At 41.2% G+C, this 288,358-nt stretch overlaps 2 protein-coding genes across 7 annotated transcripts; both read right to left on the bottom strand.

Annotated features, from left to right (window-relative positions):
• Positions 1-76,200: 76,200 nt before the first annotated feature.
• NPR3 (natriuretic peptide receptor 3) lies at positions 76,201-237,591 on the bottom strand. 6 transcript variants are annotated; one of them, XM_030926962.1, is made up of 10 exons: positions 237,266-237,591; positions 233,029-233,301; positions 202,767-202,884; positions 143,651-143,773; positions 130,131-130,297; positions 87,841-87,976; positions 82,142-82,236; positions 79,925-80,060; positions 78,032-78,119; positions 76,201-76,673 (listed from the first exon to the last, which is right to left on the bottom strand). In XM_030926962.1, the coding sequence occupies exons 2-10, from the start codon at positions 233,047-233,049 to the stop codon at positions 76,562-76,564; spliced, it is 996 nt and encodes a 331-aa protein (XP_030782822.1). In that variant the 5' UTR covers positions 233,050-233,301; positions 237,266-237,591; the 3' UTR covers positions 76,201-76,561. The 6 variants fall into 6 exon arrangements, with proteins under 6 accessions (XP_030782822.1, XP_030782821.1, XP_030782823.1 ...); XM_030926961.1 differs by lacking the exon at positions 237,266-237,591 and having other exon boundaries at positions 233,029-233,469; XM_030926963.1 differs by lacking the exons at positions 202,767-202,884; positions 233,029-233,301; positions 237,266-237,591 and adding an exon at positions 157,131-157,549.
• A 9,239-nt stretch (positions 237,592-246,830) lies between these two features.
• SUB1 (SUB1 regulator of transcription) lies at positions 246,831-266,249 on the bottom strand. The gene is made up of 5 exons (XM_010378010.2): positions 266,112-266,249; positions 262,974-263,046; positions 259,525-259,647; positions 251,879-251,987; positions 246,831-249,935 (listed from the first exon to the last, which is right to left on the bottom strand). The coding sequence occupies exons 2-5, from the start codon at positions 263,043-263,045 to the stop codon at positions 249,856-249,858; spliced, it is 384 nt and encodes a 127-aa protein (XP_010376312.1). The 5' UTR covers position 263,046; positions 266,112-266,249; the 3' UTR covers positions 246,831-249,855.
• Between the last annotated feature and the right edge of the window lie 22,109 nt (positions 266,250-288,358).

Genomic DNA, 288,358 nt, shown 5'->3' with positions numbered 1-288,358 from the left:
CCGGTTTTCCCCCAGGATTCACCAAAGGAGGTTTATTAAGGTAAAAGTCAGAATCACTTTGTTGATGATTTGCCTTCTGTCATGACTGAGCAGTTAGTTATTGGAAAAGGGAGAAGCAGCCACTTGTCCAGAAGTTGTATTAATTGCTTTGCCATTGAGCAATTCATACATTTCCTTCCTGTCTTGTCTTAGGTAGTTTGAATTCAGAACACATATGTATTTTTTGAAAGACAGCCTTCACGTTCTCTACTTTTCAATGTTTTATTTTTCCTTTGCGGTTGGACGTCTCACCCCAGGAAGACAACACGGTGGCCGAGCTGTGTAGTTAATGAGCTAGGTAGTTGATGACCAACCGTCAGCCCCCGGGAAGAGGATGAGTCCTTCTTGTAGGTGGCCATGCTCAGCTCCAAGCTGCTTATCTCCACACCTGGTTCTCGTTTGCAACACCAAAAGCATTTCATGCTTATTAAACATCATCTGTTCTCAATTTTTAAACCACAAGTTTGGCTTGGTTTGTTTTTAATAAGTGGTTACAACAGAGTCCACCTTTTCAGTGTGATGATGTCTCTTAAACCCAGCTATTGGCATCTTTTAAATTTGGATTAATATGACTATTACAGGAGGATAAAAACATGAAGAACATAAATCCTGCAATTTCTTACTTTCTTCTGCCTAGATACAACACAGATTTATTTCCAACACATGTATAAAAAAGGATAATCATGTTTAAAGGAAGGGGCATAACAATCTTTATCTTTGCATGGTTTTCCACGTCTTGATGTTTTCTTCCACTATTTTGAATCTGAAGAAGTTCTAAATTTTATGCAAAATTAGTTTGGAGGATTACGTCAATGACCCCTTTATCATTACCCAATTTCTATTTCTCAGTATTTTGCGATTGGTATCACTTGTTTTTTTGACAGCCAATAGTTCTTTATGTGGTATTTTGTCACTGCACTTGGCCACAAAAGAGTTAAGACATTCATCTTGTTTTAAGATGAGAGAGTAAGGAGTCTATTTGTTCCAAGTTAAATATAATTGTAAAGTCACAAGTTTTTTAAAAAAGGATATATAACTAATAGTTAAATTTTAACAGGATTTTCCAGGTTCCTTTATAATGCATTTTTAAATGCCAATTGCCTGGTGTTAAACACACGTAATGATTCATGTATTGGGCAGGGATATTTTAGTCTTGGTGTTGGGCAGGGATATTTTAATTTTAGCATGTGAAATTCTTTGATGTTGGGTTAGTGTCACAAGTTTGGGCCAGCATGGCATAAGTCTGCAGCCATCTCAACTCTCTTCCTTTAAAATAAAAGCCAACCTGAATTAGGGGAAATGATTAATTTTTCTTCTAATATAAATATTATGGATGTTTCCAAGTTCTAGCTTCAGGAGAAATGGCCCTCGTATAAATGACCAGCTACAGTATAAACCCTCTTCTTGTGTGATTTCAAAAGTTAAGTCTTCTTCACAAATATTTCTAATAAACCCTATGACATGCTTGTGTGTTTCACAGATTGGTCTCATCACAACCTTTGCTCATTATGATTTAATTGTTCAGTGTCATCAACTCTGAGCTAGGTGAGGTCAGAGCCCTCTTCTACCTTTTTGCTACTGTATCCTCAACATCTAGAACAGTGCCTGTCACATTATCTGTGCTGGATTAGTCTCTTGGGTGTGGATTAAATGAATGAGTGAATACCAGAAACATATGTATTATGATTATTCATCCTTAAAATTCAAAATTTAGATTTCATATGAATGAGAGAAAAGTAGGGAAATCACAGGAACATTAACATAAATTTCTATGTTATTCCTAGGGAATGTCTCTAAATTAATATTACTATTCAGTAATCATATATTAATCAAATGTATTAACCGGATTATACCCTCCATTATCATTTCTGTAATTCCTAAGATTAGAAGTTTTTCTTCATATTTATGAATCACTATGTAATATTTTGCTTATAGTTGGTCTAATATATTTTCTCATGGGCAAAACAGAAATTGTAGTTTTCTTTTCTGAAAAGTTTATGCAAATCAGGTAAAGAGATGTAAGAACTTTGCAAATGTTTAATAGTGTGTTTACTTTTTTGTTACCTTTGGAAGTCTAAGTTAATGGTTAACAGAAATCACAAAGAAATTAGTTTTTTACATCTGTCCATTCTTTTACATTTCAAAATTCCAGATCAATAAATTTTAAAAATACAAACAAAAATTATTAATATCTCATTTTGCAATCGATTCTCTATCAGTGTTGTCAATAAATTATCCTATAGTATGAGTCAAACTCTTTAATCATTGAATAAAATATGTTTATACCACTCTCTTCTACCTTCAGCTATTGGCATCTAAGGCATTTCTTTTCTCTGGGGTACATACAATATTTTCAAAATTGCTTTTTATTTCAATATTCTCCACACCTCTTAGGGAGATTTTAATACCAATAAGAAACAGAATTGCCCTCCTTTGGGAAGGATTCAGATTCCAAATGCTGGTCCTCAAGCTCTGTTCTCTTCTACATCTTCAGTAAGTCCACATTTAACCTCATTCATAGGCTCTTGGAAACCCCAACTTCAAGTGAAGTGACCTAAAAGGATCCTCAAGTAACTTTGTTTTATTCCATGTTGATGAGAAAAACGAAATTGGTTTTGTTCTAAGTTGTTCACTAAAAGTCATAGTTTGGCAAGAACCTATGGATAATATTAAGTGAAGACTTACTGTACTTGCATCTTTCAGGAAAATTCTAACCTTTGTGTATCTCACATATCAATGCCAAAATAAAACCATGCTAAGCTGGCTCCCAATGCCCAAATATTATTTAACCTAGAAAGAATCAGATTTTTAACAAGGCACTGGAAGCATACATTAAAATACCTTCTCAAATGGTATAATGACATCCTTTATTCTCACTCACAGATTCAACTTTTTTTTTTTTTTTTTTTTGAGATGGATTCTTGCCTTGTTGCCCAGGCCGGAGCACAGTGACATGATCTCAGCTCACTGCAACCTCTGCCTCCTAGGTTCAAGCAATTCTCCCTTCTCAGCCTCCCAGGTAGCTGGGATTACAGGCAACCACTATCATGCCCCGCTAATTTTGTATTTTTGTAGAGACAGGGTTTCACCACATTGGCCAGGCTGGTCTTGAGCTCCTGACCTCAGGTGATCTTCCCACCTCGGCCACCCAAAGTGCTGGGATTACAGGAATGAGCCACCGTACCTGGCCAACTTCTTTTTTATGGTCCCTTCTTAGTGTCCTACATTTTTACAGTCTTACAGTGTTTTCCAATACATTGTCTCATTTGACCACAACACAGCTCTGTAAATTGTAAAGACAACATGGCATAATGGTTAGGGGTACAGGCTTTGTAGTGAAACTGAAGTTTTTATCTCTGACTAGTTGTGTAAACTTAAGCTACTCAACCTCTCTCAGCTCAGTTTCTCATTGTAAATAAGTAAGAATAATATTTTTTTACCCCAGACAACTATTAAGAGGGTGAGATGGGGAAAAATGCATAGATAATATGGGCTACCTTGGTTGAAGCTGAGGCTCAGCTATACCTACATGTGAATTTTGTCACTGTGTGTGTGTACATTGGTTTTGAGAGTGTTACTTTTTCACTCAGACATATGTCTTAGAACTCTATGTATGTTAGAACAAAGAGATTGGCCTCCTGCCTTTTAAAGAGTCTTATAATATTTCATAGTAGGTATTATGCAAGCAGAACACAAAAAAGAGCAGGCATCACTGTTCTTATATCAGACAAAACAGACGTTAAAGCAACAACAGTAAAAAAAGGACAATGAAAGACATTACATAATGATACAGGGTTCAATTTAACAAGAAGACTTAACTATCCTAATATATATGTGCCCAATATTGGAGCATCAAGATTCATAAAACAAATGCTTCTAGACCTATGAAAAGACTTAGACAGCCACACAATAATAGTGGGGAACTTCAACATCCCACTGACAGCGTTAGACAGATCATCAAGGCAGAAAACTATCAAAAACATTATAAACTTAAATTCAACACTTGACCAACTGGACCTAACAGACATTTACAGAACACTCCACCCACCACCCATAGAATATTCATTCTTCTCATACGCACACAGAACGTACTCCAAGATTGACCATGTGCTCAACCATAAAGCAAGTCTCAATAAATTCAAAAAAGTTGAAATCATGCCAATCATACTGTCAGAACACAGTGGAATAAAAACAGAAACCAACATGAAGTTCTCTCAAAACTACACAATTACATGGGAATTAGGCAACTTGCACCTGAATGACTTTTGGGTAAACAATGAAATTAAGGTAGAAATCAAAAAATTATTTGAAATAAATGAAAATGGAAACACAACATATCAAAATCTCAGACAGAAAACAGAAGCAGACCTAAGAGGAAAGTTTATGGCACTAAACACCTGCTTCAAAAAGAAAGATCTCATATTAACAATCTAACATTACCCCTAGATGAACTAGAAAACAGGAACAAACTAACACCAAAGCTAGCAGACAAAAAGGAATAACTAAAATCAGAGAGGAACTGAGTGAAATTGACACCCAAAAATCCCTACAAAGAAAGATCTATAAACCACTAGCTAGATTAACAAAGAAAAAGAGAGAAGATCAAAATAAGTGCAATCAGAATGACAAAGGTGAATTTACAACTGATCCCACAGAAGTAACAAAAGATCCTCAGAGACTATTATGAACACCTCTGTGCACACAAACTCTAAAATCTAGAAAAAAATGGACAACTTCCTGGAAACATGCAAACTCTCAAGATCAAATCAAGAATAAATTAAAACTCTAAACAAACCAATACCGAGTTCCAAAATTGAATCAGTTATAAAAAAAGAAAAAAAACCTACCAACAACAACAGCAACAAAAAAAACCCAGCCAAGACCACATGGATTCACAGCTGAATTCTGCCAGATGTACAAAAAACAGCTGGTTCCAGTCCTACTAAAACTATTCCAAATAATCAAGGAGAAAAGACTCCTTCCTAACTCATTCTACAAAGACAGCAACACCCTGATGCCAAAACCTGGCAAAGCACAATGAAAAAAGAAAACTACAGGCTAACATCCCTGATGAAGAGAGATGTGAAAACCCTTAACAAAATAAAAGTGAGCTGAATCCAGCATCATATCAAAAAGTTAATTCACCATGATGAAGCAGGTTTCATTCCTGGGATGCAAGGTTGTTTTAACATATGCAAATCAACAAATGTGATTTGCCACATAAACAGAATTAAAAACAAAAAACATATGATCATCTCACTAAACATGGAAAAAACTTTTGATAAAACCCAACATCTCTGCATAATAAAAGCCCTCAAAAAACTAGACATTGAAGGAATATACCTCAAAATAATAAGAACCAACTATGACAAACCCACAGCAAACATCATACTGAAAAAGCTGGAAGCATTCCCCTTGAGAACTGGCACAAGATGAGAATACCAACTCTCACTATTCCTATTAATATAGTACTTGAAGTCCTTGCCACAGCAATCAAGCAAGGGAGAGAAATGAAAGCCATCCAAATAAGAAAAGAAGAAGTCAAACTATCTCTCTTTGCTGCCAATAAGATTCTACACCTGGAAAACCCTAAAGACTCCATGGAGTCTGGAATTATTCAATAACATCAGTAAAGTTTTAGGGTACAAAATCAATGTACAAAAAATTAGTATTATTTCTATTCACCAATAATATTCAAGCTGAGAGCCAAATTAAGAACACAATCCCATTTACAATAGCAACACACACACACACAAATGAAACACCTAGGAGTACCTCTAACCAAGGAGATGAAAGATATCTACAAGGAGAACTACAAACAACTGCTGAAAGAAATCAGAGGTGACACAAACAAACGGAAAAATATTCTACACTGACGGATTGGAAGAATTAATATTGTTAAAATGGCCATACTGCCCAAAGCAATCTACAGATTCAACAGTATTCCTATAAACTTACAAACATCATTTTCCACAGAACTAGAAAAAACTATTTCAAAATTTATACAGAACCACAAAAGAGCCCAAATAGCCAAAGAAATCCTAAGCAAAAAGAACAAAGCTGGGTGCCTCACGTTATGCAGCTTCAAACTATATGGTAAGGCTACAGTAACCAAAACAACATCGTATTGGTACAAAAACAGATATATAGATGAATGGAATGGGATAGAGAACCCAGAAATAAAGCCACACATCTACAGCCATCTGATCTTTGATAAAGTCAATGAAAGTACACAATGGGGAAAGGACTCCCTACGCAATAAATGGTGCTGGGATAGCTAGCTATTCATATGCAGAAGAACAAAAGTGGGCACCTACAAAAATTAACTCAAGGTGGCTTAAAGATTTAAATGTAAGACCTCAAACTATAAGAATCATAGAAGAAAACCTAGGAAACATCATTATGAACATCAGCCTTGGGAAATAATTTATGACTAAGCACTCAAAAAAAAATGCAAGAAAAACAAGAATTGACAAGTGGGACCTATTTAAACTAATGAGTTCCTGCACAGCAAAAGAAACTATTCACAGAGTAAACAGACAACCTACAGAATGTGAGAAAATATTCATAAACTATGCCCCACAAAAGTCTAATATGCAGAATCTATAGGAACTTAAATAATTGAACAAGCAAAAACAAACAAAAAAAGACATTAAAAATTGGCAAAAGACATGAACAGACACTTCTCAAAAAAAAAAAAAACAAGTGACCAACAAACATATGAAAAAATACTCAACATCATTAATCATCAAAGGAATGTAAATCAAATAGCCACAATAAGATACCATCTCACACCAGTCAGAATGGCTGTTATTAAAAATTTGAAAAACAGCAGATGCTGGTGAGGCTGCAGAAAATAAAGGAACACTTTACACTGTTGATGGAAATGTAAATTAGTTTGGCCCCTGTGGACAGCAGTTTCAAGATTTCCCAAAGAACTTAAAACACAACTACCATTTGACCCAACAAATCCATTACCGGGTATGTACCCCAAGAAAAATAAATATTTCTACTAAAAAGGCACATGAACTTGTATGTTCATTGTAGCACTATTCACAGTAGCAAAGACATGGAATCAGCCTAGGTGCCCATTAATGGTGGTTTGGATTTTTTTAATGTGGTACATCTATACCATGGAATACTATGCAGCTGTAAAAAAGAATGAAATCATATCCTTTGCAGCAACATGGATGCAGCTGGAAGCCATTATCCTAAGCAAATTAATGCAGAAAACCAAATTACTCACTTATAAGTGGGAGCCAAACAATGGGTACTCATGGACATAAAGATGGCAACAACAGACACTGGGGACTACTAGAAGGAGGAAGGAGGGGGGCAAATGTTAAAAAACTACTATGCTCAGGACCTGGGTGACAAGATCAGTCATACTCCAAACCTCAGCGTCACCCAACATACCCAAGTAACAAATCTTCACATGTACCTCCAAATCTAAAATAAAAGTTGAAATTATTTTAAAAATTAAAAAATAAAATAAAACTGATGGCCACTGCAGTGGCTGCCAATATTTTTGCTATTACAACAATAATTCAATGAACTTTTCATACCTATTCCCTTACACATTAGTGCTAGTGTGTACTAGAGTAGATGCCAACAAGTTAAACTTCTGGGGCACAAAGTATACAAATTTTCAGTTTCAGTAGATGCTACAAAACTGCTCTCCAGAAAGGCTTTTCAAAAATGAATTTCACCTCATCTTTGACATCATATGACATTATTAAACGTCTTTAACAAACACGGAATAAAAGGACACTAACCCAACACAGTAAAGGTCATTTATGAAAAGCCCACAGCTAACGTTTTTCTCAATGGTAAAAGACTGACAGCTTTTTCTTTAAAATGAGGACAAGACAAGGGTGTCCTCTGCCACCACTCCTATTCAACATAGTATTGGAAGTCTTAGCCAGAGCAATTAGGCAAGAACAAGAAATTAAAGACACCCAGTTGGAACAGAAGAAGTAAAATTATCTCTGTTTGCAGGTGACATGATCCTATGTGGAAAAAAAAATAATAATAAAAATAAAAAAATAAAAAATAAATAAAAAAACCTCAAGGATTCTACACACAAGTTTGATATAATAAATAATTCAGTAAAGTTTCAGCATACAAAATCAACATGCAAAAATCAGTAACATTCATACACAAATAATGACCAAACTAAAAAAGAAGTTTTGAAATATCCTATTTACAAAGGTGTCAAAATAACAAAACGCCCAGGAATAAACTTAACCAAATAGGTGGAAAATCTGTACACTGAAAACCATAAAACATTGGTGAAAGAAATTGAAGAAGATGCAAATAAATGGAAAGACATCCCATGTTAATGGATTGAAAGACTTAATATTATTAAAATGGCCATACTATCTAAAGCAATCTACAGATCCAACACAATTCCTATCAAAATCCGGTGGCCTTTTTTTTCAGAAATAGAAAAATTTGTCCTAAAACTCAGATGGAAGCTTAAGGGCCCCCAAATAGTCACAATAATTTTGAAAAGATAAGACCCAAAGTTATATGACCCACACTTCTTGATTTCAAAATATATTCCAGTGCTACCGTAATCAGAGCAGTGTGGTACTGGTATAAAGGCAGAAAAATAGACCAATGAAATACAATAGAGAGCCCAGAAATAAATCCTCATGTATATGGTCCAAGGATCTTCAACAAGAATGCCAAAACTACTCGAAGATGGGGAAAGGACATTCTCTTTAATAAATGGTACTGCAAAAACTTATATCAACATTAAAAATAATAAAGTTGAACTTTATTTTATACCACATAGAAACATTAACTCATAATGGATTAAAGACCTAAGCATAAGACCTAAAACTATAAAACTACTAAAAGAAAACATAGAGAAAAACTACACGGCATTGGGTTTGGTTAGCAGTGATTTGTTGGCTAATAGACTAATGAAATAATATCAAGTTTAGCAAATTTTGTTTATCAAAAGACATAATCAGTAGATTAAAAAGCAACCTGTGAAATGGAAGAAAATATTTACAAACCATATACTTGATAAGGGTTAATATCCAGAATATATAAAGAACTTCTACAACTCAACAACCACAAAATCAAGTAACCTGATTAAAAAATAAGCACAAGACTTAGGCATTTCTCCAAAGAAGATATACAAATGACCATAAAAGACTAAAATGATTCTTAACATCACAAAACACCAGAGAAATGTAAATCAAAACCACAATGAGATATTATCTCACACTCTTTAAGATGCTTAGTATTAAAAAAATCCATAAATAACAATTGTTGACAAGAACATGGAGTAAATTAGAACCCTTGTGCACTGTTAATGATGGGGTTGCAAAATGGTGCAACCATTATGGAGAACAATATGGAAAGTCCTCAAAAAATTAAAAGTAGAACTACCACATGATCCAGCAATTCTGTTTCTGGGTAAATGGCCAGAAAAAAAGAAAGCAGGATCTCAAAGAGATATATGTATACCCTTGTTTATAGCAGCACTATTCACAATGGCCAAGAGGTGAAAACAACCCAAATGTACATCAATGGTCAAATGAATAAACAAAATGTGGTGTGAATATATACATATGTGTGTGTATATATATGTATGTGTATACATATACACATATGTGTATGTATGTATAGATATTAGGATTATATATATCATATATTATATGTTAAATAATGTATATATTAGGATATTATACAGTCTTACAAAGAAAGGCTATCCTGTTACATGCTACAACATGGATGAAACTTGAAGGCATTATGATAAGTGAAATAAGTCAGCACAAAGGACAAATATTGCATGATTCCATTTATATCAGGAATCTAAAGTAGTCAAATTCATAGAATCAGAAAACAGAACGGTGGTTGCCAGACACAGGTTGCAGGGGCAGGGGTTGTGTAAAGCGAAGGTTTTGTTTAATGAGTATAGAGTTACAGATCTGCAAGATGAAGAAGTTCTGGAGATCTGCTCACAATAATGAAAATATACTTAAAGTACTAAGCTGTACACTTAAAAACGTTTAAGATAGTAAATTGTGTGTTATGTGTTTTTTACCACAATTGTACAAAATTGACAATGAAAAAACATTTTCAGATTGTTACGAATCTGACAAGTGTAAAATTCTATTCTGTTTCTTTAGTTCTCTGATAATTAATGAAGCTAAACATCTTTTTACATATGTGTTGACCATATGTCACTCTTCTCTGTATTTCCTGTCCAGAGCCTTTGCTTATTTTTCTTTGAGTTGTATTTTTTTCTTATTTACATGTAGGATTTTTATGCATTTTTTAAATTCACATAAATTGACATTTTAATTGCTAGTACATTTCTTTAAGATTATACTGTGATTTCCAGTCAACACAGCAACACACCTAAATGCACAAAGGAATGAAATAAAGGGGTTAGTCTTGCTTTGGCTATATGGACTCTTTTTTGTTTCTATACAAATTTTAGAACTGTTTTTTCTAGTTCTGTGAAGAATGATGATGGTATTTTGATGAGAACTGCATTGAACTTGTAGATTGCTTTTGGCAATATGGTTGTTTTCACAATATTGATTCTCCCATCCATGAGCTACATGTGAATTTTTTTAAATATCTAGAAACTAATTATTTATCTGCTAAATGTGTTGTACATATTATCTCCCAATCTTGCCGTTTGACTTTACCTACAATAAATTTTTGATACATAAAAATTTTCATTTTGATTTAGTCAAATGTATGCTCATAATGCTATCCCTTGATTTTTCATTTTTAGTTTTAGATGTGAAAATACTTAACTGTTCACACACACACACACACACACACCCCTCAACTCCACCACTTGAATACATCCTTACTTCCTCTTCTCCTAATATGGTTAAATCATCATACTGGTTAAATCAATATTTAATGTTTACATTATTCTAACTATGTAAATGCTACTGAAATCTGAGATCTGTATTATGCTACAATGATGTTACCTTATTTGTCCTGCTTTGAGTTTTCCTATAGTTAATCATTATTGTGTCTTTTCATTTGCTTATTTTTGCACCTACTTGTTATTTACCACCAAACTCTTTCCAGTTTGGTAAATTTCCTTTGAATACATCTGCAACCTTTTATTTAATTTGTCTTCTTGAAAAAAATTCTCCTCCCGGGCCTCTGACATACTTCAGTCTGAATCTGTTGAAACTTAGACCAATTGCAAGGCTGTCCCCATAAAATGACTTTTTAGTGATACACCAATGACATCCTTGAGATTCCCTGCACTTTTCTCTTGGGCAGGATGCCTACTGCCTGCGTCACATTCGTCCTCTTTCTTAGTTACTCCCACATTTTAGTGAAACATGTCTTCTTGTAGCTTTGTACAAAAGATGCAGAGGTAGTAAATTTTTTTAATTCTCCAGTGTCCCAAAAAGTTGAAGGAGCACTGTACAGGGCAGGGCTGCAGTCAAGTGAGAAGCCTTGTTCTCTGGTACTGTATGCACCATCTCTGTGATCTTGGGAAAGTCACAAAACTCTCTGAGCCTCAGTTTCTCTTTCTGGAATAGACAATAATCCAAGCTGTGCCTGCTCAGAGCTATGGCCAGGAGAGTGCTTGTAAAGGGGCTTTCTATAAAAAAGGTATGTACAAACAGTGTGTGCTGGAGCCACAAGAGTCAATTGTTAAGTCATTGGTAGCTTGAAACTGGTCATGGTAGAAGTATTTACACTACAGAAATTGACAAATGCTACAGAGAGTTGTTTTGTTTTGTTTCTTTTTGGAGGACAGCTGGTTTAGGAGCACACCACTTACAAATACAAGTGATTATAACAACTGTTTTCATTGCCGTGCCCTCCTTAGTGACCCATGGCCTAATGTATAGCTCAATTATAGTTCTGATCACATATAATATTATTATACAATAGGTCATGAACTCCTTGAGACATGAGACTGTGTCTTACTCATGGAGATGTATCTCCCCTGCACTATTTCCCCCCATACCTATCACATTGACTGGCACTTAGTTGATATTTTATTCCAAAATTTTGAATGAGTGACTAAAATTTTTGATTGATTGTTTTTAGAAGTTGGGAACAACCAGAGAGAAGTTGAGAGTTGAGGGAAGGGGTTAGGAAAGGTCTATGACACATGGTACAGTTTTTGAGAGGAGTGCCCTATTAGGTGTATTAGAAAGAGCTGTCCTTAACGGGAAGTTTTCTGTGAGCCAGACACCATTCTTAGGTGCTGTGCAGACATTATCTAATTCCCATAACAACTTATGAGGTAGGTATTATTATCCCCATTTCACAGATGAGAAAAATATGATGTCTGGTGTTAAGTAATGTTCTCTCCATCACTAAGGCTGAGGTTCAAATCTGATGAATGTCTGTGTACTTAATCATATCTCTACACTGGAGACAGAAAATGATCTATGGGCACATGGGTAAAAATAGTCATAATAATCTAGTAAAACAGATCCATTTAAAATAAAAGGGAGGAGTAAGGATTGTAGCAAATGCAAACTCAGGAGCCCAGACCCAACTAAAAGGGATAGCTTTGTGACCTGAGGAAGTGTGGTCTGTTGAGGCTAGAACTTGGAGTTGTTTTTCAAGAGAACCGGGAAATGTGGAATTTTATCTCCTGAATTACAAGTGTTAGTAACTACCTATAATTAAAAATAAAAAAAGACTCAAGATGAAACATCTGTAAGTGGTCTATCAGTTTGCAAACTTTGATATACTGCCTTTCCCCAAAATACGCTTCGAGCAACTAGGGGGCAGCATAAGGGTGTAGAGTGTCCCTGGAGGTGGAAATGGATAAAATGAAAGGCAAGTTTAGTCCAGCTCACAGTTTCTCCCAGAGAGCAGATACAGAGAGCACAAAGGTCCTGCTATCATGTTGCAGAGCAGAGGCCAACGGAGACGGGAGGAGGATGAGGTAAGGCTCTGCCGCTGGTGCACATTCCGTTTTCTCCAGGCATCCCTGGGGAGGGCACATTCCTCATGGTCAAGAGGCTGAGCTGTTGATTTAAAAGATTCTTAGAATATTCTCTTGAATACCCCCAGAGGGTTCTTCTTGCTTTGGAAACAATGTATCTAGGCCATGCCTTGGACTGTGGGCCCTCCCTAAAAGGGAGTGGGAAAATGGTCATGACTCTATCCCCCTAGGTAGAATGTCCTGGGGTCTGACAAGTCCCTTCAGGTCCCTTGTCCATTGATTTCTTCTTCCCTTCCCAGGGAGTAATGCTGGTCACACTGCTGAGTCACGAGCGAATTCCCTGTTCTTTCCCATAATTTTAGCCTCTGCAGAAAGTTGGAAGATTGAATCCTGTCATCTAATGAATCTGCAGTTCTTTTTCAATGAAGTTTTAAAATAGTTACAAAGTTATTTACAATTACGTCTTGAAAATATAAGGGCTAAACTATAAGCCCATTCTTCAAGGAATGCAGCTGAATCCCTGAGATTAATTAAAGAATTTAGATGAAGGATCGATGAGAGATGATCTGACGATAAGGACTCAGAGGAGGTTTCCACTGAGTCCTTCCACTTATTTTAAGCTCAGGTATAAATAAGAGGTGCCCGATTCAGAGATGTGACTGCAAGGTGTAAAAGGAAAGTTTAGGCCTGCATGTGAGCAACTGTTTGTCTCAGTGAGGAACCCATATCTGCAGCCTGTCCAGACAGGCTGCTGGCATGTGTATTTTGAAAAATCTCTGCTATTCCTGACAGCCTTTCCCCAAAAGCCTAATTGAGAACCTCTGTAGTAAAAGAGAAGAGAGATGAAAAACCTACACTGGGAGAGCAGGGCTGTGAATTAGTCAAACTGGGCACAAAGATTTTAGGGAAGATGTGAAAAGGTCTTCACTGTGACTTGGCTACAACAGCCCCTGGGGAGATGATAAATAGATGCAGAGCTTTATAGAGCAATGCTCGTATTGTTCCTAGACAGCACAAGGGTCTTCAGAGATTGCCCTGGGGCTGTAACCCTAATTTCTTTTTAACATTCACAACTCAATAGTGCTTACAGATAAAGACCCAGAGATATAATGGTACTTTATCAATTAAAAAAAAAAAAGAATTGACCACTATGCAATCTATACATGTAACAAAAATGCACATGGACCCCAGAAATCATACATGTACCCCAGAAATTGCATATGTACTCCATAAATTTGTACAAATTAGATAAAACAGACTGAAGTATGGTGATTAAATACCTTAAAGTAGGCAAAACAAACAAACAAAACCATCTCATCAACTTTCACTGAATCATCCACACACCCAATCTCCTCCCCTTTTTCAAGCTTCTCTAGTCCGCCATCAAGCGCCCTCCCTTTTCAACACAAGGTCACTCTTTCTCTAACTTTTTTGGCTTCCTTTTGCTGTAACCCAATAAATATTCCTCTTCTCCTTTTTGCTATTTATTCTCTTAGACTAAGATTTATGAGAATAGAGTCCAAGTTCTGTTTCAACACCATTTGTGTGACCTTGGGCAACAATATAATTCTATAACACTCTGAGAAGAAAATACAGTTGCTTTCTCCAAGAGGAACCTAGCACCATCGACTTGTATTTGTCTCAACCTCTGTCCCCATACAGCAGCTTATATTTTATTGGGGTGACTATGTACATGCACACAAAATAGAGGACAAGCCAATGCTTCTAAAAATTGTGGGGAATCTAAAAGTTTGGTAGAAAGTCAGATAATGAGTGTCCCTGCGGACTAGCATAGTTGGCAATGACCTAATAGAGGAAGAAAGATTCAAGGTAAGTCTAAGAGCATGGGTTCAAGTTTTAGCTCAGGCTGCTGTAACAAAACACCACAGACTACATGGCTTAAACAACAGGAATTTAATTTCTCATGGTTTGGGAAGCTGGAAGTCCCAGATCAAGGTGCTACTGGTCAATTTGGTTCCTGGTGAGGGCTCTCTTCCTGACTCACAGAAGGCTACCTTCTTGCTCTGTGTTCTCTTGGCTTTTCCTTGGTGCCTGCACACAGAAAGAAAAACAGAGCAATCTCTCTGGTGTCTCTTCTTATAAGGACACTAATCTTATCAGATCACGGCCCCACTGTTATGACAATATTTAACCTTAATTACTTCCTTGAAAGCCCCATCTCCAAATAAAGCCACACAGGGGCTTAGGGCTTCAACATACGTATTTGTGGGGGATACAAACATTCAGCCCTTAACAGGAGGATATGACTAAAGAGTGTGAAGGAAAGCATTGCGGACCTAACACAGCATGAGAGAAAATGAAGAGGTAAGTGTATATGTATAGGGGTGTATGTGTGTGTATGTAGAGTGTACACATACACATGAGAGGACATTATTTCTGAGCAAATATTAATTGAGCACCTACTGTGGGCCAGGCACTGTTTTAGGCACAGGGACTCATCAGTGAACAAAAGAGACAAGGCTCCTACCCTCATGAAGTTCACCTTCCAGCAGGCAGAGACAAACATGAACAGAGTGAGTAAATTAGGTAGTAAATTTTACCAGATGTGTACATGGGATAAGCACTATGGAAATAAGAAGAAAGTAGAGCAGACTATGGAAGCCAGGGGTAGGGATGGTGCAGGGAGGAGGTTGAGAAGCTCAATTAGGGTAAACAACATGGGCTTCATAAGAAGGAGAGAATTGAGCCAAGACTTGAGGGAGGTAGTGAGGTGGATGAGCCAGAGAAAGCATTGCAGGCAGAGGGAACATAAAACAAAGGCACGAGAGGCAGGAAAATGCAATGACACTCGAGAAAGAATGAAGAAGTGGGAGAAGAGGGAGGGAGAGCAGGAGCTGTAGACAAAGTCAGAGTGACCTTCAAAGCCACTCCAAGGAGGACTTGGTGGGTTCCCTGCATCACTGGGAGCCACTGCAGGATTTGAACAAAGGAGTGACACAATCTGACTTCCTGAAGCCTGGCTCTAGCTGATGTGTGTAGGGCAAGGAGCTGAGAAGTCAGTAAGCATTTATTGCAAAGATCTAGAGGAGACGTCATGGTGGCTCAGACCAAAATAGTGACGGGGGAGGCAGGAGCAGGGGTCTGATTCTGAATGTGTTGATGGTAGAGCCAAGAGAATTTACTGACAGGCTGGGAAAGAACAGGGGGAGGCAAGAATGATCTCTAGTATTATGCATACATGTTACACCAGATCATTTCACTAGTTAGAGCTCTCCACCTCCTCCACCCCGACCTCACCACTCTTACTTTAGGGATGAGAAATGCAGGATGCAAAGAACCTCACTGAATTACCCAAAATGTCTATGTGGTTAAGGGATTCAACCCCAAACTTTCCTGTTTGTAATGCTTAGCATAACTTCATTTTACATTGGCTGAGATCCATATTGTTAAATACAGGCATTCCTTGATCATCCTTTGAAAAACTGCCATCCTACTCTCCCTATTTCTCTTTCTTAACTTAGTTTTCTCCCTAGGAACTGCCAATATCTAACATAATATATATTTTATTCATGTATCTTGTTTAGTGTATATTTCTTCCCATGAGAATATAAGAGCAATTTTTCTCAGTTTGTTCACTACTGTGTATCTACTGCCTAGAAGAATGTCCGGTGTGTGGAAGGTGTTCAGTAAATATGTATTAATGGAATGCATGCACCAATGCGTGAAAGGACGAGGGGAAGGAAGGAAGGAAGAAAGGAAGGAAGGAAGGAAGGATAGGAAGGAAGGGAAGGAAGGAAGGAAGGAGGGAGGGAGGGAGGGAGGGCAGGGAGGGAGGAGGGAGGGAGGGAGGGAGAAGGAAGGAGGGTCAGGGAGCGGAATGGAAGGAAGGAAGAAGGAAGAAGGAAGGAAGGAAGGAAGACGGAAGGAAGGAAGGACGGAAGGAAGGAAGGAAGGAAGGAACGGTAAGAGGGAAGAAGGAGGGAAGGAAGGAAGAGAGAGAAAGAAAGACAGGAACTTAAACCTTTCCAGATTTTTTGGTCTCATATATCTACACACATAACATACAAATAACAGAACAAAAATTAGAAGTAATGAAATTAGTTGAAAAAAATGTCAGTTTTAGAAAACCATAAATTTTACTTTTAAATGTTCATTTTCCCCAAATGATATTGAATCTGGACACATTTTCTTTATTCCAGAATATTTGAAATCCTGCCAATGTCCACTGGATGGGTAAGAAGCTACGGTGGGAGTTAAAGAAGCTATGAGATAGATTATATTTTAAATGGGTGTTGAGCAATTAAATCCAGTGACTCCATTCTTTCAAGTAATGCTGAGCTGTTTGTATCAGCAGCATTTAGTGGCCCATAATTCTGAAACCCCTCAGGGAAGAAAATGTGTCACTGGCTTATGTATGAACTGAACAACTAAAATTTGAGGGCACAAGTTCAGGACCAAGAAAGCTGGCCTTTTCACCCCTGGTCCCTGCGAATCCAAATGCAGTGTAGCCGGCAGGCATGGAGGTGATGTCCTGTTCCTGACTCAATAACATTGTTTGCTGCAACTCTTCCTATATTTGGAAAGGAGTTGAGTTGTGTGAAAACTCATCTCCAGAAATAAGACGTGAATATTTTCAATGAAACCATATGCAATATATATATATTTCAGTTTGCAGTTTACAACACGTTTCACATATTTAGCATATCCAGTAGGAAAGGTGGAACTCCCTTCCCCAGGTAGAAGGCAAATCACTTAAACTCAAGCTTTTCATGGTCCCTGAGCTGTGCATCTTCCATTTGCCACCCAGGCACCATTCTCCTCCCTTCTCCCTCTCCCTGTTTTCTGTGCTCCTTTGTGCCTAGAAAGTTGATCCCATTGCAGCAAGGATTCCCTGGGCTTCTGATTTCTCACTAGGCTCATCAGTGAGACACTGGTGGGAGAAGGAGGGCAGTGGAGAGTCAACCTTGGACATTTTTTTCCCTTCCTCTCTTCCTACAAGGTCTTAAGTCCTCTAGGCACACCACAGTTCCTTTCTGGAAGCTCTTCGGGGTCCCAGACATGGCCTCCTTCCCTTTGCTCCTTCAGGCCTGGAGATCGCAACCAAAGTGTGAAAGAAAAAGGGGAAGAAATGTCAAAAATAGCCCCAAATATTGACCCTGGTTTGAGTGTACTATCTATTTCCTGCTAGGATCCAGCAACACACACACTTAATAAGGGAATAGTGGGGCTCAAACCACATCTGTTAACTCCATGCCCAGGCCTCTTCCTCTGTGTTATAGCTGAGACTATCAGATGATAAAGCTATACACCTTCTAGAAGAAACCAGATTGCCCCCTTCATTTTTTTAAACAATAACAAACACATCTCTCACTCTGACTATTATTTATTCAACCTGACCACCAACATTTATTGAAAGCATGCTCTGAGCTAGGCAGTCTGCTGGGTGCTGAAAATACAAAGATGAATGGGGCACAATCTCTATTCTCAAGTTGTTCTGGTTAGACAAAGGTGGGTGATCCATATCAGGACCCTGGGAAACTGACTTTGAGATGAACGTCAGTGTGCAGGAGTTTTCTTAGGGAGCTCTTGGAATCAACACCCATGGAATGGCAGAAAGGAAACAGGACTAGCCAGAGGGAGAAGCTGAGATGTGATATAATCTAAATGGACACCTCAACCAACACTGCAGAGAGTTCTGAAGCTTAGATGAGGTTTCAGATCTGAATTTACCTGGATTTAAGGGCTAAAATTTTTCATCTCTGTGTTGACGAATCATTGGATTCTGACCACCCCAGAAAGGGTATGTGACTTGGCTCACATGGCCCTTTCCAACAAAGGCAATCCCTTGAAGGGACTGACAGCTGATAGCTCTATAGTGGCACTTCCAGCATCTGAGGGAATATGTTCTTCATCTCTGAGGGGAATCAGTATCCCTCAATGTAGGGGAAGGAGGAGAAACAGATAATTGTATAAGAATACCATCAGGTCAGCCATGGGGATGAACACAATGTATTATGGATGCCCAGAAAAAAACTTAATCCAGTCTTGAAGTCTTGAAGAAACTTCCTGAACAAGGTGATGCTTGACTTGAATCTTAATGGCCAAAGAAGAAATTCGCCAGACAAAGGAGGTGTGGCATACAAGGGAATCATGGACATTATGAACAAAAGCAGAGGCTGACCATGGCATGACACATCTCAAAGAAGAAGGATTTCTAGTGCATAAAGTTTGAGACTGAAAGACAAGAAATAAGCTGGAAAAGTACGCAAGATTATTGCAAGGAGACTTTGAATGCTGTGTCAAAGAACTGGAACTTCAGGCAAAGGGAAGCTACTGGGAAAGGAAAGAAAGCCCTCCTCCAGGACACAACCTTCCTTCAGAGGGTGTGCAGTGACAGAGAATGCCCTGATTAGGGGAGGGGGCTTCAAGCTCTCACCATCTGGATTGTATTCATACTGTGAGTACATGCAGCTTTCTGCCTTTTTCTTAGTTCTGTCTTCTCTACTTTGAAGGATATCCATTGAGAAGGTATCTGTTCACTAACTGTCCCACTTCCAGAGATACATCCAATTTCAGTCCTAGAGGCATAGATGTGGGTTGAGGCCACATACAGACTAGCGGAAGCTCAGAGGAATTGACCATTCTGGAGGAGCCATAATTTCATTCTGTTCAATTTCGTGGGTATAAATCAGCCCTGCCTAAGATGCTCAGAAGGAAAGGACTCCTGATTCTCATCCTTTTCGTTACATTAGTCAAGCCCAAGAAGTGATACTCTTCTCTATATAATGCATGAACTGGAGTAAGACAGTTTAATCAGCCTCTGAGGAATCAGAAGGCTGTTAGAATCCTTCAGTAGCAACTGTCAAACTGAGTAAACCAGGTGTCAAAACACAGTCCTGTGCCATGACAAAATTAATCACAGCATAGAAGGTGACAGCTGAACATGTTCACACCTGACATGAATTTTGTTCTTTGATAAATGTTCCTGTTGTGTCAGGAACGTCCCTCAGGTTGGCGTCAGACAAGCATCACTCCAGAGAACCATGTCTTCTCATAAGTTTTAGACAGCCGTTCAGAATTTTCATTCTAGTTAACAGGCTTAATTATAGTTGAACCACACAGAATTTATTTTTTAAAATATGATTTTTCCCAAGTTAGACAAAGCCTCCAAGTTCAGTTTCCTCAATTTAGATGACTGAAGTGTTAAATGCACAACCCTGTGAAAAAGAAGACGTTGCCACACCTGGATCCTTCCATTTTCCTGGACGGGGGACCTTTGGGCTCTCTTCATTGGCCACAGAAAGTTAAAGATAAAATTCCATGCAGAACATTTTGCTCTCTTCCAGGGAGTAAAATGAGAACACCAAAGGCGAGAAAAGCAGCTTTGACCAGGAAGGAGCCCTGTGAAGGTCAGAGTTGAGAAAAGGCTCAATTTGTCTGAGCTGTTGCTATAGATTTAAAATCTATAACCACGCAATATTTTTGGCTGATTTTCCAAGGGAACATATGCTCCAAATTCATAGTCATCTATCAGGAGCTGTAAGTTGTTTAATGTTGCTTAAGATATTTTGGGTGTTGCCAATATAGCTTTCCCTTCAGGGAACATTTTTCTCCTATAATGTTTTCATCTTGGCTTGTTTAAGGCAGAGGCTTTAACAACACATCAAGGGCTTTGCTCGGGGTATCACCACACCCTGACCACCCCTCCTCATTCTATACCTCACGACATACAGAAACGAGTCTTTTCATTCATTCTTTCATTCACTAAGCCTTAAAGGATTATATCTCTTCCGGATACTAAGCTTAGAGGCCTTAAGCAAATGGGACAGATCAACAAGTCAACACAAAACCATAATCCAAGATGGTTATTGCCAAGAGATTTGGAACAAAGTGTTTTTAAAACATTTTCAACAAACTTGTCCTCAACTAAATTATGGCTTCATCTCAGTGAGTTTGCCTTCTTAGAGTCTTTACTATGCTCAAATAGAAATATCTCTCATTTAACTTAGTTCTTTCCCGAAGAAAGCATTATTTTCTATTCTTTCTAATGGATCGGTCTAGAAAGTCTAAGTATGTTTTACATAATGCTATCAATTATTTATTCTATTATATCCATATTATAGTTCCCATATCATAAAGATCATCAGGAAATTTCTTCAAAATTCCAAGCCATTCCATCCAAAGGGCTTTTGTGCCATGAGATTCATTCAAGAGGAAGATGGCTTCCTCCTGAAGAATTGTATGCAGAATACTGAAGATATGAACCCAGTCATTGGTCTCTTAAACAGAGGGTTCTTGAGAAACAGGAAGAAGTGTCAGCTTAATGTTCTTTCAGTTAAATCGTCTAAAATCATAAACACAGGAATTCCACTTCCTGATCAGTTTATTTATCTCCAACGCCTCTGATGGATAAAAGAGGCAATCTCACATTGTTGATTTGGATGGGTAGCGAAGCATTATTTGGAATATGCCAGAGGAAAGAAAAGTAACGCCAATTCTTTAGAACAATTACAGAGAAGCTGCCAATGGAGCTGGCACTTCTTTATAAACAGTTGGCTTCGAATGGTCTGGAGATTAATTGACTGGAAGGAGGAATGGCCTCATCAGCTTTCACCTTGACGTCATGAAACTACTATTACTTGCTCTTCCCACCACAAACAAAGGCACTCAAAGCCCTTGGTGACTCAGTTTCCCATTCCTGTCACCAAAAGCCTTCATGCCTTTCAATGACAATGCCTCTCTAAAGGGACCCCAGCCCTACTGAACCAGGAAGAGAGAGAGCAAACAGATGCTTATCTGCATGACCAGAGGAACAAACTGCTCTCTGGTCTGAACCTGAGCCTGCAGCTGAGTCAGGCACCACCAGAATACTGTCTGGCAGGAGGCCACCGTGCAGCCCTCTGTGGAGGCCCAGGGCCCTAAAAGCATTCATTCACTCCACATGGGTGCGCAGTTCCCTCCCAAGTGCTACTCACCAATGGCAGACCCAATTACAGACAAGATTGATGGGTCTGCCTGGATTGCTGAACCTACCTTCATTTTTTTTTCTTTGAAAAAACTAATCTTCACACACAGAAACTCTAGTACAAATAACAGGAGGATTTCTTTAAACAGAGTTTAAAAGGAAACAAAGAAGAGAGCCACAAGAAATATCGCAGAAAGTGACTCAGGAAACACTGACTGCCACACCTCCCTTCTATACCCACACCCACCCTGCACCTCCCCAACACACACACACCCTAGAAGGGCAATAATTCTTGAGGCCAAGAGTTGAAGATCCTGTCTTGCTGTGTGGGAAAAGCCATAAGCTCTGCCTACGGGAAGTGCATGGGCTTTGAGTGTGTTCTCTCCCTTCCTGGCTAGATTCCTGCAAGCTTAGGGGATGAGTTTGTCTTTGTGCCATAACTTCTTAGTAAAGCTGTATTAGAATTCCAAGACCTCTAATTTCACCTACTAGCATTTTTATTCCAGAGGAAACTACAGAATTTATGGAGTCCCTGTATAAAATAAAAATCTGGGCCCCCTGTTTACAATAGCAGGAGGAAAATAGCTTTTTTCTTCTTCTTTCTTCTGTGGTTCCTTTTTTGGCCTGACAAAGTGTATTTTTTTTTTTTTTTTTTTTTTTTTTTTTTTTGTAGAAGGATGTCCCTCTCTACCCAGGCTGGAGTGCGGTGGTGCAATCTCCTCTCACTGCAACCTCCACCTCCTAGGCCCAAGCCATCCTCTGACCTCAGCCTCCAGAGTAAGTGTACAAGCCACCACGCCCAGCTAATTTTTGTATTATTTGTAGAGACAGGGACTTGCTATGTTACACCCAGCTGCATTGTTTTCTTAATTTGCCACTTAATGTTGCATTTCCTTCCATGCAAGAGAAATATCAGAGCAAATGGAGACCCTCATAGGTGTCCAGGGTCTAACACTGCAATATATAGGCATATGCACTTGATCTCAAGCCTCCCTCCACCCATGCCTGTGCCCTCACTGCAGGCAGAAAACAGCAGTAATACCTGGACAGTCTCATGGGAGAGAGGCAGAGAAGCCATCCAGTGGCAGTAGCAAGAGACAGGGTCACAAGTGAATCAAGGCTCCACATGCCTTGTGCATGTTCCATTGTCCCATCGGATTTCACTTACAAAGTGAAAATCCAAACAGAAAACTACAAAGAATTTCAAGACAGTGACCACAGAGCATTAAACCCCAAGTAGGGAACTCTTTTCTGAGTGTGGGAACCTAGGCAACTACACTGGTGGCCCACCCATAAAGCCAGCTCTGCTTTCTTCTAATACAGGAAATATATTGCGTGAGCATAAAAACTACAAGAGTTTTCCCCACCAAACATGTAGCTGTAGATTAACAGGTAGACACGTGCACACACACATTTACATTTGTGTGTAACTGGCTCTTCCTTTATTGTTTTCTTAGACTAGTTGCTCGGATGCAGGATTATTGAGACAAAGACATGAACGTCGTTGGGGCTCTTGATGCATACTGACAGATTACTTTGCTAAAGAGTGTGGTGACTTTCAGTGATACCAACAAATCCCAACAGGACAGGGTTACTACATCTGCTTAGGCACTGGATAGTATTGTGTGCTGCTAAATAGTTCTGTTCACTTATGGGAAAAAAAGAGTAAACATAAAAATATTCCATTTTAGGCTGGGCGTGGTGGCTCACACCTGTAATCCCAGCACTTTGGGAGGCTGAGGCAGGCAGATCATGAGCTCAGGAGATCAAGACCATCCTGACTGACATGGTGAAACCCCATCTCTACTAGAAATACAAAAATTAGCCGGGAGTGGTGGCAGGCACCTGTAGTCCCAGCTACTCGGGAGGCTGAGGCAGGAGAATGGCGTGAACCTGGGAGGCGGAGCTTTCAGTGAGCCGAGATCGCGCCAGCACTCCAGCCTGGGTGAAAGTGAGACTGTCTCAAAAAAAAAAATCCATTTTAATTTGGTTTAAAATATTATTTCATATACTTTTTGTATGTCTGAAATATTTTGCAATTTTTTTTTTTTTTTTTTTTTTGAGACGAGGTCTCACTCTTGTCACCCAGGTTGGAGTGCAATGTCACAATCTTGGCTCACTGCAACCTCCACCTCCTGGGTTCAAGCCATTCTCCTGCCCCAGCCTCCCGAGTAGATGGGATTACAGGCACCTGTCATCATTATCGGCTAATTTTTTGTATTTTTGGTAGAGACGAGGTTTCACCATGTTGGTCAGACTGGTCTCGAACTCCGATATCAGGTGATCCACCACCTCGGCCTCCCAAAGTGCTGGGATTACAGGTGTGAGCCACCGCACCCAGCCTATTTTGCAATTTTTTAAAGAGAAAATGTCTCACTGTGTTGCAGACGCTGGTCTCAAACTCCCGGCCTCAAGCCATCCTCTTGCCTCAGCCTCCCAAGCAGCTGGGACTACAGGGGCACGCCACCATGCCCAGCTATTTTTGCAGTTTTTAAAACATTAAAGTATGCTTTTTAGTGACATCATGTGATACTATTTCAAAATGTCACCTTTTGTGTTGATCTTAAGGTAACTATCTGTATTTATCAGAAAAAGAGAGAAGAAGGAAGGAGAGGAGAAAAGAAAAGAAAAGAAAATGAAAAATTAAACTTCAATGGGGAAGTATTTTACCTTAAAAGTTGTCATTGTTCAATGTGGCAGTTGTCATTGTAGAACTTGTCATTGTAACTGGACAAACACCGCTAGTCATGTGGCATGTGTTATCAGCGTTCATTGTAAGGCCTTTATCATTTGCTGTTTTGTACCACGGTTGCTTATATGCATGTTTTATTCCCCATCCTTCCACCCTGGAATAAATTGTAAACTCCCTAGTTCTTATTCAGCTTTTCATGTTCCCACATGGCCAAACACAATAATAGGAACATAGTCACCACCAGACTTCTGAAAGCATCAAGAAAATTCAAATATCTCATACATGCTGAGGTCCTTTATTCTATCCTTTCACCCTCATATGTAACTATTACTAGATTGATGAGTTTCAAGTAGAATTATATGGTAACCTTGGGTGAAAAGATAAAGAAATTAGTACAGGGTTTGTGTTATATAGATGTAAATATAAATATAAATGATAGATAATGATATTCATGAAACTGCAATATCTTCACTATTGAGATATATTTTTACTTGCTAAATCTGGCAACCCTAGAAGTCGGCTTCCCAGGCAAGAAGCAGTTGGTGGCCTGGCCCAAGCTTTAAGGATAGTGAATCCACTAATAACACCACGGGAGGCATTCTATTCACTATTCACTATTCAATATTCAATATTCACTATACAATAGTTGCACTTTTACTTATTTCCTAATTAATACTGAAATCCAGGAAATTTGGGGTGTCTTGGAACAATAGTTTCTAACTCAGCAAATCCACATATTAAAAGGGTACAATACATTATACATTAAAAGTCTGAAAATATTATGAAATAACCAATGTTGAAGTTAAACATACTATATTTTTAAAATTTTTAACTGAATACAATATACTTTCCTTTTTCATGAACCAGAGTTGAAACTAATAACAATAGCATAGACAACTCAATACAAAGCTGTCTAAAAACAGAGAAACATATTTTTAAGAGATTCACCAGACAGTGCAGTTACGAGGTACACATGTCCTGTCCGGTTAAATAACCCCTGATATAAATCATACATATGGATGTAGACAGATCATATATGTCTATAGATATAGATACAGGTAGATATATAAATAGATTGTGGATAATTTAAAGGATTACCATTACTGTGTTCTCTGGCAGTATATAAAAATACTAACATTAAAAACAGTTTATTGAGCATTTGCTATGTGATAGATATTCTGGATTATTGCATTAATTCTCACAACAATCCTAAGGAAACGGACTGCTGTGGTCCACCGTTTTCCAGAGGGGAACTGAAGCTCCGGAAGATGCAGTAATCTAGTGACGATGCAGGAACCAGGATATGAACTCCAAGCAACTGAGTCCAGCTTTAAGCCTCTCCAGTTTTCTACCTTCCATGGTGTTATTAATGGATTCACTATCCTTAAAGCTTGGGCCAGGCCACCAACTGCTTCTTGCCTGGGAAGCCGACTTGTAGGGTTGCAGATTTAGCAAATAAAAATACAGGATACCTGGTTAAAATTGAATTTCAGATAAACAGCAAGTAATTTTTAAAAATATAAGTATGTCCCAATATGGAATGGAACATACTTGTATTAAAAATGATTCATTTTTCCAAATTTAACTGTGTGTCCTATATTTTATCTGGCAACCCTTGCAGCTTGTCATCTCACAGTAACTCTGAGTGACGGTCGCAGTTCCTGAAATGACAGCAATGTGGCTTTTTGGGAAAGATAGAAGAGTAATTCTAGGTTAAAGCTGGCATCAGAAACAAGAACAGACCCTGTTTCCATGGACAAAATCTCCACTTAATAGCAGCCAAAATGAACATCCCTCTTAAGCCTGAAGGTTGGACCAAACGTCCCCGTTGCACACCTCCTCCCATAGGCCCTGTAAACCTTAATCAATATTTGCAGAATGAGAGCCTTCTGACCTTCAGTTTCTCACCCTGTAAATAATGATAATATTTCAATGGGTTGTTTTGAAGGTCAAGCAAGATTATGTATGTAAACATTTACTACAAATGCCATTTCCTGTCTCATGTTTTTGGTTTGGACATACAAAATTAAGAAATTATGTCATTTTTTCCCAAAACCCAAGAATAAATGTTGTTAATCCCAGCCACTTTCCATGAATATATAAATCAGGAAGTCAAATATTTAAACAGATTAAGATTAAAAACCTAATATATTTGAAGGGGTATTTTTAAAGAAAGATTTAAATTTTGAAATCAGATGCAAAAAAAATCACTTTGCATTTGTTCTGACAATCACATACAAGTGAAAATAGCTCTTTATTCATGTTGCATTTATTCTTTATTTCCATTATTAAGTGATATCAACTTTTAAAAAACGGTATGGATACACCAAAAGCCAGTATTATCATTAAAGATCATTGTTTTTTTAACTGAAAAGCTACCAAAACAATTAGATAGAACAAATATTAAAATAGGTAGTAGCTAAGAATAATATGGGCAGAGAAAAAAACAAATACATTATAGACATACAGAGTGATAATGAAACAATGATTTTCAGGAGTACTTTACCAACATTTTTTTGACATTTTCTCAAGTGCTATGGAAAAAGAAAGTCTTCTTGTTTTTAGAAAGCTCCCCAGTCCCACAAATGGGAATTTCAGACTCTACTTCTATGGAAGAGTTAATTGAACAGAAGTCTCAAATATTCAAGTTGAATTGATCAGCTAAAGAAATTTGTTCCTCAAAATTCCTTTGTAGACTGGCAGTGCTCCGTCTGACCAGGGTCAGAGTGTCAAAGTACTTGAAATATAACTCTACTGCTAGAAACATCTGAAAGTGTTTGAAGAAACTCCAAGGAGTCTGAAGAGAAACAGTGGAGTATAGAAGAGAGGAATCGTTAAAGCTAATGGAACTGAATGTAATTCTGTGGCTACCGAGAGCAAGGAGCTGAGGAGGTGAGGTTGTAAGGAAAAGATTGTAGACTTTGCAAATCAGAAAAATCTGAATTCTTATCCTGGCTCCACTTCCAACTTGCTGAGCAGATCATTCTACTCCTCTGAGCCTCCATTTCCTCATCTTCAAAATAGAGACAATAATATCTCACAGGGATGTCATGAGTAGTAAATGCGATACTGTGGTAAAAATATACCCACTTAAAGTTAATAAATGGTTGTTATAAGTAACGTTCTTACAATATTTGTAAGAGAGTAGAACCTAGGGGCTAAATCAATGCTCGGGAAAGAGGAGATTCTATGTGGGAAGGTTACATAGGCAGAACTCAAGAATTTTACATAGTGGAGTTCATTTGGGTGCAAAGAGGAAAAACTGCGGATGAAACAATAGTCATAGTGTCTAGAAAAAGAGCTGTAGTTCCAGAAAGCTCTGATGTTAACTGGAACATAGACCTGGAAATTGCTGTGAAATTGCTTCCATTGTCTGTGGACTTGTCACTGAAGTCATTGGACATGTAGCTCACCTTACAGATTCACTTCACACAATAATCACATCCTCGTCTGTGCTGTGCCCAAGTTTGTTGTATGGAGGCGGCACAGGAGGGGAATGATGACTCGGGACAGTGTAAGAGAAAGGTCATGGGTTTAGAGGAGAAATGCATGATGGGATGTGATAGAGGAAGGTTTCCCATTTGTCAACCAAACCAGATAAATGCACTCTGGGCAGGTGATTTCATAGTTTGCAATGGCTCCAAATTGGAAACAGTTGGCAGATAGTCAAAAGGGAAATCACGTCAAATCAAATCACATTATGAGTTCAGTCTCATCTCTTGCCTCTGCTGCTCTGCGGGTGACAGCAGCTGACTTTAGGAATCAATGAGATACCAAGCACTGCACTTCCCAAATTCCAGTAGTTGCATATGAGGGCCTCTGAGTGATTTTTTGTGAAGCCTTCTGCCCCACTTGGCTTAAGGTAAGAGATAAGTACTCCCTGTCCCCATACCCCCAGGATGGGGATTATTCCCACCATACTGAAAATGTTCTCCAGAGATGTGCTCCTACTGACCTTGTTAACGTCTGTGTGAATTCACAGGTTTTTCTAATAGAACCTCTTGTGTGAGCTAATAAGGCCAATCCCACTCCTGGATCAGTAATTTTGCAAATTCTGCGTAAATGGTCTGTTAACCCCACTCTAAAAGGTAGATATTGGCATCTCTTATTTTGTTCTTGGCTTTATGGGCCTCTGAAAAACTGAGACATCAAGAAAAATCTGAATTAATGTCCCATTTCTTAGCATATTGGTAGAAAAAAGCTGAAGAAATATATATATAAGTATATGCGGTCATATTCAAGGAAGTGAGAGTGATCACAAGGGACTTTGATCTTCTACATGACGTAATTCTACTAAGTTCAAATTTATATGTGTATTTCTTGATTTTGCAATCAGGAAAAATAAGGTAATTAATGTAGATGTCCCCAAAGATCCGAGGTTAAGGTATTCATAGGGAATGTTGAATTGAATATGAAGTCCAAGGACAGAGCTGACTCTGGCTTCAAGGCATGGTGACTCCGTGAGTTTGAAAGATGACATCAGCTCCCTGCCCCTCTCTCACTCCTACACTTGACTTTGCTTTTCTCTATTTTGGCTTCGTTCCCAGGCAGACTGTCTCCACGTGGAAGTCAGTGTGCCTCCTGAAGCTCCAAATTCACCTGGTTTCTTGATGCTCACAAAGTCGGGAATAGGGAGGGTCTCTTCTTCATCTCACTCTTCTCCAACCCCAAATATTTTCAGCAGCCCTGCTAGAATTTTTGGACCAATCACTGTGTCCAGGGAGTGGGACAATTTGATTGGTCAGCCTGCGTTAAGTGGCTGCCAAGTGGCAGGTGAGATAAGATCCACTTGATTATCAGCTCCATCTAAAACATATGGAAAGGAGAAGAGGATATTCCCTAAAGTGACATAGGCAGGTAAAAGAAGGGAGAAAAGAAGAGAGAAATAGAGGAATGGAGGGAGGGAGGTGGGGAGGGAGGGACACAGGGAAGGAGATGTCTACTATATCAGAGAGACAGCTTTTATAAGAAATATTTACCAATTGCCTACTGCATGTATGGTACTGAAGACCCTTGGAAATCTGGAATTTACCATTGAAAGCTTTAGCTGTAAGAGACTTGAAAGATCCATGACATGATGGAAAGATCAATGACATGATGGCATGTAATAAATTATATGGTGATAATACTGCCTACACCTGTGGTTTCCAAACTTTAGTGAGCACTGGAATGATTTGGAGGGTTTACTAAAAGACAGATTGCTGGCCCAGTAAGTCAGGGTAAGACCCAAGGGCATACATTTCCAGTAAGTTCTTAGGTGATGCTGATGCTGTGAGGACCACACTTTGAGAACCACTGCCCTGTATCAAATGATTTCATGAAGACAAACTAGATTACATAAGTAAAGTGGCTGCTACTAATTTGAAACTCTGGTTCAGTGAGAGTGGTTACCTTATTTGATGAACAAATCTATTGAACCTCTGCATCTCGATTAGTGGTGTTCTTGAGGAATACCCTAAAATCTATTATTCTTCATCCCCTAAAATCTAATTATTCTTCACAATTGTCGAGAGTTTGATCTCCAAAGATGTTTAACCAATGGTCAACTCTGGAGAACAGTGAGATTCAACATCAGATGTAAGTTCTCCGGCTAAAGCTAAAGTTTGAAGCAAATGGCCCATCCCAACCTTTCCTCAGTACTGCCCTATCTTGTGCAAAACAACGTAAGGCATGACCAAGTCAAGGATATCATTTGAAAGAAGCCAGAAAAGCAGACAGAAAAGACAGCAAAAGCTCTCAACTCAATATGCTTTCATCTCCAAAACAACATGTTCTTTCTCTTTGCTTCACTAAGTGTTTCTGACGGAAGTGAAATTCTTCTCTGGCGTCCAAGAAAGATTTATGACTGAAAAAGAACAGATTTTACCTGGCAGTGGGTGCGTGCAAGGTTTATTCTCTTTCATACCAGGCCCAATTACTCTTTATTTTTCAGATACTAATATTAGACCCAGTTAATCATTACACATTCCTTTTATTAGGTGAGGAGCTACATTCTTGAAACTACTCTCAAGAAAACAATCCTTCACTTCCAGACCACCCTGAGTTGTAGACTTGGGGTTTCAGCAGCGGTAGAACTATTGGGCCATGTGGCAGACTTTTGGGCAGCCCATAGACATCTGCTCTTCAGCCTCAACCCTTTGGAAGTGGTTCGAGAACTTCCTCTTTTCTTGTTCACTTGGCGCAATGTTGCTCCCTCTACAAACATCATGAAGATGTTAGTACCACCAGAATATTAAACTTTATTGCCTCTTTCCCTATGGGCAAAGCTGTCTGTGATGAGGCAAAGCCTGCTGGAATAGGATGTATTCAATAGAATTTATTTGCAAGTCCTAATTCAGACAAGTTAGAGCCGTCTGAGTTTTTTGCAGAATCTGAAATATGAAATTTTAGACCATATTCAATTTCGTTAGTTCTAAGTGAATATGTCTTGACTCTGACAGTCTTTTCTAAGTTGATTATTGGCAAATTAGCAGTCAATTTGCCATAGAAACATTGTGGTTAGATTCCAAGCCAACCCCCAGATGCCTCCTTAACTCATCTGTGCCTGAAGTAGAGTACTACCCAACAGTACCATGAAATCTCATCACCAATTGCAACTGTGTTTTTGAAATAAAAACAGTCCAAGCTCCAACTCAGAACTAGAGGATGTGGTTGCTGGGTCTCCCCTTCATTTCCTTCTGTTCTTTCTGTGGTCAGCAGACCTCCTGACAGTGGGATGGGAACTCCAGAAAGGGACTTCAACAAGGACATTTTGGGTGATGGCCATGACAGAAGTCTAGGTCTTCAGTGAACATAAGCAAGCAGTGGCAGTTATCGACGTTTTCCATGGTAGTCCCAGTCCTTCCTGAGTGAAAAGGGTGGTGGCAGTGGGGAGTAAGGAAACCGGAGGGGGAAAGGGTGGTCCCTTACAGAAATGACCAGTTGCCAGCAGGGAGTTACGTCTCTGGCTTGGCCTCCAAGTCACAAGTCACAAGAAGAAAACACTTAAGAGTCTAGAATTAGTAAGTGGTCCATATGGTGACCACAGAAGAACAAAAAACATGTTATGAACAAGATCCTTAGGAATCCACTTCACCAAACAAATAAAGTGATTTATAATTGGCAAATCAACTTGAAACCTAAATGGTTCCAATATGCTTGAAAATCGTTTATTCCCTTAAGTCTTTTAGCACCTACTTCTCTGTCACCCTTAGCTCCATTATCAGAACTGAATTCATCCAGCAACTATGTGCTGAGGGCCTACTCTGGACCAAGACCAACCTCATACATCTACTATTAGTTTGCACAACCTGCAAAGCACAATGCCGTGTGTATAGGAAATCCACTTACCTGATTCTTTCCCACAGAATGTCTTCTGGGCTCCCTCTTTCACTCTTCATTTGTTCCTTCTCTTAGCTCTCTAAGATCACTACACCCGGCCAGTCACCTCTGTGCACTGCTCATTCTAGAATCTCACGTCTGGTCATAACCCCAGGGGCCAGACAAACAAGGTCTACTCTGCTTCCAGAACAAGAAAGCAGACATGAGTCCTGGCTGCAGCCAGGCCGTGAAGCAGAATAAATGAAGCCTGTCTCTGTTTCCGTATGCATTCTATTTTCTAGGCCATTTCTTTGGAATTGTTTCTTTTTCTTTCTTTCTTTTACTTTCTTCCATTTTCCCCCTTGTATCCTTTCCTTTTCTTTCTCTTTAGATTTTCCTTTCTTCCTTCAGACATTTGTCTGAGAAATTCATGCATTCCACTAAGCAACATGGAACATCAAGAGAGATGTTAGAATATGCTCACCCAGCACCTGCACAGGAGAGATGCACACACTGGGCTGTAAATGGTGAAGTATGAAATCCAAAATTACCTTTCCAAAAGAATTCTACTTGGGAAAGACTCCTTACAGGCGTTCATGGAGGGCTCCAGCCTCTTAAGCTTCGTTTACATTTTATAGCTTTTACTGAATTTTCTTCAACTGTCTCCCCAAACATACTTCTCTTATCCATAAACCATTTCCAGTGAAACTTGGATCCTATTTGGTGTAATTCCTGTAACTCTGTGAGAATCTGAGACAGGCCATTCATTTCTAAGCAAAGGTCTCTGTTTAAAAGATTATGCTTGCCATTTCTCTGTCAATGTCGTCAACGCCAACGGCGTCACCCTTCCTCCTCCCGATAATCAGGGTGGTCGGAATCTTCCTAAAATAGCAGCTACTGGGACCCTGCTTGCCACTTTTAATTTCACTGCTTCTTTATAGAGCCTTATTTATATGTTAAACTATGAACAAGTCAGCTTGAATCGCCTGGGGCCAAGTGCGAGAGAAATGTTGATAATATTTGGTATTCCTGGCCTTCCCCCATGACTCCTCCATAAGTAAGAATCTTTCATACTAAAATTTAGAGAATGGATAAGGCTTAGAAGTGGCTCTTCCAATGTGTTGTATTCTAGTTGGGGCTAAGTAATGTGGAATTCGGTGGGGGCTGTAGTATCAAGCATATGTTCTGAAGCTCTGGGAATATTATATCATGAAGGTAGCTGCTGACTGGCAGAGTCTGAGGACTCTGAGAAACAGGGAGGAATTGCTCACTGGTCCACTGCGTCCTGGAGTTTCACTTTTAAAATAATCAGAATGTAATTAGGAGGCAGTCTGATCCATAACAACCACCTAAGTCAGGGAACTTCACCAGTAGGAGAGGCGTTAGCTCTGTCTTCATCTCCCCAGGACATGAGAACACACAGGCTTCTTTAAGTCACCTAGGAGATAGAGTCTTTCTTCTAGGCATCTCACCAAGGAAAAGAACATTTTGTTAATCATTACTCACTATCAGTTTGGCCAAAGAATTGTTTTGAGTTTTGGGGTGTTTTTGTTTCATTTTGTTTTGTTTTGGCATCTGGGTGGCACAGGCTCAAGGCCAATTTCATCATGTAAACATCCAGTGTACAATTCTGAGTGGTTTCCCTGGGGTAGAAACTCTCAAAACTGTCCTTCTGAACTTCCAGTGGGATCTATTTCACCTTGAGCCTATCTCGGCATTTTCAGTCATCCTCTGGACTCAGTGAAATTGTGTTCTCCATGCCTCTCTTCAGAACTCAGGTTTTTTTGGCATATAACTGTTTCTCTGGTACTCCATTTTCATGTACATTTGCCCCAAAATGGAATAATCATTGAGAACAGTTTTGAGCATTCTTCAGCTCCTTCACCCCATGCCCTAGTCTCCAGGGCTCGGCATGTCTTTGGGAACAGGGTTATGCTTTGCAATACTACTACAGGCTCTTCTCTTCCTCAAGATTTATTCTTCAAATAGTAACCTTATTTAATTCAACTTGTCCTCCTGCCTTTAGCAAATGGAAAAGTCCAGTCTAGTTTGCTTTTGTGGATGACATATATGCACTACTGATTACTGTAATCCTCAAAGGTACTTAGAAATAACAGTCCTGGGGAAATCACAAGCAAAAAGCATTTGCTTAAGTAAGTAGGAAGCAATTGTTATTACTTCATGTTGTTTTGCTTCCTGAGAGGACTTGAAAAACTGAGAGACTCCCACTCATCTGATACGGGACAAAGAAAAAATAAAAATATTCTTAGAACCCACCACAAAGCAAAAGCTAGTGTAACCAACACCATCTTGATTCTTTAATAAGACCAACTCATTCTGATCAAAGTCAAATTGTACTTTTCCAGAGGGTAAACACTTTTGTTTGGGCTACAACTGACAGTAAAAATATATTTTACAACTTGACATGTATGATGTTGCACACACATATTTACCTGAAATACATTTTATGAAACATAACTTACCCTTGTTATGTTATAAACTCAATATTTTTGTCTGTTCTATTTCATTCCATTCAATTCTATTTTGTTCTTTAAAAAATGCTAGTTGTGAAACACAAAATTGATTTCTCAAGCCACAACTCACCATGTAAAAACACTCTTGAGGGTGGGGGGTACAGAAGTGAATCCTTCTCACAAATTCTCCAAGTCCTCCCTTTTTTATTGAAGATGGCTAAAATTTACCATTGAGGATGTCTTTGCTGTGGTTAAAAAAAGTTAAGTTTTCACTTACACTCACATGTAAGTGAACCCTGAATGGGTAACAGATTACACCTGGTCCATCATTTACACCTTTATGACGTTGAGTTGAGGAGATCACATTGCACCTCACATCACAAATATCACCTTACATACAGTAGAGAAAGAAAGTCAGGTTGGATAAGGGAAGGACTGGAAATGAGAACAGGAAAGCTCTGAGGCAGAAGCAAGTAAAGGGTTCCTGAGGAAGAGGATAGGTTGCCTCAATGATTCTAGGGCTTTGCCCCTCCCCATACATAGGTGGGGAGAAGCTAGGCTGACGGCCTCCTCAGTCCACCCAGGGGTCCCTTGCTGCCCATTCCATTTCTGCACATATCTGGGGCAGGAATGGGAATCGAACCATGGAAATGGAAGGCACACCACCAGAGCACAGTGAGGTCTACAGGGCTGCAACCAGGAGCAGGAGGCTGCACCTGGGCCACCTCTTCCCCTTTACTGCACTCCCTCCCTCTGGGAAGGCTCTTCCCATTCTTCTCCACCTTGACCACCTTTTCCTAAGAAGGTCCCAGCTCTGCCAGCCCTTTCAACAGCACTTTCTGCCATACCATCCTGATATGGTTCGACTGTGTCCCTACCCAACTCTCATCTTGAATTGTAGCTTCCATAATTCCCACGTGTTGGGGGAGGGTCCCCGTGAGAGATAATTGAATCGTGGGGGCGGTTTCCCCCATACTGTTCTTGTGGTAGTGAATAAGTTTCATGAGATCTGATGGTTTTATTAGGGGTTTCCCCTTTTGCTTGGCTGTCATTCTCTCTTGCCACCGCCATGTAAGACATGTCTTTAGCCTTCCACCATGATTGTGAGGCCTCCCAGCCACATGGAACTGTGAGTCCATTACACCTCTTTTTCTTTGTAAATTACCCAGTGTTGAGCATGTCTTTATCAGCAGCATGAAAATGGCCTAATAATCATCCTTTCAAAGCAACCTGCATGCATGTCCCTCAGAGCCCTGCACACAAGTCATCATCATTGGGTGATCAGCTGCCTGGGGTATTAGATTATCAGTTCCTTGAAAGTCCTATGGTCATTTCCAGTACCCAGCACAGTGACCACACCCCATCATTCATTCGTATATGCTCCATTCACATAGCAAATACTAATACAGGACTAGTCCATACCAGACATGGTGCTAAGTGTAGACAGTACCGTGATGAGCTGCTCTTGCAGAACTTGTCTGCTTGCTAATGTTGTCTATTTGTTAATGAATAACTATTTGCTGAATGAACGAAGGGATGAAGGAGTGCATAAATGAATCCTATGCTGCTATGTATTGTTATCTCACTGTTCCCTCATACAGGCCCATCTACCCCACATGATTTCAATGGCGAGAAAGTCTTTATATTGCATGAAAGTTTGTGGCTCTGAAGTTTCTATACACTAATTCATAAGGAATACAAGCAGCTGACAACAGCTACTATGTCCCTAGACCTTCTCCTCTCCAGTCTAAATGTCCCTGGTTCTTTCAGGGTTTCCTCAAAATAGCAGCATTAGCAATAATATGGAATGATTTGAATAATCCCACCAGTCTAGTTGCTTTCCTCACAACAACCTCCATTTGGTCTATCATCTCCTCTAAACATGCCCCTCAAAACAAAAGCCCAACCCCAGGTGCACTACCTGATTCACCCTAATCTTTATGTCCATGGATGCACCCTCCACTGTACGAGTGTCTCTGTAAAACACAGCCTACATCTGGCTTCATATTAACAATGACCACCTGCTTATACTTGGACCTTATGGAGTTATTTATCCAGAAACTCCTTTTACTTCTTGAAAATTTCAAACAACTCTCTCTCTTCCTCCCTCCCCGTAAGTATGTTTAAATGGCTATCTTGAGAACTGCCACTTTTTGACATGATTCTGTCTCCCTGGCTGCAAGGAGAGCCCTTACCAGATTTCTTATCAGAATTCTTCCTCAGGTCTTGTCTGGCTGTATCTGAAGAGCCAGCCTCTTCCAAGTCCACTAGCAAAAGTTAGAAGAGATGATCTTCAGAAGCATTTAAGGGCCATAATCCTGCCCTGTGCAGAAAGATGGTCTGTAGCAAGAGAGAATAAAACACAGAAGAGAGAATGCCACCCAAAGAGAGGCCAGCTCAGACAAGAAGCGGAGAGAGCCCAGGGCTTTTGTGTCCCTTGCCTATTTATCCCTGAAACCTAGCAGCCTTCCCTGCTCTTCCCTCAGTCTGGTTGTTCTTGGCTTCTGAGAGTCAATAAATTCCCTCTTTGCCCTTTTGCCTAATCCCAGCTTGGTTTCTGTAAGTGGCAACCAAAAAATTCCTGACTAATACAACCGCTAATTTTTTCTTCCTGAGTACTGCCGTGTTGTTCCTAAACCAAATATTCGCATCCTGTACTTACATGTTTTTGAACCCAAAGGCAGGATCCTACATTTATTGCTGTGAAATATCATCTTGTTTTCTTTGATTCATAATTCTAGTATAGCTGGTGGCAAATTTGCACACACTACTATCAACTGCACTAAGAAAATGTGGCTTTTGTCCATGTTTTTTTAACAGAGTTAGTCACCCTTATAAGTCTCATAAGTCCTTGCTGGTAACAGACACACACACACTTTTCAGTAACAATATCACATTCAAAAAAGACTTTTAAGCTGGAAGAAACAGTTTATTTCTTCTGAGTTGTCAGTCCCCAGGAACACTGCAGCCCCAGTTCTCCAAAATGTCAATTGGCTTAAGGAGGGAATCATGAGACCCCATGACTGTGGCAAAGGAGCTCCAAGTCTAATCGACATCCTCTGATCCCCACTGACCTATATACCATGGAGCATTTGTCTAGTCTTGTCCCTGGGGTGCAGAGGGCCCCATCTGAGCCTTGGGGCATCCTACTGGCACCCACAGCTGGAGTCAGTGGCCTTGGCCGTTTGCCTCTGGCCACAAACTCACCATATGCTGTTGTCATATAAAAGCAAATCCAGACTTAGAAAAAAGAGACTTCATTCAAAATAATTATTGCAAAGGGAGTAAAGGCACTATTGCAATAGGGAAGGTGTCCTATGGTAATACGGAGAGCACTGTGATCACACATTCTACAAGAATCTTGAGAGTCAGGCAGAAAGGGGGTTTTCTTTTCTACAGAGGAGTAAACAAGGCTAAAATGAACTGTAGGCAAGTGGGATGAAAGGGTGGTGTGATCAATCAGAAGATAAGATTTTACCTCAGGGCAGCCTACTCTTAGGAGGGGCTGCACGCTGCTTCAAGCTGAGCCTGGGACAAAGTTCAGAGGCCTGGGGGAAGGAGAGAATCCTAGTCAAAGTGTGATTAACAAGTATCTTGTTCCAGTTGATCAGTGGACACAGGCAGTTTGGCTAATCATTTATGAGGCAAAGAATGGGAATTTGGAGGGTCTGTGGGTGGTCATGTCACAGGTAAGTAGAGGGCATCGATGAGTCTTATCTGTGTGCTAAATGGAAAGGTGGTTCTTTGCAGTAAGCCCTTTGCCAGAACGCCATAGTATGAGGGAACCTCCAATCGTTTTCCATGATCACAGGGCTTAGGTAAGGTTCAACGTTGCTTCTATGAACCTTTGTTTTGACTCCAAGCTCTCTCAGCACCTCATGCCCTCCCTGGGTCATGTGAGAATTCTGGATTCCAAGAATGACACAGACAGATCATAGGAGGCTGGGAATGGTACCTCAGGTCCATCTCTCCACCAGCCTGATACACCATGTTGGAAATTATGGCTGCCCAGCCAACTGCAAGGCCAATTCCAGAAGTTTGCAAGTTAGTTTCTTGAGGCTACACCTAAGAACAAAGGCCAATCTTCCCTAGTATGACAGTTTCCATATGCCTATCTGGATATTTCTGCAGCCCTTGGACTTCTGACCTTGAATAAGGTTTCTAAGGACCCTGGCATCTGACCTCCATACCCTCTCTATCTCATTTATTTCTTCCCACAGTCCACTGGGATCCCAAGGGGTAAACTTGCCTTCATTCCTCTATAGCAGAGGCTTCTGTGACATCATACCTCCATTCCCTCTTCCCTGTTACTTAAACTGAAACTCAGTGATCAAAAATGTCGATGAGAGCTAAAGTTGAGAAAATCTTTTCTTTCTCACCATAGCTTGTTTTTCAAAATACTGTCTGCGAGCTCAAAACTTCTATTTTGAAATATAAAAGCTGGGCTTTGCCTTTTCTTTGCATTTCTACACAATGATTCCAGTTTCCCCCAAGGAAAATGGATGCCTCCAGCGGAAAAGAAGGTTACATACAGGGAAGTTCAAATGCAAAAATCATTTTAATGAACATCAAAAATAGCATCCCCATTACATTAGCAAGGAAATAAAATTGGAACCTAATTGTGGCATCCAAATTATTTGCTAACATTCTGATTCATCCATAAATTTGAAAAACTTGTCTTTGGTATCTTCATGGAGTCACTGATAAAATGGATAAAATTATTGAATGACATAGGGGATAGAGCACTGAGAAACATGACCAGAAACTTATTTGCAAATTAACAGTAATTCACAGTGAAAATTCTGTTTGCCTGAAATGTATTCCTGTTAGCCCAAGTAAATCACTTGCTTGGGGTCATGGTGCAGAGATCCTAAGGTCCTCATCTTCTAGTATTTATGTCCCCATATGATCTCTTCTCCTTGACTTTGGGTGCTACTTGTAACTTGCTTCTAACTGATAAAATATGGCAAAGGTGATGCAATGTTTTACCCATTATTATGCTAAGTTATGTAAGACTCCGTATTGCTAGATAGAGACTTTCACCCTTGCAGGCTTTGAAGAAGTGGGAACATTAGGAGGTGCAGATGGCAAACAGGTGAGGATGACCTCTAGATGCTGAAAACTGGCCTCTGGTCTGTGGCCAGAAGGAAGCTGGGACCTGCAGTTTTACAGCCTCAAGGAAATAAATGCTGCCACAACCTGAAGGAACTTGGATATGTAAACTTCTCCAGTCAGGCCTTCAGATAAGAACACAGCCTGGCTGATACTTTGATTATTGCAGCCTGAATTCAGAGACCCCACCTAGGCCTTGATCAGACTGCTGACCCACAGAAATTGTGGGATAGTAAACATACGTTGTTTTTAGAGGCTATGTTTGTGATTATTTGTTACGTAGCATAGAAAACTCATCCAGTGATGGGACAAACTGATCAGACATGTGCCTTTTTTCTGATCCCTGCTTCAGATTGTGTCACCTCTTTTTGCAGGTGATGGAGTCAATACTCCAAAGACCTAGGAACTATGACCGTTCCCTTCCCTTCTCTGTGGCTACATTTTCTCATCTGTAAAATGAGAACATTGTACTTGGGGAAGTTTAAGAGACCTTTCAGCTAAGAGAGTTTAAGTCCCATGGTCCAAAAAGGAGATATCCTTGAAATTCATTTAAACTGAGGTGAAACAGAAAAGAATGAAGCTTGGAAACAGTGGAACAGAAATTAGCAAGTATTGAAGACAAAAAAAAAAAAATCAGCTTTGAGTATACAGTAAAAAGAGCCCATAAACTTATAGAACCATAGAAGTCAATGAAATGAAATGACCAGACCAGCCAGAGGCATGATGCTGGCATATTCAGCCAAGTGGGCAATGGGACCTTTAGCACATCCCAGTTTGTTCTTATGGACATTATTCTGAAGTCATCTATTAGTTTTTTTAAAAAGAAAAAAAAACTAAAAAAAAGTCTAATCTGAGAAACTTAGCATGAAAATTCTCTTATCTTCACCACCCCTAATAACAGACATTGCTCAGTTATTCAACTGCTAGTCTTGACCTCTGGATAGTTGGAAGAGCAGAACCAATGATCTTAGAAGTAAAGCATAGCAACAAACTCACTGCAAAATCATTTTGTAGGTCTTCGTTTTCTAATGCAATATAAAGAAAAGCTTTGAATGGTGCTGGATTCTGGAAAGAACCATGGTGAGTATTTTCTAAGATTTCAAAGTCAATGGGGGATATAACTGAGAACATAAATTCTAAAACCATCATAAGCTGAATGCTGGAAAGAGAGACACAAGTGTTCTTTCCAGTGCGAAAAAAAAAAAAAAAAAGCTCTGCTCATTAGAGCCTTAGAATGAATCTACTCTTACAGGCCTAATCCATGAATAAACTAAGAAATAGAACTTTGCTGAAAAATTCCTCATGGATTTACAAGTTGCTATAAGACCCCAAGGAATGGGGTTTGAGCTATAAAGTTGCCTGGGGTACACAGGTCTGTACAGTGTAGTGAGAATGTGGGAACTGACATCTTTCCACAACAAAGACACTACTGATACTAAAAACCAGACCTATCTGGCTGGCTGTCCCCTGTGTTAAATAGTACTTAGTGTGGGTTTAAGAGTAACTTAATGGTTGCTGGCTTAAGAAAGGGGGAATTTTGAGGGACTGTTGGGTATGTAAAAATAGAAGAGCCAATCTAGATTTCTTAAAAACCTAGGATTTGAAATCATTTAATTTATTTTTTTCTAATCTTAAATTAATGACTATAAATAGTCAAATAATATTCAAATTCTAATTACTTAGAGCTATGTAGGTAATACCAAAAAACCTGTGTACATATATCTTTATTTCTTATTAAAAAAAAATAGCCATGTTAAAAAGTCCAGCAAATAGAAGGCTTCAATAAATTTAAGCTTTATCTTCCATTTGGTACTTTATTCAATTGGCACAAAGGAAGAGTGGACCAATAATTTGCCAACTCTTGGATTTTGTAATTAATTTAGCTGAATGTTAAATGTGTTGTTTTGGGTGGATATCAGTTAAAAACAGTCACAAAACAGAACTTTGGTAAGACCAAGCTGATAATATTTGCTATCTTAAAGATTATAGGAATTTCTGATGTCAAATTCATTTGTGGAGCCTGCTTTGGCCAACTGCAACATTGCTTTATTCCTCAGCCAAAGAAGGATGCAATCTGGGAGTACAGATACTCCTCAATTCCCAATAAGCCCATCATAAATTGAAAGTATCAGAAGATGAATATACATTTAATATACTTATCCTAATCATAGTTTAGCTTAGCCTACTTTAAACATGCTCAGAACACTTACATTAACCTACAATTGGACAAAATCATCTAATGTAAAGGCTATTTTACAATAAAATATTGAATATCTCATGTAATTAATTGAACACTGTATTGAAAGTGAAAAGCCGAATGACTGTATGGGTACTCAAAATACAGTTTTTACTGAATGTGTCTCATTCTTAAAAAAATCATTAAGTCAAACCATTGTCAGTCAGGGACATCTGTACTACAGGAGATGGGAAAATGATCAACTCCAGAGGACATAAGAAGGCCTGATTTAAATAAGGACTATTTTGTCTTCTGTGTGCTTTAATCATCAGATTTAATTAGAAATCTGGAAGTTAGTGGTTAGTAGTAACCTTACAACCTGTAACAGACAGCCGGATGTTCACCAGGTGGAGGACTTCAGGGGCATGTTCTGTGACCTTTAGATCTCTCCAGGGTAGGCTTTTTATTTACCTTGAAGTTCAATCAGATGTTCTAGTTCACATTCAAGAATTCAACAAAAGGCCAGGTGCAGTGGCTCACACCTATAATCCCAGCACTTAGGGAGGCCGAGGCGGGTGGATCACCTGAGGTCAGGATTTCGAGACCAGCTTGGCCAACACGGCGAAACCCCATCTCTACTAAAAATACAAAAATTAGCCAGGTGTGGTGGCGGGCACCTGTAATCCCAGCTACTCAGGAGGCTGAGCCAGGGAGAATCCCTTGAACCCAGCAGGCAGAGGTTGCAGTGGGGCGAGGTTGCACCATTGCACTCCAGCCTGGGCGACAGAGCAAGACTCGGTCTCAAAAAAAAAAAAAAAAGAAAGAATTCAACAAAAGAAAGTTTATAGCCATTTCATTAAGTATTTTTACTTACTTACCAAACACTCATTCACCAAAGAATGTATTGATTTCCAACAGTATACAAAAACACTTTGCCAATTAAGGAGAGTAGTCTGGGAAGAGAGGTAGAGAAATAAATAAGACAATTTCTGGCCTCTAAGAACACCTAATCCAGTAGGATAAATGAGACATATTTGCCCATAAGCACATTACAAGGTAGAATATGCCATAAGAAGAACATAGATAATACTGCAATATGAGTTCAAAGGCAGAAGGGATTATTTGTGATTGGCCAGAGTCAAAAAATCAATTCAATGGTTTTAACATTGATATCGCAATATGGAGCAATCAGCATTATCTTAGAAGCAACGATCTCAGAAATAGGAGAATTCTGAGAAATCATCAAGTCCAGTCCTCTCTCCCATGTGTTCTAAAGTGGAAATCCATGGACTTGTTTTAGGTCTATGTGTGTTCAGATTCTCTACATTATCTTTCATTCTGTTTCCTTTGGGGACCCACTTTATTCTACCCTGCCATTAAGCATGAAAGTTCCTCAAGGATCAACCACAGGCCCATCTACCCACATCCATGACTTCAATAGTTCTCTCTCTCTCTCTCTCTTTCTCTCTCATGACACATAATCTCTCTCCAGTCTACATTTCACTTCTAAGTTCTAGATGCATATATTTCACTGACTTCCTGGCCTCTCCACTAATGAGACTTAAAGACAGCTTACACGTAACATATTCATGATCTACCTCATAATCTGCCTCTTCACACTTGGTCCTTTTTAATGAATTTCTCCCTACCCCTCCATCCAGTCCTTAAATCCCTACAACCCAATCTCCACATCCCGGAGCATGATTTTTTAACCCACATCTGACCATATTATACTTTTTCTAAAACACTTTAGCAGCTCTCCATTGTTTGTTAAAGGCTAAACTCCACACATGGGCTGCATGGCTTTGAATTTTTTTTTTTTTTTTTTTTTTTTTGGCTGCAAATAACAGAATCACCCACTCAACTGGTTTCAATAACAATGATGTCACTGAACAAGATGTCCTTAAAAATGGTGGCTCCAGATGGATCATCCACATCTCCAAAAGCCCAGTTTCCTTCCTTCTTTCTTATTGTCATTGAATTTTGTTTAAAGATTTCTGGTTTGTGCTCACCATGGTTGTAGGTCATGAAGGAAACGTTTTCTTTCCATATCAATCCCTCACTAAACTGTTACCAAAGTGCCCTTACTTTGTCCCGTCATTATAGTGAAGGTATTTTTGCAAGGCACTGTCAGGTGTGAGCCTGTGGCTTTGCAGGGTACAGCCTCCCTTCTGGCTGCTTTCATGGGCTGGCATTGCCTGCAGCTTTCCCAGGCACATGGTGCAAGCTCTCGGTTTATCTACCATTCTGGGGTCTGGAGGACTGTGGCCCTCTTCTCACAGCTCCACTAGGCAGTGCCCCAGTAGAGACTTTCTGTAGGGGCTCCAGCACCACATTTCCCTACCGCACCGCCCTAGCAGAGTTTCTCCATGAGGGCCCTCCCCCTGCAGCAAACTTTCAGTCTGGGCATCCAGGCGTTTCCACACATCTTCTGAAATCTAGACAGAGGTTCCAAACCTCAATTCTTGACTTCTGTGCATTTGCAGACCCAGCACCACATGGAAGCTGCCAAGGCTTGGGGCTTGCACCCTCTGAAGTTACAGCCTGCACTGTACATTGGCCCCTTTCAGCCACAGCTGGAGCAGCTGGGACACAGGGCACCAAGTCCCCAGGCTGCACACAGCACGAGGACACTGGGCCTGGCCCACAAAACCACTTTTTCCTCCTAGGCCTCTGGGTCTGTGATGGGGGCACTGCCATGAAGGTCTCTGATATGGCCTGGAGATATTTTCCCCATGGTCTTGGGGATTAACATTAGGCTTCTTGCTACTTAAGCAAATTTCTGCAGCAGGCTTGAATTTCTCCCCAGAAAATGATTTTTTCTTTTCTATCGCATAGTTAGGCTGCAAATTTTCCAAACTTTTATGCTCTGTTTCCCTTATAAAACTGCATGCCTTTAACACACCCAAGTCACCTCTTGAATGCTTTGCTGCTTAGAAATTTTTTTTTACCAGATACCCTAAATCATCTCTCTCAAGTTCAAAGTTCCACAAATCTCTATGGCAGGGGCAAAATGCCACCAGTCTCTTTGCTAAAACATAACAAGAGTCGCCTTTGCTCCAGTTCCCAACAAGTTCTTCATCTCCATCTGAGACCACCTCAGCCTGGATTTTATTGTCCATATTGCTATCAGCATTTTGGGCAAAGCCATTCAACAAGTCTCTAGGAAGTTCCAAACTTTCCCACATTTTCATGTCTTCTTCTAAGTCATTCAAACTGTTCCAATTTCTACCTGTTACCCAGTTCCAAAGTTGCTTTGACATTTTTGGTTATCTTTTCAGCAATGCCCCACTCCATTGGCACCAATTTACTCTATTAGTCTGTTTTCATGCAGCTGATAAAGATATACCCAAGGCTGGGAAGAAAAAGAGGTTTAATTGGACTTAGAGTTTCACATGGCTGTGGAGGCCTCAGAATCATGGAGGGAGGTGAAAGGCACTTCTTACATGGCAGTGGCAAGAGAAAATGAGAAAGAAGCAAAAGGAGAGATCCCTGATAAACCAATCAGCTCGTGTGAGACTTATTCAGGATCATGAGAATAGCACAGGGAAGACCGGCCCCCATGATTCAATTACGTCCCCCTGGGTTTCTCCCACAACATGTGGGAATTCTGGGAGATAAAATTCAAGTTGAGAGTTGAATGGGGACACAGCCAAACCATATCATGATCTCATACCAACTTATTCACAAAGTACCAGCAGCCAATGAACTGCAAGGTCAGAAACATTCAGTTGTGTTGGACTAAAATGTTTAATTGTGTTTGGTCCAGCATATATTGGCACACCATGTTGCCTTTGGGCTATCTCCCAACAAAATAAAATATTCATCAATTATGAGTCATACATTCTCCTTGCTATGTACTTTGCTGTGTTGAATGGGTGCAGGGCTATAACTTCAGATAATGAAGTGAAAGGAAATATGAGAAGTACGATTTTTAAAATTTTAGTGCCATGTATTTGAGGAGAGTCACACTAGATAGAAAGGCAACATGAGATATCCAAAAGTGTGTCTCCCTTTCCCTCCTTGGGAATGGCTTGATGCCGACAGAAGCACAAGGTTGCTAAGCTAAATACTGCAGGTTCTGATTCAATACCAACTGCGAACAAAATCTGATTAACAAGAAAGTAATTTGAGGTGAAAACAATATGTTGCTTATGGTCATTCCTTAAAGGTGGCCAAAGTAACCTTTGTGACCTCGAGAAGAAGCCAGCTGTTTCAGCTTAAGGAAAGACCGAAATTAGGATCAGGAGGGAGTAGACTCATGTAGCTCTAGTCTAATCCAAGAGTATAAAAGTTGCAACACAATGACCCTATGATGAGCTCACAGAAGAAAAGCAGAAGCCAAGATGAAGTGGTCTTTCCATCATTAGCAAAATACACAGAAGACTTGTAAGGAGAGCTCTATAAAGTTTATGTAATGAAATCAGGTGGAATTTGGTGGTGAATGTTAACCAAGTGACAGTTTTAGATGAAAACCAAACATGAATGTTCTGGATATTTTCCAATCTTGATCAGGAAACGCTTAATTTGTCAAAACTCAAAACCGCTTTGCATTTTAAAGATCATTTGAACCTCCATCTGCCTTTGAAAGTTGAACTAAGTGATCTAAAGTTAACTGATCAAATGTTTTCAAAACATCCATAATTCCAGGAATCTTATAAAGAAATATAAGAAAGATGTTGCCATTTCACACCCATTAGGATGGCTACTATTAAAATAATAATGATAACAGAAAATAATAAGTGTTGACAAGGATGTGAAGAAATTGGAACCCTTGTGTACGGTCAGTAAGATCATAAAATGGTGCAACTGCTATGGAAAAGAGTACAAAGCTTCCTGAAAACATTAAAAATGGAACTATCATATGACCCAGGACTCCCATTTCGGGATAGATATCAAAAAGAATTAAAAGCAAGGTATCCAAGAGCTGTTTGCACACCCATGTTTGTAGCAGCACTATTCACAATAACCAAAAGGTGAAAGCAACCCAAATATCTATCGACAGATAAATCAATAAACAAAATGTGGTATATACGTACAGTGGAAATTCAGCCTTAAGAAGGAAGGATACACTGTTGCATGCTGCAACATGGACAAATCTTAAGGACATTATACTAAATGAAATAAGCCAGACACAAAAGGACAAACATGTGATGATTCCACTTATAGGAAGTATCTAAAGCAATCACATTCATAGAAACAGAAAGTAGAATAATGGTTACCAGGGGCTAGAGGGACAAGAAAAAGGAGACTTGTTGAATAGGTATAGAATTCTGGATTTGCAAAACAAAAACAGTTCTGGAGATTTGTTTCACAACAATATAAATATACTTGACACTACTAAACTGCACAGTGAAAAATGGTTAAGATGGTCAATTTTATGTTATGTGTCTATTACCATAATATAACACAGAGACAGAGAAAGAAGAGCGTTGCCAATTACTCTTGCTGACAATTCACTTCAAGAGAGATAGGGTGGGGGACTTCCTCACAAACAACAGAAAAATGGGTGGGAGAAGGAATACAGTTTTAAGGGGTCAAGATTCTCTCTCCCAGTAACTTAAGAGCTACTGGGGCTTCAGTGTATTAATGAAGATAGAGTTAAAGTGATAATCTCAGGGTATCAGAGGGACTGAATAGAGTTGTACAAGTCCTCCTTTCTGCTAATTTCAAGTCTCCTCAATTCTGAATATCTTGGTAGATCCACATCTTTTGACAACACAGACTTACTCTCTCCTCCTTAGAATATATACTACCTGAACTTTCATGGCAGGATCTTCATATGATTTGTCCCTATCCATTTTGGGGAGATGAATAAGAGAAAGTGTTACACCCTAGGAACTAAAACACGAGAGTGGATTGGGCCTGGGGCAGGGGGAAACCTGAGTCTAAAGATGGATATGCACGGTTCTTCAGGTTGGAGCAAGGAGAGAGTTCAAAACAATCAGGCAGTGAGAAACTGCATGACAGCAATGAACTGAACACAAGGTGAGTCAGTGGGTCCTGAGCCTTAGAAATGAGATCAATAGTGTGGACTGTTAGCATGAATCAGAGCCCAGGTGTTAAGTGTGACCAACAGAGGTTTCAGGACTCAGTTGATCTGGGCAGCAGACCCAGGAGCCCTGCAGCAAAATGTCACCTGCTGCCCCCGTCAGACAGCTCCTCCCAAGAGTAACGCAGACCACCCCTGCAAAAACTCACCGCACTCACACACCCTGATGCAGGACTGTGGCAACCCTGACAATTCCTGCTAATGAAGAAAGGGCATCCACTGTGGATCTTGTTCAGATTACATCAGATCACAAAAACTTCATCTCTGGCAGCATGGAGGACATGATTACCTGGAAACTGCCCACTACAGAACAGCTAGAAATACTGGATGAATATAACGAATATTCTTTTAAATGCATAGCTGAGCTCACAAAAAAATTAAGGGAAAGCTCCAGGGGTCTGAAATGCAGAAAGAACTAAATGAGCACCAGCATAGTAAGAGTAGGAGCCAAAGGGCCATTTTTCCAGATACTAAGTGAGTGAGGAGGTGACCAGTTTGCATAAATCAATACTCGGGCTTTAACGGCCTTGCTGGAACAGAGAATAAATACTTCATGGAAAATTTGCCACAACTAAGTATCTCTCTTGGGTGACCCTGGGTGACTCTCAGCCTCCCAGTCAGAACCAGCCCCAGATCTTTCTTTCCCATTGGCTGGTCCTGAGGAATAACAAGATAAACTTACTTCAGTGCTTCTCTGGATACATTTCTCCTTATCAGAAAACAGAGGATGCTAAAGTCACTTGACTCCAATGGCAGATCCCGGAGAATCTTGGGGTCCTCAAGCCTTAGCAGCATTTAGTCACCTACAGGTCTTCGACTACTCCTCTACCTACCTAGGTTCACAAAGGCTACAAACACATCTTCTAATCTCCCCATATGCCCCATTCCAAGGCTAATGGATTCTAGAATCTATACTCTAGAAGACCTCTGGCCCAGAACCTACCTTGCCTTAAAAAGAACAGTCAAGCTCTGAGTGTTCTTTCAAAAATGAAACAGTTCCTCCTTTTAGAAGGAAGGAGTTTGCCTTTTTCAAAAGCCAAATATGATGTCTCTCCTTTAACAAAGCTCTTTGGTGACAGCTTTGGTCATGGCTACTTCAAGTCTGGGAACAGTACCTGGGAGGAGAATTGGAGGTCTTAGGAAATGGCACCAAGCTGTAAAGTCAGGGAACTAGTAGGTACCTGGATGGGGGGTGCAGGGGGAAAGGAGCACATGGTTACAATAAAAACAGAGCTCCTTGTTGGTGGTGTTCATTCTCCTCAATAAGGAATTCCATGTTTTCCTCAGAAGGTGAATATGAGAAGGTCAGTTAGCCCTGCGATGATTCACTGAAATGCACCCAGAGTAGCTGTATGTTCACTGGGAGACCCCCATTGGCATTGCAGGCTGTAAATTATGGTCATTCCTAAGAGGTAACAAGAGAGGTTCTGTCAGCTGTGCAATTACTTCGTTTTGGCAGGACACTTTGGAGTCAAGAAAACATTGGCTAGAGTTCAAGGCCAAGATTTTGGATCAGCTGCCACCATAATTTTTCAGAAATGTGATGACTGTTCCTCAAGAAATAGTTTCCTAAGTGGGCTGCAAGAATGTCTCCTGTACATACTCGAAAGGGATTTAAAGAATGAAGCCCTTGAGGACCTACCAGTGCAGCTGAGTTACCATGGGCTTTTCAAGCAAAGGGTGAGAAGTCCAAGTTGCATCACGAATCCTCACCAAAGGTAGTGAAGGAATTAGAGAGTGGCTTTCAATGGAGCTAAGACATGTCTGGACTCTGTATCTTCTACCTGATATATAAGCACAATAATATATAATAAAATCTGTCTAGACAACCTACATAGAGCTTCTCTTTTCTTCACTGCAAGATCTGTGCTAAACTAAACAGTGTAAGCTCCCTACAATGCCCAGCATCCTGTTTGGATGTAATGCTAATCTAGCGGACAGTCATGTGAACCTCTAAACCACCCTCCAGCTCTTGAGAGGACCACTGAAGTCCTGGTTGCTCTCATTTTCTCTTTATTGTCTATTCCCAATCCTTTATTTGTGTATGAGAAAGCATCACGCATACTTTAAAAATTCAGAGGATCAGTGCAAGTTGAATACCCAAGTCTATGGCTTGGTATGAAGAACATTCTCTACCCCCCACGTTTTTTTTTTTTTTTTAGACAGAGTTTCACTCTGTCACCAGGCTGGAGGGCAGTGGTGCAATCTCAGCTCACTACAACCTCCACCTCCTTGGTTCAAACGATTCTCCTGCCTCAGCCTCCCGAGTAGCTGGAGCTACAGGCGTATGCCACCACGCCCAGCTAATTTCTGTATTTTTAGTACAGACGGGGTTTCACCATATTGGCCAGGATGGTCTTAAGCTCTTGACCTCATGATCCACCTGCCTCAGCCTTCCAAAGTGCTGGGATTACAGGCAGGAGCCACCATGACTGGCCTCTCTACCCTTTTTTCTGTAATGTAACATTGCATCTAGACACTCTGTAATTAACACCATATGCTGTGGTTGTCTAGGGAAACATTTACAATGGCCTGACTGAGGTCCTAAGATAGAAAAGAAGATACTTTAGGTGACAGAAGGTTGGGTGTGAAATAGAATCTGTGTTGAGTCAGAAATACCATTCTGGAAGCACAGCTATAACGCCTAAGGAGACACTGAGCATGTTCAGCCAATAGGGAGGAAGAGAGAAAACATTAGTGTTTTGAGGGCAGTAGCTGGGCCTTGCAGATAATATCCTGAAAAGATGAGATAAGACATTAATTTATTGAGCTGGGCACGGTGGCTCGCGCCTGTAATGCCAACAGTTTGGGAGGCCGAGGCAGGTGGATCATTTGAAGCTAAGAGTTCAAGACCAGCCTGACCAATATAGTGAAACCCCATCTCTACTAAAAATACAAAACAATTAGCCGGGCATGGTGGTGAGTGCCTGTAGTCCCAGCTACTCGTGAGGCTGAGCAGGAGAATCGCTTGAACCTGGGAGGCAGAGGTTGCAGTGAGCTGGGATCGCGCCACTGCACTCCAGCCTGGGAGATACAGCGAGACTCTGTCTCAAAAAAAAAAAAAAAAAAAGACATTAATTTATTATCAATTATTGCATTCCTTTTAGAAATTTTGTAGGAATAAAATAAAGCATATTAAAATACTGCTCTATAGGAGATTTTAAAAGATAGCAGCTGATCTCTGAAAGTTTATATAGTTAACACAAATGATTTCTAAAGTGGAAGCTGATGCTGAATTCTTCATTCTATTTAGGAAATTATAATCATTATTCTTGGGGGAGCCTGTAAACATTCCTCTGCTTTAATATAAATGTGCTTAGATTGGTTCTACCTTATAAATATAATATTTCAAATGTCACAAGAGATAATATCTTGCAAATAGATATGGACTGAAGTCTTACTTGGAAGGCCTACAGTTTCAATTGTTTACAACTGAATTTTTATGTTCCATATATTTTATGTTTCCACCTTCACCATGTGTGCCTTGCATTTTTAAGTGGGGTGTGGCAGTAGGGGCAGTAAATTTAGGAGGAGATAAGAGGCCTGGAAGGTTCAATACCAGAACTTCCTGTTGTCAGATTCCTAGTGATTCTCTTCCTTTTGTGTCCCCCACTCCCTTTCCTATCCATCCCCCAAATTACAATGCACACACAAACCTCACTGAAATACTTAAGGTTTCTGGTGAGACAACAATTTGGGGCTTTCAGCTTGAGACCATAGAAGAATTTTTCTATGTTAAGGATTTCTGTTTCAGGAATGGAGATCTCTGATCTCCTAGCAGACCTCAGAACAGAACTTTCTCCAGGGCCATTATGAAGCTGGAAAATTCACCCTAAAATTCAAGATACTTTTCAGGATCAGAGGTGTCCTCATTCACAAGCAAAAAAAGAGCACTAGTTAGGTTTTTGAAGCCCTGGGTTGGCCATTTTTCCGCTTTGAGATTTAACTTCATAGAACATCGATTTCCTTACCTCTGAAAGAGAAGTGTCATTGATGGGCTGGGTTCTGGGTCTACTGGTAGGAAGAAGAGAATGGGAGGCAGTAGTGTCCTGGTAAGCATATAAGAACCAGGTCTGAGGAAAATGTGCCATGATTTGCAGCATTTGTTGATTTCCATGCTGTAAATACTTGCACCGTGGCCAATCTCAGGCTACCAACGTGACATCATGGAACACAGAGTTGGGAAGAAATGCACAGAGCCCATCATCATATAGGATTTCCATCCTACAAAAAGGTAAATATACATAACCTCAACAACATAGATAATAGTAATATGTAGTAAAAATCTTAGGAAGTGGTGTCTTGCATATACAAAAATCAACTCAAGATTGAATTAAAGACTCAAAAGTAAAACCTAAAACTTAAAAAAAAAAAAACAAAAAAAAACCTGGAAGATAACCTAGGCAATAACATTCTGGAAACAGGCAAAGATTTCATGATGAAGATGTCAAAAGCAATTCCAACAAAAGTAAAAATTGACAAATAGTATCTAATTAAACTAAAGAGCTTCTGCCCAGCAAAAGAAACTATCAACAGAGTAAAGAGACAACCTACAGAATGGAAGAAAATATTTGTAAACTACACATCTGACAATGGTCTAGTACCCAACATCTATAAGAAATGTTAACAAATTTAAAAGAAAAAAAAAAAAAACATTAAAAAGGGGGCAAAGGACATGAACAGACATTTTTCAAAAGAAGGCATGTGTGTGGCCAATAAGCATATGAAAAAAAGCTTAACATCATTGATCATTAGAGAAATGCAAATCAAACCCACAGTGACATACCATCTCACACCTGTCAGAATGGCTATTATTAAAAAATTAAAAGATAACAGATGTTGGTGAGGTTGCAGGGAAAAAAGGAATACCTATACACTGTTAGTAGGAGTGTAAATTAGTTCAACCACTGTGGAAGAAAGTATGGTGATTCCTCAAAGATCTAAAAACAGAAATACCATTTGACCCAGCAATCTCATTACGGGGTATATACCCAAAAGAATATAAATCATTCTATCATAAAGACATATGCACGCATATGTTCATTGCAGCAGTATTCACAATAGCAAAGACATGGAATCAACCCAAATGCTCATCAATGGTAAACTGGATAAAGAAAATGTGGTACATGTACACCATGGAATACTCCATAAAAAAGAATGAGATCATGTCCTTTGCAGGGACATGGATGGAGCTGGAGGCCATTATCCTTAACAAACTAACACAGGAACAGAAAACCAAATACCACATATTCTTACTTCTAAGTGGGAGCTAAGTAATGAGAACACATGGACACATAGAGGGGAACAACACACATTGAGACTCATTGGAGGGCAGAGGGTGGGAGGAGGGAGAAGATCAGGAAAAATAACTAATGGGTACTAGACTTAATATCTCAGTGACAAAATAGTCTGTACAACAAATCCCCATGATATGAGTTTGCCTGTATAACAAATCTTCACATGTACTCCTGGACTTAAAAGTTAAAAAAAAAAAAAAAAAAAAGTTGTGCTTTGAGTATTCATTACCTTTTTTTTCATAAAGCTTATTTAATTATAAGTTTTTATAATTTTGTTTTTCAAAATGGCTTAGTTCTCAACCAGTTGACAAAATTTCTAACAATTTAATCATTTGTTCTCACAAGCCAATCTCAGCCAGCTCCAGCACACTGCCAGCGGGTTGGTTTCTTTTATATGACAGAGATGAACCAGAGAATGCCAAGTCATTCTTAAATAAAATATAATAAATAATAGCTTTGAGCCGAGGTTTACTTGAATGAGAAGATACAGGATCTTGGGTGGGTAGAAATGAGAATAAAATGCAAAAAGCATCCCTGATATGCAGGGATTTTGGAGTCAGGGGCTTTTCCTTTTTTATCTCTCAAGTCAAAGCAGCTAAGTTTAGAAAAGTTTTAAAGTTAGAAAAATAGGTTTTAGTGTCACAGTTTGGAAGGAGCCACTAAGTAAAACGTCTCTAATGTGTTGTCACATTATTATCACTCCCATTATTGCTGTTGTTATAAGCCGGCGAGTAATGATCTGTTTCACTATAGAGGCTGCTTGTAAATGCAGCTGGAGGTTCAACCTTGGGGCCTGGTTTTGAGAAGCAGCTCTGAAAACCTTTCAAGGAAAGAGCAGTGGTCTGAAATGTTTGTTTTGCCAACGGTTTTGGTTTGAGGATGACTTGTTCATCACTCAGCTATAGTCAGAATGTGAGAGATCTTTCACAGAAGGACAGAGATACACTATTAGGAACCTGGGCTGGGACACAGGTTTTGTGTGGCCCTTAGAAGAATCAGCCAGTAGGGATTTACTGAACAGATAGCTCTAAGTCACTGGGTACAAAATGAGGGAAAAACTGAATCCTGATGCCCGGAAGACAAGACACATTCTCATGTTACAATGAGTAAGTAAGCATGCAGACATGATGTCATTCCGTGTAGCAACAGCCTAAAGCAATGTTTCTAGATTCATCAATTTTATGAATTTCATTCAAGTAAAAAAAAAAAAGTGAGTTTGCCAACTTTTTATTTTGTCAAGTAAGAATATAAAAAAAATCCACAATTATCACTCATTTTTAACAGAAAAGGTATTTTCACAATTTATACACAGAATCATGAAGTTATAATGTGAGAAAAAAAGCTTTACATATTGTTTTAGTATTGATATTTAATATTTGATATTTAAGGCTGGGTCTGGTGGCTCACTGCCTGTAATCCCAGCACCTCAAGAGGCTGAGGTGGGAGGACCGCTTGAACCCAGGAGTTTGAGACCAGCCCAGGCAACACGGCAAATCGCCGTCTCCACCCAAAAAAACAAAAAAGCAAAAATGTCTTGGGTGTGGTGGCATGCACCTGTAGTTTCAGCTACTCAGCAGGCTGAGGTTGGAGGATCACTTGAGCCTGAGGAAGGCAAAGGTTACAGTGAGCTGAGATCAGGCCACTGCACTCCAGCCTGGGCAACAGAGCAAGACTGCTAAAAAAAATTGATATTTAAATATTGAATCAGTTTATGTTTATGAACACTTCCCTACATCATCTTAATTCATCTTAATTTTTCTGTATTTCAGCACAGACTGGTAAAACTTTCTAAATTGATACCAGTCTACAGATGGGTATTTGGGAAGCCCTGAGCTGTGATCCTCAATTCTGCTGTAAAGGCACTCTTTTCCTCTCATCATGATTGATAGGGCAGCAGGCAACAGGGGTGAAAGGTGGTAGGGCCTCTAGAGGGTTCTCCAGGTATTCGTAAGGCATGCACCTTGGAGACTACCAGCAGTGCCACTGCAGCCATTGGAGTGGAGGAGCACCTGGGCTCTGCTGCCAGACTCCCTGCTATCATGTTCTGGCCCTGTCATTTCATGGCTGGGTGACTGGGACAAGTTGTTTAACCACTCTGTGTCTCAGAGATGACCACAGTGCCTGCCTCATTGGGGTGCAGTGAGGATTGTGTGAGACTGGGGGCTTAGCCCAGAGCGTGGAAGAGAGTCCGTGTCACACACATCAGCTCTCATCCTTGCTCCAGCCAGGACCCTCACACCCACAACTTTGGGTATGCCTCAGTGTCCTTATCTGTTGAATTGAGAGGTAAAGCCAGCTGGACTTCCTGGGTCTAGTGGGGACTTGGAGAAATTTTCTGTCTTACAAGAGGATTGTAAAACGCACCAATCAGCACTCTGTAGCTAGGATTGTAAAATGCACCAATCAGTGCTCTGTAGCTAGCAAGAGGATTGTAAAAGACACCAATCAGTGCTCTGTAAAAACGTACCAATCAGCACACTGTAGCTAGCAAGAGGATTGTAAAAGACACCAATCAGTGCTCTGTAAAAATGTACCAATCAGCACACTGTAGCTAGCAAGAGGTTTGTAAAAGGCACCAATCAGTGCTCTGTAAAAATGCACCAATCCATGCTCTGTAGCTAGCAAGAGGATTGTAGAACTCACCCGATCAGCGCTCTGTAAAATGCACCCATCAGCAGGAGTCTAAAAGTGGCCAATCATGGGGAGGATTGAGAAAAGGGCACTCTGATAGGACAGAAACGGAACATGGGAGGGGACAAATAAGGAAATAAAAGCTGGCCACCCCAGCCAACTGTGGCAACCTATTCAGGTCCCCTTCCACACTGTGGAAGCTTTGTTCTTTCGTTCTTTACAATAAATCTTGCTGCTGCTCACTCTTTGGATCCGTGCCACTTTTAAAAGCTGTAACACTCACAGCGAAGGTCTGCAGCTTCATTCTTAAAGTCAGCGAGACCAAGAACCCACCAGAAGGAACCAACTCCAGACACAGAATGAGGATGAGAATGAGAATGTACCTGCTCTGAGCCACACACTAAAAAGGCCCCCAGGGCTTCCATTATGGGCCAGTCTTAACACCAGGAACCCAGCAACTTGAGGCACTAAGTAAATAAGGTTTACCTCATGAAAAGATTATGAATGGCTCCAGTCTATTGAGTTTCTGGTGCGTATCAGTTACCACTTGAAAACCCTACAAAGGAGTTATTATCCTCCCGATTGTACAAAGGCAGAAAGGTCCTATGGTTTGCAGAAGCCACAGAGCTAGAAAATAGAAAAACAGGGATTTATGATCTCTTAGAGTCTTTCTTGTGGGAAGCCACTTAAGAATAAGCCAGTTTTCAGAAAATCTGATTTCACAATGCAGACTTATGGAGTATTAGCATTACAAAAATACTACAGAATTTCTTCAAGTAATAATTCCCCTGGTACAGCAAACATTTTGTTTTGGAATCACTTATTACTTGATAAAGAAGCTAAAGAGAGAAAGACAAATCTACAGTGTCAGGCAATTCTCTGAAGGCCAGCAGTCTGGAAATTATAACATTAAAAGGATAAATAAGGTAGCAATAGAAGAGAGAAGAGCTCACCAGTTAGCTGTACACACAGGGTTTGCAAACCCTAAAATAAGTTTGTGAAGAGAGCTGGGTTTAAGAACATCAGGAGTGTAGAGAGGCTGGCAAATCAAAAACATTTGCCCCACCCAAAGACATTCATATTCCATTTCTTTCTAAAAACTGGTTGCCCAAACAAAACGCATCTGTTGACCACCCATTCATAGCCCCTGAGACACAAAATAAGGTAGAGTTCATTTCAGGTTGGGGAGAACAGGGAAGCTTATAGAGGAAATAGGATTTCAAACTGCAGATGGGTGGACTCAATTAGAAAGCAAAGGATTTTTCAGGCAGGAGGAACAGTGGGAATTGAGACTTTCTGGCAGGAAAGGGCAGGGAAATAAATCAATTTCAGTTAAGTCAAATGCAGCACAATTTAACTGCATCGAAGCAATAGTGAATGATAATAAATCAATACAGCAAGACTGAGGTTGTAGGGCTTTGGACATCAGCCGTAGAATATGGAACCCGATCTGTGGGGAACAGGAGTACTTAAAGATTCTTGAGCAAGGGAGTGAAACTGCTACACTGTCTGGGGTTCATACCCTGGGGTTCATTGTTGGGCACTGAGAAAGAATTCAGGACATAGACACATGTGGGTGGCCTAAAGAGTGGAAAGTTTAATAGACAGGAGAAAGGAGAGAAGAGAGCAGCCCCTTGCCAAACAGAAAGAGATGTCCAAAATGAGGGGAAGTCGCAGTCCACAGCAGATTTTATAGGCAGGCTGGAGAAGGCAGTGTCTGATTTACATAGGCCCTACAGATTGGTTCAATCTGGTATGACGTCTGTAAGTAGTGTGTGAGGAAGGCTGGGCTAATTTTCTTATGCAAATGGATTTTCCAGTTGATAGGTGCCATCTTCTCTGCTCCTTTACAGCACACGTGGCTGGCAGAGAAGGGAGGATGGAGCCTCCATCTTGAGCAGCTCTAGTCCTTAGTTCCTGCCAGCATTCAGGCCTGCAAGATCCTAGCTTGGAGGCTGCTCTTTGTTAGAAAATGATTTGGGGTTGCTTTTCATTAAAAAAGAAAGCCTTACCAAGGACTCCCATACCCTTACTATCTACCTAAGTAATTTCTTCTTAACTCATATCTCAGGAGTAACATTATCAGTGCAGTATTTTAGGAAGGATGAGATGACAGTTGCATGAAAGAGGAGAGCTTAGAAGGAGCACAGTTAGGAGGCTACTTCCTCTCATTTGGAGATAAGGTGATGAAGGCCTTGTTTAGGGGCAGTGAAAATGGAGAGGGAGAGTTGGGTGTGAGGTGGTGAAAAGTAAGGGAGGTCACGTATAGAAGACTGAAAATGATGAATAATGAATTGAGCCATTTGGCGTAGCCACTGCCTAGAGCCAGCAGCCTGACTCCAAACCCCAGCTCTGCCACTAGGTAACCGTGAGACTTTGGTCAAGTTACTTAATCTCTCTGTGCCTTAGTTTACACAATTTTTTATTTTATTTATTATTTTTTTCTTGTGTTGGTAGAGCTTTATTGTGGAGGAAAAAAAAAACCCAATGATGCCACTTACTTTGTAACTACAATATTTCTGTGAGAGGTGCAAAAACATACAAACATGCATATATTTTATAGGTGGGGTTAAATGATTCATCTAACACACCCAAACAAGACACTGGAGCCCAAAAACAAGTCCTGATCTTGTCTCTGATTGACTCCCAACCTCTTTCATCATCTCATAAAGCCTTTTAAAACTTGTCTGGCTGATATGGTTTGGCTGTGTCCCTACCCAAATCTCATCTTGAGTTGTAGCTCCCATAATCCACATGTGTTGTGGGAGGGACCCAGTGGGCGGTAATTAAATCATGGGAGCAGGTTTTCCTGTGCTGTTCTCATGATAGTGAATAAGTCTCTTGCAATCTGATGGCTTTATAAAGTGCAGTTCCCCTGCACATGCTCTCTTACCTGCCACTATGTAAGATGTGCCTTTGCTCCTCCTTCACCTTCCACCATGATTGTGAGGCCTCCCCAGCCATGTGGAACTGTGAGTCCATTAAACCTCTTTTTCTTTATAAATTACCCAGTCTCAGATATGTCATCAGTATGTATCAGTATCATACACTGGCTATGGAGATAACCATCCTCCCTGACACTAGGTACTAGACAGCAATACCTTGACTTTGCTAGAATTAATACCCCCAGCCCAACTTATTTTAATTCATCAAACATTTCTTTTTATTTCTTTTTTTAGTCCAAATAGAATTTAATCAGAAGAAAGATAGGTGGATTACATTTTTAAAATACTGATCAAAATAAAGATGTTCTAAACATATAAATGACAGATGAAACAGACTTTAAAGTAAAAAAAGGTTATCACACAATATATTGGAAAATATAACAAACCTGAACCAACAAACATCAGCAACATAGCTCCAAAATACTAGATCGAACTATGTGAAATTGCCAATAGTTGACCACTTTTTGACCTACAAAAGCAACAATTCATATAAAGTAAAGATCAATGAAATTATGGTAAATCAAAATTTTTTATTATACTTTAAGTTCTGAGATACATGTGCAGAACGTACAGGTTTGTTACATAGGTATTCTTGTGCCCTGGTGGTTTGCTGTACCCATCAATCCATCATCTACATTAGGTATTTCTCCTAACACTATCACTCCCCTAGCTCTCCACCCCTCAACAGGCCCCAGTGTGTGATGTTCCCCTCTCTGTGTCCATGTGCTTTCATTGTTCAACTCCTACTTATGAGTGAGAACATATGGTGTTTGGTTTTCTGTTCCTGTGTTAGTTTGCTGAGAATGATGGTTTCCAGCTTCATCGATGTCCCTGGAAAGGACATGAACTCATCCTTTTTTATGGCTGCATAGTATTCCATGGTGTATATGTGCCACATTTTCTTTATTGAGTCTATCAGTGATGGGCATTTGGGTTGGTTCCAAGTCTTTGTTATTGTGAACAGTGCTGCAGTAAACATACATATCCATGTGTCTTTATAGTAGAATGATTTATAATCCTTTCGGTATATACCCAGTAGTGGGATTTCTGGGTAAAATGGTATTTCTGGTTCTAGATCCTTGAGGAATCACCACACTATCTTCCACAATGGTTGAACTAATTTACACTCCCACCAACAGTGTAAAAGCATTGGGATGGTATCTCATTGTGGTTTTGATTTGCATTTCTCTGATGACCAGTGATGATGAGCATTTTTTCATGTGTCTGTTGGCTGCATAGATGTCTTCTTTTGAGAAGTGTCTGTTCATGTCCTTTGCCAATATTTTGGTAGGGTTGTTTTTTCTCTTAAATTTGTTTAAGTTCTTCGTTGATTCTGGATATTAGCCCTTTGTCAGATGAATTGATCACAGAAATTTTATCCCATTCTGTAGATTCCCTATTGACTCTTATGTTGGTTGCTTTTGCTGTGTAGAAGCTCTTTAGTTTAATTAGTTCCCATTTGTCAATTTTGGCTTTTGTTGCCATTGCTTTTGGTGTTTTAGTCATGAAGTTTTTGCCCATACCTATGTCCTGCATGGTATTGCTTAGGTTTTCTTCTATGATTTTTATGGTTTTAGGTCTTATGTTTAAGTCTTTAATCCATCTTGAGTTAATTTTTGTATAAAGTGTAAGGAAGGGCTCCAGTTTCAGTTTTCTGCATGTGGCTAGCCAGTTTTCCCAACACCATTTTTTTTTTTTATTATTATACTTTAAGTTCTAGGGTACATGTGCATAACGTGCAGGTTTGTTACATATGTATACTTGTGCCATGTTGGTGTGCTGCACCCATCAACTCGTCAGCACCCATCAATTCATCATTTATATCATGTATAACTCCCCAATGCAATCCCTCCCCCATCCCCCCTCCCCATGATAGGCCCCAGTGTGTGATGTTCCCCTTCCCGAGTCCAAGTGATCTCATTGTTCAGTTCCCACCTATGAGTGAGAACATGCGGTGTTTGGTTTTCTCTTCTTGTGATAGTTTGCTAAGAATGATGGTTTCCAGCTGCATCCATGTCCCTACAAAGGACGCAAACTCATCCTTTTTTATGGCTGCATAATATTCCATGGTGTATGTGTGCCACATTTTCTTAATCCAGTCTGTCACAGATGGACATTTGGGTTGATTCCAAGTCTTTGCTATTGTGAATAGTGCTGCAATAAACATACGTGTGCGTGTGTCTTTGTAGTAGAATAATTTATAATCTTTTGGGTATATACCCAGTAGTGGGATGGCTGGGTCATATGGTACATCTAGTGCTAGATCCTTGAGGAATTGCCATACTGTTTTCCATAATGGTTGAACTAGTTTACAATCCCACCAACAGTGTAAAAGTGTTCCTATTTCTCCACATCCTCTCCAACACCTGTTGTTTCCTGACTTTTTAATGAATGCCATTCTAACTGGTGTGAGATGGTATCTCATTGTGGTTTTGATTTGCATTTCTCTGATGGTGAGTGATGATGAGCATTTTTTCATGTGTCTGTTGGCTGTATGAATGTCTTCTTTTGAGAAATGTCTGTTCATATCCTTTGCCCACTTTTTGATGGGGTTGTTTGTTTTTTTCTTGTATATTTGTTTGAGTTCTTTGTAGATTCTGGATATTAGCCCTTTGTCAGATGAGTAGATTGCAAAAATTTTCTCCCATTCTGTAGGTTGCCTGTTCACTCTGATGGTAGTTTCTTTTGCTGTGCAGAAGCTCTTTAGTCTAATCAGACACCATTTGTCAATTTTGGCTTTTGCTGCCGTTGCTTTTGGTGTTTTAGACATGAAGTCCTTGCCCATGCCTATGTCCTGAATGGTACTACCTAGATTTTCTTCTAGGGTTTTTATGGTATTAGGTCTAACATTTAAGTCTCTAATCCATCTTGAATTAATCTTCATATAAGGAGTAAGGAAAGGATCCAGTTTCAGCTTTCTACTTATGGCTAGCCAATTTTCCCAGCACCATTTATTAAATAGGGAATCCTTTCCCCATTTCTTGTTTCTCTCAGGTTTGTCAAAGATCAGATGGTTGTAGATGTGCGGTATTATTTCTGAGGACTCTGTTCTGTTCTGTTGGTCTATATCTCTGTTTTGGTACCAGTACCATGCTGTTTTGGTTACTGTAGCCTTGTAGTATTGTTTGAAGTCAGGTAGCGTGACGCCTCCAGCTTTGTCCTTTCGACTTAGGATTGTCTTGGCAATGCGGGCTCTTTTTTGGTTCCATATGAACTTTAAAGCCGTTTTTTCTAATTCTGTGAAGAAACTCATTGGTAGCTTGATGGGGATGGCATTGAATCTATAAATAACCTTGGGCAGTATGGCCATTTTCATGATATTGATTCTTCCCATCCATGAGCATGGTATGTTCTTCCATTTGTTTGTGTCCTCTTTGATTTCACTGAGCAGTGGTTTGTAGTTCTCCTTGAAGAGGTCCTTTACATCCCTTGTAAGTTGGATTCCTAGGTATTTTATTCTCTTTGAAGCAATTGTGAATGGAAGTTCATTCATGATTTGGCTCTCTGTTTTTCTGTTACTGGTGTATAAGAATGCTTGTGATTTTTGCACATTAATTTTGTATCCTGAGACTTTGCTGAAGTTGCTTATCAGCTTAAGGAGATTTTGGGCTGAGACAATGGGGTTTTCTAAATATACAATCATGTCATCTGCAAACAGGGACAATTTGACTTCTTCTTTTCCTAACTGAATACCCTTGATTTCTTTCTCTTGCCTGATTGCCCTAGCCAGAACTTCCAAGACTATGTTGAATAGGAGTGGTGAGAGAGGGCATCCCTGTCTTGTGCCAGTTTTCAAAGGGAATTTTTCCAGTTTTTGCCCATTCAGTATGATATTAGCTGTGGGTTTGTCATAAATAGCTCTTATTATTTTGAGGTACGTTCCATCAATACCAAATTTATTGAGAGTTTTTAGCATGAAGGGCTGTTGAATTTTGTCAAAAGCCTTTTCTGCATCTATTGAGATAATCATGTGGTTCTTGTCTTTGGTAACACCATTTATTAAATAGGGAATCCTTTCCTCATTTCTTGTTTTTGTCAGGTTTGTCGAAGATCAGGTGATTGTAGATTTGTGGCATTATTTCTGAGGCCTCTGTTCTGTTCCATTGGTCTATATCTCTGTTTTGGTACCAGTACCATGCTGTTTTGGTTACTGTAGCCTTGTAGTATAGTTTGAAGTCAGGTAATGTGGTGCCTCCAGCTTTGTTCTTTTTGCTTAGGATTGTCTTGGCTATATGAGCTCTTTTTTTGGTTCCCTATGAAATTTAAAGTAGCTTTTTTCTAATTCTGTGAAGAAAGTCAACGGTAGCTTGATGGGGATAGCACTGAATCTATAAATTAATTTGGGCAGTATGGCCATTTTCACGATATCGATTCTTCCTATCCATGAATGTTTTTATCCTATCCAAATGGAATGTTTTACCATTTGTTTGTGTCCTCTCTTATTTCCTTGAACAGTGGTTTGTAGTTCTCCATGATGGGGTCATTCACATCCCTTATAAGTTGTATTCCTAGGTATTGTATTCTCTTTGTAGCAACTGCGAATGGGAGTTCACTCATGATTTGGCTCTCTGTCTATTATTGGTGTGTAGGAATGCTTTGTGATTTTTGCATTGATTTTGTATTGTGACACAGTTACTTATCAGCTTAAGGAGATTTTGGGCTGAGACGGTGGGATTTTCTAAATATACAATCATGTCATCTGCAAACAGAGACAATTTGACTTCTTCTTTTCCTATTTGAATACCCTCTATGTCTTTCTCTTGCCTGATTGCCCTGGCCAGAACTTCTAATACTATTTTGAATAGGAGCAGTGATAGAGGGCATCCTTGTCTTGTGCCGGTTTTCAAAGGGAATGCTTCTAGTTTTTGCCCATTCAGTATGATATTGGCTGTGGATTTGTCATAAATAGCTCTTATTATTTTGAGATATGTTCCATCAATACCTAGTTTATTGAGAGTTTTTAGCATGAAAGGCTGCTGAATTTTGTCAAAGGACTTTTCTGCATCTATTGAGATAATCATGTGGTTTTTGTCATTGGTTCTGTTTATGTGATGAATTACATTTTTTGATTTGTGTATGTTGAACCAGCCTTGCATCCCAGGGATGAAGCCGACTTGATTGTGGTGGATAAGCTTTTTGATGTGCTGCTGGATTCAATTTGCCAGCATTTTACTGAGGATTTCCACACTGATGTTCATCAGGGATATTGGCCTGAAATATTTTTTTGTTGTGTCTCTGCCAGGTTTTGGTATCAGGGTGACACTGGCCTCATAAAATGAGTTAGGGGGGAGTCTCTCATTTTCTATTGTTTGGAATAGTTTCAGAAGGAATGGTACCAACTCCTCTTTGTACCTCTGGTAGAATTCGGCTGTGAATCCGTCTGGTCCTGGGCTTTTTTTTGGTTGGTAGGCTATTAATTCCTGCCTCGATTTCAGAAATTGTTATTGGTCTATTCAGAGATTTGACTTCTTCCTGTTTTAGTCTTGGGAGGGTGTATGTGTCCAGGAATTTACACATTTCTTCTAGATTTTCTAGTTTATTTGTGTACAGGTGTTTCTAATATTCTCTGATGGTAGTTTGTATTTCTGTGGGATCGGTGGTGATATCCCCTTTATCATTTTTATAGTGTCTATTTGATTCTTATCTCTTTTCTTCTTTATTAATCTGGCTAGTGGTCTATCTATATTGTTAATTTTTTCAAAAAACCAGCTCCTGGATTCATTGATTTTTGAAAGAGTTTTTCGGGTCTCTATCTCCTTCAGTTCTGCTCTGATCTTAGTTATTTCTTGTCTTCTGCTAGCTTTTGAATTTGTTTGCTTTTGAATTTTGTTCTCTTAAAAGGACTTGCTTCTCTAGTTCTTTTAATTGTGATGTTAGGGTGTCGATTTTAGATCTTTCCTGCTTTCTTCTGTGGGCATTTAGTGCTATCAATTTATCTCTAAACACTGTTTTAGCTGTGTCCTAGAGATTCTGACACATTCTCTCTTTGTTCTCATTAGTTTCAAAGAACTTATTTATTTCATCCTTAATTTTGTTATTTACCCAGTAGGCATTCAGGAGCAGGTTGTTCAGTTTCCATGTAGTTGTGTGTTTTGAGTGAGTTTCTTAATCCTGAGTTCTAATTTGATTGCACTGTGGTCTGAGAGATTTTTTTTTTTATGATTTCTGTTCTTTTGCATTAGCTGAGGAGTGTTTTACTTCCAATCACGTGGTCAATTTTAGAATAAGTGTGATGTGGTGCTGAGAAGAATGTATATTCTATTGATTTGGGTTAGAGAGTTCTGTAGATGTCTGTTAGGTCTGTTTGGTCCAGAGCTGAGTTCAATTCCTGAATATTCTTGTTAATTTTCTGTCTCATTGATCTGTCTAATATTGACAGTGGGGTGTTAAAGTCTCCCACTACTATTGTATGGGAGTCTAAGTGATTTTGTAGGTCTCTAAGGACTTATTTTATGAGCTAGGGTGCTCTCGTATTGGGTGCATATGTATTTAGGATAGTTAGTTCTTCTTGTTGCATTGATCCCTTTACCATTATGTAATGCCCTTCTTTGTCTCTTTTGATCTTTGTTGGTTTAAAGTCTGTTTTATCAGAGACTAGGATTGCAACCCTTGTTTTTTGTTTTGTTTTGTTTTGGTTTTGCTTTCCATTTGCTTGGTAAATATTCCTCCATCCCTTTAATTTGAGTCTATGTGTGTCTTTGCACATGAGATGGGTCTTCTGAATACAGCACACTGATGGGTCTCGACTCTTTGTCCAATTTGCCAGTCTGTGTCTTTTAACTGGGGCATTTAGCCCATTTACATTTAAGGTTAATATTGTTTTGTGTGAATTTGATCCTGTCATTATGATACTAGCTGGTTATTTTACCTGTTACTTTCAGTTTCTTCGTAGCATCGATGGTATTTACAATTTGGCATTTTTTGCAGTGGCTGGCACAAGGTTTTCCTTTCCATATTTAATACTTCCTTCAGGAATTCTTGGAAAGCAGGCCTGGTGGTGACAAAATTTCTCAGCATTTACTTGTCTGTGAAGGATTTTATTTCTCCTTTGCTTATGAAGCTTAGTTTGGCTGGATATGAAATTCTAGGTTGAAAATTCTTTTCTTTAAGAATGTTGAATATTGGCCCCCCACTCTCTTTCTGGCTTATAGGGTTTCTGCAGAGAGATTCACTGTTAGTCTGATGGGCTTCCCTTTGTGGGTAACCCAGCCTTTCTCTCTGGCTGCTCTTAACATTTTTTTTCTTCATTTCAACCTTGGTGAATCTGATGATTATATGTCTTGGAGTTGCTCTTCTCGAGGAGTATCTTTGTGGGATTCTATGTATTTCCTGAATTTGAATGTTGGCCTCTCTTGCTAGGTTGAGAAAGTTCTCCTGGATAATATCCTGAAGACTGTTTTCCAACTTGGTTCCATTCTCCTTATCACTTTCAGGTACAATAATCAAACGTAGATTTGGTCTTTTCACATAGTCCCATATTTCTTGGAGGCCTTTGTTCCCTTTTGTTCTTTTTTCTCTAAACTTGTCTTTGTGCTTTATTTGATTAAGTTAATCTTCAATCTCTGATATCCTTTCTTTTACTTGATCGATTAAGCTACTGATACTTGTGTATGCTTCACGAAGGTCTTGTGCTGTGTTTTTCAGCTCCATCAGTTCATTTATGTTTTTCTCTAAACTGGTTATTCCAGTTAGCAATTCCTCTAACCTTTTTTCAAGGTTCTTAGCTTCCTTGAACTGAGTTGAATCATGCTTTTTTTTAGCTCGGAGGAGTTTGTTATTACCCACCTTCTGAAGCCTACTTCTGTCAATTCATCGAACTTATTCTCTGTCCAGTTTTGTTCCCTTGCTGGTGAGGAGTTGTAATCCTTTGGAAGAGAAGAGGTGGTTTGTTTTTTTTTTTTTTTAATTTTCAGCCTTTTTGCACTGGTTTTTCCTCATCTTCATGGATTTATCTACCTTTGATCTTTGGTGTTGGTGACCTTTGGCTGGGGTTTCTGTGTAGATGTCCTTTTTGTTGATGATGATGCTATTCCTTTCTGTTTGTTAGTTTTCCTTCTAGCAGTCAGGCCCCTCTGCTACAGGTCTGCTGGAATTTGCTGGAGGTCCACTCCAGACCCTGTTTGCCTGTGTATCACCAGCAGAGGCTGCAGAACAGCAAAGATTGCTGCGTGTTCCTTGCTCTGGAGGCTTCATCCCAGAGGGGCACCCACCAGATGCCCGCCAAAGCTTTCCTGTATGAGGTGTCTGTCGACCTCTGCTGGGAGGTGTCTCCCAGTCAGGAGGCATGGGGTCAAGGACCCACTTCAGGAAGCAATCTGTCCCTTAGCAGAGCTCGAGCACTGTGCTAGGAGATCCGCTGCTCTCTTCAGAGCTGGGAGGCAGAATGTTTAAGTCTGCTGAAGCTGTGCCAACAGCGGCCCTTGTGGCCCTTTCCTCCAGGTGCTCTGTCCCAGGGAGATGGGAGTTTTATCTATAAGCCCCTGACTGGGGATGCTGCTTTTCTTTCAGAGATGCCCTGCCCAGAGAGGAGGAATCTAGAGAGGCAATCAGGCTACAGTAGCTTTGCCAGCTGCCATGGGCTCTGCCCAGTTTGAACTTCCAGGTGGCTTTGTTTACACTGTGAGGGGAAAACCACCCTCAAGCCTCAGTAATGTTGGACACCCCTCCCCCCACCAAGCTTGAATATCCCAGGTTGACTTTAGACTGCTGTGCTGGCAGAGAGAATTTTAAGCCAGTGGATCTTACCTTGCTGGGCTCTGTGGAGGTGGGATCCTCTGAGCTAGATCACTTGGCCCCTGGCTTCAGCCCCCTTTTGAGGGGAGTGAACGGTTTTGTCTTGCTGGCATTCCAGGTGCCTCTGGGGTATGAAAAAAAAAAAAAAAAAAAACAACTCCTGCAGCTAGCTTGGTGTCTGCCCAAATGACCATCCAGTTTTGTGCTTGAAACCCAGGGGCCTAATGGCATAAGCACCTGAGGGACTCTCCTGGTCTGCGGGTTGCAAAGACTGTGGGAAAAGCATAGTATCTGGAGTGGAATGCACCATTCCTCACAGCACAGTCCCTTACGGCTTCCCTTGGCTAGGGGAGGGAGTTCCCACGCCCCTTGCTCTTCCCAGGTGAGGTGACACCCCACCCTGCTTCTGCTCACCTTCCATTAGCTGCACCCACTGTCCAACGAGTCCCAGTGAGATGAACCAGGCACCTCAGCTGGAAATACAGAAGTCACCCCTCTTCTGCATTGATCTAGCTGGGAGCTGCAGACTGGACCTGTTCCTATTTGGCCATCTTGTCTGCAACCTAGTTTACACATTTCTAAGATGAAGAGGATAACCACAGTCCTAGCTCATAGGGGTGCTGTGAGAGTGCAATACATGCACACATCTAAGGTGCTTAAGCACCCCTTTGGCCATGTGGAAGGCTCTCAATAAATAGCTAGTGTCATCAAATTGAGAATGGCATACTTTCTGCTGTCTTCATTTTCCTTCTGAATAAAATGCTGAGAATAGTCATAAAGTAGTATATGGTTAAAATGCCAGGTGTCAAGTTCTATTGAGAGTCAGCCTCTTGCCGGATGTTTGCCTGAAAGCGTATCTTTGATATCACCCAAAAGGTTCCCACTGGGGGAACACCAATCTCTTCATGTACTGCTGGTCCTTCTCAAGCATTCCACAGAACCAGTCTATGCACCACCAGAGGGAACCTAGCAGGGGTCACTGTGCAAGTGATGCAGGGGGTGACACAGCCTGGAGTAAGCCTCCCAGATCTGCTTTATTCCATCCTCATTCTGAACTGAACTATCAGAGGCCCTTCCAGAAGAGCGGATGTCATCTCTATTCTGGTCTCTATAGCTGCTAGCACTGGGAGGAAGAGGACCTTGTGGGTACCAGGAACCTCATGTCCTCTAGTCCAGAAAGGTCACTTTAATGCAGCATTCTCTGCCAGCCTATGTGACACCTGGTCTCTCTCGGGCCATTGGAGTAGCAGTGGAATAAAAACCTCCTTTGTCTACACTGGGAAATCCCCTACCCACCAACGCCCTTAATGAGGTGCTACTCTTGCATTTAGGACAAAATGCCAGCATTCTCTGGAAAGCCCTGGGGCTAAGGGTACCAAGGTGGGAGGCTCTTCTTTAGGACACATGAGTCCTCTATGTCATGGCAGGAACTGCTCTGACCAATCACAGTAGTGAGGGGATGAATTCCAAAGGGCAGTCCCCAGGCCTGTCTCAGTAGGGGGAGAAAGCAGGGGTGGAAGTCTGGTACAGCGTGTATGGCCCGCTGCTCCAGGGTTGGTGTCTACACTCTTAGGAAGGAATCCAGGTTTGAGTAAAGCTGCACAGGCCCTCTGAAAGCTTCAGAGGTAATGTGGCCATCACCGTCCCTTTCTCGGCCCTTGTCGGGACCCTTTGGAGAGGGGTGGTGTACAGGAAAGGGACCTCTTGCCTTTCATTTCATCCTCCAAGAGGTCGAGGCGACTTGTCATCAAGCCAAATTGAAAAGAAAGAAAAGTGGGCTGCCTGGCTTTCAACAGTAGAAACTCCTTTTGCCTTAAAGGCCTCAAAAATTACCAACTGAGAGGTTTGTCTCCTTATCCAAGGAGACAGGAGAGTATAACAGTAATTCCACTGAATGTTTCACTACCTGCCCAGGCAGAATCCTAAGTGTAAAGCTCTCACAGTAGCCCCATGAGGTTGGAATTAGTATTATCCTCATTTTCACACAAGGATCAGAGCCAGACTATGAACCCCAGGAGTCTGGCTCCAGTGTCGCCATCTATGAAGTGGAAATGACAGAAGGGGCATGTGAGAAAATGGCATGATGGATTAATACAAAGCACATAGCACATCTTGCCCTGCTTATCTTCCTCCTCCTCTCCACTCTTCAAGAACTTCAGCAGCTAATGATCATCAGCGTTGTACAGGCCTGCAAAGGGAATTTTTTTCTTGATGCTAGTTTGATGCTAATGGATGGTTTATGAAAGTGCTATTTTTTGGTCAGGTGTGGTGGCTTATGCCTATAATCTCAGCACTTTGGGAGGCCAAGGTGGGTGGATCACGAGGTCAGGAGTTTAAGACCAGCCTGACCAACATAGTGAAACCCTACCTCTACTAAAACTACAAAAATTAGCTGGGCATGGTGGCACACGCCTGTAATCCCAGCTACTCAGGAGACTGAGGCAGAGGAATCGCTTGAACCCAGGAGGCGGAGTTGCAGTGAGCCGAGATCGCGCCATTGCACTCCAGTCTGGGCAACAGAGCTAGACTCCATCTCAAAAAAAAAAAAAAAAAAAAAAAAAAGCTATTTTTTTTAAAGACACATGGCCATTGGTACCTCCCACTATAGTAGTTGCTATTTAAGTCGATGCCAGATGGCCCTGATTTAGGGTTAGGGCAGAGCTCTAAATCAATGGTGTTTGGAGCTCCCTAGGGCTTCTTCAGTGGGCACAGCCCAAAAAGCCAGTCATGAGGCACCTTTAGCCCATCATGGTTTGTTGGGTATGCATGAAATGAAATTCAGAGGGGACTGGGGAGGTAGGAATAAGGTGGCAAGACTCGAGAAGGCCATGCCTCCCAAAACAGAGATGGAAAAGTCACAATGGGAAAACCTGTTTTCCAGAGGTTTCCTGTCTCTACCCTTCATTCCCCCACCCCCACGCCCTACCCCACTCCACCCCAAGTCAGCAGAATCTCCTCAAACATTGGGAGTTTGAGTGGCATTCGTGGTGTCATCTGGGGACCTCATTGGTGGTGGCAGCAGCAGCAGGATCAGGGGAACATTGCTCCAACCATGAGAATTGCTATGTGTTTCTTGGGCTTAAAATAAATCATGAGTAACTTCCCAGATGGTGAAGCAGCTTTTTACAACCCAGAGGCAACTGGAGATGGTGGAGGCTGGTTAATCTGCTTAGTATGCTGGAACCTGGGGAGTCTTTAAAGTGACAAAATTGACTTAGGATCTCTTTAAAGTGGCAAAGGACTTAATAACATGAGTCGATGAGGTTGACCATGAAGTGCTCTCGAGCTGCAGTGACTCAAGATGATGGCTGTCATTCATGAAGATTTCTTCCCTTACCTGCTGATTCAAAGTTTGCCCCTCATTTTAAAATTCTGTCAATTTGCCTTTGCTAGGCAGAAATTCTTGAGTCTTTTCATGGGGATCATTCAAATATTACAATTCATCAGACCCACCTATTGCCCTTTGACTTAAGTCCCAGAAGAACAAAAGCCCTCAAAGAATATGGATATGTGCAGTGTGTGCTGGTTGAATTATAAACAGGAAAAGGTTTCTGTGGGATGTATTTTTTAATGAGAACACATTGTTATACTCTGAGTATGTGGCATTCTTGCTTAATAGAAACATTTACAAGGACACATACACATTTATATCCAAACATCAAATGAAGTAGATATTTCAAATGACCAGTTTGCACAAGAAATAAAATATATTATACAAAACAGGGGTTATATCCACAGTCATTAGTTCTCCTTTTCTACACAAAACAACAATAAATTAAATCACATTATATGCAAATAGTTGTACATTAGAATAATAAACTGTATGTAACTTGTGCAGCTTTTACTTTTACTTTTCTACCAGACTCATGGTAGGTCTGTACTGTTTGGTAGTCCTGTATTTAGATTAACAATGAATAATGTGACCCAGAAAACAGAGGTCGCAGAATTGATCTGTCACAAGGTCTATCCCATGTCCTTTTGGTTTCAATTACCCACCATGCACAGGGAACAAAGCTCAGATTCCCAGGACCCAACACAAAGGTCTGCAATGAACATGCTCACAGCAACTCCGTGCTGTTCAGGGGCTACTTCATTGTCATCTTATAAGACACTGAAGATTTTCAGATCTTGGCAATCAATAATAAAGAGGACACCTGTTTCCAAATCTGAATTTGCCTCTTTTTTAGCCATCTCGGTCCAACTATTATGCACTGCGACAGCTTTGTTCTCCTAGCAAATAAGAAACATTTTGGTAGCCTATGTTGTGATTTACACTTGGTAAGTGGCCCTTTATTCCTTGTGCATAGAAATTTAGGTCTTTAAACATGAATCGAAGCAATGAAGCATTTTTGCTAACACTTAATTCTGCTTGTTCAAATCTCTCCCCTACATATCATCTCGCACCTGATACATGAGAGAGCTATTATAAAATGGACTTTTACGTGTGAGACTTGACTCCCATTGAAACACTTTCGTTGTGTGTGAAGTAGCTTAAAACATGAACATTAACAGCATCAGCTGGTTTAGAATACTTTGCATTTGGTATGAATTAACATTAGTGGTTAATGAGAAATTTGAACAAACTCCAATCCAGCACCTTTTGGAAGTTATTTTAATCCTGCAGTCTAGCTGTGGGGTATGCCTGCAAGAGACATTTATGGAATCTGCGTGCTGAACACCAAAGCCAGGCTTGTTAGAGTTTATGCACATCACAGGCTCGAACTTCCCCGAGAGCAAGTGTGGTCAGGTTAGCATAAGGGTTCTGATGAAAAACCAGCTACATTCTTACAACCAGCACTAGTTTGTCTTTCTTCCCCCGAGGAAGTATGCAGGCCTACTCACAAATTTCCACCTGCATGTGCAAGATGCTGCCGCATCCTTGGAGTGACGCTGGATGTGGATGTGGGTGGGGGGCAGAAGGGACAGTAAAGACAGTGGCAACAGGCAAAGCTACCCTCTTCTATTTCTTTTAGAGGATCAAGCTTCTGATTCTTCTTGTCCCATGCTTCTTGCTGAGTATGGCTGTTGAAGGGGGACTAAATTATTGATTATTCTTCAGTTCTAAATACAACTGAAGAAGAAGCCAGTCCCTCTGAACATCATCATCTCATTCTCTCTGCTTCCACAATTACCCCTAAAATATATCCGTGTTTTCAGACAGTTTCCGTTTTTTCCACTGAATAAGAAATTCAGCTCGTTACCAGCTTCCTCATGTAGCCCAAAACCATGGGGTGTGATTAAATATAACCCAAGAAATGTCCATAGGTCGAGTGGCCTAATTTGGGCTGACATTTACTCTCATGTCTGCATCCACTCAGGATCTGAGTGCTTTGTGTCCCAAGAAACACAGGTGCTTGTTCCTTCCAGTTTATAAACACTCCCAGTGGCATAACGCTCTATTTGATCTCCCAAAGAGACTTCCACAAATAGCCAGTGTATACTGGCTTATAAGAAGGTAGCAACACCACTGGAACCTACTTTCTGAATCCATCACTATCTGCATGAGATCTATGCAATGGCCTTCATCTCATTGTTGACTGCATATCTTACACACACACACCCAAAATCAGCCATAACTAAAACGAAACTGATGCATTTGGGGCAAAGAAAGCACACGTGCCTTGAGTAAATTAATGATTCTAGAAGCCTGTGAATAGAGAGAAGTGAGGGCATTCCAAAGCAAACGTCTTTGAATTTAAGAGAAAGGAGAAAAGGAGGTGTTCTTTTCCCATGCATTTCTCTCTTCCCTCCATTAATCATGGGTTCTGAAATGTGAAGAATTACAGTAGGGTCTGTAGAACCATGCCTGTGGTTCCAGAAAAGACAAGTTGATGGCTCGTCAGAGAAATGTGATGTTTTCAGGGGCCTTCTCATGAAACCTGTGGTCAGTCTTGAGGGAGAGATGGACTCTGTACAGAAAATTCTTTCCAGATAGAAGTTATCTGGAGAACACTTTTATTTCTGAGTCTCCCCCTACCTGCCCCCCTACCCAAAAATCTAAGAAGACAGTGATGACCATAGGACACACACTTATTTCCAACACCAAAAAGCATCTACGCATTTTGACCTGTATCAATGTCAGCTGAAGTTTGACTGGATGAGAAAATACTGATAAAGTATCGCTTTTGAAATCTGAACACCCTGGATTTCAGGGTAAAAACTTACAGAATGACTTAAGAACTAAAGCCCTATTTATTTTACTATATGACATGTGACCACTAGTAGAGTATGAATTACTAGTTGTCAAAGATGTTGCTTAGCAGTTAGGAACATAAATCCCCAAATATAATAATGAGAGATCTGAATTCGGGGTAACCTTGGGCCAAGCACCTACATTTTTAACCAAGGTTTCCAACTTAATGGAATTTTCAAAACTTAACAGAGTTTTTGTAACCCATATGCAGATTTCAAGGAAAAAATCGTAGATGGCTGACATGTAAATAAGCAATCAATCTTTTTTATTTTTTATTTATTATTTTTTATTTTTTTTATTTTTATTTTTTTGAGAAAGAGTTTCGCTCTGTTGCCCAGGCTGGAGAGCAGTGGCGCGATCTCAGCTCACTGCAAGCTCCGCCTTCCAGGTTACACCATTCTCCTGCCTCAGTCTCTGGAGGAGCTGGAACTACAGGCGCCCGTCACCACACCCAGCTAATTTTTTGTATTTTTTTTAGTAGAGATGGGGTTTCACCATGTTAGTCAGAATGGTCTGGATCTCCAGACCTCGTGATCTGCCCACCTTGGCCTCCCAAAGTGCTGAGATTACAGGCGTGAGCCACCGGGCCCAGGCAGCAATCAGTCTTAACATGAGAATTGATTTTAAATTGGTATGGCATCCAGAAACCTCATGATTTGTTCCACCATTTTTAGAATACTAAATGCTCACTTGTCTTTAAGATCTTATCTAGAGCTATCATATTAAGTTTAGGACTATTCCTCTACCTGAAGTTAAAATAGAATATATTTGTTCTAAAAATGTTAGTGTTAATGGGTTGCTATAAAAATTTTAAAAAAGTTAGAAATGTTTATACTCAAAAACTGCAACCAGGTAGATTATTTTTCTCCCGTAATAAGCACATAGACTTGAAATGTGAATTTTTTTTTTACAAGCACAAGATAAGAGAAAATGAGTATCTCTAAAATAAAAAAATAAAATAAAATAAAATCATTGAAAAATAAAAATGAGAGAAACAACCTCTCCAATTCAAGTAACTGAAATGGACACAATTCTTCCTTGCTGTTTCACCTTGGGGAGTCCCAAGCAGTACAATGCTTTGCTTTCCTTCATTTTACTTCTCAAACTCTCTTCCTGCACTAGACCTTCTGGAGTCTGCCTTCTTGCCTTCTTCTTCCATCCTTTTTGGAATTCGACACTTTTTCCTTTGCATCCAGCATGGAGAACTACAACATAGTTGTTTCAGTTGATTGTACTTAATTCTTTTATCATGCCCTCTTAGCTGCCTCCCAGCTCCCATTTTTTAAACAACAGAAGAGAAATGTGCCTCACACAGAAATAATCTGTTAACTGTGACTCAAGTGGGAGCAACAGAAGCAGACTTCTCCAGGGAAGCACGCACACATGGGTCAGCATCTGGGACAGGCAGCTTGCGCTTACCTTTGCCTCCACTGTTACTTGTGTGAACTACCAGCTTCATCACCACCAAGGGACTGCTCAAATTCTCCTGTTTCCTCCCTAGACATGCCCTTCAATAGATATTAAGATAATTTTTATACTATTTTTCAGATGCTCAAAATGTTATTGAGGAAAGACCCCAGTTATGTAATTCCAAGATGGTGAACTGACATGACAGCTTCCCATTCTTCCCTCACTGTCTATCTTCTCCATAAAATATAAGTGAAAGTGGTAACCTGAGTTTAAACGCATGTGCAGACTACTGGGTGCAAAGCAGATACCCAGTAAAAACTTACTCAACTTTGTCCAAATTCCTTATCTCCACACCTAACCCACTATTACAGTTATTCATGGATGCCTACAGAGTTCTGTGGAGTTAACGGAAAGGGAATAGAGTAGCTATTTTAAGTTCCCTCTTTTAACCAAAATCATCACTGGGAATTTTGGTAAATGCCACATGTAAAAGTTTTAAATTTGTCATTTCTGTACTTGCTGTCAAGTTGTAACTCTCAACAAAGTTGTTCTTGAGGGAAAAGGGCTATCTCCCTTTAAAAATTCTAATAACTTTTTACTCTTGATCTTGAAACTCATCATTTGGCCAGAACTGGAAGGAGTGTCAGCCTAAAATAACTTGCATTTAAAACAGTTAAACAGTAAAAATGCAAAAGAGTTAAAATTTTGATGTATTCCTGTAGAGTTTGTAATCTGAATACACTTCCACATCTCTACAATTAAAGCAGAAATTAGCATTTGGCTGTGCCCAAGGGAAAGAGGGAAACAGGGAGAAAAAGAGAAGCATTTTTTATCATTATTGGTTTGTTGTACACTTCACCCATGCTTTTAAAATGTAAGCAACATTTAATCTTCAAAATGAAAAAAAAAAAAGACAAATTTTTCTAATGCCAAAATATAAGATTAAAATACTTGTAAAATAAAATGTTAGTGTGAAATGGGACTTTTTTTTTTACATCTAAAAGGGAAACATTTTAGACTTGCTTTTCTTCTGTAAATCCTCCCATCTCACTAATATTTACAACAATCCAGAGTAGCATTTATGAGACACTGAAAAAGGGAGGAAATCCTTTTTCAAGATATGAAGTCAGAACCTGAATGTAGACGTTGGACACAGAAGTCCTCAACCACAAACCTGTCCTCCAGCTCTAGAGGGAGTAAGGCTGTATTACCAACCTTGAGATTTTTCATTACATTTTCCCCTTATTGGGTGTTAAATTCTTTCCAAGAATGTTCTACTTGTAAAAATGATTTTATTCTAGCTACAAAACATTTCATTTAAGAAAACCACATTTTATATCCTTGTGTGAAATGCTGCCAAAAGCCATCAAGATATAGAGACATCAGATTTTAAAAACATAAATCTAATCATATGCCCTTGAAACAGTATGCACATTTAACAGAGTGACATGATATCATTATTACATTTGTTTGTCATGAGGATGAAAGGCCTGGAGGCAGATGGTGATTAACAATAGTTCCTGAGCTTCTAAAGAAATTTTAAAATGAAATGACTAACTGCTTAAAATAATAAATTCTTCAAGAAGGCCCTTTCTGTTTCATTGATGTCTTTCATCCCATCTATCTCCTTAAAGAATCTCAGGCAGAAAAAAAAAAAAGCGGGGGGCTTCCTTTAAGCCACTGAAAAATGGGATCTGATGGAATCTTCCCGTAATTCCCGATGTTTTCCAAGGTTACTTTCTTCTTGCTGGTTTCGCCTCTCAATGGTTATTCTGTATTTCTTCCTGGGTAAAGGGAAAGTGAATGTCGTAATAAAACTTGCTACAAAATACCACGGTTTCTCTTACAAAGAGTGCCCTCAAGGGACATCTGGGTTTGAGTTGATAAATGAGAAGTGACAGAATATGAAACCCTGGTCAGAGATTAAAGTAGTGTGCCCCCAGGCGTGATGCCCTTATTCAAGAGAGAAAATTGCCATGCTTTTCCAAATACCACAGAACAAGCCTTCCCCTTCTTCCCTGGGTGCCTTGGGGGTTAGGTCTTGTCTATTCGACTACAGAAGTTCTCCCTGGCTCCCAGGATATGCCCTAGATAAAAATTAAATTACGTGTACTGTGGCCAAAGGAACAGGAATACAACGTTCCCACAAAGAGTCACATACGCCTAGTTACAATCCCATGCAGAAATAAAGAAACCTTGCTCTAATGACTTATGAATAAACCACAAACTCAACCACCAAAGATTACAAAGGAATGGACCACCCTCACGGGGCAGAACGATCGGTACCTTGAACACACACACATTACTACAATTTTGCAGCCTTGGAGCTTAACCACAGTGGCAAATGAGCATGTGGGCTCTCCAGATACTGAGCACAGATCAGCCTGAGAGCATGGGCTACGCAAAGCTCCCTCCTCCTCTTTAAGGTGAGCCCTGGCACCTAATTCTGAATTGGAGAAAGCCTGAGAAGGGAGAAGTTTATTTCCCCCTTTAACCAGATTCCCTCCCCGACTGCTTCACTTGGTGGGTGGTAGGAATTCTTGTCAGAATATCTGTGATCAAAGGGCTGGACACAGTGGCTCACACCTGTAATCCCAGCACTTTGGGAGGCCAAGGTGGACAGATCACTTGAGGTCAGGAGTTCAAGACCAGCCTAGCCAACATGGTGAAACCCCGTCTCCACTAAAACTACAAAAAATTAGCCGGCCAAGGTGGTCTGCACCTGTAGTCCCAGCTACTCATGAGGCTGAGGCAGGAGAATTGCTTGAACCCAGGAGGTGGAGGTTGCAGTGAACAGAGATCGTGCCACTGCACTTCAGCCTAGGTAACAGAACAAGTGAGACTCCATCTCTAAAAAATAAAAAAATAAAAGATAAAAAATAAAAATCTGTGATCAAAGGGCAGCAGCAGCAGCTCTCTGTCCCACAGTGAGATGTAACTGAAACCCATGACCCCAGCACCCAGTATGCTAAACCACTGACCACCAAACCTAGAGTCACACCAAAAGAATGGCTGAGATTTTTTAACCACTGTGCTTCCTGGGTGAAAGAAGGATGTGGACAAATCACAAATAGAATCAAGCAAAAACAAATGACAAAGACAGTAGAAGAGAGTGAATTGTACCTTTACAAACAGTCCTCACCTGAAAAAGTAGAAGGCCATTAGCAAGCCAGCTCCTAGTAAGGCCCCCACAACAATTCCTGTCACTGCCGATTCTTCTAGGCCACCTGCTTGAAAAAGAAGCATAGATAACCAGGGTTCATTTTGAGATACAGTTAGAAATGCCTCGAGTTTCATTCATTGCAAGATGTCCCTCGATTTCCCACTGGAGGCAACTTTTCCTTTTTCAGAAATATTTTCTAAGGGACAGTACACTTGTTTTTTGTTTTATGTCTTTGTTTGTTTTTGCCTAGTGCAAAGCTTAAGAACCATTTGAGAAAGTGCTAGATAAACAAGCACACTATTAAGAGTGTGGACACAATGAGAACAGAAGAAAATTCAAGAATCAGAGGAAAACTGGAAGTGAAGAATTCAGATATAGCCACTCTCTTTTGAGTTTAAAGTCAAAGAATTGGGAGGCCAAGGTGGGTGGATCACCTGAGGTCAGGAGTTAGAGACCAGCCTGGTCAACATGATGAAACCCCATTTCTACTAAAAATACAAAAATTAGCTGAATGTGGTGGCAGGCACCTGTAATCCCAGCTACTCAGGAGGCTGAGGCAGGAGAATCACTTGGACCCGGAAGGTGGAGATTGCAACGTGCCGAGATTGCACCACTGCACACCAGCCTGGGTGACAGAGCAAGACTCCATCTCAAAACTAAATAAATAAATAAAGTAAGTAAGTAAGTAAGTAAGTAAGTAAGTCAAAGAAGACAACCAGATGGACCAGGGCACTGACCCAGGGCTTCTTATTTTCACAGATGGATGGTGACACTTCAAAGTGCTAGAAGATTTGATGAAAAATTCATTGGGTCAATGTTCTGTTTTTAGATGTTCTCTCACCAAAGCCAGAGTTTCATGTCAAAATGTCCTACATAGCTTTGTGAAAATGTGGATGACACTTTGAAACAATCAAGTTCAGTGGTGTCCCAGCTATAGAAAAATGATAAATAGCTAGCTTGTATCTAGAGTTTAGTATGCAGCCTTTGATGCGTCATCTTGTGTAATCCTCAAAATAGTCCTAAGCTTTGGGCACTTTTCTTTCTCTTTACACATTGGAAAATTGCTTAAAAAGCTGAAGGAACACTCCTAGGGTCACAAAACCAGCAAGTAACAACAGTGAGATTTCAAATACAGGCCCAATCTCCCCAGTGTGTTCTTAACACGCTTCCTCCTTAATTCCTTCCTGTAATTATTGCATAGACATAAATACATAACAGTTTAAAAGATGCTTTCAAAAGCACACATATATTAGCCTAAAATGATCAGCTGGCCTCCTGAAAGACCTGTATTCACTTTGTTCTCCCTCATTACCTTATTCTTTAAAACAATGATTTCTAACAACTTTCCTATTTGTAAGCTACTTATGAGGATATCCACTTGCTTCTCTACTTGTATACAAAGCTGCTCATAAGTAATACATCTTACACTTATTTGCCAATGTGTAAATGTTCAGATGTTTAAGGGATGTTATCTCTTTGGTTCTGAGGAGCTAGAAAGTAACCACAAACTTGGAAAATCAGAACGAGACTTGCTATGAGAGATGAATAAGCAAGTGATATTTACTAATTGTATTTTGATTTTCTCTAAAAGTGGAAGCATGACCTAGCCAAGAGATTATAGTAAGAGATGTAAAAATAGGGAGAAACATTCTACCATTGTGGAAGAGAAGGCTGGAAGGGAAAGAAGACCTGAAAGCCTCTGCTAAAGGCAAGATGCCAGTTTGTGAACTGTTCCCTCTGATGTTTTACCACATCAGAGAAAGAAATGTAAACTTCCAAAATGTAAGCCCTAGAAACACTTGGGTTTTAAACTTACATTATGCTAAGGTTAGAGGTGATGACATATATAGCAAATTAAGTCTCTAGACTTACATGATTTGCAGGGAGAGCTGTTTGTGTGCTCTACAATTCGGTTTTCATCTATTCTCAGTTTTAAAGGGCCCCAAGGATATTTGACATTCGGCCGCATTTCAAAACGACCTTCTTTTCCAAAGTAATCACCAATAACCTATATAGAGGCAAAAAAAAACCAAATAGACAAACCGAAAGGTCAAAGGAGGCACAAAGCTCGCAGCCTTCCACAGCTATTCCCCAAAATACACAGCCTGATCTAAACTGGCTGCCTCTGGGCATTTCATCAAATCACCGTCTCCAGGGCAAGGACAGCAAGTGCTTCAGAAAGTGCGGTACCTAGGGCAGGTTCCTCGGTTGTCCACACTGATGGTCATTGTGTGTTCTGGGGACTTTGTAAGTCAAGATTTGAAGTCACTAATGGTGCTCTCAAGAGGGCATTAAGAGCAGTTGTGCCAGAGCAGAAGGAGGTGGGAAGTGGTGAGAGTGGTGCCCCCGGGCCCTGCCCTCACTGAAGGCCCAGCCCTGTCAGTGCTGCCCCTAGGATTCTTCAGTCACTACCACCTAGTGGAAAGGAATAATCTTGGAATTCCTGGCTTTTGCTTTGTTCATCGGACAGGGCACTGTCCCACCCACCTGTCCCATAGCAGCCCACCCCGTCAGCCAATTGTAAGGCCCAAGTTACTTTCAGGGACATGTGAAGGACAGCCAGGGTCCACTGTATACCCGATTTAAGCATATGACAGGTACCCAGCCTCACAGCCCTCAATTGTTTAACATATAATGAAAGAGCGTCTTTCAGGAACCTCCTGTTTGACCGCTTCCGGTTGCCAGACTATTCCTTCAAGAGTTGCACTCTCCTCTCTGATGAATCCACCCTATGTGCACCCCCATTTCCAGGCTGAATTCTCTTTCTCTTAGTTGGCTCCTCTGGCCGCTGGAAAATCGTTATTCTGTTATGGTTTGATTCCATGGTTATCCCTCAGTTTCTGGTTAAAATGATTGTTTGATCTGCTCCCCAAGCCCCAGTCTAGAAGTGCCTTCCCACCCGGGTTCTCGGGAGTCATTGCTCTTCTGTCTGAAAACAAGCATATGGCTCCGAGTGGCTGGGATGTCTCCTCCCCTTCTCCTGACCGAGGTGCAGCAGGTTCTCACAGACCACGTCAGGTCTAGAGGAAGCCTAGATTGCCACCAAAATATAACAATCGCTGGCGTGTACCGGGCACTTGCCAACGGCTTTATACACCTTCACCCCTGCAACCTCACAATAGACTCTGATGAACTGTCGCCACCCACCTTTCCCAGGGGGGGAACCAGGAATACAGATGAGACACAGGCCACTCAGTGGGCAAAAAAATCATTCATTAAACATAGCGAGGGTGACTCCTGCTGCTTCAGAACTTCCCACAAGAGCCAGGCATCTATTAGATTGGTGCAAAAGTAATTGAGGTTTTGGCCATTAAAAATAAATAATTAAAAATAATGGCAAAAGCCGCATTACTTTTGCACCAACCTGATACATGCAAAGAGGAAAACAGCAAGTCCCATATGCCAGGTCCCATGAAGGGCACCGGAGCAATGACCCTGGGAGCCAACGATCAAGGAAACCGAGGAAGTGGCATTCTTTGCTGAAGCACTGCATATGTGTATAATTGTACGTGTATATTTGCAATTTAAAATGTACATAGTACTTTTCTAGGTTTCATTTGATCTGTCCCCATAACAATAATCATGTGACATCAGCCAGGAAGACATGATGATTTCCATGTCACAGATGAGGAAACTGAGGCCGAGAGTTCACACTCCCAAGCACAGAAGACTCATCTTTGTGTCCGGGGCACTCTTTTCTCTTCACGATGTTATCCTGAAACTACATCATCTTTGGAAACGTGAACACACGTTGAGTTTGCAACCACCCACCCTCCCACTCCCCCAGAAAACTCAAATCTTAAGGGAGAAAACTTAGTTTCACTTTACTGATTTCACCCCAACACCCTCATCCATAAGACTAAGGTGTGATTCTTCGCCACTTGAAGGCTAGGATTTCCTCACTTAGAATAAACATGAAACTATTTCCTGAAGTCTTCCTTGATACCCTCAATCAAAAGTTGAGGTTTTTCAACTCATTTTTATTTGGAAGCTGCATTGGAGACAGCTCTTTGGCCACCAGAACAAATGCATTCCTCAGAGTCCCCACGAGCAGAAGGAGCAACTGGTGCAGAGGTCTCGCGTGCTCACCTCCTGGGTGCCCGCCTCCACATCAGTCATGGCAATCACAGAGAAATCCCCATATCGGTCTCCATTGGCATCTATGGACACCTGACCGGCGATACCTACAGGACCAGAAGCGAAGAACTCAACGTTGGTTACTTAAAATACCTCTATCTGCCAACAAAAACAAGAGAATGAATTGGCAGGATTTTTTAAACAAACTCATGCCACAGGGAATCTCATCAGACTCTGAGCATTTTTGTTGGCATTTTGGAAAGACATTGTAATTTCATCTACGTCTGCATTCCTAAATTCTTAACATTTCTCCATTTAAAAATGAAAAGAAAAAGAAATAAATGATCTTCTTTGGGGAATATGTTTGAAAAAAAGATTAAGGCTAATCCTGAAAGCAGCGTGCTTATCCCAGAGTTTTGTATTAATTTTTTTTTAATTGCAGAGTTAGAAGTGGAAGGTAGTGTACATTTATAGATTTGCCATGGGTTTGCGTTATCATTGGATGAACATTATAAAAGAAAAATCATTCCAGGGCCAGGACTCAGTGAATGTGCTTTTTTCCAGGCTGCTTTAATACACAGGAGAGCAGCGGGCCTGCTTTCTGGGTCACCGGAGCCAATAGCTAAGAAAAGCTATTCTTCTTTATCCCGGTTGAGTTCTTCGCTGATTGTTTATCCAAACATTCTCTGGACGCTTAGTACTGAATTAGTGCTGCAGCTGAGGCAAAGATGAATTGAACACATTCTCTGCTCTAGAGAGGGGCAGCCTGGACTGGGGATTTAGCTTGTTCACACCAGAATCTAACTGCTTGCATTCAAATACCAGTTTTTACATTTACATAGCTCCATGACTTTGGACAAGGAAATTAGCCCTCTAAACCTCAGTCTCCACAACTGTAAAATGGGCATAATAGTACCTCCCTACCAAGAGGTCGTGGAGAAGATTAAATGACATAAAACAAATAAAGCACTTTCAGCACATTTAACGGAAGTTAATTGTTTTCATCTACTGTCATTGTTACTATCACTATTATTACTACTATTTATTTTATAATTGTTCTTGGTAGAGAAGACCTGACTGTGCCCACATCACTCAGAGGAGGAGCCAGCACATCAAGCTGGAGAATCAGGGAGGACTCAGTGAAACAGCAGGAATTTTATAGGGATGTTGGAGGAAGTCTGAGATTGGGCAAGCAGTAATCAAGAAGTGGGAGAGAGGCTGAAAGGCTGGCCTAGGTGTATCTACCAAGGCACAGAGGCCCAAAGAGACCAGAGGAATTGTGAGATTTCTGGGAAGATGGCCCATGTGGACAAAGGGAGTCAGTGACATATAAGGCTGGAACCGGGTAGCCAGAGAATGGAGGACCTTGTGTATCCACTTGCTTTGGCCTATAATGATGGCTCAGAGCAGCTAATCAATAAAACAAATATATGTTATTGGCTGATATTAAATATGTCTGTGTCATAATTCTCATTCACTGAATAAGAGATTGCATACATCCGCCCCATTTTAATTAACTAAAGTTATTTCCTTTTCAGCTGGGGAGAGTTTGGTGTAACTCTTAATTGGCCTTTCTGTTGATTTGGTTCTCTGATTTGGTTCTCTCTGGAAGTACTGACTCCTGTAGTAAAATGAATGTCTGGGAAAAGGGATCCCAAGGGAAAGTTCCATCCTCTAGTGTGGCTTGGAGAGGGCAGGTATTTGGGTTTACTGTCCTTTGGGTTGTGGTTTGAAGGCCCACTGATTTTTCCAGACTTTGGTCTACTTTACCAGAAACAGAATGGAAGCTACCATTCACTTTGATTTTTTTGTCTTCTTAATATAGACTGGTTACAAAGGGTACACGTACCATAAACTTGTGTATCCTTGACAGCCTATAAAACTCTTAAGTGATAAATAGGCTTAAAATATATAGCTATTGGCCATCCAAAACCATTTGTCATTCTGTTGAGAGGTGTTTGTGATGTTGTATCCTGCTAAGTATTTTGCAGAGCATTTTATAAGATGAGGTGGCCCTAGTAATTTAAGACCTATTGTACCTTTAAGCTATTGCAATTCTTCCAAGAAATGGGGTGAGAATCCTCAGGGTGGCCAATTAGCAAAGTGAGACTTCACCTGAGAGTATCATACATAAGGTGAGATTGTCAGGCTTACAGCAGAATTTTCCCGTACGTAAGTAATGAGAGTTTCCACCCCATTTCTATTCAGCTATAGTGGAGCTCAAAGTTTAAGCCACAGTCCTATTTACCTTGTCACTCTGACCTCTCACACAGAGGAAATCCAGCTTCTTCCCAGGCCATTTATTGAAATGAGAGTTGATCACAGGTTTCATGGCAATAAAAGCCAAATTTGTCAAATCACAGCCAGAGTATTTTTCCCTTGACAACTTAATGGTCACCAAATGGTGACCAATAAAGTTAAAATTGTTTTTAATTTTAGGAAGGTTTGGGTTTTTCTTCATACAGATACCTTAGAGTTCTTTTTAGGCCTACCCTCAGATGGACCATTGTTAAGCAAATAAAATCAGCTCTCCAAGCAATTCAAGCCGAAAACTTACCTTGGCCTCAATTATCTTTACATTTGACCAAATGAGATTCTAATTGTAGACTGAACTACACAGTTGATTGTTTTAGGACTCAATGCATATTGCCTATGTAGACCTGGCCCTAGAATACAGACATCAAGATAGCCTATGAGAAAACTGAGCCCATGCCCTGGCTCTAACCAAAATACATTCCAGCCATCATGGGCATCTACCCTCCCTTAACACCCTCCCTCAGTGGCACCCTCCAGCATCCCCCAACTCTGGCTCTCTGGCTCCTGTCCCTCTGTCAGAAGACCAAGAACAAATGACCACAGCACGTGGTGAGTAATAGCTAAGAATGGGATGTGGCCAACCAAGGTCGTGTCCACAGATGCCAGGTTCTCAGTGTATTGTGCAAAACTTCTGGGAAATTTGGCTCTGTCCTAATATGCCCCCTGAATTATCCTGTTGGATTCCAGCTCCTCAACTGAAGCAGTCAGAGGTAAAATAAGATAATCCCAGAGGGGTACTCACCCATGAACTACAATCTATCTAATGCTAAGGGAGATGCCACTCCGGTTTTGAGTAAGACATGGCATCCACTAGAGAGAAATGAAATCTGCCAATTGCCATCATAGATACTGCCCAGGCAACTCTAGATGGAGCTCAACCTCTCTCTACTGTCCTGTCCTGCCCTTTCTAAGAACTGAGGACAAACCAAGGGACAGGAGTCCCAACTGAAAAAAAAAATATGTGCCCCAAATCTAAACTTGGCAGTATTTGCTCCTGCCATTGAAAAATGTCCCTAGTATGATTACAAATAGATATAGGCATACCCCAGTGCATTACAGGGCTCAAAAGAAGAGCAAGCACTATGTAAAACTGAAAGAGCTCTTGTCAGTCATTAACTAGACCAACCTCCTTATCATACAGGTGAAGAAAGAGAAGCTCAGAGGACAAGGTTACTAGTTAGTGGCTAGGATGCACTGAATCCCGGTTCAGCGATCTGTACTTTATGTTACCGGTTGTCAAGTGATACCCATAAGCAGATACAGTTTATTTCCCACACAGCAGCCATAAGGACCCCTTTTAACACACAAGGCAGATTGTGTCACTCAAAAGCCTCAGGTGACTTCCTGTCTCACCCAGGTGGAGCCCAAAGACCTCAGCAAGCCTTGCAGGTCCGCATGATCTGGCCCCATTACCTCTCGGCCTTTGGCACCTATCACACTGCCTGTCACACTTGGTGTCAGCCACATTAGCCATCTTGCTCTCTCTGGGGACACTCCACAGTCTCCCAGATGCACTCAGGATCTCCACGTTTACCACTCCCTCTGGAATGCTCTCTCCTAAACAGCTACAGAGCCTCCCTCACTTCCCTTGGGTCTCTACTCAACTTCACTCTCACAGAGACCTTCCCTGACCACTCTAAACTAGCAGTCCTACTCCTCCTTGCGTGGCATTTTCTAGCTCCCTATCCTACCTTATTTTATAGCTCTGAAAGGTACACCGTATTCATTGTTTGTTGCCTGTTCCCCCCACTGGCATGTAAGCTCAAATGATTGCATGAAATGTCTTTAGTTCACTGCTAAATCCTCAGCACCTTGAACAGCACCTGGCACATAGTAGGTGCTCAATGAACATTTGTTGAATGAATAAATGAATATAGAGTTGATATCTGCAAGGCTCCAGCAGTGAGATCACTTTCATATTGAGTTTCATGTTCATTTTCTTTGAGTGTTGGCAAGGTGAGAGGAAACCAGCACTCTTAAGTACACTGTTAGCAAGAATATAGATTAGCAGAACTTTCTGGAAGCTTTTTGGCAATTTCTAATGCACTTTAAAAAGCACCAACATACTTTTGGACCCAGAAATCCCACAAGTAGGAATGTTCCCTGTTGGAAGGACTCACAAAAATTCTTCAAGATGTGCAAGAGGCTTGTGACAGCATATTGCATAATAGCAAAAATTGTAAATAACTTTACAAGTGTCCATCAATAAGAGATTGGTTAAAGAAATTCCTGTACAGCCATACAGTAGAAAAATATGTAACTGTCATTTAAAAATGCATTGGATCAGTGAGTTCTCATATGGAAAATTCTTTAACTTGACATACAAGTAAAACACCTAAGATGAAAAATAGCATTCATACTATGACCCCTTTCATGCAAATTTTAAGATAAGATATACAAATGCATATGTGCTGGCAGAAGACTTAAAATATTTGTAGACAGAATCATAGGAATCGTTAATAGTGATTCACAGTGGGGAGAGGTGACTAGGTTGGGAAGGAAAGCTTTCACCTCTCAATTTGCACATTTTTGTACTGTTTAAATTTCCTAGCCAAGCATAGTCTTATCTTGTACTATTTTTCAGTGCCAACAGAGGTTGCTTGAGATGAGATTATGGGCCATTTTTTGTTGTTTTCCTATACTTCCCTGATATTAAGAAAGCTGGGGAGGCCAAGGCAAGTGGATCACCTGAGGTCAAGAGTTTGAGATCAACCTGGCCAACATGGTAAAACCCTGTCTCTACTGAAAAATACAAAAATTATCCAGGTGTGGTGGTGGGCACCTGTAAACCCAGCTACTCAGGACGCTGAGGCAGGAGAACCATTTAAACCTGGTAGGCGGAGGTTGCAGTGAGCCGAGATCGTGCCACTGAACTCCAGCCTGGGCAACAAGAGCAAAAACTCCATCTCAAAAAAAAAAAACAAAAAACAAAAACCAAAAAAACACAGGGCTCGACTGGACCTGCTAATCTTCTCAAACCACCAGGTTTAACTGTGACAGCTAATGTTTTCTGCGTTTCACAAAAACCAACATAGTCTGAACACATGAATGTATTTCTGGGATTAATACTGGTTTTAAAATCATCACAAAACTCTTCACAAACTGAGTGTCCTGTCACGCATGAGGCTTGTGTTCAATGCAATATTAAGAAGCATAGAGCTGTTACCTAAATAATCAGGAGACTAGGCCTTTCCTCTTTCAGTGGGGCTTTTTCAAAGCACTTTCACATGTATTATCTCATTTAATTGGCACAACAAGCCTATGAGATGGGCCGCTTTACAGCTGAGAAAAGCAAGAAGCTGGAAAGGCCCCACAGCTGCAACTGTGAAAAACAGAACTAGAAAATCAGCAGCTCAATTGGCCCCATGTCATTGCCTTATAGATGGAATCCCCACCTTCAAATGTTCTGTTCCAAGTCTGCTGTATAATTTTCCCTCCATCCTTTTTGCTGTAACCAGCTCTGAGTACTTCATGTAGAGCCAAGACGTAGAGGAGGATGGCATCGTGGAATCCTTCAACAAACATGTTAACCTGAAAAGAAAACCCCAGATGCGTGAGCCAAAACACCACATGACTCATGTCAGGAATAACATGAGCACTCCAAAGGGTTAACAAGTTAGACCTGAGGTCTGTTAGCCATGGCAGAGGTGGGCAGAAGGGACACTAACAAGAATCATGCCATGACTTTCCTGGCATGGCTCAGAGGGGAAAGCCCTTCCCCAGTTGGGGAATTTGGAAAGCCTGTTACGGAAGTCAAGAAAACTATACCTGTTGACCAGGTCAAGAATTTCAAGTGTGCCCACCTTTGCCAATGGTCCCTTTTGGACAAGTCCCCTCCTCCTTCCCCACATCTGCCTCTATCTCAAGCTTATGTGAGTTCAGCCTCCCCCTTGAGGTCTTCTCCATCTTCAACAATCCCATGATCTCTTCATGCTCTGAATGTGGAGCATAACGAAAGAACAGTAGAGATCCATTCATTTATATTTAACAACTGTTGATACCTACTAGAGTGCTGGTGCTATGAGTGCAAAGAAGAGTAGATGCTGTAACTTTTGCCTGTCTACCTGGCATTTGTGTCCTCTCTCCCATTAGTAAAAATGTCTTAGTCTCTCTTTCCAATTTGTGTTTTGAGTACATCTAACCCTATCCCTACTCCCTGCCAAGCTCCAAGGACAAGAATGGAAAATAGGCTTGGACTGTTGGTATATCCCAGTTGAGCCCTGATTCAAGTAAGCTAGCCCTTGCCCTCTGGAAACTTAAAGGTTTCCTAAACATAGACACTGGTCATGTGGACTTGGGGAAGTCACTTCATCTATTTGAGCTTTGTTCTTTTCATCTATATATTGACCATGAGACTGATGTCTGCTTCAAGAGGTAGTTGCAAGAAGTCTGTTAAATAAAATGCTTCATATTATCATGCCTGGCACATATCAAATTCCCAACGAACAGAAGCCAATGCTATCATGATATTTTATGGGCTTTAAAGTGTTGGAGTCTGTGCGTGTTCAAGGTCTGTTCAGAATACAGTACAAATACCAAAATGGGAGTGGTTAGTCTGATGGGTTGGGAAGGGTGGGAAAGAGAGGCTTAACAGCAGTGAAAAAAGTTGAACTGAGTTTTGAAGATGAAGAGATGTTTCTCAGGTGGGGGCAAAGACACAGAGTCAGGGCACATTCTGACAGCCTGGTGTATTTTGGGAAGTGCAAATGTTTTGCTAGGCTGGGAGCAAGAGAAACAGGGTCACACCAAGATGGAGAGGTAAGGAGGCTGGAGAGGTAAGGAGAGTCAGATCATCGAGAATCTGGAGACCACACTGAGGAACTTGGACTGTCTTCAGCAGGCATCTAATCACTTTAGTTCACCCCTTACCTACATTAAAAGCAACCTTTGATAAATTCTAATACCACATTTAAACTCATTATAACATTCACTGGATATGAAATGAGCAGATTCTATCTTGAAACACCAAGAGGCTTACAAACAAACTCTGTACAAAAAGTACAAAAAATCCAAGCCTTCTCATTTCAGAAGAAAGTGTCAAAGACGAAATGCCAATGATGCAAAATGAACTGGGCATTCTGTAGATAGCCATCTGGCATGGCTTAGTGGGGGAAAACCCACTACCCGCCCCATCTCTAGAAGAAAACCTCATGGGAAGACAGCTGCAACTGACCTTCTGCATCACCTGGTTCAGATGCACAAATATTCACAAGACACAGCTCGGCGACTGGATCTACTTAAACTTATCCCACCCCTAGGATGGGAACCCCTGTGTGCATCCCAGAAGCAGATATTTCATGTTTGCAAAAAACTAGTGCTGAGAAGCAGTTTAGCCTAATGGTTAAATATCCTGGACCCCCTTTCCAGCTCTGCCACTTGCTACTTGTGTTCTGATTTCCTCATCTGGAAAATGAGAAAAATAACAGTACCTATCTCATGGGGATGCTGTTAGGTTTAAACAAATGAAAAAATGTAGAAGACTTCAAATAGTGTCTGACAGAGTCAGCACTCACTGTTAGCTTTTGGTGTTGTGATGCTCTAGAGATGGAGAATTATTAACCTGGAGATCCTGCTTAGTTTCAAATTCTTAGCAGTATTCAAAATATAAGTGATTTTCTTACAGGTATCATGTGTGTTATTGGCCCATTTTACACTCAGTGGGAGAGAAGGCTACTGTTCATGTTGTTTGTGCCCTAGACAGTAGACAGTTCTCTTTGTTCCACAACACCAAGCTCTTAATTTCACCTTAGTATGACAGGTGCAGTTCAAGTGGTCATCTGCTGACCTTCTGCAAGAGGTGGAGAGTGGGAAAGACTGCTGATTTGCAGGAGTTTGGAATTCGCTGGCTGGACACACAGTCCAGTCTTGGCCCTGATGGGTTATTTAATCTCTCTAATCTTCAATTTCCTCATCTGTTAAGTGGGGGTTTAGTACCATCTCACCTCAGAGAGCTCTTCTAAGGATTGAATGAACCAGTGCACGTAAAACACCGCAAGCAGTTCCTAGGACCATGGAAGCAACTGACAGATTCTGACTCTTACTCCTTAAGAGTAAGCTGTCAAGCTTAAGTGTCAGAGTGAGTGATTATTTTCTCATGCAAAGAAAAATAATGTAGAAATAACATCTACAAGTCAAAGACAATTTTCTGCTCATTTGGCTATGCCAATTTGATTTTCCAAAGGAATATGAAATTTCCACTTAGGCCATGAAGTCATTATGGCTTGAGAAAGTCTTCATGCTGATGAATTTTAATAAGTGAACTTTAGCGGTATAATTTCATTCTCAGACCACATTTTTTTAAAGTTTAAGGTCTATCTTCTCTTTGATAATTTTACAGAAGCCAGCCGGCTCCAGAGGAAAGTCAGAGAATCACAGAGTCATGGCCTGTGGGAGATGCCAGGTGCCCTCTGAAAGTTCTGATCAAATCCCCTTGTTACTTTGAAGACCCGAAGAGAATTGGTTGCTCTCCTCAGTCTTCCTATATTCTGTCCTTATTGTACAAGGGTTGTGCCCTGCAAGTTCCTTGTTCCTGCAGTTCCCAAGACAGGCCTTGCTTAAATTGTGAAGCACTAGCCACCAGGCATCACCATCCCCCTCTCATCCTCCTCCTTCCCTCCCCTCCTCGAAATCCTAACCCAGGACCACCATGTTGATGTTGATCACCCAAAGCACTGACTGTGCGCCCCATTACCATATCCTGTCTTGCCCTTCCCCTTCCTTCCTTCTTGACATGCCCTCTGAGCTGCCCCCGCTACAATTCAGGCCAGGAAGAAAGATTATGTGGTGGAGAACAATGAACTTGAGTTATATTGAACTTGAGTTACTTTTGTCCTCGCAGGTTTGATGGTAGAAAGAAATAGACAGGCCCTGAATACACACCCAGTTCTGAAAATGCATTCTAGCTTGATTTGCAAACGGATCGCAAAATATACATTCTTTCTTCTCAGGGTGGCTGAGTGTCTCCCTCTCCTGCCAAAATTAGCAGAAGAGCTGCTGACCCCGCTGAGGTTTGCTGGCACCCCGCCCACTGCGGGGGAGGTTTCATAACACCTACCTCACAGGACCTCAAGCCAGAAGCAAAGCCCCAGAGACCAGCTTTTCTCGAGAACATTCTCACATCTACACGTGATTTTTAGCGGGAGGAAAGTCCATTAGCACATTGTAGACACTGAAAATTAGACGTGCAAATTAAGAAAAAAATAAGGGAGAAAAAAAAAAAACCCAAGTAGGAAGTTGGCTTAGGAACACTTCCTATTGGCCCTCCAGGCTGAAAGGAACAAGGTCAGCTGGTACGCCCCCTGCCGCTGGACAGAACAACCCTTGAACCTCAAAGTCCAAGTCCTGACCAACACAGGTCATGATGTTGTTAGCTATCACAGGTAAACAACTGGGATTCCCCCACGGAGCAATCTGTTCTAGTAATTAGCATCGTTATTGCCAGGAAATTTTCCTTACCATCATCAGCCATAAGCCTTAACCAAGTTCCTACATGCAGCCATTTCTTCTGCTAGATGCTCAGAAAACTGGGAGAAGAGAACAATGCAGTTTCCAATCTCCACCAAACAGCACCACTGCTACCTACAAACAGGTAGACGGGCTCTGTGCATGCAAGTTGCAAAGTTGTACATGGGCCTCGCTGAAAGCCATGCTCCAGGGTAATCATTATTGGTGCTGTTTATCAAATAAAGTGGCCTTCCAACGAGATGAAAAGCTTTCACCATCTTCCACTTATTCTTGCAAAAAGAAGATAGCATGACAAGAGGGCATAAACTCTCAATCCTTTCATTTCTATTTTCTCTCTTTCTTTCTCTTTTTTAAACAGAGTCTCACTTTGTCACCCGGGCTGGAGTGCAGTGGTGCAATCTCAGCTCACTACAGCCTTGACCTATCCAGTTCAAGTGCTCCTCCTGCCTCAGCCCCACAAGTAGCTGGGATTACAGGTGTGCAACACCATGCCCGGTTAATTTTTGTATTTTTTGTAGACACGTGGTTTTACCATGTTGCCCAGGCTGGTCACAAACTGGAGCTCAAGTGACTCGCCCACCTCGGCCTCCCAAAGTGCTGGGATTACAGGCATGAGCCACCGTGCCAGGCCCGTCATCTCCATTCTCTTGATTCTGTCCTCTGCAGCTGGCCAGAATGGAAGAATACTGTTTTTGCCCCGGCCTTCCTCTCTGATAGCACCTGCCAGCCACATTGATTTATTAGTGTTTTTTTAGATCCTCTATCATGGGGAGAGCTGAATAGAAATCATGTTGTTGCTGCTGTTTATTTTCTAACTGATCATAAAGTGTTGCTGCTCACAGGCTGGCTCCCAACCATGGCAGCGAGCCACGTCGCTCTCACTTCTCTCTGGAGACGTAAATTCATAGTTAGATGAATTCCTCAATGCCTGCATTCCAAACAAGTCAGCATAGAACGCTGTGGGCCTCAGCTGTTCTGTAAAGTGAGAGTGGTCTAGCTCTTGGGGTTGCTGGAATCTGAGAAAGGCTGTCAAGCTCTCAGACAGAGGCTGCTGGAAGAAAGTGACCGAGTTCAATGCTTAGCTAGGCTGTCCTGGAGCTTTGCCTTTGGTGTTCATGGGAACTCAAGCATAGCACACAGTAGTTCTACCTTCCCTACCACAGACTGGTGGTTCCCAGTGCAAAGAAGGGAAACTGAGGGTGCTAGGCAGCATTTCTCAAGAATCACTTGCAAAAGACATGCCATCTAATCACCCATTTTGGTTGAAGGGGAGATGGGGGAAAGAAAAATTTGGTTGGAAAGTAGGTAAGAGAGGAGATGGGCCCATCACAGGCTTGTACCTCATCATAGTGAACAATGGCCAGACCACCTTCTCTGACCTGAAATGAAACTGGTCCAGCCCACCTGGACCACTGGAGGTGGTAGATAGCAGAAGGAAGTGGTCTGGGAAGGCTGTGTGCATAGCACGAAGGTTAAAGAACATTCTGCATTTGATGAACACTTTACAAATATAATATAGTACCCAGACTTTAAAAACAGAGTATCTATTTTTGTTCAATTTCCTTTTAAATCATTAAATTAAGTGTACAATTTAGGGTCACAGCAGCAACTGCCATAAACCAAGTAGCCTCACAACCTCCTCAGCACCAAACAGAGGGAGGTCTCTTTCTTACTGACAGAGATCCCAATGTCTGTTCTGTAGAGGGACTGCCTTCATGGAATTCTCACATGGTCACTTGATGATGTATTTTAGCCTTGAGGAAAGTTAAGCTGAAAATCTGCACCCTTATCCCAGTGGAACTCTGGGAAAATGCAAAGGGCAGGTGGCTGACAGTCAGGAAACACCACAGGGAGAGAGCCGGGGTCTTCATCTGCAACTCTGTGCATGGCAGAAGCGTCGCTGAACCCTCTGGTATACTTCTTGCTCCACAGACTGAAGTTAGAACTTACTTAGGGTGGGATCTGACTTAAGTTTCCCAAATAACTATCCCTGTCATGGGCTCAGTTCTGCACTGGTAGCAATGCCCTGGGCTGGCAAATTAACTTGGACCTTCCTGAGGTGTGGCTGCCTGCAGACTGTTTTCCCTCTCATCACCTAGAACAGACTGGATCATTGAACAAAAGCAATCTTAGGAAGATCATTAGGTGGAGTTAGAGCCCTCATTCACCTCCTACAATGACGGGGACAGCAGAGGGTCACAGAACTGAATCCAGAGGCATGAGCACACCTCAGCAAGGAACGCTGGTCCTGTTCATGGGAAGCAACGAGGACATCTCCGTGGGCATCGATTTTTGGAATTGGTGAGTATGGAGCACAAGTAAGTGAGAATGACTTTTTAAAATTCTCCCAAGGCTCACACAGGGAAGATGGTCATCTGATATATCTGCCCTTTGGATGTGTCACACATGCGTCATACACAGATGCTTCTCATCCCATCACCCTCTTGAAGGCTTAGTTGAGAAATGCACACACATAATGACATAATCGTTCCTGGCCTTCAAAGGAGCAAGTGAGTGATGTCTGTCCTAGGCCCTGATGATTCACCAGTGCCAACCAGACATGCTTCTGAAAGGCTGGTGACCCAACCTCCACAAGACTGCTCGGGACACATGCAGGCCTCTCTTCCCAGAGGTCTGTGTCCTATCAAGGCACGAAGTTGAGGTGGGCAAAGGCATAAACCAAAACCCAACAGGAGAAGGGCAGGAACAGGAGCAGGAGCAGGCATCCCACTCACCCTGCAACTGTGCCAGGCAGCAATACAGACAGGAAGAGGGTTGACCAGGTCAAACGGAGGTGGAGACAGGGAAAGAGGAGGGTACAATTTCTGGCTTTATTACTTCTGATAGGCCAAAATCAGAAAGAGCATGTAACTCTAATTTCTCTGACTTCATGATACCCTCTTAAACTGGTCCTGAGGACTTCAGACAGCTTGCCTTGAACTTTTCGAGTCACCTACAGATGTGTTTACAAAGAATAAATGGACAAAAATACAGGCTTTTATACAGGTGGCTTTTTTTTTTTTATTTCTGTTTTATACCCTTAAATGAAACTTCCCTGTTTTTATTTAAGCAATTTCAAGGTGTGGTGAGGACTAAGCTAAGATCCAGAACCCCAACTCCAACAGTTTAATTTTGTCCAATTCTTAATTCAGAGATTCCCAAGCTGTATTCCACAGAACAGTAGCATTCCTTGACATGTTAATGAATGGTTCTAGAAATAGCAGTATTTTGGTTAAGCAGATTTACAAAATACTAAATTAAACAAAGTCAAGCAGTTCTCTTCACTGCTGGGCAATAATTATAATAGCCAGCTTTTATTGAACACCTACTATATGCTAGGAGTTATGTAAACATAGCTTGAGTTCTGTTGCACCTTACAAAACATTCATAGACAGGCGTACTGTTATTATCCTATGACAGGGAGTCTGACTAACATCCTAACAGGAAAAAGAGATCTTGGTCAGTGGATGGGGTCAAAACTCAAGAAAACGTTGAGTGGGCAAGTTTTTAAGAGTCTAAAGCTGGCTTGCCCAGTTATAACATTTATCCTATTGACACATTTGTTCAGCCAGCAAATATGAGAAAACAGTTTTGTGCTCCAGTTTGTGTTTTTAATTGGCCAATACTTGGGTGGCTCTACAAGTGAGCATGTACACTGAGAGAGACAAATGACACAAGACTAAAACTGACAATGTCCTTCAGTTGCTGTGACTGAGTTGACCTCCAACCCATCATCAGGGTGAGGGAGGGACAGAACCTGCACCTGGAGAGGGAATGACATGGCAGAAGATGGAAGAGAAAGGGCAAAACAGGACATGAGACAACAACCTAATTGTCCCTCATCTCAACCTAGTCTTTAAACAAGCAGCTAACAACAGCTTGACTCAAGAATCGGGTCAAGTGAATCAGGATTTCTGCTAAGTCATGAACTCACCAAAGATGCCTCTAAATAAGCCAGATATGAAGGATGAATGTCCTACCTCACACAGCGGCTAAACACATGAGTAACTCCACCAGGTAATAAAAGATCTACTGATCAAATGTTTCCCAACTAGCACTCACTATGAAATACGATGACTTTGGTTTTGAAAGTTTTTCTTTTTTTAATTGTACTTTAAGTTCTAGGGTACATGTGCACAACGTGCAGGTTTGTTACATATGTATACATGTGCCATGTTGGTGTGCTGCACCCATCAACTTGTCAGCACCCATCAACTCGTCATTTATATCAGGTATAACTCCCAGTGCCATCCCTCCCACATCCCCCCTTCCCACAATAGGTCCCAGTGTGTGATGTTCCCCTTCCCATGTCCAAGTGATCTCATTGTTCAATTCCCACCTACAAGTGAGAACATGCAGTGTTTGGTTTTCTGTTCTTGCGATAGTTTGCTGAGAATGATGGTGTCCAGCTGCATCCATGTCCCTACAAAGGACACGAACTCATCCTTTTTCATGGCTGCATAGTATTCCGTGGTGTATATGTGCCACATTTTCTTAATCCAGTCTGTCACTGAGGGACATTTGGGTTGATTCCAAGTCTTTGCTATCATGAATAGTGCCGCAATAAACATACGTGTGCATGTGTCTTTATAGCAGCATGATTTATAATCCTTTGGGTATATACCCAGTAATGGGATGACTGGGTCATATGGTATTTCTAGCTCTAGATCCTTGAGGAATCGCCATACTGTTTTCCACAATGGTTGAACTAGTTTACAGTCCCACCAACAGTGTAAAAGTGTTCCTGTTTCTCCACATCCTCTCCAGCGCCTGTTGTTTCCTGACTTTTTAATGATCATCATTCTAACTGGTGTGAGATGGTAACTCGTTGCAGTTTTGATTTGCATTTCTCTGATGGCCAGTGATGACGAGCATTTTTTCATGTGTCTGTTGGCTGTATGAATGTCTTCTTTTGAGAAGTGTCTGTTCATATCCTTTGCCCACTTTTTGATGGGGTTGTTTGTTTTTTTCTTATAAATTAAGTTCTTTATTCTGGAGTGATAATTATAATAATAACCTTGATAAATTACAATAATAATAATAAATGTAGCAAAACTTCATTTACCCAGTCTCATTAGGGAAAAAAAGATGTTTCAAATAAGCAAATTTTCCAGGTTCCTTAATATTATTTCTCTAAGTATCAAAACTTTTTATATAATCTAAAGACCTTTGGTTGGAAATGCTCCTAAAATGAACCGCAGACATTGCTGCCTTGGTAACAGAAATATGCTGACTGTGATATGTAAGGCTACGATCATGAACGGTCCAGTCGCCTCCATCACTACTGAGGTGGGGATTGTGCTGTCTACACAATGCTGACACCAGACTTGTGTTTTTCAGATATTATTTCTTCGTCTGCGCTGGTGGAACATGAGCTGACGACCCTCACTCCTTCCTGCCATGCTTTCTCCCCTTGGCTGCTGGTCCCTTTCCTGCTGGGGACCTCTAGGGATCTCAACAGCTCACAAATCCAGTCTAAATGCTTCAGGAGGGTAAGGAACACTGTCCATTGCTAGCCACCCCCCAGATGAACTCTGTGCCCTACTTCTTACAAAACCACTTGGATTATCTGAGCATGCCTTGAGGTACTTCACACCTTAGCCCTGGGGCTGGGACTGTCCTCCCCAAGGGACATGTGTCACCTAAGACAAAATTCTACTCAACTTTGCTGGCTATTCTCAGGTTACCCCTCCAGTCCACTTCCCACCCTTCTCCAGCCATCTCTGTGCCCTGGGAAGCCGACATATACCCACAGCACCAATGGGCGCCCCCCACCCTTCCTCTGGCTTCTGGTTGGATTAGCAAGAGGTGAGAGGGCGGAGGAGATAAAGGTGGGATGCCAGGGGCTGCTCTCCCAGACCAGATGCCACAGGCAGGTCCCCGCAACCACCACAGGCCCTGCAGTTCTGGTAACTTTTCCTCCTCTTGCTCCTTCTGGTCTAGGGGTGGTCACAGCTTCCCACCATGCTCACAGGCCCTGGGGTTCTTAACCGTCCTTTGTAGGTTTTCCTAAACATAGCTTTGAAAATAGTGCCTTTACTTGTAAGTTCCTGATTTCCTTTCAGTGTGTCAAATGTATCCTCCAAAGACTCCTACAGACAGAGATCAACCTTATGTGAGCCAGCAAAGTTCTTCTCGCTGAAGTCTTCTCTGAACCATCCAATTCCTCCTTCCTTCCATGACTGCACTCAGTGAAAGTTTATTATTTCACTCACCAGCCCATTTTGCACATTTGCACATCTGTGTACCCTGATACTGCACAAGCTCCTTGATGCACAAGCGAAACCTCCAGTGTCTTTGTTACCCTGGGACCTAGCCCTGCATCAAATACAGAAACTGCACTCACTGGAGTTAATGCTGCTGTCACCAGTCACTTCCTGCCACTGACATTGTGCCTGCCCATAGCATGCCATCGTCCCCTCTCTCACTCACTCCCACTAATGTTCTATAAGCTAGGGGGAGAAATCACAAGGCTTGTTATAGCTGTACTTAAAATCAGGGTAAATAGGTTCTGAGTGAGGATTTGAAAGATTCCCCTGTGATAAAATTAATTGATTATAAATCTATTTTAGCTGCTCAGGGGCCTTTGTCACATACTTCTTTTCTCTTGACTGTGTCCTGAATACCTGAGATTACTATAAATCTGGCTCAGCAGCTGCTGCCAAGGGGAAGATTTCCAGGCTTTAACACCAAGATAGGGATGGTCATGCTATAACTATTAGTAATTGCAGTATTTGCCATCACTTTTAATGCACCAACCTAATAATATGCTTATCAGTCAGTGAATGAGAAAATTCATTTTTTAAGAAAGCTTTTCTATCAAGTTTGCTATTTAAAAAAAAAAAAAAAAGCTAAACTAAATATTATCTCCATCATCAGAAACTCGATTCCCTACATTTGGGTAAAATTAAGAAATCATTGGCAACTTTTTGGTGTGATTAGTAGAAATATTGTTATGTTTTTAAAAAGAGTGTTCCAGTACTGGTGGCATAGTTTGTATCAGATTAACTCTCTCCAAAAATAATTCTATATCCTGGACAAATTCTTTTTTTTTTTTTTTTTTTTTTTTTTTTTTGAGATGGAGCCTCACTCTTGTCACCCAGGCTGGAGTGCAGTGGCATGATCTTGGCTCACTTCAACCTCCACCTCCTGGGTTCAAGCAATTCTCCTGCCTCAGCCTCCCGGGTAGCTGGGACTATAGGCACCCACCACCACACCCGGCTAATTTTTGTATTTTTGGTAGAGATGGGGTTTCACGATGTTGGCCAGGCTGATCTCAAACTTCTGACCTCAGGTGATTCACCCACCTTGGCCTCCCAAAGTGCTAGGATTATAGACAGGAGCCACCGCACCCGGCCAAATTCTTTTTTGAAGAACTACTTGAAAGCACTAGAAATTGATCAAATGCAGACAGTAGCTAGCAGAGATTTGACCCTCAAAGGAAGAGATAACACTATTTGGAAACTAAATTGACAGGGTTTTTCCCTTGAGGGTACCCCCTGGTCCCAGAAGCAGGGGGCAGGTGGCACTCAAGCAGAAGGTCACAAGCTTCTTGGCTTTAAAGATCAGAAGAGAGAGGTGAGAGCTGGTATCAAGGGGGTAATTCCTGGGAAGAACAGAGCCACAGAGAAAGGAGCACCCAAGTCTTTTCATAAACTTCTGTGGTCCATGGTTAATTCCTAAATTGCACATGCACAAGGGGAGACATCAGGAGTTCAGTAGAAAGAGGGTAGGCTGAGAAGTTGAGGAACATCTGAACTGCTGCCCTCTGCACAGAAGAGAGTTTGGAGTTTGAACCCCACCAAGCTAGAGGAAATTGGGGAATGCCTCAGACTTTCCACTAAAACTCCACAAAAGGACCACACGTTAGGAGTCAAGACTATGTCCAAAGACTAACAATTCATCCTAAGACTAAAAGCAAAACCAAAACAGAGTAACCCTGAGAAAGAACAAAACCAAGTTTCCAAAAGTTCAAGGATGTCAGTCAGTAATTTAACCACCTGCTAGAACAAAAATTAAGGCTTCAAATGAATACTCTGAATACAGTCTCTATAACATATTATCCACAACATCCAGTATAAAATCAAAATATACTGGACATGCAGGGGCTGGAGAGGTGACCTATACTCAAGAAAAATATCGTGAATAGAAAGTGACCTGGAGATGACATAAATGTTGGAATTTGCAGATATGAGCTGTTAGGCAGCTATTATAAATACATTTAGGGACTTTTCAAAAAGATAGTCAAAGAGGCCAGGCACGATGGCTCACATCTGTAATCCCAGCACTTTGGGAAGCCAAAGTGGGCAGGCCACTTGAGGTCAGAAATTCAAGACCAGCCTGACCAACATGGTGAAACTCTGTCTCTAAAAAAAAAAAAAATTAGCTGAGAGAAGTGGCCTTTGCTACTAGAGAGGATGAAACAGGAAAATTGTTTGAACCCAGGAAGCAGAGGTTGCAGTGAGCTGAAAGTGAGCCACTGCACTCCAGCCTGGGCAACACACCAAGACTCTGTCTCAATAAATAAATAAATGAATATAAATAAAAAATAAAAGATGGCCAAAGAACAAAGCTGGCAGCATCACACTACCTGACTTTGAACTATACTACAAGGCTACAGTAACTAAAACAGCACAGTACTGGTACCAAAACAGAGATACAGACCAATGGAACAGAACAGAGGCCTCGGAAATAATACCACACATTTACAACCAGTTGATCTTTGACAAACCTGACAAAAACAAGCAATGAGGTAAGTTTCCCAGTTAATAAATGGTGTTGGGAAAACTGGCTAGCCATATGCAGAAAACTGAAACTGGATCCCTTCCTTACACCTTATACAAAAATTAATTCAAATGGATTAAAGACATAAATGTAAGACCCAAAACCATAAAAACCCTAGAAGAAAACCTAGGTAATACCATTCAGGACATAGGCATGGGCAAAGACTTCATGACAAAAACACCAAAAGCAATGGCAACAAAAGCCAAAATTGACAAATGGGATCTAAACAAACTAAAGACCTTCTTCATAGTAAAAGAAACTATCATCAGAGTGAACAGGCAATCTACAGAATGGGAGAAAATGTTTGCAATCTATCCATCTGGCAAAGGGCTAATATTCAGAATCTACAAAGAACGCAAACAAATTTACAAGAAAAAAACAAACAACCCCATCAAAAAGTTGGTGAAGGATATGAACAGACACTTAAAAACAGAAGGATATGAGCAGACACTTCAAAAGAAGACATTTATGCGGCTGACAAAAGTATGAAAAAAAGCTCATCATCACTGGTCATTAGGGAAACGCAAATCAAAACCACAATGAGATATCATCTCACGGCAGTTAGAATGGTGATCATTAAAAAGTCAGGAAACAACAGATGCTCGAGAGGATGTGGAGAAATAGAAATGTTTTTACACTGTTGGTGGGAGTGTAAATTAGTTCAACCATTGTGGAAGATAGTGTGATGATTCCTCAAGGATCTAGAACCAGAAATACCATTTGACCTAGCAATCCCATTACTGGGTATATACCCAAAGGATTATAAATTATTCTGCTGTAAAGATACATGCACACGTATGTTTATTGCAGCACTGTTCACAATAACAAAGACTTGAAACCAACCCAAATGCCCATCACTGATAGAATGGATAAAGAAAATGTGGCACATATACACTACAGAATACCATGCAGCCATAAAAAAAAGGATGAGTTCATATCCTTTGCCGGGACATGGATGAAGCTGGGAAGCATCATTCTCAGCAAACTAACACAGGAACAGAAAACCAAATACCACAGGTTCTCACTCATAAGTGGGAGCTGAAGAATGAGAACACTTGGAGACAGGGAAGGGAACATCACACACTGAGGCCTACTGGGGAGGGGGGGCTACATGAGGGATAGCATTAGGAAAAATAACTAATGTAGATGATGGGTTGATGGGTGCAGCAGACCACCCATGGCACGTGTATACCTATGTAACAAACTTGCACATTCTGCATATGTATCCCAGAACTTAAAGTATAATGAAAAAAAATTTTATGTTTTTGAGTTAAAAATATAAAAAATGAAAATAAATTGAAATGAAAATGAATTTAAAAATAAAATAAAAATAAAAATAAAAAGTTGGCCAAAGAGTTACCAGATGGGTAATCTCAGCAGAGAAATGAAAGTTATAAAAAAAAAAAATTGTAGAACTGAAAAGTACAATATTGAAAAAGGAAATAGTCACTAGACAGGCTTAAAAGCAGATTAGAGACAGCAGAAGAGACCATGATCTTGAAGGTATCGCAGTAGAAAATGTCCCAATCTAACGAACAGAAACAAACACCAGTATACAAAAATCAAGTGTATTTATATATACTAGCAATGAACAATTGGAAATGATTATTTTATTCTATGTCCAATAGCAGCAAAAGACATTAAATCTTTTTTGTTTTAAAAAATCAGAAATATGCAGGATATTTACACAGAAAACTACAAACATTGCTGAGATAAAGAAGACCCAGATAAATGGAGAAATCTCTCATGTTCATGGATTGAAAGACTCAATATATCTGAGATGTCAGTTTTCCCCCAAATTGGTGTACAGATCAATACAATCCAAATCAAAACTCCAGGTTTTTTTTTAGAAACTAACAAGTTGATTCTTTGTGTGTGTGTGTGTGTGTGTGTGTGTGTGTGTGTGTGTGTGTGTGTGTCTTATACATTTGTTTTTTATTTTATTTTTTTCTTTTTTTATTATTATTATACTTTAAGTTCTAGGGTACATGTGCATAACGTGCAGGTTTGTTACATATGTATACTTGTGCCATGTTGGTGTGCTGCACCCATCAACTCGTTATTTACATCAGGTATAACTCCCAATGCAATCCTTCCCCCTCCCACCCCCGCCCCCCCGCCCCGTGATAGGCCCCGGTGTGTGATGTTCCTCTTCTCAAGTCCAAGTGATCTCATTGTTCAGTTCCCACCTATGAGTGAGAACATGCGGTGTTTGGTTTTCTGTTCTTGCGATAGTTTGCTAAGAATGATGGTTTCCAGCTGCATCCATGTCCCTACAAAGGACACAAACTCATCCTTTTTTATGGCTGCATAGTATTCCATGGTGTATATGTGCCACATTTTCTTAATCCAGTCTGTCACTGATGGACATTTGGGTTGATTCCAAGTCTTTGCTATCGTGAATAGTGCCGCAATAAACATACGTGTGCATGTGTCTTTATAGCAGCATGATTTATAATCCTTTGGGTATATACCCAGTAATGGGATGGCTGGGTCATATGGTACATCTAGCTCTAGATCTTGAGGAATCGCCATAACAAGTTGATTCTTAAATCAAATTGACAAGTTGATTTATATAGAAAAAGGAAAAAAAATGAGTAGGCAAAACTTTTTCAAAGAGAAGGACAAATTAGGGGGCTCACATTGCCAGATTTGAATATTTGCTACAAAGCTACAGTTTTTAACACAGTATAGAACTGGTGTAAGAATAGACAAATAGATAAATGGAACAGAATAAAGAGTCTAAAAACCACACTTGAGTTTTGACGAAGACACGTAAGCAAGTCAATGGGAGAAACAAAGTCTTTTCTATGCAGAGTGGCAGAACAAAAGAAGATCGGACAAAACTAAAACTTGATTCCTAACTCACAGCAAATACAAAAATTCACTTGAGACAGATCACAGACGTAAAATAAAAGCCAAAACTTTTATGAAGCTCTGAAGGAAAACCAGAAAATATCTTTGTGACTTTAGGGTTGGCAAATTTTTTATTAAAGATGATACCAAAAAAGTTGAACATTAAAAAAACTGACTACATCTGAATTTAAAAAAAAAAAAAAAAAAAAAAAAAAAAACCTCTCCTCATCAAAAAGCACATTTAAAAACATTAAAATGCAGGTAAAAGAAAGAGAAAATATTTGTTATACACACATCTGACTTATATCCAGAACATTTCAAAAAGAACTCTTTCAAACAACAACAAAGAGACAGCCTATTTTAAAATGGGCAAAGTATTTCAGCACAACAGTCAGAAAAGTGAAGTAGCCAATAAGCACATGAAAAGTAGCTCAAAACCACTAGTCATCAGAGTACAATTTAAACCACAGCGAGGCAGCATTTTACATCCATCAGAATAGCTAAAATTAAAAAGCTGACACCACCAAATGTAGATGAGGTTGTAGAACAACTATAACTCCATACATTGCTGGTGGGAATGTAAAATGATACTACTTTGACAGCTTCTTATACAGTCAAATATGCATCTATGCTATGAGGCAGCAATCGCATTCCTGGATATTTACTCAACAGAAATGAAAGCATGGGTCGGCAAAAAACAAATACAGGAATGCTCATTGCAGCTTTGGTCACAATAGTTCCAAACTGGAAAAAAAACAAACATCCATCAACAGAAGAATACACAAACAAATCATGGTGTATTTGAACAACATAGTTATTACTCGGAAAGGGGTCTTGAGTAGGTAAACAAAGCGGCCAGGAAGCTCCAACTGGGTGGAGCCCACTGCAGCTCTAGGAGGCCTGTCTGCCTCTGTAGACTCCACCTCTAGGGGCAGGGCATAGCCAAACAAAAGGCAGCAGAAACCCCTGCAGATTTAAATGTCCCTGTCTGACAGCTTTGAAGAGAGTAGTGGTTCTCCCAGCACAGAGTTTGAGATCTGAGAACGGACAGACTGCCTCCTCAAGTAGAGGACCCTCGAGTAGCCTAACTGGAAGGCACCCCCAAATAGGGACAGACTGACACCTCACATGGCTGGGTACCCCTCTGAGATGAAGCTTCCAGAGAAATGATCAGGCAGCAACATTTGCTGTTCAACAATATTTGCTGTTCTGCACCCTCCACTGCTGATACCCAGGCAAACAGAGTCTGGAGTGGACCTCCAGCAAGCTCCAACAGACCTGTAGCTGAGGATCCTGACTGTTAGAAGGAAAACTAACAAACAGAAAGGACATCCACACTGAAACCACATCTATACGTCACCATCATCAAAGACCAAAGGTAGATAAAACCACAAAGATGGGGAAAAAACAGAGCAGAAAAGCTGAAAATTCTAAAAATCAGAGCGCCTTTCCCCCTCCAAAGGAACGCAGCTCCTCACCAGCAATGGAACAAAGCTGGACGGAGAATGACTTTGATGAGTTGACAGGAGAAGGCTTCAGATGATCAAACTTCTCCGAGGTAAATGAGGAAGTTTGAACCCATCACAAAGAAGCTAAAAACTTTGAAAAAAGATTAGATGAATGGTTAACTAGAATAACCAATGTAGAGAAGTCGTTAAATGATCTAATGGAGCTGAAAACCATGGCACGAGAACTACGTGATGAATGCATAAGCTTCAGTAACTGATTCGATCAACTGGAAGAAAGAGTATCAGTGATTGAGGATCAAATGAATGAAATGAAGCAAGAAGAGAAGTTCAGAGAAAAAAGGGTAAAAAGAAACAAAGAAAGCCTCCAAGAAACATGGGACTGTATGAAAAGACCAAATCTACGTCTAACTGGTGTACCTGAAAGTTGTCAGGAGACTGGAACCAAGTTGGAAAACACTCTGCAGGATACTATCCAGGAGAACTTCCACAACCTAGCAAGGCAGGCCAACATTCAAATTCAGGAAATACAGAGACCACCACAAAGATACTCCTTGAGAAGAGCAACTCCAAGACACAAAATTGTCAGATTCACCAAAGTTGAAATGAAGGAAAATATGTTAAGGGCAGCCAGAAAGAAAGGTCGCATTACTCACAAAGGGAAGCCCATCAGACTAACAGTGGATCTCTCAGTAGAAACTCTACAAGCCAGAAGAGAGTGGGGGCCAATATTCAACATTCTTGAAGAAAAGAATTTTCAAACCAGAATTTCATATCCAGCCAAACTAAGCTTCATAAGTGAAGGAGAAATAAAATCCTTTACAGACAAGCAAATGCTGAGAGATTTTGTCACCACCAGGCCTCCCCTACAAGAGCTCCTGAAGGAAGCACTAAACATGGAAAGGAACAACTGGAACCAGCCACTGCAAAAGCATGCCAAAATGTAAAGACCATCGATGCTATGAAGAAACTGCATCAACTAACGAGCAAAATAACCAGCTAATGTCATAATAACAGAATCAAATTCACACATAACAATATTAACCTTAAATGTAAATGGGCTAAATGCTCCCATTAAAAGACACAGACTGGCAAATTGGATAAAGAGTCAAGACCTATCAGTGTGCTGTATTCAGGAGACCCATCTTACATGCAGAGACACACATAGGCTCAAAATAAAGGGATGGAGGAAGATCTACTAAGCAAATGGAAAACAAAAAAAAGCAGGGGTTGCAATCCTAGTCTCTGATAAAGCAGACTTTAGACCAACAAAGAACAAAAGAGACAAAGAAGGTCATTACATAATGGTAAAGGGATCAATTCATCAGGAAGAGCTAACTATCCTAAATATATATGCACCCAATACAGGAGCACCCAGATTCATAAAGTAAGTCCTTGGAGACTTACAAAGAGACTTAGACTCCCATACAATAATAATGGGAGACTTCAACACTCCACTGTCAACATTAGAAAGATCAACAATACAGAAAGTTAAAAAGGATACCCAGGAATTGAACTCATCTCTGCACCAAGCGGACCTAATAGACATCTATAGAACTCTCCACCCCAAATCAACAGAATATACATTCTTCTCAGCACCACATCGCACTTATTCCAAAATTGACCATAGTTAGAAGTAAAGCAGTCCTCAGCAAATGTAAAAGAACAGAAATTATAACAAACTGTCTCTCAGACCACAGTGCAATCAAATTAGAACTCAGGATTAAGAAACTCACTGAAACTGTTCAACTACATGGAAACTGAACAACCTGCTCCTGAATGACTACAGGGTACACAACAAAATGAAGGCAGAAATAAAGATGTTCTTTGAAACCAATTAGAACAAAGACACAACATACCAGAATCTCTGGGACACATTTAAAGCACTGTGCAGAGGGAAATTTATAGCACTAAATGCCCACAAGAGAAAATGGGAAAGATCTAAAATTGACATCCTAACATCACAATTAAAAGAACTAGAGAAACAAGAGCAAACACATTCAAAAGCCAACAGAAGGCAAGAAATAACTAAGAACAAAGCAGAACTGAAGGAGACAGAGACACAAAAAAACCCTTCAAAAAATCAAAGAATCCAGGAGCTGGTATTTTGAAAAGATCAACAAAATTGATAGACCACTAGCAAGACTAATAAAGAAGAAAAGAGACAAGAATCAAATAGATACAATAAAATATGATAAAGGGATATCACCACCGATCCCACAGAAATGCAAACGACCATCAGAGAATACTATAAACACCTCTATGCAAGTAAACTAGAAAATCTAGAAGAAATGGATAAATTCCTGGACACATACACCCTCCCAAGACTAAACCAGGAAGAAGTTGAATCCCTGAATAGACCAATAGCAGGCTCTGAAATTGATGCAATAATTAATAGCCTACCAACCAATAAAAGTCCAAGACCAGACAGATTCACACCCGAATTCTACCAGAGGTACAAGGAGGAGTTGGTACCATTCGTTCTGAAACTATTCCAATCAATAGAAAAAGAGGGAATCCTCCCTAACTCATTGTATGAGGCCAACATCATCCTGATACCAAAGCCTGGCAGAGACACAACAAAAAAAGAGAATTTTAGACCAATATCCCTGATGAACATCGATGCAAAAATGCTCAATAAAATACCAGTAAACCTAATCCAGCCGCACATCAAAAAGCTTATCCACCAAGATCAAGTGGGCTTCATCCCTGGGATGCAAGGCTAGTTCAACATATGCAAATCAATAAATGTAATCCAGCATATAAACAGAACCAAAGACAAAAACCACATGCTTATCTCAATAGATGCAGAAAAGGCCTTTGACAAAATTCAACAGCCTTCATGCTAAAAACTCTCAATAAATTCAGTATTGATGGGACATAGCTCAAGATAATAAGAGCTATCTATGACAAACCCACAGCCAATATCATACTCAATGGGCAAAAACTGGAAGCATTCTCCTTAAAAACTGACACAAGGCAGGGATGCCCTCTCTCACCACTCCTATTCAACATAGTGTTGGAAGTTCTGGCCAGGGCAATCAGGCGGGAGAAAGAAATAAAGGGTATTCAATTGGGAAAAGAGGAAGTCAAATTGTCCCTGTTTGCAGATGACATGATTGCATATTTAGAAAACCCCATCGTCTCAGCCCAAAACCTCCTTCAGCTGATAAGCAACTTCAGCAAAGTCTCAGGATACAAAATTAATGTGCAAAAATCACAAGCATTCTTATACACCAATAACAAACAGAGAGCCAAATCATGAGTGAACTCCCATTCACAACTGCTTCAAAGAGAATAAAATACCTAGGAATCCAACTTACAAGAGATGTGAAGGACCTCTTCAAGGAGAACTACAAACCACTGCTCAACGAAATAAAAGAGGACAGAAACAAACGGAAGAACTTTCCATGCTCCTGGATAGGAAGGATCAATATCGTGAAAATGGCCATACTGCCCAAGGTAATTTATAGATTCAATGCCATCTCCATCAAGCTACTAATGACTTTCTTCAGAGAATTGGAAAAAACTACTTTAAAGTTCATATGGAACCAAAAAAGACCCTGCATTGCCAAGACAATCCTAAGTCAAAAGAACAAAGTTGGAGGCATCATGCTATCTGACTTCAAACTATACTACAAGCCTACAGTAATCAAAACAGCATGGTACTGGTACCAAAACAGAGATATAGACCGACGGAACAGAACAGAGGCCTCAGAAATAATACCACACATCTACAACCAGCTGATCTTTGACAAACCTGACAAAAACAAGAAATGGGGAAAGGATTCCCTATTTAATAAATGGTGCTGGGAAAACTGGCTAGCCATGTGTAAAAAGCTGAAACTGGATCCCTTCCTTACACCTTATACAAAAATTAATTCAAAGTGGATTAAAGACTTAAATTTTAGACCTAAAACCATAAAAACCCTAGAAGAAAACCCAGGCAATACCATTTAGGACATAGTCTTGGGCAAGGACTTCATGCCTAAAACACCAAAAGCAATGGCAACAACAGCTAAAATTGACAAATGGGACCTAATTAAACTGAAGAGCTTCTTCACAGCAAAAGAAACTACCATCAGAGTGAAAGGCAACCTCCCAAATGGGAGAAAATTTTTACAATCTACTCATCTGACAAAGGGCTAATATCCAGAATCTACAAAGAACTCAAACAAATTTACAAGAAAAAAAACAATCTCATCAAAAAGTTGGCGAAGGATATGAACAGACACTTCTCCAAAGAAGACATTTATGCAGCCAACAGACACATGAAAAAATGCTCATCATCACTGGACATCAGAGAAATGCAAATCAAAACCACAATGAGATCCCATCTCACACCAGTTAGAATGGCGATCATTAAAAAGTCAGGAAACAATGCTGGAGTGGATGTGGACAAATAGGAACACTGTTGGTGGGACTGTAAACTAGTCCAACCACGGTGGAAGACAGTGTGGTGATTCCTCAAGGATCTAGAACTAGAAATACCATTTGACCCAGCCATCTCATTACTGGGTATATACCCAAAGGATTATAAATCATGCTGCTATAAAGACACATGTACATGTATGTTTATTGCAGTACTATTCACAATAGCAAAGACTTGGAACCAACCCAAATGCCCATGAATGATAGACTGGATTAAGAAAATGTGGCACATATACACTATGGAATACTATGCAGCCATAAAAAAGGATGAGTTCATGTCCTTTGCCAGGACATGGATGAAGCTGGAAACCATTATTCTCAGCAAACTATCGCAAGGACAGTAAACCAAACACCGCATGTTCTCACTCATAGGTGGGAATTGAACAATGAGAATACTTGGACACAGGGTGGGGAACATCACACACTGGGGCCTGTCATGGGGTGGGGCAAGGGGAGAGGGACAGCATTAGGAGATATACCTAATGTAAATGACGAGTTAATGGGTGCAGCACACCATAATGGCACATGTATACATTTGTAAGAAACCTGCACGTTGTGCACATGTACCCTAGAACTTAAAGTACAGTAAAAAAAGTATCACTCAGCAACTTTTTTAAAAAGAATGAACTATAAGATATGCATCACCATGCAAAATCTCCAAAGCAGCATATAAAGTGAAAGAAGCTAGACACAAGAGTATAAACCACGTGATTTCACTCATACAATACGTGCTGTATGAATTCAAAACTGGACAAAACTAATGTGTGGTAATAGAAATAAAAATGCCTGCTTATGGAGGTGGTAATTGATTGGAAAGGGACATGAACGAACAGTATATGATCCCGTAAATGTCCTGTATCTTGATTGGAGTGGTGCTTACAAGGACATACACTTTCAGCAAAGTTGACCAAATTGTACAATTAAGATCTACATATTTCATTGCATACAAATTTTAACATAATAATAAAGAATCTTATCTTTTAAACACATACTAAAATATTTACAGATGAAATCATGATGCCTTAGATCTGCCTCAACATTTTCAGGATGTGAGAGTAGGGAAAAGGTTATAAATCAAATTAGATCAAGCTGATAATTGTAGGATCTGAGTGATGGGGTCATGGAGTTTCCCTTTACTGGGCTTTCTATTCATGTATATTTGAAATTTGCCATTTTTTAAAGTTTTGCATATTAATCAATTTCCTAAATGAACAACCTAAGCCTAGAAAATTGTAGAAGCTTTTCCACAGTCCGTACCTTTAGAACACATGAAATACCATTAATAATAAGGTCAACATTTATATTTTTGTCCAGTCCAGTACTGGTTTCTCATCATTTAACCAAAATAATTCTTTTTTTAAAAAAAAAAAAAAGACATTTGTAGATCTCAAATGTCAACCTAAAAGGATAGGGTAACACACCAATGATCAACACTCTCTTATTCCCATTTGCAATCCATCATACTGAACTGATCTAAATCATTCTGGAACCCACTTAAAAGTCTTTAGAAACTATGGAAATAATGAATTTTATATGTTTATTAGCTATCAGGAAAAATAATAATTCATTATAATTATCCTGAAAGTATCCCTTCAGTTTGAGAATTCCATTGTCTTCAAATTTCAAGAAATGCCCCATAGTCTTCACAAGGTTGGGTCATGCTATATCTTATATATTTTAAAGAGACTGATCTTTTTAGTCTATTTTATAAGAAAATTGTTTCACTCCTTTGGGCAATTAAAAGATACTCTATTTCTTTTTTGAAACCTTTAAGGCTAATATACTAATGTGGTGAGACTTATTTCTCTTAAGAAATTTACCAAAACTATACAGAGTATTCCAGATGCAGATGTATCATGATTTGGAATCATAAAGATATTCTCAATATTTTGGAAGGTAGAATGACCTGAGCCCAATAAATAGACTGGCCACCATACAAGAGAGACTCCTGGGTACCTGTCTTAGGGGGATGCATTACCTCAACATTATAGGAATTCTTAACAGGCTTACAGATCACAAAATTTTACAACTGGAAGGGAATTTAGACCTCATACAGTACAACCAGTATACTGTGTACATGAGAAACTGAAGCCCACAACAGTAGCCTGATTCACCCAACATCATGCAGAGGGAAGGATGGAGCTGCAACTAGAACTGAAGTCTCCTAACACCAAACAAGCACCTTCAACATCAGTGTCCATGTGTTTATCAAGCAACACACTTCCCTAAACACCTAACTTACACCCAAGGGTGGAACTGCAAGTATATCAGTCTCTTCTTTAGAAGACTTGATATGACTTCTCTAGCAAGTATAAAGAGTTCCAAGATGTTATCCGCATATCAGGAGGGATTAAAAGAAAGAAAGTTTGCCCTAGCAAACACAACTTTTAATTAACTGTCAGGAAAATATGAACCATGAGAAAAAAAAAAGTAACATTGGATATTAGATTGTTAAAGTCAGCCTTAGGGTTGTTGAAAATAATTTTGTAAATTGACATAAGGCCAGAAAAGAAGGCTTAATCTCTTTAGATCCATGGCTGACGAAGCCAATTCATCATTATTTAAGGATCTGCTATAATTTTTTAAGAGCTGAGATGCAGAATTTAAAGGGAAAAAAACATCTTAACCAGTGTTCTCAAAGAACTGAGGCATCAAAAATCTTATATGTCAAATATCACTATCATCTAATACAAGTGCCCTCCTTCACTCTCAGGGCATAATGAATACATTACGGAGGTCAGAAGTCAGCTCACATTCTTCCTCTCCACCCACATTCTATTGCATTCCTGGTGGACATTGCATTCAATGTCCCTGTGCATTATCCATTCATTCAACACCTAGCCTCTTGGTTCCTCGCCCGCCATTTTTTCATCTCCATTCAATTTCGTCAATTCACTTTTATGCACATACTCTCTACCAATGTCTCCCAGACTTTAATATGCAGACAGTGCCCCCTGAGGATTTTTTTCAAATGCAGATCATGATTCAGTAGGTCTGAGGAATGGGGGCCTATGGTTCTTCATTTCTATAATCTCCCATGTGACACTAATGCCACTGTCCATAGACTACACTTTGGGTAGCAAGCCCATAGACCTTATTATCACCTGAAACAGCTCGATTTTCAAAATCCTTGGAAATCATACTTTTTACTACTATCCCCTTGCCTTCCTACATTCTTCTGTGGGCAAAATAAGCTCTTTGAACTCAGACTTTCATCTTCCTTGATTCCGCTTCTAGAACTCTGAATGGAGGTCACAGAACTCTGAATGGAGCAGTCTCCAACAAGAAGGTGATGTAGATAGACACAGTGCTATTCAGGCAGAGGTGCCAGTGGGAAACTGGAAGTGGGGCTGTCACTCAGGAGAGAGGTTGGAGTCTGAGATAGAAGGTTAGGTGTTATCCACATAGAGGCGAACATCCTGCTCAGGCAAGCAGATGTGTTGCCTAGAAATAGTGTTTAGAGAGAAAAGGGCCAGGGGAAAAAGCTTGGGAAACATCAGTATTCGTGGAGTAAGTAAAAAACAGGTGTCATCAAAGAAGACTAAGAAGGATGCAGCAATGTAGGTAGAGAACTTAGAGATGACGGTGTTTTGGCAGTCAAGGAAGGAACAAATTTCAAAAAGACACAGATCTTTCCAAACCGCTCCTCTAAGAAATCCCTCCATTCAGGCGGGGTTATTTCACTATTCCTTAAATGTGTCTAATGCATCTCTAATTCTAAGCCTGGATTTCCTGTATTTGCCTCACTTAAGAGGTTCGGTTCTACTCATCTATTTTGACCCACCAGGGGCCCCTAACACAGGTGCTAAATTGTCCTCACAGCACGTAGTACAATACCTTACCCAGAGGAGGAGCTCAGTGAGCGCTGGAGGGTGCGTATATGGGTTCAATCACCAACCATCTTCAGGCTTAACTATATGCGTGCTGATAGGGAGAGTCAAGTGTTTAGCAAAAATATATGTGCACTGAGAGGTCAAATAAACTGCATCTGAAATCTGTTTAATCCAAGGAATTCTTGAACATACAGTTACCATAAATATATGTCACCACTGAGCGCAGAAAAGGAAAAATAACCTAAGATCGAAATGAATGTAGTATGTGTGGCAACAGTGGGAAAACTGGTATGTCAATCTCACACAGAATTGTTGACTAACAGAGAAATTAAATCTCTTTAAGATCTTTAAGACAGGGTAGAAACACAGCTGTCCAACACCAGTGATTTAGTAATTATCCCACATAGAGATATCTGGGTAGAAGAAATAATTAATAAAGGTCTTCAAATTCAGGCCAATAGTCATATTGTTTATTATACAAAACATAATCCTCTGTGCACCCCCCCTCCCCACCTCCAAATCACGGTCTGTGGGGCAAGATTTTTAAAGATCTTTATAGAAGAAACAAGTTTTTTTTTCCAGAGGAGAAAAAAAAATCAGAAGATAAATACTAATCCAAACTAATTTCCTGCAGCTTGAGCTCCTTTGAAATGTTATAATCAGTAACTGAATCCCCAGCAATATATTATTCTAGTTCCTCTCTGTTAACAATTGGCTGGACCCCAGAAAGGATGTCACTTAAAACTGTTACTACATACACACTGCTTGCAGGGCCACAGGGAGGTTCTGCACTCGGCTGCTGGGCTGTTTTCTTTGGATACTATCACTCAAAGTGCTTGAGCTTAAAAAAGGAAAAAAAAAAAAAAAAACCCTTTACAATCATTTTTCATAACTTCCAAGAGCAACTCAGTGTGGTTTACTTCCTTTAACAAATTAAAGTCTCTGGCACACGAGCTGGCGTGCCCTTGGGTCATCGATTATTTTAAAGCCCATCAATTAATATTTATCGAACCACTACCTTGGGCTCCTCCACCACATCTACCCACATGGATAGCAGCATCAATGGCCAGACCTTATGAACCAGAACACTGCCCTAAGACTTTAAAAATCTTTGGCTGCTGTCAGCATCAAACACCAGAGTCCTTGGTTAGTACCGTGGCCAAGGAAGCTGGCAGTGGCCTGTCAGTCTCTCTTCTTCCAAGCTGGAAGGCTGACTACATGGGCATGCTTTCCTGGGTGCTGTCAAATGATCTAAAATGCAGAGTAATTTTGCTTCTGCTTTACTAGTGCAATGCAAAACTTTATGCAAGGGAGTTTCAGCTCTGAATGTGGCCATCAGGTGGTCTGACTGAAGACATGTCTCATGAGCAGGGCTCTCTTATCAAAGGAGTAAATCCTGGCATTTGAGGGACACTCTCATCTCCTGTGACTGACAGCAAAATATCACCTTTAAATTTGTTCACTTTAAGCCTTCCTTTTCCAGGTTCCTCCTTTAAATGCAATGTCCTGGTAAAGCTAATCTACTGAGCCTCTAATGTAAGAGTTCCTCACCAAGTTAAAGAAAAAAAAAAAAAAAAAGGATGCTGAGACCCTGAGGTGCTCAGAGGCATTGGAAGGGGTAAGAAAGACAGGAAATAAAAAGGAAATCTGAGCTTTTATCCTCTACGGATTTGCCTCAGACTCCTTCAGTTACACTGACGGGTGTAACTGCTGGAGCTGATACACGTTCTTTCTACAGGCTGAACTGGTCGTGTGTCTATAGTCCATATTTTAAGTGATTGGACTATTCTAACAAGAATTTAAATTGTGTTTCAATTGTGAAGAAGTTGGCCAAATTAACTAAAGTGCCCTTCTCCTTCATACAGGAAAAAAAAAAAGAAAATAGCATAGCATTTCAATTATGAAACATATTCCCACACTGAATTGCTATTTTAGTCACGCATATTTAAGTGTATTGTCACCATTAGCGCCAAACATCTTTCTAACTGAAATTAACTACATCACCACATATAATGGGAAAAAAAACAGTGACTATCTTTCAGAAGGGCAAAATGAAGCTCATTGCTTGGAAAAGACCTTTTTCACAGGTATTGTGGCTCTTCATATTTTCAGATTGTACCACTTCAATGGTATTTTTGAAATTAATAAATCCACACCTGCCAATATGTGCCAATTGCAAGCAAATACTTATTTGCAATCAAACAAAAAGCACTCTAATCAGGAGATTCCCAAGTTTTTCAAATATTCTAATTTAGCACAACTAAAGTTAATTAAATGTTAGCGGAATAAACAAGTTTCTCTTTTAGTCCAAGAAAATGGGAGGAACATATATTTTTTAGATTTTAATACCTGTTTATTTAAATGTGTTCTGAACACCAACTGATAGTTCTTTAGCTAAAGAAAATGAATGGCTTTTTATCAGCCATTCCTCCTGCAAGACCTCAGTCCACTTGATTACATTTTCCTAATAAAACTAATCTTATTAAACATGTTGCCATGCGAACTCATTATTTTTCTGTTGTTAAAAGCCCAACTTGTGGTTTACCTTTATTCTCTCAAATACAATTAGCAAAGCCCTCCAGTGCCTGAAAGGACCTTTATATATGGACAAATTACTCCCTGGCTGACTTGAAAGAAAGGGGGTGAGGGTGAAGGAGGGGAGGGGAAAGCCTCCTTCTATCCAGATGCAGCTCAGCCTTGCAGTCTCGCTGGAAGCGGGGCGAATACGGCTTCATTTTATTTTCTCCCATTAGCTTCTCCCATTAGCTTAAAATTTTTTGTGTAGGAGTACACAATTCCAATTAAATGATATTGTACAAGACAAGAGGGCAGGAAGTGTCTGGCCAAGATTTTACTGATGATCTGATAACTTTTCAAATAATGTCACCTCCCATGCTGCTTCTGTGCAAAACTTGTATCAAAATCCAAGTCGGTTTTTTGTTTTTGTTTTTTGGAGACTGAGTCTCACTCTCGTTGCACGGGTTGGATTGCAGTGGCATGATCTTGGCTCACTGCAACCTCCACCTCCTGGGTTCAAGTGATTCTTCTGCCTCAGCCTCCCAAGTAGCTGGAATTACAGGCGCCCACCACCACACCCAGCTAACTTTTGTGTATTTTTAGTAGAGACAGGGTTTCACTATGTTGGCCAGGCTGGTCTTGAACTCCCAACCTCAGGTGATCCACCCGGCTCAGTCTCCCAAAGTGCTGGGATTACAGGTGTGAGCCACCGTGCTCGGCCCCAAGTTGGTTTAAACAGCTTTAATGCTGACACTTCTTCCTCATTTAAGGAAATTAGAGCATTGTTTTCCAACATTTAGACTTTTCAACATGTGACGTCTGGGCTATTCTAAACAATTACTTATCAAAACCAGTCCCTTTCGAACACCTTGGCTAGATAAACCACCTGCTCCTCAACCTCTTGTTTCATATTTGAGTGTCAGAGGAAGACCTGGGAGAGAGGGAATGCCCAAACACACATCCCACCTTCCTATCAATACTGCTGTGCATTAGTTACTACTGGGGTATTTGTTTAATTAGTTAAATTTTCACTTCTAAATGAGGAGAAAAAACAAGCTACGGGTGGCCTGCTAACCTCAAATGGGCAAATATCCAAGGTTATAAAATCACGCCCTGCTCAGAACACCTGGTTAGAAATAAAAACAGCATTTACCAAATTCTACCCCAAAAACAAGAACAGAGGTCACATTAAGAAGTATAAAACTGAATGTGAAAGCCAAAGTATTAAGGATGCAACATTATTTTATTTAAAATGTAGTTTACATGTTCTTTATAACTAACACAACTTTAATGAAACAAAACAAAACAAAACAAAATCCAATCTCTGAAATTCATTGGAGAAATTCTGACCCACTTTTAAAAACTAGGCTCTAATTTTATGTTTGCATAACTACACAACTGTATCTTTGCAAACACATATTGGACACAGAACATTGCGATTACTTAATTTGTGTATACAACAGTAGGTTTTGCATTGAGAAACAGTTACACACCATAGAACGGTGACAGTTTAGAGCTGAAGAAAAGCTGGCCCTTTGTATTTTAAAGCTGGAGTAATGAAAATTTCCAAGAGATGTTTCTGATGTAGTGTTACAAGCAGCAGAATGCTTAATTGTAAAAACATTCTCCTCAGATGGGAGGTGAGAAGTGGTGACTGTGATTATTGGGACTCTGATTTGTCAGTAAGGGCTAAGTAAATTCCATACCCAGATAACAACAATGAAACTCAGTCTCTAAATTAAGACTATTAGAAAAACACTGTTTGCCTGTATGTAATAACAAAATCCTGGGAATGGGAAGGCCCCTTGTGGTGGGGGTCCGAATCTCTTGCTGCACAACAGAGGAAGCACCAGGAAGACGAGGGACCTAGCCAAGGGCTTTCTCGGCCCAAGTCCACTGCGGTTGGCCACAGTCAGGACCCTGCCCTCCCTCCTTTGGCACTAGAAGGATGCTCTCTGCAACAATGATTACTACAGGGTGGATTCATTTCAGAATCTCTAAGGTACAATGGAAGGTAACTGGGGCAAATATTTTTCACCTTTTTTCTGTCTTATTTTACAACAAAAGAGTTCTAACAGATTCTAGAAAGGGTATAAAATTGCTACATTACACTGTGATAAACTACAAATAACCTGCCAGGACACAAATATCTCCAATTATTTTTATGTAAATATCCCTTTTCTTCACCTTAAAATTGAATCAGCTCAATTTTTTAAAATCTACGTAAAAACCTAAAAAGTCTCCTTACACTGGGAACAGGATCCTTAGATGATGTTCCTGTCCATGTACAAAAGACTCGTTTTTAAAAGCCAACAAAGAGCTATGTTAAAGGAAACAGCTCCAGACATAAAGTAAAATCAGCAGTCTTCATACACCAAGATGACAAACCCGCAGAAGACCACCCTTTTTGTTGTTACCTGGCAAAGCAATTGGTATGCATTATTGTTCATGTGTTTTGCTTGTCTGTAATTGCTTTTAAAGAATCACAGAAGTCAGGTATGTCCACAAGGGTAAAAGAATGTACTGAGCTAGTAAATGAAGACAAGTGGTCTTTAGAAGGAAACTATAAACCAAATGGGAATTTCTAAAGGAGCTAGGGCATTTCGGACCAAAACATGTGTTCACTCATTCCCTCAAACACATCCTGTCTCTCTTACCCCTGCTTTGGTAAGATTATTCCCCACCCCACCTCCACCCCACAAAAAATGGCACCACCATCTTTGAACACTTGCGTGGTACTGAAAGTCAACAATACAGAAGAGACTTCAGGTAAATCACAGCCATATAAACACAGATTCCTTCTAAAATCCCCACCAAAATGAAATAAATAAATGTTTTAAGGCATAAACCTACAAGTCTAAAGAGTACAGAAAGGAAATAGCAGATAAGAAATATCAACAAGCTGGGCACAGCGGCTCACGCCTGTAATCCCAGCACTGTGGGAGGCTGAGGTGGGTGGATCACCTGAGGTTGGGAGTTTGAGACAAGCCTGACCAACATGGTAAAACCCTGTCTCTACTAAAAATACAAAAATTAGTCATGCGTGCTAGATGGCACCCATAGTCCCAGCTACACGGGAGGCTGAAGCAGGAGAATTGCTGAATCTGGGAGGCAGAGGTTGCAGTGAGCTGAGATCGTGCCACTGCACTCCAGCCTGGGTGACAGAGCAAGACTCCATCTCAAAAAAAAAGAAAAGAAAAGAAAAGAAATATCAACAAAATGCTGGAAGTTGGGAAAAGTAACTGACTCAACAGAACTGAAAAACTACAACGAAAGTGTACACAGGAGGGTGGCAGGGAACTCTAACAAGAAGCAAAGCCATTCCAGTTCAGAGGCTCTAGAACTGGAGTCACTGCTACCTCTGGAGGTGGAGGATGCAGTGGCACTGAAAATAGCAAGACTAGTTGAAAGTCTGTATAGGAGCTCTCATAATTATTTTTATGTAAATATTCCATTTTTCAACCTTAAATTGAGTCAGATCTCCTCCCTAACCTTATACAGAGAAGAAAGTGCCCCATCCCATTTAGGCAAAAGGCATTAGTTTTATTGTCTGAAGATGTTGAAGCAAAGAAGATCTGAACAGGAAGGTACCAGGCACAACTGAAGACTGGGTGAAGCATAAAATTGAAAATTGGGTTTAAGTAATAAGTCTGCTGTCCTAAAGGTAAGACTCTCACTCCCTGGGCCCCCAGAATATAGGGCAGTCTTATGACCCTCAAGAAGGAATTTGGAGGAGAATTTTGTAGTAAAACTGACCAACCTAAGATAAGTAACTAACTTCCAGATATTCATATTTGGGATAATCATTTGAATAACAAGCTTGATATATTATTACCCTATAGTAAAGTTCACCACTATAACAAGTTCCACTCATACACATAGAGCTTTCCAGGAAAGCTCCATAGTAGTTCACCCTTAAATATAAACAGAGAGCTAAGGATTACCAAAAGTTTAAGAAAGGTTTATAAGAGAAAGAGATCAAAATTAATAGAAAAAAAAATGAACTTGAAAGGCATACACTATGTAGAAAGTAAAAGAAAATTTTTTCAAAACACTTATCTCTTTTTTTCTTCTGATTTAGTTCTCAGAGGAAAAAACCTCATCTCAACAAATGTAATATACCTGCAATTGTAAGAAGCACCTTTTTTTCTAAGTTGCCCTTAGAAAGAAAAAATTCTACTTATTAAATTATGACGGTCCACCAATTGTAAAATGAATCTCAACTTTGGATAAGTTAAAATATTTTTTAAATTGTATTCTACAACTGATGAAAGCATGCACTCAGAAAGATAAACTATTGTATACAAGAAACAAGTCAAGGTGCTATCTTTTAAAAGGAGGGGGCACAGAAAACAAGAGAGAGCTCTTGAAAATTAAAAATATGATAGCAAAAATTAAAAATTCAATAAATAAGCTGGAAGGTAAAGTTGAGTCAATTTCTCAGAAAGTAAAAGAAAAAAGAAGAGTTGGAAAATAGGAGAGAAAATTAGAGAATCAACTGAGAAGAGCCAACATCCCATTTTAAAGTTCCAGAAAAGGCAAGCAAAAAGTGCTCATAACAAGGATGTAAAAACGCTCATATTATTGTGAAATTTCAGAAAACCAGTGAATCCAGTTGTCTGCCTATTTCATTCCCCTCCAATTCATTCCCCTCCCTTCATCTGCTTTGCTGTGCCCTGTATCATATGAAAATAACTCCTCCAGGTCCCTTTCCCTGTCAGCTGACATCTAGTTGGTTCAGCCAAGAAGAAGCACTTCTTTCTGGTCCTACCAGAAAGAAGAAAAAAGCCAGGATATTTCTCCCACTTTCCCTTTGCCTTGGGCAGCATCTTTAGAAGAAGCTGCATTTACTCTATCCTTTTATCTCCCAATGGCAACCCTAACTTTGGAGTCTTGGGAAAACTATCTCTTCCTTGGTCCTTCCAGCTCTACAGGTGGTAATGGCTTTCTGCTGTTGCTAATCTCTGGCTTGCCTTATTCCTCCATTTGGTATCTCAGCTCTTTCTACACCTTAAAGGTAATTCCTCGTATTAAATGCTTGTTGAATCACCTGGCATAGGCTCTATTTTCCTGACTAGATCCTTACTGATACCATCAACAATAAAGAGAAAATACTAAAAGCTTCTAGAGCTGGAGAAAAAGAAAGCATGAAAAAGATAAATAATCAGAATGGTAACACTAACAGCCACAGAACAGTAGAGTAACAGCATCAAAATTTTGAGGGAAATTAATATTCAAAGAAAATTTTATACCCAGCTAAACTGTCAATTAAATGTAAGACTAAAACAAAATGTTTTCTGATACTTAAAGTCTCAAAAGATTTTCCTTCCAGGCATGATGGCTCATACCTGTAATCCCAGAACTTTGGGAGGCCAAGGTGGGAGGATGGCTTGAGCCCAGGAATTCGAGACCAGCTCAGGCAACATGATGAAACCCTGTCTCTACTAAAAATACAAAAATTAACCAGGCATGGAAGCACGCCTATAGTCCTAGCTACACAGAAGGTTGAGGTGTGAGGATCTATTAAGTGCCGGAGGTGGAGGTTGCAGTGAGCTGAGATGGCACCACTGCTCCAGTCTGGGTGACCGAGTGAGACCCCATCTCAAAAAATATATACATATATATATATATTTTTTTTTTTGATGCATGCCTCCTTTCTTCTTCAAAAATAAGGGGAAATTTAAGAAAGAAGGATATATGATACCCAAGAAAAGAGCTATAATATAAGAGAACTGTAGGACATTTCCAGGTGGTATTGGAGAAATAAATTATTCTAGATTAGAGTAGGACGATAAAGGATTTAAAAAATTAACATTATCTAAAATGTTTGGCTGAGAGAGTGAAAATGAAACAGTAAGAACTACACAGACACAGAAGCAAATAAAAAAACTAAGGCAATTAGTAAGGTCAGAGAAAACAAAAAGCTGTACAGGAAAGGGTATGTAATTATAGAATACTATATGGTTCTACTATAAGTATTTATATGGTAATAATAATAAAAGTTCTGATTTTTTTAGCTTTTCTTCACATTTTATTTTATGAATGTATTTTTCACCAGAAACTATGTTATAAAATATTGGGAAGGTAGAAGGAAAAGAAAGAACTGGCAGAGAAAGCGTACATAAAAGAGCTAGCTAAATCTTTTTCCACTTTAGGAAGTCAAGAGATAATATCAAAATTTTTACTATCAAAAACAGCAATATAAATAATCAATTTTAGAAATATGGAGAGAAACAGCAGAAAAACAGATAAAACATTAATGATGATTGTCTCTAGGGAAATGGGAGTTAGAAGTAGAGAAGGGCAGAAAAGAAGATTCATGTTTATCTATAACTCTTTAGTACTATGAATGTATTTTTAATTCATTGTGGGCTTTTCTTGAATTCATTATATTGGGCCCTTTCAATCTAGAAAGTTGTGTATTATTTTGACTTAAACAACAACAATATGAGGGAAGGAGTGTGAACTTCACCCAAAGACAGAACCAACTTTTAAAGGGCCAGGCAGCAAATGGGTCTCAAAAGTGCCAAACACAATCAGGAGAGTGGGTCAAGCCAAAAGTGGAATTTACAGGCCAGAAAAGCCAAATAAGCTGACTGAGAGGAAAATGTGTCTGCAACACTGACTCAGTCTAACATGGGAAATAGTAGCAGGGACAAATTTAAGTCTACTCTTAAAAGCATAATGCAAAAACACTGGGAATCGAAAAGACTGAACTGTCTCCCTGGTACAGAATGAATCAATGAGTATGTCTTTCATCTCAGAAATAAAACTAATGGCTTTTATCGTGTAAGATAAGGTAGCAGTTGAGCATTCAGGTCCTTCTTTAGTTTCTTCCAAGGGAGTGATTTTTCAGTGCAACCTGACATACACAATGTTGTAGTACCCTATCCATGTGAATAAACACAGCTCAAGACAGTAACTGGGTGAATGGAATATTGACAAGCCATGGTCTAGTTCAGTGATTTTCTACTTTTTGCTACACTGACCCCCATTAAGAATCAGATGATGGGTGCTGACCCTTCTCTCCAAAAGTATACACATGTGCACTTACACACAACATTTTGTACATAATTATAAAGAATTAACACACTCTAGGTCAAGAAACCCTCATCCACCTAACGAGCTCATGAAAACATGAATGAATTTGAAAGGTATCTCTTACTAAAGAGCAAAATGAACTCATTGTTTAATTTTGATTCTCTAGAAACATGGATATTTTCACATATGTGCCACATTCGAACTGCTACAAAATAAACTGTCCAGACTCCTATGATTATCACCAGCGTGTCAGAGTGCTTTACACTAAGGTATATGTTGCTTTCTGTGCATGCTGGCATAGGAATGCAGCTCTGGTGGGCCCCCAGAGCTCACAGCCATGGATATTTATACACCTGCTCAAGCATTTTTAGGGGGTGAGGATCCCACCCCAGACGGGACTACTCATTTTCCAGGATCAGGCTCACATCCATACTTCTAGAGCACTCAGTAAACAGCATCTGATGATCAAAGGAACGATGGTTTACACTTCAGAAAAAAATAGGAAAACTAGGTCACTGAGGAATGAAGAGGAGATGAAGTCCTAGCCAGACTTTGCCAAGTGTCTGAAAGAGGAGAGAGAAACCAGTATCTTACATGTGTGTATTTGGGCAGGTGGAGTGCAGGGAAAGGAAGGAAATACTTCAGTCTGTGTTGCTGCCAGGCTCACTTGCAGAGCCTGAGACACATAATCTTCAGGTCATGGGTTTGCCCCCTTATGGGGTACATTGTTGTTAAAAGGGTCAGACTGATGTAGTGGAAAAAGAAAGTCACTGACCCAGGCAGGAGTCAAGGGATGCAACTAATCTTGGCTTGGCCACCACACAGTGCATTCTAAAACCAAATACCAGTGCTCTGGAATTGGAACTGTTCGTGGGCAGAGGCCAACCACCACCATTAAGACGCCCTTGAGTGAGGGCCACTGCACGTATGGGCAACCCAACAGAAACCACCAGAGAAGGCCAGGCAGGTACTTGGCAAAAATTTGTCAGAGTCATACTTAGAGCCCCACTGACACTTGAGAACCTCTGCAGTAGGGCTTTACTTCTCACTTTAGATTTCAGGTGACCTCCAGATGGTCCTCAGAACCCCCACTGTGAAACCCCATTACTATCCCCACACTATCTCCCATGGTATAAGAGAAACTGAATACTTGGCTTTGTGTACCCAATAAGGTCTAAGCATAGGACTCCACCACCAGCCAACATCACTGTACTGACTGCAATATGCTAGTTACATTTGGAAAGGCCACCCCACCTTTCTCAGCCTCCGTTTCCGCCACTGTAGAGGAAATGGGTTTGATTTTATGTCCTTTCTATTCAATAACAACAAAAGTAATAACCATAATAACAATAATAATAGGTACTTTGGCCACTTCCTATGTGCCACATACACAGTAAGAGAATGCAAGAGTGGGCAGAAACAAGAGTAGTTCTTGCTTTCGAAGAGTTTACAGTAGAAGAGACAAAGGGTAATCAGAAAATCCCATACATCAGTGTGTAATTACAACCCAAGGGGTGTGCTGTGATGGAAAGGAACCGAGCACCATGACATAGTCTGGGGTGTCAGGAAAGACTGTCCTGAGGAAGTGGTGTTTGAGTTACAATCTGAAGGATGAGTAAGAGTACTGCATGCAGTAGGCACACAAGAGTGTCATATAGATCAGCCTGGAATACGAGAAACAAAAGTAAGAGAAATGATAGCTACCATCCGATGAATGCTTACCACGTATTCGTCATGGTTAGTATTCATCATTGGCAAGCACCCATGAATGCTTATCATCCAATGAATGCCTGGCATTGTGGTGAATATTATATTATTTTTATATAATTCTTGAGTTATTTGAACAACTTTGTCAGTTAAAAATTGTGTTTCCCATTTGATAGCCAGTAAACTAATGAACTACGTCTCAGAAAGGTGCCCAAGATAAGAATTGTAAGAGGCAGCCAGGTCTATGAAATCCCAAGCCTGCATATTTAACCACTGGGCTGCACTGCCTCCAGTGGTGGCCACTGGGCCTCATTAAAACATGATGCAGGCCAGGCGAGAGGGCTCATGCCTGTAATCCTAGCACTTTGGGAGGCTGAGGCGGACAGATCACAAGGTCAAGAGATCGAGACCATATAGACCACCATAGTGAAGCCCCATCTCTACTAAAAATACAAAAGTAGCCGGGTGTGGTGGCATGTGCCCGCAATCTCAACTACTTGGGAGGCTGAGGCAGGAGAATCGCTTGAACCCAGGAGGCAAAGGTTACAGTGAGCCAGGATTGTGCCCCTGCATTCCAGCCTGGCGACAGAGTGAGATTCTGTCTCAAAAAAAAAAAAAAAAAAAAAAAGAAATGCATCAGAATGGAATAGATTTCCCCTTGGTTCACTAGTAAAAGGACAAATGCTTTTTTTAAAATATTATATTACCCATAGGAATAGTGGGGACACTATCATAAGATACATGTACTAATGACTAGACAATTGTAATATATGCAACACTTACAGCCCCAGTGATAGACTAGCCCTAAACAACCTTATTTTCTGTCACACCACTTACATGTACCACCCAAGCTGAGGGAAACTAGAGTGAACACTGGACTCAGGGAAGCTAATTTACAGGCTGCTAATAGCATTTGAGACAACCCGGCCTGAAAATCTCCAGCTAGGCAGGCATGTGTAGGTTCAACCATAAGTATATTCTCCAAAATGTGAACTGGGAAATAGAACAACTCAGTCTTGAAGTTGAGATGGTCCTAGGTTATTCTAGGAGTGCATAAATGGTTACAATCAGAAACATCTACTAATGCAACTGACATCGCAACTTTTTAACAGAATGAAGAAACACTGAGTATCACAATATGTGTAAGAATACACATTTGATAAAATTCATACACTCAGATCTACACAGAATAAAATTGCATAGAACTTAAGACGTACACATACACACACACACACAAAGAGTATAGGTAAAACTGGGAAATCTGAGCATAATAATTGCATTCGTGTCAATATCCTAGTTGTGATCTTATAATTTTCCAAAGCGTTACCATTGCAGGAAACTGAGAAATGTATACAAGGAATCTCTCTGTATTGCATCTTAAAACTGCATGTAAATGTGCAATTATCTCTACTAAAAAGTCAATTAAAAAGAGAGAGGGCAAGAGATGGATAGAGGAGAGAAGAGATCAATTTTACCAAAACAAAATGGCATTAATCCATTAAAATTTGATAAGTTAAAAATATGGAACATTAATTTTACTAAAACCATCATTGCTACTCTATTCTCCCAATGCTTTAGTATAGTCTGTAAATATTTTAAAGTTTCACATTTTTCATTTTCAGAAGATCATAACCTTTTTAAGGATGCTGACAACATGGTAATATGATGAATGCAATACTAACATATATGAAATAGAGTCAGTGGTATCATATGACATGTAACACCTAAAGTAAAAAACCTATGTCCAAATATTTTCCTTAACCTACATTATACAAACCTTGATGCTTGATGTGCTATTTTTGTTTCAGTTATCGTATTACAAGGAATCATTTTGCCAAAGAAAAAAACTTCACTAACAAGAGAGTAAAGGAAATTGCCAGTCTAATAGAGTGTCCCCCAAACTCCACAGCAAACATCATGCTTAAGTGGTGATGTGAACAGATATGAATTCTGTCATATGCTCTTTACATTAAAGTTAAGATACCCACTATCACTGCTTATATTTAACATGTATTGGGATCCCACCCAAGGCCATTTGAAGTTTTAATTTCATTAATTATACTTAATTTTAATTCAATATACTTACTACTTGAATTAAGTATACACACTCTTAATTATACTTTTAAAAAATTACTTTATTTACTTATCTTTTTAGAGGTGAGGTTTTGATATGTTACCCAGTCTGGGCTCAAACTCCTGGACTCAAGTGATCCTCCCACCTCAGCTTCCCAAGTACCTAGGAATACAGGTATGTACCACTGTGCCCAGCTTCTTAAGTACACTTTCAATTAAACATACTTAAAAGTAGAAGAATTTAAAAGAAACAAAACTGCCACTATTCCTAGATTATGTGATTCTTTGGAAATGCATGGTAAGTTTTAGAACAAATGAGAGTCCACCAAAATCACTGAATTCGAGATGGATAGCAGAGAACGAAGAGCTCACGATGGGTATCATCAACTGGAGTTCTAAGAAAGCAGATGAGACAACTCATTAGCACAAGTAAGAGAAGCAAAAAGACTGAGTCTAGAGAGAAGATCCCAGACTCCTACAGGCTCTCCCACCACATTAGATCAAGGACTAGTCTCTGGGAACCCAGCCACACCAGGTGCTGGCTCTTTGGCTCCCATAGTTCCTTCCCATGATACTCACCAGGACCACCTGTCTAACCTAACTTGATAAACATCTGCAGCTGGTGTTTACAAGAGCCCAACTCAGTCAGGCGTGGTGGTGTGCACCTGTAATCCCACCTACTCCACAGTCTAAGGCAGGAGGATCACTTGAGCCCAGGAACAGCCAGAGCAACACAGGGAGGCCTCATCTCAAAAAAAAAAAAAAAAAAAAAAGCCCCACTAAAATCTACATACATACAAAAGATGGACACATCTTCAGAACTAAAATAAGTTATTATAGTTAGCTCTAACTTCTACTTAAAATTCTAATTTTTATTTATTTATAAAGTCAGTTTTAACAGTCCTACTATCAGAGGGAAGCAGTATGGTAATCTAGGGCTGCAAATAATCTCTACAGTGCTCTTACTAGGTTTGGAATGTTCTATAAATCTTTGTAGTAGGTATACCTTTCCAGTGAGATTTTGCTTAGACTACCATTAAAATAAGATGTAATATTATGAACACAGAATAACAGATAACCAAGAAGAATTACCCAGTAGTGGGATGCCAACTTTTTCTCTGAGACAAGTTCTTACTCTGCCACGCAGGCTGGAGCACAGTGGTGCAATCACGGTTCACTGCAGCAGCCTCCACCTCCCTGGGTTCAGGTGATCCTCCTACCTCAGCTTCCCAAGTAGCTGGGACTACAAGTGCATGCCACCATGCCTGGCTGATTTTTGTATTTTTTGTAGAGATGAGGTTTCACCATATTGCCCAAGCTGGTGTTCAACACCTGAGCTCAAACAATCGCCTGCCTCAGGCTCCCAAAGTGCTGAGATGACAGACGTCAGCCACTGCTCCTGGCTGGGATGCCAACTTTTGCCCAATGAGAGGAAACCAGACAACATGGCACCATTGTTGAGTTTTTAAACCATAAAATTAATGTGAACCTAATAAAGTAAAATAATATACAGTGGCATATGTAAAAGAGTTTGATGTTTTCAATAACGACCCAGCCTACATTTGGCAGCACTACTGAAGGAAGTTCAGTACCTTTTGTGTTCTTTCTTATTTCTGAGACAAAGGATTTGGATAATGACAGGACTACCATATGTTTCCTTAAACGTAGGCTCTGTTGCAGAAACCCTACTTCTTTCATAATTCAGAATACGCTGTCCAATATGGTAGCCACTAGTCATGTGTGGCTATGTCATGTGGAGCACTTGAACAAGGGCTTCACACACTGTAAGTGTAAAATCACACTGGATTTCCAAGATGTAGTATAAGAAATACATTAAAATCTCATTAATAATTTTTAATTGATTAAATGTTGAACTATTATGTTTATATTGTGTTAATTGGAATATATTATTAAAATTAATTTTGCCTGGTTTTTTTCACTTTTTCAAATGTGTCAACTAGAAAATTTTAAATTATATATGTGGCTCACTTTTTTGGCTCACATTGTATAACTACGAGACAGCACTGATTTAAAAAGTTAAAAGATATTTTAAACGATGTGAGTATAGTATATGCAACATTTAAAACATTAATAAATATGTGTATAAGACCCTTTGCATGCCATTTCATAACAAATTCCTATAAAGACAGGTATAATCTTGAAACAGTGGTACAAAAGAGGTACCATTTATTTCGTTCTAACTTTCTGACAGGGACAGTGCTAAATGCTTCAGGTAAATAATCCGAAATCCTCCAGCAGGAAAAAGTAATTTGAATCGGGGAAACAGAGCAATTTTTCCAAGATCACACAGCTCAGAAGGGCTAGATCTAGACTCAGAAGGCAGCTCTGAGGCCAGTGCCAGCACTCTGCGGTACTTCAAGTAGAGAAAGTAGGAGAAACCCTGTTTGGAAGTGGCCATCTCTTATGAAGTTGATCATTATCCAGTTTGAGCAGGGACTATCCAGGCCGTATGCCTATCATTAAGAAAGTGCTCCTAATTAGCTGGCATGATGGTGTGCACCTGTGGTCCCAGCTACTCAGGAGGCTGAACAGGGAGGATCGTGTTAGCCCAGGAGTTTGAGGCTGCAGTGAGCCATGATCGCGCCACTGCACTCCAGCCTGGGAGACAGAGCGAAATGTTGACTCAAAACAAAAGAAGAGAAGGAAGAAGGTGCTCCTTTTCAGTTTTGGATGCTGTAGAGTGATTCGTTTTGAAGACCAGCACACCTACTCAACTAGTCCAAGGTGCCCACCGCTCATCCTGCTCTAAGAAAGGATTTACAGGAGTGGTGTGTTGGCCATGCAGCAAAGCATGTCAGAGGCAGTCAAAATAATGATGCCAAATGAGGTGTGGTCAGCTGCCTGCGGTGCCAGCTTTTAGATGAGTCCCTCTGCTTATTCCTCAGTCTGAACTAAGGTTCTGACTCTTGTCCACTCCTGAAATGCACTAGTAACAACAGCACTAATGGAATGTGAAGCCCTGCAATATGTGAGTAGGAAGCAACTTCCAGCAGAAAGAGGCAACCACACCATCCACAAGCAGACTAGCCAGAACGCTAAGCCAGGCTGCCAAAAGAAAGTGTCTCCTAAAACCCCAAATACCCAATGCCACCAAGCTTTGGAAAAATGAGGCACGCAAACCTTTGGCACTCCTTCATCCTTCTTCTCCCCCAAAACCCTCTTAGTCAAATACGTGATGGAAGTCTACAGACATTCTACCCAGCACCACCACAAGTGCCCATGAAAAAGCAATTGTCCTTCGTGCAGCAGCTGAAAAAGTGTTAAGTGAAGGGTAGAGATGATAGTGAGTATATTTGGGAGGGAAGGAGGAAAACCACCCAGAAAGAAAACACACACACACACACACACACACACACAGAAGTCAACAGTGAAATTCAGACCTGAACCTAGGAATTTCTGAATGGCTCAGAATGGGACACTCTGTCATCTCTGATTTAACTAGAAGACTGTTTTCAGGATGCTGAAGGCCTAGGTTCATAATCAGGCACTTACGTAATCCTCCATATTGAGCCCTTGTTTCTCAACCGAACTTTTCACCTCCATGGAAAACTTCTCAAACTCAGGTTTCACTGTCCTCAGTAGAGTGACTGTCTGGAGGGACGAGTATGCTTGCTTAGCTTCAAAGTCGTGTTTGTCTCCTCTCTTCCACGAGCCATCTCCTATGAAAGAAATAAAAATATTTGCAATTCCAAGCCAGCCACCAAAAAGAGGCCATTCTGCCTTTACAACTGCGATGTGCCCCCCCACACATGTTACTTTTGGCAACCAGGAAGAGAAGTATTGTCATAGTTCTGCCCTTAGGTATGATGCGATGTCAAGACCATTAAAGGAGAAGAAGGCCCTTTGCACATGTGTTCCTTTGAAATGTGAGCAAGAAAGAAGAGTACTGTTGAGGTAATTGCCTTGTAATAACCATGTAACTGCAATTTTCAGCCCTACCCCACCCCCAAAATTGCAGCACTATAAAAGAAAGAATTCAGTTTTTATTCCTTGCCATTCACACTTCTTTTTTAATACCTACGATCAAATGTGCAGGTGAATCAAGTGGCTAGTGTGGCATAATAAACCTGATGTTATGTGTGGGTGGGACGGCAGGTCACAGCAACGCATGACAATGGATATGCACAACTATTAGACAGTTAGTGATGTTACTCATAAGTGGGAGTTGAACAATGGGAACACATGGACACAGGGAGGGGAACATCACACTCCAGGGCCTGTCAGGGGGTGGGGGGCTGGGGGAGAGAGAGCATTAGGAGAAATACCTAATGTAGATGATGGGTTGATGTGTGCAGCAAACAACCATGGCACGTGTATACCAATGTAACAAACCTGCATGTTCTGTACATATATCCCAGAACTTAAAGTATAATTTTAAAAAAAGAAAGTTAGTGCTGTTAAAAAAGTTTGAGATTATTGATATTTCTTGAATCTTTTCAGGGTGAACAGTAGCTTAGGTGAACTCAAAGATTCCTGTCTCTCTAGTGCTAGCAACATCATATAAATTATTTATTAGACAATGTCCATTAGTGCATTAGTGGTAATGAGATAAAAATTGCTAACATTTATTAAGTACATATATAATAATTGCTAACATTTATTAAGTATATATATAATAATAATTAACATTGCTAACATTTATTAAGCACATATGTAATAATAATAAAATAAATAATAAAATAATAAAAATAAAATAAAATAATAAAAGCTCTATTTGTTGAGCACTTTATATGCATAAAAATAATTACTCCTCACAAAACCCCGCAATATGGGTACTATGATCCTCTCTATTTTACAGATAAGGAAACTGATGCGGTGAGAAGCTGGGTATCCCAGTCTTTCATAGGTCTCTCTTTTACAAAAGCAAAAAATTACGTGAGTAAGAATAATTACTTTTCTCTTCGTTATTTTATTTTCAAGAAAACATGTGGCTTACAGGGCCCCAAAAGGCAAGGTGGACCTCTAACTTTTGACAACAAGCTATTTTTCTATGAACTATTATTATGATTCCTGGAGATCTGTGAAAATACAAGGAACTCCACCTGCTGGAGTCCAGCGCCAGCCCCCTCATCCTTGGCAGAGGCCTCGAACCCAACAGCTAAGCCGTGAGAATGTCTCTGGGATATACGGCCAGGACTTTGTGGCACTCACTCTACTCTTCCTGAAGAAGTTTAACAAAGACTTGGTGGCTTTGGAATTTCTGTGACAGTGTGGATCAGACAAACATGTATGAACTATACAAGGTCCTGAGACTGGCAGGGTGAGCATTGTAAATACAGTCTCCACCACATTCAATGAGAGGCTGAGGGTGTGACACGTAAACAACTGAAGTTATTACAGGTAGGACCACAGCTTACTATGGGAGGGGGGAGGGTACAAGAAACAACACAGAGCAGAGAAGAAGAGCCAATGAGCTCTAACCTGGGGGAAGGCTGCATGTGAGGAAGAGGCATTAGAAGGGTCCTAACTGTGTGAACAGGATTTTAATAGGAGGGGAGGAGGGTGGAAGGCATGCTTGGCTGAGCCTACATCACAGCACAGGCAAAGGTGCAAATGTGCCTGACAGCCAGGAGGCAGCTGGGCACTCAGTCTAGAGCCCAAGAAAAGGCAGAGACAAAGAAAATGTTTGCAGAGGCATCTGTATAATGATAATCCTGATAATAGCAACCATTTATTAATTGCTTACATGTGCCAGGGAGCTGTTAAAAGATAAATAAGACACAGCTGAGGACAGAATTCATTAGGAACTAAATCTGTGCTCATTGAGCACAAGATTAAATTTCAGGCCACTGAGCAAAACTTGACAAAGTCTTCCTCCTCTCCCATGAAACCTCCCAGACACTGAGGAGGCAACTGTGAGCAGAGTCATACCCATGCTCGGGCCAGTGAGCCATCAAGCAGTCAAAACCAGCTGGATGCTCAATCATTAAGATACAGCATGACCTTTGTTAAGAGGCCAAGTCCATCGCCAGGAAGACCCGAAATTCTAAGAATGCTCAGGACATCTTTGTCCAATGGAGGAGCCCATTGCTTGCAGGCATGCAATAAATAGTTATTGATTCATTTTTAATTGACTCAAAGTATCAAGACTGAGTAGAGGTGATGTCTCAAGCAAAGAGGGTGCGAGTTTCAGTTCTGGAAAAAAAGTTTTCTCCAGGGGTCTAAGAAGGGAAATGCCTAACTCTACAGACTTGTATGCTATGTAATTAGAAAATACACATAGAACTAGAAACTGCAACTATCTCAGGGAACCAAATGGACAAAAACTTTTCTTAATTTGCAAAGAAGCAAAATCCAGTATAATAAATCTGTCTACCACAGTCTAAAAGGTAATGGCTTTGGAGTTTTTTTTCCTTTTTTTTTTTCTTTTCTTTTTTTCCTTTTTTTTTCTTTTCTTTTTTTCCTTTTTTTTTTTTCTGTCTTTTTTTATTTATTTATTTATTTATTTATTTATTGAGATACAGTCTCTCTCTGTCACCCAGGCTGGAGTGTAGTGGCATGATCTCAGCCCACTGCAAACTTTGCCTCCAGGGTTCAAGCAATTCTCCTGCCTCAGCCTCCCAAGTAGCTGGGATTACAGACATGCGCCACCACATCCAGTTAATTTTTGTATTTTTATTAGGGACACGGTTTCACTGTGTTGGCCAGGCTGGTTTCGAACTCCTGACCTCAAGTGATCCACCTGCCTCAGTCTCCCAAAGTGTTGGGATTACAGGCATGAGCCACCGAGCCTGGCCTGGAGTTTTGCTTCCTAGAAAAAAAGGATGGAAATAGTAGTGCTTAATAAATTTAAGCCAAGCTAAATAGGTATCTATTCTAACCATAACTGATACTATGACTTCCTGCTTTTGTGGGCATTTCTAATTGTGGTGTGTCAGTAACATCTCCCATATCAGGGCTGTTGAGCATTAGGAAAGCAGAGGTCAGCTTGGCATGAAGCCCCATCAGTGGGGACAAACTTAATGCAGTAGACAACTGGGTGCCTCTGGAGATTTATGAGCAGAACAGAAGAGTGATATGATGAGAATCAGCCTTGGGAAATAGCAGTGGATTAGGGTGGGGGAGACACCAAGCGTTCACAGCCACAGTAATCCAGGCAAGAGGTTAGGGAAGGTTATATGTGGGAAGTCACACCAAAAAAGGTAAAAAATGGTTCTCGGGATGGTTACAATTATGCACAAGTTTTCTTTTCTTTTCTTTTTGGTATTTTTCTGAATATAGTAAATTTTCAACAATAAGCCTTGACTTTTATTATCAAAAAAAAAGAGCCCTTGAGAACAAAGGCAGAGTGCTGTGCATGAGGAATCTTAAGACTGTACAACAGTTAGGGAGTGAAGGACAACAGAGAGGGAGGCACGTCACAGATGACGCCAAGGAGAAAAGGTAAACAGGTTATCAGTAAAGCAGCAGCAGAGCCAGGTGGAGGAGGAGGGGGTTAGGAGGACATGGAAATGATGATTTCAGTTAGGGGTATGGTAAATCCAACGTGACTGCAGAATGTCCAAGTGACCACCAGGCTAAAGGTGGAAACACTAGTCCGAAGTCAAAAAGAGGAGTGAGGATTAGAGACCGTGCTGGGTGTCATTTCCACACAGCTCCAAGTTAGAAACCAGGGGCTGCCTCACCAGACATGAAAGACAGTGCAGAAAGCAGAGGGAGAAGAGCAGAGCACAGACACTTTGGGGGGATGCTATTTTTAGTGGGCAAGAGGAGTAAGAGGAGACAGAGCAGCTAACAGAGAACCAGAAGAATGCTGTGTCGCCAAAGCTAAGAGCATAGGGTTACCAGAAAGGGATGGATGACAACAAGATTGAATGCTCTAGAGCAGTGCTGTCTCACAGAGGAGCTACTAGCCACATGTGTGACTATTTAAATGCAATTAAAATTTAAAATTCAGCTCTTCAGTCACACTTGCCATATTTAAAGCGCTCAACACCACATGTGGCTAGTGGCTACCATATTGGGCAGCACAGACTAGAACACAGACATCATTGCAGAAAGTTCCATTGGGTGGCACAGCTTTGGAGGGAAGCATGGTCTCAGGTAAGGCTAATGGATTTGGTCATGAGAAGCTCACTGGTGACCTTGAGGACAGCACTTGCAGAGGAGTGGTGGATACTAATGCCATATTAAACACCCAAGCTCGCACTGGGTCCAGAATACTTATGAAAGAGGAAAGTAGTCTGCTCAGCGCCAAGCCCTATGCCCAGTAATCCTGTGGCTGAAGAGCTGCAGCCAATAAAGGGTACCCATATTGGGGTAACTGTGCCATCCTGTAGTTCCCGGTACTTACCGAGGACCTAGCACATAGTAAAGTTTCAATATATATCACCTGAATGAGTAGCTGAGCCATCAGAATCTGTCCAAGAAATGAATGATTAGCGTTCACCTGGCCTGGCCCCACAGTGCTGTGGCTCTTCAGCTCTGGTGGTCATTTAAGGAGAGAAAATAACTGCCTTCCTTGGCTTACCCCCACCCTCTCCAAACAACCCCCTGTCACATGCTTGCCATGGCTAGCCTGGTCCAATTGTTATTAACCCATTGTTAATAACAGCATCCCTTAATGGGGGCTACCATTGTGCACGCTCCACATAGCTGTTCTAACCTGCAGTATTTCTTTCTTTAATTCTCATAACAACTCTTTGAAAAAGATTTAAGTATAATCCCTATTTTACAGATGAGGAAATTGAGGCTCAAGGAGATTAACATGCCCAAAGTCATTTAGCTAATAAATGATAGAAGCAAGATCCAAATGCAAGCCAGACTCCAAATACCAACGCCCCACCCAACGTACACTCATTTCATCAGAGTTTGGGTGTTCTAAGATTTAAAGTTGTATATGCAGTGGTTGACAAAAACGTTAAAAACAAATGTAGCAGAGGAAAAAATATCAGAAGGAGAAGTGCCAAAATGCTGTTTAGCAGCTGTTGTGATTGATGAATTATGTGAGAATTCTTTTTCTTTTTTTCTATGTTCCAAATTGACTTTAATGTACATGTATCACTTTTATGCCAAAACATAATTCTAATCTCTCCCTGGTTTTTCTGTTATTTTTCCATTTTTAGCCAGTCGAATAATTTAATTTGTGTGCATCACCAATCTCTACTATACTTCTGTTCCCATCTTAATTAGTGCTCTCTGAGTTCTCAGGAAGATAGGGAAGCTCTACAATAATAACAGTTCTGGACAGGATCGCCCAGATAAATTACCAACTAACCTACCTTCTAAGTAGGTAATGCCAATGGACAAAAATGTCAATCGGTGCCTTTAAAAGCTCTATGGGGCAATATATATTACCTTCTTTCTAGACTTTTTTAAACCTATGTTTAAAACCTATGTCTTATTTTCAATCACTGGAATTATCCCGTAATATATTACCCACTGAACTCCTGTAATCACATAATTTGGGCAAATCTGAGAATCTTTTTTTGAGTGCTCACCAAGACCAAACAATCTAGTAATTAGTAAAAATAGATACACTATCAATATGTTTTTTTCAATCCAATATCAAATAAGTAGTGACTAAAATTAGATGCCTTGGCCGGGCACGGTGGCTCACATTTGTAATCCCAGCACTTTGGGATGCTGAGGCAGGCGGATCATCTGAGGTCAGGAGTTTGAGACCAGCCTAGCCAACATGGTGAAACCCTGTCTCTACTAAAAATACAAAAATTAGCCAGGCTTAGTGGCACGTGCCTATAATCCCAGCTACTCGGGAGGCTGAGGCAGGAGAATTGCTTGAACACAGGAGGCAGAGGTTGCAGTGAGCTGAGATCATGCCATTGCAATCCAGCCTGGGTGACAACAGTGAAACTGTCTCAGAAAACAAATAAAATAAAATAGTAATAAATAATAAAATAAAATAAAATAAAATAAAATAAAATAAAATAAAATAAAATAAAATAGAGGCCTTTTCCTAGAAAAAGTATAGGGTTTGGTATGAAGAGGCCCAGGGAGAGGTAGATGTTGAAGAACTTTTCATGAACATATATATCTGATTATTGGGGTACAAAGTTTCAAATAAGGCCCTTTACTACTGATGTATAGCAGAAGCTCGGTCTAGGTCACTCTGCTCACCATGTGATTCTGTTGACTGCTTCTACCCCAAGGAAAAAGGTGCTTCAGAGTCTGTGGAAGATGGACAGTTGCCTTCCTACATCCACGCTGTCTTCTTCCTTAGTAACAGATTCCTAAATTGATGTAGGATAGCAGTGAGTCCAATTAAAAGCACACATTCCCTGATATCCCTTATTACTAGAGCTAGTCAGTGTAATGTAAGCAGAAGTTAACAAGTGAGGCTTCCAGGAAAGCCTTTCACAGAGAACCACGTCATCCAGGAGGGTCTCTTTTTACCTGTTGTCTTTTCTCTTTGTCTTGCCTAGAATTAACACATGATCCCTGGAGCTCTAGCCACTATATTTGATCTTGAGAATGGATTTTATGCACTAAGATTGAGAGTAGCAGGAAAACAGAGCCACCTTGGACTCCTGATGACATTAGGAAGTCATCATCCCTGCCTTCAACTTCCCACCTCTGGATGTGTTTCAGGTAAGAGAATAAATCTCTACATTTGTTTAAAATCACTACAACTGGACTTCTTGGTTAGGTGCATGAAGATGCAATTCCTAATGCACCCAGGTTCTTGGGATGTATTACATTAACATTGGCTAACATGATAACAGAATGTATGACCTTAAATCTATCTATAAAACTATCACCAAAGAAAAAAATGTATAAACTTAACATAATTTTTTAACTATTAGGTGTAATGGTCAAAGTAAACTAGGACTGATAAAATATAGCTAACATTTATTAAATAGTTATTCCAAGAAATTTGCAAGGCATTTTATATACATCACCTCATTTATTACTCAATCTGATGCCATAAGATAAGTATTATTCTCATTAGAAGAAACTAAGGCTTGCACGGGAGGGCAGAGTTATGTTACTTTGCCAGGGTTAAAGATTAAGCTCTTAACCATCTCTTAACCCTTAGCTCTTAGAGTTAACAGCTAGTACATGGCAGAGCCTCTCAGGCAGAACAACACCAAAGCACAAAGTCAGAGCAAATATGGTGTAAATGTAAAATATAAAGGATCTAATCAGAAACCCCAAGTATACTTTGTAAGTTGTGTAAGAGTATTCTGTATAACTCTGTGTAGTAGAATTTTCAAGAAGCAGAAAAATTAAACTCATACGAAAGGAAGTGTTAAGAAGTTGTCCAAACATCACCAGCCATAAGTCATATAGTATGGCTTCTTATGCACTGGTATTATGCAATGAGAGGGGCACAACATCACGCCTGCAGTATTCTCACCAAAATGCACAAACTCAATCTCATTGTGGAAAAATACCAAATAAATCCAAATTGAAAGACATTCTACAAAATAATGGGTTCATGAAAAGTGTCAAAGTTAGAATAATCTTCCTTACATCTAAAAAAAACTTGTTGAAATTTTTATAAGAAATTTACTTAACCTCAATGTAAGAAAAAATTGTACTCTTCACCATTGAGTCTTCCAATGCATGAACAAGGTATGTCTCTCATTAATACAGATCGTTTTTTTATTTCTTTCATTAGTGGTTTCATCAGTGTTTTGTAGTTTTCAGCAAAAAAAAACTAGATATTTTTTAATTTACATTTTTTAAATGTTTCTTTTTTGACTAAATGATACTATATTGTTGATTTTGACTTCTACATGTTGATTGCTTGAATACAGAAACACAAATGATTTTTGTATGTTGAACCTGTATCTTGGGACCTTGTTAAACTCATTAAATAGCTTTAAGGAATTTTTGTAGATTATTTGGGATTCTCTACATAGACAGCCATGACATCTGCACAAAACAGCAGACTTTTTTCTTCTTTTCCAACCTGTATGCTTTTTATTTTCCTTTCTTGCCCTGTTTATCTGGCTAGAACCCCTAGTGGCAAATTGAATGAGTAATGAAGGTGAACATCCTTGCTTAGTTTCTCATATTATGGGAAAAGCATTCAGTCTTTCACCATTAATTGTGATATCAGCTGTGAGGTTTCTGTAGTATTCTTTGTCAACCTAAGCAGGTTCCCCTATATTTCTTGTTTTATTATTTTTTATTTTTTATTTTTAAGATCATGAATGGGTGTTGAATTTTGTTAAAAGCTTGTTCTGTATCTATTGATATGATCATGTGATTTTTTTTTTCTTTAACTTCCTTAATTTGATGGATTAAATTAATTGCTTTTCAACTATACAACCAACTTTGCATCCCTGGGATAAACCCCACTTGGTCATAGTGAAAGCTTTTTTTTTTAAGTGTCAAAGTCATGAAAGAAGGAAAGACTGAGGAACTATCACATACTGGAGGAGATAAAGGAGACACAACAACTAAATGGCAGTGTAAGATCCTGGATTGGATCCTGGAACAGAAAAAGAACATTAGTAGAAGTGGTGGTAAACTTCATATAGGCCTGTAGTTTAGTTAATAATATTGTGCCAACATTAATTTCCCTGTTTTGATAATTGTACTATGGTTATTTGGTAACATTAGAGGAAGCTTGGTAAAACATGTACAGTCAAGCCCCAAATAACATTTCAGTCAATGACAAACCACATATATGACAGCAGTCCCATAATATTTTAAAACTGTATTTTTACTATACCTTTTCTATACTTAGATAGAATCTATGTTTAGATATCCAAATCCTATTGTGCTATAATTGTCTACAGTATTCAGTATGGTAACTTGCTGTACATGTTTATTGCCTAGGAGCAACAAGCTATACCATATAGCATAGGTGTGTAGTAAGCTATATGCCATTTAGGTTTGTATGAAAACCTTCTATGGTGTTAATACAATGATGAACCCATCTAACCACTCATTTCTCAGAATGTATCTTCATCATTAAGCAACACATAACTGTACATGAAGTCTCTATACAGATTAAGCATCCTACTCCAAAAATGGGAAATCCAAAATGTTTCAAAATTCAAAACTTTTTGAGCACCAACATAACAACATAACACCACAAGTGGAAAATTCCACACTTGACTTCATGTGATGGGTCAAAACACAGGCACATGATATACAGATTATTCAGCATCCTTAGGGGAAAAAATAAAATTATCTTTAGGCTATGTGTATAAGGTATATGGAACATAAATGAATTTCATGTTTATACTTGGGCCCCATCTCCAAGATGTCTCATTTTACATACACACACACACACACACACACACACACACATATATGTATATATATATCACACAAATATTCCAAAATCCAAATAAAAACTTGGAATCTGAAACACTTTAATACCAAGAATTTCAAATAAGTGATTCTCAACTTACATTTTTTGTAAGTTTTTTATTTCTGAAATTATTTCACTATAGAAGAGTTTTTTTAAGTTGTCCAAAAATTACTTCCAGAAAGAAGTTAGGTGCAAATACAGAGTTGAACTTTTTTCTTATTTCAAGGAATATTCCTATGGTATCAAAATTGTTATAGAGCATGGAAAACAATGGAAAGTATCTCAATTAATTCTATAAAGCTAATAAGAACCTGATATTAAAATCTGGCAATGTCATCCCAAACAAAAGACTTTTTTTTTTTCTGAGATCGAGTTTCGCTCTTGTTGCCCAGGCTGGAGTGCAGTGGCAAGATCTCAGCTCACTACAGCCTCCACTTCCCAGGTTCAAGCGATTCTCGTGCCTCAGCCTCCCAAGTAGCTGGGATTATAGGCACACGCCACCACGCCCAGCTAATTTTTTTATTTTTAGTAGAGATGGGGTTTCACCATGTTGGCCAGGCGGTCTTGAACTCCTGACCTCAGGTAATCCATCTGCCTCGGCCTCCCAAAATCCATTAAAGGCATGAGCCACTGCGGTCCAGCCAAAAACTGCTCTTGAATCTCACTCATGAATATAGATCCAAAACCCTAAATAAAACACTAAAAATTTAAACTCAACAATATATCTTTTAAAAAATCATCATGACAAAATACACTTGATTCCAAGAATGCCATGGTGGCCCAATATTTTTAAATTTATTAGGAGAACAGGTCAAATACATTTGATATTATTCAATATTCATTTCTGATTTTAAAAAATCAGACTTGATAAACTAGGAATAAAAGGGTACTTTACCATCTACTTCATGACAGAAGACAAAATTTAAAGTATAACCCCCATTATATGATATTATTCTGGAAGTTCTTGCCAATGCAATAAGAAAAGAATAAGAAATAGGATATTCAACTATCAAAATGGAGAAAAAAACTGTCATTGTTATTTGAAATGATACAAAAATTATTAGAGCAGAGGATTTCAATAAGTAGAATTCTTGCAAAATAAATAAACAAGAACACATTGCTTCTCTACATAAATATCATTCCAAAATACAATGGGAATAGATCATGATCATAATAACAACCAAAAAACATAAAATACCTAATAACAAACACAACAAGAAAAAATGCACAATATAAATGAGAAAACTGCAAAACTTTGCTTATAAACATAAAAAGAAATTCAATTAAATAAAATAAGGTAAAAGTTAAATTATACAGGGTTGACAAGGTTACAGGAAAACAGATAATCACACACTTTGCTGCAAAAGTAAAAATGGACAATATCAATCAAAACCTAAATGGCAGGCAGCATGGTGGCTCATGCTTGTAGTCCCTTTAGACTTTGGGAGGCTGAGGCAGGCAGATCACTTGAGCCCAGGAGTTCAAGCCTAGCCTGGGCCACATGATGAAACCCTGTCTCTAAAGAAAATAAAAGAAATTAACCAGGCTTGGTGGCACATGCCTGTAGTCCCAGCTACTCAGGAGACTGAGGTAGAAGGATCACTTGAGCCCAAGATGTTGAGGCTACAGTGAACCAAGATCACGCCACTATACTCCAGCCTGGGCAACAGGGTGAGACCCTGTCTCAAAAAAAAAAAAAAAAAAAAAAAAAAAAAAAACATTAAAAGCACATAACTTTTGAGCCAGCAATTCTACTTCTAGAAATTTATTTTACAGATAATATATATGTGTACAAATATGTGAGAGAGAGAGAGTATATATGTGTGTGTGTATACTCAACCCAGCATTGTTCTTAATAGCAAAAAGCTGGGAACAACATCAATATTGAAAAATAAGACTTATAAAAGATGATTATCAACATTATGAAAGAACATAGAGCCATACCTTAAATAGTATGATCAATATATTGAAGAATATTTTTGTAAGACATATATTTATAAAATAGGCAGGATGTACATACTTCTAAAAATTATCAATGTACTTTTGTCTGCGTGGCAGAATTATGATAACTTGTTTTCTTTCCCGTGCTTTTCTGTGTTTTCTAAATTGTCTACAATACTCGTGTATTGTAATTAACAGGGAAAAGTAATAAAGGCTTTATCTGTGGATGAGAGGAATTCTAGTATCTAACATTTGTATTAGGTACTTGCCAGGCCTAATGTCTCTAAATTCACATGCACTTCCTCTAAATTCTGTATTTGTAGTTGCCAACTTGCAAAACTCAACATACATGTTTTTCATTTTCACCAGTTCATTATTTCAATGAACTCAACCCTGCAGCCTATGGTAAAACTACATTCTGATCTTGAGTCAAGAAGTGAAACCGGCCGGGCGCGGTGGCTCAAGCCTGTAATCCCAGCACTTTGGGAGGCCGAGACGGGCGGATCACGAGGTCAGGAGATCGAGACCATCCTGGCTAACATGATGAAACCCCGTCTCTACTAAAAAATACAAAAAATTAGCCGGGTGAGGTGGCGGGCTCCTGTGGTCCCAGCTACTTGGGAGGCTGAGGCAGGAGAATGGCGTGAACCCGGGGGGCGGAGCTTGCAGTGAGCTGAGATCTGGCCACTGCACTCCAGCCTGGGCGACAGAGCGAGACTCCGACTCAAAAAAAAAACAAAAACAAAAACAACAACAAAAAAAGAAGTGAAACCACCACTCTGTTTGTGTGAAACAGAGGGGAAAAGACCATCATGGCAGCAAGGAGGGCAAAATAGGGTGTTTATCTCGCAAGCCTCAAATCTCCAATTGTATCTGCTACAGGAAGCAGTGGCTACTTTTGTTTCATCAACTTTTCTTTATCTTCATGATAAATGTGTTTTATTATCTGTATATGTACAATGATGTACTGCTCCAGTAAGCCAGGATATCAGAGCAGGAAACCGGGGCTTATGTTTTAAGGTTTAGATCCTGTCCAACTATATCTCATCAGCAAGAACTGGGAAGTGAAGCTCAGTATAAACATGCCATTTGTGATATACACACTTACACTTCCCTTACAACTGCTCCACTCTGAGCAGCCAGCATGCAGCGTTTGAGAAAATGTTCTGTAGCCCTGTGCTGTCTGCTTCAGAGAGAGCCCTAACCACATTTGGGGGAGAAATGTCTTGTACCTATTATCTTTATGATCTCCTTAATCACCCTCCATAACAGGAACCCGCAAACTTCCCCAGATTCATTATAGGGAATTAAATGCTTTCAACTCTATACATTAGTGACTCATAACTTCTGTATAGGAGAGGTTTAAGGTGCAGTAATCTGAAAGAAAGGGGACTGGGAACAGTGGCTTTCAAATGATTTTTACCTCAATTTGCAATAACAGTTATTTTATTTCACACTGTGACCCATTGTAAACATACGTGTAACATGCACATATACACACAAATGTGCAATAATATTACTAAAGTAAAAGCTTTCTAAAACAATACACATGCTAAGTGTGACACACCTTTACCTGTTCAGTAGTGTTATGTTCTAGTCTATTCCATTCTATTAAAAATTCTGCCCAAATCTCATTGAAATTATTCTGATCATGTTTGGATCATGGCCTCTAGCTCCATTAATGTTGCTGCAAAGGACATGATTCCATTCTTTTATATAGCTGCATAGTATTCCATGGTGTTTATGTCCCATATATTATTTATCCAACCCACCATTCATCGGCATCTGATAACCTCTCTTGGAATCTTAGCAGAGGAGGGGAAAGTGGAAGCAGAGTTACCATAGGAAGAGCTGTTGAAGAGTTCAATGTTGAAGAAGGCGTAGTCTCCACTGGTCATGCCATGCCTGTGCGCCGCCAGCATGATGCTCCGGATGGTGTCACTGCTCGCACACATGATCACCACTAGGGGAGGAACAAACAACACACATGAGGCACCCCTTTGTAGAGCACTTGGAGCATGCTGACACCAGTGAGGGACATCTGACAAGGAATGGGATACTTGTATGGTCCTGAAGTATCTCCTCACAATCACTTATTAACTACAAATGGACCATGGAGGAACCTAGCAGACACCTCCATAACCAAGAGGTGGAAGCCAACATCACCAACCATGGGAACACAAACTCATGGGACACCTGGAATAACACTCTGAGGACCAAAATGTCTAGATGGGCAGTCTACATCTAATGAGAAGGAGGCAGTCACAAACCCAACTTGGGGGATGGTCTGTAGAAAATCAGCCTATGCTCTTTAAAATGGTCAATTTCATGAACAACAAAGACAGGCTGAAGAAACATTCTAGACTGAAAGAGGCTTAAGGGAATAGGCAACTGACTGCAATGTGTGATGCTGGATTGGATTCTGGACCTTTTCTTTTTAAAAAAAAAGTTCTTTAAAAAAAAAAAAAAACTGCATCAAATAAATCACCAGATTTGCCCAATATAAGATAGTGAAAATTGTCAACTGCTTTTTATACTTAATAGCATAGTAAATGCACTGTCCTGAAAAAGCAAACTTAATGATTTTAGAGAGAACATTCACTTGGCAAATCAGAGGATTCAGGGAGTGCTACAAGCTTTCTGCTGTTTGAATTTTAAAACATTATTTTCAGGTTGTCTCAACATACATAAGAAATCATTTGTAAGATTCCAGGTGTCTCTCCCCTGTTCTCTCAGTTTATATCCACACTGTTGGATTCAAGAGGCTTCACACAACTCGAAAGCCTCTTGAATTGGATATTGTTGCCTACCATATAAGGGCTACACAGGCTAGAGTGAAGTAGGGCTTGACCATTACCCAGCCAATTTGATCCCTGTTGATAGATCCAGGTCTCCATGCCCAGATCCACTGTGTTTTGCTGCACACATACTGTGCAGAGGGACCTGGAGAGACCTGGGTGCTATAAACCGCATTATCACGATGCATGCCAGCCCTCCAAGATGTATATGTTCTTTGTAAAAGCATGGGTGCTGAAAGACGTAAAACAAACTTCAGGCTATGCCTTGGCAACCTGCATGGAGGTTGGGCTCTTGTTGATATTTAGTTTACTACACACGTTAATTCAGTGTTAGATCATGACTCTGACATTTCATGCCCCAGAAGGGCTCAGTGTACAGCATAAAAGCTCTAGAGAAAAAGTTTCTAAAACAATACAAAATTCTTAAAGATCTATAACAATGGGAGTAGGTATTGTTTCTGCCTGAAAGTATAGGTATATATTTGGGATAATCAATTCCAAGATGCCTCAGTAAGAAAGTTTTCAAAAAAACTCCTAATTATTTGTTATGACTTAGACCCTTGTTTTACCTCTGATTTGATTCTAGCCTCTTAAATGAACAAAGAGTCAAGGTGTCCCATAACACATTCAACAAGGGACTGAGGCTGGACAAGTTTGAAGAATGTGGATTCCAAGAGTAGATGTCTCCAGGAGGTTCCGGGAAATTCTGGCTGACTGGCCACCAAGCAGCCCTCATCATTTTTCGAGCAAGTGATCATAGTCCAGGATCTGGCTCTCAATTCCAAGATGCAGAACCTGATTCTGTCAACATATAGAGAGTAGAATCATTCCTTAGGGGCAAGTTTCCAATAACCTAACTCAGATATGTGTAGGTAATCTGAAACGCACGCTATTTAAATTCAATGAGGTCCAGGATGGTTATGAATATATTTGTGTCAACATGCCCTGTAGCTGGGCATGCTAACTGAAGAGACAAATTATAAGCAGTAAGATGCAAGTAAGGATGAAATCAGAATCAGGGAGGCCAGTAGAGGATTTAGGTGTCAAAGTCACCAGGACTTGATGACCCTAGGCATCCATCTAAGAGATATATCTGGTCCAGGACCAAACAGGCAGAGTCCAAGGACCAGAGGACCAGCTTTCCTAAACTTTGCCTGAAGTTTCCCTAAACATTGGCCTCTGTGGCACTTTTTTTCTACTTTTACATTCCTGGCCCATCTCCTTCTCTCTCTTCCTGCTATGGTTTGGTTGTGTCCCCCAGATTTCATGTGTTGGAAACTTAATGCTCAAAATCATTTGTTGGTGGTATTTGGAGATGGGGCCTTTGGTAGATACTTATGATTAGATAAGGTCATCAGGGTGGGTCCCCTAAGATGGGACTGGTAGTTTAGAAGAAGAGGAAGAGAGACCTGAGCTGGCACACATTTGCTCTTTTACCATGTGATGCCCTCCATAGTGTTATGACACAGCAAGAAGGTCCTCACAAGATGCTCGCACCATGCTCTTGGACTTCCTAGCCTCTAGAACCATACGCTAAATAAACTTCTTTCTTTATAAATCACTCAGTCTGTGGTATTTTGTCATAGCAACAGAAAACAAACTAACAGACACCCCACCACCACCAAGTCCTTCTGATGGACACATTCTTTGTTTTGTTTTTTGTTGTTATTATTTTGTTTGTTTGGAGACAGACTCTCATTCTGTCACCTAGACTGGAGTGCAGTGACTCAATCTTAGCTCACTGCAACCTCCATCTCCTGGACTCACGTGATCATCCCACCTCAGCACCTCCCAAGTAGCTGGGACTACAGGTGCATGTTACCACACCTGGCTAATTTTTGTACTTTTTGTGTAGATAGAGTTCCATCATGTTGGCCAGGCTGGTCTCAAACTCCTGGCCTCAAGTGATCTGCCCACGTTGGGCCTCCCAAAGTGCTGAGATTACAGGCACAAGCCACCAAGCCCAGCCTACATTCTTTCTGTAAATCTTAGTACCCACTTAGACTGAGCAAGAGAGACATAGAGTGGCACTGTGTCTATCTAAGCAGATTTTGACTATTTTAGATCTTATCCATTTTGTGTTGGCCATGTGATTTAACACTCAAAAGGAAGCCCTAATTTCCAAGTTCATGGGCAGAGCATTGTCTTTCTTGAATAAACCAAACCCATAATGCACATTATCATCCAGTTTCAGTTCAAACTGGAACAAGCACCTAATGACACTGGCAAAGTAGTCAGAGTACATGATCCTAGATTTTTATGATGCTCCCCAATCTCTTAGGGTTGTCTCACTCATGCCTAATTGAACAGCAAGTATTTTTAGTAACTTGCCTTTATACAATCAAAAGGTTTAGAATAGTTTTAATTAAAATAACTTTCTTTTCCTGCTTGTGTTTCATCAATTATATAATAACTAATTAAATTACATATTTATCATAGTAAGCACAACCAGCATCAACAGACTTGGGGACAACTCTTAGAAAATATATGAAGAAGTATGAGAAGTGTGTGGCACACTCAGGAGAACTATACTAGCTGCCAGCATCTACCAACAAGTGATAAGATTTATAGAGAACAGAGAACATCAGCTAATCCTGCGACCTGCATAAGTGGAGGTTATTTAAGGCAGTTTTTGTTGTATCTCAGTTAGTTAAATACATAAATATTAATTTTGGGTCAAATTGTTAAAATTCTAAAAGAGGGGACGATGGTGTAACTCTAACTTTATGTATAGACTTTTCCTCATTCTACTCTATTTTATCCTCCTTGCCAAAGAACTTTCAATGTTCCATGCCACCCTCCATCATCTGGTTCCCACAATGACTTCTGTAAATGACTGCTCACCATTGCATCATGTTCTTGCAATCACTCTAAGAGCAGCAGAGAGAAATGCAAAGAGGTATCAATTCAGAGAATCAAAAACATTCCAGGTAGTATCCCTGAATCGGGGGGATACTTATTTCCAAAACCTCAAGTTTTCATTGGGAGAAATCTCTAATGGGCTAACATTTCTCATCTCTCAATGTGCTTTCATTTTCCCTCCCCTCACCCCCAACAAGAGGAAAAGAAGTGAAATGTCTGACTGTTGAGCCTAAAACTGAGTATGCTGGCTCAGTCTTTTCTTCCTTCTTCTTTGGGCTGTGGCTGTTTGCGGAGAGCACACATCATGGGCTTCTTTTGTCACATGGTCAAGAGTTAGCAGGGGAGATTTGCAGCTAAATGGCACTGTCTGTGATTTAGTAGATATTCCTGCCTAATTCTGGGAGGAAGTAATAGCAAGCAGGCCCTTTTGGAAATAGATCTAAATCCATGTTCAACTGGTTTTATCAATAATAGGGATATATTCATATTCTCCATCTGGTTACCCAACTTCCAGTTAATTCTAAGTTTAGAAGGAAAAGAGGGATATTACTGCATGGAAGCAAAGCAGAGTATGCCGTGTCCTACACATTGAAAATGTGATACCAAAAATGAAAAACTCAACAGCAACTTTAAAAGTGGCCAAGGAAATATCCAAACAAGATGAATTAAAAAAAAAAAAAAAAAAAAAAAGATAGGTGGTAAATAGAAGGTAAGAAAAGTAGAGGATTATTCCAAGAGGTCTAGCATGCAACTTAGAAAAAACCTAGAAAGAAGAAATAGAGAAAATGAAAAGGATACAAGTATCACAGAAATAATTTAAGAAGTATTCCCAGAATTAAAAGACATGAGTTTCTGGATAAAAGAGGCCTATTGAGTACACAAGGAAGAGGAGAAGATTCTAAAAATTTCCAGGAAAGCAAAGCAATGAACAGTAAGTTCAGAATCCAAACTGATTCCAGATTTCTAATAACAATGTTAGAATTTAGAAGACAGTAAAGCAATACTGTCACATTTTAAGGGAAATTATTTCTAACCTAGAATACTATAATTATGTATAAAGGTATGATGAAAATTTTCAGTCACAAAACATCTCAAATTTTTGGCCTTATTCATCCTTTCTCAGAAAGCTCTTGGTGGATGTGCTCCACCAAAACGAAAACATAATCAAAAAAGAGAAACACACAGGGATCTAGCTCAACAGAGAGGTGATGGAAGCCCCAGGAGGATGTTGAAGAACCCACAGTGGCCAACTGTGCAAAATATCTACAAAATAACTGGGATGCAAGGCTGGTTCAACATATGCAAATCAATAATGTAATTCATCACATGAACAGAACCAACAACAAAAACCACATGATTATCTCAATAGATACAGAAAAGGTCTTCAACAAAATTCAGCAACGCTTCATGCTAAAAACTCTCAATAAACTAGGTATTGATGGAATGTATCTCAAAATAATAAGAGCTATTTATGACAAGCCCATAACCAATATCATACCAAACTGGCAAAAGCTGGAAGCATTCCCTTTGAAAACTGGCACAAGACAGGGATGCCCTCTCTCACCACTCCTATTCAACATAGTATTGGAAGTTCTGGCGAGGGCAATCAGGCAGAAGAAAGAAATAAAGGGTATTAAAATAGGAAATGAGGAGGTCAAATTGTCCCTGTTTGCAGATGACATGATTGTATATTTAGAAAACCCCATCATCTCAGCCAAAAATCTCCTTAAGCTGATAAGAAACTTCAGCAAAGTCTCAGGATACAAAATCAATGTGCAAAAATCACAAGCATCCCTATACACCAATAACAGACAAACAGAGAGCCAAATCATGAGTGAACTCCCATTCACAATTACTACAAAGAGAATAATATGCCTAGGAATCCAACTTACAAGAGATGTGAAGGGCCTCTTCAAGGAGAACTACAAACCACTCCTCAACAAAAATAAAATAAAATAAAAGAGGACACAAACAAATGGAATAATATTCTATGCTCATGGATAGGAAGAATCAGTATCATGAAAATGGCCATATTGCCCAAAGTAATTTATAGATTCAATGCCATCCCCATCAAGCTACCAATGACTTTCTTCACAGAATTGGAAAAAACTACTTTGAAGTTCATATGGAACCAAAAAAGAGCCCACATTGCCAAGACAATCCTAAGCAAGAAGAACAAAGCTGGAGGCATCACGCTAGCTGACTTCAAACTATACTACAAGGCAACAGCAACCAAAACAGCATGGCCCTGGTACCAAAACAGAGATATAGACCAATGGAACATAACAGAGCCCTCAGAAATAATGTCACACATCTACAGCCATCTGATCTTTGACAAACTTGACAAAAACAAGAAATGGGGGAAGGATTCCCTATTTAATAAATGGTGCTGGGAAAACTGGCTGGCCATCTGTAGGAAGTTGAAACTGGATCCCTTCCTTACACCTTACACAAAAATTAATTCAAGATGGATTAAAGACTTAAATGCTAGACATAAAACCATAAAAAAAAAACCCAGAAGAAAATCTAGGCAATACCTTTCAGGACACAGGTGTGGGCAAGGACTTCATGACTAAAACACCAAAGCAATGGCAACAGAAGCCAAAATAGACAAATGGGATCTAATTAAACTAAAGAGCTTCTGCACAGCAAAAGAAACTACCATCAGAGTGAACAGACAACCTACAGAATGGGAGAAAATGTTTGCAATCTCCCCATCTAACAAAGGGCTAATATCCAGAATCTACAAAGAACTCAAACAAATTTACAAGAAAAAAACAAACAATCCCATCAGAAAGTAGGCAAAGGATATGAACAGACACTTCTCAAAGGAAGACATTTATGCAGCCAACAGACACATGAAAAAATGTTCATCATCACTGGTCATCAGAGAAATGCAAATCAAAACCACAGTGAGATACCATCTCACACCAGTTAGAATGGCAATCATTAAAAAGTCAGGAAACAACAGATGCTGGAGAGGATGTGGAGCAATAGGAACACTTTTACACTGTTGGTGGGAGTGTAAATTAATTCAACGATTGTGGAAGACAGTGTGGTGATTCCTCAAGGATCTAGAACTAGAATTACCATTTGACCCAGCAATCCCATTACTGGGTATATACCCAAAGGATTATAAATCATGCTGGATAAAGACACATGCACACGTATGTTTATTTCAACACTATTCACAATAGCAAAGACTTGGAACCAACCCAAATGTCCATCAATGATAGACTGGATTAAGAAAATGTGGCACATATACACCACGGAATACTATGCAGCCACAAAAAAGGCTGAGTTCATGTCCTTTCCAGAGAAATGGATGAAGCTGGAAACCATCATTCTCAGCAAACTATCACAAGGACAGAAAACCAAACACAACATATTCTCACTCATAGGTGGGAATTGAACAATGAGATCACTTGGACACAGGGTGGGGAACATCACACACCAGGGCCTTATCTTGTTGGGGGGTGGGGGGCTGGGGGAGGGATAGCATTAGGAGAAATTCCTGATGCAAATGATGACTTGATGGGTGAAGCAAACCAACACGGCACATGTATACCTATGTATCAAACCTGCGCATTGTGCACATGTACCCTAGAACTTAAAGTAGCATAATTTAAAAAAAAAAAAACTCAAGAGATTTAAAATAAAGAATTAGAAGATTACTTAATTATAAATCCATAGGAAATTAAGCAAATAAACAAAAATGGACTTTTTTAACTCCAAGGAAAATAACTAGGGGAGAAAAGGAAATGTCAACACAGGAGCCTATGTGACTTAACCTTAACTATCATTTAGAAAGTAATGATAATGTTTATACTGAATACTGGGCTAACTAAAAAGATTGTGTAAGAGATGGGGTCTAGCTACATTGCCCAGGCTGGAATGCAGTGGCTATTCAAATAGTGCAATCCATAGCCTCATACTCTTGGACTCAAGCAATCCTCCTGCCTCAGCCTACTGAGAAAAATTTTGACACAACCATATTGGAAAGATGACTGGAAAGAAAGCTTGCATGTGTGGTTAACAGGCAATAGAATGATCAAGAAGAGAATTTTCTTCCACTAGGATTCCAAGAGATAAGACCTAAAACTGAAAAAAAAGTAGCATGTTATTAAGAGATATGAAGGCCAATACCTACAGGAACAGCTAACAAGAATTGAGAGTGCAAAATGGAGAGTAGGAGACAGGAACCTTTTTTTCCTCATAAACCTTGTGTAGTTTTCTCACTTTCTATAGCTGTAGAACTAAACTTTGGTAAAAAGTAAATCTAATTTTTTTCAAAAAAGGTTTCCCTCTGGTTGTTTCTACTCTGCATAGCAATGGATATTGTTTGCAAAATGGAGATTGAATCTTTATTTCTGTTGTTCATAAAGCTCCATCTACTCCAAAGGCCTTTAGAATTTCCACACTGCAGCCTACAAAGCTCCTTATTTCCCCTGCTGTGTTAGTTATTTTACACTTATCATGGGTTCTTTCCTTAAAAATGCTGCTGACTGACCACTCGGTCATTTACCCCAGACTAATTCTAAAAATAAATGCTCTCGTGTGGATTAAATACTGTTATCTCTATCTCTACCGACTGTATAATGTTATACAGTCATTATGCAGGCCCAGATTAATGACATACTAATAACTAAAAGGATACAACTACAGTTCTTCACATAACAACATTTGCGTTAGGATACTTCTAGTTCTGCACCATATAAAGTGCATCGACAAAACAACTACTGGCTTTTATTGCTTGAAAAAATTATTTCTAAGCCTGTCTTTTTAAAACTAAATTTATTGTTAAGTGTGTGGAATACTCAGGGCAGTAGCCGGCAGTATAAGGAAATCCATTTTAAATAAGGATAATTGTTTTTTAAAATAATATATGTTCAGGTCTGTTTATTTTAGTGGTATTAGCAAAAGACATGACAGGAAAAAAAAGATTTTAAATTATTGACTTAGATGGTAAATCCTTAAAATGAAGGAATAATTGATGTCCCTTCGTTTTTCTTTCTATAGTACGCCATGGGAAATTTTAGTCGCATTATTATTTGAGATGCTGGCATGGTCAGTGTTTTACTTGTTCAAACATTTGTGATTTGGTTTTAAAGAGAAACTTAAGTCCAAAAAAAAAGTAACGTCAGTGTTCTCACCAAAAGAGGGAGGAACTCTCTCTACTTTAATTCATAATGCTTAATAGGGAATTTTCAAAAGCAAAAATACTGTCAGCTGCATTTTCACACTTGGGTGAGAATATCAGTTTGAAGAGGCCTGATTCTCACCCCACACATTGCTTCACAGAGAAGAAAATTCACATAAGGAAACCAGCCAAATCCAGAGCATCTGCATCTCAGTCCAGGGTTCTTTCCCATGGCATGGCCTCACCCTTGGGGTAAAGGTGATCATCATCATATATAAAATAATAACTACAATGAAACCGCACATTAATTGAGCACTTTGTATTCGTCTGGCACTGCTCCCACGCATTCCTGGGTTAGCTCCTCTAAACCCTCCCAGTTTCCCAAAGACGTGGGTGCTCTGACTACCCCCACTTCACCTAAGGAGCTTGAGGTACAGAGGTTTCATAGCAGTCCAAGATCCCCCAGTCGGTGACTGAGCCACAAACTTCACTGCAACCATATACCGAAGCCCTATTTAATACATTAACTTCTTATGGTAAAGTAACTGTGTTACTTCAATGTGTTCGTAAAAGGTCCCCTAAGAGAGCTTTGTTATTAGGCAACTTTCTCTCTTGAGTGTAAGGAATTTCAGGGTGGAAGGGCGAGGACGATTAGAGGAGAAACTGTTGTGTTTCCTATTTCTAAATATCTACCAGGTCACTGTTGGAAATATTTTTTAGAGTAAGAATTGTAAAATACTAACCTTATCACTTGTAAAATACACAGGTCAGTTAAGAAAACTTTCACCACTCAATGCAAACTTGGAGAAAAAAAAAAAAGCAAAGAGACTTCGGAACGTCTATAAGGCTTTTGGAATTAAAAAATAATTGCCAGCAGCCAACTGCAGCCCTAGTCCTCTGAAGCCCGGGGCGCACCAGTCCCCAGGCCCACCAGGGCACTGCTGTCCGCCCAGTCCCAGGCCTCAGCCACTACTGTGAGGCTGAGGGGCCCGGGCAGCGATGTGTCCTCCTCTGGGCTCACGCACGCCCTTGGTTTTGTATCCCAGGCCACGTGCGCCGGGGCAGCCGCCGACATTGGGACCTACAGGGTAGTGGCATTACGGACAAGTCAGCAAACCGCGGATCTCGCCCGTAGGGGGACACACCCCAAGCCCCAGCCCACCTTGAGAAGTCTCTGACTTTTAGCTCCTAGCTCTCGAAAGCCAAGAACTAAAGAAGAGGTTCCGGGAACCATAGCAGCCCGGGTCGCAGACTCCCCCATGGAGGCTGCAGTAGCCCGGCGACTGCGAGTTGGGAGCTTAGATGTGGGTTCTTTGCCGAGGCGTGGCAAGCCCGCAGCCGTTGGACACACGTGCCCTTTTTCATAATCGGCAAAGCCCGCGCCCCGCCTGCTTGGCTGGCAGAGACTCGGCACAGACAGCCTGGAGTTCGAGAGCTCAAAACTTGGCCAGGCATTCCTACTGTCAAACACCTCTCGCCTCTTTGCTCTAAAGGGTGAGTCCCAGGTGGCCAAGATGGCAAGGCGGTGACTGCAGCGCCAATATTGATGGCTTCTCTGTTCACTCTCACCTGTTCCTGGGGCCCTGGGCCTCAGGTTACGCTGCCCCCTACGACCAACGCCCAGGTGTCCGGCCATGCCAAGTTGTGGAGGCGCCCTGCGCCTGGCTCAGGCTCCGCTCCCCTTCGGTCTCATCCGCGTGGCACTGGGGTCTCGGGGAGCTTTGCCGGGATTGCACCACTCACATTCCAGGCGCGTGAGCGCCGAGGGGGAGCAGAGACCGTATTCCCTCATCGCTGTGCTCCTAATCCCTGACTGGAGGGAGGAGGGATCGCCGCTATGCTGGGATCTCAGCCCGCCTTCCCTCAGATTCTACCCTACAGTAAAATGGGCCACACTGGCGATTACACGTCCGCATCCACCCGCTCCCCGCAGCCATAGCCACCATCCTTAGCCTCGAGCTCTTTGTTCAGTTTGGGTTTTATTCCAACACCCAAAGACTCATGGAGAAAACTTGGAGGACAGGTGGAAAGAAGATTCAGCGCCCGTTTCTTCTAAAGGTACTCCCGCAAAGCTTAGCTCTGGGCGCATTCGAGACTGCGTTGCAGAACACGCCGGGGGAAGTGAGTGCAGCCAGAATTCAGACACACAGGGGCATTTTTGGTGGAAACCACAGAAGCTCGTTTATAAGGGGCTGGAAAGGAAATGAAAGGAATGAGAAGAGTGGTTCAACAAGCCTTTAAAAGAAACCTGGGGTCTGTGGAAACAACAGTCAGGGAAACCCCGAGAGCAGGCCAGCCAAGCGGTGACGCCTGGCTGCGAGAAGTCCGCGGACGCTTTCGCACTAAGTCGGGGCGCAAGCCGACAAAGGACTGAGGAACAAGTTCTTTCCGTCTCGGATGCTTCAGACCGTAGATGGAACCAGTCGCTGGGAGTACGCCCCCTAATCGCCAGCCCACTGCTGGCAAAGTGGAAACCGGGAAGAAAAAGCACCCAAGTGGTTTGACAGCACCTGTTGGACCTGGGCACGCAGGAACTGCGGGCTCAGACGCCCTCCCCTCCAACCCCTTCACCTCCCTGGGACCCTCTATGTACACCCCTCGACCACGATGGGCGGTCGTCAAAGGTCGTCGCAGCCACACAGCGCATACCTGAACGAGTGCCCGCGCGTACCCGCCCTCAGCGCCGCAAGGGGGAGTGGGGTCTGCAGAGTGGAGGGGTGTGCAGGGAGAGCCGCGGAGAGCGGTTGGGTTAGGGCCCGGGGTCCGGGACGCACCCTGCTCACCTCTCTCACTGGCCTGGATATTGCGCACGATATCTTCCAGATCCAAGTCTTTGGTCTCGTCGAAACTGTAGATGGACGTGTGCAAACCCTCCTCCTGGAAGACCTCGTGGACCCCCTCGAGGGTGAAGAAGCAGTTCCGCTCCAGCTTGTCGTCGCTGTAGACCAGCGCAGCGCGGCTCCAGTGGTGGTGGCGGAACAGGGCGAGCATCATTTCGCCCATCTTGGCGTAGGCGGGCGCCACGCGCGTGAGGTGAGAGTACTCAGAGTCCTTGTGCTGGAAACCGGCCGCCAGCGCCCCGGCCGACAGCATGGGCAGGTCCCAGTGCGATGCAAGCCGGGCCACTGGCGCTGCTGCATACTCGCACACTGGCCCCAGGATAAGGTCAGGTTTGGTGCCCCGCGCCGCCGCCACGCGGTCTACCAAGCTGAAGAGCGCACGGTTCCCACAGTCCGAGTCCTCGTAAGCCACCTGGAAGCGAGTGCCCGGCGGCAGAAGCCGCTTCCCGGTCCCGTTGCCCTCCACGCTGCGCAGAGCGTACTCGATGGCCGGCCGCACTCGGGTCAGTGAAAATAAGTACGAGTCATCCTGGGGCAGTAACACCAGCACCTCGATCTTCTGCGGCGGCAGCGCCTCTCTCTCCCGGCGTCCGCCGCCTATGCCCGCGCCCCCGCCGCCGCCGCCAACGCCACTGCCACCAGTGCCGCCTGCCAGCAACGCCCAGCCGAGAAGGACGCACGGGGAGAAAGTGAGCACCAGCAGAGACGGCATCGTGCCTCAAGAAAGCGCTGGCCCTCGCCGCCGACTCGCCCTCTGCCCCCCACCCACCCTTCCTCTTTCCTCCCTACTCTTCTCTCCAAGGTCCCTGCGCCCCCTTGGGCGCTTTAACGAAATAGAATACCCCCTTCACTAATGCGCCAAAAGATAGAGAGGAAGCGTCCTTCTTTGCAATGTCACTAGTTTTTCTTAAAAAAAGAAAAAAAAGAAAAAAGAAAAAGTTTACCGGGTGTAAACCTGTGCGTCTGTAATATACATATATATATTTGTTTATATTCGCCCTCCCTTTATACATATACTATTTTGCTTAGAGGTGGCTTCTTATTTGGGCGTTGCTAAGGTTGCTTTTGAAAGCGTTTTTGTAAAAGAAAAAAAAAGTTAGACTTGTCCAAGTGTTTGTAATTGACGACGCATCTCCCTCGCGTTTGATCTCATTGATTCGCGCCGGTTCCTGGATCCATAGCCCGCGTTTAAATAGCGTGGCTTCGGCTGAGCGTGTTACCACACATGGCGCGCCGAGGCCGGGCTTGTATTTCCAGCGGGTGGGGTGGGTAGGGGTGGGAAGAAGTGGGGCTGGGCTGGGGGAGTCTCTCATTAACATTCTTACATCAGGGCTCCTCCCCGCACCCCTTCCCTACACATCGCGCCCCTGTCCCTAACCACCACTCCCCGCCGGCCCTCGGCCTTTTCCTTAAAGCTGAAATCGCCCACGTCTGCACGGGCAGGAGCCCCCACCACGCCGCGTGCCTCTGCGATCCCCGCCTCTCCCTTGCCAGCTCCAGCCCCTGGCTTTAAAAAAGGAAATGTGCTTTAAAGTAGAGAAATGCGCGCGCGCACGCACACGTACACACACAAACCGTGCAAAAAAAAGAAAACAACAACAACAACAGGACTGGGGGAAACGGGTGGTTCTAGAAATTGTGGTTTCCGTGCGATAATCCTTAGGTGCCGCTTGCTCTCACCTTTCTGGTTCCGGCCACATTCCCTCCCGACGCACCGACGCTGGGCGAGCACCTGACCTTCCTGGTCCCTCGGCGCAAGGTCAGGGAACAAGCACCAAGGTCCCAGTGCAGATGGCTCCATCGCGGACCTGGTGTGCCCGGCTGGCCCGGGCGTCACCCACACCCCGCCTTCCTCAGCCCCGCGCCAGCCCCCTCCCGCTGGGCCACGCAGGTTCGCGCTGGAATCGCAGCGGTGCCGGGGTCACAGTGTCCCAGCTCATGGACCCTCCGTCAGCTCACTGAGAGCAGGAAAGTGAAACTTGTTGCTCCCAAAGGCGAGCGAACAGTTCAACTTCTGGAGGTGTCACAAAGCTTGGAAAGCATCCCCAAAGCGTCCTCGGGCTTTGTTTGCTAAACCAGGTACCTAAATAAAGGGACTGCTTTTCCCAAAACGTTCCCGGTAGGTCCCCCGTGTACGACACACGCTCCCCTCCAACCTGAGCGCTCAAAGATCCGACCGCTCCTCATCTGGAGCGCTCCAGGCACTGTGCCGGGGTTCCGCGACGCCAAGAAAGGTCCTGCCTCGGAGACCCAGTCCTATCACTGGCCACAGCCACAACAGCAGTGGAGACCGGAGGGAAGCGGCTCTGAAGAGGTCCGTGACCAGAGGAGCATCGCGGGAGTCCGCCGTGCGGCTGGGCAGGTCAAAACCGAACTGGACCTTCTTCTGCAAGTCTTTTGCAATGTGAACGTGCTACACTAGGAGGAAGAATTCTGACAATTAAGTCCCGCACATTTAAATACATTGAAAATGTGTTAAAATGGTCTTTCATTTAACTAGGCGTCAGTGTCCACAAATTTCTTTTAGTCTCAGACCAACGCCCTCTGTCGGCAGAAACTTGCACCCGACTCAACCCCGGTGCGGCAGTCCCAAACGCTGCGTTTTTCACTCGGAGGCCTTAACGCGCTCTGGTTCTCACTTGCGAAGGGTAAAAAGGCAAACTGGGGTTTCTGGAGATATGGCAACTTCTGGCGTCAGCGCTCGCCGCCCTTAACAGCACTCTCATCACTCTTTCTGGAAACGTCAATGTGATTATGGGTAATGTTTCAGCTTCTGGGTCATTTAGGTTTGAGATTATGCACTGTGATCCTGAAATCTTCACTGTTAAGTAGGAGCTTCTAATTCCTGCGAGAATTTCCATTTATTTAATTAGCGCCACTAACCAGGAGCAAAAGAGACATCTATATAAAATTTAATTCCACAAACAGGTAATCCACACACACTGGAAAATGAGATTTAGTGCTTCACAGCAATTAAATCTTTCCTGAATTTGCAGAACGGCAGGCGTTTATGGCAGCATAGATTTAAAAAAAAAAAAAAAAGAACAACAACAACAAAACAGGAGCTAAATCATGAATTCCAAGGCTCTTAATGGATTTCAAAACTGGTTGCCAGGAGACATCAAGGAACCAGGGTTTCCTGTTACTCCGAGGTATGCCCTGTGTCTGGGGAACACCAGCCAATGGCGATATGATTCTGCTGTGTGTGGTGTGGGTTTATGCGGAGAGTCTGGGGTTTCAGTGGCACCAGTGTGAACGCCTGTCCCATCCCAGATGCAACCCAACCTCGCCCGCAGTTCAACAGCAGGGCAGTGCGCCTAAGTTAGGGTGAGTGCCCGTAGCCTCTCCGCAGCTTTTGGACAAGAGCTCTCCACTTGCAGTTTGTCACACTTAAGAGCACCAACAAGACCAAGCTGCGGAAGGGAAGAGACCCCAAACCATGCAGCGGAACGAATAAAAAAAAATGCCAGTGTTATGCTTTTGCTGAGGCTCAAAACACCCCTTACGAATTCCAAGGAGCAACAATTAAGATTTTTTAAAAACCTTTTCAAATGAAAAGTGTCACAAGATTATAGGAGGACCCACCAAGTAATGTAAGTGTATGGATTTCAGTGTTATGGGTTTGTTTACTTTTCATCAAATTAGAATTTTTGCAACCAACTGAAAGTCTGTGTAAATATGCAGTTCTAAATCTTCAGGCCAGAAGACTTAAATCACCCAGCCTGACACCCCTTACTCTCTAGATGAATTAAGGCCCAAACAGTATACATTTTATACTTAAATACCTCTTCATCCCCTGAGAATATTTTTAAATTGGATTGGATTCAAAACAAACCATGGACCACCAGTTACATCATGTAAAAGTGTTAGGAACAAAGTTAATTCCTACTCTAAGTAATAACATTCTTTATATCAATTTTTTATATATATAGCTAAGTTTTGAGGCTAATACAGCACAATAAACCCAAAAATAATGTTTTATAGTAGAATTTTTACAGCACTTTAGTCACAAAAATGAACCAAAAGAAAAAAAAAGGAAAAAATAGAAATAACTCATTTCTTTGACTCAATTTTAAAATATTATTTCTTTCAATTCTGTAAAACACTGAAATGGGGAAAAAATAAGTATTTTTTTTAACGTTCAAACGAGTGGTAACCTTTTTACTAGGTGCTTCCTTTCTGGCTTCAGTTGTTGAATGAAACCAAAGGGAAGTTATTGGAAAATGCTGCAAAATGAAAGAAAATTAGCCATTTGAAAGAAAGACGATGTTAGCCCTAAACAGGATATTTCCAAAACTAATAGACTTTTTATGAGGTTTAGAAATGTTTTACTTAAGATCCACAAACCATGTTTTGTTGTTTTGGGTTTTTTTGTTTGTTTGTTTGTTTTTTTTAAAGCTACTACAATAAGGTGGCAAGTTTTCTATAAAGTATTCAACGGTTCGTTTTTCAGCTCTACGAAATGAAATTACTGTCTATATGTTATTTCTCACTACCAGGAATGACAGCATTAATATAGGGAAACTAACATGTGATTCTTTGAAGTGTATTAGAAATTCTATCAGAAGTAAGTTTTCTCCACTAACCATAACAGTCTCTGCAACTCTTCTCCCTTGGCATCCTGGCTGCAACCTCTAAAGTAAGAACCTATCTAGATTTTCAAAGGGCCTTTTCTCCCTTGTTGAGCCAGTCCTAAAGCTGTACTCAAGAATACCCCTGTGAAGCCTGTGGCCCACAATAAAATACCTTCTGAGGCCAGAATTGTTGAAAACACACTCCCCCCTAGAGGCAGAAAAGATGAAAGAACATTACAAATAATTCAAGAACATTTCTATAATGAGTGTTGAGATTTCATTCTTTACATACAGTTGCTGTTTTAGAGGGAACTATTCAAGAAGTGGGGAAAAAAAATCAATGGATGCCAAAAAATTAAAGTAAAACTTTGCCTCTGGGTTCTCACTTTCCTTGGCAGGAACTTCATTAACTTACCCTTTTTCTTCTATTATACAAATCTATTATTTTAATTTTCCAGCACTATAAATAATATTAATTTTATATTTTTTCTAATTAAATTTATGATTCAATTTCATCAGAAGCTGCAGCTAAATGTGACCTTAAGGGGTTCTTTTGAAAACACACAGTTGTTTCTCTATTATAATCCTCTTAGATTTCTATCAACTACAATCTTTTTTTCACTTCTTTGAAGATGTTCTGAGGCAAAGTGACATTTAGAAAAACTTCTGAAAAATGTATAGTCTGTGATTTAACCTGAATACTGGCATGAGATTTGCAAGCTACATGAAGAATTCTCATATCATTGATTTATAGACAAGTTACTTTATGTAGCTTATTATATTCACAAAAACAAATGTATGAGGGGACTTCAAAAAGTTCATGTAAAATGGAATTAAAAGATAAAAATTTAAAATATGAACTTTATTTCTTAACATAAGATTCATCAAGTTCAAGACACTCTTCTGAGTGGTGATGTCAACCATGTAGTTTATCCCTAAAAAACCAAGGGTCCTGGAAACTTAACCATGTCAATGTAATCTTTATTAACTGGAAAAAAAAAAAAAAACAATGAGTGCCCTTTACAGATTTATTTAAGATCAGGAAACAAAGAGAAGTCAGAAGCCAAATCAGGACTGTGAGGTAGATACCTAATGATTTCCCATCAAAACTCTCACAGAATCACCTTTGTTTGATGAGAGGAATGAGGAGTATTGTTGTGGTGGGGAAGAAGTCTCTGGTGAAGTTTCCCAGACATTTCTTTGCAAAGTTTTACCTAACTTTGTCAAAACACTTTCATAATAAATAAAAATAATCATTCTTTGATCCTCCAGAAAGTCAACAAGCAAAATGCCTTAAGCATTCCAAGAAACCGTTGCCATAACCTTGGCTCTTGACCACTTCCACCTCTTGGCAGCTACTGCTTTCATTGTGTTTGTCTTCAGGATCATGTTGGTAAAGCAGTGTTTCATCCCCTGTGTTGAAATGACAACACAGGGGCCATTCTTGCATTGACATAAGGAAATAACTGAGACTGAGTAATTTATAAAGAAAACATGTTTAATTGGCTCATGATTCTGCAGGATGTACAAGAAGCATGGCACCAGAATCTTCTCAGCTTCCAATGAGGACCTCGGCAAGCTTACAAGAATGGCAGAAGGTGAATGGGGAGTAGGCACCTCACATGCTGAGAGAGAGTGCAGGGCTGGCAGGGAGGTGCCACACACTTAAACAACCAGATCTCATGAGAATTCACTTACTATTGCCAAGAACAGCACCAAGTCATGAGGAATACTCCCCATGACCCAAACATCTCCCACCAGGCCCTGGCACTGACAGTGAGGATTACAATTCAGCATGAGATTTGGCAGGGACAGTTCTCCAAATAAACACTTTGGGATCTTTCATTTGTTTAAAATTTCCATTGAAAGTTCTGCTTTTGTCTTCAACTAATCTGGCTGCAACAGTTTTGGCACCCATGGACTGGAATATTTGCTGAACTTTAATTTTTCCATCGGAAATGTGTAAGCTGAACCAATTGAGGTATCTATGGTGTCGATTATTGTTTCTGCTGTTAATCGCTGGTCTTCCTCATTGATGTGGTTTGGATCTGTGTCCTTGCCCAAATCTCATGTTGAATTGTAATCCCCAATATTTAAAAGGGGCTTGGTGGGAGGTGATTGGGTCATGGGGGCAGTTTCTCATCCCCCTTGGTGCTGCCATGGTGATAGAGTTCTCATAAAATCTAATTGTTTAAAAGTGTGTAGCATCTCCCCCTCCCCATCCCTCCTCCTCCTGCTCCAGCCATGTAAGACATGCCTCCTTCCCCTTTGCCTTCTGCCGTGATTGTAAGTTTCCTGAGGTCTCCCCAGAAGCTGAGCAGACGGCCATCATCTTGCTTCCTGTACAGCCTGCAGAACTCTGAACCAATTAAACCTCTTTTTTGAATATAAATTACCCAATCTCAGGTATTTCTTTATAGCAGTGTGAGAATGGACTAATACAGACATGAACAAGGTTGGCTGGTTTGTTTTTTCTCAAAACTTGATGTGTATGGTCTGCCACTGTGGGCTTCATTATCAACATCATCTTGTCCCTTCTCACAATGAGTTATCTATTTATACACTTCTGATTTCCTTAAGGCATTGTCCCCACAAGCTTTTTGTAAAGCACCAATTACTTCACCATTTTTCAGCCCAAGCTTCACTGTAAATTTAATGTTTCTCCTTGCTTCAATTTCAGCATAATTCATTTTGCTCTGATAGTGCCTCAAATTGAATCCTATTAAGACATGTCATAAAAAGTTAGTATATGTTTGTTAAAAAATAATTTTGAAATCTATGCATAGTTTTTTCATAATGCACATATTCCACAAACTTTTTGAAGACCCCTTATATGCACTTCAACTTCATGCATACCAATACTGACTATATTTAATGAACTTATTCAGTTGTACGCTGCCTTCTTCCAAAAAGGATTTGAGAAAGCACACAAATATATAAAATCAAATTTTAGAAAACTTTCCTGCACTGGCTTGGGAGTGCAGGAAATGGGCACTGGGCCATGTGCAAATGCCAGTGCACGTTGCAGAGCCACTGGGTCTTACTCTCTTGTAATAGCCTCAGAAATGATCTCCTCTCCCATCTCAGTTTCCATAACATTGCTCAGATTTGTGATCACACCAAACTGTATTTCCATTTGCAGGAAAATATGTCTGGGTTGGGATCCAGTCTCTAGGGTAGTATACTGTGTTAAGATCATGCATTTAGAAGCCTCATAAACATGTCTATGCATTATCACCTAACCTGTTTAACCTTCACTTTCTCAATTTTCTCACTTCTAAAATAGAGATATCAATTGGGAGACAGAGCAAGCTGGCTAAATAGAAGCTCCATCAGTTGTCCTCCCCACAGAAACACCAAATTGAACAACTACACACACACACACACACACACACAGAACCAAAAGAACACTTCATAAGAACCAAAAACCAGATGATAAATCACAGTACCTGATTTTCATTTCATATCACTGAAATGGGTACTAAAAAGGGTAGGAAAGACAGCCTTGAATTGCCAATGCTACCCTTCCCCATTCCCCCATCCCCCAGCAGCAGCCACGTGGTGTGGAGACAGAATCTGTGCACTTGAGAGACAGAGTGCAGTGACTGTGGGACTTTGCACTGGGACTCAGTGCTGCCCTTTAACAGCAGAAAGTAACACTGAGCAGAACTCAGCCAGTGCCTATGGAGGGAGCATTTACACTAGCCCTAACCAGAGGGGAATCATCCATCCTAGTGGTTGGAACCTGAGATACAACAAGCCTTGCCACTGTGGGCTAAAGTGCTCTGGGTTCTAGATAGACTTGAAAGGCAGTCTAGGCCACAGGGATTGCAATTTGTGGGCAAGTCCTGGTGCTGTGCTAGGCGTGGAGCCTGTGGACATGGGGGGCACATGACCTAGAGAGACACCAGCCAGGGTGGCCAAAGCAGTGCTTGCACCCCACTGTCTCCCAGCCCCAGGCAGTGCAGCTTGCAGCTCCATGAGAGACTCCTTCCTTCCACTTGAGGAGAAGAAATGGATTCATCGCCTGCAGACTAAAGAGCCTTTGGGCCCTGAATAGTCAGCAGTAATAGCCAGGAAGTATTTGCTGTGGGCCTTTGGTGAAACCCAGGGCTATGCTGGCTTTAGGTGTGACCCAGCACATTCCCAGCCATGGTGGCTATTGGGGGACACTCCTTCTGCTTGAGAAAAGGAAAGGGAATAATAAAGGGGACTTTGTCTCCTTAAGTACCAGCTTAACTACCAACTCGGCCACAGTGGCATAGAACACTAAACGGGCTTTTGGAGTCCCCAATTCCAGGCCTTGGCTCTTGGAAATGGAGACCCCAAGATGCCATTGGATGGCATTTATGGACATTTCCTGGGCCAGAGGGGAGCCCAGTGCCCTGAAGGGAGACTTCCAGGCCTGGCAGCATTTATGACAAGCTAACTGAAGAGTCCTTGGGCCATGAGTGAACATCAGCAGTAGCCAGGAAGTCACTCATCATAATCCTGAAGTAGTGATGACCACAGAGAGAGATTCCTTTGCTTATGGAAAGGGAAGGGAATAGTGGCACAGAATTTGTCATGTGGCTTAGGTACCAGCTCAGCCGCTGTAGACTAGAGCACCAGGTAGATCCTAAGGTTTCCAACTTTAGGCTCTGGCTCCTGGATAGCATCTCTGAATCCACCTGGGGACAGGGGGAGCTCACCATCCTGAAGAGAAGAACACAAGCCTAGCTGGCTTTTCCACCTGCTAATTGTGGAGCCCTAGGGCCTTGAGTGAACCTAACTGGTAACAAGGCAGTGGTTACTACAGACCTTGGGCAATACCCACTGCTGTGCTGGCTTCAGGTCTGACCCAGCACAGTCCCAGTGGTGGTGGCCACCACAGGGGTACTTATGTCAGCCCTCCCCAGCTTCAGGCAGCTCAGCACAGAGAGAGAGAGACTCCATGTGTTTGGCAGAAAATAAATGGAAGAGAAGAGTCTCTGCCTGGTAATCCAGAGTACTCTTTCATATCTCATCCAAGACCACCAAGGCAGTACCTCTGTAAGTCTGCAAAAGCCACAGCGTGACTGAGCTTGGGATACCCCCTAATGCAGATACAGAGGCAGTGACCGAAAACTTAGATTACCATACCCAAGTCCCTTTGAATACCTGGAAAGCCTTCCCAGGAAGGATGTCTATAAACAAGCCCAGACTGCAAAGACTACAATAGAAACCTAACTTTTCAATGCCCAAACACTGACAAACACCCACAAGTATCAAGATCATCTAGGAAAACATGACCTCACCAAATGAACTAAATAAGGCAACAAGGATCAGTCCTGGGGAGACAAAGATATGTGATCATTCAAACAGAGAATTCAAAATAGCTGTTTTGAGGAAGCTCAATGAAATCCAAGATAACACAGGGAAGGAATTCACAGTCCTATAAGATAAATTCAACAAAGAGATTGAAATAATTTAAAAGAATCAAGGAGAAATTCTGGAGTTGAAAATGCAACTGACCTACTCAAAAATGCATCAGAATCTCTTAATAGCAGAAGTGATCATGCAGAAGAAATAATTAGTGAACATGAGGACAGGATATTTGAAAACACATAGTCAGAGGAAACAAAAGAAAAAATAATTTTAAAAAAACAGCCAGTAGACACATGAAAAAATGCTCATCATCACTGACCATCAGACAAATGCAAATCAAAACCACAATGAGATATCATCTCACGCCAGTTAGAATGGCAATCATTAAAAAGTCAGGAAATAGATGCTGGAGAGGATGTGGAGAAATAGGAACACTTTTACACTGTTGGTGGGAGTGTAAATTAGTTCAACCATTGTGGAAGACAGTGTGGCAATTCCTCAGGGATATAGAACTAGAAATACCATTTGACCCAGCCATCCCATTACTGGGTATATACCCAAAGGATTATAAATCATGCTGCTATAAAGACACATGCACACGTATGTTTATTGCGGCACTATTAACAATAGCAAAGACTTGGAACCAACCCAAATGTCCATCAGTGATAGACTAGATTAAGAAAATGTGGCACATATACACCATGGAATGCTATACAGCCATAAAAAAGGATGAGTTCATGTCTTTAGCAGGGACATGGATGAAGCTGGAAAGCATCATTCTCAGCAACCTATCACAAGGACAGAAAACCAAACACAACATGTTCTCACTCATATGTGGGAACTGAACAATGAGAACACATGGACACAGGGCGAGGAACATCACACACTGGGGCCTGTTGGGAGGTGGGGGGCTGGGGGAGGGAACAGCATTAGGAGAAATACCTAATATAAATGATGACTTGATGGGTGCAGCAAACCAACATGGCACATGTATACCTATGTAACAAACTCGCATGTTGTGCACATGTACCCTAGAACTTAAAGTATAATTTTAAAAAGAAAAAATAATTTAAAAGAAAACAATGAAGCACATCTACCAGATCTAGAAAATAGCCTTAGAGGGGCAAATTCAAGAGTAACTGGCCTTAAAGAGGAGGTAGAGAGAGTGATGCGGCAGAAAGTTTATTCAAAGGGATAACAGAGAACTTTCCAAACCTAGAAAAAGATATCAATATTCGAGTATAAGAAGGTTATAGAACACCAAGCAGATTTAACCCAAAAAAGAACTTGAGACATTTAATTATGAAACTCCTAATGGTCAAAGATAAAGAAAGGATCCTAAAAGCAGCAAGAGAAAAAGAAACGAATAACATGCAATGGAGCTTCAATACATCTGGCAGCAAACTTCTCAGTAGGAACCTTACAGGCCAGGAGAGAGAGTGGCACAACATATTTAAAGTGCTGAAGGAAAAAACTTTTAAACTAGAATAGTATATCTGGTGAAAATACTCTTCAAACATGAAAGAAAATTAAAGATTTTCCCAGAAGTACAAAAGCTAAGGATTTCATCTATGCCAGACCTGTCCTACAAGAAATGCTCAAAGGAGTGATTCAATCTGAAAGAAAAGGACATTAATGAGTAATAAGAAACCATCTGAAGGTACAAAACTCACTATTACTGTGTAATAGTAGGTACACAGAAAAGCACAGAATATTATAACATTGTAATTGTGGTGTGTAAACTACTCATAAATTGAGTAGAATGACAACAACATAAACTAATCAAAAATAATAACTACAAGAACTTTTCAAGACATACACAATACAAGAAAATATAAATACAAATGACAAAAAGTTAAAAAGCAGGAGGATGAGGTTAAAGTGCAGAGTTTTTGCAAACACCGCATGTTCTCACTGATAAGTGGGAGTTGAACAATAAGAACACATGGACACAGGGAGGGGAACAGCACACACTGGAACCAGTCAGGGGGTTAGGGGATGAGTGGAGGGACAGCATTAGGACAAATAGCTAATGCACGCGGGGCTTAAAACCTAGATGATGGGTTGATTTGATAGGTGCAGCAAACCACCATGACACACGTATACCTATGTAACAAACCTACATGTTCCGCACTTGTATCCCGGAACTTAAAGTAAAATAAAATAATAAAAAATACAAAAATGAAGTGCAGAGTTTTTGTTCATTTGCTTTTTGCTTGTCTGTTAGTTTGTTTATGCAATCAGTGTTAAGTTGCCATCAGTCTAAAATAAGTGGGTTATATTATTTGCAAGCATCATAGTAACCTCAAATAAAAAACATACAACACATATATAAAAAATAAAAAGCAAGAAATTAAAACATACCATAGGAGAAAATCACCCTCACTAAAAGGAACACAAAAAAGAATGAAAGAAGAGAAGACCACAAAAATAACCAGAAAACTAATAACAAACTGGCAGGAGTTAAGTCCTTACTTATCAATAATAACATCAAATGTAAATGGACTAAACTCTCCAATCAAAAGACACAAAATGGCTGAATGGATTTAAAAAGACAAGATCTGACCATCTGTTGTGTACAAGAAACACACTTTGCTTACAAAGACACACATAGACTGAAAATAAAGGGATGGAAAAGATATTCCATGCAAATAGAAACTGAAACAGGGCAGGAGTAGCTATACTTAGACAAAATATATTTTAAGATAAAAACTACAAAAAGAGACAAACAAGATCATTATATAATGATAAAAGGGTCAAGTCAGCAAGAGGATGTAACAATTGCAAATATATGCACACAAATCTGGAGAACCCAGATGTATAAAGCAAAGATTCCTAGAACTAAAGAGAGAGACAGATCCCAATACAATAATAGATGGAGACTTCAACATCCCACTTTCAGCCTTTGACAAATCTTCCAGACAGAATATTAACAAAGAAACGTTGAACTTAACCTGCACTATAGACCAAATGGACCTAACAGATATTTACAGAACATTTCATCCAACGACTGCAAAATATTCATTCTTCTCCTCAGCACATGAATCATTCTCAAAGAAAGACCATATGTTAAGCCACAAAAAAAGTCTCTAGAAATTCAAAAAAAAATGAAATTATATCAAGTATCTTCTCTGACCACAATGGAGTAAAACTTGAAATCAAAAGGGGAATTTTGAAAACTACATGAACACATGAAAATTAAACAATATGCTCCTTAATGATCTGTGAGTTAATGAAGAAATTAAGAAGGAAAGTTTAAAATCTCTTCAAACAAAGGATAATGGAACACAACATACCAAAACCTACGGGATACAGTGAAAGCAGTACTAAGAGGAAAGTCTATAGCTATAAGCCCCTACATCAAAAAAAGTAGAAAAACTTCAATTAAACAACCTAATAATATATCTTAAGGAACTAGAAAAGGAAGAGCAAATCAACCCCAAAATTGGTAGAAGAAAAGAAATAATAAAGATCAGAGCACAAATAAATGAAACAGAAACAAAGAAAACAATACAAAAGATGAACAAAATGAAAAGTTGGTGTTTTGAAAAGATAAAGAAAATCGACAAACCTTTATCAAGACTAAAAAAAGAATGAGAATACCTGCATAAATAAAATCAGAGATGAAAAAGGAAACATCGCAACCAATACCATAGAAATTCAAAGAATCATTAGAGGCTACTATAAGCAGCCATGTGCCAATAAATTGGAAAACCTAGAAGAAATGGATACATTCCTAGACACATACAATCACCAAGATTGAACCATGAAGAAATCCAAAACCTGAACAGACCAATAACAAGTAACAAGATTGAATCCATAATAAAAAGTCTCTCAGCAGAGAAAAGCCCAGAACCAAATGATTTCACTGTTGGATTTACCAGACATTTAAAGAAGAACTAATACCAATTATACTCAAACTACTCCGAAAAATCAAGAAGGAAAGAATACTTCCAAACTCACTCTATGCAGCCAATGTTACCCCTGACATCAAAACCAGAAAAAGACATATCAAAAAAAAGAGAAAACTACAGGCCAATATCTCTGATGAACATTGGTGCAAAAATCCTCAATATAAGAATAGCAAACCAAATTCAATAACACATTAAAAGGGTCATTTATTGTAACCAAGTAGGATTTATTCCAGGGAAGCAAGGATGGTTCAACATATGCAAATCAATCAATGTAATACATCATACCAACAAAATGAAGGAAAAAAACCATATGATCATTTCAACTGATGCTGAAAACACATTGAATATAATTAAACATCCCTTCACAATTTAAAAAGCCCTCAAAAATCTGGGTATAGAAGGAACATATGTCAACACAATAAAAACCATATATGACAAACCCACAGCTAGTATCATGCTGAATAGGGAAAAACTGAAAGCCTTTCCTGTAAGATATGGAACATGACAAGGATGCCCACTGTCACCACTGTTATTCAACATAGCGCTGGAAGTCTTAGCCAGAGCAATCAGACAAGAGAAAGAAATAAAAGGCATTCAAACTGGAATGGAAGAAGTCATATTATTCTTGTTTTCAGATGACATGATCTTATATTTGGAAAAATGTAAAGACTCCACAAAAGATATTATAACTGGTAAATTCTGTAAAGTTACAAGATACAAAATCAACATACAAAAATCAGTAGCATTTCTATATGCCAACAGTGAATAATCTTAAAAAGAAATCGAGGGAGTAATCCCACTTTCAACAGCTAAAAATAAAATAAAATACCTAGGAATTAACCAAAGAAGTGAAAGATTTCTTCAATGAAAACTATAAAACACTGATGAAAGAAATTGAAGAGGACACAACAAAATGGAAAGATATTCCTTGTTCATGGATTGGAAGAATCAATATTGTTAAATGTCCATAATACCAAAAACAATCTACATATTCAATGTAATCTCTATCAAAATACCAATGACATTCTTCACAGAACTAGAAAAAACAGTTCTAAAATTTATATGGAACCACAAAAGACTCAGAATAGCCAAAGCTATCCTAAGCAAAAAGAAAAAAAAAAACTGGAAGAATTACATTACCTGATTTTAAGTTATACTGCAAAGCTATAGTAACCAAAACAGCATGGTACTAGCATAAAAACAGACAGAGACCAATGTAACAGAATAGAGAACCCAGAAACAAATCCATACATCTACAGTGAACTCATTTTTGAAAAAGGAGTCAAGAACATCCATTAGGGAAAAGACAGCCTTTTCAATAAATGGTGCTGGGAAAAGTGGATATCCATATGCAGAATAATGAAACTAAAACCCTATCTCTCATTATATACAAAAATCAAATCTAAGACCTCGAACTATGAAACTACTACAAGAAAACATGGGAAACTATCCAGGACATTAGTATGGGCAAAGATTTCTTGAGCAATACCCGACAAGCACAAGCACCAAAGCAAAAAATGAACAAATTGGATCACATCAAGTTGAAAAGCTTCTACATAGCCAAGGAAACAACCAACAAAGTGAAGGCAGCCCATAAAACGGGAGAAAAAAATTTCAAACTATCCATCTGACAAGGGATTAATATCTAGAATGTGTAAGGAGCTCAAACAACTCTATAGGAAAATATCTAATCGTGTAATTTTAAAATGGGCAGAAGATCTGAATAGACATTTCTCAAAAGAAGGCATACAAATGGCAAACAACTATGTGAAAAGGTGCTCAACATCATTGATCACCAGAGAAACGCAAATCAAAACTACAATGAGATATCATCTTACCCCAGTTAAAATGGCTTTTACTCAAAAGCCAGACAGTAACAAATGCTGGTGAGTAAGTGAAGAAAATAGAACTCTTGTACACTGTTGGTGGGAATGTAAACTAGAATAACCACTATGGAGAAGAAGTTGGAGGTTCCTCAAAAACTAAAAATAGAGGGCTGGGCGCAATGGCTCACGCCTGTAATCCCAGCATTTTGGGAGGCCGAGGCGGACAGATCATGAGGTCAGGAGATTCAGACCATTCTGGCTAATGCGGTGAAACCCCATCTCTACTAAAAATACAAAACGTTAGCCGGGCGTGGTGGTGGGCACCTGTAGTCCTAGCTACTCGAGAGGCTGGGGCAGGAGAATGGCGTGAATCCGGGAGGCGGAGCTTGCAGTGAACCGAGATCCTGCCACTGCACTCCAGCCTGGGCGACAGAGAGAGACTCCATCTTAAAAAAAAAAAAAGAGAAAGAAAAGAAAACTAAAAATAGAGCTACCATACAATCCAGCAACCCCTCCTGGGCATATGCCCAAAAGAAAGGAAATTAGTACATTGAAGAGATATCTGCATTCCCATGTTCATCACAGCACTATTCACAATAGCGAAGATTTAGAAGTAATCCAAGTGTCCATCAACAGACTAATGGATAAAGAAAATGTAGTTTATATGCACAGTGGATTACTATTCAGCCATAATAAAGAATGAGATCATGTCATTTGCAACAACATGGATGGAACTGGAAACCATTATGTTAAATGAGCTAAGCCAGGCACGGAAAGACAAACTTCATATATTCTCACTTATTTGTTGGAGCTAAAAGTTAAAATAATTGAACTCATGGAGATAGAGAATAGAATGACGATTACTGGAGACTGAGAAGGACAGTGCGGGGAGGGAGGAAATAGGAATGGTTAATGGGGTAAAAAAAATATACTTAAATAGAATGAATAAGATATAGTATTTTATAGCACCACAGGGTGGCTATAGTCAACAATAATTTGTCATCACTTTAAAATAACTAAAACTGTATAATTGGATTGTGTGTAATAAAACAAAGAGATAAATGCATGAGGTGATGGATATCCCATTCACCCTGATGTGATTACTACACATTGTATGCCTGTATCAAAATATTTCATATACCCTATAAACATATATACCTACTCTGTAGCTACAAAAATTAAAAATTAAACAAATAAAAATAAATAAAATGCAGATATCATCCTGGTGTTGTAGCAATAAGGTTGAGAAAAAGCAGATGCGAAGCACTTAGTAAACAGTAGAAAATTAATAAATGGCAGCTCTTTTTATCACATTCCCTTCAGTGCCTGGTAAAAAGTTTTACACCAAGTAAGTGTTCAATAAATGCTTATGGAATGAGCAAATGAATTCAAAACTCTAGACAATATTGTTATGTTGTAACTTGTTTGGAATTATCTACGGCCTGATCACAACAGATCTTACTGTATAATGTTTGCTTGTTAACCGTGGCTTCCCTGGGGGAACCCTTTTAGTAGTCACCTTGATATTGGCCCTGGTATCCCAACTTCAGATATTTCCAAGTAAGCTTGAGACCAGCACTTGTTCAATATTCTTTCTCTTACATAATGGGACAAAGATAGCAGAACTCATGTTTGCTACGCCACAGGTGCCCTTAACAGCTTTCAGTATCCTCCAGAAACTCAGGCTGCCTCCAGCTGGAGAGAACTAGAGGGAGCAAGAGAAGACAGGAAGCTATCAGGGGTGACAAGAAAAGAAAGGGTGAAAATAAAAGTGGCTATGCAAGGGGCAAGACTTTGAGGATGAAGGACAGCCAGAAGCAGATTGTATGAAGGCACAAAGAGGATTGCATTGGGGGGAGTGTATGTAACTTTTGGATCATGGGTGTTATTATAAATAATGAGAGAAGAGTAGAATGTACTAATGTACTCAATACTCAGCTTATAAAAATGTCCAGCCCAGGGCTTAATGCTCTTACTAAACTCAAGAAACCTTTGAAACATCTACAGTATGTCAAGGACTATGGTGCTCTATGGCTTGAACCTTTTGTATCAGACATTCATTCCTTTTGTTTGAGGATGTGATTTGGCCCAAGTTATATTTAAATCTGTGTGATAGCCAATCGTGTTACAGCAGGCAAATATGCTATATTCAAAAGTAACATTATCAGGACAAAAATATACCAAATTTCTTTTTTTTATTATTATTATACTTTAAATTCTAGGGTACATGTGCACAACATGCAGGTTTGATGTTACATATGTATACTTGTGCCATGTTGGTGTGCTGCACCCATCAACTCGTCAGCACCCATCAACTCGTCATTTATATCAGGTATAACTCCCAATGCCATCCTTCCCCCTTCCCCCCTCCCCATAATAGGCCCTGGTGTGTGATGTTCCCCTTCCTGTGTCCAAGTGATCTCATTGTTCAGTTCCCACCTATGAGTGAGAACATGTGGTGTTTGGTTTTCTGTTCTTGAGATAGTTTGCTGAGAATGATGGTTTCCAGCTGCATCCATGTCCCTACAAAGGACATGAACTCATCCTTTTTTATGGCTGCATAGTATTCCATGGTGTATATGTGCCACATTTTCTTAATCCAGTCTGTCACAGATGGACATTTGGGTTGATTCCAAGTCTTTGCTATTGTGAATAGTGCTGCAATACACATACGTGTGCATGTGTCTTTATAGCAGCATGATTTATAATCCTTTGGGTATATACCCAGTAATGGGATGGCTGGGTCATATGGTATTTCTAGTTCTAGATCCTTGAGGAATCACCATACTGTTTTCCACAATGGTTGAACTAGTTTACATTCCCACCAACAGTGTAAAAGTGTTCCTATTTCTCCACATCCTCTCCAGTACCTGCTGTTTCCTGACTTTTTAATGATCGCCATTCTAACTGGTGTGAAATGGGATCTCATTGTGGTTTTGATTTGCATTTCTCTGATGGCCAGTGGTGATGAGCATTTTTTCATGTGCCTGTTGGCTGTATGCATGTCTTCTTTTGAGAAATGTCTGTTCATATCCTTTGCCCACTTTTTGATGGGGTTGTTTTTTTCTTGTAAATTTGTTTGAGTTCTTTGTAGGTTCTGGATATTAGCCCTTTGTCTGATGAGTAGATTGAAAAAATTTTCTCCCATTCTGTAGGTTGCCTGTTCACTCTGATGGTAGTTTCTTTTGCTGTGCAGAAGCTCTTTAGTTTAATTAGATCCCATCTGTCAATTTTGGCTTTTGTTGCCATTGCTTTTGGTGTTTTAGACATGAAGTCCTTGCCCATGCCTATGTCCTGAATGGTATTGCCTAGGTTTTCTTCTAGGGTTTTTATGGTTTTAGGTGTAACATTTAAGTCTCTAATCCATCTTGAATTAATTTTTGTATAAGGAGTAAGGAAGGGATCCAGTTTCAGCTTTCTACTTATGGCTAGCCAGTTTTCCCAGCACCATTTATTAAATAGGGAATCCTTTCCCCATTTCTTGTTTTTCTCAGGTTTGTCAAAGATCAGATGGCTGTAGATGTGTGGTATTATTTCTGAGGGCTCTGTTCTGTTCCATTGGTCTATATCTCTGTTTTGGTACCAGTGCCATGCTGTTTTGGTTACTGTAGACTTGTAGTATAGTTTGAAGTCAGGTAGTGTGATGTCTCCAGCTTTGTTCTTTTGACTTAGGATTGTCTTGGCAATGCAGGGTCTTTTTTGGTTCCATATGAACTTTAAAGTAGTTTTTTTTCCCAATTCTGTGAAGAAAGTCATTGGTAGCTTGATAGTGATGGCATTGAATCTATAAATTACCTTGGGCAGTATGGCCATTTTCATGATATTGATTCTTCCTGTCCCTGAGCATGGTATGTTCTTCCATTTGTTTGTGTCCTCTTTTACTTCATTGAGCAGTGGTTTGTAGTTCTCCTTGAAGAGGTCCTTCACATCCCTTGTAAGTTGGATTCCTAGATATTTTATTCTCTTTGAAGCAATTGTGAATGGGAGTTCATTCATGATTTGGCTCTCTGTTATTAGCGTATAAGAATGCTTGTGATTTTTGCACATTAATTTTGTATCCTGAGACTTTGCTGAAGTTGCTTATCAGCTGAAGGAGATTTTGGGCTGTGATGATGGGGTTTTCTAAATATACAATCATGTCATCTGCAAACAGGGACAATTTGACTTCTTCTTTTCCTAACTGAATACCCTTTATTTCTTTCTCTTGCCTGATTGCCTAGCCAGAACTTCCAACACTATGTTGAATAGGAGTAGTAAGAGAGGGCATCCCTGCCTTGTGCCAGTTTTTAAGGAGAATGCTTCCAGTTTTTGCCCATTCAGTATGATATTGGCTGTAGGTTTGTCATAAATAGCTCTTATTATTTTGAGATATGTTCCATCAATACCGAATTTATTGAGAGTTTTTAGCATGAAGAGCTGTTGAATTTTGTCAAAGGCCTTTTCTGCATCTATTGAGATAATCATGTGGATTTTGTCTGGTTCTGTTTATATGCTGGATTATGTTAATTGATTTGCATATGTTGAACTAGCCTTGCATCCCAGGGATGAAGCCCAGTTGATCATGGTGGATAAACTTTTTGATGTGCTGCTGGATTCAGTTTGCCAGTATTTTATTGAGGATTTTTGCATCGATGTTCATCAGGGGTATTGGTCTAAAATTCTCTTTTTTTGTTGTGTCTCTGCCAGGCTTTGGTATCAGGATGATGTTGGCCTCATAAAATGAGTTAGGGAGGATTCCCTCTTTTTCTATTGATTGGAATAGTTTCAGAAGGAATGGTACTATCTCCTCCTTGTACCTCTGGTAGAATTCAGCTGTGAATTCATTTGATCCTGGACTTTTTTTGGTTGGTAGGCTTTAATTATTGCCTCAATTTCAGAGCCTGTTATTGATCTATTCAGGGATTCAACTTCTTCCTGGTTTAGTCTTGGGAGGGTGTATGTGTCCTGGAATTTATCCATTTCTTCTAGATTTTCTGGTTTATTTGCATAGAGGTGTTTATAGTATTCTCTGATGGTAGTTTGTATTTCTGTGGGGTCGGTTATCACCATGATTTTCTAAAAGGATGATACCTATAAGTAAAAAGAGTCATCTCATGTAGCAAAATAATTTTTTTTCTATTAAGCTCTACTCTTCAGAATGGTCCAGGTAGTTTCCTATCACTCAGACAGCAGCAACAGTTTTCTGCTCTAAACAGAGCTAACACCAAGAGAACAGTCTTGTTCTTAACTTTTGAGCATCTAAGCAGGTATTTGTAGATCTGTAGTAGAGTCAATAATCTAACAACCAAAATGCTTTTGATATACAAACACCGGGATCCTGAAAGAGAAAATTTATTTTTATCCTAAAATATCGGCTTTACATATCAAAAAAAAATGCTGCAAGGCAGGGGTCTATCCATAAATAAATTGGGGAAATAATGCTGAAAATGTAGGAGTATCCAAAAGAGGATAAAAAATTTACCAGAGAGATCTAGATGGGGTATAAGTGGTGCATAGATGCTTCCTGGCTCTGAGTCCTGGGGTCACGGGGTAGCCCGTACTGAAATCGCATGTAGGTTTGAGAAAACAAAAAGATCAGGAGGGTCATTGCCTGGCTTCCCGGTTATATTCAGAGAGACTGCACACTCAAAAAGAAGCCTCCCATCCAAACTGGTACCTGATGAGCAGAGCAGCCATGGCCACGGGAGGTGCGCAGGGAGATGGCCATGAGGGAGCCTTGCAGAGGCCTGCCCATCACTATGAGATGCAGGTGACACTGAATGTGTTCTATACCCCCAGGAGAGAAGCAGAAACAGCCGGAAGGGCTGGAAGACCAGCAGAAGCCTCACAGAATGACAGGCAGATGCTGGCAATGGCTGAACAAGGACTGTGTGTCAGAGACAACCCTGGGAGCCAGAGAGTAGGTAAAGATGCAGGGGATGCAGAGGTAAAGAACAAGACCAGGCCAACCCAGTTCTATGGAGCAGAGGCCAGCAAGGGCAGAAGGCCGGAACGGCTGGAACATCCCTCCCCAGGGCCAGGTTCCGTAGACAGCACATCCCTCTGCCATGCCGCCACCACAAAGAAGGTTTATTCTTCCAAGAAGGGAAGGAGATAAAGGGACATGATCATTAACTGGTAGGATTTAACTCCTGGAATAACTGTGTCACAGAATTCTGAGACAATCGTGTTACTCTAAATCAACAAAATCAATTTTCCCACTTCCACTTGAGCTAAATTCATTGAGAGGGTATTAAATTGTTTCCCATGCCTCATTTTGAGCCTGTTACTCTCAAAATAAAGGAAGGTTGACTGACAATCTATTAGCAGAATGCCAAGAAGATGTCTATTTCTGCTGACATCAAATATTAGGCAAACTGAAGATACACACTGTCTAAGCACCCACAGATAGGATAGCGGACAGCTTGTTAATGTTCACTTGAGGTCACCTGCAGCTGATCATTAACCTAATTCAAAAACATTCCCCAAAATTAAATGAGCTAGAACTTTCCTTAGGGAAGGGGGCTGAGAGTGCAAGAGATGCAACTCAGGACTAGTATTTTTAACCATGTGATTACAAAATATTAAAAACAAATATAGATACTCCTTCAAGCCAACTTTAAATCATCCCATTGCTTTTTTGTTATGGAGTCTTTAGGCTTAGCATCTATAAAACACCTTCAATGAATAGCAAACTATTGAGAAACAACAAAAAGAAACAAAACAAAATATTCTCCTGGAATCCCTCTTCACACCTATAAGGACATCAATATTAACTCAATATTAACTTTTTTTCCTGTTCAGTCCCTACCTCACCCTGACATGCTTGCTCTGTTATAAAGTCAGACTACATTTATCTGGTTTCTATGAAGGAATGTGCAAATTGATCTCCTGATTCTTTTCTAAGATCCCCATCTCACCCCCAGTGTGAACAAAAAAAGCCTAGAGGTCCAGAGATTCTAAAATCAAGTTTCTCCTCAACCCTACCCTGAATGGGAAACAATTTTTATGGGGTCCTCCATATTCTACCCATGCAGTTATCAGAGAGTTTTCAAATCAGTAGCCAATGCTGTTGTAATGCCATGGACCAGCCCTCTTGTGGGATAATCAAGCGTTGAAAATTTGAAATTATAAAACATAGTGAATTCGTCAGCCTTTCTATCTTTCCTTACTTCAGATTATCTATCCTCTGTGTCATTCAAGAGTTACTGCAGAAAATTGAAACCACCATAGTTATTTCAAACAGAAAGGACTTTAATACGAAGATTTAGATGCTTAAAAATAATTGGAAGTTGTTTTGTATTAAAATACTAAACTCCCTTTCTACCCCTCCCAAACTTTCTTACATGACTCCTATTTTTCTTAAAGTTCATTTTTATACATTATTTTAGCATAAAACTTCTGTTTATTACTTCTACTGGCATTTATTTGTTCAGTGCTCATGAACTGAGCTCCTGTTTTGCATCAGGCACTGTGCCAGGAGTAGGAATGTGTTTCCATGCCAGCAAATTCTAACAGGTGGGGATGGGTGCCAAATTTCCAGAGTTAATATTATACCAGTCCCAGAAAATGTGTTTAATTTTTATTATATTTCCCAGTCTGCACCAAATTAACTTAATTATAATTATAGGTGTAGCCCATTTTTAAAAAACAGAAATGAAAGTTATATGGTGATTATATTGTTTAAAATGAACTATTTACACTACAGCTTTTGAAAAAATGATTGGAAAAGACTGGAGGAGCAGAATTGGAGATCTCGGCTAGACTTTTAGCCTCAAGGTCACACCACCATGGTTGCAATTTCAAGATCAGGAACCTACTGCCACAACATCCAGCCCTACTGCCAATGTCACAGCTGTCCCTTCCTCTCCAAGATGGTGGCTGAATTGTAAAACATGACTATAGGTCCTTCGAAAACTCATGCCCACATCAGCTGCCACTGCCACAAGGACAAAGGTCTTCCTCCCTTCTGCTTTCCAAATGTCTCAAGAGGAAGTAAGATGCATCAAGTACCCTAACAGCAAGGGAATCTGGAGAGTTTCATTTTTAGCCTTCCCAAACACTGTGATGTAAGAGGAACACAGAAGGGAACGAAATGGGTGACAAATCTCAATACATCATATCAAGCCCACTCCCAACTAAGAATAATTCATAACTTGATAAAACTATGTAGATGCTGTGAACCTTTCGATGAGCAGAATGATAAGATGCCATTGATATATAAGTAATATGCCTCTTTCCTGCACCTCACTTTATTCCTGACCCTTACACAAATCTGGCCCTCACCCCTTTCCTAACCTTCATCCCATTCCAAACTCTCACCCATTTCTGACCTTGACTTCATCTTTAACCTCACCTTCACTTCACTCTTAAATACTTATCTGTTCTCTGAATTTCACCTAATCACTGTCCCTCGTTCTTTCCCTGAGTCCCACTTTAACCCCCACTGTCTTGGTCCATTTAGTGTTTCTATAAAGAAATACCTGAGGCTGGGTAATTTTTGTAAGAAACGGGATCTCACTGTCACCCAAACTGGAGTATGGTGGCTTGATCATAGCTCGCTGTAGCTGCAAACTCCTGGGCCCAAGAGATCCTCCCACCTCAGCCTCCCCAGTAACTCCAGTAACTGGGGTTATAGTCACACACTGCTGTAGCTAATTTTTTTTTTTTTTTTTTTTTTTTTTTTGAGATGGAGTCTTGCTCTGTCACCCAGGCTGGAGTGCAGTGGCGTGATCTTGGCTCACTGCAAGCCCCGCCTCCTGGGTTCACACCATTCTCCTGCCTCAGCCTCCCAAGTAGCTGGGACTACAGGTGTCTGCCACCACGCCCAGCTAATTTTTTTGTATTTTTAGTAGAGACGGGGTTTCACCATGTTAGCCAGGATGGTCTCGATCTCCTGACCTCATGATCCGCCCGCCTCGGCCTCCAAAAGTGCTAAGATTACAGGCGTGAGCCACGGCGCCCAGCCGCTGGCTAATTTTTTTTTAAGAGATAAGGGATCTTGCTATGTTGCCCAGGCTAGTCTCGAACTCCTGAGCTCAAGCAATCCTCCCACCTCAGCCTCCCATATATCTGGGATTACAAGCACAAGCCACTACATGGCTGGGTAATTTATAAAGAAAAGAGGTTTATTGGCTTATAGTTCTGCAAAGTGTACAAGAAGCATAGTGCCACCATCTGCATCTGGCGAAGGCCTAAGGCTGCTTCCATGCTTGTCTGCAGTGGAAGGAAGCTGGTGTGTGCAGAGAGAGATGTTCTCTGGTGAGGAGGCACCATGCCAAGAGCAAGAAAGAAAGGAAGGAGGTGCCAGACTCTTTTAAACAAGCACCTCTCAAGGCACCTTACAAAGTGAGAACTCACTCATTGCTGTGAGGATGGCACCAAGACATTCAAGAGGGATCTGTCCCCAGGCCCAAACACTTCCCACTAGACTCCACTTCTAAGATTGGAGATTGAATTTAATGATAGACTGGATAAAGAAAATGTGGCATATATATACCATGGAATACTAGGCAGCCATAAAAATAGATGAATTTATGTCCTTTGCAGGAACATGGATGAAACTGGAGACCATCATTCTCAGCAAACTATCACAGGAACAGAAAACCAACCACATGTTCTCACTCATAAGTGGGAGTTGAACAATGAGAACATATGGACATATGGAGGCGAACATCACACGCCAGGGCCTGTCAGGGGTGGGAGGCTAGGGGAGGAGTAGTATTAGCAGAAATACCTAATGTAGGTGACGGGTTGATAGGTACAGCAAATCACCAGGGCACATGTATACCTTTGTAACAAAACTGCACATTCTGCACTTGTACCCCAGAATTTAAAATATAATTAAAAATTTTTAAATTAAAAAAAATTATTTAAAGAAGTTAAGCCAGATATTTCCCCAATCATATAGAAAAAAGTTAAACAGATCTTTTCCCAATCTCTTTTGTTCTTGATCTGTAATTGGTGGATATAGAAACTATTTTCTTCTGTGAATTTATCAAGCACTTTGAATATAAAAGTATCTTATTGTTTCCATCAAAAAAAAAAAAACCCCATGAGGTTTGGAGGACAAACATATACAAACTACAGCATTCCACCCCCAGCCTCTCACATCTTGTCCTTCTTACACTGCAAAATACAATCATTTCATCCCAATAGTCCCCAAAAGTCTTAACTTGTTCCAGCAACAATTCAAAAATCCAAAGTCTAGTCTGAGACTTAAGGCAAGTTTCTTACAGTTTGTGAGCCTGTGAAATCAAAAACAAGTTATTTATTTCCAAGACAGAATAGCTGCATGGGTACTAGGTAAACATTCTCATTCCAAAGGGGAGAAATCAGCTGAAAGAAAGGGGTAACAGCTTAGACATTAAATCTTAAAGCTCCAAAATAATCTCCCTTGACTCCATCTTCCCCATCCTAAGAACACTTGTGCAAGGGGTGGACTCCTGAGGCCTCTGGCAGCCCTGTTCCCATGTTTTGCCCATTGCAGCTCACGTGGCTGTCCTCATGGGCTGGAGTTCAATGTCCGTGGCTTTATCAGGCTAAAGACGCACACTGATGGTAGCTCCATAATTCTGGGGTCTCAAGGACAGCAGCCATTCTCCCAGGGCTTCACTAGATAGTGCTCTACTGGAACGCTCTTTGGGGGCTCCAACCCCACATTTCTGCTCAGCATTGCTTTAGTAAATGTTCTCTTCAGGAACTCTACCCCTGTGGCAGACATCTCCCTTGGCACCCAGGCTTCCCATATATCCTCTGAAATCTAGGTGGAGCTGCCACACCTCTACCACTCTTGCATTCTGCACATCTGCAGACTTAATGTCACAAAGTCATCAAGGCTTACTACCTGTACCCTCCCAAGCAGCTGCCCAAGCAATACCTGGGGCCCTTTGAGCCTTGACTGGAGTCAGAGGGGCCAATATGCAGGGAACAGCATCTTGAGGTGGCACAGGGCAATGGTGCTGGGGCCTGACCCCTGAAATCTTTCTGTCCTCCTAGGCCTCTGGGCCTGTGATAGGAGGGGCTGCCTCAAATATTTCTAAAATGCCATAGGAGACTTTTTCCCTTTTAGCCATGCAAATCTCTCTAGCAAATGGCATCTCAGCTGTACCTTCAGATTCCTCCCATGAAAATGCTCTTTCCTTCTCTAACACTTGGCTAGGCTGCTAATTTTCCAAATTTTTATGCTCTCCTTCCCTTTTAATTATAAATTCCAACTTTAGGTCACTCCTTTGCTCTCACATCTGATAATAAGCTGTTAAAAGCAGCCATGCCACTTCTTGAATGCTTCACTGCTTACAAATTTCTTCCACCAGATACCTCAGTTCATCACTCTCCAGTTCAGCTTTCCACAAGTTGCCGGGCATGGACACAATGCAGCCAAGTTCTTTGCTAAGGGGAAAAAAGGGTGACCTTTGCTCCAGTTCTCAATAAGTTCCTCATTTCCATCTGAGACCTCATCAGCACAACCTTTACTGTCTATATTTCTGTCAGCATTTTGGTCACAACTAAACTTCTCTAAGAAGTTCCAAACTTTCCCTCACTTTTTTGTCTTCTCCTGAGCCCTCCAAAATCTCCCAACCCAGTTCCAAAGCTGCTTCCACATTTTCAGGTACCTCTATAGCAACACTCCACTCCTCAGTACATATTTTCTGTCTTAGCTCATTTAGTGTTACTGTAAAGGAATACCTGAGGCTGGGCAATTTATAAGGAAAAGAGGTTTATTTGCCTCCCAGTTCTGCAGACTGTACAAAAAGCATGGTGTCAGCATCTGCTTCTGGTGAGGGCTTCAACCTGCTTCTACTCATGGTGGAAGGCAAAAAGGAGCTGGTGTGTGCAAAGAACATATGGTGAGAGAGGAAACAAAAGTCAGGGGGAGGTGCCAACTCCAGCGGCTAAATTCTGGGAAGATTGTTCTTCAAGAGACAATTGTATTTCCTGCAACCTGACCTCCCAAAACTATCTTGGCTTATGTTTCAATTTTTGAGCCTTGTATCCAGCATCCTGCCAATTCTATGAGGCCCTAGTATTCCTTTTCTGGCTAAGATGCCTGAGTAGGTTTCCCTGGCTTGCAACCAAGAGTACCATTCAAAACAGAAACTGGCACCATCAGATGTGTTGTAGGCAATAGACCCTAAGGAAAACGTGAGAAAACTGGGGTTATCTGGATTAACTGGGGCAGAATGAGTCAAAGTCTCATTCATATTCAAATGATAGGAATCTGGAAGTTCATAGTATATAGTAGCAAGATGGCCAATAAATTATCACCGACGGACATCTGAAATAACATGCCCATGTGAAGCAAAACTTTTTGATACTGTCTTCCTACTTCCAAAGAAGAATATAAAAGATGTGAGAAATTCAACATGTAGAGATGGGATAGCTGCTTCTAACAGCACTGAACTTCTCTTTAAAAATAGAATGACAAGGCCAGGTGCAGTGGCTCACGCCTGTAATCCCAGCACTTTGGGAGGCTGAGGTGGGCAAATAACTTGAGGTCAGGAGTTCAAGACCAGCCTGGCCAACATGGTGAAACCCCGTCTCTACTAAAAATACAAAAATTAGCCAGGTGTAATGGTGCATGCCTATAATCCCAGCTACTCGGGAGGCTGAGACACGAGGATCGCTTGAACCCAGGAGGTGGAGGTTGCAGTGAGCTGAGATCATGCCACTTTACTCCAGCCTGGCAACAGAGCAAGACTCCATCCGCTGCCCTCCAACCCAAAAAAAAATAGAATGACAAGTTCAAATCCTTGTCTTTCTCACTCAGACATAAACTAAAACAAAGAGATTCTTAATTCTCCTGGCTTCTTAATTCTGAAGTAGCCAGAAGGAAAGCAAAGTTTGGGCCTGCTGGTTTCTGATTTGCAGCTGTAGTTGAAAATAATGCCTTTTAAAGTCTGCTATATGAAAGATAGGAATTGATTCGGAAAGAGCAGCAATCTGAGAATATGAATAGGGGCATATGAGAGGATTTGTAGCACTTGGAGCCCCTCAAACTCTCCACGCCCACTGAGCCTTTCTTGATTCCAGGCCACTTCTTTCTACATTTAGGGTCAGATCCTGGATTTCCCAAAAGGCTCCATTAAAAAGCCAAATTTTGAAGAGGCTGACTTAAACACTAAAGAATTATAGTACTTTACTAATTTACATTAGCAAAAACCTCAGGAATGTGTACGAGAGTACATTCTAAGGATTTTCAATTAAACAAGAAAAACTTTTAGATTTCATTTTTAAGTGGGATTAAATTTAATGGTATGGGTACTGGGGTGGTCAATTTTATATGTCAACATGGCTGGGCCATCATTCCCAGTTATTCAATCAAAACTAATCCAAGTGTTGCTGTAAAAGTATTTTGTGATGTAATGAAAATCCATAATCAGTTGACTAAGTAAAGGAGATTATTTTAGATAATGTAGATAATCCTAGATGATCTGAGTGGGCTTGATTAAGTCAGTCGAAAGGCCTTAAAAGCAGAACTGAGGTTTTCCTAAGGAAGAAGAAATCCCACCTGTGGATAGTAACCAAACCTCTTACCCATAAATTCCAGCCTGCCATTCTTGATGAGCAGCCCTATGGAATTTGGACTTACCTTGTCAGCCTCCACAATCATATAAGCTAATTCCATGTAATATATCTCTTATATCTTTTATTTCTTTGGTTGAACCCTGACTAATACAGATACCCTTGCCCAAGAATCTGGATTCAATGTGCCAGCTCAAGCACTTCTTAGTGGTTCTAACAGTTCCACTGGTGTAATGCAGAAAAATGCGTTCTAAGTGAACTCATCATATCCCTAGCCTTCAGATCACACCTATGGTAAGGCCCATTATAACGGGCTGCTTAAGCTGTGCAGAGCTGGAAATGGGCAGCTGCTGTGCTATTGCCTGTCTTGAGGTGGCCCTGAAACACAACAGTGAGGGGCACTATTCACAATGAGCAGAACTTTAGGCCATACACCTGTTCACCAACTTTATGTGGAAAGAGAAGTGGCTTAAGGTAAGAACATACACTGTTATCCATCCCTAGTGAATAGGAACTGTTTCTGATCCTCCTTTGTGACAAGAATGGCCACAATCCATGTACTTACAGCCTTGTTCATTTGCTAGCGAAGATATCTACATCTGACACAGCGGCTGCATTGGGAGATACTACCTGGTTGAGTTTTGGTAAGCTGTAATCTTCCAGGGAGTTTATGTAGTGGCCAAATCTGTGAATTAAATGGGGATATTAGGGAAACCATGACCCCTGCATCCTTTAGGATACCAATCCATGCTGTTTCCTATGACAATGTAATACTCTTTTGGCTAGAGCAGTGAGCAATGGACAAAGACTTTCAGGGATTTCCCCACTATGGTGTTCTTAGCCCTCAAGCCAGAGAGCCTCAGGATCTAGTGCCATGTACATTCTCCCAGCTGCTGCTAGTACATGTTGGTAAAATCCTCTAATTCCTTCAGGGTTGAGTCTCTATCCTTCCTTAGCAGACCCAGCACCTCCACAGCCGAGTTATATTATGATTAAACCCTAATTAATAGGCTGGAAGCCAGGATATGAGATAGGGGTAGATCCTGCAGGAGTTTCATATTGTCTTTTGCATGGAAGAGGCTTCTACATTGTCTTCAAGCAAGGATGGAACACAGGTCCTTTAACAGCAAGTGGTTTGCTTTTTCTGTAGCTTACAAGGTTCAGAGGGATGTGGTGATTCAAGATTTTCTAATGCATTGACCCAGATGTCCCCATCCCATGTCATAGGGTACCACTCCTTCCAGTCAGGACCCTAACCTTGGTGTCACAGACTTTGTAATACTGAGAATTCAACCTCATCTGGAGTCATATTATTCTTATAATTACACACTAGGCCCAACCCTCAGGTTGGGCGTGAGTGGGCAAGACTAATTCCTGCTGATTAAGCCCCCGTTTCATGGATGGAGGTCATACTATTATCCATGGCATAAGTGAGGCCCAAGGAACTCGAATGTTACCAACAGTGTGGGGGATAGACAGCTCAGGCAAATGTAAATAACTCCTGCCTTCTAGGCCCTTCTGTTTCATGGGTGCAAGTCACACTGGCACCCATGGATGGCATCCCATCTGGGTCACCATGACTCAGGGATGGAAAGATGGAAGAGAAAGGGGGATGCCCTTTTCTCTCTCCCTTACACACCCCGAGTTTTTGCTGAGAGAATGGAACTCAGGGACACCTATTTCCCTCTCTCTTTCAGATGGATAACCAACCATCTTCACCATCTTCAGTCTGTACTCCTCTGGAGTGTATCCTGAGTCATTGGGATTGCTTTGACCCTCAAACTCTGGGGGAAAAAATGTCTCATAGCCCTTTGCACAAAGGTTTAGCCAAATTATGATTTGCAGGAAGGACTGGCTTGGCCTCAGGAGGGAATCATTCATTTCAACACCATCCTGCAGTTGGATCTTTCCTGTAAATGCAAGGGCAAACTGGTCTGAGGCCCCATACGTGCAGGTTTTCTTTACCTTGCAGGGTAATCCAGACCTTTGCCAACATTGTAGGATTGATCCAGGCCTCCTGTTTGCTATCTCAGGAGAGGCTGCAAGGGACAATCCCAGAGAACAAAAGAAACAAACCCCAGAGGCACGTCCAGCAGGGAAGCTAACTCCCTTTGGTCCTGCTCCTCCAGGTCCACCTCATCCTCCCTATCCAGTTCCTCTTCATTCTCCCTATCCAGTCCCTCTCTCTCTCATTCTCTCTTGCCCCCTCCCAGAAATCTTCACTCTAGACAGGCCTCATGTCTCACTCCTGCCCCTACAACAGATGCCTAGTGAATATGGTCCCAGTAAGGTCCAGGTCCTCTTCTCTCTACAAGACTTAAGGCAAATTAAGAGGGACCTTGGCAAGTTTTCAGATGACCTTGACAGGTATATAGAGGCTTCCCAGAATTTAACCCAAGTATTTGAACTCTCCTGGAAAGACATTATGTTACTTTTGAATCAAACCCTGACTGACGCTGAGAAGCAGGCCACTCTGCAAGTGGCAAAGAGATTTGGGGATGAGCTTGTATCTCATATAGTATCAGGGAAAGGTATAAGCCTTATCCAATCGGAAGGGAAGCAGTACCATTGGATGACCCTAGATGGGATCCCAGTGATGGAATGGGAGAATGGAAGAGGAAACACTTTCAGGTGTGTATAATGGAGGGCTTAGGAAGGACCAGAACTAAGCCTCTCAACTACTCCAAACTCTCCATGAGAGACCAAGGATTTTGATGAGAATCCCACTGCCTTCCTGGAAAGGGTAAGAGAGGCCTTAGTAAAGCACAGCTCTGTATCTCCTAATTCAGTCGAGAGACAACTAATTTTAAAGGATACATTTTATTACTCAAGCAGCCCTTGATATCAGTAGGAAGCTGCAGAAACAAGTCATGGGAACAGACAGCACTTTAGAGAACCTCCTGAAAGTGACCACCTTGGTCTTTTATAACAGAGATAGGGAGGAAGCCTGGGAGAGAGAAAAGAGACACAAGATAAAGGCAGAGGCTTTAATGGCTGCCTTTTAAGCCCACAAACTCCAGAATCCTCGAGATGCATCTGCTAACTGTTACAGATGTGGTAAGCCAGACCATTTTAAAAAGGGCTGACCCCACAGCATAAGGAAGCCACTTTGACCTTGTCCAATCTGCAGTGGGGATCACTGGAAGGTGGACTGTCCCCAGAGAAGCAGGTCAGGTCACCAGGTCCGCAGCCAATCTGCCAATGGTCCAGCAGGACTGACGGGTCCTGGGGCTCCTCTTCCTGGCTCTGGTGGTCCAGACCACCATTACCACACAGGAGCCCCAGGTAATTCTGGAAATTTAAGGGAGGAAAGTAGACCTCCTTCTGGACACCAGAGCTGGTCTCTCAGTTCTCTCCAATCCGGCCTCCTCCTCTCTTAGAATGTCCATGAGGGGTTTCTCAGGAAAGTCTTTAACCCAATATTTTCCCCAAGATGCAACCCCTTTGTTTTAGTTGGGGAGACCTCTTGTTCACCTATGCCTTTCTAATTATGCCTGAAAGCCCAACTTTTCTGCTGGGCACAGATATACTGGCCTATATGGGGACCACCATCCTGATGGCCCCAGGACAAACTCTTTTTCTCTGCCTAGTGGAGACCAACATTAACCCAGAAGTTTGGGCAATTCAAGGGAAAACTGGCCAAGCCATAACCACTATATCAGTCAGGATCCAGCTTAAGGATCCCACCTCCTTTTCTAACCAGAGACAATATCCCCTGAAACCAGAGGTTAGGAAAGGACTAGAAGCCATCATTGATAACTTGAAGATGCAGGGCCTCCTCAAACCCTGCAACAGCCTTTGTAATACCCTGATACTGGGGGAACAAAAACACAAATGGGAAATGGAGACTGGTCCAGGACCTCTGTCTCGTTAATGAGGCTGTGGTTCCAATTCACCTGGTGGTTCCTAATCAGTATACCCTGCCGGCTCAAATACCTGAGGGAACTAAATGGTTCAGAGTCCTGGACCTAAAGTATGCCTTTTTCTGTATAACATTATACCATGACTCCCAGTATTTGTTTGCATTTGAGGAACCCTCTAACTAAACCACCCAACTAACCTGGGCAGTGTTACCTCAGAGATTCCAAGACAGCCCCCACCTGTTTGGGCAGGCATTGTCCAAAGACCTCTCTGAGTTCCTTTATCCTCAGGTTAAAGTTTTACAATACATAGATGACATTCTCCTCTGCTCCTCACCTGAGGAAATCTCTCAGGAGAGCAATAAGGCTCTTCTTAGTTTTCTGGCTAACAGAGGATATAAGATTTCAAAATCTAAAGCTCAGCTCTGTCAGACTACAGGGAAGTACCTAGGTTTGGTGTTGTCAAAGGAGACCAGAGCATTGGATGAAGGATGGGTTAAGCCCATCTCCTCCTTTCCCCTCCCCAAAACCCTCAAGCAACTGAAGGGATTCTTTGGCATTACAAGATTCTGCAGACTATGGATACCTGAGTACAGTAAAATAGCTCGTCCCTTATATCAACTAATAAAAGAGACTCGGGAAGCTGAAACTCACTCCCTAATTTGGGAACCAGACAGTAAAAAGGGTTTTGACCAACTAAACCAAGCCTTGCTTAAGGCACCAGCCCTTAGTCTTCCCATATGGAAGATGTTTAATCTTTACATGTCAGAAAGGAAAGGAATGGCCCTGGGAGTTCTAACTGAGGCCTGAGGTCCAGCCCAGCAATCTGTAGGCTACTTAAGTAAGGAGTTTGATTTGGGAGCTAGAATATGGCTGGCCTGTCTCCAGGTAATTGCAATGGTAGCTGGTACCAGAAGCTACTAAGTTAACCATGGGAAATAATTTAACCATTTATACCCCCTCATAATGTGGCAGGACTGCTATTTTCTAAGGGGAGTTTCTGGCTAATGGACAACTGCCCCCTTAGATATAAAGCTCTTCTTTTAAAGGGATCTGCAGTCCAATTAAGAACCTGTCCCGGCCAGGCGTGGTGGCTCATCCCTGTAATCCCAACACTTTGGGAGACCAAAGCAGGTGGATTGCCTGAGCCCAGGAGTTCATGACCAGCCTGGGCAATGCAGTGAAACCCCATCTCTACTAAAATACAAGAAATTAGCCAGGTATAGTGGCATGCTTCTGTAATCCCAGCTACTTGGGAAGTTGAGCCAGGAAAATTGCTTGAACCCAAGAGGCAGAAGTTGCAGTGAGCTGAGCTTGCACCACTACACTCCAGCCTGGGTGACAGAGTGAACTCCATCTCAAAAAGAAAAAAAAAGAAACTGTCCCTCCCTAAACCCAGCCACCTTCCTCCCGGGGGAAACTGGGGAGCTTGAACATGACTGCGAACAAATAGTAGTACAAACCTATGTGGCCAGAGAGGACCTCAAGGAAACGCACTTAGAGAACCCATACTGGAGTCTCTTTATGGATGGAAGTTCTTTTGTAGAACAAGGGATCCATAAAGCAGGGTATGCAATAGTTACCCTGAATAATATGGTTGAGAGCACATCTCTCTCCTCGGGCACAAGTGCAAAACTAGCTGAGCTAATTACCTTCATGAGTGCGTTTGAATTAAGCAAAGGGAACTCAGTTAACACTTATATTGATTCTAAGTATGTTATCCTAGTCCTCCATGTCCATGCCACTATCTGGAAAAAGAGGAACTTCCTCACACCTAATGGGACTCCCATTAAATACCATCAGGAAATTAATAGACTATTATCCTCAGTTTTCCTTCCATGGAAGTGTCAATAATGCATTGTAAAGGCCACCAAAAAGGGATGGATAAAATAGCTGAGGGAAATAGATTGGCAGACAAAGCAGCTAAATAGGCAGTGAGAGGGCCCCAGATTTCTGATCCACTTGAAGCCCCTCTGATCTGGGAACACTCCTTCAGAGCACTAAAACTTCAATATTATCCTATGGAAATAGAATGGCCACCTCTCAGGGATACATCTTTCAGTCCTCAGGATGGCTACAATCAGAGAATGGCAAGCTTCATCTACCAGCTATCAGCCAATGAAAAGTTCTTAAAATCCTTCACCAAGCCTTCCACTTAGGTAAGGATAAAGCCTATCAATTAGCCCAGATATTGTTCTCAGGTAAAAATCTGCTCCAAACAGTCAAACAGGTCGTTAATGCTTGCAAAATTTGCCTTAAAAGTAATCCCCTCAATTGACGGCTTCTGCCCCCTGGAAACACAGAGAACAAGAGGTTACCTGGGGGAAGACAGGCAAATTGATTTCACCCATATGCCAAAGACAAGAGGTACCCAGTACCTCCTGGTGTGGGTGGATACCTTCACTAACTGTTTAGAAGAATTTCCATGTCAGAGAAGCCTCTAAGGTGATAAAAGTAATAATTAATGAGATAATCCCTCACTTTGAACCCCCTAAGAATCTCCAGAGTGATAATGGTGCCTTGTTCAAGGCAGCTGTCACCCAGGGAGTCTCAAATGCACTAGGCATACAATACCATCTTCATTGTGCTTGGAAACCACAATCCTTGGGAAAGGTAGAAAAGACAAATGATATTATCAAAAGGCACTTCAGAAAACTGTCTCAGTAGACTCATCTCCCCTGGACTACCCTTCTTCCCATAGTCATACTACATGTTAGAGACACCCTGTCAAAGCTAAGTTTGAGTCCCTTTGAAATGATGTATGGACAGCATTTTCTCACCAATGAGTTCTTGCTAACCTGAGAAACCTCCGATTTGATTAAACATAACTTCTTTAGCCCATTTTCAACAGGAACTGAAACAATTGTCAGAGGCCCAATCCCATGAACTGGGGCCACCTCTATTCAACCCAGGGTACCTAGTACTGGTAAAGGTACTTCCTTCCTTTTCTCCCTCTATAGGCCCAGATTGGGAGGGGCCTTATACTGTACTCCTTTCTACTTCTACAACAGTAAAGGTGATGGAATAGTTTCTTGGATTCGTTATACTTGAGTAAAGTCCTGGGAAGCTGACAGAATTACCTCTGTTGACCCAGAAGAGCATCCAAAATACCAGCGTGAAGAAATTGGGGACCTCAAGCTAAAACTTACAAAAGATAAGTGTAAATAATTGACCTTCCATGGATATCCCCTTTATAGTCTTGCCTATGCTTGCTGTTCTTACGTTCATTCTGTTCTTCACCACGAGACATCCTTTAATCCTGAATGCCCATGGGAATATGTACTCCTATAAACAGTTACCTTTCTTCTAAAGCTTAACTGCTCCCATACAAGGTTTAATTTCATTCACCGGGATGAAACAAATTGAGGCACAATAATGTTTTCAGAATGATTAGTATATAGGTCACTTCTTATTTCTGTAATCTTTGGCACTAGATTCTTTCCTTTTAACGCCTCTTTGTATAATACACATACTTAATCCATGCATACTGCACTTGTAAAACTTGTTTCTTCTTGCCTAGAGACCATTAAACCTCAAACAGTCATGCAACCGGAGCCTCAGATGATGAATCCCTTTTACTGGGGACCCTTAGGTAGACCTCTGAGGGAAATCTGACTGCTGTTTTCCCCAAAACAACATCCTCTGTCAGCAGGAAGTAGCTAAGATCAGTCATCACTCCTATTCTAAAAGAGGCAGTTGGATGTGCCTCTTTAGAGGGGGTAATGATAGAGGCAGGAGGCAAAAAAAACTCTAGGCAGACAAGGGCATGTCCCAGGCAAAACCCCACCTTCAAGTTAAAAAGCCTGAAGCCCACGGCCCAAAGTGAGAACTTCTATTTCTGTTTGCCTTCTCTCCCGATTGGTTCTTTCTGAATAATGTCATTTTAACAATCGAATTTGTCTTTCTCAAAACTACCTATGGCCTGCCTCAACCCTGTCCTGTGCCTCTGAAGACCTCAGACTCAGTCAGTAGAGAAAGAGAAGCAGCTTGACTGGAGAGAGGCAACGTAACTTCAGAGGGACAACTGGACTTTGGAGGAGAGACGACTTAACTTCAAAAAAGAGCCGGCCAGAGATGGCCAGACTTTAGGAAAGATTACCTGCTCTTCCCATCCCCTCTCCAGCTTCCCTCTCTGCTGACAGCCTTCTCCAATGCTAAATAAATTGATCTACCTCCACCTTCCCTCAAGTGTCCATGCAACCTCATTCTTCTTGGATGCTGGACAAGAGCCTGGGACCCATCAAGTGTAGATACCCAAAAAAGCTGTCACACCAGCCCTTTGCTCTTGCTAGTGGAGGGCAGCCATTCCACACTATGAGGCAAGGGGCCACTGAGCTCGTAACACACCACTGTCCACAGATGGTGAAGCTAAGGGAGCATTGTAACACCCCCTCTGGGGTTTCAGGGGTTGAAGGCACCCCCACATGGGTGCCACCACAGAGCCTACATGGAGCCTGTTCCTGCTGGTGTCCAAAGCAGCTGGCCAGATCCCACACTCACTCGCTCACACACTCCCTCCCACAAGAAGTTGAGCACGGTGCTTCAAAAAGCTTATCCACCACAATCAAGTCAACTTATCCACGGGATGCAAGGCTGATTCAACATACACAAATCAATAAATGTAATCCATCACATAGACAGAACCAATAACAAAAACCACATGATTATCTCAATAGATGCAGAAAAGGCCTTTGATAAAATTCAACATCCTTTCATGCTAAAAACTCTCAATAAACTAGGTACTGATGAAACATATCTCAAAATAATAAGAGCTACTTATGACAAACCCATAGCCAATACCATACTGAATGGGCAAAAGCTGAAAGCATTCCCTTTGAAAACCAGCGCAAGACAATGCCCTCTCTCACCACTCCTATTCAACACAGTGTAGGAAGTTCTGGCCAGGGCAATCAGGCAAGAGAAACAAATAAAGGGTATCCAAATAGGAAGAGAGGAAGTCAAATTGTCTCTGTTTCCAGATTACATGATTGTATATTTAGAAAACCCCATCATCTCAGACCAAAATCTCCTCAAGCAACTTCAAAAAAGTCTCAGGATACAAAATCAATGTGCAAAAATCACAAGTATTCCTATAAACCAACAATAGACAATCAGAGAGCCAAATCATAAGTGAACTCCCATTCACAATTGCTACAAAAAGAATAAAACACCTAGGAATACAACTTACAAGGGATGTGAAGGACCTCTTCAAGGAGAACTACAAACCACTGCTCAGGGAAATAAGAGAGGACACAAACAAATGGAAAAACGTTCCATGCTCATGGATAGGAAGAATCAATATTGTGAAAATGGCCATACTGCCCAAAGTAACTTATAGATTCAACACTATTCCCATCAAGCTACCAGGGACTTTCTTCGCAGAATTAGAAAGAACTTTAAATTTCATATGGAACCAAAAAAGAACCTATATAGCCAAGACAATCCTAAGCAAAAAGAACAAATCTGGAGGCATCATGTTACCTGACTTCAAACTGCACTACAAGGCTACAGTAACCAAAACGCCATGGTATTGGTACCAAAACAGATATATAGACCAATGGAACAGAACAGAGACCTCAGAAATAACACCACATATCTAGAACCATCTGATCTTTAACAAACCTAACAAAAACAAGTAATGGGGAAAGGATTCCCTCTTTAATAAATGGTTCTGGGAAAACTGGCCAGCCATATGCAGAAAACAGAAACTGGACCCTTTCCTTATGCCTTATACAAAAATTAACTCGAGATGGATTAAAAACTTAAATGTAAAACCCAAAACCATAAAAACCCTAGAAGAAAACCTAGGCAATACCATGAGGACATAGGCATGGCAAAGACTTTGTGACTAAAACACCAAAAGCAAATTCAACAAAAGCCAAAATTGACAAATGGGATCTAATTAAACTAAAGAGTTTCTGCACAGCAAAAGAAACTATCATCAGAGTGAAGAGGCAACCTACAGAATGGGAGAAAATTTTTGTAAGCTACCCATCCAACAAAGGTCAAATCTATAAGGAACTTAAACAAATTTACAAGAATAAAACAAACAACCCCATCAAGAAGTGGGCAAAGGACATAAACAGATGCTTCTCAAAAGAAGACATTTATATGGCTAACAAACATATGAAAAAAAGCTCATCATCACTGGTCATCAGAGAAATGCAAATCAAAACCAAAATGAGATGCCATCTACACCAGTTAGAATGGCGATTATTAAAATGTCAGGAAATAACAGATGCTGGTGAGGCTATGAAGAAAGAGAAACACTTTTACACTGTTGGTGGGAGTGTAAATTAGTTCAACCATTGTGGAAGACAGTGTGGCAATTCCTCAAGGATCTAGAACCATAAACACTGTTTGACCCAGCAATCCCCTTACTGAGTACATACCCAAAGGATTATAAATCATTCTACTATAAAGACACATGCACATGTATGTTTATTGCTGCACCATTTACAATAGCAAAGACTTAGAACCAACCCAAATGCTCATCGATGATAGATTGGATAAAGAAAATGTGGCAAATAAACACCACAGAATACTATGCAGACATAAAAAAGAATGAGCTCATGTCATTTGCAGGGACATGGATGAACCTGGAAGCCATCATTTCAGCAAACTAACACAGGAACAGAAAACCAAACACCACATGTTCTCACTCATGCGTGGGAGCTGAACAATGAGAACACATGGAGGAGAACATTCACACACTGGGGACTGTCAGAGGGTGGGGGGCAAGGGGAGGGAGAGCATTAGGACAAATATCTAATGCATGCACTGCTTTATACCTAGATGATGGGTTGATGGATGCAGCTAACCACCATGGCACATACCTATGTAACAAACCTGCACATTCTGCACATGTATCCCAGAACTTAAAGTAAAATAAAAAGAAAAAAAGAAGTTGAGTGTGATGAGTCAAGTAAATGGGGCACCCTCATCACAAGTCTGATGAAGGGGTGGAGAAAAACTCCTGCATCACCAGGGGTTCAAGACCAGCCTGGGCAGCATAGCAAGACCCCAGCTTTAAAAAATAAATTAATTACATTTGAAAAAAGACAGGGGAGACCATCAGAACCCCTGGAACACTGGCAATATCTGGCTCAGATCTCCATGAATCAAAGGTTTTCTGTCAAATCAGTGGGTAAAGACACTGGCTAGACATAAAGGGACCATGGCATGGTGAAGTTTCCTAAGCCCAATCACAGCCTGATATAGTTTGGCTTGTTAATCGCCAAATGTTAATCACCAAAACAATGGGGAAGATGTCAGAGACCTTTGTGGAAGCCACTCCTATTACAGGCCCAGAGACCTAAGAGGAAAAAATAGCTTCATGGTCAGGGCCAAGGAACCCCCCACTCCCCACTCTGTGCAGCCCAGGGACTTGATGTCCTGTGTCCCAGATGCTCTAGCTGCAGGTAAAAGGGGCCAAGGTATGGCTAGGGCTGTGGCTCCAAAGGGTGCAAGCCCCAAGCCCTGGCAACTTGCACATAGTGTTAAGCCTACAAGTGTACAGAAGTCAAGAATTGAGGTTTGGGAACCTTCACCTAGATTTCAGAGGATGTATGGAAACACCTGGATGTCCAGGCAGAGGCGTGCTGCAAGGACGGAGCCCTCATGGAAAACCTCTTCTAGGGCAGTGTGGAAGGGAAACGTGGGGTTGAAGTCTCTACACAGAGTCCACACTGGGGCACTGCCTAGTGCAGCTGTGAGAAGAGGGCCACTGGCCTCCAGAATCCAGAATGGTAGACCCACCGACAGATTGCATTATGTGCCTGGAAAAGCCACTGGCACTCAATGCCAGCCCATCAAAACAGTCAGGAGGGGGGCTGTACCCTGTAAAGCCACAAAGGCATAGCTGCCCAAGACCACGGGCATTAAGTGTGACCTGGATGTGAGACATGGAGTCAAAGGAGATCATTTTGGAGCTTTAAGATTTGACTGCCCTGCTGGATTTCAGACTTGCATGGGGCCTGTAGCCCCTTTGTTTTGGTCAATTTCTCTCATTTGGAATGGCCATATTTACCCAATGACTGTACCCCCATTGTATCTAGGAAGTAACTAACTTGCTTTTGATTTTACAGGCTCCTGGGTGGAAGGGACTTGCTTTGTCTCAGATGAGACTTTGGATTATGGACTTTTCAGTTAATGCTGATATAAGACTTTGGGGGACTGTTGGGAAGTCATGACTGATTTTGAAATGTGAGAATATAAAACTTGGGAAGGTCCAGGGGTGGAATTATATGGTTTGGCTGCATCCCCACCCAAATCTCATGTTGAATTGTAGCTCCTGTAATTCCCATGTGTTTTGAGTGGGACCCAGTAGGAGATAATTGAATCATGGGGGCAGTTTCCCCCACACTGTTCTGGTAGTGAGCAAATCTCATGATATCTGGTTATTTCATAAGGGGTTTCTCCTTTTGCTTTGCTCTCATTCTCTCTTGTCTGTGCCATGTAAGACATCCCTTTCACCTTCCACCATGATTGTGAAGCCCCCCCAGCCACATGGAACTGTGAGTTCATTAAACCTCTTTTTTTTTTTTTTTTTTTTTTTTTCAGATGGAGTCTCACTCTGTAACCCAGGCTGGAGTACAGTGGCACAATCTCAGCTCACTGCAATTTCTGCTTCCCTGGTTCAAGCAATTCTCCTGCCTCAGCCTCCCAAGAAGCTGGGTTTACAGGCACCCACCATCATGCCTGGCTAATTTTTGCATTTTTAGTAGAGACAGGGTTTCACCTTGTTGGCCAGGCTGATCTCAAACTCCTGACCTCAGGTGATCCACCCACCTTGGCCTCCCAAAGTGCTGGGATTACAGGCATGAGCTACTGTGCCCAGCCTAAACCTCTTCTGCTTTATAAATTTCCCAATATCAGGTATGTCTTTTTCAGCAGCATGCAGACTAATACACAGCCTCCTGATTTGGTACAGATATGAGGGTTCTAATCTCTACTCATGTTTCCATCTCACTCTGTCCACTATATATAGTTTACACAATTTCCATTTTTTCTGTCTGCTTACTCCACTATTACATTTAGGGTGGGTTTGCTGATGACTTTACATTGTGGTCCATCAGCTGTGGATTATTATGTTGGATCATCATTCACTTAGAGAAATAATGGACTCTATCAAGAAATCCTGATCCAGAAGCTAGTACCATAACTGATATGGTTTGGCTGTGTCCCCACCCAAATTTCATCTTGAATTGTAGTTCCCATAATCCCCACATGTCATGGGAGGGATCTGGGGGGTAATTGAGTCATGGGGATGGGTTTTTCTTGTGCTATTCTCATGACAGTGAATAAGTCTCATGAAAACTGATGGTTTTATAAAGGGCAGTTCCCCTGCACATGCTGTCTTGCCTGCTGCCATGTAAGATGTGCCTTTGCTCCTGCTTCACCTTTTCCCATGATTGGGAGGCCTTCCTGGCCATGTGGAACTGTGAGTCCATTAAACCTTTCTTTCTTTATAATTTACCCAGTCTCAGGTATTTCTTCACAGCAGTATGAAAATAAACTAATACAATAATCAATGTGATTTTGAATATTCTTCCTTAGGGAAAAGGGAGAGTGCATTGTTAGTTACATGAAGAATTTTATGTTAGGCAGATGAATTTTTGATCTGGGTATATAGTATGTGTATGCATGAAAACTGAGATGTCAAAGTGATGGCTGCGATGAATATTGGTCAGGGTTATTCCCAGACTGCTTCCTTCCCAAATACAGGTGGCATTCAGTGCTCTGCCTCCCTCTGTGGAAATCAGGTCAATGAGAGCCTCCCTCTCTCCCCAGGCCCTGGCAGTCAGCATAGAGGCTGCTGACCTGTTCTTACTGGCATCCAGGAATCTAGACAGAGGGGCACACCTGGGTAGCTGAGATTATTAGGAAGACATGTAGATGTTAGAGAGGCAGCAATGGGGCTGGGATCATTGACCTGTGAGTGGCTGGACTGGTTTTCTCAGTCCTGGTCCTAATCTCAACTGGAACTAGCCCTGGCCCTGGAGACGAGGCTATGAGTGCCCCAGCCCTATCATGGGGCCTTCCCCTTCTGCGTGCTGCAGCCCACGGTCAAATGCCAGAACCTGCATCTCTTTGATTGGAGGGTTCCTCAAAGCAGCAGACCACCCTGCCTGTGCTGATGGCAGCCAGGAGGGCTGGACAATGAGACCTCAGGCTAGCACCAACAGAAGTCAGTGTATAACTACCAAGTGTCTGTGCTGCTTGAGTGACATAATTTTCAGACTCGTGTTCCCATAGTTTGCCTCTTCCAATGCATTTCAGGAGCCCATGGTGATAGCTCTGATTACACACCCTACATTAGCTTCTTCTTCCCACGTTACTTCTTCACTCTCCTAACCACTGTTTCTTGCAGCTCAAATAAACTATCTGCACCTGAATTGCTTTCTCAGGTCCTACCTCTGAGGGGAACTAAATGAAACAAGTTCTCTTCAGCAAAAAGGAATTTCGCTGGAAGTATATTGGAGGCTCAAAGAATTGAGGAAAATGAAAGCTCACAACCAGGCCTGGGAAATAGAACATCCAAAGTCCTGCCCTGGAAGACCCAGTCCCCATGTCACTGTTTCCTTCACGGAAAAGCCAAAGCCCAAGGTATGTGTCCGGTTTTCAGAGTCCAAGTTGCAACCTCCCTATGGATGTCACTATAGGCTGGAAGAGAGAAAAGGATCCCTTTGGATTCCAAGGTAGGAGGTGGGTGCCATCTCCCAACAAGACTGCGTGCTATGGGAAACACTTGCAGCTTAGGCTGGGGTGCTCTTATAAAGAAGGGCTGGACTCCTGCAAGACAAAAATAGAGACACATGACCCCTCCAACCCCAAAAAAAAATCCCAAAACTAATGGCTTTTTTATTTTATTGTATTCTCCAGGATCACTGTTAAGGAAGATTATTCACTGGCACTTGTTAAAGTATGATAAGGCAGATTTTATTCAGGACCATTGCAATGAGTGTAAGGAAGAATGCAATGGGCTTTGCAGTGTGGAAGAGAGATTGGGCTCACCTCCAAATGCAGCATGGACAAGTGGGAATGTATGGCCAAGGAGCAGGGCGGGGGTCAGGGATTGAAAATTACTAAGAAGAAATATCAGGGGTAGGGGATTCTGGCGAAACTGACCTAACAGGATTCTTGATCAGACAGCACCTGGGGAATGGTGGAGGACGCGGAACCTGATAAGATATCAAGGGTGATCAGACATCAAGGCAGGTAACTGATTTAACAGGGTTCTTTGCTAAAACTGGATTTTGCAAGGAAGTGTACAGACAGGCCTAGGAGAAGGTTTGGAGTCTTACTAAAGTTTGGATGAGCAAAGAATCTTTGTCACCATAAAGAGGATATAAAGCCACCAGGCTGTTTTCTGCTGATGCCACCAAAATGACAATCACACCCTCTGCCCTCTGCTTACCAAAATGTCTGCAGCATTCAGGCTTCATGGGAGCCAAAATGTTATGTTCCTTCTCAATCTGATACTGGTTTAATAGTTAATTTCTCTGACTTTGTAAACTCCATTGCGATCTTCTTCCTACACTTGCAAAATACATCATCTTTGTCTTGTACTAGACACTCTGTTTCCCCCTTCCCCCAGTTTATTTATATTATTTTTAAATCATACTTTACTTTTCTCTTAGTTTTCCTACTCCTACAAGATCACAAGGGTACAGAATTGAGATCTAAGAAGGCAATATAGCATAATAAGTTAACTACTACTTCTTGAGCTCTTACTTGCTAAGTACAAGGAACTGTTAAATACTATGCATGCATTATCTCATTTAATCTTCATAATAACTCTCTGAAGAAAGCATTATTATCAGCTTCATTTTAGAGATGATTAAACTGAATCTTTGAAAAAATTTAATAATTCATCTACAGGCACACAGGTAGTAGGTAGCAGGGCTGAGACTTTAACCCAGTTACTTAACTCTAAAGTTCACATTCCTAGGAAGTATTTATTCCACAGGCAAAACAAGAAATTTGGATTCAATCAGAACTAGGATTAAACTGCCACTCCCATATTGAAGACCACCACAAAATGGGGGGTTCCCTGACTTCATAACTTGCTGAATACTCTCTACCTTCTTTGTTTTGAAAATTCGTTGTCAAAGTTTTTCATTTTAACCATTTATGTTTTTTTGGTTTTTTTTTTTTTTTTTTTGAGACAGAGTCTCGCTCTGTTGCCCAGACTGGAGTGCAATGGCACGATCTCTGCTCACTGCAGCCTCCACCTCCTGGGTTCAAACAATTCTCCTGCCTCAGCCTCCTGAGTAGCTGCGATTACAGGTGTGTGCCACTATACCCAGCTAATTTTTGTCTTTTTAGTAGAGATGAGATCTCACTATTTTGGCCAGACTGGTCTTAAACCCCTAACCTCAGGTGATCCGCCCACCTCAGCCTGCCATTTCTCTTTTATTTCATTTCTTTGTTATAAAATATAAGTGCCTACTTTTAACGTATATTAAAACCTGTTTGGTACTACTAATAAATTAAGAAAAGTCTCAGCTGGGCGCAGTGGCTCACGCCTATAATCCCGGCACTTTGGGAGGCCGAGGCGGGTGGATCACATGAGGTCAGGAGTTTGAGGCCAGCCTGGTCAACATGGTGAAACCCTGTCTCTACTAATAATACAAAAATTAGCCAGGTGTGGTGGCACATGCCTGTAATCCCAGCTACTCGGGAGGCCGAGGCAGGAGAATCACTTGAACCCAGGAGGTGGAGGTTGCAGTGAGCTGAGATCATGCCGTTGCACTCCAGCCTGAGAAACAAGAGTGAAACTCCATCTCAAAAAAAAGAAAGAAAGAAAAGTCCCAACTGGTGGAGTTTTCTATTTGAAACCCTAAAGGTGGGTTTGAAGTAGTCCTAGAAAGAACCCCAAGTACATTATTAACATTTCACAATGGAAAGAATTCAGCCAGTCCAATCCTTTCATTTCACAGATGAAAGAGGGCCCGGAAAGTTAAGTGAAGGCTCCTTATCACCAAAGGAAGTCAAGCGCTGGAGTGCAGTGGTGCAATCTTGGCTCACTACAACCTCCCGGGTTCAAGCAATTCTCCTGCCTCAGCATCCTGAGGAGCTGGGATTGCAAGCTTGCACCACCACGCCCGGCTAATTTTTGTATTTTTAGTAGAGATGGTTTCACCATGTCGGCCAAGCTGGTCTCAAACTCCTGACCTCAGGTGATTCGCCCTCCTTGGCCTTTCAAAGTGCTGGGATTACAGGAGTGACCCACCATGCCTGGCAGAAAATAATTTTTAATACTCTCTTAGTCGCTTGGGTTCTATTTGTTTGATTTATCCTTTCCTAGAGAATAACTCATTTTCTTAGAAGTCCCTGTGTTTCATAGTCTCATTGTGAGCATACGCTCCTCTATATCTCAACGGGAGTTATTTTTAAGCTGCCAGAGCTACAGAGATCAAACAGAGGCTTTGGTTGACACATCTTTTACACATCTAGTTACTGGGCTTTGGGGAAAGATTCACATTGTGTAAAATTTACATTGGAGTGGCTGTAGACATATTTTCCTCATATAAAATCCAGAAGGCCTCTGGTTTCATGCAGCTATTCAAAGATGGTAAAGCAAAATAACGGACTGCTTAATTCTTTTGAACAAGAAAAAACCATGCAGACAGTTAAAAATCAAGACAAATAAACACAAATCGCAATACCTAAAGGGCTTTCTGTATTATGTAAGCAACTTTGTGCACACAATGCACAGAGCCCCAAGGCTGGAGCAATCCTTAAACCTCAGCTGCATACCAGCCCCGCATGGATGTCGCTATGCGCTGGGCAAACGTGCTGAGACTAGCATGGAATTGGGACCCCAGGCAGCTTTAGAATGTTTAGGATTAAGGAGAGAAAGAGGGTGTTCTAAAATGTACCCAGGGCCAGGGCTCATGTCTGTAATCCCAGCACTTTGGGAGGCCAAGACAGGAGGATCACTTTAGGCCAAGAGTTTAAGACCAGCCTGGGCAATATAACAAGACCTCATCTGTACAAAAAATTAAATTAAATTAAAATATTAGCTGGGTGTGGTGGCATATCCCTATAGTTCTAGCTACTCAGAGGCTGAGGTAGGAGGATCGCTTGTGCCCAGGAGTTCGAGGCTACAGTGAGCTATAATGGTATCACTACACCCCAGTGTGGATGACAGAGTGAGACCCTGTCTCCAATAAAATAAAATAAAATAATAAAATGAAATAAAAGTACCTGAGATTTGTTTTAATCAGGTGTGGTAATGTGACAGATACAGAGACAAATGCCTTTGAAAGAAGACATTATTACTTACATTTTCCAAGATAAGAGGGGTATGCCATGCAAGGCAGCGTCACACAGGGAAACACTGAGGTCCTCAGAAGGCAAGAGCAAAGGAGAAAACATGGCCCAGAGCTATTACTGTCACTTCCCTGGAAAGGAATGAATGAGGCAAAGTAGTCAGGTCTGAGCAAGTGTAGGATTGGATAGTACATGTGACACATGTTTTTTCCTTGAAAATGTTTCCCTTCCCTCTGTGCCATGCTCCCCACTTTCTGCCTTCTCGGGGCTTCTCACTCTCTGGGTAAGTAGGTCTTGGGCCTAGCTGGACCTTGGGTAGTGGCCCCTCTGCCACAATCACTGCCTGGGTCTGAGGCTGAGCTTGCAGCCTCTGAAGCCTGACCTGGCTTGGAGCTTGTCTGTGGCACCGAGGGGTGGAAGCCAGGCTCACAGGTCACCGGCAAAGCCTGAAGACACTGGCCCAAGGGGAGGGGGGGCTGCTGCTCGACTCTGGAGGATCTCAGAATTCTCCCTTCTTGCTAGGACTGAGCTGCAGAACAGCCATACTTCACTTTTCCCAGTGTTTTCCTTTTTGAAACAGGGCCCTGCTCTGTCGCCCAGACTGGAGTGCAGCGATGCAATCATGACTCACTGCAGCCTCGACCTCCCAACCATAGATGATCCTCCCACTTCAGCCTCTCCAGTAGCTGGGACCACAGGCATGCACTACCATGGCAGGCTAATTGTTGAAAAAAAGTTTTGTAGACACAGGGTCTCATCATTTTGCCCTCTCTGGTCTTGACCTACTGGGCTCAAGCGATCCTTCTGCCTTGGTCTCCCAAAGTACTGGGATTAAAGGCGTGAGCCACTGTGCCTGGCCACACGTTTCCAAATTATAAGCAGCTAGGATGACCCTAGTTCTCATCGGCTCCTAACACACTTTTAAGGGTACATTTTTATTGACTCTAGGTACCACAGACGAGCTCCAAGCCAGGTCAGTCTTCGGAGGCCAAAAGCTCAGTCTCAGGCTCAGGCACTAATTGTGGCAGAGGGGCCACTACCCACGGTCCAGCTAGGCCCAAGACCTAGTTACCCAGGCAGTGAGAAGCCCCAAGAAGGCAGAAAGTGGGGAGCATAGCAGAGAGGGAAGGGAAACATTTTCAGGGAAAAAAACACGTGTCACACGTCTTTAGAAGCAAATCAGGTTTCATGTAACCGGGTGTCCTTATGGGTGTCCAAAAGTAGCCCAGGGCTGTAGCACAGGCTTAACAGTGATTTTTGTGTTCAGCCATGAGTCACACTACCTGCCCCCATGAAGCTGGGCATTGGTGAGGTCCAAGTTGTCCTTGAGTAATTAAAACCTATGTTGCAAAAAAGAAGTGTGTTATGAGGGCCAGGCTTGGTGGCTCATGCCTGTAATCCCAACGTTTGGGATGCCGAAGTGGGCAGATCACCTGAGGTCAGGAGTTCGAGACCAACCTGGCAAACATGGTGAAAGCCCGTCTTTACAAAAAGTACAAAAATTGGCCAGGTGTGGTGGTGCATGCCGGTAACCCCAGCTACTCAGGAGGCTGAGGTAGAACAATCGCTTGAACTGGCAGGTGGAGGTTGCAGTGAGCCAAGATCGCACCACTGCACTCCAGCCTGGGCAACAGAGCAAGACTCCATCTCAAAAAAAAAAAAAAAAGAAGTGCATTATGAGGGTAGATCTCATGTTGAGTGTTCTTACTGCAATAAAATACAATTTCTAAAACAAGAGAGGAAATATTTTCAGTAAAGAACTTCATCTGCTAAAAAAAAAAAAAACAAAGCCTAGAAGAATATGCACCAAAATAGGATCCATAGTTGTACAGGTTGTGGGACTGTAGATGATTTATTGTCTTCTTTCTTCTTATTTGTGTTTTTAAAGTTTCTGTAATAAGTATTGTATTGTTTTATTAAAATGAGAAAATAAAAATATCATTTGCTTTCATTTTACTAGAGTCTCTTTCCCCTAAGATATTTTCTTCTACTGTCAGTTTTGCCCAAAGCTCAAGTGGCCAGGCAGCTGGGACCATAGCCTGGACCTGCTGTGCAGCCATTTCTTATTTCAGGCCCCATTCAAAACTGGTACCCTATGGGGTTGCCCACTAAATGAGTCAAAGCAACCCAAATGGGGTATAAGTACCCCCAAATTCCAAAGAGGCTCACCAAGCTCTGGGTCTCATTCTGAGCAAGGCAAGGTACAACAACCTCTCTTTCAATTTAGAAGAAATATCCCCATATGCCCAGATCACTGGACTCTAGAAACACATCAAGATGGCAAGGCCCTAAGCTTTCCTGGGGTTTATTTTTCTTCCTGTGGCATACATATGTCTTGCTATGGCAGCAAAGAAGTTTGCTACTTCCTGATCATGAAGGTGATTAGCATAATTTTATCAACTATGGGATATCAAAATGATCAAGAATCCTCCAAACCATATTACAATAAAGAGCAGAACTGGCTTAGCCCTAAGACTAAGCATTGGACCAGGATGTATATTCCAAATGCAGTACTTTGGAAAGTACAATCTATCACACCATGGCTGAGTCCAGATTTTGATCAGCCAATTTAGCACACTATTAATTTGACTCCTAGGAACTAAAGCCAACACATTAAATCCAGAATCCTGAATGAGTCCTCCTACATTAATAAATGTAAACAAAAGAGCTTTCAACTATATTCTTTTTGGTTTAACACCTTTAGAATCCACACTCACGTATGCTCCCCAAACTCCCATCAACACTGAGCAGCGTCATAACTCTGTGCGTAGGCTCTCTCCCCAACCACCAGGCTTTGTACCTCTCCATCTGGGCTCTGTTGGGTTTTAACTCTTGTTATAGACCTAGAGGTGATGAGTGGTACCATTAGCAAGGGAGGCAACGGCCAGGTGTTCCCATTTAAAAGACTTCTTGCGGAGAACGGTTTGTTTCTGGGCTAGTAAGAGAGTTAAGAGGAATTTACAGTTCCCAAGTTCTCAGCTTTGTCCATATCTGCCCAAATGTCCTCATCCCATGGCTCATGTCGAAATCAAGCCCAGCAGAGTCTCTACCCTAGGGTAAGGAGTATAGCAGGTTTTAGCCTTTAATTGGTGTTGAAATATTTTCCCCTTGACCCCTTAGCTGTATCAATCTTGCAATTACAAAAGATGTAGGATTCCCTCAAAGCTGCCATGGGGCCTTCTCATTCCCTGTGTGTATTCTTAATTTTGCATTCATAGCTTTGCATTCCTCTTGTACCATCTAGGCTTGTCAAAAGAAGCCAGGTGACTCTACAATCTTTACAAACACCACTACATCACTATAGCCACTATGTCCCATAACCACTGGACATTCCCACACCTCTTCCTCCATCTGCACTTCATGGCTTGATACCTTGCAGTGATGACTTGAGTAATCATGAGAACACCACATGCCATGAATTACCCACATCCTATTGTCCCCTTGCCCCTGTGAAGGAAATAACCTCTCTGTTCTTGAACATATATGCAACCCAATTCCAAAATCCTGCTTTGAGACTCTGTTCTCGGAGCATAAATTGAACCAACATAAATAGTAACAGGGTGCTGTCCCTCAGTTCAATAGTCCCACGTAGCACACCAGAAATAAAACAGATGACAACTATTCCTTGCATTTTACATATGCTGGATTTTCCATTCTGTATCCATGGCAACCAAGGTACAAAACTCAGTCTCAGTTTCCATTTTTAAAATCAAACTACAATGATCATTTTGTGAAATTTTGGTAGTCTTTGATGAATATTGTGGAGTCAACCAAAAGGATCATATTATATAACTTTTCACCCTAAAATCTCCACTCTGTCATTCCTTGGCTTCCAAACACTGTCTTTCCCCCTACTTTGCCAGCAGGAATTTCTCTTCTTTTTCTACTCCAACTCAGCTATTGATTAAGCGCTCCCTTGGGGATCTTGCGTTCCAGTTGAAGCAGAATATCAATATACTTCTTCCAAACAAATTCAACATTTTTCCAAGAAAAATATGAGTGATTTATATTTCTTTTCCATCCTCAGCATATAGCTCAATGACTGTCAAACATCAAAATTGTAATAACACAATACTTTATATTTGTAATGTGTGCTATGTGACTTATGTAATCATTTAATCTTCACAACAATGCCATGAGGTATATACCATTATTATCCTCAATATTACAATATTACAATAAATCATGACAAAGCTGAGGCTTAGAGAGTCCAAGTAACATACTCAACGTTATACTTAGCTGGTGAGACAGCCAGCTCTATTTGATCCTAAAGCCATCGGCACCATAGCTCTTCCAATAGTGTTGATAGAATACAGCCTGATGAGGAGCCCCAATAATGGCTACACATATTTTTTAATTCTTATGACTTCAGTTTCATGTATTTGGGTGACCCCAAACAAAATTCTCTAGCATTGTCACTAAGCCTTTTTGCCAGATGTCTACTTTTTATAATTCTGCCAATGGCTGCATGTAACAGAAACCAACTCTGGCTAAATTAACCAAAAATAACAGGATTTGCTGAAAGGTAAATGGTGGCCACAGAACTAAAGCAACCACTGACCAACCAGTCTTGAGAAGGACAGAATCCAGTCAAAACCAGAGAATGACTTTGCAGGAACTCAGGGGCAGCCTCTTGGGGCCGCCACCGTTGGGATGAATCAGCTTCAACTATTTTCAGTTCTTGTGTCACTCTGCTTCAAGCCTCAAATTCCAGAGAGAGTCTGGCTGACATCATTTGGATCATTTGGATCCCCTGTCCAGCCCTTGGCCAGGGCAGAGGGGATAAGGGGGATGGGGTGCTGTGATTGACAGTTCCACCAAGACTGCATTCCAGAAGGAAACACAGAAGGGCACTAACCAAAAAGGTCTCATGGGCGCCGGGCAGACAAATACAAGATGTCTGCTACAGTGGCTTTAACACATCCGTGATGGGAGGAGCAAGGTTTATCCTTTGAAAACATTCAAAAAGATGCACTATAGAGGCAATTCCTAAAGAAACTGTCCAAAATGCTCAGAGCACTGTTTCTCAAAAGGATCGCTTTTGTTTAGTTAACAAAGGATCAATGTGAAGTTGTGTCAAAAGGACCACTTTTAATTTAAAAAATAAAAAGGTTTAAAAGAAAAGATCTCACGGACCATCTAGAGTAGTCTTAAAATACTTTTGATTGCAAGATGACTTAGGTTTGTACCAACATAAAACCAGGGGTAATTGATCCTTGGATTTATAGTACTTATAAAATTATAAATCCACGATAAATTTTAATGCAATTCAAATGAAATGACAAACCACTATAATTCAAATTACCTACATAAGTTTAACTTGACAGATGATACTTTTCTGAAACTGATCTGCTGCTCCCAATGTGAATATAGTACAACTGCTACATTGCAAGTATTTTGGAGTTCAGCACTCCTACGCTATTGCATATGTTGTCATGACTCAATTCTCCCACCACTTCATCCTTCAATCTACTAGAAAACCTGGGGATAAGCAGAGCCAAGTCCTTTCTTGGCCTTCCATTTGGTGTGAAAAATAGCTCTGCTCTTTTCTTTCCTTTTCTTTTTTTTTTTTTTTTTTTTTTTGTTTGTTTGTTTGTTTTTCTTTTTGAGATGGAGTCTCACTCTGTCACCTAGGCTGGAGTGCAGTGGCATGATCTTGGCTCACTTCAGCCTCTGCTTCCTGGGTTCAAGTGATTCTCCTGCCTCAGCCTCCCGAGCAGCTGGGGTTACAGGTGCCCACCACCATGTCTGGCTAATTTTTGTATTTTTAGTAGAGATGGGGTTTCACCATGTTGGCCAAGTTGGTCTCGAACTCCTGACCTCAAGTGACCCACTTGCCTCAGCCTCCCAAAGTGCTGGGATTACAGGCGTGAGCCACCGTACCCAGCCTCTGCTCTTTTCTTATTAGCCCATGATACAGTAGTATTATTTGACGGTGAATTGGAATCACAAATGCAAACAGGGGCATAAAAATCCTTTCCAGTGCTCAGTTATGAGATGGTCACCCAGATGATCTATAACATGCTGATATTAAATTTTTTAAGATTTCTTTTAAAATATAAATGTAGATTTTAAACATTCTTATGGAGAACTCATGGTTATCAGAGATGATATCCTTGGAATCCAAAGGATCATGACATCCAGTCTGAGAAACAGTGGTTTAGAGCAATTACATCATTCTTAGAATCAACGCGTGGCCTCCTAAGATGAACCGTTCAAAGGGTATTATTACCATTATTCACTTCCATAAATTCCTAGATATATATTTGGTATAAAATTTCCATATGTATTCTGATAGACCTTATACCCTTGCTATTTACATACTGTCATTTCTTTAAAAATATCTTACAGCCTCTTGATAATTGCTATTAAGTAGGTGAAACCTCCAATTTCTATGAATACATTAACTTATTTAGCTTCACTCTCAAATGGTATCCAAACATGTAAATTGAGTTCGTAGGGTAGATGTTGGGATTCAGACCATTTCTCTAGTTGTAAAATATGCACCATATAAATATAAACAAGTTAATAAAATTAATTGCTAATAATTATCTAGCTATTCCTCTGAGTAAAGGCATATATGGGGAAGTTTACTTTCTACTGATTGTAAAATGCAGTATTTGATTTTGAAACATTTTTGATCCATAAAGGCTAAGTGACATTCTGATTTATTTAAAAAGATGAACTCAACATAACCAAATTGCACATGCATTGACTTTCTAAATAAATTCTAAAAATTATTCTAAATTTTATGGCTGAGTTAGATAAAGAATTATGACAGCTAAAATAAAGGAAAAAGAACTGATGGTTGAAAAAGAAATGCTTTCATATATGAAATAAAGATAACTCTGAAAGAATGTTTAAATTTTGCATGTATTTTTCTAAAATAATCTCAAAAAGTTTAATATTAGCATATTATGAATTATCTGGGTGTCCATGTATATTATGATGACAGAGATTTTTATTTTTGCTGGTAGAATCAATATCTGATTATTAGTATTATCAATCAATAATTTATAGTTATTCCTTGTTTACAAGTATATTGGAAATATGAATAAACAGCACTGAGAATATTTCAGGAGAGAAATGCCCAGGGCACCCCATCACGGCAGGAGGTTTCTGGCAGGCAGCCTGGCCTACATAACCTGAGGCTTCAGGGAAAGGAGAAAGCTCTTCCAGCTCAGGCTGAGGCCTCATGTCACCGGCATATGAAAAAGCAGTCTTGTGTATGCTAGTTCAACAGGTCAAAATTATTCCCATTAAGTAGATTAAAAGAACGAGTTAATATACTTGCTTTATGAAAAGTGGTTCCCAATGTTTAGTTTCATTTTACACAAACTGTAATTATCCTTAACTTCTACAGTCAGATATTCAAAGAATTTGCCTTTAACAGTAATACATATAGGATAAAATGTCCTTCCAACATTGTATATCTTTGTATGAAAACTGCCCTGATGAAGTTGGTCATACTCAAAGAATGTAGGGTTGCGCAAGTTAAAGTGTTTGCACAGTTCAAAGTGAGGGAAGAGTTGGGTGATAACACAAAAATTTTTATAGAGATTTCTGCATCATTTCTCACTTTTCTATCTCACCTTTTATAGTGTCTCGTGAAAAAATTAGAAAATGTTGGAAATATCAAGAATTAGTGTTAAGGTGGGGGTGAAGGGAGTGTCTTAGAGAAAGCAAAGCATCAAGCATGTCATGGTCTTCCTTTTCTAACTCGATAGAGGATGATAAGACTCACCTGCAGGAGCTGGAGGACTGGGTTTCTTTTTCTAGCTCTTTAATTTACTCTGGCATTTTGGCAAGTCATGTGACCTCTTAGGCCTGCCTTCTCGTGAAAATGAAGGTGTTAGTCATTCTCAAAAGGAACAATATTTTCTCCTTTCCCAGGGGCATTTGGAAATGTGTAGGGTGTTTTTGATCATCAAAAAAAAAACTAAGAGAACTGAGAATTGCTAAATGCCCTGTGAATAGAGGACAGTCCCATACAACAAAGAATTGTCCCATCTGAAAACCAACATAGCACTATTAGGAAACTAAACTAGAGTATCTCTAAAGTTCTTTTCACTTTGACACTCGTTTCTTGGGGTTTTAGGGGGGGTTCATTTGTTTGTTTCGAGACAGGGTCTCACTCTGTAGTTTAGCCTCTAAACTAGAGCATCTCTAAAGTTCTTTTCACTTTGACATTAGTTTCTTGGGGCTTTGAGGAGGGGTTCATTTGTTTGTTTGTTTGTTTCAAGACAGGATCTTACTCTGTAGCCCAGGCCAGAGTGCAGTGGCGCGATCTCGGCTCATTGTAGCCTCTGCCTCCAGGGCTCAAGCCATTCTCCCACCTCAGCCTCCCGAGTAGCTGGGACTACAGGTGAGCACCACCACGCCCTGCTAATTTTTGCAGAGACAAGGTCTTCCCATGTTGCCCAGACTGGTCTTGAACTCCCAGGCTCAAGTGATCCTCCCACCTCAGCCTCCCAAAGTGCTGGGATTACAGGTGTGAGCCACCGTGCCCAGCCACTTTGACATTTCATCATTGTATGTCATTGTTTCTTTACAACAATTTTGGATGAACCAGATAACAAAATGCTGTGAGGCAGCGTGGCGCACATGACAATGCTTTTCAAAATGAAGAACCATGGAGTAAAGAACTGGCTTTGTTTGATTGGAATGGAGTGCTCAAGGCAAGACGAAAGAGGCTCATATGGGCTATCTCACTCAGTCCACACAGCAACCTGATGTAGAGTGTCCTATGTTTCCTATTTTACAGATGATTACATCTACCACAGCTTCAGGGTTTGTTTGTTTGTTTGTTTGTTTGTTTGTTTGTTTTCCATTCTAGGTGATGAGAATAAAACTTCATTGTGTGTGTGTGTGTGTGTGTGTTTCTGAAATTGTGGAAAAGAAATACAACATAGAGAACACATTAAAATACTGCACCTTGGCCAGGCGTGGTGGCTCACGCCTGTAATCCCAGCATTTTGGGAGGCCAAGGCGGGTGGATCACGAGGTCGGGAGATCGAGATCATCCTGGCTAACCCAGTGAAACCCCGTCTCTACTAAAAATAAAAAAAAAAATTTTTTTAATTAGCCTGGTGTGGTGGCGGGCGCCTGTAGTCCCAGCTACTCGGGAAGCTGAGGCAGGAGAATGGCGTGAACCCAGGAGGTGGAGCTTGCAGTGAGTCGAGATCGCACCACTGCACTTCAGCCTGGGCGACAGAGCGAGACACCATCAAAAAAAAAAAAAAAAAAAAAAACCACGCCTTGTTCTTGTTCTAGGTCTGTTCCCATCTGTCTTAAGGCCGCGTGGCCCAGGGCACCCCATCACGGCAGGAGGTTTCTGGCAGGCAGCCTGGCCTACATAACCTGAGGCTTCAGGGAAAGGAGAAAGCTCTTCCAGCTCAGGCTGAGGCCCACCTCCTATGTCCCAACCTCCTCCTCCAAATCTAGCCTCTCTTCAGGATAGCTAGTGGCTGGACTCTCCACTCCCTTCAGGGAAAACTCCTCCCTCCACCCACAGGACTGTAGAATTGTTCTTATTCCCCAAAGACATCAGAACACATTTCTTTGTTCCTATATTTGCCAAGAGGGTTACTCTGTCTTTAATAACACCATGTGTGGTCGGTCATAATCCCATCCAGTTCCCTTTGCTCCAAGCAGAGCTCCTTGGCCCAGTCTGCCCTCCAGCAAAAGGAAAGAAAAGACTGTGACCTGCGTGTGTCTCCAGACTCTTGAGGTCTGCCCTGCTAATCTGGGAACGAGCACACCCATTGCTCCAGTGTCCAGTGACGTACAGAACAGCATGGCCTGGATCTGGACCTAGAAAAACCTCTGCTGAAGAAAAGATGACACACGGTGACTGCAGCAATGGCCCCGGTGGGCACAGTCAGACACATCGCCTGGCTCACACCTGTTCATTCCAGAAGAGGGTCTTTGCTCCATGTTTTATTACTAGAAGCCAGTGGTGACTAGTTCCCACACACAAATGGACAAGCCACTCAACAGATTCAAGTCAGCAGACTGGAATCAACACTTTTTCCAGTTTTAGCTCAGCAGGTGTTCAAACGCTGTGGGGCATAATATCAGTCAAGATCACTTGCTACAACTCAACATTCCTTGGAGGTCATCACTTGCCTGTGATGTGCCAGGTAGAATGCCAAGTCTTAAAAAACAAGGCTGGACGAGGTGGCTCAGGCCTGTAATCCCAGCACTTTGGGAGGCCAAGGTGGGAGGATCACCTGAGGTCAGGAGGTTGAAACCAGCCTGGCCAACATGGTGAAACCCCATCTCTGCTAAAACTACAAAAATTAGCTGGGTGTGGTGGCACGTGCCTGTAACCCCAGCTACTCGGGAGGCTGCGGCAGGGGAATTGCTTGAACCCAGGAGGTGGAGGTTGTGGTGAGCCAAGATCACGCCACTGCACTCTAGCCTGGGCAGCAGAATGAGACTCTGTCTCAAAAAAAAAAAAAAGTAATTATAAAAAGCTCCAGACTCAGGGATAAGCATGTCTAGAAACTCTCTCACAAGTTCCTAATAAACAAATTCTAGCAAAAAATCTTCACTGCTATCCATCTCTTTAGCAAGCCTGAGAATTCTGATACCAGTAAACCCAAGTCATTCCTGAGAGGTATATTTAGAAAAGGAAGAATGTGGTGGAAATGGGATAGTCGAAAATGGAAAATGAAGGTAAATCATGGAGCGCTTCTGCAGTGACACCCAGGAAGATGAAGGAAGCTGAGAGGAGCCTATGTCCTGGGGATTGCACAGAAGGAAGGAACTGAGGCATAAATAGGAGGGTCTGGCAGCCAGGGCTGAGCAGTGACACAGAGATGCCCCAGGCAGGACAGCAATTTAGCACAGTTTCAAATTAACGCTATTTTTTCAAATGGCTCAACATTTGTTTATTGGGGTTAGGGTTTTTATTATGAAAAAGTACACATAAGATGGGCACAGTGGCTAATGCCTGTAATCCCAGCACTTTGGGAGGCCGACACAGGAAGGTCGTTTGAGCCCAGGAGTTCAACACCAGACTGGAAAACATAGGGAGACCCCATGTCTACAAAAATAAAAATAATTAGCTGGGTGTGGTGGAACGAACCTGTAGTCCCAGCTACTAAGAAGGCTGAGATGGGAGGATCACTTGAGCCTGGGAGGTTGAGGCTGTAGTGAGCCATGATCACACCACTGCACCCCAGCCTGAGTGACAGAATGAGACCTTGTCTCTTGTTTTTGTTTTGTTTTTTGTTTTTTGTTTGAGACAGGGTCTGGCTCTGTCACTCAGGCTGGAGTACAGTGGCACGATCTCAGCTCACTGCTCAAGCCATCCTCCCACCTCAGCCTCCCAAGTAGCTGGGACTACAGGTACATGCCACCGCTCCTGGCTAATTTTTGTATTTTTTGTACAGACAGGGTCTGTCCATGTTGGCCAGGCTGGTCTCAAACTCCTGAGCTCAAGCGACCTGCCTGCCTCAGCCTCCCAAAGTGCTGAGATTATAGGAGTGAGCCACCACACCTGGCCGAGACCCTGTCTCTAAAAATAAAAGTACCTGTAACTCTTCTTCTTCCCCTTCCCTTCTCTTTTCTTCTCAAACCATTCAGACCTAAATCTACACGGAACAAGACAGGCATCTTCACCAGGAGACGAAAGAGCCCTGATGGCCCAGAGCAGGGTGCCAAGCCCAACAAGAACAGCGTTCACACGTGGGGGCAGGCCGGGGGATGCGTCAAAGCCCCAGCAGGAAGCAGAGGGCATCCCTGCAGGGAGGTACCAGGTTGGACACTGGGGCAAGGGTAAGAAGGTGGTCTTTGTGGAAGGGCCCAGCAAGGGGTGTCAGTACCCTTGGAGCAAGGGGTGCACCTATGCAGGGGAAGGCACGGCAGACTGGTTATATGCAGAGGGGTTGATCAAAGGACTAAAATGAAGATAATGCGAGCCAGGTTTCTCGTGCAGAAGAGAGGTACAAATATGTAAAGGAACAAATAAGCCCTATGGTTGTGGATTGGAATTGGAGGTATTGGTGTGAAATCCTGGTTTTCAATAAATATAGGTAGATATAACCAATGTAAATATGTGTTTATTTATATACATGCACATACATTAAATCAAGAGAAACTATTCACTAAAAGTGCCTCAGAGCAGCAATACCCCAACAGCAATGAGCACACCTAACACCCAAGTCTTGAATTTTATTTATTTATTTATTTATTTATTTATTTAATTATTTATTTATTTATTTATTTGAGACAGTCTTGCTCTGTTGCCCAGGCTGGGGCACAGTGGTGTGATCTCAGCTCACTGCAACCTCCACCTCCCAGGTTCAAGTGATTCTCATGCCTCAGACTCCTGAGTAGCTGGGATTACAGGCGCATACCACCAACCCTAGCTAAATTTTGTATTTTTAGTACAGATGGGGTTTCACTATGTTGGCCAGGCTGGTCTCAAACTCCTGGCCTCAAGTGATCCACCTGACTTGGCCTCCCAAAGTGCTGGGATTACAGGCATGAGCCACTGCTCCCGGTCTCCAAATCTTAAATCCTAAATACCATTCTCCACTAAAAGCAACCAGGGCTCTGGTGGGAGATGAGACAGGGAGAGAAAAAGGTGGGTATGGCTATAAAAGGGCAACAGGAGGGATCCGTGTAGAGAGAGAAAATTCTGTGCCTTGGCTGTGTCCGTGTCAATATCCTGGTTGCGATGTTGCACTATAATTTTACAAGATGTTACTACTGGAGTTAACTGGGTAACATGAAATCTCTATTTCTCACAACTGCATGCAAATCTAGTGATCTCCAAATAAAAAGTTGAATTAAAAAAAGAAGGAACAAGGGAGTTCTTGAGGAATGACTGATTTCAGCGCTGGGGCAGGAAAAGTATAAGATAAGCCTGGAACATTTTGTGCTGGAAAGCAAGAAATCCTCAAAGAGTGAGGGGACATGTCAAAAGGATGCACGAGCCAGTCTGAATGGGGAGCTGAAAGAGGGACGCTGACTATGGAAACCAAGGGTAGTAGCAATAGGTTATAACCCAAATACAGGCGCCCATATTCATATGGATAAAACAATCAATGAATTATAAGTTTAATGAAGTACAGGATATTTACATAACTTTTAAGTCTCTCCCCACAAAATGCTTATTAAATAAAAGAGAAATTTCTCAGGGGGTTTAAAAAAAAAAAAAGTCATGTACGTTGGCTTACGCCTGTGATCCTAGCACTTTGGAAAGCAGAGACAGGAGGACCGGCCACGTATGTACGTTAATACACATACACATATTCAGGGTTCTTTCACCTTCTGGTCTATGTATATGTATATGTATATGAATACACACACATTTACAACCAACTCAGGCAATGTAGGAGACCCTTTCTCTACAAAAAAGAGAAAATAAAAAATTAGCCAGGCATGGTGGCTCACGCCTATAGTCCTAGCTTCTCGGGAGGCTGAAGCAGGAGGATTACTTGAGCCCAGGAGTGTAAGGCTACAGTGAACTATAACAGCACCACTGCTCTCCAGCCTGGGCAACAGAGCAAGACCCTGTCTCCAGAAATAAAAATTTTTTAAAAGGAAAAATGTTATCTATACTATTCTTACAACTTTTCTGTTTGTGATTAAACATTACGTATATGTCATGTAGAAACACCAGTTCAATTCTACCAATTGAAATAGTCAATGCTCTGAAAAAATTCAATCAAGTATTTCCAGCTTTGCTGGTAGCTCTTTCCTTTTGGTATTTTCTAATCCTAGCCAATTATTGGAAGGCATATTAAATAACAAAGTAAATCATTTATAAGGAAGTTGCCTGTGCCACACTTCACTCAGTTTCAGAATTCCAGTTGCCTGGGACTGGATGAGACTGCATGAGGAAGCGCTGCAAAAATATTTAGGAGTCAGGGCTGGGCACGGTGGCTCACGCCTATAATCCCAGACCTTTGGGAGGCCGAGGGGGACAGATCACTTGAAGTCAGGAGTTTGAGACCAGCCTGGGCAACTGGTGAAACCCTATCTCTACTTAAAATAGAAAAAATTTAGCCAGGCATGGTAGTGCATGTCTGTAATCCCAGCTACTCGGGAGGTTGAGGTGGGAGGATCACTTGAATCCAGGAGGAAGAGGTTGCAGTGAGCTGAGATTATGCCACTGCACTCCAACCTGGGTGACAGAGCGAGACTCCATATCTATATCTATATCTATATCTATATCTATATCTATATCTATATCTATATATCTATATCTTACATATATATATTGTTGCTCAGGTTGGTCTCAAACTCCTGGGCTCAAACAATCCTCCTGCCTTGGCCTCCCAAAATGCTGGGATTACAGGCCCAAGCCACCATGTCCAGACTCAAGTTATTTTGTCCTACTCAAGGCTGTTTTCTATCTGCACAACCAACTGACCTCTGCACCTCTGTATTCCTGTTGCCTGAGCACCCTATGGATTACCACCCTGAGCAGACACCTGCTTCCACCTCCACTGCCCAGGGTCTGTTGGGTTGGGAGCATCATATTTGAAATCATGGGCGAGTGTGAGAAATGACTGTCAACAGACTCATTTGAAGACCCCATTTGAAGAGACACACGAACCTAGAGGAAGTAAAATGCCTCTTACTGTATATGTTATCTCCTCTAAGCCAAACAAATCTGCATGCATATTAGTGCAAATGCAGAGGAGAGAAATCCCACAACGTTTCAGGCAAGGGGTTGCAAATTTAAATTGTTTGTGTCGTACTCATATTACTCTTTTAAGATTTGTAAAATGTTATGAATAATCCTTCTCAGAGCCACGTAGGCTCAGGCAGGTTGTGCTCTGCAGTGGGGCACCTGTCCAATTGGGGCTGTAATCACCCGGAGAAAGAGGTGCCTTTTAAATTTCAAACAGAGAAGTTGTATGGCCTAATAGCCTCCCTGAATGTATTATCTTTATTGCTTTAACTTTGTGAACAACAAAACAAATTGTATGACTTTTATTTGTTCCCTTCTAATTGCACTCCCTCAACTCCATAAAGTCATGTTTTTCATCTACAAATTTTCTTACTCTACAAGGCGTCAGGAACTTCATCCTTGCAATTTTGGAAGACTAAAAAGTAAATTCAATATGATACTTGCAGAGTAAGTAGACAAAGAATGAGGGGACTATAAAAGAAGGGACAGGGCATTGGATTAAATTTCTAAATGGCAATTACTTTTAAATTTGCCGGAAACATGTTGTATAAGGCAGAAATGTAGAGCTGGTGAAGTTGGATTCTCATATCATTATTTGGATAAAGTTCGATTCACTATTCAATATTGCCATAGTGAAGAGATATAATTCTGTATTCATTACAAAATGTTTAACTAACATATTTTTCCATCTAGCTCCATAGAGAAAATTAACATCTGTTGCATAAGTCTCTGGAGGAAAAAATAAATATATTCTGAAACGCTGACTTTATCCTACTAAAGCAAGTTCATGCTGGACTTAGAGAGGTTTGTGGTAAGAATTAGTGTTGGTATAAAATCCCTATTCCTTTTTCAAGTGGGATTTTGCATAAAAAGAAAATGAGGCCAGGTACGCAGTGGCTCATGCCTGTACTCCCAGCACTTTGGGAGGCCGAGACAGGCAGATCACAAGGTCAGGAGTTCAAGACCAGCCTGGCCAGCATGATGAAACCCCGTCTCTACCAAAAATACAAAAAATTAGCTGGGCATGGTGGTACACACCTGTAGTCTCACCTACTCAGGAGGCTGAGGCAGGAGAATTAATTGCTTGAACCCAGCAGGCAGAGGTTGCAATGAGCCGAGATAGCACCACTGCACTCCAGCCTGGGTGACGAAACCCTGAAACCCTGTCTCTATTAAAAGTGCAAAAGATTAGCTGGGCATGGTGGCACGTGCCTGTAGTCCCAGCTACTTCAGAGGCTGAGGCAGGAGAATCTCTTGGACCCAGGAAGCAGAGGTTGCAGTGAGCCAAGATTGTGCCACTGCACTCCAGTCTGGGTGACAGAGCAAGATTCTTTCTCAAAAATAAATAAATAAATAAAATTTAAATTTACCAATGGGGCTATTGTCCTCTGTGTGGCCTTCTCCAATCCCATTCTGTCCCTCCTGTCCAGTGGGGCCCAGTACTCTGAAGTGGGGGTCTTTTCATCCCAGGCATATTTTTACACTTTTACCCCCATATGCATAACCATAGACAATACGATTTTATAACTTAGGGTTTTTTTCACTTAACATTATATTCCCGGTATTTTTTCATATCAATATACATACTTCTAATTCATTTATGGTGATTACTATAGGTTTATCAGTCATTTCTTTGTCCATTCTGCTACTGAGGGAAGTTTTAGTTGTCTGTGATTTTTCACCAATACAAACAAGACTGTGATCATGCTTATTTCCTGGAGCACAGGCGTGAGTTTTTCCAAAGAGAGCTATCGGTCCCATTTGCTTTTCCATAAAATCTGCTTAAGTATAATAGCTACATAGGACTAGTTCGCAACTGGAAGCTGCTGAGAGATTCTTGCCTACATAAAGGAAAAGGTAATGGTGGGGGTCTGTCTGGGTGAGTAGGCCTTACTAAATGCAACAGCTCTTCCAGAAGTCCACCTCGCTCAGGAACAGCACGTACCTTCTATCCCTATCCTCCTCCACAAAGAGTAAGTAGCACTAGGGCACACAAGCTCCCATCCTGGTGGTACCTCTGCAGGTGCTTATAAAATCTGGGACAGGCCAATGGAAACTATAGAAATGTGTGCACTGGGAAACGAGGTTTAAAGGTGAACGTGACAACTTTGGTGGGCTGATTAATGAACCCCAAAAGATGTCCACACCCTAATCCTTGACACCTGTGAATATGTTTCCTCACATGGCAGAAGGGACTTTGCAGGTATAATCAAGTCAAGGACTTAGAGATGAGGCGATTATCCTGCATTATGGGGGAGGGGGCAGTCCAATGTAATCTTAAGGTTCTTTACAAGAGGGAATCAGGGAGTCAGGTCAGAGAGAGACTGGAAGATACTGTGCTGCTGCCTTCACAGATGGAGGAAGGCACCACAAGCCAAGGAATGCAGATGCCTCTAGAAGCTGGAAAGAGCAGAGAAAGGGTCTGGGTACAGTGGCTCACACCTGTAATCCCAGCACTTTGGGAAGCCGAGGCAGGAGGATCACTTGAGCCCAGGAGTTCAAGACAAGCCTGGGCAACACAGCGAGAGCCTGTCAAAAAAAAAAAAAAAAAAAAAAAAGGTGGAAAGGGTGTCCAGGAGGAACAGAGCCTTCCCAGCTCCTTGATGTGAGCCCGGTGAGACCCATTTTTGACTTCTGATCTCTAGAACTGTGAGGTAATAAATGTGCACTGTTTTGAGCCACTGGTGTGTGGTGATTTGTTACAGCAGTAGTAGACACTACAACAGTGAAGGTGGGTGAGAATCCACCTCATGGATCATCACAGAAGAGGAGGCAGCATTCCTCACCAGTCCTGCACATGGAGCTGGCTAATGTGAAGCAAAAGGCCGAGGAAACAAAGACAGGCCTGAGGAGGACTGCCCTTCCGAACTGAAGCTGTCAGCATGGCGAGTACCCAGGCATGCCCCTCTTTGGGGTTCAGCAACCCATTCCTGCAAGTGGTCACTGCTGACTTTAGGATATGTGGGTATAGCTTATGGAAGTAAGTCAACGTGTTGTTCGTGTTACATTTCTCTTCTAGGACTTGGAGGAAATTGAAATTCTCTCTGGCATCACGTGGCTCCATAGACAACGCCTAACTTAATTTGGTCACACTTGTTTCCTTATCTTGGAATCTAAGGCACTGTTCTGTCTCCCTGTTCTGCCTCTGAGGATGGCTCCCAAACCTCTACCCTGCTGGGATCCTGCACTCCAGCCCAAGTGGGTCCGTCCAGACCTTGCTGTGGGCTGGCCTGTCTGCCTGGTTGGACCCCTGCCCACACCGTCTCACTCAGATTGGACCTCTGATGTTGACCCTGGCCTGTTCCATGAACATGTCTATGCTTTATGATAAATTTGGATCTTGCCACCCCATTCCCTGATCTTGTTTTGTTTGTCTGCCAGCTTGACCTGACCTGTCAGACCCAGACCTTGACCTGGTTGTCTTTTTTTAACTGTGGGACTTGTTTTACAAAGCAGCCTTCCTAGCTAGTTCTTCTGCCTGCTTAATTAAGCATTTGCACATTAAAATCTTTCTCTTCTGCAACCCGAATAGAAGAGTAGCCACGATGAATCAACAGCCTGTTGCAATGCCAGGAACCGTGCTGGCAGCTCCACATGCATATCCCATTGGTTTCTAAAATCCCCAGGTGTGTCACAGTTCAGAATATCAGTGTCCCTGGCCACCTCTTCTGGAAAACATAGCTTCTTTCTTTCAAAGAAGTGCTCCCTATCACCGCATTACGACCATGCTGATATAATGGAAGTGGCCATCATAATTCACCACTCTCCTGGCCACAATAGTGGTATGTGAGCTGAGCTGATGAGAACGCCCCACCCGCCCCTCCACCCTGGTGACTGGCCCAAGATTGGGCACGTGACCTCAAGTCAGGAGCTAATCATAGCTCTTCTCCAGAATGTTTGTTTTGAGATGGAGTCTCCCTCCATCATCCAGGCTGGAGGAGCACAGTGGCATGATCTCAGCTCACCGCAACCTCCGCCTCCAGGATCAAGCAATTCTCCCACCTCAGCCTCCTGAGTAGCCAAGACTACAGGCGCACGCCACCATGCCCAGCTATTTTGTTGTTGTTGTTGTTGTTTGTTGTTTGTTTGTTTTGTTTTGTTGTTTTTAGTGGAGGCTGGTCTCTAACTCCTGACCTCAAAAGATCCACCTACTTTGGCCTCCCAAAGTGCTGGGATTACAGGCATGAGCCACTGCTCCCGGCCCAGAATGTTTTTAATAGGAATTGGAAGAGGAGCCCTTTCCCAGGAAGGAAGTAGGGGGGCCAGCTGAGAGGTGGGAGCCAGGTCTCTGTCTCATGGAGAAAGTTGGTTGAAGAGAATTAAATAGACCCAAGGACACAAGAGTCATGCAGGAAAAATAAACTTTGACAGCATTTAAGTCCCTGGAGAAGCACAAAGTCAGTGGTTCCAAGTGTGGGCTCAGAGTCAGACTGCCTAGGTAACCTTATGAAACTGAACCTCTTTGAACCTGAGTTTCCTCTTCTGTAAAAGATAATAATAGTACTTAACTCATGGAGCTGTAGTGAGGATTGAATGAATTAATGCATGAGAAGCATGCTGAACAGTGCCTGGCACATGGTTGTCTCACAATAAATATTAGCTATTATCAGCTGCTCCAGTTGTCCAGGAGGCTCTCTCTACCCTCGTCCTGCTTTGATTTGGTGACCAGAGCAAAGGTTTTCTCTTTTTGCCTAAGCTAGTGTTTGGTCTCATTACTTGCAACCTAGGTCCGGAGGAATGTAGGATTTCCCTAAATTCATCAATTTCATGAGTGGCTCTATGAAAAAAAAAAACAAAATGTCCACAGGTAAGTTTGGGAAACTCTTGGATAGTCATTGCATTTTAATCTATATGTTGTTTCTTCTTTGAGAGTCACATTGTATTCTAATATCTTAAAGCCTCCAAGTGACCCTATGGTTAAAAAGTTGAACTTCATTTATTCAACTGTGATTTCCTTTTTTCTTGTGATCTTTTTTTTCCTATTCTGCAAAACTAACATTTCACAGAACACGCTTTGGTGTGTTGAACAGAAAATCCAGATAAGAAAACTGAAGAATCTGCTGAGCCTCAAGCTGAACCCAGAGCTGTTTAATCTAAAATGGAGGCTCTCTGACAGTTCTGCACACATGTACATATACATACCACAATGACCATTAATCGTTGGAAAGGCAAGTGCTAGACACACTGATCTGGAGTTGGCCTTTCCACCGCAAGTGCTTTTTCCCCAGAGAGCACAGTTTTAAGTACTTGCCTTTGCAGATTCACAAATAGCATGCAAAATTAAGTAGCAGAATTAAGGTTTTTCAAAACAATTTTTCCCTGGTGGTCTAGTGGTTAGGAAAAATAAACATTTAAATATAAAAAGAAACAATTTTGAAGAAAAATTATCAGACATGCAATGGCCTCTTTGGTGAAAAATGACAAGAAAGAGAGCTTTTCTTTTCTGGCAGGAAGAGCCCATTGTGGAAGAAATGCTAGCTTGGGAGATGTTTTCATTCTAATTCACACTGTCAGACACCTTTGTCTTCATTTGTAAGATGGCCAAAGTATTGCACAAGTCACTCACATGTCCCTCTGAGCCAAATTCTAACTTCTGATTATCCAAAGCTATGGGCCTTGAACTGTAGGTCAAATATGGGCGAGGGATATCATTATTACTACTACTATTATTATTGTTGTTGTTGATTGATTGATACTGATTATTGGGACCTTAGAATTGTCAGAGGGGACTTTTAGACCAAGGGAAAAACCTAGTTCCCTCTGGCAGCCTTACAATGTAAATTAGACTGAGTTGTATAACAGTTTTAGGTATCTGATATGGGACTTGCCAAATTTCATGGCTTCAGACACACGGAATGCACATCTCTGTTCCAGGGAGGCTAAATATTTTTCCAAATCAGTAGATAAAACAAACTCCCTGACCTCAACTTACTTCCTGGCGCCTGGAGTCCTGAGTAGCTGATGAAGAGTGTCTGTCTGCTATCAAGTGACAGAACACATTCAGACTGGCTCCTACACCCAGGACCATGTGGTACCTGATCCTGTCTCCATCTTCCGAGCTAAGATTTTGGCCACAACCTGAAGATCTAAGTCCAGAGGGCAGTGGGCCAGGGTTAGATACCATGAAATGCCATTGAATCAGCCTTGAAGGGCAACTGTGGCTTCTTAGTGCATGAGGCAATGTGCTGCAGCCAGAGGCCGGTGAAAGCAATGATCACAGACCCGGGGCAAATCACATCGCTAACGTCATCTCTGAAATGGAGAGGTGGCTACATCACTGACTTAAGTAAATACTATGCACAGACTTGAGACCTTACACAGCCGACCGAGCAGGGAGCTAATCCATCAAAGGGAACCTGAAGCTTCTGACCTATGAGCTTGTTGAGTGGACGCCTTCACTATTAGACAGTGGCATCTACTGACTGTTACACACTGCCACCTTGCAGATCAAATAAGAATTAGCTAAGCCTGAGGACTCAAAGATTTGTTAAATGGGAGATGGGAGGATTCCCATGGATAGTTTAGTAAGACCTGGAATAAATTAATAGCAGAAGAGAGATTGCTGAGATTGGAATGTGTTTTAGAGTGTTATACACACTTAATCAAAATTAATTTCATAACATCACAAAGTCCTCTGAGTCTTTCCAGGAGAGGTGCTGTAGATTCATTAGGCATCGTGTTAGAACTTTTCTGTAATCATCAGGCCATTCTGACACATTCACCTTGAGGTTTTCCCTTTCCAGGCAATCCCATCTGCCTTTTAGACTCACTGTGCTTGCACTGATGTAAACATGCATGCTTTTCTCCCCTTTCTCTCCTCTCCTTGCCTCATCCCCTGCAAATAAGCCACGTTTAATCAAGAAGTACGGGTTTCCATTTCTTCTTTTTATTGAGTCATCTAAATAACTTGTTTTCTGGCTATTACCTGCAGAAGCCAGGAATCCACACAGCCATATTTTCCCCTTCACGTACAATTTCATATAGCTGTAAACCACCCAGCAGCTCAGGTCCTGCAAGACACACAACCCCAATTCATTCCTAACTGCACAGCCGCCTTTCTCCCTACCAAAGCCACTAAGCTAAACCACCTGCTGTGGGCTCCTTCAAGGAACTGTTCATCCCAGCAGAGGTCCTTTCCATAAACCCTCTGAAACCAGGAAAGCATGGCCTGCCTCTCCTGTATCCCTCAGGACCTCTCTGGTGCACTATGCTCACAGGTGCACCTTGACAAATGCTTACTGTGTGAAGGAATGATGCAGAGGCTTGTTTTAATTCCAAGACATCAATGAATTGAGATTTTGCTCACAGCTATCATCAGGCTCAAATACACCAAACTGGACCCATGCAAATTAAACACTCAAAGAAAAACTGAGTCTGTCTTCCTGGCTTTTCCTGTCATCATTGTTCTTATACTGTATATGAAAAGATGTATCATATATCTCCAAGATTAACATCCTCTCCCTATAAAACAATGTTATCTGTTCGATCAGGCTTTTCTCTAGCTGTCTTCCTGGCCTATTCTTTCGTATCCTATCCCCTCCCCACTCGCTGCCTTTCCCACGCCTTCCCATTGCCTCGGCCTTGCCCAGGGTCTCCTCTATCGTGTTTCTGTAGTTTTCTCTTTCAGAGAGTGGATCAAGGGAATGTCCAAAGCGGATCCTGAGCACTGAGAGTCAGGAACTGGATTGGAAACCAGCATTGTCTCCCCAGACCTCAGACTGAGAACCTGCTATAAAGAGTGACAGCAGGAGGCTAAGAATTATAGCTTCAGTTGCTTTAGAAAAATTAATGAGATCTTGTTTTTTGGGGGCAAGTTTCTCTTTCATTAACTAAAACATTTTCTATCGATTTTTATTTGGTAGATAAAAATGCAAGTATGAAAACATAATTTCTTAAAATGCCACAAAGATTGAATGTTCATAATGTCTAAATGTAAATATTTTTAGATCTTTCATTATTGCTTGCAACTATGGGTGAGCCTATAGGGGTTTTAGGATAGATTTTCATGTTGTCTAATGTTGTTTAGTACTTCGGAAAAATAGGTTATCCAAGCAAGTTCTGATGTTTTTCAGTCTCATCCCTTTTGATGTCATTATTGGAGGCACTCGATGTCTGTGAAGTGGGAAGAATGATGCAAGAGGGAATAGGCTGATGTTGAAAGGAAAGATCACCCAGGGCCCAGATAAAAAGGTGACACGTGAACTACATTTTCCACAAACAGGGCCTAACATGCTTAATCTCAAACGCTGGAAAAACACACGTGACTCACTCCTTAGCCACATCCATGGTACAAGGTCGTGATGACTCCTGGGAAGGGGCTGTCCTGTTACTAAATGTCCAGGGACATTCTGGCAAGTTTGTCATGCTGCAGTTCTGCCTCCGTGGCCAACTATGGCCTCCTCTGAGAGGGGCGGGTGGTCACAGCTGGTGTAACACGCTAGAGGGAGAACAGGAACTAGGGAGAAGGAGCTCTGGCATTCTCTTGGGCTAGAACTTGGCAGGTTCAGGTATCTTCAACATCACAGGAACTGGGGAGAGAGGAAGCTCTCACCAGTGAACCATAAACAGGGAAGATTTGTCCAAAGGCTACTGTGCTCCCTAGTGCCATCAGTAAGTCTCTGCCTTTGGTCATTCCATAGCTTTGAGGAAAGCCTCTCCTGAATAACGGAGCCTTGGCTGGACTGGGCTCTAGGGCATGAGTGAAAGACCCATGCTTCTCTGTTTAAGCCAGCTTTATTCAAAAGGAAATGATAGTCCCCACTCCCATCCCTACTCCACCCAGGGTGGAGGCAGTGGCAGGACTACACATGAGATCCTCCACAGGACAGCGAGCCTTGGGGGACCAACACCAGGGCTATGAGATTCAGCTGCTCCTCCCCGCAGGACATTGTCTTACTAACATTAACTTTGAAGGACCTGGTTATTATTTTTTATAACATTGGGGGTGGGAGATAATTACTTACAGACACTACTGTTTCCTAAATGAAATCTAGTAAGTAATATGTAAATAAAAGAAAGCAATTCCCCAGCCCCTGGAGCAATCTTGCCCTGTGCTGAGGCGCTCATTAAAACTTAAAATATCCATGGACTAATGCAAGTTCTCCCAAAGACTGACCACCCAGGGGAAAAAGGCATCTCAACAAACTCAGTGATGGTTTGAACAAAACAGAGCACATGCTCCAAGGTTCCAAGAGGGAAGACACCCCACGATGGAAAGATGGTAGCATGTTTGTGGTTTAACAGCATTTCCTTTTGCAGAAAACATCAGCATTCTGAAAGAGAATTTAATTATTGTATTTGTAAACCCCTCAGTGGTATCTTACAGTATTACTCAATAAGCTACATATTCCATTTTTTATCCTATGACTTATTTTTTATGTTTTGTTTTTGGTTTTGTTTTTGGTTTTGTTTTGAGATGGAGTCTCGCTCCATCACCCAGGCTGGAGTGCAATGGTGCTATCTCGGCTCACTGCAACCTCCACCTCCCAGGTTCAAGCGATTCTCCTGCCTCAGCCTCCTGAGCAGCTGGGACTACAGTGCCACCATGCCTGGCTAATGTTTGTCTTATGAGTAGAAACAGGGTTTCGCCATGTTGGTCAGGCTGATCTCAAACTCCTGACCTCAGGTGCTGTAATGACTTTTAAATGCTTAATATGTTGCATGAAACACACTAGGCCCTCAGTCATCATCAAATTGAATCAAACTTTAAAAGAAAATATCAACAATAGTATTTCTGAATTTCAAACTTGCTGAGGGCAAGAATGAGAATGGTGAACTTATCCCCATATGCCAACCCAAGAGAATTGAATAGAGAGTATGCAGTAGCCACTCAAGAAATGTTGAAATTAATTTCATGCAACGAAATTTAACAAAACAAAAACCCTGCCTTTTTAAACATCTGGTGAAAACCGCAAGTTTCTTTCTCATTTGGATGTAGTTTGCCCATGCTTGCCTCAGTTTGACTCCGGTTTCTCAAACTGTTGTTTTTTTTTTTCTTTTTTTTATACAACATTCCTGACATTGTGTCAAAAATACATTATCAAATAGCAGCCTTAAGACAATCGGCAGAACATCTGAATCATAAGTAAGATATAATTCTGGAATTCGAGATGCAAATAGGCCACTTTTTCTTGAAGTATCTGAACCAAAAACACAGAGTAAGTATAATAAAACAACACAAGGCCAGGTGCGGTGGTTCACACCTGTAATCCCAGCACTTTGGGAGGCCGAGGCGGACAGATCACCTGAGGTGAGGAGTCTGAGACCAGCCTGGCCAACATGGTGAAACCCCATCTCTACTAAAAATACAAAAATTAGCCGGGCATGTGGCAGGCGCCCGTAATCCCAGCCACTCTGGAGGCTGAGGCAAGAGAATTGCTTGAACTCGGGAAGCAGAGGTTGCAGTGAGCCAAGATTGTGCCATTGCACCCCAGCCTGAATGACAGAGTGGGACTCTGTCTCAAAATAATAATAGTAATAACAATACTAAAAACACAGGAGGTTACAGAGACTTGAACTATAAGATATGGCGAATGTTTGCAGTGTTGAATTAATAAAACAGATACTTTCTGTACAATGACCTTTACTTCTGATAAGCTGAAAACTGTTTCTAGCCTTTATAGGTCAGAACAATGGATTGGATATGTAATAACTTTTATCACCTAACAAAAGGATGGTTATTCATTAAGATAATCAACATCTCTGTAACTAACTAAATCATTTTCCCCTCATCCATTCCTTTTATTGAAATGTTTGTGTTTTTATTTCAAGATGTATTCCTATGCTATGATTTGGGGGTCTTACAATGAAAATTTCGGGAGCAACAACTGTCTGTGCACTGGAGCACGGAAACAGTTCTCCTCTTCCTTACCTGTGGAAGAATAACAGCACAACCATGAAATGATGACACGCTGAAATGTAAGACAACTGGGGAAATCTCTGCACCTAATTCAGGCTCCTTCATATTTGGGGGCCTATCCCTACCACTGCTCTCTATCCAGCCTGTGTGCAGTTTGAAAATTTCTTGACTTTGACTCCTAAAAGAAACAACGAAAAGGGTTTTTGGTTTGTTTGTTTGTTTGACCCCTACCACAATCTACTTGGTCTGCCCATTTCTGGAAGAACCCAAACCCAGGTTCTATCTTCCTACAGCCAATATTCCTACAATCCCCTCATCTCCGTGGAAGCTGATGCCACAGATGCTGTTTTAGGTGCAATGGTTTGGTCCATCTGCAGAATTTGAACTTCAGCGGCTATATCAGGGCTCCAATGTGGTTAGGTTTTTAGTTTTTTGGTTCTTTTTTATTAGCCTATAAAATGCCAACAGTTTAGAAATTCATTATCAATGTCAAAAGAAAAAAAGGAAAGATCTGGAGTCCCTTGGCATGCATTTCCGAACAGCCGAACAGTAGGTGCCCCCTTAAACCAGGCATGGCCTCTTCAATTTGAGCCAGTCCCTGCCACTCCTACAGCTCTCTGGCCACCACATTCCTTTTCTTTCCCTGTCTGCTTCCTGGAGGCTGATGAGCCCAAGACCTCTTATCTGTACTAATGTTACCGGTGGAGGGTGTCTGGGTTCTTGGTGTCTTGAACAAAGAATTGGACAAGATGCACAAACAAAGCAAGGAAAGAATGAAGCAACAAAAGCAGAGATTTATTGAATGAAAGTACGCCCCACAGAGTGGGAGTGGCCCAAGCATAGGGGCTCAAGAGCCCCATTACAGAATTTTCTGGGGTTTAAATACCCTCTAGAGGTTTCCACTGGTTACTTGGTGTACGCCCTATGTAAATGAAGAGGACGAAATAAAGTTACAAGTCATTTACTCAGTGTATGCCCTATGTAAATGGAGAGGATATTTCCTGTCATAGCTGAAGTGTTTCCATTTGATTTAGTTCTAGGAAGTCAGCATGAATCAGCCTTATGTTCCCTGCCTCCAGACCCCCTTCTCCTGCCTCACATAGACCTTGATTAGTAGATCAAGTGAGCACAGCAATGTCCACCCCACATTTACACAGTTGCTGTCTGGACCTGCCGTGTCCGGTAGGGTAGCCACTAACCATACATGGCCACCGAGTGTGTGAAATGTGGCTATTGTGACCACAAAACAGAATTTTTAATTCAAACGTAAAACCATCACATAAAGTTCTATCGGACGGTTCTGGTCTAGACCATGAGAGATTATAAGATTGAAAGACTTTGTTAACCACACGCAAATGCTGGTCTGTTATTGTTTTCCTTGGGATCAGAATGGGCACCTTCATTTTAGATGCTCTTTGGGGAGCCCCTGAATACCACCAGTACTCCGTATCTTACTGACCAGAGAAGTTGGTGGGGCCAAACAACTCGGAACTCCCCAAACTCCCTTCCTCTCTGTCTACTCCCAATGCCCAGGGCATTGAAAACCACTAGAAGTCATTTACATACTGAAATTTAAGAGGACCCAAAGTAACTAATCTTCAGAGCCTTCCTTCTCTACTTGCCATCTTGCTTTCCAATCACTTGAGATCATGGAGGACACCTGTGGAAAGCATAGAGGGTTCCTGGGAGACGTCTAATACATGGTCCCGTTCTCACCTGTTGGGCTCAACTGCCGATATGTACTCTATGGACTGGCCTAGCAAACAGAGCAAACCCCTGAGAGAAAGAGACAAAAGGAATTTCTAAGAAGAGGGTATGAGTTGATCTTGGGGCTGTTCCTGAGAGAATCGGGGCCCAATTAGGATGCCAGTGGAAGGCAGGGACCCTCAGAGAGCAAAGGCAGAAGAGGGAATAGCCCCAAAGGCACAGCGGAGTGCTTAGGGAGGAGCAGAGATCAAAGGCAGACTCAAAGGCTTCCCAACGCCATGTGAGAAGGGGCTGTGGGTCTCCTTGTGCTTCCATTAAAATGCTTGGAACAGAAGCTCTTTCCCTACTGTCCCCTTCTGCTCCCAAAATACAACCAAAACCTCTCCTCTCAACGTCTTCTGGGTGATTTATAAAACAAATTACAACCAGTGACGACTTGGAGGATGAGTTCCTGAGCACTGGTGAATATGGAAATATGACTGGTTATCCCACATATTGAATTTCTTTGATTAGCCACTTGTCTTACTATATGGTCATAGGCCCACTGAGGAGAAAAGCAAGAATAACTCCTTATATAGCATCTTCTATATATGCTCAGACATAACAAAACATTCACTTCACCTATTCCCTTGGTGATACTGTTACTCATATCATCCCTTTTCTACAGATGAGAAAATTGAAGCTCAGAGAAGCTAAGCAATTTGACAATGGCCCCACTGCCACCATGTGGCAGAGCCAAGACTCAAATCCAAACTCAAATCCTATGCTTATGTCACGGTCAGGACGTTATAAGAAGACACTATACAAGTAAACAAAGCTATCTATCTTCTTGTGAAAAACGGAGTCATTTCTGAAAGCAAATACCAGGAGTACACAGTGAAGGCGTCTGGATGAATTCTGAAACACGCTAGTGTCTGGAAAGGCAGGTGGGGTCTCCACAATGCCCTGGTGTGGAGACTTGGCATCTGTACTAGCCAGTGAGCACTGCTACTGCACCTGAAGTCCCTGAGAGCTGTTTCCCCGTTCCTGACTTCAGGGAGTCCCTGCAACTGTGAAGCAAAAGCACATGCAGCTTCCTGGATTTCATTCCCAGAGGTTTTCATCTTTCCCTTAAAACATTCCAGAATTCAGATTGATCGAGTTCATCAATGCAGAGAAATGTTCTTTAATACTTGGCTCTCCTCATGGTGCACATCCCCGCACCCTAAGGGGAGCTTTCCCTGTGGACATGCTTGGAAGTGTACCATGGATTACAGTTGATTTTGCTAGGATTTCCATGAAATTTCCTGACTCTAGGACTTGCGAAACATTGGAAATTGAAGTTCTGTTGCCAGAGGAGTTTGTGGAATTTTGTTCTGTGGAAATAGAATTATGGAATTCTAAGGCTAGAAGAAATCTTCCAAGTCCACTCCTACCAAAGGCCGGGCTGAATGCAAACCCTCGCTGACAGATGCTGTGGCTGAAATATGCTTCTCCTTCCCAGCCTGTAGCTTTCACCCCCAGACATGTGTAAGAAGAAAATTCATAAATATTTCCTTTACCCAATTCTCTTCTTCATCTTTTCAGTTTATTATTTATTTTCCTTTTGGAAACAGCAACCATGTTCAGGTTTTCTATTTGGATTTCACCTTGTCCTTGCCAAATCAAGAAAAAGCGTATATGAAAAAGTAACTACGATGGGACTGAGAAGAAGGGGGGCAGGTAGGCTGGGGTGGGGGGCAGGGGAATATGACTCCCATAAGGCAAAGGAGACCATGACAGCTGTCATTAATAGGAGGGTGTAGGGAGAAACGCGCCGGCAGTGGAGCAGCCTGCAGGGAGACTTCCTCCTCATGGCCTCCTGGAGAACCTTGGGTGGATTTTTTCCAGGGCACTGGTGGGTTGCCTGACACGTCCTCAAGTGAAAAGAAGAGTCAACCTTTCCTTTTTGGCTCCCAAAGCATAAACTAGGGTGACCCTATGGAGAGTAAACTACAGCTCAATACATAGTCATTCGAAAAATTACAGACTTCCAAAGATAGAATTGTCTCCTGAAGCCACAGCGACCTCCCATTGTCTCAAATGTTCAAACAGAAAGTCATTCTGCGGGGAAGCGAAGAACAGGTGGAGTGCAGAGGATTTGGGAGCTGTGGAAATACTCTGTGTGACACCATGATGGTGGACATGTGTCATTATACATTTGCCCAAGCCCACAGCACATATGGCACTGCGAGGAACCCCTCGGGGAAACTATGGACTCTGGGTGATTGATGATGGTGCGTCAATCGGTAGGTTCGTCCATTATAACAACTGCTCCACTCTGGTAGGGGATGTGGATAATGGGGGAGGCTGTGTATGTGTCAGGCAGAAAACACATAAGAAATCTCTATCTTCCTCTCAGTTTTGCTGTGAACTTAAAACTCTAAAAAAATTAAGTCTTAAAACAAAAAGTCAATCTGAAAAGCAGGTAAGAGAAGGAATTCCTTGGTCAGTTGTGAGCTTCGATTTGTTGACCTGTGAGTTTCTTACATAAATTAGAGAATACTGGAGCTAGAGAAGTACATCTTAGAATGTAATCCTTCCAGACATGTTGTTCTAAAACTTTGATCTGCTTTCTTTCTAAACAACTAGACTTCCTTCTCTTGAGCTTGCTAAAAGATGTGTCCCCTCCCTACCCTGCTCACCAAACTCTATGATGAACTGGTCAGCCCTGAAGGAAAACCATAAAGAATAAAATGAATGACTTCATATGGGACTGGCCTTAGCATTCATGTCCAGAGCACAGGGGAATCCAATCACCAGGAACTTGTCAACTGACAGCAAAACTTACACTCAGTTTTACGAAAATGTCTAAAAGCTATGTTATACAAGGTTTTGGGCAATAAGTGTATCCTCTGAAAATCTCAAAGTGAGGACGTAGAAAAGTTGGAATTCACATACACTGCTGACCTGACATGGATGTAAAATGGTACAGCAACTTAGAAAACAGTTTGACAGTTCCACAAAATATTAAGCACAGAGTTACTATGACCAACAAGGACCCAACAATTCCACTCCTAAAGTCTTTGAACCACTTACCATTTTCCAAAATTCTTCCATGTATTTGTTTGGTAGCTTGCTGTCTCTGTCATCCACCAAAACTTATCTGTCCAGCAGAAAGGCCACCAGCCACACTCCAAGTGTTCAGCAGCCACATGTGGCAGTGGCTACTGGATTGGACAGCACAGTACAATCATCACTGTCAGAATGTCCTGTGGGATAGCGCTGCACTGGCATGCAAGCTCCATTCAAGCAGGCTCCTTATTTGTTTTGGTCGCTGCTATTTCTCCAGCATCCAGAACAGTGACTGACCTACAGTAGGCTCAATAAAGGGTAAGTAATGAATGAATGAGTTGAATGAATGAACTGAAGTTGAATGAATGAATGGCACTTAGGTGGACAACACTGGAAAACGAGGTGAAGGAATGCTGGAACAATCCGAACAGGAGTGAAAATGGAAGCAAGAAAATAAAGTATTTGTTTAGGTTCTTCTCCTCATCTCTTTACTCCAATATTTTATAATTTAATCATGATAGTCTTAAGAGAATATTTTAATTATTGGATCTTAGTGTCTTTCCTAGTATTCTCCTATTGGAGAATGTGTTGACTAACATAATTTGACAAATGACATACCATTGTGAAAATGTATAGAATGTTGTGAATTTTTTAGTTTGCCATTAATTTCATTTCCAATTCCAATAGGGAGTACTATTAACATGGTAGAAATTTAGGTTGATGAAGAGCCTTTGACTCCTAGAGAATTTTTTAATGATCATTCATTTTTATCAAACTTCAGAGGTCATTCTTATTTTATAGCTTTTTTCTGTAAATAATACTGAGTTCTAAAAATAGAAATTAAAAGATAAAAACCATATATTCAATAAACAGGTGACATTTCATTGTTTTCCTACTTGGTTCTTGTTTTTTGTTTTCATTTGGTTTGATTTGTTTATATTGAGTGTTGAGACTGAAAACTTTTACTTAAGGTCTGATTGTAACTTTGCTACCATCTTCTGGCAAAATAATGACCATCTTAGGATCTTTGACTAGAATGAGTTTCCACAATTTTGTTTCTTTCATGTTATAAACTGCTTTCACTTGCATCCTACTGCAGCTAAAGCAAAAGCTATCAAAAGGCAAAGATAGCAGAGGAAAACAAGATCACAGAATCTCTGTTCTCTAATACCAGAAGAAATGCAAAATTTTAAATGTTTGAATACCCAATATACAACAGTGGCAACTAAAACAAAATGGCAGCCGGGGGGAAAAAAGGTAGAAAATTCAGAAGGAAAATTTTTGTTTGTTTGTAGAGATGGGGTTTCACCATGTTGCCTAGGCTGGTCTCAAACTCCTAGGCTCAAGCGATCCCTCCCACCTTGACCTCCCAAAGTACTGGGATTACAGGCATGTGCCCTATGCCTGGCCAGAAGGAAAAATTCTAAGGAAAACCTCAGTGATCCCCCCATCATAGCCTTGCCAGAGGCAGAAGGCAGAAGTGTTGTCCGGTCTCCTCCAGGGAACTGGGCTGAGTTGAGGGAACAGGTGAAGCCCATCAGGGTGGCTGGCACCCAGCAATGGCTGGGTGGTGAGTGAGTCCCCGCAGGACATGTCAATGGCTCCGAAGAAAATAAAAGCCCAGGACCCCCACCAATGACTGCCCTTGATCCCCAAAGAGCTGATCCTGCCTACTACACCCTCCTCTCCACAAAGAACATGGACTGCGGGTGTACAGAAAATGAAGGTAAAGCAATAACCACCCGTCCGACCATCATTCAGAGAGTTAAGACTAATGGGTCCTAAATGAGATAGGGAGAATGTCCAGGAGAATTTACCCACCCTGTATAAGAGGAACTAGGCTTGGACAGAATTGTCCACATTAAACACGATATGCAGAGAAATGCCACAATGGAATACTAAAGCAATAAATGTGAGCAAGCTATAACCACACACAACAGCATAGACGGACCCCACGCACAACAGCATGGACAGACCTCACGCACAACAGCATGGACGGACCCCACGCACAACAGCATGGACGGACCTCAGGCACAAAATGCTGATGAAAGAAGTTCAGTGCAAAAGGATGCATCCTAAAAATTCTATTTAGATACCAAGCCGTGAGAAGTCAGAATCCTGACTCCTCTTGTGGGGGGTAGATGTGAGCAGGGCATGTCTGTCTCTAGTGAACAGCACATTACATCTCTCCCAACTCCTGACAATTTTACCCCAACTGCCTTCTTATTGACATTCCATATTTTTTTTAACTCTTGGTGCATATCAATTCTGTAACAAACTCCTTACATATTGAAAATAATACAATACGGTATCATGCTATCCACAAGTCATTCACTACAAACAAGGCCTCATTGTGCAGCGATCATTCCTCGGAAAGATATTTTTGAGGGTAGTGACGGCAGTTCATCAGTGGAGTCCAGTGGTCTCCCCCCATGAATTTGCTAGATCCTGTCTCTCAAAATTGCTTCGTCTGAGGTCCCGTTAGTGACCCCACAGTGAACCAGGGCACACACCAAGGTTGCTTTCACCTTCGTCTAACCAGGAGATATTGCTGTGACTTACCCACTCTGGTCCAAGTTCTTAGTTACAGACAAGACAGTACAATCCAGTTGGTTAAAGTACAAAGAGATTTGTTAGTGGGTACATAGAGCTCACAGAATCAATACAAGGGCTAAAAGGAAGACTGAACTTCCAAGAATGAACCACCAAGGAAGCTGCTACCCCTCACCAACAGGCAATGCAGAATCAGAAAGCGACTGCTCCTGTTAGCCAAGAACACAGAATCAGAAAGCTGCTGCAGGCTGGGTGCAGTGGCTCACGCCTGTAATCCCAGCACTTTGGGAGGCCGAGGTGAGCAGATCACCCGAGGTCAGGAGTTCGAGACTAGCCTGGTCAACATAGTGAAACCCCGTCTCTACTAAAAATACAACAATTAGCCGGGCATGGTGGCGCACACCTGTAGTCCCAGCTACTAGGGAGGCTGACACAGGAGAATCGCTTGAACCGGGGAGGTGGAGGTTGCAGTGAGCCGAGACCACGCCACTGCACTCCAGCCTAGGCAAAAGAGCGAGACCCTGTCTCAAAAATGAAAAAAAAAGAAAGAAAGCTGCCACAGACTGCTTGACTCACTGGTGCTATACCCACAGCACCAGCACGTAGGCTATTGACATCAGTGACCTGCCAGCTGCACAGCTGCTTCTTAAACTGTTTGCTCACAGTTTTCTGGAAGACAGTGCTTTCCAAACCTTAAGATGCCTACAAATCACCTGGGGTTCTTGTTAAAATCATAGATTCTGCTTCAGGAAATCTGAGGTAGGGCCTGAGTTCTACATTTCTAATGAGCTCCCAGGTAAGATAGATGCCGCTGCTCTCATTCTTTAACGAACAACACTAGGAGACATCAGCCTAATGAAATCAAGCCCTACAACCCCTTTCACCTCAATCCCACCAGTGTTCCAAGCCCCTGGGGCATCTGCCATTTGGTCTCTCACCCCTCACACTACCCTGGATACCGCTAACCAACCCTTGAAAAACTACACCAGAGAAATCTTACAGACACCACCTTGGCAAAACTATCAAAGTTGTCACCAGTAATAGGACAAATAAACATCATGTACCTCCTGATAAGATGTACTGAGAAGCCTACATCGCTTCTGTGGTATCTCTGTCAAAAATGCATAACCGGAATTTAATCATCAGCATACATCAGACAACCCAAACTGAGAGACATCCTACAAAATAAATGACACGTACGTTTCCAAAATGTCAAGGTCAAGAAAGAGTAAGTACTTCGATTCAGAGGAAACAGAGACATGACCACACACACACACACACACACACACACACACACACACACACAATGGGAGATTCTGGATTGGATCTGAGACCAAAAATAAGGCTACTGGTGGGACAGTTGTAAAATCGGTACATTAGATAATCATATCAATGTTAGTTTCCTGCATTTGATAATTGTACTGTGGTTACATAAGATATTAACAATTTGAGTGAAGTACTTACAGAAATCCTTTGTACTGTTTCTACACTTTTCTTTAAAGTCTGAAGTTATTGCAAAACAAAAAGAACTTGGCCAGGTTCAGTGTACTCACACATGTAATCCCAGCACTTTGAGAGGCTGAGGCAGGTGGATCGCCTGAGCCCGGGAGTTTGAGGCAGGTGGATCGCCTGAGCCCAGCCTGGCCAACATGGCGAAATCCCATCTCTACTAAAAATACAAAAATTTGCCAAGCATGGTGGCACACACCTGTAATCCCAGCTACTCTGGAGTCTGAGGTAGGAGAATTGCTTGAACCCAGGAGGCAGAGATTATTTGAAGTCCGCTCCAGCAGACTGGACCTACGAAGCCTCCATGCATATAGTATTAGCCTGTACTAACACTAACAAACACTACCGAATGTGTACTAACACTGCCAGATAACCTTTCTGCATGTCACTGGTAAACTCACAATCCCACTGCTGAAGAAATCAAGTTTGGATTGTGTTTGCAATTGTGCTTTTGGAGATACGTCACTGATGGCATTCCAATTGGCTGTGCTCGGCTAATTGTCAGAGTTGGCTATTTATAAAGGACTGAAGATAAATTCTAGAAAATATAGCCTCACTTTATTTTATATAAAAGTTAAAAATTAATATCCTGGCTGAGCACAGTGGCTCACACCTGTAATCCTAACAGTGCTTTGGAAGGCCAAGGCTGGGGGATTGCTTGAGCCCAGGAGCTCAAAACCAGTGCAGGCAACATAGCAAGACCCCATCTCTACAAAAAGTAAAAACAAAAAAATAGTCATGGTGGCAGGCATCTGTAGTCCCAGCTACTTGGGAGGCTGAAGTGGGGGAATCAGTTGAGCCCGGGAGTTCAAGGCTATAATGGGCTATGACCAAACCACTGCACTCCAGTCTGGGTGACAGAGTGAGACCTTGTTTCAAAAACTAAAATAAAACAAAGTATCTTTCCCCACTCCTGCTAACAGTTCCCTGTGAGCTGGTTAATTTACTACATATATTATTAAAACAAAACAGAAACAGTTTAGATACACATTATCCCCTGTGACTGTCATCAACTCAATCTAGATAAGTTTTAACAAGAAACAAGTTCATTTATCACATTAAAAACTAAATATTGGTATATATCATGTTGTCCAAAACTATGTGTAGGTATTTAATGTGGGTATTTCAATGGCTATTTCCACCATTTCACTGTTTAGTTTTGTTTATGCTTACAATGAACATTGTGCAGTTTTTACTTTTTCTTCACATTTGTTGATTTGTTAAAATATTATTCTTTGCTGGCCGGGCGCAGTGGCTCAAGCCTGTAATCCCAGCACTTTGGGAGGCCGAGACGGGCGGATCACAAGGACAGGAGATCAAGACCATCCTGGCTAACACGGTGAAACCCCATCTCTACTAAAAAATACAAAAAACTAGCCGGGCGCGGTGGCAGGCAGCTGTAGTCCCAGCTACTCGGGAAAGGCAGGAGAATGGCCTAAACCCGGGAGCCAGCAGCTTGCAGTGAGCTGAGATCCGGCCACTGCACTCCAGCCTGGGCGACAGAGTGAGACTCCGTCTCAAAAAAATAAAAAAAAAATTATTCTTTGCTAAACCTAATAATAAAACATTAAGACTTGTATTTTATATTTTTAAATGTTTTTCTAATAATTTATTTGTATTTAACAAAAGTAGTGGTCCACAACCCATTGGAAATAACCACAATTTGAGAAGCAATGCAGTCGCCTTTGATATTCCCTAGATGGCCACTAGGTGGTGCCCAAGGATCTTCTTCCCGGCTGGTTGCGTGATCTTTCCAATGGCACGCTCGTGATAAGGCGCTTGGCAGTGTACAAGTGATAAGGCGCTTTTCCAGTGTAGACGGGCAGAATTGTCAGACCTTTCCTACCTGTCAAGACCACAGAGAAGGCAACTCACTCTCCTTTGTAGGGGACATCTATAAATAGTTGAAGTTGACTTACACAAATGAAGACATATTTTCATGTTTCACCAATTGTTGGGAGGCTTTCCAAATGAATAAATAGAAGTATCTCTAAACACCAAAGCTGTTACAACCATTGTTGCATCAAGAAGACTATTTGAGAGCCTTTGTTCAATAATAGTGACAGGAGCCAACCACATCCAGGCCAAATTGTAAAGGAAATCTACAAAGTCTTTCCAATGCCCGCATCTCCCAGAATCAGGAGGGCAGTGGAATGGCAGAACAGAATTCTGAAAAATACCTGGCTGATATCAGTCTATGAACGAGACCTCGAGAGGCAATCCTTGCATGCAGTCCTCATAAATATGAGATCCACAGTCAACAGAAAGGCTCTCCTGCACACAATAGCCCAGTACAACACTTCCCGCTGCTCCCTGGGGAGCCACTCACAAGACACTCCTACATTTAAACATACGTTGAATGTTATTAAAAAACGCACACGAAATATATCAAAGCTTTCCATTCAGAGATCTGAGAATCCAAACCCTTATGAGCCCTGCCACAGCTACAACCTATGTGAAAGTTCAGCAGAGCAATTTATTCCTTCAGCCTCACCAGGACAGTGCTAACAAAGACCAGCTTTTCACCAACACATAAATTGTCAAAGCCTTTAGATTTCAATACATTCTTCCCCTGTAAGACTTCTGCACCACTGAGGTAGACAGCAAGAAGAATGCAGACCTGGACCACAAGAATGCAGACCTATGGCCAAGGTCGACATCAAGAATGCAGAGCTGTGTATGGCCAAGGTCGACATCATCCCTTGAAATGACTTGTCAAGGTTTCCAGGCCTGCCACTTGTGACTAGAAGTCTGATTTCCAACTTGTATACCTGCCTTGAGGGTTTGCTCTGGCCATTCTTCAAGTTTGTCAACCCAAGTCCTCAAAAACTTGTAAATCTCCCCATCCAACTCTGACCTTGTTTTGCTTGGGGTTGAACATGCTAGGAATGAATACCCAGTCTGTCAAGGAGAACGCAGTGGAATAGCAGCCACTGGGAATCATCCCTGCGTGGAAATAGGCAATAGCCCTAGTTATTGCCAATAATCTCATGTTCCTGTTGATAATCTTCATTATCTTTGGTAGTGAGACAACACAAAGAGATTATATAGCCTTGGAATAGATACAAGTTTGCCTATTAAATTTATTTGCTAGTTGATGATTTTAACAGTTGTTTCTGGTCATTGCCAAGACTTTTTAAGAGGCCTCATGGGGCAAGAAAGACCAAACACATTAAAAATATCCAAGCGAAATTCTTTTGCACAAGGTTTGAAGACATTCATTTGTCTTTGACTTTAATCTACAGAACTAGGTAACAGAGGTTTTTAATCCTAATCCATAATAGTTGTCTCTACTAATCTTATTTGCCCATTATTAGTCAAGCTCCCAACCTGAAAAAACACTCAAATTATGCCAATTCAAGGAGTAAGATTTATGAAAATATATTATTTACAAAGGTGTGAGTGAAGCCTTAGGAAAACAAAAGGGTAACCCTGAGCTAGCAGTAACACAGGAACTAAACATCCCACAGCTGAAAGTTGTAGGGACTGAGTAGTTACTATAAGCCATAAGAAACTCACATAGAGGAAGTCACCTCGAGAGGAGTGGTGTAAGAAACACAGCCAACCTGAGGTCCTTTCACCATGAACAAAATCCAACCAAACATCCCAGCCTCCTAGGACAGACAGCAGGGTAAGACTGCATCTAGGGAAATAGATGAGAGTATCTAGGGGAACAGATAAAATATATACACATCTGGCACTATCCGAGCCTTTTGCCTTCAGCATCATCTCTTGTCCTTCACCTGGTGGAAAAAATTAGTGCCCAATACAGGGCAAGAATAATGTTTCACCAACTACTATTTCAATACAAGTTATTCTCATACTCCCATAGCCTAAAACTTTAGCCAACATCGGTGTTATTCATTTAACTTATTTCAGAGAAAAGGGAGGGAGAAACAATTAAATGACATAAAACACTGTTGTGACAATCCTGACTTCTGTGAGGTTTACACTGGTCATCTTAGCTGCCTCTGCCCTCTGCCCATTCCGAGTCCCGCTTAGCCTCCCCCAGCACCTTCACTGGGCCAGGGTTCTTTACCAGATGAGAAGTACAAAACCGTCATTCTTACAGTGAGTCTTTGGAGGTCTTCTATTTATGGGTTGAAGTTTTTCCTTCATCAAGACAACTGGTTAAGTGAGCAGAGTCACCAGTAAACCCCCTGGTTTCCAAACATCACTCTCCTTGCCACCACTGTGCAGCAACGAACAGTCCAATTTCCCTCAGACACTAAAGATCAATGAACTCAAACACCACAATCACCTCCTTATTTCCCTATTAATTCAATGGCATGAGAAGCCCAAAATGACCAAAAGGCAGTCTCCACTACCAATGCACTGGAACAATCACTCCCTTCCACGCTAGGCTCCCAAAACTTACATGCTTTTCAAAGAATGAAATAGACTGAATGCTCCTTGAGAGTAAAAAATTTTTATTTGTGGCCAGGCGCACGGTGGCTCACACCTGTAATCCCAGCACTTCGGGAGGCCGAGGCAGGTGGATCACTTGAGGCCAGGAGTTCAAGACCAACCTGGTCAACATGGCAGAACCCCATCTCTACTAAAAATGCCAAAATTTAGCCAGGTGTGGTAGCGCACGCCTGTCATCCCAGCTACTTGGGAAGCTAAGGCACATGAATCATTTGAACCCAGGAGGGAGAGGGTACAGTTAGCCGAGATTGCACTACTGTACTCCAGCCTGGGTGACAGAGTGAGACTCTGTTTCACAAAATAATAATAATAAATAAAGTAGATCGGGCAATCACCATTTTAAATAACTTAGTGATCAAAATCCACACGACCAGTTGTGAAACAACCTGGCCTGATGTACCTTCTGGTGTGGTGCAGTAAGTACAGCAACTCTTATGCAGCATTCCTGCAAAAGACATTTAACCCGAACTGAGCCATGAGGAAACCGACAAATCTAGAATACGGGACATACTACAAGTGGCCTGGACTCTTACAGAAGGTCAATGCCATGGAAAACAAAATAGTAGGGAATTATTCTAGATTAAAAGAGACTAATAACCAAATGAAGAACATGAATTTCGATCAAGACACTGCATTGGGAGAAGAAATAAAGAACATTTTTGGGAACGGGGGAAACTTATATATGGACTGAATGGTTGATAAAATTATTGATGTTTTCAGTTGTGATAATATTGAGGCTAGGTAGAATGTCTTTACTCTCGGGAAACGCACATTGAAGTTCCAAGGCAGTCTCAAGGAAAAGCCCCGGCAGAACTGTCTGGGGTGTGAACTGAACTAGCGGCACTTTGCATGGAGCACCATTTTAACTTCCAAGATTGACAAATTGTCACTGTTCAGACCTGTGGATTTGGCAGACTTCTCAAAAACAAACAAACTGAGCCTATCACTTCAAAATAAACTGACAGCATGTGTTATCAATGATGAAATTCAAGTTTTCAAGGGGAAAATTACATACTACAACTTTTAAGAAACTACCACTTGTCAAATTTTGTGGTTGTTATCAAAGGATACCCACAATTACCTGGAAAGGCTATTGAAGTATTCCTGTGCCGGGCACAGTGGCTCACGCCGGTAATCCCAGCACTTTTGAGTGGCTGAGGCAGGTAGATCACTTGAGCTCAGGAATTCGAGACCAGCCTGGCCAACACGGTGAAACCCTCTCTCTACTAAAAATACAAAAATTAGCTGGGCATGGTGCCAGACACCTGTAATCTCAGCTGCTTTGCAGGCTAAGGCATGAGAATCGCTTGAACCCGGGAGGCGGAGGTTGCAGTGAGCCCACATGGAGCCCACTGTACTCTAGTCTGGGCAACAAGAGCAAAACTCCATCTCAGAAATGAAAAAATAAAGTATTCCTCCCTTTTCCAACTACGCATCTCCATGAGGCCACATTTTCTTCACATACCTCAACCCAAACAAAAGACTCTCTGCAGAAGCAAACAGGAGAATCCACCCATCCTCTATTAAAGAGACTGATAAAATGTAAAATAGTATCACTCACAATTTGTTTTGTAAAATGATTATTTTCCATTAAAAAATGTTAAAAATTTAAAAAGTCTTTCCATTCCTAGGAAATACTTACTGAAGTACTTAAAATGAAATAGGTCTGCAGTTTACTTTCAAATATTCATCCAAAAAATTGTATAGATGTATACACATGTATGTATGTGTATAAACACATATGCCCAAACGGCATCATAGATACTTGGTCTTTGTCCCTGGTTCCTGGCACAGAGCTCCTAAAACCTAATTTCTTGAGTTAAAAGTGATAGGAGCATCTTTTGTTCAAATGAGGGACTCTTGGCAGGGCCCCTAGATAGCTTCAGGATGGGGACTGCTTGCTAGAAAGACGAAATTTTGATTAACCTTAGAATGTTCAGCTCCACCTCCCAATCTCTGGGGATGGATGAGGAAGTGAGGACTGTGTTACTCACCAATGGCTAAAGGTTTAATCAATCACATGTAATGGGATCTCTATAAAAACACCCTAAAGATGGGGCTCAGAGACTTAAGTTGGTGACATATTAAGGTGCTGGGAGAATGGTGCTCCCAGAGAAGGCACGGAGCTCCACATCCCTTCCCCATATGGGCATCTCTCCCATTTGGAAGTTCCTGAGTTGTATCCTTTATAATAAACCTGTAATTGTGAATAAAGTGCTTTCCTGAGTTCTGTGAATGGTCCCAATTACCAAATGTGAGAAGGGGATTGTGGAAACCCTCTGAATTTACTGATCATAAGTACCAGTGACAACCATGGACTTACAGGCTGGCATCTGAAGAGGGGGCTGTCTTGTGGGACTGAGCCCTTAACTTGTGGGATCTGACACTAACTCCGGGTAGATGGTATCAGAATTGAATTGTGGGACACCCAAATGAAGTAACAGAAGTGGTGATGGAAAAACACATACACTTGGTCTCAGAAGTAAAAACAGCTCAGCATATGTGTATGTAACTTTCTACAATTTACTTTCAAACAGTTCAGCAAAAAGAGACAGAATGTTGCAGTATAATAGGTGAAGCATATGAGTGTTCCTTACACTATTCATTCAACTTTTCTCTGGGTTTGAAATTTTTCCGAATAAAATACATTGGGGGCCAGGCACAGTGGCTCATGCCTGTAATCCCAGCACTTCGGGAGGCCAAAGTGGGCAGATTGCTTGAAGCCAGAAGTTCAAGACCAGCCTGGCGAACATGGTGAAATCCCATCTCTACTAAAAATACAAAAATTAGTCGGGTGTGGTGGCACACGCCTGTACTCCCAGCTACTAGGGAGGCTAAGGAATGAGAATCGCTTGAACCTGGGAGGTAGAGGTTGCAGTGAGGCAAGATCATGCCACTGTACACGAGCCTGGGCAACAGAGCAAGAGTCTCTCAAAAAAAATAAAGATAACATACATGGGGAAAAAAACCAAGTGCAAGGTCACTGAAATAGGAAGCAAACATTCTCCAAGTTGGAGGGGCCATTTCCATCTGCGACCCTGTGGCCTAGGAGCCATTCCCGGCTAGGCTCCTCCAATAGATTAAAAAGGTCTTAAACTTCCTCCCTTCATTTATAGGCTCCCCATCCAGAGCAGGCCCTGTGACTCCAACAGGGAATGGAGACCTCAGGTGCCTTAAAAACAATAAATGAGAATGGCTCATGGCTAGACATGACTAGTGCCAGATCCCAAAACCCAAGGTTTGACTAGGCTATGGTCTGAATTCGGAGAGCTTGACTGTGGAGAAGAGGGACGTGAGAACCAAGTGATCGGATTCATGTTAAAATGAAGTAATTCATGGCTCACACCTGTAATCCCAGCACTTTGGGAGGCCAGGGCGGGTGGATTACAAGGTCAGGAGTTCAAGACCAGACTGGCCAAGATGGTGAAACCCTGTCTCTATTAAAAGCACAAAAAATTAGCCGGGCCTGGTGGTGGGCGCCCGTAATCCCAGCTACTTGGGAGGCTGAGGCAGAGAACTGCTTGAACCTGGGAGGTGGAGGGTGCAGTGAGCCGAGATCGTGCCACTGCACTCCAGCCTGGTGACAGAGCAAGACTCTGTCTCAAAAAAAAAAAAGGCGTAATTCGTATTTTTCTTTAAAATTACTAGAAGCACTCATGGTTCAGGTGGCACTTAGTCACCAAAAAAAAAAGGTGCGAAGTGGTTGAAACTGCTGCTGACACCCAAGGTCAACTTAAATTCACACTGAAGCAAGTTAGGAACCTACACACCTTCCCTCAGATGCTGCACACTGTAATTTCAATCATACTCTGCCCTGGATCCCACACCCTTCTACAGCCACCATCCCATTTTTCTTTATCCTTCACAACCGAGCTCCTCAAATAAACTGTCTACACACCCTGTCTCCACTCCTCATTCAACTAGCCTCTGCCCTCCCCACTCTTGTCACCACCACCAATGGCCTTCATGTTACCAAATCTTCAGAAACATCAAAGTTGTAAAAGTCAAGGAAAAATTAAGGAAATGTCAGACTGAAGGAGACTAAAGAGATAATCAAATGAGACATGTGATCCTGAGTTACATGTTTTTGCTAAAAGACACTGAAACTCACAAAATCTGAATGGGGTCTCTGAGTGGAGGGGTACATGGGAGTTTTCTGTACCATCCTGTAACAAATATATACTTGAAAAATAAAGCCTTCAGAATAAGAGCTATTAAAAGACTTGGGCTTGCCAGACACAGTGGGATACACCTGTAGTGTACAGGTGCTAGGAAGGCTGAGGCAGGAGGATCACCTGAGCCCACAAGCTCAAAGCCATGGTGCGCTAGGACCACACCTGTAAATAGCCACTGCACTCCAGCCTGGGCAACATAGGAAGACCCTGTGTCTTCAAAAAATAAATAAATAACATTTTAAAAGACTTGGGCTTAGCTTACTTACGAGGGCAAAACTGGAACTTTCACATCACTTTTCAAGATACGTGAGTTACTACATAAACAATTTCAGCTAATTTCTGAACTACATATAGTCTTTCTGTTACCCAGGGAGGTTACATTATCCAACTATTGAAATGAGTTGAAATTCAGAAGCAGTTACGGAAGTGGCATAAATCTTATCTCCTAACTACAATAAGTTATCCAGCAGAAGGATAAATCATTTAAGCTATCAAGAACATAAAAAGTGAAGTAACAGGAGCATTTCACTTAGATAGTGGGTCATTATTAATCCAGGACTAAAATGTCTATAAAAGCAGGTCTGGGAAGGTCTGAACTCTTTAAGGGGCTTATGTGAATGAAGCAAGTGGGGAAAAAAAGTCCTGTTCATGTAGCAAGATTTTTTTTTTTTTTTTAGACAGTCTCACTCTGTCGCCCAGGCTGGAGGGCAGTGGCACAATCTCGGCTAGCTGCAACCTCCGCCTCCTGGGTGCAAGTAATTCTCCTGCCTCAGCCTCCCAAGTAGCTGGAATGGCAGGTGCTCACCTGCATGCCCAGCTAATGTTTGCATTTTAGTAGAGATGGGGTTTCACCATGTTGGCCAGGCTGGTCTCGAACTCCTGACCTCAAGTGATCCGTCCGCCTTGGCCTCCCAAAGTGCTGGGATTACAGAAGTGAACCACCATGCTGGGCTGCAGCAAGATCTTTTACTAAAATAATAGCCTGTGTACACCTACATGTTTGCATTTTTCCATTTGGATCAGGCAGATGGAAAGGACGGACCCAAGACTAATCCACATTCCAAAGCATTCACACAGAAAGGCATTCCATTAATCAAACCCATTCAACAGACAAATTACCCATTTACCTTCAGGTTTGTGAAACTGGGATAACACAAAGGGCAGATTTCTTACTTTTATTTCAACATTTAAAATATTCACAGATGGAGTATTATATTCAGACATCTCCATGGAAGATGTACGAAAACAAAGCATACAGGCATTCCACAATTACAGAATTACATATTTGTGATTATGTGAATGTTCACCCTAGAGTTTATCTGGAAAAACACTACTTAAAAAAAAAAAAAAATTTTTTTTTTGAGTGTTTCACTGGGTTAATTGCCATAAAAAATGAACTGCAAAGAATTTCAGGAGAGAGACCTAAATATTAGTACTTTTAAAGATTTCAAACTTTTATGGTATTCTGCTAACGTATCTCCTGTGAGGAACACTTAATACTGAATTCTTTCTTTTTCCCCTCAATAGCCAAGTCAGAATATACTTATTTCATTTTTCACCCAATTCTTTGTTTCTAAACACATTATGTAGAATAGATGTGATTGTCACAGCATCTTGAGTAGCTAATGAAGTAGGAGTATTCTTAAGTTCTTAGGCACTGATGAAGCAAAGCAAAAGACAATCAAATTACAAATATTTTCTTTTGTAGTGGTTGTTCGTCAAGTAAAATGCTAAGAGCACTGGAAATTGGTCAAATGCTGCTCACATTTTAAAAACAGAGGAAAAACCCATTAGAAAACCCTGATACACATAGAGTCTGTTAAAGGGAAAAACCTGAGTACTGGAATTAAATTCATTTTGGCATTGTAAGGTAAGGTATCTATGCCTAAAAATGCCAAGCTTTCTGCCTAGGAAAAAAAAATCTTTACCAAGCAGATAAAATTTAAACAGAAAACAAAATTAATCTATACTTTCTTTTCAGAACAAGTTAATTTGCTTCTTTTAACCCAGTTCTCTTTTCCTATACACAAAAAACGGATTAACAATCTCAGTACACTGCATATCCAGTAACACATTTAAATGAAGTTAGCAGTCAACTTACCAACTGTGCCAAAGAAACACTCCTCACATGGAGGTTTCATTAACATAATGCTAAACAACTAGAAAACATGTAGGTAATAGATTTCAGCACCATCTGTTAGCAGATTGTTTCAAAATGCATACACCCCCTAAATTCATATAAACTTAGGAAATTTACCCATCATTCCCTCTGCATCTACACCAAAAATCAAAGTTCTGTATTCTAACTACCCTTCCTGTGTGCCAAAAATAAGAAATATTTACAAATCTATCCAATTAAGTTAATAGGACACAAACATGTTCCCCAAAAAAGGAGGGAAGTTACCAATCAAGCATGATGTGTCTAACATACAAATTTTGGGAGTTTCTCTGAACCTACTCTAGTTCAAGGGGCTACCAAAAAAAAAAAAAATACATATTTTTAATACATTGGTACCTATTATTTGATGAAGGCTAAATTACAAGAAGAGATTTTACCAATTTGAACCTCTTAAGGTTACTGCTAAATATACTTTAAAAAGTCATCTAAAAAATGTTTTAAAAATACAACAGAAGAGCTACTAGAAAAAAAAATTGGTAACTATGTGGCCTGGCAAATGATTTTCAAATTAAGTCCTTGACAATCAACTACAAAATGTTTCAGATGTACGAATCAAACTTGGTAGCAAAATAGTGCAAAACTCTGATATGGTAGCCCTTAATAGCAGGTAACCATTTGAGATTTGCTGCCAAAAATAATCTGTCAACAAGAATCTTTTATATGTCTTTAAACCTTTCCTTTTTCTACTCTACCTAGAATTGTGTTCCACTCTTGTTATAAAAATCTCAAAATATCATGCGTATATCATTTAGATAGAAGAGAATTAGTTCTTCTTCACTGCCGCCTCCTTTAATTTCAGTTACAATTCCCTTTATAAACATTCTTTTCCTAAGGCACACCATGCCCTATTTATTGCCACAAAGCCACTAAAATCTGTGCCTCAATCTGTCTGCTTCATCAGTATGGTTAAATACAAACCACTTACTAGTGTCTGCTAAAACTTAGTAACATCAAGCCTAGAATGCCATTGGTCTGTTCTACTGGGGCAAAGGCCAACATACACAAGCATTTGCTCATATGCTCTTTTCCCTACAAACTAACCATATTACCTACTGTAACAGTAAAGCTTAATGACATCTCTGGCTACATATAATTCATACTCAATACTATAAAATAAAATGTTAGGCCAGTAAGCTTTCACAATTTTTATTAAATCCTAGTCTAGTTTAACAATATCTGATGTTACAGACATCACCCCATGGTGAACATGTTTAATAAGTGAAAGCAAGTCAGACATCTCATCTAAGTCATTATTTTCTGCAGACTAAGCAATAACTACACAGAACACTATGGGTAAACAAACACCTGCTCAGTTTTCACACAAGCCATGTTGTTTATCAAATTAGATCTGCTAATGTTGAATACAGTAGATTTGGTGATTGTAGTTCTCATATAAGTATCTTACTGAGATAACATTTTGACAGTTTCACTGACTTTCCAAATAAGCATAACATACTCAAAGAAAAGAATAAAGAGTGAAGTAAAAACTGAACATGAAGAGATTAAGTTATTAAAGGAAACTGAAGTAAACAATTATAAAAAGAGTGAAAAATCACTGGGGTGGAAGTCAAACAAGCCTATACATTTGACTGGAAGAGAATAGATCAAATATGGAGTTCACAAACCGTTAAGTTTATAAGCTCAATGCAATACGAATCCTTTTTATTGTAAAAACTGAGTTGAAACTAAAAGATCTATAAAAACTGTTATTTTTGGCCTTAAACAGTACCAACTCTTATGATCAAAAAAGGCCACAACAGTTAAGATTGTATTACTTGATTTTATTTTACACTAGGTGGTGGGCACAAAGCAATCCTTAATAAAGTTGACAATTAGCTTCACTCAACATTTTTAATAATGCACATTAAAAAAAAGTATCCATCTTACAAATTCTTCTGCAATCCAAACATACAATAGCTTGGAAAACATTTAGAAAACAAAAGCCAATGTAAAAAGACAGATTAAAACAACTAGAACAGTACAGGTTTTATTTATATGGCTCGAATTTTACAGTTTTCTTACTGCATCATCAATGTCAGAAATCTGTTCCTTCAGCTGGCTCCATTGTTCTGGATTTAAAGAAATACCTAAAACAAAGTTTAAAAATTCAAAGGTGAAAATCTATTTAAGCATTGAGGATATTCAAACTTCCAACCAGAATACTGTTTTATCAAAATTTCCACTTTAGGCCGGCTGCAGTGGCTCATACCTGTAATCCCAGCACTTTGGGAGGCCAAGGCAGGTGGAACACTTGAGGTCAGGAGTTCAAGATCAGCCTGGCCAACATGGTGAAACCCCATCTCTACTAAAAATACAAAAATTAGCTGAGCATGGTGGCTGGCACCTGTAATCCCAGCTACTCAGGAGGCTGAGACAGGAGAACTGCTTGAACCTGGGAGGCGGAAGTTGCAGTGAGCCGAGATCACGCCACTGCACTCCAGCCTGGGCAACAGAGCTAGACTCCATCTCAAAAAAAAAAAAAAAAAATGCCACTTTGACACAATGCTACAATACTGAAAGTCACATCTCTTACATTTGCTAATTAACAAATCATCATCACAATTTACTAAGCAGATCAATCTCATATTCAGTCTTACTTTCCACAGTGTATCCTGCATAGTACCTATTGTAACCAATGAGAATAAATGAGGGTTTGAAGACACATCTTACTAATACCTGCCAACTATCAGGCTAAAATGGTCAGGTCCAGATTTGGCATGTGATACCCCATTACTATATTTCCAGTTGGTTCCAATATTTGCCCAAAATTTCCACAGGAATTCAAGCTGAGTAACTGTGCTGAGTTCTTCCAGAAGCATTCATTTCACTTTGGAAAAATTCCCAGGACCTGATTCATACAGGACTCCTCAGAAAGTATATACCAGGTAACTGCATTCTAGGGTCATCCTGTCAGGGTTAAAATCCCAGCCTCACTTTCACTAAGCGTATGACCCTTAAAAAAGAACTACAACACCTTGTAAGCCTTAGTTTCCTCACCAGTAAAATGGAATCTACACCCCAAAGAGTTGTTGTAAATGATTAAGTAACACAAATAATGAATTTAGCATATAACCCAACACATAAATGGTTAAAAAATGTGAGATATGTCTTTCCTATTTAAGATGTAAAAGTATGAACAGAAATTTTATATTTTCTATATTTTGTACTTTAATGTTCTAACATTCTAATACTGATGCATATAAACAGAGAACTAAACAAGAACTAGCAGAAAGTATTCCCAGAAAACTGCCAGAAGGCCATGAAATTGAAAAAAAAAAAGAATAAACAAGAAATACGGCATCGGCCACTCTGGTACATGAATGACCAATCCAGAAGTGACTTGAAGAAAATACGAAAGCAGTATAAACACATATAGAGGCTGAGTTTAACAAAAAACTGAACGAAGCAAACAAGTGGTACCTTTCAAACTAACAGGCAAGCAGAGTAAAACTAAATAAGGAAGCATTTTTCTTTAGCTGAGGGTCAACCTAGAGCAGCAATCCAAATATACAAATTTGGGTTGGCTCACCTTCTCTAGCTGTTTGGTGAATAATATAAAATATGCTTCCAGAATGCTAAGAGGCTTGGGACTGGATGAAGCACAAATGGAAGGAAAGCAGAGATCCACTTGAAGAATAATGCCCTAAAGAATAGCTTTTACGAGCTGAATCAAAAGGAAGCATTGTAAACCGAGATTTTCCATTCCAGATTTTACAAGTTCCCAGATAGTGCCTAATCTGCTTCAGAATTGCTGTAAACCTTTTTAAAAATTGTTCAAGTAAATTAGCAGCCAATTGAAGTGATACTAGGGGGTGTTACTTTTCTGGGTTTTATTCCCAAAAGCTGTATTAAGACATCTCTTTAAAAAAATGTTAAGTATCAGGTCCAAAATGACTACAGAAGATAGAGAATCAACTAAGACTCTTCCTTGCCCCATGTGTCCTGCCAACATTTCAAGTTAAGTAAGCTATTCAGAAAAGTTTTAGTTTAGTCCTAACACTATGACAAAACTCAAGTAATTAGACCTCACCTTTTCTTCCTGGTTTCATTTCACCTTCAGGATCCATCCAGTATTCTCTAATATCAATTAGCACTTTGCCTTTAAAATCTCGAACGCTAACGTACCTCATTTTCCCAATCTGCAAAAGAAACAAACATAAAAGGAGGTGCTCCTTACAAGAGTGGTATCTATTTCAATTGTATTCATATTCACAACGTGCTGCATGCTCACTCTACATCTAATCATGAAAATGATTACTGCTGACCCTTGAACAACATGGCTCTGAATTGTGCAGGTCCCACTTATATGCATATTTTTTTCAGTGAAAATACTGGAAAAAAATTTGCAGACATAGATATGAGGTTATCAATTACTATCATAAAACATACAAATCTATTATATGAAGTTAAAATGTATCAAAACTTATGCACACAGACACAGTAGAAATGTAAACAAAGATTAAATCATAACTGCATAAAATTAACTGCAGTACATAGTGTAGCAGTGCTAATAATCTCATAGCCACTTCCTGTTGCTACCTCAGTGTGCTCAAATGTTACAAACATCTGCTTAAAACACCTTGTGTAAAACACCATGTGATGCTAATCATCTCTGCTGAGCAGTTCATGTCTCCAACAAATTGTGTATTGCAGCAAAAAGTGATCTCTCACGGTTTTCACATATTTTTCATCATGATCAGCGCAATACCATAAACCTTAAACACGATGAGTCCTACACAAAGTGCCCCTAGTGATGCTGAAAGTCCTCCCAAGAAGCAGAGAGAAGGCATGACATCACAAGAAAAAAAAAAAAAAAGCCAGAAGCAGTGGTGCATGCCTATGATCCCAGCTACTCAGATGGCTGAGGTAGGAGGATCACCTGAGCCCAATCTGGGCAACACAGCAAGACCCTGTCTTTAATTTTAAAAAGCAAAAAAATAATAATAATTAAAAGTTGAATTGCTTCATACGTACCACGGACTGAAATCTGCAGCTATGGTTGCCTACAATTTCTAACATGATATATCTTATAAACGGACAACGTAAACTAATGTTATTGATAAACACCATACAGTACAGTAAAATGTATTTTTTCTCCCATATTATTTTCTTAGTAATATTTTCTTTTCTCTAGCTTACTTTATTGTAAGAATACAGTATACACTACATATAACATACAATATATGTTAACTGCTTAGGTTACTCGTAAGGCTACCAGTCAGCAGTAGGCCATACTTAGCAGTTTTGTTTTGGCGAAGTCAAAAGTTATAATCAGATTTTCAATTGCACAGGGGTTGGTGTCTTGCATTTTGACCCTGCATTGTTCAAAGGTCAACTGTACTACTCTCAATATCAGAACTGCAACCAAAGGAAATTACTGTTTAAACTATCATATGATCCAGCAATCCTACCTCTGGGTATATATCCCAAAGAATTAAAAGCACAGACCCCAAGAGACATCTGCATACCCATCTTCATAGCAGCATTATTCACAAGAGCCAAGAAGTGGAAACAACACAAATATCCACCCAGAGATGAACTGATAAACAAAATGGGGGAGGGGGGTGGAACAGACACACAATGGAGTATCATTCAGCTTTTAAAAAAGGAAATCCTGTCACATTGTATGTCAATGAAATAAGCCAGTCAAAAAGGAAAAAGGTAAATACTTTATGATTCCACTTACATTATGTCAAGTTCATAGGAACAAAAAGTAGAATGGTGGTTACCCAGGGCTGGGAGAAAGGAAACTGTTGTTTAATGGCTACAGAGGTTCAGTTTTGCAAGACGAAACAGTTTCGGCAATCTGTTACACAATAATGTGAATATACTTTTATGATTTTTACCACAAAAAAAAAAGGAAGCAAAATTTTGCAGTACAAACTACAACCAATAGGAATCCACAGATGCAACTAGCTACAATGCTTCACCAACCATTCTGAATATACAAATCCAGAGTTCCAGTCAATAATAACAAAGTTTTTCCTTTTCATGTTCACTTCAAATAACATCTTTAATGCACCTCACTCACAGATTGAGAACTTAAAAATATTCACAGAAAAATTATTTTTCAAAAATCTTATGTATCTGCTTACCACAAATTACAAATTCCAGAGAAAACAGGCTTTCCTCAACAAAGTGTCTCTAAGCACTTTTTAAGACTCACTGCAATACAGTAAGGGAAGACAATGTGGCACTGCAGTACAGACAGACATAGGGGTCAATGGAACACAATGGAGTCAAAAATTACACATGCATTGGACATATTCACTGGTTTTTGTGGTTTTTTTTTGTTTTGTTTTGTTTTCTTGGTAAAATCCAGGGTAATTCAAAGGAATAAGAATATACTCTTTTCAACAAATGGCGTTGAAACAACAAGCGTCTGCAACGCTTGTTGGTGGGGAAGAATCTAAATCCCTATCTTACACCACACACAGAGAAATTAATTCTACATGAATCATAGACCTAAATGTGAAAACTACAACTATAAAACTTCTACGAAAAAAACACTGGCAAAACTTTTTGTGGCCATGGTAGACAAAATATGTCTGGGACAGAAAATAAGCATTAAGCAAAAGAGGAGAAAAATTGATAGAATAGACAATCACACTAAAGCCTTGTTTTAAAAGATGCTTCAGAAAATAAAAAGGTAAACCAGAAACCTAAAGAAAATATTCACTCAAGGTGCAGCCACAGGGGTCTTGGCCTTCCAGCACAGCCTAAGGAAGGAGCAGAACTGTGAACATGAAGAAAATGATGAACTGACCAGAATTGGTGAGAACCTCCTTTCCAAGAAAGAAGATCTGTCACAGATACCCCTGACCAACTGCCAGTCCGCCCTTATCCTGTCTGTCTGATTCTGTCTCTCTGGTTTCATATTCTTTCTTCTCTGTTAACCTTCACTCATTTTTAAACTAGACTGCTTTGAAAACTAAAGTCTCCCTGAAGTCTAAAAAAAATTCTAATCATACTTACATCTGACAAAGGACTTATATCCGAAATACATAAAGCATTACAACTCAAATGACCTGGCATTATTTTTAAGTGGCCAAAAGATGCTCTTCACAAAAGATGTAAAAATAGCCAATAAACACACTAAAGATGTACAATGAATTAAGACCTGTACATGAGGGAAATGCAAAGTAAAACCACCGTGAGTTACTATTATACATTCATTGTAACTAAAAAGAATAAAACTTTCTTTTCTTTTTTTTTTTTTTGAGACGGAGTCTCACTCTGTCGCCCGGGCCGGAGTGCAGTGGCCAGATCTCAGCTCACTGCAAGCTCCACCTCCCGAGTTCACGCCATTCTCCTGCCTCAGCCTCCCAAGTAGCTGGGACTACAGGCGCCCGCCACCACGCCTGGCTAGTTTTTTTGTATTTTTTTTTTTTTTTTTTAGCAGAGACGGGGTTTCACCATGTTAGCCAGGATGGTCTCGATCTCCTGACCTCGTGATCTGCCCGTCTCGGCCGCCCAAAGTGCTGGGATTACAGGCTTGAGCCACCACGCCCGGCCAAAAGAATAAAATTTAAAAGAATGACAATATCTAGTGAGGATGTGGTGCAACTGGAATCTCATAAGTTGTATTGATGGCTGTGTAAAATGTTACAGCTACTATGGAAAGTGGTTTGACAGTGTCTTATATAGTTACACACTTACCCTATGACTCAGCAAATATATCTGGTATTTACCCAAAAGGGCAAAAATGTCCACAAAATGACTTGTACAAGAATATTCACAGAAGCTGTATTCCTAATAGCCCAAGACTTGATACAATTCCAATGTCCATCCAAAGTGAATGGATTAACAAACTGTAGTATTATCATACAAAATACTATTCAGCAATAAAAACAAATTACTGATATATGCAACAAGGACTAATCTCAACACATTATGCTGAGCAAAAACCAGACACAAAAAACAGACTGCATATATCCATTTATACAAAGTTCTAGAACAGGCAACATAAATCTATAGTGGTAGAAATAAGATCAGTGATTACCTAGGACATGAGCGATGACTGCAAAGCCAAGAGGAACTTCCTGGGGTGATGAAAATGGTCTGGCCACAAAACCATGTACTTTTATCACAGCCTATCAAAGTATGCTTTTAAATGTGTGCATTTTATAGTACATAAACCATACCTCAAAAACATTTCTAAAACAAAAAAGAAATCTGCCCAACAGTTGCTTCTCCTTTAGAAAAAAAAAAAAAAGAGTAAAACTGATAAATTCTTATTAGCAAAAATTAAACAAGTGATGAGATATTAGTATAGGGATATATTACTTAAAGGTAGAAAAAATAAAGATCACTGAAATCCCATTTTATTGGAAGAAAATAAAATCAGATGACAGAAAATATTTTACATCTACAAAATCTGGAGATTAGCAGCAAAAAATACCACATACCTCATACAGAACTGTGATTCTTAAATGAATTTGATTCCCTGTCCCCTTTGAAGATCTGATAAAGCAGCAGTTCCTAACCTTTTTGGCACCAGGGACCAGTTTCATGGAAGACAATTTTTCCACGACAGGCAGGGAAGGGGAAAGGTGACAGTTTCAGGATGAAAACTATCCCACCATTAGGCATATAGATTCTCGGAAGGAACGCGCACACCCTAGATCCCTCGCATGCACAGTTCACAATAGGGTTCGTGCTCCTATGAGAATCTAATGCCGCTGCTGATCCGACAGGAGGCAGAACTCAAGCGGTAATCTTCACTCACACACCGCTCACCTCCTGTGCAGGGGACCCCTGTGATAAAGGTTATGAATAATTCCTTCAAACACAAAAAAGAAAATTCAAATCAAAAAAAAATTCTATGGACTCCTGCCCCAAATTAAAATGACCAGTTATAATCATTTTAAATTAAATAATTTGAAAGTATCAAGTATCCTTAAATCATCACATCAACTAAGGCAGTATTATTGACCCTTTGTGCCTAACTCTGAAGAAAAATATGGATCAAAGTTTCCTGCCTCAACTATTCTGACCTTTCAAGACACAGGTACTAGGTGATTATGAGATAATTCTCCAGTCTCTTTATTATCACAGGTGTCACCCCAGGTAGGTTATGTCCCTATGGAAGAAAGTTCTTCAAAATCAGGGCTGAAGGAACCAGGAAGCAAGCATCTCTAATATCTTCTCTCTAGTCACGATTCTGCCTCAATCATTTCAGACTTTAAAAGACTAGTGTATTGATTTTCCTTTGGTACAACTCTTTACTACATTTAGAGAACTGCTTATGTACTGATGTTTAATGTACATCAAGCTGTAATGGCAATGAAATTATTTTATCTCTTACAATGCCTACACTACTAGATCCCTGAAAGCCACTCTGAAAATAAGGCCTAGGCCAGCACAGTGGGTCACGCCTGTAATCCCAGCACTTTGGGAGGCCCAGGCAGGTGGATCACGAGGTCAAGAGATTGAGACCATCCTGGCCAACCATCCTGGCCAACAGGGTGAAATCCCGTCTCTACGAAAAATACAAAAATTGGCTGGAGGTGGTGGCGCACACCTGTAGTCCCAGCTACTCAGGACGCTGAGGCAGGAGAATCTCTTGAAGGCGGAGGCGGAGGTTGCAGTCAGCCAAGATTCATGCCACGGCACTCCAGCCTGGTGACACAGTCAGACTCCATCTCAAAAAAAAAAAAAAATGACCTATGTTCCTCCTAGAGGCAGGCTTTCAAAAGATGCAATGTCAGCCTTAGGAGGCTTGGGAATCTTTCCAGATGAGGGTTTAAGAAATGAAGCTCCGTTTTTCTGGTGAGAAAATTCCTAAAAATTGATCTAGTTTTCACAAACTCCTCTTAACAGAATCGAATCTCTAAAATGTGTGTTCTGAACTAAATAGTTCACTTTGTCTATCTTCTTTACCCAGAAGTATAACAAGGCAAAAATAAGCATTAGGAAAAAAAAAACTTAAATTTTCCCATTCTCACCTTAATCTTGGCACTCCACCTTTCAAAGCTATCAACAGGTCAAAAAATACATGCATGTTAGCCTTGCTTTCTAGTCATATAAATGTTTACAGTCTTGGTCAGGGACGGTGGCTCATGCCTGTAATCCCAACACTTTGAGAAGTCAAGGTGGGCAGATCACCTGAGCTCAGGAGTTCAAGACCAGCCTGGGCAACACAGCTAAACACCATTTCTACAAAAAAAAAAAAAAAAAAAATTTGCCAGGCATCATGGAGCATCGCCCGTAGTCCCAGCTACTCAGGAGGCTGAGGCAGGAGGATCATCTGAGCCCAGGAAGCGTTAAGTTGCAGTGAGCAGAGATCACACCACTGCACTCCAGCCTGGGTGACAGAGCAGAGACCCTGTCTAAAAAAAAAAAAAAAAAAAAAAAAAAGATCGTCACTCGTTCCACCCAACTTCTTGGTTTCAACTAATACTCATGGCTTCTCGAAACACTCATCCTTTTCTTGCTCCCATTACTGTACTCTTCTAATTTTCCTTCACCCTCTCTCTTAACTTACACCTCTTTCTCCTTCCATTCTCTATCTGAATATAACCCAAGACATGCCCTCATCTGCTTCCTGTTCTTCCTAACACTTCAGTAGGCAGCTTTAGTCAACCATGCTGATAATCCCACATGAACATTTCCCAACTAAGTCCTTCAGGTGCTACAGAAACAACTCAATTTTTTTTTTTTTAATCACATCCACAATCAAGTCCACATCTTCACTGATTGCCTAATTCCTCTGGTCCATTCTTTCCAACCTGTATCTTGTAATTGCCACAATTTCTCCTTTAGGAAAACCCATCTAAGCCCTTATCACCTCACATACAGATTAAAGCCTACAATCACCTAAGCAATCTTACCTGCTTCCATTTAACCCCAACACCCCTTCCTCACAAATCCTTCTTGTACAAAGATGCCAGTGTCACATCTCCCTAAAACAAGATAGGAAACCCAAGAGAAGATGCTATACGAGTCCTCTCCAGGTGATTTCATCAAGTCCCTCTAATGAACTTCCTTCACTTTATCTATTCAACTCATTCCCCTTTCTGTTGCTCATCATGCCAAAATTAGGCACATAATAATCTATTCATAGCTTACTGTCCCAACACTTGACCTGCCTCCTCCAAGTTGCTGTTTTCAATCTCATTTTTTGGATTTCTGTAACATTTAAATTTGCATTGGTTTAAATACAGCAAAACTAGACTTTAGAGACTTTAACAATAATCCAGCATTGTACAAAATACTTTTACTAGTTTGTTCTATTTTAATAAATGTCCCTAGTTAAGAGGATTGTAACACACATATTATGCAATTATCAGATTATAGACTTTTAACACTCTTCAGATCAAGCCAGATAATAATTCCTCTGAATCTAAAGAAATAGCCAACTTTGGCCTGGCACAGTGGCTTACACCTGTAATCCCAGCACTTCTGGAGGCTGAGGCGGGTGGATCACAAGGTCAGGAGTTCAAGACTAGCCTGGCCAAGATGGTGAAACCCCAACTCTACTAAAAATACAAAAATTAGCAGGGCATGATGGCTGGTGCCTGTAATTCCAGCTACTCGGGAGGCTGAGGCACAGAACTGCTTGAACCCAGGATGCTGAGGTTGCAGTGAGCCGAGATCGCACCACTGCACTCCAGCCTGGTGACAGAGCGAGACTCCATGTCAAAAAAAAAAAAAAAAAAAAAAAGCCAACTTTACCTGAAACATGTTATCATCTCTGCTGCTGCTACTCTGTTTAGAAGATGACAGAGCTCTCGAAGTTTCACCTGTCTTTTGCTTTTTTACAGGTTTTTCTGGAGCAACTTGCTTTTTCCTCTTTAACTAGAAAAGAAAAGAATATGGTTAAAATTTGCACACATAAGAATAAAACACATCTCAGTGTTAAACAATCAAAAGACTATATCCAAAATATCATAAATATATACATAAGCAAATTTCACTCGACAACAAAACTATGAATCTGACCAATCCTTCTATCTAGTAATGTTTTCAAACTCTGTTCTCAGGATCCCAAAGACACTTCAGGCATTAGAGTGGTATTAACCACAGGAACAGTTATTTTGTGGTCTGGGATCCCACGTATGATTTCTCTGGTAGAAAAAAAAAAGAGGGACCTTGCTGCTTCTGAATAAACCTGGAAACCGCAGGTCTACTAAAGCTAGTCAGTTACTTATTTTATGAAGCAGATATAGTAATTAAAAAGAATACAACCCACTCCAGCCTGGGTGACAGAGTAAGACTCCGCCTCAAAAAGAAAAAAAAAAGGAATACAACCAACTTACTCCATTTCCAAGATATGTCCTACCTATTCCTAAAGGGATTTATGCTGGCTTAAGGAAGTTATGGGCTGAAAGCGGTGGCTCACGCCTGTAATCCCAGCACTTTGGGAGTCCGAGGCGGGAGGATCACTTGAGGTCAGGAGTTCGAGACCAGCCTGGCCACAATGGTGAAACCCCATCTCTACTAAAAACACAAAAAAATTAGCTGGGCTTGATGGCGGGCACCTGTAATCTCAGCTACTCAGGAGGCTGTGGCAGAGAACTGCTTGAACCCAGGAGGCTGAGGTTGCAGTGAGCCGAGATCACACCACTGCACTCCAGCCTGGGCGACAGAGTGAGACACCGTCTCAAAAAAAAAAAAAAAAAAAAAATTAGCCAGGCGTGGTGGTACACGCCTGTAATCCCAGCTACTTGGAAGACTGAGGCAAAAGAATCACTTGAACCTGGGACCCAAAGGTTGCAGTGAGCCGAAATCACGCCACTGCACTCCAGCCTGAGCAACAAAAGCAAAACTTCATCTCAAAATTTTTTAAAAAAAGGTATTTATGATTAGGCAAATCTGAAGAGAGCTATTTTGCACTGGGCACTGAGAGCCAACTCAAGAACTTCCTCATCACAAAAAAAAAAAATCATTGAGGATAGACAGCTATGTGTTAGACTAGCTTTCAAAAATCACAAGTGTTTTAAAAACTGCATTATTTTAAAAGCTTATTCGAAAGTCTCATTCTCAAAAAGAGCTAACAACCCATAAAAACCACTAGAATTCCCAATCCAAACAGAAGAGGGCAGTCATGTTCCTTCTTGATGGAATAGTATAAATATTTTATTACTAAATTAATTGAAAGTTATCAAATTATTCTTGGGCCAGGCGTGGTGGCTCACACCTGTAATCCCAGCACTTTGGGAGGCCGAGGCGGGCGGATCACAAGGTCAGGAGATCGAAACCATCCTGGCTAACATGGTGAAACCCTGTCTCTACTAAAAATACAAAAAATTAGCTGGGCATGGTGGTGGGTGCCTGTAGTCCCAGCTACTCGGGAGGCTGAGGCAGGAGAATGGCGTGAACCTGGAAGGTGGAGCTTGCAGTGAGCTGAGATAGCGCCACTACACTCCAGCTTGGGAGACATAGCGAGACTCCGTCTCAAAAAAAAAAAAAAAAAAAAAAAAAAAGAAAGTTATCAAATTAGATGAAGCTAGGAAAAATATTACATACATGATGTAAAACGTGAAATGAAAACTATGGTATATAAGGTTAAGTGTTTACAAGATTAATATTACTATTTGGGACAAACAAAAAGTTAACTCAGCTCAATATGGAGAAAGTAATTATTCTATAAATCAGGCTCTAAGTTTTCCCTGTGGACTAGTGCATGTCTGGCAAATAAAAGCTCAATACACATTTGTTATTATGAACATATTCAAATACTATATAGGGTGCAAATTTTAAAATTAAGAAATTTACTCAAGTATAGTCTTTGAAGCCTTATTTTACCCTTCCAAGTGTTGTTATATTCTATATTTATACTTTAACATTACAACTTCTCCAATCTCCCATAGGCTCTCCCCTTTTTTTATAGCTAAAATTGCTAAGCTTCAGGAGGAAAAAAAAGATGGGGAGGCTGCTTCTTTTGAATAAACTTTTAGAAACCACAAGTCTACTAACGCTAGTCATTACTTGCTATTTTACAAAGGATATATACTGATTAGGAAAAACACCACCAACTTATTCTATTTCGAGGATATAAATATCTATTCAGATATGTAAAGTTCTATGAGATAAAGGACAATTCTGCACGGAAGACTTGACCGCAGAGTGAGACGCTCAGTTATGCTCCACTGAGATGCTCAATTTAGCAAAATGCACCAATTACGGTGCAGCTGTCATTTAACACAGAAAAAGCCTATCTTGTCAAAATGGGTTTCAAGTTAGCTTTACTGGGTGCTGATTTAGTTAAATGGAAAGGACCAGAGCACACACTTGGTACATTCCAACTTAAAATGTACCAAGCCTAAAATCCAGAAAACCTTATGTGAAGAATAAACACCAGTAACTGAGAGAACTGTCATAATTAACATTTCATGGCCATTCATGATGGCTCACACCTGTAATCCCAGCACTTTGGGAGGCTGAGGCAGAACGGTGTGAGGACAGGAGTTTGAAATCAGCCTTAGCAACACAGCAACACCCGGTCCCTACTAAAACATTTTTTTTTAATTAGCCAGGCATGATGCCTATAGTCCCAGCTACTCTGGAGGCAAAGGTGGGAGGATTGCTTGAGACCAGGAGGTCAAGGCTGCAGGGAGCCATGATGTTGCCACCACACTCCAGCCTGGTTAAGGGAGCAAGACCCTGTCTTTAAAAAAATAAAATAAACATTTTACCAAAAAAATCAGGTAAATTTCTAAAAAATGGCAAATAGTGACTTTGACCTACTTAGAATTCTATGTCCCTAGGATCCAAGGCAGTGGCTCTGCAACTTCAGGGTTCCTAATGGTCCTCAGCAGAAGACTTGTTAAGTCTGATTAAGGGCCTATGAGTATGAATGTGCAAAAAGCATCCTAGGCACTTCTAGTCAAGTGGTCCACAGACCAACCACACCACCAGAAATACCCATGCACATTCTCATTTTTATTTTTTATTTTTAAAGAGACAGGGTCTTGCAATATTAGCCTGGTTGGTCTTGAACTCTTGGCCCCAAGCAATCCTGCCAACTCAGCCTCCCAAAGAACTAGGATAACAGGCATGAGCCACTACTCCCATCTGGATCCTCATCTTAAGATGTCAATATGCCTTTTACTATCCTTCAGAATGGGATATGGACAATATTTTTGAATATCACAAAAATGACTTGGTGCAGTAATACTCACCTTTTTGTCAACCTCACTGTCAGAATCACTGCCAGAAGAGCTTGAAGAAACAAGTTCCTTTGATTTAGGCATCCTGAAAGAAAAATACATTACATAAATAATTAACAAGGTACTCTATATTACTTTCAACTTAGCTCTCCCCCAATCAAAGAAAAAAATCAAGGACAAGTTCCATGGTTCATTCTACCATTTTTGTGGTACTGGAGTTGTTACACAACACAAGTTTTAATCTATACTCTTTTAAGTTGCAAATAACATGCAGGGTGCAATGTGCTGAACCCAGTAAGAACAATGAACTAAACGTCATACACTCCTACACCTCTAACCTTTCTCCAAGCCAATGGATCTTTCTATACTTCGTTTTAATGGCATTGCACACTATGGGTAGGGTAGACTGCAAGAAGGCAACAGATAACAATTACTGTTAAAACCAGAAGAAATGTAATTCTACTATGACTGCTTTAGACTTCACACCAATGAGATCAGAACTAATGTAAAATTATTCACTGTGGGGAACTGACCCCAACATTTACACAACAGGGAACTAGCCGTACTATGCAAATGTGACATCTAATTAATTTTCACATATTTTATTCATATTTTGCCTTTTTGGTCATACCACCAAAATAACAACAGATACTAATTCAAGAGTACACAAAATTATACACAATTCAGGCCAGGAACGATGGCTCACACTTGTAATTCCAAAACTTTGGGAGGCCGAGGTGGGTGGATCACTTGAGCTCAGGAGTTCCCAGACCAGCCTGACCAACATGGTGAAACCCATCTCCACTAAAAATAGAAAAATTAGCGGGGCACGGTGGCGCGCCTGCAGTCCCAGCAACTCGGGAGGCTGAGGCAAGAGAATCGCTTGAACCTGGGAGGCGGAGGTTGCAGTGAGTCGAGGTGACGCCATTACACTCCCGCCTGGGCAACAAAGCAAGACTCCGTCTCAATAAAACAAAAAAATTCTACACAATTCACAGCAATTCAGCAATTCATTATATTTTACACAGATTTTTCTACTCTGGAACATAATTAAAATCTGAAGAACCTATTTATGTGAGGTGCAAAACCTTCCCACAAATTCCTACCATGCTGGTAGCTCCCCAGGTTCCCCCAGAGACATACATAGCTTAGTGCCTTGCTTACAAGTGGGTGTTTACTGAGTGCCTGAGTGCAAGTTTGCAGAGAGCAAACTATCAGTAAGCCTAAGCCCCAAATTTCAAGGAATTCCAAAATATGTGGATACCTCTATTCAAGGCAACTTATAACACCAGATCGTAAAACGGTGATTATCATATATCTTTTGCTCTCCCCATCTCAGAAGAGATTAGGTCCTATTAACCCATTTATGCCGGAGGTTGTAATTTTTTGAATTTTTGCAACCAGACCTTGGCGATGACCTTGAGCAGTAGGATATAAAAAACTCCCACATGCTTAGCGTTCCAATAATGGAACACTAGCCATCAATAGGTTAGTTTCTATATGCCTTAAAGGGCCTAATAAACACAACACAGTGTATTTGCTGAATACAAGAAAAAAAGACTTAAAATTCCTCCTCAAAATAAAAAATCATAAATAATCTAGCTCTCCAGACGAAACCTGCATTAGCACTGATGTTGCATGTGTCCCAAAATAGGAGGTCAAGGAAAAAGAAGTGGGCCATCCCAATCCTAGCCATTAAATTCAAAAAGCTCAATCTGATTTTAACTGGTAACGTCTTCAAGAGTAAATTCAGAAGGCAAAAGCAACGTTCATGACCACGTTTTATCCATTTTTTCTGTTTCTGCTCCATTTTGCAACCTTATCTCCAAAATCAATTTAGTTCAGTTTATGCTAGTTAATACGACAAAAAGATATTTTTTAAAAAGGTAACTAAATTGAACATAATTTTTCACTTTGAAACTGTCGATCATAACTACCGTCTGTTATTAAAAACGTCCTGGGGGCCTAAGAATTTTTCTTTTTTTTATTTTTTTATTATACTTTAAGTTCTAGAGCACATGTGCACAACGTGCAGGTTTGTTACATATGTATACTTGTGCCATGTTGTTGTGCTGCACCCATCAACTTGTCAGCACCCATCAACTCGTCATTTACATCAGGTATAACTCCCAATGCAATCCTTCCCCTCCCTCCCCAAGAATTTTTCAAAGAACCACCCGGTCAACCCAAAGAAGTCCACTGGAAAAGAAAGGTAACGGTAACTAAAGCCAGCCTCTCAACTTTTAACAAATATATATAACCTGTTCCAATGTGGGGGTGAGGGGAGAAGCAGCTTGTAATTCAAGTAACTGATACTGAAACCACTATTGTAGAATTTATACAAAACGCAACTTTAAAAAGAGAAACGGAATCTTTCAGCCTTTGCTGATCGAGAGGAAGATCAGAAAAACCGAGGTGAAAATGAACCAGGACTGAAGGGCACACGACTTCGGTATAACAGGAAGGTGACAAACACAAGACCAGGGAAGGGGTCGCAAGGACCCAGCAAGCTGCTAGAACCCCAAGGCTAGCAGCCGCTCGGGCGAGGGTAGACAGGTTGGTCGGAGGGGGCGTGGGAGGCGGCGAAGTGCGGAGAAGACGGCGTGGGAAGGGGCGGGACTTGCACCAAGCGCCATTTTCTTCTCTCGAAGAGTTCCCTCCCCCCGCACATCAGCCGTTCTTCCCCCCTCCCGCCCGCTCCCGCCGCCCCCTCCCGCCCGCATCCGCTCTCCCAGTATCCAGAACACCCGGCTCAGGGCGAGGGCCGGGGGAAGAGTATGTAACTGCACGCACCCCACCTAGGCCAGCCGCCGCCGCATTGTCCCTGGGACCGCGACCCCTCCCCGCGGCTCCTCGCCCCCCGGCCGGCCTCAATCTGCCGCCCAGGGCCGCAGCGCCCGTCGCCTCCACTCGGCTCGGCTCCCCGGGGACGGGAGTCTAGCGCGGAAGGGCCCACAGCGCGTCAGGCGCGGAGTCAGGAACGGAGGAGGGGGCCTGGGGACGCCGAAGAGGGGAAGGGGGAGGTAAGGCAGAGCCGCCATTTCCCGCGGCCGTTGCCGGCGAGAGGAGTGGAGGGCCGAAGGCAGCTCACGGCCCGGCTGGGACGGTGGGCGCCCCGAGGAGTAGGGGTAGGGGATCCCGCGCACTCACGCTTTGCTCGGCTCTAGCAGTCGAACACCCTCTTGCTCGTTCGCTCGCGACTGACAGAGAACCGGAAGTGACGGCAGCCAGGAGATGCCGGCCCCGCCCCGCTGGGGCTGCGGTCATGTGATGGGGCGTGGCCTCCCCGCCGAAACCAACACTTAGACCCTTTCCAGGGCCTTAAAGGGACGGAGTCTTTCCCAGATGGGTGACGCGAAAGTCAGATGTTGGAAGATTACATCTGACCCTTGAGAGAATGAAAGAGCTAATATCCTTCCTGTAGGAGATAGCTTTAAAAAAAAGGAAAAGGAGAAGAAAACGCTAATAAAACATGAGTTGCTAGCGCCATGCTTTGCACTTGTTCAATAAATGTTTATTCTAATGAAGCGAAGGGGCCATAATGAAAAAGATCGATACTCTGGCCCATTTTCCCAGAAATGGTCTTCTTCCTACCCCACTGCACCCACCTCAATACATGACTCTGCCTCCTAAAATCCAAAGGAAGGAAGCTAAAGTCACAGCGTCTAATTCCAGAAAGTGCAAGAAATCTTTGGAGTACTCCTTATTCCTGTATTGAAATCCTGGAGATACAAGGGAGTTCACAGAAGGCAAGAGAAATCCATATACAAGCAGCAATATAGCTAAAAGATTATTTGAATATGTATTTGAATGAATGCCTCCTACAGCTAAGAATCAATATAAAGGCATATCTGTGAACAAAGATCTATCAAGCACCCACTACGTGTCAGACACTGCATGAGGCAATTTATATTACTCATCCTAAAAAGCACGTTCCAAAGCATGAATGACTACTCTCTCCATTTTATAGACGAGGAAACCAAGGTTAACGCCCTATGGAGAGGATATTTCCTGTTATAGCTGAAGCGTGAATTGGCGTTATGTTCCTTGCCTCCAGACCCTATTTTCCTGCCTCAGGTAGAGGAATGGTATGAGATTGTACAAAGTAGAGGATGGAATCCTGTTGAAACTCAGAATTGCACATCGGAGATGCAACAGAGGCTGAGGAAGGGCAGTGGATTGCAGAAAGGGAGGAGTGTTTGAATCTACATATGGAGGAATTAGACCTATGGTGCCCACCCATTCCACCCTTATAGGAGAAGAGTTATATATTGCCTGGAAACATTAAAGCTGGGGGCAGAATGTGTAATGAGGTTGAGACGCAAAGAATACAGCGGATGGAATCAAAGTCTGAACACTAAATGTGAAAGCATCCCCCACATGTGCCTTTCTAGAATTATTTGACTTTTAAAGGATTAAATACAGACAAAAATACAAATTAATTCCTTAGTTTGTTCTGAAACCCTTGATCATAATGAAATCAAAGCAGCCATGAAAATAAACACTGACGTCAGGCGTGGTGGCTCATGCCTGTAATCCCAGCACTTTGGGAGGCCGAGGCAGGTAGATCACCTGAGATCAGGAGTTCAAGACCAGCCTGACCAATATGGTGAAACCCGGTCTCTACTAAAAATACAAAAATTAGGCGGGCGTGGTGGCATGTGCCCAGCTACTCAGGAGGGTAAGACAGGAGAATCATATGAACCTGGGAAGTGGAGGTTGCAATGAGCCGAGATTGTACCACTGCACTCCAGCCTGGTTGACTGAGTGAGACTCCGTCTCAAAAAAAAAAAAAAGAAGAAGAAAAGAAAAAGAAAAAAGAAAAAAAAAACATTGACATTATACACTGTCATGGGACACTGTGCAGCTCCACACCTACCTAAAGAAATGCTTAATATTCAAGGTAAACCATGTGCACTTAAACTAATATGGCATCCCCTGCATCTGCAACCCTTCCTGCTTTAACAAGTTTTCATTCAGTTTCTGTGTCACTGAGGGAACCGGGCAGTGTGCCTGCTGTAGGTTTAGGTTTCGGTTCTCTAAGCATCGGAGGTGGAGAGCTGTTAAGGAGGTATGTATTTTTAGAAGTAGGGAGACCTGAAGCTTTGCATGCAAATTTGTTGGCTCAATTTTCCTGGGTGTGGTACTTTGTAAAACTAATCGAAAATCCTTGATCCTAAGCGTTGCCCATTTTTAAAAGGTAAATATAACTCAAGAAAATAAACAAAAATACTTTTTTATATAGGTGAAAGAGGAAGGAAATTTTTTTATTTTAAACAAAATAGAGACTGGGCATGGTGGTTCACACCTGTAATCCCAACACTTTGGGAGGCCGAGGCGGGTGGATCACTTGAGGTTAGGAGTTTGAGACAGCCTGCCAACCTGATGAAACCCCGTCTCTACTAAAAATACAAAACATTAGCCGGGCATGGTGGCAGGCACCTGTAATGTGAGATACTTGGGAGGCTGAGGCAAGGAGAATTGCTTGAACCCAGGAGGCAGAGGTTGCAGTGAGCCTAGGCTTCACTGAGCCTAGATCGTACCCATTGCACTCCAGCCTGGGCAACAAGAGCGAAACTCATCTCAAAAAAAAAAAAAAATAGGACAGCAGTTGCTTTCAAATAATAGAATGGGAAGGAGGTGTAATTCACATGCATTTGTACATTGTGGGGTGGGGAATAGCTCCTTTTATAGGCAAATTCCTAGAGGGCATCTTTAAAAGTGAAAGAACTCCCACTTTCTACTCCAAGCCTTGGTCTGGAAGAAGAGGGTGGCACAAAAAGGAATGTGCTGAATTTGGAGAATCTGTAGGTGTCCCAGAAAGGGAGGTAGATTGGGAAGTAGGGCTGAGAAGGGAACTAGCTCACAAACTGTGAAAGGGACAGAGCTTGAGGAGGAGACTGCCAGGAAGAAATTCCTGGAGGCCTGGAGTATGGCGCGAGACTGTTAATGCAGTCCCTCCAAGGCCTTATGCTGTCGACACCCTCCGTTACTCACTTCTTTCAAAGCTTCAGAAAAAGGCTTATTCAAGTATCAGGATATTATTTTGACATCTTACCCAATGTGACTCTTGTTACTAGCACTTCCTGCTTTCTGACTTTTACTCTTTCCCCATCACTTGACTAGAAGAAGGATGTTCGACCAGAACACACAGACCAGATTCTTGGCTTTTGACTTTTTTAAACTATAAGGATTCCAGGCATAAATTATAGATTTAAGATAATATGCTATTAAAATTTTTTCTGGCTGGGTGCTGTGGCTCCTGCCTGTAATCCCAGCAATTTGGGTGGCCGAGGTGGGCGGATCACTGGAGCCCAGACGGATCACTGGAGACCAGCATGGACAACATAGTGAGACCCTGTCTCTACAAAAAAATACAAAAAAAATGGGCCGGGCATGGTGGCTCACGCCTGTAATCCCAGCACTTTGGGAGGCCGAGGTGGGTGGATCACGAGGTCAGGAGATTGAGGCCATCCTGGCCAACATCGTGAAACCCCGTCTCTACTAAAAATACAGAAATTAGCTGGGCATGATGGTGCGCGCCTGTAGTCCCAGCTAATCAGGAGGCTGAGAGGCAGGAGAATCGCTTGAACTCAGGAGACGGAGGTTGTAGTGAGCCAAGATCATGCCAGTGCAGTCCAGCCTGGTGACAAAGAGAGACTCCATCTCAAAAAAAAAAAAATAGCTGGGTGTAGTGGTATGCTCCTGTGGCCTCAGCTACTTAGAAGGCTGAGGCAGGAGGATCACTTGAGCCTGGGAGGTCCAGGCTGCAGTGAGCCGTGAGTGCACCACTGCATTCATTCCAGCCTAGGTGACAGCCTGTGTGTTTTTGTCTCAAAAGCAAACAAAAACAGTTCCTTTCAGCCCACCCCACTAGCCTGTAGAGATTATTGCAACTGTGAAAGGGAAGGGTCAGCAGAGAAAGGAGATGAGGCCCCTCTTCAGTGTCTGAGGAGTAGAGAAGTAGTTCTGCTCTCTGTCCCCACACCAGCCCTGGGGAAGGAAGGAAGCATCAAATCCCCAGAGGGCTTGGGGATCTGAGAGAGCAAAGCAAACTGATGCCTTGCCTTCCAGGTGGCCAAGCTCTCCGAGGTCCTCTGCAACCCATGCGCCCCTCCCTCCACCACAGAGTTGGGGGTAGAGATGTCTGTGTGGTGTATCAGGATGGCAGACCTCAGGCAGCCTCACCGAGTTCAGAGTTGCCCCCAGGGTACTGCAGGACTCAGTGGAATGTCTTTCTCTTTGGCCAAGAGTGGCGCAGATGTGTCACTGACAGCCAGCAGACCTGGGGGGGCCTTGCAGTGAGGAAGAGGAAATCTCACCACCCTTGACTTGCATAGAGTGGTGTAACAAAGGACATCTCAACAAATACCAGTGTGAAGATGTGAGAAGGACCAAGAATCAGACAAGATGAACTCTTAAGCAAAGGCCAACCATAAGGTTTCCATCTGTGTCCCTGCCCAAATCTCGTGTCGAATTGTAATCCCCAATGTTGGAGGAGGGGCCTGGTGGGAGGTGATTGGATCCTCAGGGCAGATATCTCCCCCTTGATGTTCTCATGATAGTAAGTGAATTCTCATGAGATCTGGTTGTTTAAAAGTGCATAGCACTTGCCAGGTGCAGTGGCACATGCCTGTACTCCCAACACTTTGGGAGGCCAAGGAGGGTGCATCACGAGGTCAGGAGATAGAGACCATCCTTGCCAACATGGTGAAACCCTGTCTCTATTAAAAGTACAAAAATTAGGCTGGGTGTGGTGGCTCAAGCCTGTAATCCCAGCACTTTGGGAGGCCGAGACGGGTGGATCACGAGGTCAGGAAATCAAGACCATCCTGGCTAACAGGATGAAACCCTTTCTCTACTAAAAAATACAAAAAAAAACTAGCCGGGGGAAGTGGCAGGCGCCTGTAGTCCCAGCTACTCGGGAGGCTGAGGCAGGAGAATGGTGTGAACCCGGGAGGCGGAGCTTGCAGTGAGCTGAGATCCGGCCACTGCACTCCAGCCTGGGCGACAGAGCAAGACTCCGTCTCAAAAAATAAATAAATAAATAAAATATAAAAAAAATTCAAAAATTTGCTGGGCGTGGTGGCGCGTGTCTGTAATCCCAGCTACTTGGAAGGCTAAGGCAAGAGAATCACTTGAACCAGGGAGATGGAGGTTGCAGTAAGCTGAGATTGTGCCACTGCACTCCAACCTGGCGACAAAGCAAGACTCCGTCTAAAAAAATTAAGTGTGTAGCTCCTCCCCCTTCTCTCTCTTCCTCCTACTCTAGCCATGTAGGACGTGCCTGCTTCCCCTTCACCTTCAACCATGATTGTAAGCTTCCTGAGGCCTCCCCAGCCATGCTTCCTGCACAGCCTGTGGGACTATGAGCTAATTAAACCTCTTTTCTTTATAAATTATCCAGTCTCAGGTAAGTCTTTATAGCAATGCAAGAACAGACTAATGGGGCTGTCACGGACAGATGGGGAAAATAGGCCAAACTCTACCACCACCCTTGGTGCTCTGACACCATGTAGTCCTCCCCACCTCTGTCAGAATTTAGGAGAGAAAGGAGGAAAGGGAGAAATTATGAGTTTGACCTGAAATTGGCTAAGTTTAAGCTTTTACCATTAGGTGAAATGGTGATCATTAAGCACAATCATAAGAAAATCAAGAAAGTCACATTTCTTGAGAGCCTGAGTTTGTAGTACAAGAGACATACCAGTAACATACAAAGAAGAGGAAACAAGAAAGAAAGAGGAACAGGGTTATGTGCCAGGGATGTGGTGGGCATATAGGGAGGTCAGCCGCCTCTGGTTTAACATCCAGGCTAAAGCAGGAAAGCAGATCACAGCATGAATGACCAGGAGACCATAACTCCTTCCAGGATGTTTTGGGAAACCTTAAGGAGAATTCTGGAGGTCCCATGACACATGGAATGGTAGCACCAACCATCCAATTTGGGTATTAAAGGATATGGTGGCTCTGGATGTCTAGAGGTTTTAGGAACACCTAGGATGGGGCCATGTGGATTATACATGCAAAAGAGGAAACACAACAAAAACCTGGGCATCCTCCAGTTTAGTGATTCTCAAGAACTGGGAAGGGAGACAGTACCAGGTAAGGATTGTACCAGGACAGTACCAGGTAAAGTTATGGATTGAATGCTTGTTTTTTCCCTGAGATTCATATGTTGAACCCTTGATCCCGGTGGGATGGTATTAGAGGTGGGGACTTTGGGGCATACTTAGTCATGAGGGTGGAACCCTCATAAATGAATTCATTCTCTTATGAGAGGAGACAAGAGAGAGCTTAATTCTCTCTCTGTTCTTTTCCATGTAAGGATACAAGAAGAAGACAGTCATCTGCAAACCAGCAAGTGGGCCTTCACCGGATATGCAGGCACCTTGATCTTGGACTTCTCAGCCTCCACAATTGAATAAAATAAGTGTTTGTTGTTTAAGCCACCCAGTCTATGGTATTTGTATTACAGCAGACTAAGACAGGGGCAATATACACTCTTCCCAAGAGGAGACACAGGGAGCACCTACTCTTTGTAGGGTGTGAGTTATATCCATCAGATGCAGTGATGTGAGAAAAAGTTAAGGCAAAAAAAGCCTTGTGGATGGGGCTCGGTGGCTCATGCTTGTAATCCCATCACTTTGGGAGGGTGAGGCAGGTGGATCACTTGAGGCCAGAAGTTTAAGACCAGCCTGGCCAACATGGCAAAAACCCATCTCTACCAAAAAATACAAAAACTAGCTGGGTGTGGTGGCACATGCCTGTAATCCCAGCTACTTGGGAGGCTGAGACAGGAGAATCCCCTGAACCCAGGAGAGTGAAGTTGCAGTGAGCTGAGATCACACCACTGCACTCCAGCCTGGGTGACAGAGCGAGACTCTGTCAAAAAAACAAAAGGCTTGCTTCACAGGCTTTGAAAAATCTGGGGAAAATAATTTACTTTCTCCCTCTCCTGCCTTGCTAAACCCTGGAGTGTTATGCCTAAAGACAGAGAGGAAGAAACCAGCAACTGTGTTCACCTAGTGTTATGTAGGCTTGGCTTCAATGAGACATAATCCCAGATCAGAAAGCCAACAACGGCAGTCAAAAACAAAGAGAGCAAAATTCCTCTGTCAGCAGTCACAGTGGTAATTCTGGTCATCTGGAGACCAAAGTGGACAATCTGATATGGACGAGAGGAGAAAAGGAAGGACTGAACTTGCTCCCCACAGCAGCGCTATGACCCACGCGCTAAAATTTTCTTCCACCAAGCAAGTTGCTACAGACCCTTGTATTTTATCTACTGTCAAAAATTAACTTTCATAGTACAACATTTAAAAAGCTGAGAATACGTAATTCCAAAAGTTTAATACTCCTTATTAGTCAAGTCATTATAAATAAACATGAATTATATGAATTATGTGTAAAGTCATATGCAATGAGTAACAGCAATATATTTAAGGAAGCTATTTAATTACAAACTGCTAAGCATTTCTCCCCCTAGGGTGACTTTTCTGAACTTGGTACTAGAGCTATTCTTAGATCCAAGTTTCATTAGAAATGCAGTGTCACCTTTTATAGAAGAATGCATTTTGTAATAGCAAATATACGTACACCATTTTTAGTAGGTGAATAGCACAACTCCTCTTGCTAGTTATACCTGACTTATTTAATGTGCTATAAAATAGTGTAATTACTTTCTAGTAAATATGCTGCAACTTACATTCAAATGAGTGTTTTCTCCTTCAAAAATCATCTTCTTGGAGTCTGCAAAATCATCTTCTTGGAGGCTGCAAAATCATTGTAATGATTCTGACATTGGTCAAAGTTAACTTTTAGAATTCCTCTTTGAAAATGGTTGTCAGAGCTGAGGCATAGTCTTTTATAGGCTCCCAGCAACAAGAAATCTTTAGCTTTTGCAGTCAATTTCTATTTGTGAAGAGCAAAAAAGTTTCTAAGTTCCATGATCAGTAATATAAGTAATTAAGAAATTTATAAAAATGATATAATTTTATGGATTACTAATTGATCCTGGTAACAATTCCAAAAAAGAAAAATGTTGAGTGCAAATGTGGGATCACTGTTTGAACAAATATGTAATGTCCCAAGAAGACTACTATGGAGGATAGTTCATTTACATGTTCTGGTTTCACATGTTATGTGTTACGTGTTACAAAGATAGTCTATTTAAGTGTTAAGTTTTCTGGAGTGCTCAATACTTAACATGCATACTATGTTGCTATGCTTGTGATAGTCAATAAAAAGAATTTGAAAAATCCAATCCAAGTATCCCCCTCTTAGCTGGGGCCCAGCACTAGACTAGCTGGTTGACCATCACACCGCTCGCAGGAAGCATAGCATGAGATGTATCAGCCAATGGGTTAGGCATAGTAACGGAATAGACAATCAAATACCATCATGGTCTCGACTGAAACAAGAACTTGATCTGCCAACAGCCCTGCTTAGCCAGAAATCACAGTAGGAAGTGATACCTGCATTGAGAAACCCAAATTATTTAACTGGGCAATACCTTCAGGGTACTACAGTTTGTCATAGATATGCAGAATGTTCACCTCTGAACCGTCAGAGAAACCAGCAGCGCAGGGTCAAGATTACAATGCTACTCAATGACGTCCTGAACTTTTCATACCACTGGTACTTCACAGTGATCTTTTCACATCATTGTGTCTTCAGTTAATGTATTTGCTGTTTGAAAGATCAGCTTATTGCTTTCAGTTTCAAAATTTTAACTATGATTAACAAACCAAGACAAGTGTATTGATTCTGGTGTCTCGGTTTTTTAAAAGGTCTACTTTTTAGTAACCTCTTATATGGACATTCTTGTTCCTCAGTGACTTCTACTAGATCGTCAAGCCCTAGACTTCAATAGTTAAATGGTGTATTCTTTCATGGCAGAACCTAGGACATAGTTGACTTTGTATCACTGAACAGGACAATACTGAAAATGGAAACTCAGGCAGAAATATATCCGAATAAGCCCGTCTGGGACATAGCATCCAACAAGAAAAACTGGGATTTACACACAGAAGAAAGTAGCAAGATAAATAAATCAGTAAATAATTTATCTGCAATGAGTTTTTAATGTATTTGCTAAAAGAACTTCAACTGTTATAATTGTTAAGCAAATTCCTCAACAATTCTCCTTTCTTGTGCCCTGCTGGTTTAGTTTTCTGTTCTTTCTCGTTTTAGCCCTTGCTCTAAATTTGCCTTTAAAGAAACTTCTAATAAATTAGTAATCTGATAATATATTTCAGCAGAATCTACCACATTAGATTCTGCTGAAATATATTATCAGATTACTAATTTATTTTCTCTAAAGACCTGGAGCCTTTTTTTCCAATGAGGTATTTCCTCTACGAATTCAAACTGCTCTTCTGAAGGATATTTTTCTTTTTCACTCCTCTATTTTTTGTTTTGTTTGCTTTGGTTTGGTTGGTTGGTTGGTTGATGGTTTTTTGTTTTGTTTTGTTTTGTTTCTCTCTTTTAGACTGAGTCTTTCTCCATCGCCCATGCTGGAGTGCATGCAGCAGTGTGATCTTGGCTCACTGCAACCTGTGCCTCCCAGTTCAAGTGATTCTCCTGCCTCAGCCTCCCAAGTACGTGGGATTACAGGCATCTGCTACCACGCCTGGCTAATTTTTTTTTTTTTTTTTAGTAGAGATGGGGTTTCACCATGTTGGCCAGGCTGGTCTCGAATTCCTGACCTCAGGTGATCCGCCCCCCTCAGCCTCCCAAAGTGCTAGGATCACAGGCGTGAGCCACTGCGCCCAGCCATTTTTTGTTTGTTTGTTTGTTTTCTTATTTACCAGGTATGCTGTTAAATAGGATAGTTTTCTAATAAAACTTGCCCATTTTAAACAATCTATACAAATTCACATTTCTTTAGGTCATTTATGCAATTTTTATTAATTCTTCAGTATTCTGACCAGAAGCTCACCTGTAAAGCCAAATGAGAAGACTTGATTCAATAGTGTAAATGTCTTTGTGTCAATTCCAAATAGAAAGCAGAGATTTTGTCCTCGTAACTTGTTATCAAGGAGTTGCTGCTAAATCCAAACAGAACCCTAGATGTGCAGAAAGGATGCTGCTATCCATGGTGGTTTAAGGAGAAAGCACGTAGAACTTTTGTAAAGTGTATCAAAAGTGATTCTCCAAGAGGGACTGGGAGAGTCTTGCCTCATGAAGAGACACTTAGAGAATGCATACCCAGAACTCTGGGTCCTCTGGTGAGAAGTCCACTGGGCATTAACGCTACTGATTTAGAAAATCAATCAACTGCCTAACTTATTGAATATCTACTATGTGCAATCACTGAACTTGACTTTAGGAACAAAGCTATACAAGGAGGAGGTGGCAGCATCTTCAGAGCACCTCGTATATGCCGGGCACTTGTGCATGTCATCTCAGTGTGTTCACTTTAAGCCCGGGAGAGAAGTGTTTTATTCCATGACAGAAAGGAAGAAACTGTACTCAGATTGGTGAAGGGAGTTACTCAAGTTAGTGGGTTGAATTGTAACCCCGCCAAAAACAAGTCTACCCAAATCCTAACCCCAGTACCTGTGATTGTGACTACATTTGAAAATAGGGTCTTTGCAGATGTGATCACGGTATGATGAAGTCATACTAAATTAGGATGGGCTTCAAATACAATGACTCCTGTCTTTACCACAGAAACCAGAAGGAAATTTGGATGCATCTTACAAGCTGAAGAACACCAAGGATTGCAGGCAGGCACCAGAAACTAGGCAGAGGCAAGGGAGGGCTCTTCCCTAAAGCTCTCAGGAGGGGCATGGCCCTTCCGTCGCCTTGATTTTCAACTTCTGCCCTCCAGAACTTTAAGATAATAAATTTCTGTTGATTGATTGATTGATTTTTTGAGACAGAGTCTTGTTCTTGTCACTCAGGCTGGAGTGCAGTGGCGTGATCTCCCCTCACTGCAATCTCCACCTCCTAGGTTCAAGCAATTCTCCTGTCTCAGCCTCCCAAGTTGCTGGGATTACAGGCATCTACCACCACACGTGGCTAATTTTTGTATTTTTAGTAGAGACAGGGTTATTTATTTATTTATTTTTTTATTTATTTTTTGAGACAGAGTCTTGTTCTTTTCACCCAGGCTGGAGTGCAGCGGCATGATCTTGCCTCACTGCAATCTCCGCCTCCTAGGTTCAAGCAATTCTCCTGTCTCAGCCTCCCGAGTAGCTGGGATTACAGGCATCTGCCACCACACCTGGCTAATTTTTGTATTTTTAGAAGAGACAGGGTTTCACCATGTTGGCCAGGCTGGTCTCGAACTCCTGACCTCAAGTGATCTACCTACCTCGGCCTCCCAAAGTGCTGGAATTATAGGCATGAGCTTCCTTGCCTGGCCAAATTTCTATTGATTTAAACTACGAAGCTTGTGACAATTTATTACAGTCCTAGGACACAAAGACACCAGTGTCACACAGTGGCTAAGTAGCAGTGCTGGAATTTGATCCCAGTTGTTTGCTTTGCAAATACTAAACATAACCCATATACCATGATACCAAGCGGGGATTTTGTTGCCACATGATTTCTGAACCTATTCAAGGCTGTCCTAGACATTATGAGCCAAGAAGAAGTAATAAACTGCCTGAATTCAAGCTAATAGTTACTTACAGATGCCCAAGCTGCATTCTCTCAGAGAATTGATACATGGGGAGCTGCATAGAGGCATGGAAAGGTTGCTAAAGAGCTGGGTCCAGAGACCTACAGTGATATTGACCATAACAGTGCTAGGGCAAGTTATTTTACCCCTCTGGGTCTCAATTTCCTGTTCCCATCAGAGGTCAGGTTAAACATTCCATGGGATCCCAGACAACTGTGTAACCAGTTGGCTGGTCCACACCAGACCTTTTTAAAAATTTTTTTGGCCTGGCGCAGTGGCTCATGCCTGTAATCCCAGCACTTTGGGAGGCCGAGGTGGGTGGATCACAAAGTCAGGAGTTCGAGACCAGCCTAGCCAACATGGTGAAACCCCATCTCTACTAAAAAAATATAAAAATTAGCCGGGCATGGTGGCATGCACCTGTAATCCCAGCTACTCGGGAGGCTGAGGCAGGAGAATTGCTTGAACCCCGTAGGCAGAGGTTGCAGTGAGCCAAAATCATACCACTACACTCCAGCCTGGGTGACAGAGCAAGTCTCTGTCTACAAAAAAAAAAAAAATTCAGTAGTTTGTAGTTTTAAGGGTTCAGTAGTTTTTGGCTACACGGATGAATTGTGTAGTGGTGAAGTCTGGGCTTTTAGTGTACCTGTCTTCTGAATAATGTACGTTGAACCCAATAGTGAAACATTTTAATTTCTACTTTTCTTTCTTTCTTTGGTCAGTAAGTTTTATTTTAATTGTCTTTTTTTTTTTAATGTTTTGCTATTGGATTAGTTACATTCCCATTTAAATGTTTCTTCTTGTGTCTATTCATTTTCAGACATTAGAAGTTAAAATAATGGAAATAGGGCCGGGAATGGTGGCTCGTGTCTGTAATCCCAGCACTTTGGGAGCTGAGGAGAGTGGATCACTTGAGCCCAGGAGTTTGAGACCAACCTGAGCAACAAAGTGAACCCCCCACCCCCACCTACAAAAAATACAAAAATTAGCCGGGCATGGTGGCATGTGCCTGTAGTAACAACTACTCGGGAGGCTGAGGTGGGAGGATCACTTGAACCAAGGAGGTCAGGGCTGCAGTGAGCTATACTTGCTCCACTGGCCAGCCTGGGCAACAGAGTGAGACCCTGTCTCAAAAAAAAAAAAAGAAAGAAAGAAAGGGAAAAAAAAAGGTAATATATTTCAGCACAGTATTTCTTTCTCCTTCTTGACAGCAGCTCACACTTTTGATGAAGGACCCAAGCCAGCACAGTGCTCTCGTAGCCACAGCAGGTGCAAAAGAGAAATTGGCTGTTTCAAAGCTAAAAACAATGAACCGTTCCCAAAATAAACATGAATCTTTTGAAACCATCAACCATGCAGAGTAAAGTAAATACTAAATTGGGTTGTTTTCCAGGATGACTTTTCTTTGAGAATGTAAAATGGCAAAAAATGCACCTGCTTTTACAGCTGTGACTCTGAACAGAATCAAGCAAAGTCCCCCAGTGACGCATCTAATAGGTGCAGAAAGTAGGCATTCTTAGCTAAGAAGAAGAACTGGGCTATTTTCACTTTGACTTGCCCTTCTTTGTGTGTGTTCAAAGGAGTGCTATTTATAAAAGTTCTAAAATCAAAAGATTAGTACAATCGAGTAACTTTCGAGGCACCCTCTTAGACACTGGCTCAGTTTCTTCTCTTTCAGCAACCTGAGCTGCAGTGACTGCCAACAGGGAGAGAAAAAAGGTGATTGCCTGTGAGAACATGGAAACCGGAGCTCTTCTTTCCAACCTCCCTTGTGAATTCTCTCAGAGGTGGAAAGCCCCATGGCATCATATTACAATAACCTCCTTGTGTCATTTTAAATGCACAACCAGGATTGTTATCAGCAATATTATTGTTATTATTATTTTTGTCATTTTATTATTTTGATGTGGGAGAATCTGATTCCCTGGGCATAAATGTGGGTGTGGGTGGGTGTGTGTGTGTGTGTGTGCATACACACACATACATATTAAATGACAAATTAAATGACATACTATCCATTGTTGTTGAATAAACAAGAAATGTTTTGTCAACTCTACAGGAGAAACCAATAAAATCAGTAAGTACAGAGTGAATTTGAAGAACAAGGTACTGTGCCAGCCATTTTGAAACAAAAGGATGATTTATTCGAAAGGTAAAGTGACTGCTAATGGGTATGAGGTTTCTTTTTTCTTTTTTTCCTTTTTTTCTTTGTTAAATAGAGACAGAGTCTTGCTATCAGGTATGAGGTTTCCTTTTGTTTATTGTAAGACAGAGTCTTGTTCTGTCTCCCAGACTGGAGTGCAATGGCATGATCTCAGCTCACTGCAGCCTCTGCCTCCCGGGTTCAAGTGATTCTCCTGCCTCAACCTCCCGAGTAGCTGGGACTACAGGTATGCACCACCTCGCCCAGCTGATTTTTTGTATTTTTAGTAGAGATGGGGTTTCAGCATGTTGGCCAGGCTGGTCTCAAACTCCTGACCTGAACTCCTGACCTCGGGCGATTCGCCTGCCTTGGCCTCCCAAAGGCGTGAGCCACTACGCCCAGCCAGGTATGAGGTTTTTAACTGTGGTGATAAAAATGTTCTGGAATCAGTGATGACTATATAACTGTGAATATACTAAAATTCACTGAATTGTACACTTTAAAAGGGTGAATTTTATGGTATGTGAATTCCCTTTTTTTTTTTTTTTTTTTGAAATGGAGTCTCCTTGTGTTGCCAGATTAGAGTGCAGTGGTGCAATCTTGGCTCACTGCAGCCTCCACCTCCCAGATTCAAACAATGAGAATAGGAGAGCGGGTTCAAGCGATGAGGTAGGAGACCACTTCAGCCTCCCGAGTAGCTGGGACTACAGGCATGCGTCCAGCTAATTTTTATATTTTTAGTAGAGATGGGGTTTCACCATGTTGGCCAGGATGGTCTCGATCTCTTGACCTCATGATCTGCCTGCCTCAGCCTCCCAAAGTGCTGGGATTACAGGCATTAGCCACCGCGCCCAGCCTATGGTATGTGAATTCTATCTCAATTTATACATACATGCATGCATATCTATAATTAAAGAATAGCTAGTATGTGCCAGAGAGTCTGTGCTAGTCATTGGGTAAATCATACCTAACCTGTTTGAGTCACTGACTCTGTGTCAGCCTGTATGTGAAGTTCTCTGCATACATCCTCTTCTTTGATCTTTATAACCTCCTTGGAGGGAATGAGTATTGGTACCCCATTTTATAGCTAAAGAAATGGATTTAAAGAGTCCCTTGCTCAAAATCACAGTGAAGTTAGGTATAATCATGTGAAAGTGCCATCTTTAGACAGTACTTATGTTCGTATGTCATCAGTTTCTTATAGCTCAATCTAGTGAGTAGCTCTGTCTCTCTGAGTTCAAAAATGTGTACATCAGGAAACCACTCTAGCCAGATTAAGCAGCAAAGAATCATGAGAAGGTAAGAGCCTATGTCCATAAATGGCAATGTGTATTAAAAACAACTTCATATGAGTGAAGAAATAAGGTTCTATTGTGTGAAGTCACAAAGAATTTGAGTTTTATCTGTTATAGCACCTAGCACCACTTACCCTAATAAATACACCAGGTCTATTGGACTCCAGAGGCTGTGTTCTTATCCACTGGTAATTTGTCTCCTTCAGGGAGTTTAGAATCTGTTGACAGATACATATATAATGTACTAGAATACTAGAATCAAAAATAGAAATTGGTAAGTTCCACTGGAGTGAAACAAATAGTGAATTATGAAGTTAACATAACAGAGAACACAAAAAACAGTGGCTTAACCAAAGTAGGCCTTTATTCTTTTCACAAAGCAAGAAGCCTGAGGATACAGTCCAGAGCTAGAAGATCATCCTCACAATTCCATTAGCGACCCAAGATGTATCTTCCTTTCCACGCCACCATCCTTAGCGTGTGGCATTCTGTGAAGTAAGGATAAGTCAAAGGACAAAGGCACATGCCGGTCAAACTAACACCTTTTTAGGCCCCCTCTGAAGTCTCTCCCAGAAATGACCACTTGGCAAGAACTATTTCGGTGGCTGCTTGTGATTTCAAGGGAGATTGTAAAATTTTTTTTTTTTTAACAGGATTTTTTTTTGAGATGGGGTCTCACTATGTTGCCCAGGCTGGTCTTGAACTCCTGGGCTCAAGCGATCCTCCCACCTTGGCCTCCCAAAGTGCTGGGATTACAGGCATGAGCCACTGTGCCCGGACTAAAATTTGATTATTTCTAAGATGGTGAAATTTATCACTCTGTACAAATTAGGATGCTGTTAGTAATGGAAAATGAAGAGTGAACAGTGGGAAGGCAACTAACACATTCTGCCTCATACAGGAAGAAAGTTCAAAAGCCTGGATAGACAAAGATGGGCAAATGTCTACTACAGGGATCAGCCAGGATTTACACCCAGGTTTGACTGCTCCAGAGCCAGTACTGCTAACCCCAGGTGATGCTGACTCCTTCATGGAGTATATAGTCTAGAAATGCATTTGCACTACTTACTGTGACATAAAGATACTGTATTTGTTTCCTATTGTTGGTGTAGCATAGTACCACAAACTCTGTAGCTTTAAATAACAATAATTTAGGGTTTTACATTTCCAGAGGTCAGAAGTCGAAAATCAGTTTCACTGGGCTAAAGTCAAGGTGTTGGCAGGGCTGGTTTCTTCTAGAAGCTCTAGAAGAGAATTAATTTCCTTGCCCTTTTTTAACTTCTGAAGGCTGCCTGCATTCTTTGGTTCATGGCCCCTTTCTTGAATCATTCCGGGCTCTTGCTTCTGTGTCGCATCTCCTACTTTCATAATGAAATCTCCCTCTTCCTCCTTTTTATGAGGACACTTGTGATTACACTTAGGGCTCATTCAGATAATTTAAAATAATCTCTCCATCTCAAGATTCTTAGCCTAATCCTATCTGCAAAAAAAAAAAAAAAAAAAAAAAAAAAAAAAAATTCTTTTGCTTTATAAGGTAAAATCAAGAGGTTCCAGGGATTAGGACATGGATACCTTTGATTGGCATATTATTCAACGTACCATAAATAGTAAGTTAGAAATTATTAAGTGCAAGGAAATGAAAAAGGATGATCACATTGGCAATTGCCTTGAAAAAGGAGCAAGCAAACTGAGAAACATAGGATTCAGGTCAAAAGAGAAATATTACTTGGAGAGCCCGAAAGAAGAGTAAAAACAATCGGGAAATGGAAAGACAACACAGACATCATGGGGAACAGGTAAAATAACTCTAGACTACAAACAGGCTGCGTCAGAGCTGGGGGGAAACTTTGAGACCAAGAGACCCAGTAAGGGTTTAGACAAAACGTGGTTCAAGATTACTCATGGCGGCCGGGTGCGGTGGCTCATGCCTGTAATCCCAGCACTTTGGGAAGCTGAAGCAGGAGGATCACCTGAGGGCAGGAGTTTGAAACCAGCCTGGCCAACAATGTGAAACCCCATTTCCACTAAAAATACAAAAAAAAAAATAATAATAAGCCTGGTGTGGTGGCACATGCCTGTAATCCCAGCTACTCAGGAGGCTGAGGCTTGAGAATCGCTTGAACCTGGGAGGCAGAGGTTGCAGTGAGCCAAGAACACACCACTGCACTCCAGCCTGAGCAACAGAGTGAGACTTGGTCTCAAAAAAAAAAAAAAAAAAAAAAAAAAAAAAAAAAAAAAAATTATTCATAGCCCTGAGAATGTCTTCCAAGCCTTTTATACCCTCTTGTGTCCTTTCCAGTGATAGAAGGCAGCTCTGGCTCTTCCTAAAGTTTGGAGAGCCTCAAAATCAGGGCTCAGATGAAGCAAGAGAGATGCCTGGTGCCCACACTAACCCTGGATTTGCATCACCCTAAGTGCCTCCTTACTTCTTAAATTTTGCACACTAGACACCTCACTTTCTCTCATCCCAGTCCCCATCTCTGGAGAGCTTATAGCTAAGCAAGGTCTTGAGGTCTTGAGGAGTATACCAAACCCTGAATAATATGAAGGAAGACATTTTAAGCTGTATAATTTACCAACCTTCCTCCTATTATGAGCCCTTGAAGACATTTCCATTTCTGAGTCTAGACAATTTTGACGAAGCAAGGCATCCCTTCACCCAGGGGAGCACTCAAACAAAAGCTGCATGTCTCCTACTATTTGCTTTTGCTTTTGGTTAACTTTCTTTTCTTTCTTTCTTTTTCTTTCTTTCCTTCCTTCCTCCTTCCTTCCTTCCTTCCCTCCCTCCCTCCCTCTTTCTTTCTTTCTTTCTTTCTCTCTCTCTCTCTCTCTCCCTCCCTCCCTCCCTCTCTCTCTCTCTTTCGATTCTCAGGCCTCAGCCTCCCAAGTAGCACGCGCCACCATGCCCAGCTAATTTTTGTATTTTTAGTAGAGACGGGGTTTCACCATGTTGGCCAGGATGGTCTCAATCTCCTGACCTCGTGATCCACCCACCTTGGCCTGCCAAAGTGCTGGGATTACAGGCATGAGTCACTGCGCCCAGTCTTTTTGTCTGTTTGTTTGTTTTTTGTTTTTTGAGATGGAATTTTGCTGTGTCGCCCAGGCTGGAGTGCAGTGGCACAATCTCAGCTCACTGCGATCTCCACCTCCCAGGTTCAAGTGATTCTCTTGCCTCAGCCTCCCCAGTAGCTGGGATTACAAGTGACCACTGTCTTAATTTAATTTAATGTAACTTAATTTAGGAGAGCTAAGCAATTAAACATGAGGCCAAAGTACATAAGAAAGTGGCAGCCTTTTATTGCAAATATGCACACACTCTCCGGGGAGGTTCTCTGGTCCTCAGGTGTGGGGGGCCAGGGAAGTCACGCGGGCGCTCTCGGGTGAGGTTCTCCGGTCCTCAGGTATGGGGCGGCCCGAAGAAGTCAGGCCTGCTCCTGCCAGCAGTGGACTTTTATGCATTGGTACTGGAAGGGGGAGGGCAGTGGGCGGGATAAGGGTGTGATAGGGGCGTCTCCATAGGTGGGGCCGGGTAAGTTTCGATCTCTTCAGGTTGACGTCACCTGGCGCATGCTCAGTTGATCTGCATCTTCCCCAGCGCGGGCTGCATTTTCCTGCGCGCGGGAAAGTTGGTGAGGAAGAACCCCGAAGCAACATGGATTGTGCCTTCTTGTTCACCTTCCTCCATCTTGTCCTTTCTCCCTCACCCAAACACCCACCACCATGACCAGTTAATTTTTTGTATTTTTAAGAGACACAGGGTTTCAGCATGTTGGCCAGGTTGGTCTCAAACTCCTGAACTCAGGTGATCTGCCCACCTTGGCCTCTCAAAGTGCTCAGATTACAGGGGTGAACCACTGCGCCCAGCTTCTATAGGTTAACTGTCAAGTCATCAAAGTATCAAAGCTCAAGTGCCTTAAAAAGGAGGCCCCACCCCAGGGGATTCCTCCCTGCAGCAGGCCTGCAGGAACCTCAAGAAGATCTCCGTGAGGACACAGGAGGCACCCAGGAGGCCTTGCTATTCATACCCCTCTGTGACCTGGATTCTATGGACTGCCTGTGCATGGCTCTTTTGTTAGTTTGGTGGTAAAACAAAGTAAAAGGTGAAAAAGAAATAAGGATTAAAAGTATCTGCTATGGTTTAGATATGGCTTATTTCTGCCCCCCAAAACTAATGTTGAATTTGATCCCCAATATGGTGATGTCAGGCCTAGTGGGATTAATTTGGATCATGGGGGTGAATCCATCATGAACAGATTAATACCCTCCCTCAAAGGTGAGTGAGTTACACTCTAGCTCCATTACTTCCTGGGAGACAGTCAGTTGTTAAAAAGAACCTGGCACCTCCCACCCTGTATTAGTCCGTTCTCACATAGCTATAAAAAGATACCTGAGACTGGGCAATTTATAAAGAAAAGAGGTTTAATTGGTTCATGGTTCTGCAGGCTGTACAGGAAGCATGGCGCTGGGATCTGCTTGGCTTCTGTGAAGGCTTCAGGAAACTTACAGTCATGGCAGAAGGTGAAAGGCAGAGCAGGAGAGAGAGAGTATGGAAGGTGCTACACACTTTTAAATGTCCAGATCTCATGAGAGTTCACTCACTATCACAAAGACAGTACCTAGGGGGATGGTACTAAATCATTCATGAGAAAGCCATCCATAATCCAATCACCTCCCACCAGGCCCCACCTCCAACGCTGGGGATTATGTTTCAATATGAGATTTGGGCAGGAATACACATCCAAACCATATCACCTTCTCTCCATTGCTTCCTCTTGCCATGTGATCTCTGCAAACACCAGCTCCCTTTCACCTTTCATCATGAGTGGAGGCAGCCTGAGGCCCTTACCAGATGCAGATGTCCAATCCTGGACTTTCCAGCCATCAGAATCATGAACCAAATAAACCTTTTTTTCTCTACAAATTACCCAGCCTTAAGTATTCTGTTATGGCAGCACTAAATAGACTAACCATCAAAGTCTAAACAGGAATGTTTTTTCTTATTATGACTAGAAAACATGTAACTTCTCTGGATGAGACTGTCCCAGAGAAAAAAAGAAAACAATCTGAAAATGCAGGAGAAAAAATGAGTCCAAGAATGTTTGATAATTACCCTTTAAGCTCATGTTCCCTACAAGGGTTGGGAAGAGGGGCCAGTTTGAAAGACTGATGATTGGCTCTTGGGCAGAGTTCATCAACCCTGACAACATTACATTTGGGGTCAAATAAGTCTTCGGCAGTGGGGACTTTGCTCTGCGTTGTAGGATGTTTGGCAGCACTCTCGGCCTCAACCCACTGTATGTCAGTGATACCTCTGCCCCAGCTGTGACAACCAAAAAAATGTCCCAATATATTGCCAAATGTTCCCTGGGAACAAAAGTAGTCCCTGACTGAGAACCAAAGCTCTGGGGAGTTATCAGTGCTTCAGCTGAGTTCATCAAAGTAACTTTCCCATCGTGGAATTCCTGTTAACTCTGAATGAGAAGAAAGGCAATAGTATTCTTCAAAATGACATGTCTGGTAGGGGATGTTGATGACTGGCGGCTACACATGTGAAGGAGTGAAGGACATGCCATCCCAAAGCATGCTGGATTGGTATATTGATTACATCATGTTGAAAACATTGGAGGAATTGAAGTTTCAGAAAAGCCTAGCTGACGTTTCTCTTCCTGCATACAGCAAGCCATAAAGACTCCTCAGGGAGGGGTACCCTCGCCACACCAGGGCAAGAAGATAGGCCTTATCACCAGACACTGGGCACTGAGGGCTGCAACGGACCTGAATAAATAGACTTGACAGGGACTGAGAACAGTGGCCCATGCCTATAATCCCAGCATTTTGGGAGGCCTAGGCAGGAGGTTCCCTTGAGCCCAGAACTGAGGATGCAGTGAGCTACGATGGCACCATTGCACTCCAGCCTGGATGACAGAGTGAGACCCTAAGTGTGTGTGTGTGTGTGTGCGCGCCCGTGCACGCACGCGTGCACTAAATGAATTCTTATCTTTCACTAGTTTTGCACCTTCCCAATATCTCCTAGTATTCTTCAAAATGACATGTCACAGAACAGTAACTCATCATTCCAGTCACCCTAGAATAATAACCAAAAATAGATTACAAATGGATTTTTATATATTATATGGAAGCCCTAAATTAGTGGAGAAGGGGAGACCCAGGGGACTCACTCTGCCCCTCACAGAGACTTCCAAAACACGGTATGCCTCTCCATCCACAACAACTCACCTGCAGATGCTCCCTCATCCTACCCTCTTATCTGAAAATGATGCCAACAGCTACATCTTTTTAAATCTACAATTCAGGGAATCTCAATGGAGATCATTAGAGAGATGACAATTTTTTTAAAGTGTTGAACTTTACATAGACCTAAAAAGTTCATATATATGTGTGCTGTATAAATGAAATTATTTATATTTATATATATGAAATTATATATACACTATATATAATTTTGTCTACAGTAAATATGCAATATACATATACATTTATTGTATATAGTAATATGAATCGGCCCCTCTTCTCTTGTACAGAGCATGAGCTTAAAATGTAATTATCAAATAACCCTGGATTCATTTTTTCTCCTGTTTTCAGACTGTTTTGTTTTTTCTCTGGGACAGCCTTATCAAGAGAAGTTATATGTTTTTTAATCATAATAAGAAAAAAATTCCTGTTTAGACTTTGATACTTAGTCTATTTAGTGTTGCTATAACAGAAAACCTAAGGCTGGGTAATTTATAGAGAAAAAAACAGGAGTTAGTTTTTTATAGGAACCAAAGATAATAGTAAAATGGACACTGGTGCAGCTTCAAGTGCTTCAACGCAACATCCTCTCCATGGATGCTCACAATAAGGTGGGGAAGTGATGAGTGTCATTTCTTATGCATCTGGTGTCCATGGTAGTCACATAGATAATAGGCCTTTAACTACCTCTGACACCAAAGAGGAAGTGCAATGTGGTGCACATTGTACATTGCATGGAGAGAAACCACCTGTCAGGACCACCCCTCTCTGCAGCCTCTACGTCCTGTCTTATGGCTGTCAAGGTAATCGAGTTGCTATTTATAAGGAGGCCCAGGCCTGCCATCCCCACCTTCTCCCCTTCCTCTAGCCCCCATCCCCACCCATGCTAGTTCTGCCTGCAGTTACTGCTCTGCAGTTCTCTCCTCTCAGTAACACCCATTTTTCATTGCTTCAAGCCAGGTCTCTGAGCATCCTTAAAGCACCTCCCCTGATGCCTCCTGTATAGCTGGCTCAGTGATTAGCTCTGGGAATGGACGGAGATGGACCATTAATTCCCAAGGCATGTCATCATTTCCTT

The sequence above is a fragment of the Rhinopithecus roxellana genome, chromosome 3 (assembly GCF_007565055.1).
Source record: "Rhinopithecus roxellana isolate Shanxi Qingling chromosome 3, ASM756505v1, whole genome shotgun sequence".
Taxonomy (NCBI): domain Eukaryota; kingdom Metazoa; phylum Chordata; class Mammalia; order Primates; family Cercopithecidae; genus Rhinopithecus; species Rhinopithecus roxellana.
Note: the sequence above shows the minus strand (reverse complement) of the source record. Positions and strands in the feature narration are given on the sequence as shown.

What these genes read in the sequence shown, in the direction of transcription:
- NPR3 (XM_010378007.2), bottom strand. Translation starts at nt 156,162, where the DNA reads ATGCCGTCTCTGCTGGTGCTCACTTTCTCCCCGTGCGTCCTTCTCGGC. An exon ending in CTTCAACAGCTCTTCCTATG is followed by an intron (nt 130,298 to 143,650) that starts GTAACTCTGCTT and finishes TTTCTTTCATAG; the next exon opens with GAGATGGCTCGTGGAAGAGA. An exon ending in GGCTCAATATGGAGGATTAC is followed by an intron (nt 87,977 to 130,130) that starts GTAAGTGCCTGA and finishes TTTTCTTTTCAG; the next exon opens with GTTAACATGTTTGTTGAAGG.
- SUB1 (XM_010378010.2), bottom strand. Translation starts at nt 263,045, where the DNA reads ATGCCTAAATCAAAGGAACTTGTTTCTTCAAGCTCTTCTGGCAGTGAT. An exon ending in GAGATGATAACATGTTTCAG is followed by an intron (nt 251,988 to 259,524) that starts GTAAAGTTGGCT and finishes TTTCTTTTGCAG; the next exon opens with ATTGGGAAAATGAGGTACGT. An exon ending in AATGAAACCAGGAAGAAAAG is followed by an intron (nt 249,936 to 251,878) that starts GTGAGGTCTAAT and finishes ACTTTGTTTTAG; the next exon opens with GTATTTCTTTAAATCCAGAA.